Here is a 237209-nt window from a genome sequence, read left to right on the forward strand (position 1 = left end):
GTAGCAATTAGGTTCCAATTTTATGTCGGTTTTGTTTTTCTACGAAAGGCTTTTTGTTATAGGTCGGCTTGAGCTGAATTATGTTTTACTGGGAGGCCAGAAAAATACTTCGAGCGGGACTCTTACGAGTTGATACTTGTAATATTTTCACTAATTATGTTCAAACTTTGAGCAATGCAGTCTATTTAACCACATTTAATGGGCCGCGAGGACTTTAAAGAGGCTACCGAATGGAGGGCTTTCACCAACAGGCGTGTCTATTTGACGTAAAACTTTGTACCCTATGTAGGGTGGCAGGATTTCCATCCGACGAAGAGTCTTGCATTTCATTTTTTTTATCAAGTAATGTAATCAGATTATAAGTGGAGGTGTTTTAAACAAGTTGTTTTAAAGTTATGTAATTTAAACAAACAAATGCTACATAGTTCTCTTGTAGCGCTCAAGGAAGTCTTGTTCCAAACTCCCATTGTGGAATGCAAACCGAGTCGCACCATGCAACCGTCTTCAGTCCTCTGCAGCCTGCAGAGTAAACAAAGTAGGTAATAAAGAAACAATGTTAATTTCCTCTGGTTACGGTGTTTATTTTTCAATCGGCGAATAAAAGAACTCAACCTTGACAGATGGTCTTGCGGAAAATCTTCAAAATTGTGGCATAATTCAGATTCTACGGATGCCGAGCCACAAATCAATTGGCTTGTTCTTTTAGGTTAACAAGCGAGTACATCGAAACTTATAGGCCAGTATTCTTTCCTTATTTATATTTTAGCTACTCTAGGTGTGAGTATTACGCTTGTCAAATCGCCGAACTCAAGAACAGGTGACTGACAACTTTGCTGCATAACGATGAAAGCTTACGGACTTAGAATATATCACACACGAAGTCAATTGAATAACTGTGTGCCGTGCATCCGGCGGCCTGACAAAGTTAACTATCAATTCGTTGATACCGATAGTTATTGATCACCGCCGTACATGACGAAGGCAGGAGAACAAATGAAGTTATTATTCACTCGTGATAATTTTTTTGGAGAAGTTATCAAGAATGATTTACGCCCTCGAGTGAGTGGTCGTACCACCCATGCAAGGTCTCACGTTTTCACGCAATCAATAACTAAGGTTTGCATTCTACACAAGAAAAATATTTGTGCGATTAAAAGGAGCCAGGCGAAACTCCAAAAATCATAGTGAAATGGCGTTTGATCAGATTGTCTCAAACAAAAACTCTAAAAGCTGTCAGTCTCGGGTTTGTTTAGTTCTCTATGTCTTTATCGAGTAGTCTAGAGGATTTTGGTTTTGAAAGTTTGTATATTTTTAAAGTAACTCTTAACTAGTGAAAAGCGTAGGCGAATCTTCCCTTGCTTCCGCAATAGTTTTGTGTGTTTCTGTATTTTTCCCACCGGACTGTACTTCCCGATCCTATTAATACTGAATACATTAGTCATGAACTCTCTTGCCTCTTTATCTCTACGTCCAATCTTGAGCACGTAAATGTAAAGGTAAACATTTACTTTAAATAGATGTCTGTGTTTCGGGGCAAACACTGCATGAACAGGTGTTCGACGAAAAATACACCATTAGCCTCGCTAGTTATTCTTTCTCTTAAATGGAAAAAAAAATGATATGGAATCTACTTTAACTGTTGATCGCTCATCAACTTGAGCAATAATCTTCCTGAGTATAAGTGTTCTCCGATTAATAATTTAATAACGTCAAAGCCTTCGGTTACCAACTGTGAAAAATGAAAGTGCGCCTTTAAATTTTAATTATTTAAAACGTTTTAGACTGGAAGTTAAAAACTTTACAACGTCAAAAGCTCAGCCTTGATTAGTGGACGTTTTACTCGTGTTTTTCTGGTAATACAGGACGATCCTCCATTTTGAATCGAGTAATAATGTTTATAGGCTATCTTAAAGGTTCTATCTTAAAGTTTGAACTTTCTTGTTTGTGCATAGATTCCTTTTTTACACATCCGTACCAATATCACATAGAACCTGAACACAAGTATTAGTCAAATTTGACCAACCATATTTCCTAATCCAACTGAATGACATCCAGGAAAAGATTTTAAGTCAAAGTAATATTTCTGCATACAGATCACCGGCTTGGGTCATATTTAAGTAGCAGTTACATTTTATAAATACTTACCTTATGAAGTCACGAAATCTCTTGATCTGGATCTGATTAACACATTGAGGACGCATGTATACATATATGGACGAGAACTGCAGGCACATTCACGATTGACTGGTACTAAGAGACGACGATCCTTATCGTCTCTTGCTGGTATTGAACAATCGTACGAAAATTATCACGTTTCCCATGAAGTGAAACTGCTTCATCAAGTGATGCACATCTCACTTTCAAAGTTCTTATCAAGCGCATTTCATCAATTTCGTTCCAAGGGCCTTTCCCCCTTCCAAATTTCAAGGGAAATACCCTGGGACTACTGAGCAATAAACATGGATCGTTGAAATAAGCTTGAGTTTTAATTCTGAGAATAAAGAATGATTCCTATATCTATCTAGGAAGTGTCACAATAGTTTCTCAAAAACTTATAATTAGGAGTAAGGATGGTTTCCGCTTCTCAATTTGAACCTTGCGCGATTTCCTGGGCTTTCATATCTAAACAAACTGACGTGGGTTTTGCACGGTCTCTTGAGAAGGGTGGCCAGCTGTTTCGAATCCCGCCCAAATATTGTAAAACTTGGAGCATGTGTCCGGCGATGGACGGATGGATCTCTTGGTGAGTTACAAACCGGAGCAACATGGATTAATAAGACTTATTAATGAAACCAAAATGCGTGATTGGACGGATAGCGACGACAAAAGCCCATACTTCGTGGTTGTCTGACCACATCAATCAATGATCGAAGTCCAAGCAATTTTATAGTGCAATTAATTGTTCAACCCCAATCTGCAATCTATTAATTAGACTTAGACTCCGGATGTGATATAAGACGAGCGGATGTCTTTTCTGTTTACTTAAAGCATCACCGCTGTGGAAAACGTTTTATCCCTGACACGTGGCCAACGCGTGAACAGGTATTTCAACATTATTAGCGTGGGATACATTCCTAAAAATGCGGTAATTAATTAATTCAAACACTTTATGCCGCGTGGCTATCCTGTTATTATAAGAGGATGACCTTTATACCGAGCCAAAAAAACAACGACTGCATTGTACCTTCCGGTTTGTGAAAACTGTATCTTGACGTTAATGCTGTCACTTTTTGTTTGAGCCAGGAGTGTATTTAACAGTTTTAACTGTAGTTATAGGGCCCTAGACAGACACACCGTTGTTTTTGTTTACATGCGAGAGTTTAGCTATTATGTTTTATTCGGAGCGAAGGTTATCACTGTGAAACTGCTAAAGATAATTGAATCTACTTTCAGGAACACAACTTACAGCAAAGCAATAAGATTTCGCTTCACCATGCAATATCGATAATTTCGATGGCATCGAAACTGGCGGAAGCTGACTAGGGTCCCTTAAGATGGGAAAATTCCATGTAACAGTGACAAGAAAGCTCTCGACTCCCTGAAAACTTAGGATGTACCACACACGAACACGACTTAAGATAACGTATCATGGGATCATTCGAAGTGATGACATCCATTTCCCTACACGAGGCATCAGAATGTAAGCGGTGAGATAAATGGCATTAAATGATTTTCACACCATAGCAAGACAGTAAGCGCCAGGAATTCTGGGAAACCTTTCAGCTGTAGGTTTTGCTGAGAAGCCCAGTAAAATGCTCGGACTAATTCTCGCGCTGTCATCCTCTATCCCAAAATCCGCAAGGCATCTCAGAACTTGTAAACTGGTAATAATTATATATATTCTACATATGAAGTCACCAGAGTACTCTTGGACTCACGATCAAAAGAAAATTACTTCAGTTTATTTAGCTATGAGCCAGGAAAGTATCCCACTTTAGAAATCGAAAAGCTTAAATCAGTCAGGAGGAAGTTTTTGATCTTGGCAAAATCTCACAGTTGAAACCAAAGATCGGTGTCTATCTCAAGATACTCTTCTGCAGGTTGACTAAACAGCAAGCCAACACGTAGACTGACATGTACATGCAATTTATGGCATTCTTGCAAATATCCGGAACTTTGTGTGTTGCGCCACGTAAGATAACGGATTTATTTGAATGGTAAATGTGTGTACATCGGAAGTGTGTGGTTATAATTGATCTACTAAATTAAGCAGATTTGTGGGATTTTACCGATTCTTTCGCGATGATGCACACCTGTGGTTGCTTGAAATAACGATTTACACTGTAAATAGATCAAACTAAAATTGGAATCTGGCTCGTTTTGGTTGTAAAATCATGACGTTCTGGCGATCATTCGCTCTTCTGCAATTCCCAATTTTCCTTGGTAGCCGGCACTGCTTCGATAATTACTTATGATCTGACTTCGGCAGTGGCCTCAATTCATACATATATCTGGCAATCATGGATTCCAATTATCTTAATTGTTCCAGGGTACGTCTCGGGGAGTGCCCAACTGGGAGAAAGGTCCAGTCGTTTGATAAGAGATGACCGGGAGCAGGTCGGGCCCATTCCATCATTCTTCTTCGGTTTAACTAAAGAAACATTGGCTAAGGGCTTTTCTTGGACTCGTTAGATCACAAACCGATGACGCTGGTCAGTCAAATGTAATCTATATATTCCAGGCACGTGATTTGTGACAAGTTCTTTGTCATAACTCTGCCCCATGATCCCTGATCCTGCGTAGTTTTTAGTATTTCGCTTGCGGATGCTTTCCTGGAGGGCTTGCCTTTAGCGTCCGTGGTTTCCGTCGCCGGAATAAAGCACTCGGGCACAAAGTGAGCTAGGCAGGCTGATGATCGTTCCGTTATTTCCTCTAGGCATTGGTAGCTCGTCCACAAATGTTTCATGTTTTTCAGTGTTGACTAACTTAGCTTGGGTAACTGAATCATTTATCTAAGGGTGTGTTCCTGTAAAATGATACGGCTCGGGATTTTTGATTCGGGATCACACGGATCATGGTACATGAAACGAAGTGATGAATCCACTCTGGAAAAGTATTCATCGATTCCTTCGATGTAAAATTAATGATCCAAGGGATCTTGGAGTATATAAAGTCGGATCTTCCCAAAGAAAAGCACCTTGAGTTTCAACTTTGTGAACAGAAAACAGAAGATTATATCCCTATAAAGGACGGTGCCCACTGAATGCAAAGGACTTTTCCCCAGACTAGGACTAGGAAGAAAAGGTTAGGAAGGGCTATTGGAATCCAAAGAAAAAAACGATAGGCTAAGGATCTTTTGAAAATTGCCTCTATCGTTTTTTTCTTTGGATTCCAATAGCCCTTCCTAACCTTTTCTTCCTAGTCAAAAACGATTTCAAAAAAGAAGGAAAATAAAAACGCCCAGTAGCTAAGGCCAGAGTTTAATCAGGTGCTAAATAGGCTTGACACTCCATTTTAAGAAATAAAAGTGGGAGCTACTGGGCGTTTTTATTTTCCTTCTTTTTTGAAATCGTTTTTGGTTTGCAGCCCGTTACAATTTTTGTTTTATTTTATTTATTTATTTATTTATTTATTTATTTTTGCGCCACCACCTCAATGGGTCAAATATTTGCTTGTCGCATACCTGTCTAGCATGCGCATTACGCCATCCTCAAGTACAGTACAGGTTAACAATTTGATCTCAGAATAATTTTCTACGGATAGAAGCTAGTTTTCATTAACAGTTTGTGGTTGGTAATATGCTGTTATTCTGGCACTCCTCGCTTTAATTCAGTTTCATTAATTGATTTCGTCACAGTAGGAACATGCTGCTTTCATTTTAGTCGCCCAGTTGATTTCGTCAATTTTCAACCCTTGTGTTCGGGTGGTGTGCAATCTCGTTTTCAGAGTCTTCGTTCCCGTTGACCAGCGGTCGGAAAACGAGAGCTCTGGGAGCAACCATTTCAGGCATGCGCCATAGATGCAGACTGCGCAGTGAAACTGGATGGGCAGAATCACCAGAATTCGGTTATTTCAAAATGGTTGCTCCCCGAGCTTTCGTTTTCCGACCGTTGGTCAAGGGGAACGAAGTCTCTTGGAACGAGATTGGGTGGTCTGTTCACAATGTCTTAGGTGTGCGTGGAACGTATGCGCAGTAACAAAAATATGTTCCGTCCTTAACATAAAAGTCATAGTTAAGAACAATATATTTTTCAATGATCTTTAAGTAAATAATTGTGTACTGTTTTGTGGTTACCTGGATTAATTTAACTTAGCCGTGAGCAGACGTGTGGCTTACAGCTGCATTTGGGTAAATAACGTCATATAGTACGCTGGACAAAATTGTACTGGATCAACGTTTTACAACAAAACATTAAAACAAACAAAGTGACACAAATAATTTTGTGGTTGTCTTAAATTTTACTAAATTCCACGCATGGAAACTTATTACTCATGCTCAGTATGGCGAATGAGTTATAAAATGGCCTCCGTTTCTCCGTTTTGGTGTCACATTTGCGCATGCAAATTTATGCATGCATGCATTTATCACGCTCTTTGGAGCTCCGGCCGCCATATTGGATTCTTCAAGAAGGTGCCGCTTTTTTGCAAACGTTGTGCTTTTTCTCCAGTTTGATACGGTATGAAAGTACCTATCAGTACTTTAGTTCGTTGTAAAGATTCTGAACTGGCCTGTGAGCATTCATGAACAGCAAGAAAGTGTTTCAGGAGAGGTAAGCCATTGTTTATGTCGAGCGCCATCTGACAATATGACCAGTCTCAAATCTATTAGGGTTTTGGGGATTCAAGGATATATTAAGAAGAATCATTTGCAAAGAACGTGCTCTGTATACTTTATCTTTTACTCAAACAATGCTTCCTGTTCGTGTAAATGGACGTGTTCAACAAAACGGGCAGGTAATGAGCCGCGTTCGATATACATGTACCAATATTCTAGCTCTAGCTCATAAAAGAAAAATAAATTTTATAACATGACGTTTCGGCGTTATCTTGTCGCTATGATCAAATGCAGGTTAAAGTCGTTCAGTTCCGATATATATACTAGCTTAGGTGTTAAGAAGGAATCCACCAAAAATTCGAGTAACAAGCGGACAAGAGATTATTTACATTGTATTGGAAAGTTCTGTGTGATTGTTTTAAATATCTTCTCAAAAGAAATCATTTCTGACAACACCAAATGTCGAAAACAAATTTTGAAGTAATATATGAAACATTTGAAAGTACTTGTGAAATGAAACTGATGATGAAATTTTACCTGTGTTTTACATGTACCTCACAATTTCTCTGAACTTTGAAATTTACCTACTCGAGTTCCCATGAGAAAGTGTTTTTGGTGTTATTTCAGACAACTGTTTGTATCTTTAGCTTTTCAAAAATGCAAAAAGGATTGTAATATACTTAAAGTTATTTTGGTACAAGGTGTTTGTCCATTAAAAACTGAAATTGCTTGATTTCCTATCGGATTTCGTCTTAAGGAGTCTAGAATGTGAGGAGCAATGTCAGCTAGTTAAACACTTTTGCCTGAATACTGTCCGCTTGTGTGTTTATTTATTTATTTTTTTTCCTTTTTCTTTTTCTGCTTCTTGGTTAGTCTTGTGCACCTTGTATTTTGTATCAATTATTGAAAATTAAAGTTTTTAGCAACATGTGTTGGGATATATATGATAATATTTTTCGAAAATATGGCATTCCATGAAACAACATATAAAAAACACCAGGTGCCTACTGAGAAGTAATGTTATTTAATCAAGTTTCAAGTGTACTTTAAGATCAAATTACAAATGCAATGGAAATAAGGCAAAGATGATATTTGATACAATGGCCCAGTACTGGATTATATCCTAACAGCCAACAAGTTTAACACTTAAACAGAAAATGCCTAAATATATTCAGTCCAGAATTCCTATGAAAAAAGATATTTCATCCAATTCGCAATTCTGATCCTTTGTTAATTCTCTATCTATAATTTTTCGACATCGGCTCGCTTTGTTATTCACCTGACGATATCCTTGTAATAAAGATGACATATCCTGCTGTATCTTCATTATCTATATCTGAGATCTATGATGCACTTTTTTCGAATTAGCATTTCTCCCGTATTATTTCTAGTTGTCAGCCGGATGGCAAAGGTTTTTAAATTGCTTGTCTGTACCTATTTTATACAAGTTGTAACCTCCTGCGCATGAGTATAGGCTACTTGGAGCATCTTGTTTTTATGTGGATCACGCAATAAAGACTTGTGTCCGACTTTGGTAGCTGAGTCACAAAAGTATACAAAATCACGCTATTTCGGAGAAAAATAAAGAGTCACATTTGGGGTGTCGTTTTGCGAAGATACTCCTTACGTGCTGGTGGATTTATTTGTCAAAATTTTGACAAGAAAGCGTGAGAAAGACTTACAACTTATTTGACCACTGAAATACGATCTGATATTCTTTAGAGTCTTTAAACTGTTGTTGCCACCTGTTTTAAAGATGGCTGCCTTTAGCTCGCGCTTCGTACAAGCCAACAGTGCACAAAATATTGTCGGTCAAGAACTCTAGACACTGCGTATTTGTGCTTTTAGGAAAGTGTTCGGACCTCTTCCTGTGCTCATCTACCAGGAGCTTGCCATTTTCTCGCATCTTCTTGCATAACAGCTTGAAATGTTGTTTGGTTTTCCTTCTGGTCCTTCAGTGATAGCACTACAAGGTGAATCTTTGATTCTCTAAACCGCTGATGTTTCACAGGATTATAACTGCTGTTTAGATGGATAATCTCTCCTTCATGCCATTTCGTCGCCGAATTCATCAAAAATATCCACAAACACGTAACAATGTTCTTCGCACAACAAATCTAGTCTAACTCCACGATGTTGATGTAAACCATGACTACTTTTTCTCAGAAACCACGCAATTTTCCGTATTTTTGTGATTCAGTCCGCAAATTTAGATCCACTATTTTAGTCTTCCTCGCGTGATCTATATGAAAATAACTTTCCATGTATGGAATTTAATAAAGTTTGAGACAATCAAAATATTATTTGCATCGCTTTGCGCGTTTTAATTTGTCGTGGTAAAACGTCGATCCAGAACAGTTTTGTCCAGCGTACTAATTAGTTTAACTGGGAATGACGTTAGTATGGCCGCAGTGTTAGGTGTTCCGCATAGGTCCGTGTTGCCCACTTAAGCCACCCCTCACACTTTTTTCTTGTCCGTTCAAGCAGAAACCACATCACTTAATACCTACCACATTATCCCTGCAATTGATAAATTATACTGAAGGGAACTTATGCTTTGCTGAATTCCGGTGCTGAAGGTTTGCATGCCGTAAATAGAGGCTTGTTGAAAGTCTTCTCGGTCTTCCATAATTATTTAGCCCTTATTAAGTGAGACACATTTAAGTGTGATGTCAAGAGGTATCCTCAAGAATGATCATTCGCAAAAATGATTAACGCACCACAACCAGGTAACACTCGAGCATTTCTTCATAATTAGACTTGATAAACAATGAATCGCGAATGTTTAACCTGTAACTTTTAATTTCGTTAAACTTCTTTTCTTAGTTTGCTGATGCATGTTGACTTGACAATCAATGCGCTTAAAATGAAACCATATGCATGCTTTTCTATTAAAAAAAAAAAATCCATATGCCACCTTAATGCCATTACCAAACATATTTGTTACACTTACTAGTAACTTGGTCGCCATGCCTTGGGAGAGTGTCGAGTTGAAGTCTCTTAGGACGGAGTTCTAGTAGAAACAGATGAGGCTGAGCTGTGTCCATAGACGTACACTTTAGACTGCCTTCAAATGTATATGTTGGCATGTGCTAGCCGCAAATCGGAAACCCACTATTGTTTTTTACTTCGTCCGTAAAATAAATATTTCGGTTTCGTTTTCTTTTTTATTTTACGAAATACCGTTTTGTTGGATTGTAACAACCTAGCTGGATTTCATTTGAAATATTCAGCGCTGAGTAAGTTCATCAAAAGACTGAAGTGAGGTAGCCTATCTACTCATAAACGTGCGACGTGACTCTTGCGCCCTAAGGGAGTTGATGTGTTGTCCATTATGCGAAGATCAGTTCTAACTGTCCCTGGGGGTGTAATTTGTAAATCTTTGGGTAGATGTGTAGGACACTGTAGCCCTCACCCTATACTAGACCATGATCAACTTGATCTGCGCTCTCTTGCAGTCCTATTCTAGAGTAGGCACCACAAACCCAGAGTAGCTACAACAGTGGACAAATTGTGTTGGAAAATGCCAAAAACATAAACTCATAACCGTAATAGCTACAGAATAAGTGCCAGCACCCCCATTCCCCTATCAATGTTGAGAAATAGTAAAATGAAAACTTGTGTTAGATGAAAGTGTTTTGGCAACAGGGGAGGGGAGGGGCGAAATGCGTATAAAATGAATTTTTCCAACCCTTGTGACCAAGGTTGTAGTTTGAATACAACAACGTTTTTACGGTTGCAGTCCAACGTACGCTAACTAAACCAGTATTTTACAAGTCACTTCAGAGTTATAGAACCCTTTGCAAAGAATCCACTTCCGGTAAATTATACCCTATTCTAGACCCAAATTGTCTGATTTCTATACCCTACCCCAGACTAAACTGCATGAAATCCATACCATTCACAGTGGCACATACCCATATACCTTCTCTATGGGAGTACCCCCCTGTGGATGCTTAATCGTTATCTGTCCATTTCATTGTACTTGATTACAAATTCAAAAGCCACGAAAAGCAGGCGGTAAACCTGCACTGTAAATCTGAGGAGTTTGACTCCACGGTTAGGATTTGAATGTGAAAAAAAGAGCATATTCAGATTTTTCTATTCCAAAAAGCTCTCTTTTTTTCAAACTGGTTGCTTTCGCGTACTGTTTTGGTCCCACATGTGCGTAAAATACAATCGTTTCGCTCCATCAAGTAGTGGAAAAACATGTGGTGGGCAACACTGAAAAGCACTCGAACTAAAGGAGTATCCGCAAATCAGCACGATTGAAAGGAGGCGTGATGTGTATCCGGCGGTACCGTTTCATCCATGTTCCACTTGAGTTGTATATCAAGACTCTCATACCACAGAGCAGATGAACTATTTTATCATTCCTTCTTTAACTAACAAGTTCCACGGGTTGTCACGTACTTATTTCGTATGAGGCTCACAAATGCTAGCGAAATTATTTGACACTGTTGCACACTCAAGACATCTGTCCCCTTATTGATTAATTTTTTTTTTTTTTTTTTTTTTTACATATAACATTATTATTGTTATTATTACTTAAGAAATGAAAAGCGTGAATCGTGTTTCTATCGAGTTTTAGGATAAATCTACTAGCGTTCTATCACGAATGCCGTTCTCTGATTGGCTACGTTTCTCACTATTTATTCTGTGATAGATAAGAAGTAACGTAGCAGTGTGCCCTTGTTAACGAAATGACGGCCGCTTCTTGGCGTTTTTGAAGTGTCTGCGAAGAGAATTTAGATAAAACTTTGAATAACTGGTAGATTTATACTAAAACAACTAGATTATTCGCTCTCGATTTATATGCGTGATAGAAATTTTGAGCACATAATCTAATTGTTTGATTGAAACACGAGTGGAAGTTTGGTAGAAATGTCGTGGGAACACGAGCCGACAGGCGAGTGTTTTCACAGCTTTTTCGAGTTCTCCTAAGCTTTCACAAGTGTTGCTACAACTCGATAAAAACACGGTGAACATGTTTTCTATTTTTTTTTTTTTTTTTAGAAAATTCCGAGGAGAAGGAAAGAAAACAACTTGTTTACCTTGATTATCAAAATGTAAATTCTCTTTGCTCGCGCTATCATTACGTCAACAGCTCGTGCTAGCTCTGTGTTTCTATCAAAGTTTAAATCTATTTATTGATTATTTACTTTTTTTATTTATGTATTTATTTATTTATTTATTTATTTATTTATTTATTTATTTTAAGTTGGTATTGTGCTAGTTCCACCTTTTCGCCCTATTAAGACGGGTGGAGAGAGGAAAGGGGAGGCCTAACGTCCTGGAAAAGTAAAACAAAATAGCGGACAAAACGAATGTGGCATCGCCGCTACCTGAAAACCGGGAGGTAATTCCTACGGCGTATTACTTCCAAGAGAACATTTCAGGAGCCACAATCACTGGATGAAATAATGGATTTGATCATATTTGGCTTTAAGACAAATATGAGACAAATCTGATGTTATATTTGTTATATCTGTGAACCTGCTGAACTTTGCTCTGGTGACCTAAAAACTATTGAGCTACTGTGTTCAGGGATCCATGAGGTAGAGGACTAATTGCTGTAATGATTAACTTAAAGTCAGGCCTCACGAAGTCTCTGTCAAAATTATGCTCTGTCTAATCAATTCCTTCACTGCTCTCATTCTTGTGGAACTATAGTGACGTATCTCAGCGGTCTGCAAGGCCCGCGCCAAGCATCCGCCGTCGTTCCCACATAACTTGTCGCTGAAGGCCTCTAGCGTCCGAAATCCTGCCGTTTTAAGTTTAGGCAGTCACTAACAATTTGTGCTCTGTACGCCGCATAGAAAACTTAATAATTGTTATCCATCTAGTTTATGAGCTTGTAATTTGATTATAGATATTTTTTAGATAATTAGTAGATCATTATTTTCTTACAAACGTCTGGTACACTTTCGTTCATAAGTCGATTGTCTTCTCTACAGATATTTTACAACTGCTATCGTGTTGTTGGCCTATTGCTCATAATCAAGGAACTGGAGATCACGTTCATCTTTCCGATTTATGCTCTCTTCATGATCATTTAGGTCTGGGAAGGCACGCTTTCTTGCGGTATAAGTCACGTTTACTTTCGCCACAGCCTGCTGTTATCCGGCCATCAAATGATTATGCTCTCCTTACTTCATTACTTGGCGTTCAGCTTTCTTGCGGGATTCACAGCTGTTCGGAACAATATAGAACCTTCAAATCTACAGAAATTAATAAATCTTGTCATTTCATGGAGCCTGATATGTGTGGGAAATGATATTAGAACCGAATATAAGTTAGTTCAGAGAGTAGATATAACTGTATTTAAATATATTGAATAGCCAAGGTACACTCTGCGTCTTAATGTGTGCTCACAAATAGAATTTAAAATGATTAATCAGTCGTCATGCATTCTAAGACTTTGTAATCTACGACTTTGTAATCAAGCCTTTGCGTCCCCATCAAGTATGGCAGTTGTTTTTTGCATGCAAAAAACGACAGTTACATATTGTAACAAAAATAAAAACAACCAATCAAACCCTCTAAATAAAAGGCCATATGAAAACTTTTTTTATAATACCTTTTACTAGTTACAAAAGAACGAAATCAGCCGAATTCCTTTACTGTTCTAAAGCGAAACAAAAATGTGACAACTTTCCTCTGCATTTAAAATTTGACTCTTCAAAGTCTCAAGATCTCTTGACGATAAATTGTTGTGTCTTGTCTTGCAATACTAATACCTTTTGCACCCCAGAGTGGTCCTAAGACCTTAAATATATATTTTTTTATGTAGTACTCAAAATAAATTTGTTACCGTATAAACAATTATTATTTTTTAAATGGTTTTTGAAACGATGGTAATTAGATTCTAAGATGGCTATAACCGTAAGAAAAATAAACTATCCATTGTTAGACGTGAAAAAGCCAAAATATTAACCGTAAAAGCCACCAACCATTGGGACTCTCATTTAGTTGTCGACAACTATAATTGTAACGACAACTGAATGTCATCGTTAACCAAAACTAGTGAGACAAGATGTCGACAACTTAATACCATGTTTTTCATCAGTTGTCGTCGACTAGTTTCACTTTTCGAAAAACGAAAACTTATCGAAAACTAAAACTTGTCGAAAACTGCCTTTTTGACCCTTTCCCGTGTGTGGAAATGGTTTGTTTAGTTTTTACTATCTTGTCAGTGGTCAGTGGTCAGTGGTGTTTTTATATAAGCACATTTAAAATGGTAGACGGCTTCCGGCGACAGAAGTTTTTAAAAGAAAGCATTCTTTTCTGAACCCGCCATTGATGATTTGTATTAAGCCGGTCTTGTCCATCCCTGTTTGAGATGGATTTTGATCTCAGTTGCACCAGTTGGGCTCTTCTGGCTCGTCCTCCGCATTGAGCGGCGCCCGGCTCGTTGCAAATAATGTATGTTACATCTTGTTTTGGGGGGTTGTTTTAAAAAATTTACTTGCTCAAATCCTCCACCCTACCGCTATCTTGATATATATCCTAAGTACGTCGGAGTTCAACTCCTTGATTGTTGAGACGTCGTCGATTTTGCTCCTTATGTATCTGTACGACCTTTTATTAGCGGAGTTTATACTTATTCAGCAAACCTAACTTTCACTGCAATTTTAAAAACCGACTGTGTACACAAACTTTGGAGCGTATTTGATCTTGACGAAATTTGAGCATATCGTTGATATGCATCCCTCTGTGGCGGATACACAGGGGAAACGAGATACGGACCGTGCATGAAGGCTGTTCCCTGTAGGGGGGGAGGGGAGGGGAATTTTCAACACTGAGGATCTGAGAAATGGGATTTCCGGCATTCTGAGGCCAAGTCAGCGTGTTATAATGGCTCATTCTTTTTAATTTAGGGGATTTTACCGAAGCCCCGAATCCCCCTAGATACGCCCCAGTCCCTAGCAGAAGCAACACTGTATTCATATTGCTTTGAGGTATAAACGTTTAAGATGAACGAGAGTTACTCAAGTTTCACGCTCGAGAGGGCGGATCAACAGATCGACTGCAGTTTAGAGGATGGTCGGTAGGTTTCAAACTTCATTCGATTGGTCGGCTGGAGGGATTCCGCTTCTGACTGGCTGTTAGAATTAGTTTATTTCGTGCTTCCATGGAGTGCGAGTTAGGAGTGTTTCTATAACTCGATAGAAAAATAACGAACATGACACAAGACAGCTTTTCTGTTTGGTCAGAGGATGGTCGGTAGGTTTAACAAAGCATTCAATTGCATAGCGACTTGAGCGATCCCGCTTTTGACTAGCTGTTAGAATTAGCTTTTTGTCAGGACATTAGTCCTGGTTATAATTCAGCCGAGATTTCTTGTCAAAGGGGAAAAAATTCGTCTGCGCTGTACAGACACAAATTCCAGCCAGGAGGATTTCTTTGCATGATTTCCTCGCGCAGAGGAAATTGCTAAAAAAGCTATGAAAAAAATATACCCAGCCGCTTTTCATCCTCAGCAAAAATAAAAGGTAAAAGGAAAAGGAAAAAAAATCACTCACACCAGATTTGAACCAGTGACCCTAATAAGTAGGACAAATCACTCCTGCGTCAATTTCAGATGCATATAAGCTTTAATTTTCAACCTACACGGACAATTTGTTTAATTACAGAGCATGTACAGGCACGTTCAACATAATTGCTCATTTCTTGGGTAATATGCAATTAAACCAAACAAAACGTTGCAGTTTATAGACAAGAAAAATTCTCACTGAATATCGGGTGAAAAGGTTTTATATTCGAGCTAGACTAAAGCCACATTTAAGTTCTCGTTCAATTTTTCGGCTCACAACCACACGCTGGATGATGGTGTGTACTTTTAGGCTGAGATCCTTGAGTTGTTTCCTCACAATATCTGCTAAGATTTGGTTTTTAAATGGTAAAGTTACTCGAATCGTGTCATCCGTCTCTTGAGATGGTGATGAAAGCTGCTGCTGGTCACAAACCTCTGAGTCAACGAAACTTTTAATGGTAGAGTTAACGAGGTGTTTGGGGTACTTCAAACGGGAGAATACTGTCTTCAGACGGTCAAATTCGTCGGGAAAATGTGACCAAGATGAAGATGAACGATGTGCTCGATCAAGCATAGTTCACAGTAAGCCATTTTTGTACCGATTGTCAACATGACTCTGATAGTGCAAGAGTAGACCTGAGTTGTGAAAGAAACAAAGCTACCAATTGTAAATCAGCAGTGTGTTGTTTATAGTTTTCGATGCGAACTGTGTGATGCGGGTTATGTAGGTTACACACGCGGACATTTACATAATCGTGTAAAAGAACATAAACAACAATCCTCCGCCATTACCAAACACTACAGGAATGTGCACTGGACGATGCCTCAGGACCTGCTAAAGTGTTTCGAAGTGTTTAAGAAATGCAGAAGCAAATTTGACTGTTTGGTGCGCGAAATGCTTTTTATAAGAGCTTTAAAGCCAAATCTTAACGTGTAATCAGATTCCATTCGTGCGAAAGCATTTTCATAATCTTCGCACCCTTTCATGCGCCAAAATCGCCTTAAATGCTGTTATTTGCGTGATCTAACATACATTTTTCATTGATAATGCGGTCATGACTACTCCGAAACGTCGGATTTTATCGTTCGTTTTTACCGTTTTAAGTTTTAAGAAATCCCTTTTAGTACGTATTTCTATACTATTGCTGATAAGTCTGATATCCTCACCATACTCGCAGCAATATATGAGATGCCCTTTCAACAGATATGTTACACAATTTGACATACGAATCTGATTTTCGTAACCGGACAAACTGTTGTGATGAAATAAAATTAACTTAAAACCAGAAGGCAGTAAAATTTCCCAATTTAAGACTAACTTTATGAAGTCGTGATTCCGTGCTAAGAGTATGGGTACATAGTAATTAGATGAGTGAAAAAATAACAGCAATTACAATAAGCCCAAATATGCCGGTTCCTGAACCACATACTTGATAGGAACTTTCCTTGAAAAAAATTGCCTCTACTTGAAAACCTTAAAGTAAAAGCTTAAAATTCGCTTCCTAGTTCTTTGTTTTTAAGTCCTGGCTCCACGCGAAGGTTTACGATTTTTTTAAAATTAGATGAATAGAAAATAACAGTAATGATATGACCCCACCAAAGGGTCATCACCTGCTGTTAGAGCAGAACTTCTAGGTTCCTAACCATGTGAAGTTGTAACAGGCTGAAAAGAAAGCTAAAAGAAAGCTACCTAACATGAACAAAAGCTTCAATCTTCATGTGATACATTGGCAAAACTTACTGACAAGACAGCCAAGGCCACAATCCTCTAGATTGTCCATTTTTACCGCCTTTGAGGAAAGAGGAAGACATCGCCCACGCGGAAGTGGCCGGTTGGTCGTCTGAAGTCTCTATCATAATTTCTGATGTTTTCGTTTATGAAGTTTTATTCTGTAATTACTAATTCATTTTACTGAACAAATTTGTTTGTGCGTGAAAATGTGTCACGCAAATTATAATCTCTTTATACTGTTAAAATGGTTACCATCAAAGTAGTTGGTACAACTTGAGAAAGTAATTGTTACTCTTGGATAGGTAGACTACAGACTGGTATTTCAACAAAATGTATTTCACATTTTGTGTTTAACCATGCAAGCGCTGTTGGGTAATTCGAAACATTTAAACATGGACAACGCGAAGATACCGGTTGGGAAGTTTCCTGTTAGCAGTGAAAACCCTTCGTGTTTACATTTACCAGAAGCACCTGTTGGTATCTTGGAACAATTTCGATTTATTAAAAACAAGTACACATCATGCTTAAAGCGATTGTGGTAAGTATGGAATGTCTTTTTGGATTTTGCAGAGTAGATATCGATAACGAGATAAGTTCCCTACCTTGAGTTAATATCTCATGCAGTACACTTGGACATCTCGTGCCTTTTGTTGCTAGAACGCAAAAGAATACGTGCAACATAGAAGTGATCAAATTTTCATTAGTTATACCAAATGAACATTAAAGGACTAATTTAAAACTAAATCTTAGATCTTAGGAAATTTAGCTAAAATTTCGCTTTCTTCATTCTCTACTATAAAAGTGAAGTTAGTGCAAACTTTACATCATGTACTTGGACATTTCTCTTTAGTTGGACATTTCCAGATATCTCGGCTTCTTCAAAACTATTTATAGTTGGATGTAAAAAAAAGCACAACTCTCTAGAGAAGGGAACAAAAAAACTGAGTCTTTCCATTTTTTTTCTTTAATTAAGTTGTTTACTCTTCCATCATTTGATCTCGGTTATCATTTGACTCCTTTCACTTACTTGCTCGACCTCATACATGCTTTACCAGTTGGTCTCTTTATGTGATGTGCAGTTCTATTTCCAGTAGACCCTACATGTATTTATCCTATCTTGGTGATATTTTTTGATTGCATCCCTACCTTCAGACTGAAGTGACCCTCACATTGCATTACAGCCAGACAATGAAACCTTTTGCCCTTTGATTCACGGTGGATATTCACTGACACACTAACTTGGTGGTTTATAACCAGTCATTTTAATTCCTATTTCTGCAAACATTTATACGTATATAGTTTTTTCTTTGTTTTAATTTATTTTATCCATTATATTGTATGCATTGAAACTTAGGGGATGTACGAAACTTGAGTAGCCGAGAAAACTATTCTGACCAAATAACAAAATAAATATATCTTGAGAATTTTTGTTCCAGGAAGATAATTGTTTTTCCATGCCTACGCTGTATCAAAGGCACCAAGTTACCAAGTTATATTAGTAAGCAGCCATTCGATAAGCCACTATGCCGGTCAAAATAAATGCTTGAGTTTTATAAAAACATAGATGTACACAGCATGGATTTCTGTAGCCACGACTGAAAGAGAATAGCAAATCGAAACAAACTTAGCTTGAATTTATTGTAGCTTATTCTGTATATTGAATCGATTCTATTTGTACGTATTTTAAAGCAAGTTCATTTTGATTTACCCTAATTGAAAAGGTTAGAGGGGTTGTAGCTACAAACAGATAGGTATGTTGATTTTTTCATCTTGTCCATTTTGACAAGAGACTGAAGAAAACTAATTGAATACCCTTTCTAGCGATTTTAAGACAAACTTAGACAACTTGGACTAGTCTATCAGGGGTCGAGCTGTTTACTTCTGTCTAGCGATGTCGAAAAACAAAATCTGAAATAATACTATTTTTAATTATCCTGGATTGATTGCCCAAAACACACAGCAACGAAAGAGCGCTAATGCTGACTGTTGAAGTATTTTATTGACTTTTGACTTTTAACCAATAATGACTCTATTATAGAGCATGTAACATATAAAAAGGATTGATTTAATGCTGAGAAAATGTCAAAGTTTGTAATGAAACAAATCAACGAAACATGAACTTTTGTTCATCTTTGTCTTGGCAATGATATAGAAATTTGTTGCTGTCGTAAACACCATACAATATCCTCGACGTCTCGAAAAATGCAATAAAGCCGTTTCCGTTGAAACAATAAATTTTTACCGCCATGACTTATTAAAAGTTAAGTAATATTAGATTTCAGAGAGAGAAAGAGAGTAATAACGGAAGAGAAAAAAACTCATGATGTCTTTATCGTGCCCCCCAGTAAATTCCAAATTGTAGAGGGATGGACGTCAGTTGATGAATGAAGTTCAGGTGGACCTGGTTAGCATATTAGAAAGAGCAAGAGAAGTCTGTATAAAAAAACTTCCTGTCGTGCAGATCAATGCGGAGACACAATTTGTTTTCGGGATCTTTAATGAATCAGCACTTGGGTTCAGGCTTCCGTTAAGCGTGGGAGACCTTCCGCGGCATGTTTCATACTTTCTTTTCTAGAGAAACCATTAAGTACTTTTTGTTATGAGTTGTTTTAACAGAATACAAGGCATGAATTCAACTCGATAATAGAGGGGTATCATATACCCTCCTTGTTAAAGAAAGGTCGACACATAGCCGACCACTCAGAAGAAAGCTTAACATCAAGTACCAATATGTTGGTTTTACGGTCGTTTAATTTCAATGATCATTTTTGCGTTTAATTCCACTCGCTCGGAACTATGCTTTGACAATACAGTTTAAAGTGATTGTTCAAACAAATTTTACGGAGGGTTTTGGGCTGAGGTTCTTAAATATAAGTGACAGTCATAATTGAGATGCTGCAATTAACTGATCGAAGGCACGAGTATTTAGATTACATGACTCAGGGAGATTAGCGAGAATGTTGCTTAATGCAATGACCGCGTATTCTTATTTATTCTTTTATTTTAATGCTAATGTTATTAAATAGAACAGACTAGAAGTCGGGAAAATAAGCTGTCCATTTGAACCATCACAAATTCTCCGGCCATAGATAGTCATGACAATTAAATGCTCTTGTCATATCAGCTGAACTAAATGAAAATGGTACAATTTGATTACTAGCGACGGACAGTACTAATGTGCACGTGATTTGGTTAGAACTTTTTTAATGCTTGACCAAAATCATGATCGAATTGCCAATGCACGTAAATGTTTTCGATATGTTATCCTACAAAACCTTATTAGCGTGTTATCTGTTCCTTTCGGCTTCTTTTCAATCTTACATTCTTTCAATCCTCCAGAAAAACTTCCCGTGCACGAATACAAAAGGCCAGACAAATATCACCTTTATTTCCACGGGCCACCCTTCCGTTTACGTTTGCCAATTTCGCATTTAATTGTACTCAAGATATGGTCCAGTAACCATTACTCTTTGCACCGCGTTGGTGGACCTTTACTATTATTACTCTTATTCGAATGAGACGTACTTGAAAAAATATGCCGTCCAAAGCTTTAAGATTATTATACAGCCGGGCTCTTACTAAGTTTCAGATATAGGGTGCAGCCCAGATGTCGTACGTGGGCCCTTGCATAATACATTGTACATGTAGATTTCTCGTCACACCAACGAAAAGAGTGATCAGACCTACAATTTGTGTATGCTCGCTTAACGGTCTTGGAAAGGCTATTCAGTAGACAAATATCCAAAATGTACATGTATGATAGGTGGTTGTTAAAAAGCAATTATTTCCATGACAGAAGAATTTGTTACCATAGCAATGTCAGTGACACAAAATTCCTACAGCTAACCATCCTTCTGCTTGCTGGTTTCAAAGTTAGTTGGGACATTTCGCAGTGCGCGTTAGTGTCTATTTAATAGCCTGCGAGAAGACTCACCATTGAGTCACTCGCGCGAGGGGCAAAGAGTGAGTACGCGAGCGACGCGATCCGGCGAGAGGAGTCTGGTGAAGAGGAGGCAAGAAAGTGAATTTCACTTTTCTCGGGGTTTCGTCGGTCGCATGTGTGTTTCCAAACATGAACCTGCTCGCAAGCTAGATATTTGATAAAAAAAATAATAATAATAAGCGAGACGTCAATTCTACTACATGTACCTGATATTAACTTTTTCGATCAGGCTCATGAAAGGAAGTCATTCGTGGTCGCCCCTGTTACAGTACTGTGCAAAAGTATTGCATACGAATTTCGACGAAATTTAACGAAACAATCTTTGACAAAAGCAAGTGATAATCCAAATTAAAGTCATCAAAAATTCGGTTTTTTTCGCTGCGTTTCACTGAAAAAGTGTCTGGTTTTTGTCCTGAACGTTCGGCGAATTTCAACTGCAATTCGCGCGGAATTGAAATTTGCCGGATTTCTTATGTGTTACTTTTGCACAGAACTGTAATTCTAACTACAAGTCCCAAATAAAACAGAGGAATATATTTTGCGTGATCATCCGGTAGAATATAAACAGAAGGATAGAATACTTTTTGTCTAAATTTTTACAATCATGCATCGGCTATGTTATCCGTCTTCATTATCCACTCGTGCTTCTCGAGCTCAATTTGGTCTGAGTGGCCAATATTTCTTTTTTTTAATTTCTAACTTTAAGGTCTACTATATGTAGGTTGACTGCTTCTGTTAATATTTGCAACTATATTCTGAAGGTTCCAGGGAAAAAAAAAAATGCCCACAGCAGTTTAACCGGTTTCCCTTGATACGTGTTTAAGGTATTTGTACATGTAAAAACGAATTAAATTTTAAAAGCTTTAAGGCTAACAGAAGTGCAGAGTTAAACAAGGAAATAATCGCATTCGTATCAAATCTTGAGGGGCGAAATCTGCAAAGAGACAGGAACCAGGCCCGATCCTTCAGCCTTGTGTTTTTGTTTCTTTCGTAAGCCGAAATAGCATCTAATAACAGTTTTCAAATCAAAAAATAAATAAATAAATAAAATAATAATTATAATAATAAAATAACGCACACGCATAATTCAGTGCTATTTGTACTTATTTAGGCAGCTTTGGTGGCCGTTTCCTTCCAGAGATCCTTAAACGCATCCATCTGCAACAAGGTGAAATGTAGTATTCGTTCATACCTGTTACACATACAGGCCAACACGAGCTCACAGTCCCTGTTGAGAGTAGAAGTGGATGACAATGGAGTTCCTACTGGAGTATCGTTAACTGGACAAAGCAGTCAGTCCAAGTATACTGGTGAGTTATCTTCTCAGCCTTCATGGACCGTAAATCTAAACCATAGAATGTGCGTAATAAGCTAACGGCCAAGCGCACTATACCATCAAACAAACAACAAACGTCGTTGTCTGTTACCAACATTCATTGCCAAGATGTGACTTATAAATATTAAATGAAATTTCGAAGAAGAGTACTGGTTGACCAAATCAAACAAAAATGGCTTGAAAACCAAAGCTTACCAAGGCAGCCATTCTCAGGAGGAGCTGACACGGAAAGATCACGCCTACTAGCATACTTGTACTACTTGCCCGGGGAATCAATTTTTTACGTCAGTTCGCAGAAGCACGGGGGAGATATCATTTATGTTAAGCACGTGGCGCGAGGTTAACGTTTTTGGAACTACAAAAAGAACTAAAATATATAAAGTCATGAGACAATAACAACAGGAGAACACTCTACAAATGTGCTCTATTCTAAGAACTTTATTATTCACTTAAAATCAGCCGTAGTTGGCAATAAAACTTTTTGGGAAAAACTGCCAATCAAAGTGAACAGTCTTCTTGAGCGATCAGCTCTTGTGTTTCCCTCAATTTATGAATTTGTTTTTATTTAATTTTTTTCTCGCTTGGGACGTACGAAAATCTTTCCAAAACGACTCAACCTATCAAAAGGGTCAAACCACGTGCAATGTGACACTAGAATTCGAAGAAAGCTTGTCGCTTTCAAAAACAATGAAAAATAAATAAATCAACGATTCGTTTGGTACTGTAGACTTTCCTTGTTTTTCAGACAGTTACCAGATCTTAACTGTAACTGCATTAACGACGTTCATGTATTTTTGACAGTTTTTCACCTGAAACACTGCGTGCTTCAAATTGGCTCTACACCCAAGTTAGTAACCACGTTCCACTGGAAACATAATCAGAGTTATACCCTGGCTGTGAAGTCAAGTCAAATAGCTTTAGAGGTAAGACAAGGATCAGTTGATGATATGTGAATCGAGTCAAAATTGCTTGTTAATTTCATACGATTTCTAAGTTAAAATTACGCATAACCGGCCGGCCGGTTAGCAGCCTGAAGTCAATAAATGTACCTTCACCGCCCAAGCGAGTTTATGACGATAACGTTTCGAGTATTTGCACTTCGTAAGCTGGAGAGGACAGCTTTACAAAGTCGCTACGATAACCAACTTCCATTTATGTATGACGTGTTTATTTCCGATTTCCACAGCATGACGCAACTATAGGTAAAGTCTGCATACAAGCCAACTAGTCCATCGGGCTGGAGCTTTTCCCGATTTCTGTAGCATGAAACGACTGGCGACTATAATATTATCTAAATTGTTTGTGTGCGCCATGGCGTTTATTGAGAAGTGGAAAACATCTTCCATTAAATGTATAATAGCACTGTTTTTTTTTTTTTTTCTTTTTAGTTCGTTAGTGATACAGCTTCTGTTACAGACAGTCACCGTTTCTTCATGCGAGATGTAAGGTGCGGCTCAAGCAGTTTGACGTCGTGCAAGACAATGAAATCAATTCTGCCAGCGGGGGGCTACATCACAACCAGTACTCAAGGACGTGTTACGCTCGACGCTCCATCGCGAAGAGATCGGCGCGCTTGGTTTCTTATGTCGTGTGCAAGATGACGACACAACATTAATAATAACAAGATTCCTGACAACTTAACGGCGACAGAATATCATAACATCCACAAAACTGCCCCTGATTATAAACTAATATATATTTATGAGGGTCTCAGTGGGGTTCATCGTTTGCCGTAAAACGGGACGAGAATTTAGCCGGCCAGGCGTAAAAATTGGATGTTAGCAGTAAAAAATGTTAAACGTAAAAAGTGTTAGCTACGAAAGGGAAAGTCTCAAGATCCCTTGTCAAGACATTTTTGTCTTGTGTTGTTAACTGTTTGGTAATACAGGAAAAGGCTGGGAGACTTAGTATCCGGCAACAACTCTTGTCATAAGACCTTTTCCATCCCGGAATGGTTCCTTAAATATTCTTTTTTTTTTTTTTTTTTTTCACAGTAATTCAATAAATTTTACCTTTTTTAAACAAAGAAAATTAGTTCGTAACTTTTGTAAAAATGTTAATTAATTTCTAAGATTTCTGTTAACCGTAAGGAAACTAAATTAACCGTTCGCTGTAAAAAGCCAAAATATTAAGCGTAAAAGTCATCGCCCCATTGACACCCTCCTATTTATCCAATGCAATGCTCCTTTTCATTCGAACTATAGAATATCCTGATTAATGGGGAACATAGTTGAGTTTATACATATGAGATGAAACTTACGTTTACAGGTAGAAATGAACTGCAGATACTGATACCATCAAATCGACCACCCTTTACCTTACAATGCTAACGCTGGAACACAGTCGAGAGAGTGAGTATTCACTATTTAACAATGAATTAGATTATTCGCTCTCGAATACATATAATGATAGAGTGTTCACTCGAGGGCCAATGGGCTGATTGCTTCTTGTGGAAATGTTATGTTCTAAAAAAAGACAAATATCACATGTATATGCCGAGTAATATGCCAGTAAATTAATTTATTCAGTATGTCCGCCGTGTCGGTAAGTAGGTCTATTATGGCGGTTAATTAGCATAACACAGTGTATGGCTGTGGACAACTTGCAATCTGATTGACCCAACAGCCAACTGCATGACTACTGTCAAAAAGTAGAGCAAAGTAAAACTGTCCAAAAACAAGTTGCAAATTCTACTGTTCAAACGTTCTGTTCGTTAATTCTACTGTAATCTTGACCAATTAGCCGCTGAGTTATTCTAAAATAAACAAGGATTTTCACGGTTTGCTTTGACTTTGATCATAGAGCAATTGCCACAAAGGGGAAGAACTACAGTGGAATCCCGCCTTACGGCCACCCCGTTAATGCAGCCACCACATTATTACGACCACTTTATTCTGGCCCGGACAACAGCTCAGTCAGTCACTTTCTTATTTAAAGAACCCGTTTCATACGGCCACCTCGGTATTACGGCCACTTTACTCTGATCCGAACAAGAGCTTAGTCAGACTTTCTTATTCCGTTGGCGACCGGATTAACGGGGTTCCACTGTACCTGTAGTCACTCAGTTTCTTACTGTTAGCGGGACGGTGCCTACTAAATACAAAGGTTTTTGCGCCAGGTTAAGACCAGGCGGAAAAAGTAGATCTTTGCAAGGGCTATTGGAATCCACAAAGAAACATTGGGATAGCCACGCATTTTTTCGAGATAATTAGCCTTGAATCTCAACAAAAATGCTGACATCAGCATTTTTCTGAAAAATGAAGGAAAGGATATTTCTACACAGATTTCCTTAGAATTCGCCTTTACATACAGAAATGCTAACACATCTATAACGACCTTAAAACTGCATGATTAAAACTGCATGATAAATGATAACATAAAAACCATTTTTGGTAAGTTTTTTTTATAACAAAATCGCTGCAACAGCGCTTTTAGCATGTCTGACAGTCATGTTTGAGAATTTTGATAAATCAACCAGGTGAAGGCAAGATAACAAATCGTGCGAGCCGTGATCAACTGTTCAAGAAGCCTGCATATTGGCTTCGTTTATTCTTTGCATATTTCTCGATCCATAAATGCGTGAAAAACGAACTTGGCCATATTCGAAATATCACGCCATCTTAATTCAGCAAGCTTACTCGACAACCAACATATTTACGCTGATCTTACAGTTAGTCCAATATCTCATTCTTTACTGCAGATCTTGCCCTCTGCAATAGGATGCTTTACATATTTTTAAGTTCAAATTCGGGGGCCCAAACAAACATCAAGAGCACTCAGGCTACAGAATAGGCTGTGACTAAGGGAGGTCTCCGGTTATATTCAACCTCATATTAATTTACGCTGTTCAAATATAAAGCCTGCAAACACAGAAAACATTCTTATACTCTAAATAAAGTTATGTATTTCCAGCCATGCTGGTCCAACGTCGCACGGAACTAGAATTAATAACAGAAAGAACAAGGACAGGAAAAAAAAAAACCACTTGCAACTGTTTCCTAATATCACACAATGAATATATGTACCTCAAGCGTTTTGTTTGACAGAATGTTTCTTTACATTAAACTTCATCACTATCGTCATCATCGCTGATGGCTTTATCACCGCTGCCAAACCTTTTGGCAAACTCTCTCTCGAAGACATCCATGGAATCAGCATCAATGAGGACAAAGCGAATGTCTTTTAGACTTCCCGGCTTTACAGGATCCTTTCCACCTTCGGAAGTTTTGGTTGGAGCTTCACTGTCCTTTCTCTGCTCTTCTTTGTTACCAGTTTTCTTTCCATCCTCTTTGTTTTGACCAGTCGCTTTTGACCCTTTTTTCTTCGCATCTTCTTTCTTCACCACACTTGGCATTGTGAGGTATTCTTCCACTGCGTTTAGCATGGCAAAAGCGCAAGCGTCTATAGGAGCGCGAAAGATGCCAGAACTAACCGCTGGTACAGCGACAGATGATAAACCAAGCTGCGATGCCAGTTTCAGACTCTCCACACAGGCCTTTTGAAGAAGCTTTATGCTCTTTTTATCGGACTCTCTGTTCCATTCTGGACCAACCGCATGTATGACAAACTTGCATGGTAAACTGCCAGCGGTCGTGTGAACTGCGTCACCAACGTGTAGAAACTGAAAGCCGCGTTCCCTTATTATCTTTTCAGATTCTCTCTGGATTTCAATTCCACCCTTTTGAACAATCGACTTTGCAAGGCCAGCTGCGTGTCTCAAAAATTCATTTGCAGGATTGACGATGGCATCAACTACCTCGCCAGTGATATCACCATAACGAAGGGAGATGGTGATGCCTTTTTCCGTTCGATGAGAAAATGTCTCTATGGAAACCACTTCTGTTGGCACTGTTCCCATTCCTTCAGCGCACAGGGCGGTTTCATACCTGGGCTGTTCGCTCATTCCTCCTTGTACTATCAGCATCACTTGTTGAACGGATGCAGCATCCCCGTACACAACAAAGGGGCCGTTTTCTTGGGGTATGTCTACTATAACTGGGTATTTATTTGAGACGTACTGCAACAAGGCATTGACTGAACCCTCATCACATCCTGTTAGGTCCATTTCCCGGGTAACCATACCCTGGGAGACAGTCTTAATTAGCATAGAAACCTCGCTGCAAGCTTCGTTGTATCTGGTCAAATCACAGTCATGTTTTGGCTTCAATGTAACTTGAGTACCACCATTTGAAGTGGCGAACTCGACCAGAAATTCCTTAGTGATCTCTTGCAACCTTTCGTTGAAAAACTTGCACATAAAACGAAAGGCAAGTGGATTCATGTTAAAAGTCTGTAACTGCATTACTGTAGAAAGCACGCTCCTTTTAGTCTCGCAAGCTTCCAGAAGAACCTTCCCTTCTGGGTTTTCATCCAACGGTGTGGCTATGATTACGCCAGAGGTTTCAACAGCTGAGCTCGCCTCTGCTGCTCCTCCCATCTCGGACGCTCCCATATTTGTTTGTGCTTTGGCCTCCACGGAAAGCTTGCACAGCTCATTTGCAATGCTTTCGTCCTTGATAAAGCAGCTCTTCACAAGACCGTGACATTCATTGATCTGGCTCAATGTGCCATATATCATAAGGCATTTGTCATTGTATTCAAACGAAATACCAACCTCCGCTTTAATCTTCTGCAAAATCTGCTCAGCCTCTTGGAGTTGAATGTTAAAATCAAAGGGATCCAGCATGGCAGTGACTTGAGAGAATACCTAGAGATAATTAGTTTTCAGTTGGTCAGGTGGTAACAATTATAAAAGAACTATGAAATGAGAGTAGTAGGGTAAACTCAAAATAAGAAGAACAGAAAAATTCCCGCATTATTACGAGCGTATAAATTGCTACCGTAGAGCATAGTTGGGCACACAATTAACCGTTTGCTAGGACAGACTATGCTGCGTAATAATTACGCTTGATGTTAGGAACATAATGTGTAAACCTCTAGTTAACAGCCTGGAGAGTTATTTGCTGTTACTAAGCGACAATATGGATCACATGTACACGATATTTTTGGATCACACGTCGAGATATTTTTGCAAATACCACAAGGACTAAACAGTGCCATAGCACGGGGAGGGGCCGGGGGGGGGGGGGAGGGGCCTTGGGCCCCCGAAAAAAATTTGACTAGCACGTAATAAAAATATTCAAAAATATAAAAGTAATAATGTTGGGAAACTGTTGGATTCTTTTAGCGTAATAAACACTCTAGTTAACTCTAATTTTTCTTTATAACGTTTTATAACAAATGTCCAAATAGTTCGTGGAGTCTATGTAATAGTTAAGTATTTATTACACAACACTGTCAATTTGTATAATAAACCTGTTCAATTAGGAGAGTACAAGGTTCATGTAACATGTCCGATCAATGACTTTAGTCAGTTAAACATTGTTGTAAACTGCTCTCAGAAGGCTGGAAAGGCTATTTTAGAGAGCCCAGATTTCAAAATCTCCCGGGGGGTGGGGGGCATGCCCCCAGACCCCCTACAAGCTCGCGCCTTCGGTGCTCGGTCGGGTGCCCCCCCCCCCCCCCCCAATTAATTTTACCCTGCTACGGCACTGCTAAGTCTACAAAAATCTGCAGGCGTTTTCATAAGTTATGTCTTAGAAATCGCCTGAAAAAGTACAGAAGAGATAGAGTATTGTCTAAGTAGCCTTTTTCAGGCGTTTAATCAGTTGAGGAACAGCACTCTTCTCAGCACTGTTTTTTTGTCGCCGCCTCTCGTCCTTCTCCGCCACCAACCGAAATGCCTGGAAGAGGCATTTTTGTACCTCTGGGTACACGATTGCTGGAAAAAGCGAAATGCTAACTAAGGCTCAGTTCAGACGTCGGGCTTCTGCCGTGCCGAACTAAATTCAGGAATTAAGTTCGACAAAAGCACAGCAGAAGCATGGCGTCTGAATCAAAAGTTTGAATTAAGTTCGGCAAGCAATTAAGTTCGACAAGCTCTGCCGTGCCTGACACGACTCTGGCACGGCAGTGATTCAGACATCGTGCTTTTGCCGCGCAAAACAAAATTCATAAATTCTATAAATGTATTTTACTGGGATTGCGTTCCCACGCAGAGTTAGAGGGAGAATTGTTACGATGCATCAGTAAATCCTGAATTTGGTTCAACTCTGGCTTGACGTCTGAATCAGAGTTGTTTTCCTCCCGTGCTACAGTCGAACCTAATTGCAAAATTTTAAGTTCGGCACGGCAGAAGCACGACGTCCGAACTGGGCCTAACAGAACTGGATCGTCACGCAATGCTCCTGTAGAACAGAGTGGCGTGACCATAAATGATTATTGCATTAATCAGTTCAAATCATAATATAAATCAAACCTCATCAGGGCTTTTCTCCTCTGGACACCGATCAACTTTAAGTAAAACTCCTCCGATGTTATGTTCTTTATTCAGAACTGTTTCTACAGCTTTACGTGGTGAGAAAAGAAAAGCAAAATTGACAGTTTAAGAAAATTAAGACTAAATACATAAATAAATGTTATAAACTCCAACTCCTGTATACCGAGTAAACTCGATTCGCAAAGGGGGTAAGCTTAATTCATCATCAAGAGTGCTTCGATGCAGGCCTTTGCCCAACTTTGATTACACTTCAACAAAGACACTTAACAATGCTTTATATAAAACAGTGCTTGGTTATAGATTAGCACGCGATTGGAGAAGTTGAAGTCTGAATACGTATAAACACCTCTCGCTTAATTTTATTAACTGCTTCGGCGCCAACATGTGTCTGTAATGTCTTGATTTATCATGAATTTCAAAGGTTAACTCGTCGAAAACAACTCAAAATGCATTCATAGCTGCAAGCAGACTGATGACAGCAAGGTTTAAGTCGTCCGCAATCAAGCGTCAAGCGCAGAAACTGACTAAAAATAAAACATAAGCAATAAAGTTATCTGTGCAAATATCCATCGACTTACTTTCTGCTTCTTCAAATGTAATAACAGCTTTATCTCCATCTTGTGTGAGCCTCACTGACGACACATCTCCGCCGCCATGTTTACGCTGCTGAAAATGGATAAAAATAGCTTCTTCTTTGGTCCCTGGAGCCATATTCGCCACAACAATGCTTCTTCGAGCGTCGTCTGAGTTCATTGCCTTTAGAATTGAATGTTCTGAAGCCATTGCTTGCCGTTTGTGACAGAAAGAATGCTATTACCTATTTCGAAGTTTCTAGAAGAAGCCTGTCGAATTCAACAACAAAGCGTAAAGCAAAGTCAGACTTGTTGGCATAAATAATAGGGATCAGATTCGGGGAATCCCCGCACAAATTACGTAGCTTCGAAGGGAAATAGACCGACTAGATACCGAAAGTTACTTTTTGAAGCAGGACGAGATTAAGACGCTACCAACCACCATGAAATGTGTTACTCCATGGACAACTGAATGCTTTCGAGTTGTTCTATTTTCGGTTTCTAGTGCCCGTTTCGTGGAAAGGGAACAAGCTCATGACAACATTTCTCAGAAAGTTTCAATAGAAACAGGGTGCAGCTGTGGCCAGCCAATGAACGGCCAACATTAGCCATAGCAACCAACTAGTAACCAATCAGGCCTCAGTGAAACTGAAACTTATTAATATTCGGAAACCCCCTTTCTTGGAATGATTTACATTTCCTGCATTCTCAGAGGCAAACAATGCTTAACTAGATCTCAGATCAACATGTCCTAGGACATTCCTTGAGATCGGCCAGAGAAATACACATGGAACGTTCGCGTATTTTGGTCTCTGGATTTCCAGAGGGCACGACAGAGTCGGAGCTTACGGTATACTTTCAGTCTAAACGAAATTCTGGAGGTGGCGATGTAGAGAGCATCGAATTCAGTGGAAGACGAGCCATTGTTACTTTTGAAGACGTGGAAGGTATTTCATTGGAATTTGTTTCAAGTCCGCAGTGTGTAAACGATATTAACCGACATTAATAATAACTGTATTCTTGTTTTAGCATGAACCGTTATTTTTTTGCTTCAAGTGAATACTGCGTCTTAACTGAATTCATTTGATCGGGGATCATAAAGATGAAATATCAAAACCGAAACCAAAACGTCCCCGTACGCGGAAGGCTTATCGAAGTTACTTTGCAGACGATGGCTTACCGCCAAATCGCGGCACACTATCCTGTCCACTACCGGATGCCGTTATAGTCTTCTGAGTCTCGTTACATATGCATTCGGCTTAGACTGATAAGCCTGCATGAACAGTGCCATAATGGCAGCGCCATACAACCACTGTCCATAGAAAATGATTGTAAAGAGAGTATCACTGAATTGCAGTCTTCTCGCGATCAAGCTTCAAGGAGTCAATGTCATCTCGCCGAAGACTTCAAATTTCACCTTAACTAACATGGTTCTTTTATTCTAGTTTGAAGAAATACCACAAGTACTAGTAAAAGATAGATTGCAATAACTGCTATGAAAACCGAAACCAGATAAGCTTCCGCTTATGCTGAAGGCTTACCGAAGTTTGGTATCATGATTTTGGCCTTATTCTTTCATTCTGGCTTGAAGAAAACCTGCTAGTACTAGCAGCACAATGTAAAAGACAGATTTAAGGAATCGTCACCAACTGTTAGAGAACCAGCTAGAATGGTTGCACTTGTATCCACACACATAGTCAACTGCGATAAATGTTCGTCGTCAGGAATCTTCCCCTCATCTCAAGATTAAACCCCTTTGGCGTGGGTGGAAAACACATACTAGAAACCGACCTCGCGTCTTATAACCCTTATAAGCCGTTTCTCTTTGTAATTGATAGCTGCAGAACGGGTATCACGTCGGCAGAACCATCGTTTTCAAAACTGTCCCCTTCAAGTGGTCCTCTTCCCTGATGCATCATCAGACCCGAGAGGTGAGGAAGGTTCAACTCTGAAGAGTGGCAATAACCCAAATCAGTCTCGACAGTGGAATAACGGCAATGCACCATCAAACAGGGTAAGTCTTTCTCCACTTAGTTTGAACACAGTGAAAAGTTGACTCATTGTGCGGGGACGAAATAGAGATAATAATAACCCTCAACAACAAGAATATAAAACAAGTAAGATAATCAAAGTATACTTTTTATTGCAAAAGGACAGAAAACGCTAATTCCAACTAACAAACTGGCATGAAAATTTTATCATTTTACTGATAAGATAATGGTTATGTAAGCCTGATGGACTTACAGGAGATACGTAACATCTCTTCTCTTGTTGAAACAAGTTTCTAGAGGGACATACAACAGGATAATTTGTCAGAAATCGTAAGGGGACAGCCATGCTCAAGAGGTAAACAACAGATGAGCTTTTATAGGCAATTTTTTTTAGTGCTGGCAAATTTATAACTGTTACTTTTTACCAGTGTAGAAATGTCTGGACCCTCTCCTTTGCAAGCAAATTGTCTTATCAAAATTTTCCAGCAGCATAAACTTTTGTCGAGTTTACACTCATTGAATACATGATGCGGTGATGTAGGCTTCAATGAGAACATGAAGAGGGGGAATTGGGTAGATGGGCTGTGTACAGCAGGACCACACGAACAATTACTTTTCTTTCTTTTTTTTAAATCTGATTGTCAACACTTCTGTTTAGTGGTGGGGACCGGGGGTTGGGTGAAGGGATGGGTGTGCTTCAACGTCCATATCCACGCGGGAGGGGGGGGCGGGGGGCTTCTCGAGGGATAAACAGAATCAAACAAGTTTCAGCCAGACAACAAGCACAGCCCACGGGAAATGGTAAGTTCACAGCTCAGGATTAGGGTTGTGAGGGAGAAGCATTGCCCAAGACCTACAACGTGCAATTCAAGAACAAAGCTAAGGTACAGATATCTGAAGGAACAGATCCGTTGCATGAGATCAGATCCGTTGCATGCGTGTGAATTTAGACTCTAGGCCACCACGCAACGTTCCTTTAATAATTTCCGCCATTTCATTGATTGATGTTTCTTTCGAGTTTCTTGTATTATTGAGCAGTATTATTACTTCACTGAATTAATTTCCACGGAAGGTATGTGCATTGCTAATTGATTAACAGACTCGAGAATTTACTTAAGAACGTTAAACTGTCAGTGCATGGGTTCTTATTTAATTAGAGATTTAAGGTAGCTCAAAACAGTTTCCAGCAGTTACATTTGGATGGTTCATTATAACCACTCTTTATCATTTGATGCTACAATCATAGTATCAAACAACTGCCCAATCATTAGTTAACACATTGATACCATTCTCGTGACACAATAGGTTACCATAGCAGCAGTATGACCTGCTAAAAACATCCTTAATTACAGCTTTAGGGGCTTATAATTCAAAACCGGCACGTTGAAATTTTTTTTATATTATCAAATTTTAATAGGTACGATAAGACGCAACTTTTGGCAAAGGTTTCTGTACATTTAAGGTGGCTCTGAACCCTATGCACAGATGTTTTTAAAATTTTGCCAAAAGTCGCGTCTTATCATGCTTATTAAAACTTGATAATATAAACAAATTTCACCGTGTCGCTTTTGAATAATAAGCCCCTAAAGCTGTAGTAAAGGGTGTTTTTAGCATGTCATACTGCTGCTATGGTAACCTATTGTGTCACGAAAATGATAACAACGTGTTCACCAATGATTGGGCAGTTTCTCAATACTATGATTGTAGAATCGATCAAGTGATAAAGAGTAGTTGTAAACGACCCATCCCAATCTAAGCAGCTAGAAACTGTTTTGAGCCACCTTAAGGTGAGGTCTCATTCCTTTTGTAGCAGCGGTTTGAAAATCAACAATTTGATCAAGACAACAAACGAAACAGTGCTGAGTTTTCTGAAACACCTCGTGCTTTCAACTGGACAGCGCCTGGGACGGTTCCAAGTGCATCTTCACGCCCCGAGCAATGCACAGTGGAAGTTTTTGGACTCCCACCCGGTGCATCCGAGGATCTAGTAATTAATTATTTCGAGAATGCCAAGCGATCTAAGGGAGGCCCTGTGTCTACTGTAGTCATTAATCCTGTATGTCAGAAGTGCCTGGTGACTTTTGAATCCGCTGAGGGTAAGTCAGCTGACTTAACACGCTTTCAGCAGTTGTGCTTATCGTGCTACCGAAACGGCTAACATGCAATATGATTATTTTTGACCAAATAATTAAATTATTAAATTGATAGGATCCTCGGGACGTTTTAATCGAATGAGTAAAATAATTGAAGATATCAAATAAACGGAAAAGTGGCCAGGGTTATGGAAAGCCGTTTGTAGCAAAATTTAATCCTTGCAATATATGGTTAATCCTTTAAATAACAGTTTTATTTAAAGATAGAAAAACGCATTCAATCCAATGGTAAATAAAATTTTTGGTTCAATTCAATCTTTTAATTTTCACGATTCAATCCAATACCTGGAATATTGATTCAATCCAATACCTAAAATATTGATTCAATCCAATACCTGGAATATTGATTCAATCCAATACCTCGAATATTGATGCAATTCAATACCTCAAATATTGATTCAATCAGGAGCCATAATCGGGGACGGAGACCGTAAGTCTTGGGATCCGCGCGCACCTATGATATGGGACAATTTTTCTATTTTTAGAACAAATTGCGCCATCCTGACGTCATATATCCGCGCGGATCCACGCACATGCCGAGGGCTCTTGCGTGGATGTTGTCACGTTGCGTGATCAAATGGTGGGAGTTGAAAGACCTTTGGGGATTATCTTGCGTATTTTTCACAGCGTAGGTAGGGAATAAGGTAGGGAATACGAACCAGGGCGCTTATATGTAGCTTTACGCTCTGAGCTAACGGAAAAGGTGGGCTTTTCAGGGTCGAAAACAAGACTTCAATCTCCCGCTGGGAATGGATAATAAGATCTGCTCGCGCTAGTTGAAAGCTTATGCGTATGTTTTTTCGTTTGTTCTGACTTAAGAATATAGCAAGAAACTCTCTACTCTGGTATCGAGTTAATTTGTGAGTTTCTCAGACAATGGTGAATCATAACCAAAACCTGTTTCGATGGTTTCTTATTGTTTCTGCTTGTTTGGTGTGTTGGCAAAAGTTTTTGAAAGGAAAGTCTGACGCGTACAATTAGCTCATTTGCATAGTGCAGCTCGTGCACTCTCAAGTCCGAGTCGGTGTTTTCAATTGCCAACAAATCTTGACAAAGATTTCTTTCGTTATCTTTTGTGCTGAGATGCTGCAACAAATTTCACGAACGCAAAAAAGGCTACTAACATCATGTGTGTTTCTTCAACATAAGCATAGTGAAGGTTTACACTGCGAAAATGAAAATAGACAAGGAGTTTTGATAACTCGATGAACAAAATCGAAATCGTTATTCGAAGTTGATTAAAGAAAGCGTCATCGTACATCTCATACTTTGCTGATTATTTCTACCTTATTCGCATATTTTCAGCTTAGCTTTTAATATGTTCTCAAACATTTATCAATCTTAAACATACTTAAAAACTACAGAGTTATTATTTGAGTTCGATGTACGCTTTCACACGAAAGTGCGGCGGAAGTACAATTTGTCATGTTTACTGACTGTACAAAACACGCATCGGCGGGCGCTCTCGTTCATCGACAACAGAGAATTTACTGGATTTTACACGAATAAAACTGAGCAGTATCTACGGACGTAGAGTTATTGGGCCTTGATGAAACATCAAGCGTTGCTTACAATTCAGGCGAAACTCAAACTAGCAAATTTTGTTTACTTTTCGGTCGCGATAGACTGGCAAATTCCTCGCAAGCGAGTGGCAAGAGGAGCTAGGAAATTATGAAGTCCTGAAGCTCTGCTATATCTAAATATATCCAGTTAGTTTTTTGCTGTGTAATGGAAAAGCTGTCAATCTTCAACATATGTGAAATTTAAAGTGGAGCAATGTACAGCTCATGTAAAAGAAGCATCCGTCGGAACACAACTTGGTCAGCGATATATATCTAAGCTTAAAGCGGAACATACCTAAATTCGACAGTCTTACTTCACTCAAACTGGAGCAGCTTACGACGAAAATACTTAATTAACCAAATTGCAACAGACGTAAACGCGTTGAGTTCTGGGCCAAAAACATGAAGAATTTCGGGAATTTCGGACGCCATTTCCCCTGCGCGACATCAGCAGAAATCCTCGCAGCATGTACGCGCGTGTGCCGCAGGCGATGGCGCAATTTGTTCTAAAAATAGAATTATTGTCCCATATCATGGGGACAACCCCAATACTAGAAATTGCGCGCGCTTACGGTCTCCGTCCCCGATTATGGCTCCTGATTCAATCCAATACCTCAAATATTGATGCAATCTTCCTGGGCCGAGCGCGGCCAACAGGAACGAGAGTAACTGAGCACTAGAGAGCATTGAAAACATGGCGGGCGAAGGAGAACTAGATTTAGAAGTTGAGTTTCCTAAGTTTCTTGCAGACATCTTGGATAACACGGAAATAATTTTTGAGAATTTTGACTCAGAAGTTGGAATCATGGAAGACCATTTCTTAAAATTCCTGTTGAGGTGCTCGAGGAACTTTGAGGACTAGGATTCATCTGGAGAACGATAACAAAGGTGATTGGAGTTTGGAGATGGACAATTCACAGAAGATTGACAGAGTATGGCTGAGAAGATATGAGGGGTTTCAACAGCTTACCTGATAAGGAACCGAAATCATTCAAGAGTATGGATATAATTTCATTGCAGGTTTCTTTAAGTCCATTGGGTTACGGGTTCAACGGAGAAGAATAAAAGAAAGGTTAGCAAAATTAGATCCCCAAAATACTGTCTTGAGATGGGGTGTGTAAATTCGCTTTGGCATCTGGATGGACATCACTCTCTGATCCGATGGAAAATACTAATTCCGCTGTATAGACGGATTTTCTCGGAGAATAATGTTTTTGAAATGTAGTGCCAACAATAAAACAGAAACAGTTCTTGTTTCTGGATGCCGTTAAGAGAGACGGACAATTTTGGCCCTCGATAGTACGAGTAGATCATGGTGTTGAAAACGTTGGTGTGTGCGATACAATGGAGCAGGTTAGAAGAGAGGAGAGGGGCAGCTTCACTGCAGGGCCATCAACACAACCAACGAATTGAAAGATTGTGGAGGGATGTTTCCGTTGTGCTTCCCACTTGTACTTTTACACTTTTTGTAGTATGGAATTGTCAGGCATCCTGGACACTTATAATTCAGTGCATCTTTCCACCTTACACTTAGTTTTTCAACCAAGGATAAACCTTGCTCTTTGCCAGTTCACTGAAGCTTTCAACCACCTAAATGTAAGAACAAAAAAAAAAAACTGAGAAATCAGGGCATTTGATAACTGCCATGTGCACTACTCTGCCTTGTAGATTTTTCAGGTGCTTATCAAAACATATGTTAAAATGTTGCAAGGTTAATTTGTTATCTTATTTTCAAAAGTACCCAGGACACAAGACTAACCTCTTGGTGCACTGGCGTAATGGCTACTAACAGGACTCATGTCACTAGCCAAAACTAACTTTGCACCAGCCAGCCTTTTTCATACACAGCTTCACTGACTTTTTTATAAGAGTGGTCAATCTTGGACATTTCTTGCTGCATCTAAAATGTTAATAATAATCACTAAGAAAATTTCACTCCCACAAACACGAACCCTGCTTTTCTTGAATATGCTTATGTTCAATCTCTGATGTACTTTTATCAGTGTTGCTATTTTCTTTTATCTCCCTTTAATAGTTAAATATTTATCATATGCTTATTAAGACAATTATTTCTATGAAATCCACTCATAGTTTCCCTGTTTTCATTAGTTTCTATTCTCTTCAGTTTTACTTTGTCAGGATAATTCTCAATTTTGTTTTCATCCAGAAGAGCAGTACTCCATTCCATCATGATTGTCACAATGGCTAGTGAAAGTGCAAAATCTACTATTCAAAACTGAAATGTATGGCTAGTTGGCAGTAGTGTTAGCCTTGAGCCCTGGGTACCTGATAATATTCACAAAAAATTGGTGCCATGTTTGTCATAGAATATCAAGAAAAACATCGTTTTTAGGAAAGAAGTACCACATGTGGGTTAAATAATGCAAAACATGAGACAACAACATTGAAAAACTTAAAACACATCCCAATGTTCAATGATTGCTCTTGTAAAATGTAAAGGTTCTTATTTCAAAAATAACTTAAAGCCAGGTTTACACAAGCAGTTTTTGTGAGAAACATGTTTGACTGTGCACAGGGCACAGCAAAAATTTTGTTTACAGTTCAAAGTTTAGTGTGCCAGTAATGATTAGACAGCAGAAATATGCACAATACCAAAGACCAATGTGGTAGCAAAATTTGCCACAGTTTATGTTATTTGCCACAAAAAGCTAGCACACACAGCTTTTAATAAACAAATATGTTTGTCACATAAAAATTGGTTAACTTACATCTACAAAAGCGGCAGTAATGGAATCTAAATTTTCCGTGTCCCTTGTGTCTCGGTTGTAGCAATGCCTCATTTACCTAAGCAGACTAATGGTTTGATCAAGAACTTCGGCGTGCACTTCTGCAACTTCTGAGTCAAAATTCTCAAAAATTATTTCCGTTTTATCCAAGATGTCTGCAAGAAACTTAGGAAACTCAACTTCTAAATCTAGTTCTCCTTCGCCCGCCATGTTTTCAGTGCTCTCTAGTGCTCAGTTACTCTCGTTCCTGTTGGCCGCGCTCGGCCCAGGAAGATTGCATCAATATTTGAGGTGTTGGATTGAATCAATATTTGAGGTATTGGATTGAATCAATATTCGAGGTATTGGATTGCATCAATACTCGAGGTATTGGATTGAATCAATATTCTAGGTATTGGATTGAATCAATATTTCAGGTATTGGATTGAATCAATATTCCAGGTATTGGATTGAATCAATATTCCAGGTATTGGATTGAATCATGAAATTAAAAGATTGAATTGAACCAAAAATTTTATTTACCACTGAATTGAATGCCTTTTTCTATCTTTAAATAAAACAATTATTTAAAGGATTAAACATATATTGCAAGGATTAAATTTTGCTACAAACGGCTTGCCATACAGGGTGTAAGTGGTCACGGTGAAACGGTAACCCCTTTTGTCTGCCAGGGATTGGAACGCCCTAAAAGCCTAAAAAGACGTGCCGTGTTTATCCTCATCAATTAAATTTCAATCAAATAATAGACTTTGCTCCTTTTTTTATATTTTTGTTTACTATTGTTTATTACTGTCGTTTGTATGTTTGATTGCTTGCTTGCTTGTTTGTTTGTTTGTTTCTGTTATTACAGAGGAAGAGCGATGAGAGTCTTCTGTGATAAAATTTCTTATTCCTCCATTTCAAACTGTGCACCTTACTTCTTTGCTCCCATCTTCCTAAGTACAGGTCTCGGTGTTTGGGCTATTTAGAAATGTTAGGATAAATATACATTGCTACGATAGTACAATATTTAAACTTTAGACATTAGAAAGGGTTCACTCTGTCATGGCAGATTTAAATTTGTCAATTTCAGACGCCTTCAGAACGGTGGAACACTCCCCTCACACTTTAAGTGGTGCAAGTCTCCAAGTTTCGCTGTATGAAGAATTCGAAGATGAAAATCCTGATGACGTTGACGAAAACACGGTGGGGGAAGACGGCTGTACTGATGAAAATAATATCATCATAATTGTCAGCGGCATCTTACCGTCTACTAGCGAGGACGCAGTGGTAAACTACTTTGAGAATTCAAGAAGATCTGGTGGAGGTGAAACTTCCAACGTCCATTATACTGCCAACGGGGAAGCAATAATAACTTTTCTTGAGGTGAAAGGTATGTGAGATGTTGACGCTTCCTGTATTTCATATAGAAGTTGTTATGTGTTGTATGTTATGCGTTGTCAAAAGGAATTTAAGAGAGTTCCCACTGGGTAGAAAAATAGCCATGAAATGATGGAAAACTAGTTAACGAGTGCGCCATGTCGTCTATCAGTAGAGTGGGTGCAGTTCATTGACTGACTGATTGATGAGTTGGTTGACTGATTGAAGATGGTTAACTAATTAATCAGTCTATTTTAGGAAGTTAATAAATGTGATAAACTTTGCTAACTTGTTTGCTTGCTTTCTTGATCCCTTGATCGATCTATGTTGCTATTTCGTATGTATAAAAAGAACTATTATTTTATGGGAAGCCCGTGCGGTACAGATCTAGGGTATTGCAGTCAGTGTGATTTTTTTACATTTGCGTCACATTATAAGATCAAGCATTAACTTTCTTTTTGATCTCTGGACATGTGGAAACAGTATAGAAAACGTGCAGTGTGCTAAGGGCCGTTTATCTAATATAACTGTGGGTTATCTATAGGGAGCTTTAGAAAGGTTTTCAATTGTGTGTCGTACAGCCAAAACTAAAGTAATCACTCTAACTAATCCCAAAGGACCAGACAATCCAAGTAAATGCTTGTAGCTGATATCAATTTGTACTTAGCAAGCAAACAAGCAACAGAACGTATTAGCCTGAAATCCTTATATTGTTGTTTCCGAATCAACAGATTTAGAGCTACTGCTTGAGAAGCCACATGCAATTGACGGAAAAGCTATAACAGTTGTACGCCAGCTTCCCAAGAAAAAGTTACCACCTGACCCAGTTAAAGTTCACGTACAAGGAATCAGCGAAACAACCACTGAAGACTGCTTACGGTTTTACTTGGAAAAGTTCAGTGACGCTGAAGTCGTGGAAGTGTATCTTGGTTGCAACAACGACGCGCTTGCAACTTTTGAATCTGAGCCAGGTAATTTTGAATCAGTTACATTTATTTTTACTATAATTGAGACAATTACGGCGCGCTTATTCATCGAGAGTTTTGCGGCTTTCCAAACAAACTGAAACCGTACAAGTTTTGGGATTGTCAATTAAGGTATAGGAAACTAAATTTTCGAAAATATGGTCCGCTGAGAGGAGAAAAGTTACAAACTGTCACTCGCTCGCCCGATATTAAACTGATTTCGCTGTTGCCGTAAAAATAACTAAAACAAAAACAAACAATCTCATCACATTTTTTTTTTCATGGGCTGCATTCGTATGGAAATTCGTCGTCTCACGGGCAATGTCCAAAACGTTGTAGTGAATTATTGAACTAGAATTTTAGGACTGTATGACGTCATTTCTGCCAATTATAAAATTTTAAGTATGATCAAGTTATGGGACTCAGCGATGGAGTGCTTAACTTAGAAAGTAAAATTTTTAGTCTCTATAAGTCTAAAGAGTAACACATGGTGTTTTAGAAAGCAAAAAAAAAAAAAGTAATAAATCAAATTGAAAGCTCTTTTCTATATTTTTCAGATTTTGAATCGCTATTCAGCAAAGTAAACAAAGATAGAAAAGGTCTCGAAGGAAAGAAACCTCGCTTGAAGCGTGTGCCTATCTGCTCATGTATTCTGGTGACAGGATTGAAAAAAGAAACAACCGATGACACAATAGCGTTGTACTTCGAAAATGAAAAACGGAGTGGAGGGAAAGACGTCAGCCAAGTAGAAAGAAAAGGAAGAGACCAAGCTTTGGTTTATTTCGAAGATCCTTCAAGTAAGATACATTTATCAGTTATTCAAGCCAAGAGCTGATTAACAATAAGCAACAATGTGCAGGCTAAAGCTACCCCAACTCGTTTGATTTCCTATCAATACAGACACAGGTGGCAAACTATATGTACCACTGATTACAAACCACTCAACGGTATAGATTTCAGTTGTTTTCATTCACAGATATCTTTGTTTTGTTTTCGTAGCACAAGCCAGGCAGCATGAGAATGAAAGCTACACAAACGTCCATTAACAGTACAAAAGTTCAGACTCCGCCTGAAACTATTGCTAAAATTGAGCCTTCAATTTCAGCTGTAGTTTCAGGCTTCATTTTAACTTTTGTACATAAATGATAAAGGTTAATCTGAGTCAGTGGCGGATTTAGGGGAGGGGCCCGCCCCTTCCCCTTATTTTGGGTAAAAAAGGGAAAAATCACAGCAGGAAGAAAGTCGGCAGGGAAAGCGGAACAATTCCCACCGCCCCCCCCCCCCCCCCCCCCCCAGCTCAAGGTCTGGATCCGGCCACTGTGAGTGACTGCATCATGACTAATATATAGACAACAGATGCAAAGAGGATTAGCGATTATATATCTCGGTATTATTCTATACCATCTTCAGGCAGGAGACAGGGTCTGAAGATGGTGTAGAATAATACCGAAATAACTATAAAATCGCTAACTTTCCTTGCATCTGTTATCTATCAGTCACAATGCAGTTACTCGGATTAACCTTTATCATTAATCAGTGGTGATGGTAATGGCTAATGGGTTTTGAACTTTTGTATTTTCTTGAAAATGCTAGCTATTGAAGGACAACATCCAAAAACGTCTTTTACTTCACATTAAAAAAGTACAACTAAAACATCTTGAAATTAGGGGCCAGATTTCAACCCCAGTTAATTTACACAGTATAATACTTCAAATAACTGAGGCGTTAATTCTCAAAAAGTATCATCCAATCTTATCATCTTATCATTTCTTTTCTTCACAGGTGTTCAAAATGTCACGGCCAAGAGTCAAATCCAAGGTCATACCCTTGAAGGACAAAACTTGGAAGTGAAGCCACACTATCCTTTTCTAGAAGATACAACGACGAAGAAGGCAGAAATCTCGTTTGATGCAAATGTCATTGAATATATTCAGATGAGTCATGAGGCTGAACTTCAAAGGTTGCTCAAAGAGCACGAAGTACTTTTTGAACTCGCAAGGGATTCTCAGAACTCGATCATCACTATCTCTCTTTCAGGAAAAGGAAAGAGAGACTCTGAGCAGTCGTGGAAAGAAAAGACAGAGATCTTGAAAAGTTTCTTCCATAGCTTTGAGAAAATTGAAATTCCCATTGATTCAGAAATCTTCGACGAGATAGCACAACGTTGGCAGAAGAACAGCCCCAGTCAGGGACCAGCTAATTTTGTGGTCTCTTTTGATGATCACAGACGAATAGCCCTCCTCGTTGGTAAGAAGGCGTGCGTGGATGAAGAAACGCAAAAGTTGCAAGAGTTGATTCACGAAGTAAAAGAAGATACCGAGCTCATGAAGTCTGTGGTAGAAGTAACTGAAACCAACATCCCGAAGTCCAGGCTTATTCTGTTAGAAATGTCAGGTCTGTGTCAAACACTTGCAAGTCAACACCGCCATTTGAGCATTAGCGTCGATAGTGACGGTCAAAAACTGTGTTTAAAGGGCCCCAGAAGTCTTCTTCAGGAAGTCACGGTTGATGTATTTACCTTTACTTCGAGGGTAGTCGAGCAGACAACTGAGCTACAGACCAACGTCATTACCGTTTTAAAAAGACCAGACGTTTCCAGATTCATACAGGACCTGTTGAAAGAAAAATCCATACAAGCGGTAGTCCTTTTCAATCAAGGACAAAGTTCCAACGAGATCCAGGTGGTTGGCGTTGATTCAAGAAACACAAAAGAGGCAGAAAACGTGTTGCGAAGTGTCGTCGATGAGAAAAGTCATCATTTCACGGCTGAAAATGCGCAAGTGCTCGGGAGCCAAAAGTGGAAAGATCTTTGGTCTTCGCTAACTTTACACTTTAAAGTTGAAATAGTGGTTGATAATCATGCCAGCACCATATGGGTCAGTGGTATCGCCAAAGATGTCAAGGAAAGCTTCGAGAAAGTAAGACAGTTTTTGGAAACCAACACAATTCTTGATGACACAATCCCAACAGAGGAAGGATCTGCACAGTTCATTTCCAGAGTTTGGAAAGAAAAGCTTAATGACATTAAAAGAGAACTTTCCAGTTGTTCAATCGACATGAGAGTCAGCGCCGATTTTAGAGGGATTGAAGTATCTGGCACCGCCGAAGGACTAGAGAAGTGCTTGCCACGAATTCGCGAAGTCATTAATGATGTTAAGAAAGACTCTGTTCCAGTTGACAAACCTGGGATGAAGAAATTTTTCTTGGGCGACAAAGGTCCAATCTTCCTAAAATTAGTAGAGGATAAAAATAAGTGTGTTATCTTGACCACCGAACGTAACGAGGAAGAAGCCGTGGCTAATTTAGAGACTGAGGATGAAGAAGCATGGTCGACCGCAGAGTTTGTTTGTAGCTACCTGACGAAAGAGAGAAAGACTATTTCAGTCATGAAAGGCGACATAACGAAAGATCGTGTAGATGCCATTGTTAATGCAGCAAATGGCGATCTAAAACACTTTGGAGGCCTTGCAGCAGCTATTGTAAAAGCAGGTGGTAAAACGATTCAAGACGAGTGTGACGACTATGTAATAGGGAATGGTCCCCTCCTTGAAGGTCATACGCATGTCACCACCGCAGGAATGTTGCCTTGCAAACTCGTTATCCATGCTTATGGGCCTAAGTGGGATTCCGAAGCGGACAGGAAGAGGAGAGGTGAAGAAGAAACGAAGCAGGAACGTTACCTGAGGTGTGCAATCCTAAATTCTCTTGAAAAGGCAAAAGACCTGACATCAATTGCAATTCCAGCAGTCAGTTCTGGTGTCTTCGGCTTTCCTCGTGACCTTTGCGCTGAAGTCATTTTGAATACTGTTCTCGAATTCTGCAAAGAAAACCCACATTGCAAGTTATCAGAGATTCATCTCATCAACAACGATGACGCAACAGTGAAGGTGTTCGCGGATGAATTGAGGAAGAGATTTGGACCAGCGAAAAATTTTACCGATCAAAAAAGTAGCAAACCTACAACTACTGTGGGTGGAGCTGTTGGCAGAGCAAAGGGAATGGCAATGAAGGGGACTCCGAGGTCCTTTACAACTCAAGGAATTCGTATCACAGTGAAAAGCAGCGACCTGGCCAAAGAAAAGGTATTCATGGCTAAAATGTTTATATTATTGTGCCAATTTACAAAACACCGTAGAGTCCCGGCCAAACGATCACAACATTCCAATGCAACATATCGCAACATTGTTGGGCGCAACATGTTGCGACTATGGCAGCATGTTGGGTGTTGTTGGCTCAAATTTGACCATTTGCGTTGAAATGTTGCGATCGTTTGCAAGCACTAGGACTAAAGTGCAGCGCAAAAGTAATGCAAATAAAATTTGAAATACGGGACTTTCCGAGACAAAATTGTGATTTACTCGGCAGAAATTGGGCCAAAATTTCAAAAGACTATCGACTAATACATTGGGATAGCAAAGATAATTTACATTTTGACAATCAATCCAAACAACTGAGAGATTTTTTTTATTCTTTCCTGTTCGTATACTCATAAGTTCTTTTAGCTTTCGTTGCTCAATATTTGGTCCTCTAGCCAACAAGCTCTTCCGTTTCATCTTCCAGGCGGACATTTTGGTCGGTACAGCGGCATCGAATCTCAACTTGACGCAGAATCCTTGTGCAAGGGCCCTAAGCCAAGCTGCTGGACCAAGCTTACAGCAGGAATGTACCAATATAGGGCATGTGGCTGTCGGCGACATTGCTATAAACACCCAACGGGGAAATCTCAAATGCAAGGCAGTCATCTTTGCCATCTGCTCTGAGTGGGATAATGGAAAGGGCAAAAAGGTAAAGTAGAATTATTATGATCACGTAAATATATAGTATGCTCAATGGCCTTTTTCATCCAATATTGTCGACGGCGCGAATAAAGTAATAAGGAGCTTTGAACGATCGGGGATATAACGAGCGCGAATTCAAAGGGCTCTGACAATAACGGCCGTGAACAAGCTTTAGCTACTTTATTGTCAAATAAATGAAAACATTCCGGCAGTCCCAGTTAATTTTTTTTTTTTTTAATTTTATTTCAAATCAAGTACAGTGCTGCCAGGAATTTACCTTCGTGTCGTAATTCCTAATCAAAGTTACCTTGGTTCTTTTGGCTAGTAACTTATCAGCAGAGTTTATTACGAGCTTTCAAAAAGGGTCGTCGTGATCATTCAGCTTGACTGCATCAGAATGCCGTTATCTATGTGCAGCTGAAACTGAAAATCGCCCGCTGAATCCATTTCGGAGACTGGCTAACTACATCACCTATGCGATATATTTCCCGTAAAGAAGACCTTTCCTTGTTTCTTCTGTTTTTATTGCTCATTTGGCGTTGTTCTTGTCTTAGTATATCATATCCTCGTGAGATTTCATTCGCTATCAAGATAATATTTGCACTTTGCGAAAAACAAAAACAAAAAAATGAAAGCTCCTTTCGCCATCGAAAGTGCAATCAAACTCGTTGTTTATGTGCTGTGCAGGGAACGTGGCTGGAAAATAATGTCAATAACCAAATATTTATGCAGAATAGCTCTTCAGTGCTGACAGGACTGAAATCAATTGGGTCCTGATAACTATAAGAAATAAAATCTTTCCAAGTAGTACTCGATCTTTTAACTGATCTCATACTCGTACTCAAGTACCTCATAAATAGTTAATAGAAATGTTCTGCGTCCACAGGTTTTGAAGAGGTTACTCACAAAATGCCTTCAAGAAGCTACGAGAATGGGAATGGCTACCATTGCATTTCCTGCAATTGGGACTGGCACACTTCAGTTTCCTCGTGCTGAAGTTGCCGCGATTTATTTTGATGAGGTTATGTCGTTCAACCAAAAGAATCCTGCTACTTCACTCAAAGAGGTCAGGTTTGTTCTATACGATCAAGATCATCCGACCGTCCAGGCTTTCGACACAGAGTTGAAAAAAAGGAACGCGAACAACTCTCCCATTCCGGTTGGAAAAAGTACACATTTAATTGGAAAACCACGTCTAAGGGCCACTGCTGAGCATTGGAAGGCATCGTCATCTCAGACCGCCACCTTTTCTCCAGTACGAGAACGAAACCCAGATCGCTTTGAAACAAACGTGGGAACACTGTGCTTCAAAGTTCAACCTGGCGACATCACAAGAGAGACCACAGATGCCATCGTCATCATATCTAACCCTGAACTAGATATGAAGAGGGGAGGTGCAGGTGCAGCTGTTCTAAAGTCAGGAGGCGACTCCATTCAGAGAGAGTGTTCTAGGCAAGGCCATCAACTTCCAGGTTCCGTTGTTGTTACAAGGGCAGGTAATTTGGGAGCAAGATTCATCTTCCATATAGTCCCTCCAGATCCCCTGGACACTAGAAGCATCAAAGTCTTAGTAATGAAGTGTCTTCAGGAAGCCGAGAAAAAGAGCATTTCATCCATTTCATTCCCTGCCATTGGAACTGGTAACCTTGGAGTTTCTGCGAAGTCCTGTGCCGACGCAATGTTGTTTGCGATTCGTGACTTCAGTAACAAGCACCCCACTTCCTTGCAGCTTATTAAGATGATTGTTTTCCAAACAGAGATGATTAAAGAAGTCCGTTTGGCAATAAAAGAAGCGTCCGGAGAAACGACCACTGAGAAACCTGGAATCTTTCGGCGGGTTGTCTCAAAAGTGGGAGATTTTCTTGGTTTCGGGGATTCAGATAAAAATGCCCCAACTGAGAAGAAACCACAAAATGATTACAACAAAGATATTGACCTTGTGATCTTTGCTGGTAGTCGAGGAGACCTACAAGGAGCAATGAACGAAATCAACGAGGTTATGAAAGAGAGGTCAACAAAGCAGGTTATTGAAAACGAAGCAGTCAGACTTTTATCCAAACGAGATCTCCGAAGAATAAACACCCTTGAGCAACGATATGATGTTTCGGTATCGGTGGAGAAAACAGTAGAACGTATCGTAGTGCGCGGACAAAGTGACGATATCCTTTACGTTGCGGGGGAGATCCACAAAATGTTGCATCAACTACGAGAAGAAGAGCACGAACGTAAGCGAGCAGAGGCGCTTTCAAAGGATATCCAGTGGATGTATAATGATGGCACTAACTTCGTTCCTTACGAAAGCCAAGTAAACGCCAAGATTGAGCTTGCCTATCACGATAACAAAAACACAGTGATACTAACTTCAGAGGAGGGAGACGATTACAAAGTCGACTTCAACACCATGCGGGCGAAAGACACATATGACACCATCATCACCGAAGTCAAAAGAGTTGATCGAAAAAGTAAGATAATTTATCAAATAACTAAGAACCCTAACTCCTGTTTTTGTAGCCTACAGTGGCTCATCTCTAACTGTTCTTACAGGTGGAGTGCTTGTTTTCCACAGAATGGTTATAATTTACCCTTTAGATTCAAGTTTCAATTAAATCTGTTTTAGAGCCTCGTTGCTTTCTTTTAACGTTTTGTAAGACTTCCCTGATTTTATCTTTATTACTAACAACATCACGATCTAGCGACCTTGCCTATTCCAAGCATAAAAAACCTTTGAAAAGGTATATACTATTAGCAAGCCCTTTTAAGTTGTCTGGGTGACGTAGTGATGTATGGTTTGAACTGCATTCAGTCTGAGAGACCTGGGTCGAACCTAACACCGTTTGCCTAACTGAAACTGATTTAAACTTGTTTCTCCCGTGACGCTTGACAATTAGCATAGGTTAAATTCCTTTCCCTGTCACCTTCATTTTAAACTGAGATAATCTAGGCGGTTGTTACGTACGGGAACCTTTTCAACAGTAACGGTGCTGGTTCCACGCTTAGATTTTTAAGCAATAGTGCTAAGTTATGTGAAGACTACACTTACATACTCATAAGGCATACGAGTGCTTTAGGAATCTCTGCGTAGCTTTGCTGTCGTATTGGGCTCTAGCATCAAAGACACCTTTCTATTTAGTATTGACCTAAATAAATCTGTGTTTTTGGCATAAAGGAAAGCTGATTGATCAAACATTTTGTTTATTTTTTTCCAGATGTCCAAGTACCAAATCACTGGACCCCTCAACCAAAGGATCCGCAGGGTAATGAAACGACCGTACATCTTTATCAACTGGATTCTTCGAATGATGTGCAGGAGTACCAAAACGTCCAGGCTAGATTCCAGAAAACGTGCAGTAACCCAATTGTAAAGATTGAGCGAGTCCAAAATCCAGTTCTGTACAGAACGTATGCAATTCGAAAGCAGAAAATGGACGAGGGAAAGGGCAGCAATGAGCAGTGGCTTTTTCACGGAACTCCAGGCACTAACTGCCAACTTATAAATCATACAGGTTTCAACAGAAGTTTTCATGGAAAAAACGGTAAGAGATGACTAGCCGATTAAGTTTTTTACAATAACTGTCTAATTTCTCGCGCGCTGATTGGCTCGTTTTTATCATCAATAAGAGTACAGACGGATAAAATTCTAATTTATGCAAGCTTTCAAGTTCAAATTTCAGCTGTCAAACTGTCAACTTTTTAACCAATGAGATTTTATGGACTTTTTTAAGTAGCCAATCAAAAAGCGAGAAAAGCTATTGACAATGTTCGCGTCGTTTTGAATAAAATTCACTTATCTTTGTTTACGGCTAGTTTACGCGTCTTTTCCCCTCATTTATTCCCGGCATTTGACCAGTTTGGGGTCTTTTTATTGTAAAAAACAAATCACAGTTTTGTATGCGTCTGTCCTCTTATTGATGATAAATTTCGTCATAACATTGTCAAAGTTTACTGCGGAACCACTCGCCTGCGGCTCGTGGTTCCACAGCCACTTTGACAATGTTATGCCGTAATTTATCATCAATAAGAGGACAGACGCATAAAAAACGGACGTCAATTTGTTAAATAGCTAATGACATTGTTCTGTGATGAATGAATAGTGGACTCCCGATAACCCGAATCTTCAAGGAAAATTTAAAAAAAAAATCGAGTTATTTGGAGTTCGCGTCATAACGAAAAAAACGTTGTATACTGTATTGATATTCATACAACGGCATAGATTTTAATCAAATTTAATTACAGAGAAGTCCTAAGCATGTGAAGACCGCGTGTGTTTAGGTCGGCAAACGATAACAGAGCAATGTGTGTAGTACGGTCCAGGTACTGACTAGATGCAATCTTAAACAATGATCGTTTGTTTGGGTTGAGTGTTGTTCAGGCTTTAACCTGTTTGCTTCCTTCATTCTTCCTGTCTCTCGATTGTCTCAGTATTCTTGCAGACCTGCTATTACGTTTTGTAGGCAAACTACCTTTGACACAACTGTGACGAGATTGGGATTGACTCCAAATATACCACTGACCGTTAGTTCGTTTCTTTTAGCGACCGTGTATGGAAATGGAGTTTACTTTGCAGTGGATGCCTCCTACTCTGCCAGGCCTACATATTCACCGACAGATGCTAACGGTTGTCGATACATGTACCTCACTAGAGTCCTGGTTGGTGAGTACACAGGTGGGAGACAGGGCCTTCTTACGCCTCCTGCAAAGAGCCCAAGCGATCCCACAGACACATATGATAGCGTGGTGGATCAGATTCCTAACCCGGGAATCTTTGTAGTGTTTTACGACTGGCAGTGTTATCCTGAGTACTTGATTACTTTTCAGTGACGACTCCATTATCAGTAATATGTTCTTGCTTGAAAATCTAAAAAATCCAAGCATTGGAGTGAGTGCGTCACTGTAGTTCTCCAACTGAACAGCATTTTGTGGTAACCATTTTGCAGACAGTTATTTCTAATCTGTGTTTCCTGACAGACATCCCTAAACTTAGATTTTGGGCACTTTAAGAAACAACCAAACACTGAATAAATTACTTAAACTTAGCAACGGCCGGTAATTAATGTAGTCATGGAAACGCCTAGACTAGACCTATATAAAGGTGAGATTTTAGAGAAGTGTTTGGTATTTTAGAAGGTTTTACTCAAACACGCATTGGCGTGCGGGTCGGGGGGGGGTGAGGCGGTCGGGGGGGGAGGAGCTGCAGCCCCTGCAGTTTCAGTTTTGTCTTTCGGACAAAACCCTGATGATTTGGGCCAGTACTCGGAAGAAAACATTCTAAAAGGTTGTCAAAGCCGGGTTTGTAGGCTACTTTCTCTGACGTTTGCCTTGTAAAAACGGAGTTATTCTGTTTTGGAAAAGCCACATATCTTTTACGTGTGTATCTTGGTGATCCACGAGATGGATTTTATCTCCCCCAACAAAACAATGACAAGAGAATCAAAGCAAACGAAGACCAAGACATTTGTTTTCGTGGTGGCTCTGAAAAGAGCCGTTTTAAATTGCTCCGCGAAGAGCCCCCCCCCCCCCCTTCCCCCAAGTCCGAAAGAGCCCGCACTCCTATGCAAATACGTGATTTAAGGAATTTTGATTTTCTCTTTAAGTCATAATAAGGGCTGCAGATGCTATTTCCATGTTATCCCTAAATCACTTTATAGTGCTTTTAATGCGTACTTAGATCAAAGTGATTGCAGTCTAAAACACGTTATCAAGGAAATATTTTTTTGAACTAGTGAAACTCGCGAAAACTGGGCTATCTATAATCATTAAATTATAGTCATTGTAAAACACGGACAAGTATTGTAGAAATTTAGCTTTTGACATAATACTGGACACGTCGTTAACAAAATAAAAATATTTGGGTGTGCCTGTTGGCTAAAAAAGCATCATCAAAGTAGGGAGTGAGGTTGCTACCTATTTTGCTCCACTTGCCAAATAGGAGTGTGTTCCGTTGTCAGTTACTATGTTGATAGACACAACTTAAAGGTAAATAATGGGTTATTTGTAGTTCTCAATCTAAACTTGGAATGTGTATTTGATCATTACTCAGGCAGCTACGGTATATTAAGAAAATCGCAAAGGAAGAACAAAAGAGAACACTGTACCGTAAGAGGCTAGATGAAATAGTCGTTCTGGCACCTGCATGTATAGTACCCCATAGAGCTTTCCAATTAAGCGTTTACTGTGCAGAGTACTTGGTTAACAAAACCTACTATTAGTTCTAGTGATACTTGTTAGTCAACACCTACAAAAGCCAAGAATACTGACTTAGCTATATCTATGTATGTACGTTTGTAGAACTGCAACTCTATTGTATCCGCTAAATAGTAAATAGCGTATTCACTCACGTGTCCAGCAGTCATGCAAGTTTATTGGAACAAAAGAAAGTGTTTACATAGGAAAAGAGTTGAACTCCCACAGGATTGGTTTGGTACACCAACATGGCCGCCGTGTCATTGTTTTGGAACACCAATATGGCTGCCACGACTTTATGTGCATACGCTTCATTAACATTACATTATACATTTATTGGAGTCAATCGAAGGGGCTGTGTCACATACCGTGGGTAACCAATAATTTGGTTCAGTTAGAAACACCTCCAGCATGGTGTCATCGTGCAGTGTCTGACTCTGACCGAGCGGTTCAGGTTTAAACCCTTTCATACAAAAGCTTTCTTCGTGTTGTGTCCTAATGGGTACTCTCACTGTGCCTCTCTACCCACAATCCACTGCACAATTTGATGTATTTCACTCAACGCCACAAGGAGCACCTACATATGTGAAGATCTGATCTTCCCTCGCCCAGGAAATAAATGTCAACTTTCTGTTGTCCTAAGTTGCGTTCGTTTATGACAACAGAAAGGGGAATATCTAGAGACGGATACTGAACCAACAATTCAGACACCGGCTCACGTTTCTTTTTGATACCGCTGTTTTTCTTTTGCTTGTTTGTTTGTTTGTTTGTTTTTTATTTACATGTAGTTGTTGGTTATTTTTTTGGATGGGACACAGCCTCTTTCAAACGATTAACATCCAGGAAAGCAGAATATGAAAAAACATATTAATATTCTCTTAATTGTCAGTGATCAGTTATATAATCAGCTTATAGTTATTTACACCGAAAAGAACTGGAATGAGTGATCAATTGCTTGGTGTAGATTGTAGGCAAGTTTTCTTTTTGGCTCTAAGGTAGGGCCTAACAGACAGAATTCTATAGTGCTTTAACGTTCAAAATTATCTTGAGCTTTTGCCATAGTTATAAGTTCTTGTTCAAAGTAGGGTACGTGTAATTAAGCTTTTAACTATAATTAGGAGTTCAAAAAACAATTCCATAAGTAGGGTTCAGACTATTTTAAATTTTCAAAATTTAAGGTGGCGCTGAAGATATTTTGTCTTATCACAATTCGATAATAAAAAGCTGGTTTTCGAATTATAAGCAAGCAAAGCTAGAGTTACCTGGTTGTCGTTGCTATGGTAACCCATTGTGCTACGAAGGTGATTGGGCATTTTCGTGTTGTATAAATGTTACTCACGTTTGAGAATGAGAACATTTGTGAACCCCCAAAACATCTTTATCAACATATTTGACCCTAGAAAATGCCAAGACAACTCCCAAGAAGTCCTCAAATCGCAAACTTCAAACTCTAAAAAGAACAAGTGAATTGGTAGCCGTCGACATATTCACTTGCTCCCAGCAACGTAATGTCCACTGGACGTTTGGGCCACACCCCTTCCCTTCCCTCCTCTCCTTAACGCACACTTAGAATTGTGCTGCCCAAATAGTCACTGCACTCCAGTTGCTTCGGTTTTGAAGATACCAACATAATTTATTATATTGCTTTTAAATCGTAGAGGAGACCTTTTTAAAAATCAGCGGAAGTTCTCTACTTTATGTTCTTTATGTGTCTTCCTTTCTCCTAAATTAAGTCCTCTGTTTTCGACCACTATATTTAGAGCTTCGAAAGGCTCCATGCTTTCCATTTCTTTCTTACTTCAAATATACGTAAGTCTTTCCTAACTATAAAAGTCTTATACAACTGTCAGTGTCGATCGTACGCGTAAGTGAAAATGTCCTGTTTTTGTTATGTACCGTACTTGAAGTGCACTTCATTTAAATTAAATGGATCATTTTGTTTCTGGTCAAAAATGTTCCACGTTATAAGGGACTGTGCAATAATTACCTGGGGGTGGGGTGAGGGTATGGAAAATTAGAGGGGGCAGAGGAGAAAATGACAACAAGAGAGAGGGGGAAACTGGAAAAGTAGTGGAAGAGTTATTAGAGTTCAAATATAAATACTAACATTGGAATAAAACTGACAAATTTATCAACTCTAAGGTGTTCTGATCTATGAACTGTTGTTTTCCTATCTGTCATGCAGTAGGAAATGAAAGCCTCTGTTATATATGTTAAAACAGTGCTACTTTATTTGCACTAAGATTCAATAAAACAGGAAACTTAAATTAAAAGTTGCAGAAGTAGCACTATATTCAATGAAAAAGAAAGATGCCAATGTTAGCACACATGACATCATAATTTAGCAGAATGAAAAACCCAGCTGTTGAAATTTTCATAGCAATACAAATTTAAAGTATGGTAAATAAAGCACAGCATGATTAAATCGAGCTTCAAAAAAAGGCTCAATCAGACAGGAATTCCTGAATAATATTTTCAGTTTCTCTAACTATAAGCTTCTGGAATTCAAACGATCTCATATTAAAGTATGGTAAAGACAAACAGTGTGATTAATAAAATTGAGTCCTCAAATGACTCTTTGACATACTTCAAAGAGTCATTTGAAGTGATGTTTGTACGGGAGAAAAAAAATCCAACAAGTAAACTAGGTATGAGGGAATCAATGAAAGGAGACTTTATCCAAAGGAAAGGGTGGGGAGCAGGTTTTGCCTTAGTATTATCATTATGTGAGGGGGGTTGAAATTAATTTTTGCTTAATGAAAGGGGGTAAGACTTAGTTTTGGGGCATATTTCACCCATTTCCCAGCCCCACCCCACCCACCCCCCCTCCCCTTCAGGCAATTATTGCACAGTCCCTAAGAACTTAAAATCCTTATTCACTACACCTATTTCCCCTTGCCTAAGAACGCAGACGGATCTCCCGCTTTAACACACAGGCCTAAAAATAGACCCGTCTTTAAAATATCATGCAGACACTGCTGTCGTTGCGGATGTTGACCTATCTTTCCGAGAATGTTTGATTACATTTCTTAGAAAACACCCAGTAATATAATCTAGCCACTAGACCGTGGAAATAAAATTCCCTTTTCACAAGCAAATTTATTGTCAATGATGATGTCACATGCACAACTTTGATATGATGAAAATTCAACAGTTGGTACCTAATATTCAACTGAAAATCGGAGTAAAGGTTTAATACCCTGATGAAAGTTGAATTGTGTTGATAATCGTTGAAATCCTTTAGTGACGTGTTATTCAAACCAAAGCGCCATGATAAGCTAAATTTAAACACTTGACTCCATATCACACGGACACGTAGATATCACGATTCGGGGAATCCCCGTAGACAAGGTAAATTAAGAAGCCTGACCTCATGCCAACCACGGTAAAATAGTTACAAATGGAAAAGAAAGGGTGCACAAACATAATATGGATGCGGAATTTTACAGATATCTTTTAATAGTCTAAACTGGGAAAGGAAAAGCAGACCCGCGTTTGACGACATTTCAGAACCAGTCGATCAAGGTGCAGCGACTGAACGTCACTCCGGGTAACCAATCAGCCTCCAACGAAAGTGAAACCTGTCCATTTTACAGAAACCCCCGTCCTTGAACCAATTTACATTTCCGCGTTTCTGTAAGGATCACTATATATTGCAAAGAAACATGTTTTCAGTCATTCTGTAAGCTTGGCGCAGTGTAGGTGATCGGCATGGAAAGCGCGCAGATTGTGGTCTCCGGGTTTCCAGAGGGAACGACCAAAAGCCAGCTTATGATTTATTTTCAGTCAGAAAGAGAGTCTGGTGGTGGCGACGTAGAGAGCATCGAAATCGATAGAGGACGAGCCTTTGTCACTTTCGAAGACTTGGAAGGTATTTGGTCAAATTTGTTTTGTAAGGGTTGAATGGTCAGATGTATTGCATTTTAAACTTTGTAATTCAGCAAAGTGGACTGACTATACAAGAAAACCGCGTAGTACATGTATAAACACCTTGAAACTCTATCGTTCTGAGACTTCCGCTTTGGTTTCGGTGGCTAAAGTAATAGTGAACATTTTTGTCTTCACTTAAACTTCAAAGCGCATCGATTGCATGGAAAATATAACTACTACGAATCCTCATAAATTCAGAATAAAACTCTGTAAGAAGTAGTATGCCGGAGCGGCTATTGCAACTTTCCTTCGATACTCTTTCCGCTCCACAACCCCGATAGCCAGGCTGAGCTGAGGGAGAATGGCTAATCAGAGCTAAAAAAAAAGACAGAGCTGAGTAATTTCATCGCAACAACTCGGGTCATTTCTAGGTTGGAACGTGACTGAGGATCATGGAAATAAAGAGTCTTCACCATTGTGAATTATTACTGATCCATGACTTCAATGAAATTGAAACTGAACTAAATATGAAAGCGAAAGTACACATGTGCGGTTTATTTTTTTACATCATGCTTGTATCGATCTCATACAGTCCTGATTTGAGTTCGGCAAAAACATGAAAACCAACGCAAGCATTATACTGACCTTTATGTCTGATAGTTAATCCTATTCACGCTGGCCTATTTTTTAATTTTTTAAGACCGAGCGGACGGACGCGAGGCGGGGGGGGGGGGGGAGGGGGGGGTTGAAGAGGTCGGTAGTGGGGAGAGGGTGAATCACCCAGCCCCTCCATCATGGCCGTCACTTTAATATGTTTAAAAGCGATGATAGTGAAACTTAAAGGGTATACAGTACGTCCAAAATACTTCATGAGGCTAGCAACATGCCATTTTGAAGTCAAATCGCTTGGCATCCAGGCAGCCGACATCTCTGAAGCCACTCAAAATTAATCACAACCAGTCAAATTATGCCTCAAGTTCTTTCTTGAGAGAAAAAAAATTCTTAAAATTTGGTGTTAAAGACATCAAAATTCCAAATTTGGAAAACCACGTCTATCAAAATACGATTGTCATAGAAACATACGTTCTGAGCAGAGTGAAATTGTTCAACGAATTATAAATCAAACAAAGCCCAAAGTCTCTTTCATCCCATGCCCATTCCTAAAATGTGAAACAGTGCTGACCTCTGCTCCTAACCCTAAAACTCTATCCCCCACTTCCCTTCGACGAAAATGGGGAAAGGGAGAATTGGGGGAGAGGTACTGTAAATCCTCAAATCAGCCCTCCTCCTCCTCGAATAAGTGCCCCCTTCGAATAAGCGCCCCTCCCATCAGCCAAAATTTAATATTAGCGCCCCCCCTCCCCCCATCTTGTGGACGAGTAATTAAGCAACAAAGGATGTAGAGTTTTTGCCTTGTTTAATCACTCTCGTCCAGCCTTTTTTATACTATCATTAGCAATTTACATCTTTACAATACAGTAAACATGTTTCTTTTTTCTAAGTTGCATCTTGCAATTTCTTTTTTCAGTTTTTGAACACGGTTCAGGCCACGATTTGGGAAAAATTAAATAAGCGCCCCTTCGATTAAGCGCCTCCCTCGCGAACGAATAAGCGCCACTTCGTCTTCTCTTAAATTTGAAATAAGCTCCCCAGGCACAAATTTCGGGATTTACGTTAAATGGATAAATCAGTGACACGAGCCACAAATTGCAGTCGAACAGTAACTTGAGGAATCGCAAATGGAGAATCTCAAACGAAGAAAAAATAAGAGATTGGTTACTTACAAGGTGTGGTCGTGGATTTGAACGGGGATTACCGCGAGTGCCACGAACAAATAATTAGTGGCAGGGTGGAGGACTGGGCTGAGGGACCTCTGGATTACAATTATACCGATGTCCTAGTCAACCTTTTCCGTGAAAGTATGAATTATGTGTCCTTCAGCTCGTATCCACCTCTTGTTGATTTTCAAAAGGCTCATTTAGTCCTTTTTCTGTTATAGCCGCCAAACGGGTCGTTCGTCGACGTAACCATCGTCTCCAGAATTTCCCACTTCGTGTACAACTCCTACTTGATCCAGAGTCCCCAAACACAGAAGATGAGGACGGACCCAACAATGTAAGTATAATTGTCACAATTATGGTACATGTCCACTGTTAATTAAATGAACTACACAATTTGTCAATGCCAAATTGACTTAGAGCGCGCGTCACTTCAGTAAATGCCGGCAGCAATCAAACCAAACAAACAAGAAAAAAGACGAACAAAAACCAGAAAAATAAGAAATACTTGTATTGTGGGCAAACAAGTTTTAGAACACCTCACACAGAATTAAATTTTCATCGAAGAATGCGTAAAAATGAAACACTAAGTTGAATTTCTCACAACTAAATAATGTTATTTTTAGAGTGATTTCCTATGTAACAAAATGATTAGTAGATGACGTCTTTCTGGTGGTTTGGCTCACCCTTGATCATTGTAGATATCGCAGTAAACTAATCCAATATAAATTGCTTCTTGATATGGTGACTGATAATTTGTATAACAAACTAACAAGCTATCAGTTCTGCTCTTCTCCTTCCGTGCTTTATGCAGGAGAAAAAAGCGCCCTCTTTCCTACAATCCTACAAGATCAAAGTAGGTAATCCATCTAAACCTTCAATTGATAAAAATTGCCAATTGTCTGTGCAAATCTAGGTTTTATCGTAATGATGCATTTCTAGATGACAAATTTTTTACTTTAGACCAAAGTGACACCTCCCTATTCTTTAATTGCAGGGTTTAGACAATCCCCCAATGGATTGGAAAAACAGACCATGCAGCAAACTGCCAGCAACATTTGAACTTTCTAGTATTACTCGGAAGAGACGCCAACGTGAAACATGCCCGTCCCAACAGTGCACTATCAAAGTAGCAGGGGTGCCGGCCGGTACGTCACAGGACCTTTTGATGTACTACTTCGAAAACCCCAGACGATCAAACGGCGGTCCAGTGACTGGTATTGACATGAAACCTGACCTTCAAATGTGCCTGGTCACTTTTGAACTTCCTGAGGGTATGTTTAATTACCAGACGGTAGTTTCATTGTCATAGGTTAACCAATTACAGGGTGATGGTCTTAAAAGCTTCCTCTCCTGGCTCCAGAGGATCAAGAAAGGCCCGTTTTGAATGATAAGGTTAAGTGAAAGGGGCAGGGAGGAGCGAAACCCAGGAGAAAACGTGGCGGAAACCCTTCGAGGGGAAACAGGGGCGGGAAGAGGGATTCCAAAGTCCCGGGAGCCGGTAAAGTTGGAGGAATTATAATATTACTTATTTGCAAAGTGAAAAGTACCAAGGAGTGGAAACAACTAAAGAAGGGACGCGAACTGGAATGACTCGCGTACGGAAAGCGGAAAGTTAAGACGCATTGCCTCCCTACCATTCTCTGCAAAAAATTCGTTAATAGAATAACAAAAGAAACAGTTTTATCTCACAAGTATCACGCTTGAAATTTGGCCGAGAAACAGCAAAAACGCCATGCCAGCAACGTTCTTGTAGCCAACAGTTTCCTCGGTAAAAATAAAAAATAATAATGAAAAAAATAACAGTACTTTACCATGTCGAATATGCATCACTTGCAGACGCGAAAAGAACAGCGGAGAACTCCCCACATAGTGTGGCTGGCCTGCGGCTCCATGTCTCTCTACTTGAGGAGCAGGAGAATGTCATTGCGGATGATCATGAGGAAGTTAGCGGCTCGGAAGAAGAGGCTGGCGCTGAAATTACAATAATTGCTAGCGGTATTCCACTTTCTAGCAGCGAGGACGCTGTGCGGTATTACTTTGAGAATTCAAGGAGATCAGGGGGAGGTGAAGTCTGCGACATTGATTTCACTCATGACGGGAAAGCTTTTATTACCTTTACTGCCGTGGAAAGTATGTATACTTACCGTCCTCGTAAACAAATGGTCGATGATATCATTTTGATACAATTCTCAATATAAACTTGACAGTCAAAATGCAATAGGCTCACTGCTGAACAACAAGAGATACAAATATCCTTAATAATCCTTTCTTTTACAAATTAATCATGCACATGGCTCGCTCATAAAGTTGAAACAACGAACCTTTTTGAAATTCTGTTTTACTACTGAATATGAGGTACTTGGTTATTCAAGCTATCAAAAATGCATCTTTGACTGCAAGTTACACGGATTAATGTATTCCACGAAGAAATTGCAGGAAAAATGGTCAATGGCTTGTACGTTTAGAATAAACCCACCCACAACAAAATTATAAATTTAGAAGTAAAAGTAATGTAATAGATTGGTTCAGTTTCCATGTTGTTGTTGTTGTTAATTTTTGTATTGCGCTTATCTCCCAACAGATTTACAAAAGCTCCTTCAAGCATCGCATTTCATAAATGGAAAGGCTATTTCAGTGGAAAGGCTACCACCAAAGAAAAAATTACCGCCAGACCCCTTTCGAGTCTACGTTCGAGGCCTTAATGAGAAAACAACAGAAGACTGCCTGCTGTTTTACTTGGAGAAATTTAGTAATGCAGAGGTTAAAGAGGTGATTCGCGGTTGCGATGGCAAAGCGATGGCTATATTTGCCGCTGAACCAGGTAATGACTGGCAAGTTCTCTTTCTACTTAATTATTTTCACCAGCAGCTGAACATCGAATTCAGTTTATGAATGGTTATAAAGCATATAAAGCACAAGTGGTTCAGTAGCGACCTTTCTCCTTATTTGTCGTTGTCTTATTAGCTTCAATGAAGTAGTAGTATAACTATCGTCCAGCAATCTTGGGTCTGGACAATAATACTTGTATTGGGTAACATTTCCCCCAGTACAGGTATAACTTTACCCTTCCAGAGGACTAAAATGTGGAGGCGCAAGGGGTCGGGAGAGGTTGAGCGGTAAGGCCGCTCTCATTGTCCGCCCACTTATTGTCCGGCGTGGCAATAAATGCAGAACCCACACACCATTTGCCCGCTGATCACATTCCAAACTGTATATCTATCAATTTTTGCAGAATTCCACACTCTTAAAGACAGCATTCTTAAATCCAGTTTGTTCTAAATGATGCTGTTGTGTTTTTGCTAGAGATTTCTCAAGAACGGATACTCGTATTTAATTACGATGTGCGTAGATGGGAAAAAAAAAATCGTTACTCCAGAATGATACCTCCGGTCAACAGACCGCCTAAAGCTATAAGAAATTCTCGGCAACAGCCTGATTGTAACCACCTGAAGTAGAAATAACATGCGCAAATTATAGCAAGTTGATTCATGCTCAACATGTGTTATATTTATTCCAGACTTTAAATCGCTTTTCGACAACGTTCACGGTGATGTTAGAGGCCTAGAAGGATGTAAACTTCGTTTGGAGCATGCGCCTGTATGCTCTTGTGTTTTAGTCAGCGGACTGAAGGACGACACTACAGAGGATACCATACATCTGTATTTTGAAAATAAGAGGAATGGCGGTAATGTTGTTAGCAAAGTAGAACGTGAGACGAAAAACAGTGCCTTGGTTTATTTCGAGGATCCATCAAGTAAGAAAACTTGAAGGTTTTTTTTATCGTTTATCTTCCCATGCTATAAGCTCGCTTGAGAACACTGACAAACCGATTAGGCTTTGAATGGATCAAACAACACCTTCAGAAGGCAAAACACGAATCAACTACAGATGACGTTTCTTTCATTGCCTTAAAAGTTTAGTGTCCGAGAGATGTAATAAACATGGTTATTGATGCATTGCAGGCACAACATGAAAAGTTTTATCAAAATAAATGATTCCCCCTGAAGTCACTTCTGTGTCATTTAATTACAGGCGTTCATAACGTCCTCCAAAGGAAACACACCCTTGAAGGAATTGAACTAGAAGTACAGCCATTTTATCATTTCCTTGAGAATGCAGTCACCAACAAAAAGGAAATACCGTTTGATGCCCATCTCTTTGAGCACATTAAAAGGAATCATGGACATGAGCTCCAAATACTAACCAACGAAAACAAAGTCGAACTGTTCATGGATGTAAACAAATCTTTTCTCATCATTTCGCCGTCTGATAAAAGAAAGATCTCTCAAAAGTCATGGCAAGACAGGTCTGGAAGTTTGGAAAATTTTTTACTGAGCTTCAGGAAAATTGAAATTCCACTTTCTCCTGAACTGTTTGATGAAGTATCAGAGCGGTGGCAGAAGGATCGTCCCAGAAAAGAGTCCTCCACTGATGTTATAAATTTCAGTAGACATGACCTATTAGTCCAGATCCTTGGCAAGGAGGACCGCGTGGATGAAGATGTGCGCAAACTGCAGGACTTAATCCTTGCCGTCGAAGAAGACGCGGAACTTATGAATTCAAAAGTCAAAGTGATCAGAGAGGGCATTCCAAGGTCTCGACTGCGTTTGCTGGAAATGACCGGCATTTGCCAAAAGCTTCAAAGAGAGCAGCGACAATTGAATATATCTATCGATCTAGACAACGAAACGCTGTGTTTGGATGGTCCCAGAAACCTTCTTAACGAGGTGCAAGCTGAACTATTTACATTTATGTCAAAGATGATTGAAAAGACCATCGAACTTCCGACGAACATTACAAGAGTTTTGAAAATGCCATCGGTGTCAAGTGTCATCCAAGATCTCTTAAAACAGAGTGGCGTACAAGCGATTTTTGTGCGCGATCAATGCAGCAGTTCAAATGAAGTTCAAGTAGTCAGCGCTGACTCACATAACGCAAAAGAAGCAGAAAAAGTTTTGCTGGGTGCTATCCAGGAAAATAGCATCCGCCTAACTAAAGAGAATGCTCAAGTGCTGGACAGTCGCCCATGGAAAGATTTCCAAACATCATTGACTTCCAAGTTTAAAGTTGACATTCTCGTCCAAATCCCATCAAACACCGTTTGGGTAAGCGGAATTGCGAAGGACGTAAAGCAATGCTATGATCAAGTTATAGACTTCTTACAAAAGAACACCATTCTACGTGATACCGTCCCGTTGGATCATGGGTCTACACGGTTTGTCTTCGAAAGACTGAGCTCAGAGATTGAAAAAATTAAAAGAGATCTCGCCTCTTGTTCTATTGATGTGAGAATGTCCTCCAGCTGTAGAGGCATAGACATTTCTGGTACCACTGAAGGGATTGATAAATGCCTTCCAAGACTTGTTGATCTAACAAAAAATATTCAGAAAGTCTCTGTTCCAATTGACAAGCCAGGGATGACAAAGTTCTTTTCTCAGGGTAAAGGGCCCAAATCTCTGAAGACAATAGAAGACAACAATAACTGTATCATCATCACAAGTGAGCGAAATTGGAACACAGCATCTTCAACAGATGAAGCAGGTGTAAAAGAAATGGAGTCATCAACTGGAGGATTCATATGCAGCTACCTCACTGTAGAGAGGAAGAAGATTTCTGTCTTCAAAAGTGACATAACGAAACATCGTGTAGATGCTATAGTAAATCCGGCTAACGAAGAGTTAAAACACATTGGAGGTCTCGCCGCAGCCATAGTTAAAGTGGGTGGAACAGAGATCCAGGATCATTGCAAGAGGTTTATCGAAAAGCACGGCCTACTCCTAGAAGGTCGAACATTTGTTACCCCGGCAGGAATGTTACCATGTGATCGAGTAATTCACACGGTTGGACCTAAATGGGACACAGCAGCAGAAATAACTCTCAAAAATGGCATGAAAACACTGAAAGAACGTCTTCTTGAGATGGCAATCAGAAACAGTCTCAAAGAAGCAGCAAGTTTGAGGTCCATAGCTATTCCAGCTGTCAGTTCTGGCCAGTTTGGCTTTCCACGTGACCTTTGTGCAAAAGTCATCTTAGATGCTGTTGTTGATTTTTGCAAGGCAAATCCATCTTGCAATTTATCGGAAATTCATCTTGTCAACCATGATTCACCAACGGTGAAGGTGTTCGTGCACGAGATGAGGAACCGATTTGCCGAGGAAACGAATTTCATCCACAAGGAAAATCCCGCTCCAATGGGTTTTGGGGTTGACGTTGCGAGCAATCCACGACAGTTGCATCAAGCTTCAAGTTCTTTTAAAACACCAGAGGGCATTCATATCGCAGTTAAGGTTGGCGACCTTGCCCAAGAACAGGTAGGAATTTACAAATAGGAGTAGACTCTCATTATTGTATTCAATTTCTGTGCGTGCTAGTTGAGAAAATAAACTAAGGACATCGAATTAGCCTCTGATCTGATCAAAGTTAACAGACAGACAAGTTAGCAATGAGCCGGAGGTAATTTGGAACACTATGGTCTTAAAAAATCATTTCAGAGCGTCATTTGTTTGAAGAGATATAACTTGACTATATCAGTGGCCTGATATATTTCAGCAGCTTCTACGTTCGATGAAACTTTTGTCTTTCATCAAAGACTATTTTGCAACGCGAATGCAACTCCAGTTAACTTGATCATTTGCATCTGCATCTCATTTTGATGAGTAGCTTTTGTGTGCCTGATTATTTTCCTTCCACAAGCGTTGGCTATTTTTAGTTCTATGCTATGCAGTCTTGCCGTCTTGTTGTTTTTATTTTCTTTTACACCGACGAGAGAAACACCCTTGTATAGTGTTTTTGAGTTATTTTTTTGTAAAAAAAAATACCTCTTAGTCGGCGCGTCGGGTATGTTATGGACGGGTCAATGGGTGAGTGAGTGAGTGAGTGAGTGAGTGAGTGAGTGAGAGATGTATGTATGTCACACCAATCAGATTGGATCTACTATAAACAGCCAATCAAATTTCTTGTTGTAAAGGTAAATGGTATGTGAGAAGATTTGATCCCGATACAGTTCAGAACGGCCATATTTATTCTTCTATAAAAGAGGAGGAAGTATTCATATGTTGGGTTTACTTCGACATTTTCTGTGGGTTAGGCTGAGGATTTTAGTTAAATGAACGAGATGAGCCTTGAGGTTTGAAACAGTTCGTGAGTTAGTAGTATGCAAATGCAACGAGATATTTTTATTTTTAGTTACAAAGGTAACTTGATACTTTTGTTTTTCACAAGGAGTAAATTCAATTAGAGGTCACGAATCGTCGCGTCTAGTTCTTAGGACATGTTTTAGAGGGGACGAAATTTTAGATTTGAAACAGTTCTAACGTTTACAATAGTAAGTGCGGGTAACAATTATTTTGTTCTTGTTGCATGCAAATATAACGAGACATTTTTGTTTTTTAGTTACAAAGTGTAATTTGACACTCTTGTTTTTCGCAAGGGAGTAAATTCAATTAGAGCGGACGAATCGTCACCACTCTTTCCCACGAGATGTTTGCTATCTTTAGTAACAAATGGTAACTTAACACTTTTGTTTTTTATATGGGAGTAAATTCAATTAGAGCTGACAAGTTATCGGCTATTGTTTCCAGGATATTAAACAAAAAAGGTTTCGTTTCTGGACGGTTTTTACGTCTCTGCAGTAGCAGTTTAAAGGAGTAGGTCACTCCAAAAACCGTGTATTTTTTCCATCACCAATAAAAAGTTCACATTGAGTTGAGTTACTCACCGTTGTTTTAGCTTCTGAAGTGGATGCGATCCCAATGAAAAAGAAGTGAAAAGTTCGACACCGGGAGCCGCTATTTTGAAAGGATCTTGAAGGCCAGGCCGCATATCCGGGACGTCATTCCGTCCGAATTGGCGCAAAGCTCAAAGGCTAATGCTCTTCTTTTCTGTTCTAAATTCAGTTCTGAGCTGAAAAATTTGGCCCGGGCTGTAAAACCGGAACCGAAAAGGATAGGGAAAGAGGAGTGACTTTCCTTAACTTGCCTAAAAAGAACAAAAAATTGCCAAAGAAGTGGTTCGAACAGCTACGTCGGGATGAGAGATTCATGCCAAAAAAAACTCGAAAATGTGTATGTGTGCAACGAGCATTTCACAGACGACTGTTTCAAAACTCAATACCGATTTGAGCTTGTGGCTGGAAACACAAGAAGGAGGTCATTGAAGAAAAATGCTTTCCGACAATTTTTCAACGGAAGGCCCTTGTAAATGCACGTATTACAAGCGAACGGCGCATCGCAAGGAACGAAAAGAGGTAGCTATCAGTTATACTTCTCATTTTTAAAAACATTTTTGCCCGGCAGAACTGTCGTTGACTTGATTGGGTAAATATTATTTCTGCGCAAGAAATTGAAGCTCCTCGCTGGACTACAGGGCTTGAATTTCAAGAAAAAACCTTGGGGCTAGCTGGCCCCTAAGTTTTCAGGTTTGGTCGCCAGCACAAGTATTTTAGTCGCCAAAAATTTTCGGACCCTCAGGCAATATATTTTCACGAAAAAGACGCTAAAACGGCGTGAATCACGGGTCAGTTTCATGTATAATCAGTTTGCCGCTTTTTTTTCTATAATAACAGGGAAAATGGCTGAATGAAATTCTTTTCATCATTTACCAGTCTTACCAGTATTTATAAAAAAAGCTTCTATGTTACAAGCTTTAATTCATTATATTTCGTAGACTGGCGCTAGGGTTTTCGTGTTTTCGTGTTCATTGATGCATAGCGACTGCATGCGTTTTTTGGAAGTGATTTATTAAATTTCTTAGGGTACCGTGGGAACTTCAAATGCCCTGCAGATTTCTTTAAAATTACAACTCAAACTAAGCCGGTACGGTTTTCTTTTATAGAAAAAGTATTTTTTTCGCTGTATAAATCTCTTGTGTGGGCCAAAATCAGAGCATGTTTAATAATCGGACTTGACAGCCAGGGATGAGTTAGAATACTTACAAATTTTTAAATGCTATCTAATTTGATTTGGAATACATCGGAAGAAGTAGTTAACTGCACATCAGTCCTATCTACATATCGACAATTACCGATAACAACTCCTGCTATAGCGAAATCCGATATCCGCATGTAAATAATATTTTGTCTGAAATGTGTTACAATTTGTTTTCAATTTTATCAGCACGATTCATCATTAATTAAGGACAGTGTTTTTGCATTCACATCATTTTTGGGAATTACAGTTGCTAATGAAAGCAAATCTACGGTAAAAAATGAAGCTTTAATTTTACTGCATGCTTTGTCAAGTAACGAGGCGAGTAAACACGACACATGCGATACGGATAAACACACTAGCAGAGTGAATTTTCCTTCATCAGCTGATGTTTACGCATGTAAAAGTTCCGTAAACTCTTTTCTTCTATCCAAAATCTATTACATATGCTTAGCTTTCCAACAATACATATTACAATTCTCACAAAAAATCGTATATAATGATAAGGAATGTCGTCAATTTCACATTTCACGTCAAAGACGTCGATTTCACTTCGCATCTTACATGTAAAGTCATTGCGTATTTCAGAAGAGAACACGTAGTCCATAAGTGTAAAGAAACCTGGCAAACGCGTACGAGCACGGACAAAAAGTATCCAAATTTTATAAGTAAAAACACGGACTTGTGAGGTGGAAAGCATTCGCTCGATTTAAACACACCATTGAAAACTCGTCAGTTTCTGTGATACCAGAACTCCCTCCGCATGAAAACACCAGTAAAATAAAAATGGAGACAAATCAGGTCAAAAGCATTATACTGGGGATTTATTTAATCCACCAATTCAATTCTGAGAGCAATATACCATTAAAAATAAACTTCCTCTTCCGCTAACTGCGTCCATTGCAATTGTACTGTAAAATGTACCTTCCATCTTGGTGACCTACTCCGGCTGTTCTCGGCAGCAAACACATTCTCTTTGCGTCGGCATGGTTGCACATCTCTCACAAGTACACCACGGAGCATTTTCGAACCAATCGTTCCATTCAACTTGATTATTATCATCCCCGGAATCACTAGCACGTTCTAGCTTCAAGCGCAGCCATACTAAAGCTCAAACGAACAAACATTCTCGGACGGAATGACGTCAGGGATATGCGGCCTGGCCTTCAAGATCCTTTCAAAATGGCGGCTCACGGTGTCGAACTTTTCACTTCTTTTTCATTAGGATCGCATCCAGTTCAGAAGCTAAAACAACGGTGAGTAACTCAACTCAATGTGAACTTTTTATTGGTGATGGAAAAAAATACACAGTTTTTGGAGTGACCTACTCCTTTAATAGTTTTATTTGATGACATTCATTTCAGTCCGATATTTTTAAAGGTAAAAAGTATGAAAACTGTTCAAATGTTCTTTGAAGACTGCGTGGCACCAAGTTAAAGTGCATTTAATTAAATCAGACTTTCAACGTGTCAGAGGTTTTTTTTCTCTTTCTTTCTATTTTCGGTGAAGTTGTGTTGTGTTGTGTAAAAAGGTAAACTTACAACTTGTATAAATTGCGAAAAAGTCTCTAAATTAACTTGAGTATTTTTGAGCAAAAATTTCTCTTGGGGGTTGGATGGGTTATGTGATCGGTGAGCGAGGGAGTTATAGATGTGCGCGTGTCACACCAATCGCAGTGCGGGTTGTATCAAAGAGCGAATCAAATTGCCTGTTAGAAAATAAGATGGTATCTACATTAACCTGGAGACGTGTCAGATTACTGTAGTTTGTTCAGTGAAACATTTTATGGCTTACTATTGAGCTATCTTACCATGACCGATGTAACATCGCAACCAGAAAAACTTGTCAAATTAACCAAATCATTACTGTACCATGAATGCTTCTATCTCCAAAACTTCACAGAAAAAAATAACTCTTGCACGCCTTGCGTGCCTATGTTTTTCTTTATGCTAGGCCAACATTCTAGTTGGAACAGCATCAGGAAACCTCAACCTAGACCAGAATCCTTGTGCAATGGCTCTTAGCAGGGCTGCTGGCCAAGGCATGCAGAGGGAATGCAGTACAAAACAACCAGTCGCTGTAGGTGATATCGCTGTGTTAAGCCAAACAGGAAGATTGAACTGCCAGGTTGTCATCTTTGCGATCTGTTGCGATTGGAACAATGGTCAAGGAAGAAAGGTATCTCGATGAAGACAATCCTTGCAAGAACTAAAACAACTTTTTGTTTAAGAAAATTAAACGTCTGAGCAAGGAAATAAAGGGAAGACAGATGTGTTTGAATCGGTTATTCCAATCATTAGGCCAAAATTAAAATACCACGCGGGTGATTAAAGCATCTGTAGTAGTAATTTGTGTAGTGGTGTTGTTAATCACAAGTTTTTCATTAGACGTTCTTATTTTGGGCCATATATAGACGAATATCCTCCATTTGCCGCCAGAATATATATATGTTATTTGCCGGCTGGGAGGTCCGTATGGTGAAAAACTGTGACCGAGGTCTTGAAAATGCTGCCCGAGGCCGCAGGCCGAGGGCAGCATTTTCAAGCCCGAGAATGCCGGCAAATAACATGTTTATTTTTTTTTTTCTGCGGTAAATTGGTTTTACAGATTACAAATGGGTTTGTTTATGCAACTCTTGTCATTGAATCGGCTTGCGCGCCGTCCACTAACGATTTGTAAAAAATCTCGGCAACGAGCGAGTAACTCAGATAGTAGACAAAGAAAGATGTATTAAAAAACAGCTTGTTTTCGAACTACTTTGTGTTAGTTGCATTTATTTCACCAGTTAAGTTCTCCAAAATTGTTTTTGCCGTGTGAAATTTCGTGCGAAGTTTAAAGTTTTACTACAAAAACAATTTCTGTCAGTCGTTGCTTTTAAAATCACTTGAAATCAGACTTTTCTACCGTAAATTGAATAGCAGAAAGCGGGGAAACTCGTTAAGTGTAGTCCACAGAAATTCTCCTAAATACAGCAACGATCAGAGAGGTAAACTCGCCTGAAATTGACTCAAATTTTACGGCGAGAGAAACACAGGATTACGCGTCATTACAGCGCTAAGCTACAAACAACCAAGCAAACTCTCACAACTTCAAAACACTCAATTGAATTTACCTACAGTGACTTTCCTTGCCATTCTAAAGTGAACAGAGATAAACTGGCGGTGACTAATCGTCGATGGACGTGTAAAAAAGGCAAAAGATTGACGATTACCGCTAACTTTTAGAAGCGAAATTTAGGCAGCGAAGAAAAAATCCGGCCCGTGGGCCTTATCGTAAAAAGCTGGACCGGTCACGTGCGCATGATTAGCGAATCAAGTTCGAGGATTTAGGAATCTGGCCCGCTCAGATGCTTGATAAAAAAATAAGATCGAACATTTGTCCGCGGACATCATTTGTCCCGTGAAGCGAACAATTTTCCGAGAGCGAAGCTCAAGGAAAACTGTGAGTTTTGAGAAACAGATAATGTCCAAGGACAAATATCTCAGCATATTCTCGCGCCAAATGGCGGCTATTGTGTTTAGTATCCTTGAAATATTTTTTGAAACACGCGCAGTTTTGAAAATATGCTGGGGCATATTCAGTCATGTGACGCGTTTGGTCAAATAGCGCGCGAGCGAAAATATTTGATGGATTAGAAAAGAAAATATTCCCATTATATTGGAAAGTAAGTTGCTAATATAATTAACATATTCAAAACCAAGTTAAGGTTTAATTACTCTTGAATCACATGATTGATTTCAAACAATTTCAGACTCTAAAGGATCTCTTGACGAAGTGTCTAAAAGAAGGAGAGAAAATGAACATGACCTCCATTGCTTTTGCCGCCATTGGTACGGGTACACTTCGCTTTCCTCGAGATCAAGTTGCCGAGATCTACTTTGATGAAGTAATAGCTTACAGCCAAAGGAACCCCTCAACGAAAATGAAAGATGTAAGGTTTGTGTTGCACGACAAGGACAGTTTAACTGTCCAAGCCTTCAATGTGGAGTTACAGAAGAGATTAAAAGGTACTGTCCGCATATCATCACCTGGTACTACAACATTCTCTCCGGTAATTGAGCGAAAGCCAGATCACTTGGAAACAAATGTAGGACCCCTGTGCTTTCAAGTTCAACCTGGTGATATCACCGAAGAGTCCACAGAGGCCATAGCAATTATCTCCAATAATTCTTTAGATCTCTCAGTAGGTCAGGGAGCCGGAGCTGCAATCCTTCAAAGAGGAGGTGATTCCATAAGGGACGAGTGCACCATGTACGGTCCTCAAGCTCCAGGATCCATTGTTGTCACAAAGGCTGGAAGATTAAACGCAAACTATCTCTTCCATATCGTCCCGGTGGAACCCCTCACCGCTAAAAGCATGAAAGCCTGCCTGTTGACATGTCTCCAAGAGGCTGAAAAAAAAAAGAGTAACATCCATTTCATTTCCTGCTATTGGGACAGGGATCCTTGGTATGTCGGCAAAATCAGCTGCAAACACAATGTTGTCCGCGGTTCGCACTTTCTCTGACCAGCAACCTGCCCACATACAGCTTATTAAGATGACGATTTTCCAAGTAGACATGATCAAAGATGTCCGCTCAGCGATGTATGAAGTATCAGGCCAAAAAACTCCTACAGAACCGGGAATGTTGCAAAAATTTGCCAAAAGTGTGGCACGTCGCATTGGTCTCGGAGGAACGGGAGAAAGCAGCACTACCCCAGAAACTCCAGAAGCTGACAGCAGAAAGTTAGACCTCGTTATATTTGCTGGTTGTGAAAGAGATCTTCATCACGCTACAGAGGCAGTCAAGGAGGTGATGGCAGATAATTTCAGTCAGCGGATTATAAAAAATGAGGTAATCAGAAATTTGAGCAAAGAAGACATGAGAAAAATTCACACTCTTGAGCTACGCTACGCTGTGGAGGCAACTGTGGAGAAAGAGGTGGACCGAATCGAGTTACGTGGCCAACCAGAGGATATTCTCAGCGTCATGGGAGACATTCACGAACTTCTGGATAAAATAAAGACAGATGAACACGAACGCATCCGAGCTCAAGTGGTGTCGAAAGATATCCAGTGGAAGTATAAAATCGGAGATACGTTCGTAGAATACGAAAGTCACCTAAATGCACAAATTGAACTTGCCTATCACCAAAGGAGAAAGACGATGACGATCCATCAGGATGGAGAGCAGTACAAAATATCTTTCGTTGACATGACTGAGGAGGACGAAAATGGTCAAAGAACAGACATCAAAAGAATTGATTCTCGCAAAGGTGGGTAGTTAACTTGTTGGAACTAGTGAAAAAGACTTTAAATTATGAGGGCGGAAAAGCAGACTTTTGGATCGTTGCGACATAATTACTTATTTTATATAAGAAAGGAAACCAATCCAACTCGAATCACCGGTGACTTACAATAACCGACTGTGGTAGCTTTGCATCTTAAAAGGTACAAAAACACGAATAACAGAAATTTTTTGTGGCGGCGCAAAGGCGGTTTTTTTGTTTTCTCAAAAGAAGGAAGGCTAATATTGATCGCGCCCGAGCAGAACTACGAGTAGAATTTCAATGATAATAAAATCATTGCATCTATGTTTTTGTCCGGTCAACGTCTGATCGTAAAAGTCTGACAGTAATTACAGCATTTTATAGTGGTATAATATGGTATTTTTTACGCTCAAAGTCCCAGTCCATGAGTGATTTCTGTTGGGAAACCGTTAAAATTTGTTTCATTACAGGGTGCGCCAGTGACCTGGACAGTCCAGTCCAGGTTCCATGGAACTTTGGTAGAGTTTCGTCCGCGAACACTGACCAGGAACCGAATCGTTTTCTGTTCGCCCGCGAGACACTTAGCTTTCGCAGTGCTTTTCTCCACCAAGGTGTATAGGTGCAATTCCAATGAATCGTATATACTGAGAGGAGCCCCTACGCTAGACAGGAATCCCATCTGGGGGATGGAGAAGAAATATAATGCTACCGAAGCTGGGGTTAACTCCAGCGGTTGGGACAGTCTGGTTTAATGCTCTTTTACTCTGTTTTACCTCTCAATAGGCCTTCAGCCCCCTGACTACTGGGATCCTCAGCCACAAGACAAGAAGATGCATATTGTGGAACTTAAACCTTCCACACATGCGCAGGAGTACAAGAAGGTCAGCGATCTGTTCAGTGGAACCTGTTCCAACCGCATTCTAAAGCTAGAGCGAATTCAAAACCCTGCTCTATATGGTCTGTACGCAATTCAGCGGCAAAAGATGGACGAAGTTAACGGTTTAGGAAGCAACGAAAAGTTGCTGTTTCATGGAACAGCAGAGGATAACTGTAACGCAATCAACCACAAGGGCTTCAACAGAAGTTATGGCTGGCAGAAGAGTAAGTTAACAACTTAACGTAATATGCGAGCTCTTGATGCGGGCTCAAATCACGGTCTACTTATTGGTTGTAATGAGGAGCTCATACATATCGACTCCTGCAGTCAGACATTGAAGCTTTCTGAGATGTGTTTATGAACGAATTTTTTCTTGACCCTAGATAACCTTTATGGAAAAGGCGTGTATTTTGCGGCACAAGCTGACTACTCTGCAAGATCTCAATTTTCGCCACCAGGTCCAACCGGACACCGACACATGTACCTCGCCAGGGTCCTGGTCGGTGAGTATACAGTCGGGAGGCCGGACATCCTTGAACCGCCAGCCAAACACCGAACGGATCTAACAGATACCTATGATAGCGTGGTTGACCAGATTCCTAATCCTGAGATCTTCGTCGTATTTCAAGACCCACAGTGTTATCCCGAATACCTAATCACCTTCCAGTGACAGCCAAGCGTTATCTAGAGTTTGTCAAGGTTGCTCCCTGAACAGTTTAAAAGGAAACCATTTTCTTCTTTTGAGCTCGTTGTTTGGGGAGATTAATTCAGTTTAGGTTCTCCCTTAAAAGTACAAGAAAGAGGTCGTGTCCTTTCAAAGTAGTTGCCCAATGCAGTAGGCTATATTAGTTTTCCGGGTATTGGACTTGGAAGTACTGCACGTATATAGCTTGCAATAGAAATATATGTAGAACTCGTGCTAATATTATAAAAATAGCTTTGTTTGCATTTAAAAAGTTTTCCCCATATAACAAGCTCCAGTACATATAATTTCAGTCTTGTAGATTTGTTTTTTTTTTTTTTTTTGCATGGCATTGCTTTTGGACGAAATGAGATTGTCGCTTATCGTGGAAATATCGCCAAGGTTCGGAGAAGAGTACTATACTACGTACAGTCCTATACTTAATGAGTAGCCTAGTCAGGTCTGTGATGTCTGGGGCGCCGCAGTAAGTAGTTAGGCAGTAGTCAAGTTTCCTTTGTTTTATCAAATTTTATAGTGGTCGTCAAATGCAGTCCGGCTTAAGTGCGCAAGTCATAATATGAGCCGCGTTGCGACATTCCTTCCCATAAGTTCCTCTCCTGAGCTCTAGTTCAAAATAGCTATGCACATGGAAACATGAAAAATGCTGCTGTTTTAATATTTTACAGTAATACCTATAACAAAATATAACTCATTTTACCGCGTATAGAGGCCATTAAATAACAGTCGTAAAAACAACGGCGATGAAATAATCCTCTTCTAGACGCAAAATATTTTCAATAACGTGGTGATTACCCTCTTAGTGAACCAATATGCCTAAAAAACTATATCTGCGACGAAACGTTTTTCGTCTCCTTGTCTGTGGCCCGTAGGAACCAGAATCAACGGATTCCCTTTGCAGCGAGATCTTCTTTGACTCGTCGAAGATAATGCGGGTCGGGGTAACCAAAGCTGTAGGAGGTAAACGAAGATTGTTACATTAATCAACACAATAATAAATGTAGGGAAACTAGTAAGCGCTCTCCTTTATCTATCATTTTATTGTCGTTGACCTGGGGTTAGAAGAGTGCATGTGTAATCCCCAATAGCAGTTTAGTATTTCAATTTAAAGCAACAACAAACGAAAATAGCATGAACAAAGGAATTAAAAGACAAAGAAATCACAGACCACATCATTCAAATCACAGTTGGAAATAGAATTAAACACCAAAATGAATGGGCAATAAAGTAGTAAGACTTCATACCCATGGGCTCCTCCGTGCATGTTGGTCTTATGATGTATATCATTCCACGTTATTTGATTCGAAAGTCCTGTTGTTATCGAGGTCCCAACAGTAAACACCAGGCGTGCATTAAAAGCTCTGTGTAATAGCTGCAGGACTTCTCTGCCCTCGTTGTTATCAGGAAGATAAGCAGTACGGTGTGTGCCACTGTAATGCTGACCGGGATTCGGATGTTCTGGACCTTGAATTCCAGATGGAAAGGAATACTGAATGCAGATGGTACCACACCCTGGCGATGAACGACATGAAAAATTGTATTACTTGGTCATTATCAAGGAATTACCACATTTAACCTGGTCAGATATTCCTGCCAACAGTTTTTTTTTTTTTTTTTTTTCCTGCCAACAATCTTAGTTATTAGTTCAATTCCCGGAGATTTCAGCCCATTTCTAACGGCTATCGGTACATTTTGTAGATTGAGATCTCACTTACCAGTTAAAAAGCATTATTTCTCAGCAAACAATTAAATTTTTGACCAGTTGTCAGATATCAGTTAAACTCCGACATTCTGTTCCAAGAGATTTCACGGCTTAATTCCCAGAACCTTCCAACAGTAACTCTGGAAGGGGATGGGCGCGAACTTGTGAAGCCCAAGATTTAATCATATGAGCAAAACTAAAGTCAAAACGGAGAGATAATGACTTACCATAGTGACCTGGTAGACTAGATGGCATGGAGGACCAAGTCATCTGTCCAGGAGGTTGATTTCCCGTAACAATGCCCTGTGGCTCTTTACAAATGGGGCAGATGTTGAGTATACCCAGCGCTCTCTTCAAGCAATCTTCGCAGAAAACATGTCCACACTTTATAGTTCGAGGGTTTACCATGGTATCAAGACATATCGGACATCTATGATGCAAAGTCGCCTCTGCTGAAGAAAATTGGAACAACACCTACTTACAGTCTTAATCGTAATCTGCAAACAGAGGGAGGTGAATCTCAATATGACATGAGAGAGCCCGACTGTTTGCCGAATGCTGTTGTACTTTTTCCTCGAATGAAATGAAAACTGCTCTTAAAGAATGAGGGTGGTAAAGGGGCGGTATAGATCACGTTTCATGGAAAATAAAGCAGCCCTTTCACAATTCACGAAAAATACAACATTGGCATTTCACGCTTCACGGAAAATAAAAGAGAACGTTTTGGAAAATCACGGTTCATGGCGACTATCGAAATCACGATTCACGAGGAAAAAATTAGCCATTTCACATTTCACGGGAAAAAAAAAGGGGCCGACACGAGTCACGATAATACCCTTTACCACCCTCAAGAATGACAAGCTGTGTGATGCAATGAACAAAATGCAACTACTGTGAAATCTCTTACCCTGTTATTGATGTACCGGTAATGATTGGAAAATGTTCTGGAATAGGATAACTCAGCTGATTTGGAAATTATTTTTTAAAATATCTCTCTCGACGATAGTCGAACTGTCGAAGTCAAGCAAAGAGCTCCGTCTAATTTATATTCTACAGATGCAACCATAGATGAATAACTGCCCCGTAAGACCATGGCATTCGTCTAAATGAAACAGTTGTAACTTTTATTGCATCACAACTCTGGCTCACAATGTCCTCCATTGAACCTTCCATAACCTTAGGACAAGCTACTGTAGTGTGGCAACTGACAAACCTTGCAATAAATCTAAAGCCCGAGGTAAAATTAAATCAACACCGAGGTGCTAGCCTGTACGGAACAGAAAAACTCGTGAGTCGCTAGTTAGCGTGTGACGCCAGTTTCAAGGGAACCTGGCGCCTAGTGCGCGGGAATATCAGAACACAAAAATTGATCATCATTCTTAAACGGTTGCCAAGGTTATATAAAATAATGGGTTGATTGGTTTGCACATCGAAATGAACACAAGGGGTAACTAAGGTACTATATAAGGGTACTGTAAATTCTAGTCAGAATATCTCGTTTTCAAACAATCATCCACAGATGGGATGGCATCCAATGTATCCTCTACCCCAAAGCTGCATGAGCATCAGAGGGTTAATATTTTATGCTCCTAGCAGATGGGGGTGGTACGTATGAGCTATCAATAGTGACCAGGCAAAATGTGAATGTTGTAGTAAGAAAACAACACAAGTAACAAACACGACCAAGCTCATGCAGATTCTATATCAATTCAACCCTCATTCCCTCTATTTGGAGTTTCAAATTCTCAATGAGAGCTTTTCTTTTTAGTTGGCTTTTATCGGTCTTATTTTCAAGTACAAGTTGACAGCAGGTACATCAGTTTTTAAGTTTGTACTTAAAATTACTTGAAAAAAAAATCATGATCTACTCAGTGTGTACCTGTCATTTTTTTCAAAACATGGGATCTTTTAAAAATAGACCACTTTCAATATAATGAAATTCAGCTTGCAGCCAGGCATAAAGGACACAAACAAAGGAAATTGAATGACCAGGTCTATTCATTTCTTTTGTTTGTGTCCTCTAGGCCTCACAATCAAGCTGAATTTTAATATAACTATCGAAAGTGGCCTATTGGGGAATATATTCCCCCGCCTGGGCATTCACAGACCATGATGACTGAAGCCCTTAGACCAATCGTGTGCAAGAAAAAATATTCAAGATGAATGAGGATCATTGATGTTAAATAATCGATTGAACATGGCTTACTGCTCAATGCTGACTTGAAGAATATTTTTATTCCATTTTTTTTTTTTTGATTTTAAACTCAAAAATTAGCAAAATTGGATATCATTGCTACGTAAATGTGTAGGTTAGCTTTTGCATCATAATTAGATCTAAAATAATGCGCATAAGGTGGCAAAGTACATTAAACGACAGGAAAACAAGAAAACCCAATAGTACACATAATGATAACCACTTTTCTTGTCACTTAACGTATCTTGCCACCTTATGCGCATAATTGTAGATCTATTAACTAACCTACACATTTACTTGACAATGACATCTGATGATGATGAAACGTCATTTATTAATTTTGTTAATTTTTGTGTTAAAAATATTCCATCAAGCCTGAATTATTTATTTTATTTTTAGCTCTTATTAACCGAGCAGGTCTGTATGGGAGAATCTTAACCGAGGTCATGACTACAGACTTAACGCAGTGAGGTATGTATACATGACCGAGATCAAGATTCTCCCATACAGACCGACTAAGCTCAGTTAGTAATAAAGATGTTTATTATAAGGCAAACAAGAACAGTTTAATTCCTTTAATGTAACTGGTTTGTACTAGCTGACATTTTGCATGTGAACAGCGATAAGCTGAACTTAATTCTGCTAAAGTTTGCTTGTCCTCTCTACTTTTGTCCTCATCAGACTCTTTGGCACTTCCATGAATAAATGTTGTTAAAAGAAATTAGACAATGATTTTGCATTTTAGTTTGCAACTTTTTCACTGCAAAACATTACCAGTCTAGATGCCGGTCTAGATGGGAAAATCTAGACCACTTTCAATATCGATTTCAGCCAATCAAATTTGTGAATTTGGTTGTTCCCAGTTCTTGTGAGACAGAGCCATATAATAATTATTTGCAATAAAAAAACAAAAACAAAAAACAAAAAAAACAAAGAAATGTTACAATTATTAGTAAGCAAATAATAGAAAAAAATGGTGAGGGAGCCTAATTAATAACACTGGCCTTGTAAACTTACATGTAGGTTCCCTCTCAAGAAATCCAAGATGACTAAACCTATACTTTATTATAGTAAATGACATATTGACAAACCATATTGACATTGAACAGTGACCATGCAGCCCTACACCAAATCAGTCTTCCCAATGTAGTCACCTCAAGTTTACAATCAAACTTCTTCTAACTTTTTAATGTTTACCATATTATAAACATTTTGCCTGCAGGTAGTGGCTTAGGCAATCCTAGATTTAGTATTCTTAATATTTCTGGCTTCTACATGTACAATCTCTGCACATGACCATGTGCACAAGTTTTGTTGCAAAAGAGATGACATAGGAAACCATAACACAGCTGGCTTAACTGGTACGGTTCATTGAGCTTTACCATTTGAACAACATAAGTGAAGCCGGTTAATTGTTATCTCGGTGAATGCTCGAAGTCTCTTCTTGTCGCCATTTTAATGTTCTCGAAAACCAAGCAAACATCATATCAACAGTACTCATTACTCAGTGTTTAATCGTAATTTAGATTACCTTAAACTAAACTAATTAAATTTAGCTAGTACGCTTTTGTATCAGCGAACCAGTCGACGAAGTGGCCGGAATTGAAAAGCGAAAGTGAATAACTTCGGTCGAAGATATCAGGCAAGTCAATACGCGGCCACTTTTTAGAGCATTTCGTAGAAACATCGAGGCTCTCCACTCGAAAATTGTTCCCCTTATTCTGTCGAACTCACGACTTTCTTTGAAATTCAAAATAACGCCCGTACTAGCGCAGATTTTAACCTAAAGGCGACCAGCACATCATCACATCACAACTTAGCAATGGTTGTAATCCTTCATTTCAGTATGGCGCGTTTGATTAAATTCTCGTAGAGCCTTTCTTGGTTCTACTATTTTATTAAAATTCACCTTACCTTGTCGTGTGCCCATCATATTCCTGAAAAATCTGACAGCCTGTCACCGCTGATGCTGCTACACAAATTGACATTAGTCGGCGCCAAAGCGGAAGTCGAATACCGGGAACTCGTGTCTGGTTTCTCGGAAATCGCGTGTGTTCTCGCGACCAAAGACGAAATTAAATCGTGGATCGGATCACCAGATCGGATACGGATCGCATCGTCAAAATACAAAAACATGAAATCTCCAAATGAATCCATAAGCATATTTTTAGGTCGATTTGTTTGTTTATCCTCCCACCAAGAACCTTAATTTTCACAGTCAGAAAGTCTTCAGAGTAATTACAATAACAGTCTGCAGAAATATATTTTCTTTTTACTAATAAGGATATCTTAATTTATTTACTTTATATTTTTAGCTTTAAGCTGCGGTCCATAGTGATCCCATCGTTTCTGACTTCTCCAGTCGACGCCGTTTAATTTTATGAAAGTTATGCGTGTAAATTCATGTCTTTCTAAAGGAGAAGTTACCGTTTAGTAGGTCGCGAACGAGAGTAGGTGAATTGAAATTGACCGAAGAATAATAGTAAGTTTAAAGCTTTCGCTAGCTCTGGAGGAAACCTCAGCTTCCCAAATTCGCTTCAGCAGGATTCTCACCCTCTATTAACGTGGCTAGACTGAGCTTCGTAAGGGGTTCCCTCTCTATTTATACGTTCTTGTTCTCGGCACCACCTCCGCCCCCCACCCCTATAACTCCCATTTCTACATTTGATCACGCCGTGAGGCCCACTCATCGAACTGCGGCCTCATTGATTTCTATTTTATTTTTTATTCTACATATATTTACTTGCATTCTTTACTATCTACGGGTATATTACGAACTACCAACCCTACCAGCTCCCAGTTAGCAGTTGGTAGAGCACTGCACTAGTATCGCAGAGGTCACGGGTTCGAATCAAGTTCAAGCTTTAAGTATTTTTCAGGCTTTAAATGATTATTCAAGTCTCTACAGAATGAACTGTTTTAGGTGTTGCGGGACAGATTAATTTGTCCTCTTTAGTCGAAGAAAAGCTCACAAAGCATAAATCTCTTCGAAAATGAACACTTTATTTTTGGAAACTAGCTCTACCCAACAAACCAATTACTCACATTAAAACTTTCAATTAAGTAAACTTTCTGCAATTTAAGCCAGGGGTCGAAACGTTGCCTGTCTACCTGTCGATTTCTGGTAATTTTAGGAAGTGGCAGGTAAAAGATATTGATGCCTGTCGCTGGCGACAGGCAGGATAATCCTTAGTAATTCAGAATTTATCGATTTGAATAATATTTTCATCTGTTTTCCACCTTCAGTCGTGCTCACTAGTGCAATTCTCGCACGGTAGTCAATAAAAGCAAAATGTAAAATCTTTGCAGTGCGCATGACAAAGACAGTAAATGGAATGAGTTCAGTTTTTCAGTTCGTAATTAATATGGATCGTTTTCTAACGCGTGAACAAGGTACTAAAGAAGCGGAAGTTGAAGAAGTGTAAGCAGAATAGAATTTCGAAACACAGACGGCGAAACGTAATACTGTTCAAGTATTCAAGTTTAATGAGAAATGGAAAGATGGGCGCCTGTGCTCAGCAGAGGATGGAAAGATGTTCTGTTCCCACTGCAAAGAGTTTGAAAAAAAGCAGAAACAAATTTATCTCAGGCTGTGAGTCATTGCGCATAGAGAATGTCCGCTCACATGAAGCAAGGGATGCTCATCAGTAAAACTAGCCACTCTGCATTATTAAAATAAGTTTGATGTGGGTGGAGACAGGTGAAAAAATAATCTGCCTGTCGCTAGACACAGGTTAACACTCTGGGAACATTTCGACCCCTGTCATGCTACGTTCTCTTTACAAGTTTCTGAGTTACTGGCTGACATAAACGTACAGTTCGTTTTTGTAAATTCAGCGAGATATATAAGACAAAAATGTTTAAGCGTAATTACACCTATTTAAAAACAAAAAAAAAAGTACATTCTTGATATACATGTAAGACCGCAGGGCGGCCCATATATACGCCCTGATGGTAACAGTCATTGAGCGCGAGAAATAGGCCAAACATAGGCTGAGTCCACGTGCTCAGCCATGATTGGTTACTTCATAAAAGTCGTTGCCTTTGATATCAAAACACATGCTTCAAGCTCAAAGTAAGTAGAAACTAATAGGCAAATAACGTTGATTGTAAAATGAAATTCCAGGAATTGCTAAAGTAAAGTACTTTCAGAGCATTAGATTTTGTTTCCAATCACGGCTGCGGGTGAACAACATGCGTCTAAACCTAGGCGAACATGATCGTCATTTTAACAGAAGCATAAATCGGACAAAGCGTTTTAAATTGATAAAGTTTACGATGGCTATTTAAGTAGAGACGGTAATTAATAACATGGTTTATTTCATTGGTTACAGAGGTCAAGCTCAACTATACTTATCAGTGCCGTAGCAGGGTAAAATTTATTGGGGGGGGGGGGGGGCACCCGACCGAGCGCCGAAGGCGCGAGCTTCTAGGGGGGTCTGGTGGCATGCCCCCTCGGGAGATTTTGAAATCTGGGCTCTCTAAAATAGCCTTTCCAGCCTTCTGAGAGCAGTTTACAGCAAGCCATAACATTTCATGATTTATCGAACCGAATGCTGAATGTTTTGGAAAACAAGCAGGAAGAGCGTGGCCGCTGACCGAACGTGCCTGTCAAGATTATTGGCTCAGTTTACAGCGGTCAAGCGCAAAAATCCAATACCACTTCCGGGTTTCGCTGCTTTAAACTTTGTAAGAGTTTGAAGAAAAAATGTGCTGGACATTTTGTTGTAAAACGTTATGAAGAAAAATTAGAGTTAACCGGAGTGTTAATTACGCTAAAAGAATCCAACAGTATCCCAACATTATTACTTTTCTACTTTTGAATATTTTTGTTATGTGATAGTCAAAATTTTTTTTTGGGGGGGGGGGGGCTGGGCCCCCTTAGCCCCTCCCCGTGCTACGGCACTGCTTATTCTAAAAAAAATGTATTGCTCTCAAAACCTTAAGGCCCCAAATTCCTTATAGGTTGGCAACTTAAAATTAGTTGAAAGCTAGAGTATCTTTTACTCTTTGCTTCTTACTGTCATACATTTGTATACCTTTAAAAACCCAAACGGCTTAGCCAAATAAGAGAAAAGCTCATTTTTTTATTATATTGCCAGTCTTTCTACTGTGGCTTCCCCTGTTTGAGACTATCCCATAAGCTTCTTCTATCAAGATGCTCTCACGTGAAGAACAACTGAATTACAAGGCTGTACGTGACCGGCCTTAAGTATGTAAAACGATTGCACGGTCGCTATGAATGTACGAGGCACTACGTGGCAACACAAATAGGTTTGGGGTCCAGTGGCTTTTGAACAAGTTATCAGGGACATAACAAACAAAGACCTAAGTAACCTAGCTTTACCATGATCATGTGCTGGATAATAATGTACCACACAAATAATAATGTACCACACAAATTGCTACGCGCCAAGGATCATGGTTAGCACGAAAAGATGGTTGAGAAACTTGTAACATTCAAAGGTCACTTGTAACCTACTCTCAAGTAACGCCCGATAAGTTTAATTGGATTTCCCTGCATTTTGTAAAAATGTCGTCGTTTAATACTCTTTTGTTATTTTCATTGTAGTTTCAACAATACCTAAAACACCTAAGGTGACACCTTAGTGATGATTGGGTGTACATGGTCACTACTTTTTCCCCAATAGTGTTTTGGTTTTTTGTTTTGTTGTTGTTGTTTTTTGTTTTTGGAGGGGGTGGGTACATATAAGCGCCCTGATAGTGATAGGCCAAATACTGGAGCACGGGTTACTCCTTAACTGCGCTAGAGATTTTCATAATTTTTAAAGAAACACATTTTTCCAAACACTAATAGGGAATGTCACTGAAAAGTGATTAGGTACTCGGGATAACTTTGCCAGTCGTTAAACACAACAAAGATTCGCGGGTTATGAATGTGATCCACCACGCTATCAAATGTGTCTGTGGGATCGTTTGGGTTCTTTGCAGGAGGCGTAAGAAGGCCCTGTCTTCCACATGTGTACTCACCAACCAGGACTCTAGTGAGGTACATATATCGCCATCCGTTAGCATCTGGTGGTGAGTACGTGGACCTGGCTGAGTCGGCGGCATCCAATGCAAAGTAAACTCCATTTCCATAAAAGGTCGCTAGAAGAAAAAAACTAACGGTTAGTGGAATACTTGGAGTCGATTCGCCGGGGGTGGGGGTACTCCTTTATATGGGCTCTATAGGTATGTGCGGCCCCAAAGGGTAGGGTTTTTCAGCCGTTTTGGTCATAAATAAGGTATCGATTTTAGCTGATTTTGGCCATTTTGGTCATAAGTAGGGTATGTTTTTTGCACTCTAGCCTCGTTATGGGTACGTTTTTAAGAAGAAGCCATCTTTTCATCATTATCGAAAAGAAATCAACAAAAGCCCTTGACAAATTATGTTTACGGTATTTTAACATTGGTCTGAACATGGGAACTAATTATAACGCAGGTCTGAAACAGGCAAGACTACTGAAACCATCGAAAGACAGGAAGAAGGAAGGGAGCATACTGGTTAAAGCCTAAACACTAAACCCAAACAAACGATCATTGTTTAAGATTGCATCCGGGCAGTACCTGGACACACACGGTCTTCGCGTGCTTAAGACTTCGCTGTGATTAAATTTGATTAAAATCTATGCTGTATGAATATCAATACAGTAAACAACGATTTTTCCTTATTTCTGGTCATATGTTCTCATCAACTCCGGATAACGCAAACTCCAAATAACTCGATTTTTTTAAATTTCCCTTGAAGATTCGAGTAATCGGGAGTCGTCTGTTCATTCATCACAAAACAATCTCATTAGCTATAACTTAATCGCTAGTCATCTCGTACCTTTTTTTCCATGAAAGTTTCTGTTGAAACCTGTATGCTCTATAAGTTGACAGTCAGTGCCTGGAGTTCCATGAAAAAGCCACTGCTCATTGCTGCCTTTTCCCTCGTCCATTTTCTGCTTTCGAATTGCATACGTTCTATACAGAAATGGATTTTGGACTCGCTCAATCTTTACTACTGGGTTGCCGCATGATTTCCGGAATCTAGCCTGGACATTTTGGTATTCTTGCACATCTCTTGAAGGATCCAGTTGATAAAGATGTACGGTCGTTTCATTACCTTGTGAATCCTTTGGTTGAGGAGTCCAGTGATCTGGTGCCTGGACACCTGGAAAAGAATGAACAAAATGTTTGTTTTTTCAGTTTTGGTATTAAAAACAAAGCATTTAGCTCAACACTAAATAAAAGGATGTCATGTTGCAAGAGCCCAATACCAGGGAAAAGGGACGCTGGGTTTCCTAAAACACTCGTATCCCTTACCAGTGTACTTAAGCGTAGTCTTAACAAAACTTAACATGATTGCTCAAAAAGCTAAGCATGGAATCTGCAACGTTACTGTTGGAAAGGATCCCGTACGCAGGAACCGCATAGATTACCTGAGTTTAAAATGAAGGTGACACGAAACGGAATTTAAACTATGTCAATTGTCAAGCGTCACGGGAGAAACAAGTTTAAATCAGTTTCAGTTAGGTGAAGGGTGTTAGGTTCGACCCAGGTCTCTCAGATTGAATGCAGTTCAAACCATACATCACTACGTCACCCAGACAACTTAAAAGGGCTTGCTAACAGTATATACCTTTTCAAAGCTTTTTAATGCTTGGAATAGACAAGATCACTAGATTGTGTGATGCTGTTAGTGATAAAGGTAAAATAAGGGAAGTCTTACAAAAGTTTAAAAGAAGGCAACGAGGCTCTAAAACAGGTTTAACTAAACCTTGAATCCGACGGGTAAGTTATAACCAATCTATGAAAACAAGCACTCAATCTGTAAGAACAGCTAGAAACGAGCCACTGTAAGCTACAAAAAACAAGAGTTAAGGTTCTAATTTATTTGATAAATCAGCTTACTTTTTCGATCAACTCTTTTGACCTCGGTGATGATGGTGCCATATGGGTCGTTCACCCGCATTGTGGTGAAATCAACGTTGTAATTGTCTCCCTCTTCTGAAGTAATTATCACTGTGTTTTTGTTATCGTGATAGGCCAGCTCAATCCTGGCATTTACCTGGGTTTCGTAAGGAACGAAGTTAGTGCCATCACTATACATCCACTGAATATCTTTTGAAAGCGCCTCTGCCCGCTTACGTTCGTGCTCTTCTTCTCGTAGTTGATGCAACATTTTGTGGATCTCCCCCACAACGTAAAAGACATCGTCACTTTGTCCGCGCACTACGATGCGTTCCAGCATTTTCTCCACCGATACTGAAACATCATATCGTTGCTCAAGGACGTTTATTTGTCGGAAATCTCCTTTGGATAAAAGTCTGACTGCGTCGTTTTCAATAACCTGCTTTGTTGACCTCTCTTCCATAGCCTTTGGTTGAGGGGTCCAGTGATTTGGTACTTGGACACCTGGAAAAAACATGAACAAAATATTTGTTAAATCAGCTTTCTTTTCTGCCAAAAACACAGATTTATTTAGTTCAATACTATATAGAAAGAAGTCTTTAACGATAGAGCCCAATAACACAGCAAAGCTACGCAGAGATTCCTAAAGCATTCGTATGCCTTATGAGTGTATGTAAGTGTAGTCTTCACATAACTTAGCACGATTGCTTAAAAATCTAAGCATGGAACGTTACTGTTGAGAAGGTTCCCGTGCGTAGCAACCGCATAGATTACCTGAGTTTAAAAAGAAGGTGACACGAAACGGAATTTAAACTATCTAATTGTCAAGCGTCACGGGAGAAACAAGTTTTTAAAAATCAGTTTCAGTGAGGCGAACGGTGTTAGATTCGACCCAGGTCTCTCAGATTGAATGCAGTTCAAACCATACATCACCACGTCACCCAGACAACTTAAAAGGGCTTGCTAATAGTATATACCTTTTCAAAGCTTTTTAATGCTTGGAATAGACAAGATCGCTAGATTGTGATGCTGTTCGTGATAAAGATAAAATCAGGGAAGTCTTACAAAAACTGACGGTTAGTCGATTCGCCGGTGGGGGGTACTCCTTTACATGGGCAATATAGATATGTGCGGCCCCAAAGGGTAAGGTTTTTCAGCCGTTTTGGTCATCAGAAGCATATCACCTACTCTAGGTGATATGCTTCTGCTACGAAATAACGGAATAAAACAAGACCCGATTGTTCGTTTGTTTTGTTTAAAATGTACACTACGAGTAGTCCATCTTTCGCTCAGTCCGTCGTGCATGACGCGAAAGAAAAGCGCGAGAAAAACATGCATTTTTTTCTCGAGGTTTTCTTTCGCGTCACGCACGACGGACTAAGCAAAAGAAGGACTACTCGTAGTCTATTTAAAATGACTCTTGTTAAATTTTTGAAAAATTCCCCATGCTTTCAAATATCGTGAACTTGGAGTGATGTCTTTCGAACCATAGTTAGTAGTCTCCTCTACTAACTATGTTTGAACAAACGAAACTTTTATTCAGCAACTGTCTGCCAGGCCAAGATGGCAAAGATGGAGAGCTTAGTAACCAAGCTTCAGAAATGTTATATTCACCGCCAAGCACGGCGAATGTGACGTCCAATGTTTAAGTACACCTCTGAAAATTATAGTAACAGCGAATACGAAATGGCTCTTAAATCCCAGGAATCATCAACAACCTTTTCAAAACGATCACTGAATCGAAAATTTAACAGTGTTTCAGCCAGAAACTGTTTCTTGAGGGCGAAAGTGGCCCCTGAAGACTTTTTTTAGGGGCCATTTTTTTAGGAAACGGGCCAATAAATTGGAAAGCTGCAGAAGGAAAAATGCGTCAGGGTACCAAGAAAAATAAAGCAGTTTATTAGGATCTAGGATAAAATTTAATAGTAAGTGCTTTTTGAAGCGTTTCTACTCAGATACTAGTATGATCCGTGCATTACAAGAGAACAGTCCTTAGGCATACGACATAGTCAATGATCAAGGGTTTGCAATGCATTATAGGGCGATTTCAAACTTGGAAGTTTTCCGATGCGAGATAATCAATACAGCAGAACAAAAAGATGGATTGACTTGTTTTCTTATGTTGAATGTTTTAGAAGCAAAGATCTTTCAATATGATTGTCTAAAAGGACATAATGTGTGACAAAATAACCGGATTGATCGTCAACACAGAAAAATGTAGTCGCCATTATGTTGACTAAACCAGAATTTTTGCCGAATTTTGGTCGCCAAGGATGAAATGTTAGTTACATTGGTGACCGTATCGGTCGCAATTTCGAGCCCTGGGATGGCTTTTAAAATACTACGCCTGGTTAAGCATGTAATCTTGTAAAAGGAAAGGACCAAATTGGCCCTTCCTTCGTTTTCTGGGGGCCATCTCTGATTGCAACGTGGGATTCCCGCAATGGCGCGCTCTGGTGCAAACACTCCAGATTCCTTCTGGCTGGAGCATTTGCTATCTTAAATAAATGTGCCGACGATTCTGTCAAGAATCTGGCCGAAAAAGACAGCTTTCTGCTTCTTTAAGTTGGTTTCACCGGCACATTGCAAATCGATAGCACGGATTTGTGCATCATGATTCCTTGAATCGACAGCTAATTAACCCCTTCCTTCAAACATAAAACAGATAAAGACAAGTTTGATAATTAAGAATTATTCTTTGAAATCGAGGTGAATAGTGGCAGAGTGGAGAGGTAAATATTCTGCTGCTATTCCCCGAGATTAAAAAGGATAATTGTTTTAGTATATACAGACGAAGTGTCTCAACAACAGACGATCTCAACATTTTAAGAGGGAAACCATTAAAAGTCGATTTAATTGACCTTTCAACCCATACGTGCCTGGCACTGACATGCAAGCGGTACAAAGCATGTGCAAAGCTGTATTTACATAACCTTGAAACATGAAAAACCTGGTTAATCCTCGATAAAATCCTCGTCACAATTTAGCAAAATGGTCCTTTAACACCGTCCAATCAGCAATTTAAATCAAAAGTCTGCTTGCAAAATATTTTCAATGTTTTCATTTCCACTTGAAATGGAGACTGAAAGAGCAGTTGGCGAAAGATCAACCGGAAATTATACCGCGTGTGAGCAGGACTGGATGTTTTCTTCTACAAAGACGTTCTCCTGAAAACTTGTGGACGTGCTTCGTTGAATAGCACTTAATGCTTCTGCCGAAGAAACTTGCGGCATTTATTTCTGCCAATGCCGAGTGAAAAGCGACTTGTCGGTCGGGTTTGTTTAAATTGATGAAATCAGTGATTGCCAAGGACATTTCCTGAAACTGCTCGAAAGTCGAACATCGATAAGTTTTTTCTATCCTTTGAAAACTTTCGGGCCAAATTTCATAGCCTTCTTTGTATTTTCTGGTACAGCATCTTCCTGTATTCTCAGGACACTGGCGAAACGCGAGTGTCATGCATTATTCACTCACTAAGAGGTGAAGAATGCTCATTAGCCCGAAATAGCGAACCAATTAGATTGCTTGCAAAATCAAGATCGCTGAGTGTGTATATACTATAAAGGGTTATTTCATTACCATGAGTCCCGGTACTTGTACGTGGTACTTGGCACTCTCGGACATAGCCATAGGGTTGCGATACTAGTTCCAGTGGGGCACCTGGAGAGGAATGTACACATGTGTTAAATCGTGCCAACAAAACAAAAATGTCTCACGAGATGAATCACGAACACATCACAAGGACTCTGGGTTATCCAGTACGCCTTTGGCACTTATCAGTGTTTGTAAATAGGTCTTAGAAGAGACGACTAACGTCTGTTTTTGATGTTGTTGTTTTTGTTTGTTTGTTTTTCTGTTTGTTTTGTTATTGTCGACTTCAGGTGCGGCCGATCGCACGATCGTACACGGCAATGTATTGATTTAAACCTTTAAAACTCACTTTTAAGCTTTTCAAATTATAATTTTACCCAATAGGAACCGACCATTCCTTTATTTTTCTCCCCCAAACCCCCAGCCACTAGTTTTTCTTTCCACTGACCGAGAGCCTACCACAAAACGACTGATATTACTGAGGAAACAATTTTGCTTTTCCATTTTCTCGATATCTTACTTTAGTAAGCTGTGTGTCACCCTACTATAATACCGAATCATCGTAAATAATAAAATAATTTCAGAGATTACATCTTGCTTAAACATTTCTTGGCTCCAGTAGACTTCCCCTATCTGGAACACTTGCCTATCTCACTCATCTCAAACAGAATAAGATTTCCCTAAATAATATTTACGTTTATTTACTGTTGAGGTTAGCTTAGTCAAAACCCGCCTTCTCGATCAAATGTTTGTTAACCTGTCTATCTGAATTAGAAAAAATAATAATAATAATAAAAATAAACAGCAATTAGTTGAGTCTTACAATTATACCATAGTGATACAAACGCCCTAATCTAAACTGAGCTATTGTGCACTATCAGCCATGCATTGCATTGAGAAGGTTGTTCACAAAAGGTCGAGCTTCTCTCATTTCTCGAAGTTTCCTGGAAACACCTCATACTTAGAATCTCGAGCTCGCCATCTTAGTTTGTTATTTATATCAGGTAGCGCTGTAATCTCATGCGCTATGCAAAGCGTTACATCTCAGGTAGTAAAGCGGCTTTCAATGTACGCCTTTTCTCTGGGTAAAAAGGTTCCTCCGCCCTTTCCCAAGGTGCGAGACTGCCAGCATGCATGACGTATTACGTTAAAATCTACAAGCCTATGCTTACCCAGCTTTAGACTGCCATTATTCTTCGTAATCACCAATGTAAATGGACTTTCCTTGATTGGCTCATCTCTTACTTTGATGGACACACTGAAATTTCCAGCAACCTTTGGAGTGTAAGATATAGAATAATGGCCATTTTTCAAGTCCTTCGCAACGGACCGAATATCTTCAATTTCCCATTGATTGGATTTGATGTCGACACGGACATTGTCGATTTCACTGTAGGTTGCTTGGCCCTTTGAATCATTTGTTGTTACTGTAAAAGTGCCTTTTTTGCCTTGCGTACCTTTGGTCAACCCATTACCTGTCGCGACAGACAGTGACGGCTCGGTGTTGGTTACATAGAGCTGTCCTGGAGTAAAATGTAGGGACAAAGCATCATCTGAAATGTACTTAAACTCAGGATAAGTAAGCACCGGTAAAACTTCCTCGGCAATTCTTTCATCAAGCACTTGTTTTATGTTCAACATTTCCTGTAAATTATTCCATTGAAGAACATTTTTGCTCTGGGCCGCGACATTCTTCGTTTGTCGTATCTTTTCGGTTAGTTTAGACAGCTCCTTGGAGTACTCATCATTGCAACTTGACTTCTGCGTCTGTAACAGTTCCGTCACGTTTGATTCGTGTTGGCGGATCGAATTTATGCAGCGTTCAGCTACCCTGTGGACTTCTTCCGTCGCTTCCTCGATACTTTTGTTCGTTAGCGCTCTTCGTTTCTCCAGAAGAGAAGCGTAGCTTTTTAAACGAGAGCTATTCGCTGAAAGCGCTGTTATCTTTCTCTCAATGTTTGCTTTCTGCTTCTTTGCTCCCTCTTCAAGCGAAATGATGTTGTGACAATCCCGATCGCGATGATCCAATATGGCGCAATCAGAACAAATGCAAATCTCGCACTGCTCGCAGTAAAACTTGACCTTCTCCTTGTGACGCTCACAAAACGTTTCCCCGTGATCTCCATTCCTGCTGTACGTTTTTAAAATATCTATCAGATTTTTATATGTAAGGTTGGATGGTAGGCAGTCGATGTTGTTGTTGGGACATTCAGTTCTCTGCCGACAGTTCGGGCAAGTCAGCGCTCTTGCATGATGTTGCCGTAACCAACCCTCCAAACAGGATTTGCAGAATGTGTGTTGACACTGAAGGACTTTCGGTTCGTTGCTGTCGCTGAACTGCTCTTGACACACTGGGCATTCTATTTCCTTCTTAATATCATCATAAAAGCTTTTACTCTGAGCTATGATGGCTGCTAATTTAATACAAATTTCTAGGAAAAGCGGAAGTCACCGCGGAAATACGTTTTTTGGGGCGCGATACAGTATTTTGCCGGTCAGCGGTACACCTTAACAAAACTACAAAATGTCTGCAACTTTTACATTGTTATTGTAGCGAGTCTTGTCGACAGTGAAAAAGATACAAAACTAAGAGCGCACACAGTAAACTTAGCTTTTAAACTCCGCTCATTTGTTGGATAGTTGTCAGTTAATATTATATATTGTGCCAAAGCCAAACTGAACTTGCACACGGTGTGAAATTGTTGTTTCGTGAAAGTTCATGTCGCAAGCGGCGAGCCAGTGGCAATTTACGTTACGATGTGCGCTAAGGCTAAAACTAAGCAGCTTTTGTGTTGCTGTAGCGGTGTTCTGAGGACATCAACTTCTCAAGTTTGTTGAATTGATGGGCCTGAACCGTGTGAATCGGTATGTCAACGGCATTTCGATCAAATTCGTCGGGAAGACAAGCTCGTGTTCGTCCACTTGTTCGATTGGGAGCACTCGCGTAACTAAACACGGTCATCCTGTTTCCACTCGGTATCACCGAATTATGGACCAAGTTGGCCGAAATCGAAGCAGTGCTTCGTATAAATCTTGGACACGTTGGTGTAACAAGTGTAGGACTGAATCCCTAAAAGGGTTCAAAATCTGGCCTCAACTCGAGGAAGAATTCACCGAGGTATGTTTTATCATAAAATATCCAATTTTAATTATACTGTACTTCAGTAAGCTTGAGGCTGGCGAAAATAACATTTTAAATTTTCATGTTTATTATTGTTTCTTTGTTTCTTGTCATAATTTCGAATTGTTGCAGTTCTGTATTTTGCTTTTAGCGCCTCTAAAGTGTGAAAATTATTTTAAACTAGTTGCATAGCTATTAGAGTTTAGAAAAAAAGCTATTTAGCTATTAGAAAAAAACACAAGAAGTACATGACATCTGATTATCTTAAGATGGCAGAAGACATGGAATATAAAGCTGTTAAAAGAGTAATTAAAAATACATGCATATGTTATTGCAAGACAATAAAAATACCATAAAATCTGGGTAATAACAACTTCCAATTAAAACCCAATAAATGAATTTCATTTTTAGTTATAACTAGGCTATCCCCCCTGTATTCACACAGCAATCTTCTGATTGTAAGGCCACCGAGATAATTTCTGACCACATTACCTTAGAGCCTGAGACTCTGTATAACTTTCTAAGATTAATATTTGTTTACATATTACTATTATCTGGATTTCCCAATAGAAAACTTCTTCTGTTGTACATTTTTTTCTATTTTGGCTCAGCAAAAATCCTTTTAGATACTGTCCATGGATGATTTTCACAACATCAATGCTGTAAAAACACCAACTGAGAGAACAGTGACCAATGCTCTCCATATGGCAACTCCTCTCCTGAACATTCAGCCATCTGTTGATGGTGGGGAGAGGCAGGGGGCAGGAGCCCGGGAGAATATGGGGCAGGAGCCCGGGAGAATAGGGGGCAGGAATCCAGAGAGAAATGCAAAATGCTAATTTTTGTCATTCATTAAGGCTTCAAATACTTTCAAAAACAAGAACTGAAAATGTTACTTGACTTTCATTTAGTGTCTTTAGAGACTTCAAGGCCGACAGGCAAAGAAAAATTCACCCTTGGGCTCAAAATGAGGCCCAAAATGAAACCCTTTGACAGTGGTTACATCATAGGTCATTCACTTGAAAGACATGGGTAAGAGTAGCAAGGCTGAAAATGAAGGAAAAGGAAATGCCCAAGGGGTGTGCAGCTAAGTGACTAAGATGTGTTTTGAGTCTCTTAATTTACAGGGGACAGGAGCAGGACGAACAAGGGTGGGAGTCAAGAGATAGAGGTATGGGAAGTGGGAGAACAGGGTATGGGAAGTGGGAGGTTCTGACTCCGTTTTCTCTTCCCCCACTTGATGCAGTACCTTGTCCCTAAGTAAAAGGTAAAGTCTGCATAGAGCCAAGTGGCCCATCAGGCCAGACTTATCTTGGGTTCTGTAGCATGATGAACCGACTAGGAGTATTTCTACTACCCCCTGCCGGATAGGATGCTAGTCGATCACAGGGTGACCCCCAGCATTATATTCACCAGTACCCATATGTACACCTTTGTGGAGAGAGGCACCGTGAGAGTAAAAGTGTCTTGCCCAAAAACACAACACAATGTCCTTGACAAGGGCTCAAACATGGACCGCTCAATCCATTGCTGAGCGCACTAACCACAAGGCCACTGCACCTCCCACCTTGTCCCTTAGGCCTAACCTTAACCCTAAACCTAAAAAAAGGAGTCTGACGATTTCAGTCAAGTTTATCTCTTTTATCACTTATGTATTTGAGACAATTTCTAACTTCCTCACTTTCTGCCATTCAGTTTACAGTACCAAAGCCTGATTTTAAGTGATTCACAACTACTGACAGAACTTGTTTTTGCAACTTACAACTTCAGATTTTGCACAAAATTTCTCACTGGAGAAAAGCAATGTTGTAGAACTTAAGTGATGAACTAAATGCAATGAATATTAATTTGTAAGAAATGTATCTGTTCTTTAATACATGCTTTTGTGTCTAGTATCTGAGTTGGATGTAGCGAAGATATATTACCAATGATTTGTAGACGGCAGTAAGCCAATTCAGAGACACAGTGGCATAAACAAACCCACTTGTTAGCCAAATATCACAGGAAAAAAAATAAATACATATAATTATATAATTTATTGCCATCAGGTGCTACAATGTCTTGTAATAAAGTGGTTACAAGTTAAGTAAGAATCTTACAGAAGGGAGGATGATACAATATTATGACTAAAGGGATCATAATTAATTTCATATTGATTCAAAGCACGTGATATGTACATGTCTGATTCATTAAGCACATACAATGTAAAACTTATTTTGTAGTGATTGAGCAGAGCTCATCTGAATTAAATTAAATGAAAGGAAAAACAACAACAGTCAATTATTTATATCAGTTGATACACTGCACATGTTAGATAGGGAAATAGAAATCGAAAAGCTTCAAATGACTGAGTAAACAAAATAAACTAGTGGGTTTCATTGAAGAGTTGATTACTGCCTCTCTGAAATGTTGAATGTCTTTTCTTGACCACATCCCATAAGTGGAAGCGGTTTCGTGTAAACAAATTCAGGTGTTTGGGCATTTTAAAATATTTAGTTACCTGTGCATACATGTACAAGGAAACGGTCTTGAAAATTTCCATGTACTATCAACATGTAATCGCAGATAGTACGCAGCTCTTACAAGGTCTCTCCTGATTGGCTCGATCAAACAATCGGAAACAATAAGGTACTTAAAATTCAAAATGGCGGACGATAATCGCGAAGCGCGAAAGTAAACAGAATGAGTTGTTTTTGAACGGTATGTTTTCCTGTTCAGTTTTTAAAAACCTGGCAACGGTTAATCTACAAACAAAGAATTATAACAGGTTTGCATCGCGTTTTCATTTTGGCGCTTTTGCGTTTTAAGCACAGATTTTCTCTAAGCATTACGCGTTAAGAATTATTGAAGCAGATTATTTTCCACGAATTATCAAACAACACTAAATATTAAACTTATTTGCAGATGATTCTTGCAAATTTTACCAGAAGTATTATTTTATTTTAAGTAAGCTTACATTGTGAGTGCAAACATAGTAGAATTTTAAGCTATTATTTACCCCATGTAACTAAATGAATAATATTCGATCGCATGTGGTGTTTGGGGGTTTTTATAAAATAATACACTTCATCAAGAATTAAACGCTACAAAATGTAAACAGAATTTCCAACACAATTCTAGTTTAAACCCCGCTTGTTTAAAAATTTATGGCATTTTCTCTGCAGAGGGTGGAACACCAACTTCATTAAAGTTGATGATTAATTTTTCATCAAAGTGTAAAGCCTTGCTCAATCCTCAGGAATTACTGATCACTTCAAAGAACATCATAACAAAATAAATGCAAACAAATAATATTAAATCAAGATGGGGATCTTTTATAAAGTAGCTAGCCAAGTTTTTGTAAGGCTTTTAATTTACAAGATCAGTAATTTTTTGTCATTTATGGTGCTGTCTTGTTGCAGAGTAACTACATCAAAATCATTGAAAATCAGCTTAACTTTTCACAGGGTTGTAACACCAGATACAGCTTTCTGTTCATGAAATCATTCTTTTGGACACCTGCATAATAAAGACGCCTTCCTTTTATGGATAATTTACAGAGGCAGGTCCAGAGATGTTCAGGGAGGATGGGTGAGAGAATTTTTTCAGCCATAAGGGGGGGACCTACCCTTGGTAAATATAGGCAAACTCATTGATGTGGACACCTCTATGATAAAGACACCTCCTTTTCATAGATAATTTATAAAGCCAGGTCCAGAGATGTTCAGGGGGGGGGGGGGGGGATGGGAGAGGGTGGTTGAGGGAATTTGTTCAGCCATAAGGGGAAACCTACCCCAAATATTGCTCTAATTAGCTCTAATTGTAAGGATGTTGAATACTTTCTTCCACTGATGGGTCTGTTTGATCAGAGTGACCTTATTAATAAATTGTGTTCAGATTTGACTGTCTATTTTATTTGTTATTTAATTTGTTTCAAGCAGTTTTTGATTTGAGTGTTGTAAAACCAAAACCAAACAGTTACTTACCAGTAAGACTAATCCGCCAATCTAAAACCATTGCAAAACCAAAACCAAAGTTATTGCCTGATTACTTTTGCCACTCAATTGAAAACCACTCTATTATACTTAATATTTAATTTGTTTTCTGGTTCGGTCTCCTTTTTGTGATCAAATGCCCTTGTCCCTATGTACTAAGCTGGGTGTTAACCAAGGCATTTTCTCATGAATACTGAAATTAGGTCAAATAAATTTGGAGTAACTTTGTACTGTTAAGTTTGATGCAATGAATTAATTTAAAAAAAAATTTAATGTGAAAAGAAACCAAGGTTATATAAACAAAGCCACTTAAGCTTAGCTTTCAAACTGTTTATTCTAAATAGAAACCTGATGCAATTTTAGCAATTCATAGACATAATGTCTCAGCAGAACAAAACCTAAGGTGAGTGGTAACATGATATTATTCAGTGAGGGATGTTCCACAAGTATTTTGATGTCCATTATTTCCAATATTTTGTATAGCAAATTCCCTTGCATTTTCATTTGGCAGGATTTTTTCCACCAAGTTCTGTTTCAAATTTAGTTTATAAGGTTTCTGACATGGACAAACTAGTTTCATGTCTCCCAGTTGACTTTGGTGCTCTGGGGCTTGAGGGATTGGACATGAGGACTTTGCAGATGAGCTCCCAGTTGAGGATCTTGGAGGATCTTCTTTCCTTACTATCACCACAACTCCATCCTCAGGACTATCTTAATTTTTTTTCTCACTTTATCGTCATCATCTGCTCTCATCACGTTAGTAGGCACATAAGGCTACCATGGTCTCAATCCAACACTGTCCTTTTTGCGCACCCAGCCTTGTTACTTCATTTCTATGCAGTCTTTCTCCAAGTGGTCTCGGTTCTCCCTCTTGCCCTTCTTCCTTCTGGTACCTATCCCAATGCTGTGAATTAGTCAGTCATTTACGCTCTGTCTCCTTAGTACTTGTCCTAACGAATTCTTCCGTCTACGTCACACCTTGTAATTTCCGTCGTTTTCCTTTCTCAATTTTAGTGGATGTTTTTAAAATTATTTGAGGGGAGGGGGTGTATACACTGTTCATCAGTCGTTGATTAACTGGTGGTTGTTGTGAAGTTATTTTCAATTGGCAGTTGTAATGCGTTTAAGTGGCCGTCCCCGTTGTGGACAGGTGGCTGTTGTGAGTGTATGGACTGTCCGCTGGGACAACAGAAAGTGAATATTGTTAGAGAGGGGGCCGTTAGAGGAGGTTCAACTGTAATCATGCTGTTGATGCGCCCTGAACACCTCACTCACTGACAAACAGTGTTAGCTACTTTTCCATGTCGATGTCGGTTAACGTATTCCAGTAATAGCTCTACAAATTAAATTCATTAAATTGCAGTCCAACCTTTTCCAGCAATTCTATCTTGGATTGTATCATTTAGTTTCCTGAGAATTTCATCCTTTCTGAGAATTGGATTGATTCCAATTGCCTTTAACCTTTTCCAGTGTTTCCACCCACTTGTTTTCTTAAACTGTCCTGTGTTTCTTTTTGGCTTATCCAAATGATCGGACAATACCAGATGAAAGTTTACTAAAAGCATGCATGCTCCCTTTTTAAAAGTAAACCAAGGGCATTAGATAATCTCTGAAAAGAGAGCTATACTCCATGATTCGCTCCTGCGGTTAAAGGCGCTACTTACTTTGAAGATTAGCCCACCAGGGATCAAACGTTGTCAGATTTATTTGAACTAGAGACACGGCTCGTTGCGTCCGTGGTTACATCGTAGTCAACTGAAATAGAAATAATTACAAGATGAATTATTATTTACAACATTCTAAATCGAAGCGACAAACGATTTCGAAACTTACAAATTGTGTTCCTGGGTGTCGGATCCCTTTGATCGCTATCTTGATGTTTTGCTCGCGACTGTTGATTGACTTGACTTCGAATGTCCGTTACATGATAAGATTTTCCTTTTAAAACATAAGTCACATGACTTGTTTTTCCCGCCACGCGTGGTCGAGGCGATTTCGCAATTACCGACGATAATTAATTCAAATTTTTTTTTTTTTTTTTTTTTACACGCAAATGAACATGCAAATCACTCCATTTCGTGAAACCATTTACAAGAGATTCTGAGTGCCTCGGTTAGAGAGAGAGTTTCGTTTGCTTCGCTATGATGGCAGGCAATTTAAAGCTAATTTTAGCAGCCAGACAACACAAAGCTTAGAAACATTTAAATGCCTAGGGTTGTCCAGGTGCGTCAAAAAGCCCACCAAAGTGCTTGATGGAAGTCGAGTCAAAATGACTATAATATAAAACTGGCATAAATCAAGACAAACATGAAAGACAAAAAACACAGTATCTTTAAGACTTAAGAATAAAAAGCAGCGATATCAAAGAATGACGTTTTCACGGCTCCATGCCACCATTCTCAAATTCAAATAAGATACGTTATGTGAGTTCATTATATAGTGAATGTACGTGTGAAGGTCTCAGTGCAGATGATTAAGAGATAAAAATAATCGATGAATAAAAATAAAGATACCAAGTGTGGTGCGCTTGAACTGTCAAATAACTGTCATATTTCGTGAACGAACAATGTGTTGTTTATGAATACAAATGTGATCTGTGCGACGCAGATTATGTGGGCTATACATGCCGACACCTATTTCAGCGCGTTAATGAGCATAAGCATTCTGTCATTGGTAAACACCTGCGGGACGTACACAATCTGAGGAACAAAAAAAAAAATCTCCGTGACCAATTTACAATCCTCAAGAAATGCCGTTGGAAACTGGATTGTTTAATTTATGAAATGCTCTTCATCAAAAACAAAAACCAACACTTAACACTCAATCTGACTCCGTTAAAGCAAAACCTTTTATTTGACAGTTCAAGCGCACCACGCTTGGTATTTTTACTTTTATTCATCGATTATTTTTATCTCTTAATCATATGCAATGGGATCTTCACACGTACATTCACTATATAACGAACTCACATAACGTATCTTATTTGAATTTGAGAATGATGGCATGGAGCCGTCGAAACGTCATTCTTTAATATCGCTGCTTTTTATTCTTAATTGTTTATCGAAAACCTTAGTTATTAGAATGTTTAACATTGTTTGAAAAATACAGTAAACGCAGTCAACTATTAAGCGGCCACCCCTTATCAAGCGGCCAGTGTAATTTATCGAAGTCCCGAAGTTATTGTTAGTAGACGACCAGCCTGCGAGCAGGCTCACCTTTGAGTCGCGCGCGAGCGGCCAAGAGCAAAGTGATCCGGCGAGAAGGAGTCTGGTGAAGAGGAGCCAAGTTTGGCTTCGCCTCTCGATTTCGCGCTCGCGGCTAGGCCGCGCGCGCTTGTCCTTCCCGCCGGATCGCTTTGATCTTCTCCGCTCACGCGCGACTCAAAGGTGAGCCTGCTCGCACGCTAGTAAACGACTGCAAAAAAGCCCTATTAAGCAGCCACGGCTACCTTTTGGTCATCGTGATGCCGAGAGCCAGAGAGCGGCCATTCAAAATTTAAAACATGTATGCAGTTTGACGAAAAGGGCAAGAAAGATGGTCGTCTGGGATAGAAAGTGATGACTAATAACATCATCTAAGCACACATTTATCTTGACTGTCTTGACGTGATTCCATGTCCATTAAACAATTAACAGTATACGAACCCCTATTAAGGTCATTCCCCAGTATTGCATTGCGCATCCCTACTACGCATAATTTCACGCATGATTAACGCGCGCGCATTAAAAAATGGCGCTTTCTCTTTACGGCTGGACTTCGGCATAGAGGTAAATCGTCATTTTCTCGCAAACGAGTATGGTGACCTATCATTTTTTTCTGTTGTTTTGGATTGAGTAATAAATTTCTCTGTGTAAAACAAATATGGACCAATTCTCAGTGTAGAACAAAAAACAACTGTCGGAAACGTGAATTTAACAAGCAATCGTGACTACAATCATAGTGCTATTATAAAGATTTATTGGGTATAAACAAGGTGCTGTTGCTCCTAAACGAACATGGGGACCTCTCATTTTTATTTCAAAATGTAAGTTCCTATAATATAAACAATCAATAGGCAAAGTTTCACAAAGTTTCAGTGGAATGCCCTTAAGCTACCTTAAAATTCACAAATAAACACGAAGTAGTCGAAGTAATTCTCTCACCCACTAGCTACAAGTCTCCCAGAACAGATGTCTGCGAAGTGTTAGGGGAGATGTGGACTGAAATAGCATAAAAGTTGGATTTTTAACGTTTTAGGAGTTATCTTTGAGTGGAAACCTGTAGAAATAGTACACTAAATAATTTACCTTCAGCAAACTTATAGCAATTTTTGACAGTATATAACAACAAATAACCATTTCCATTTGCCGTTAACCCTTTGAATACCAACTACGCATATATGCGTAATTAATGGTTGTGCTCTTTGTACCACTTGCGACGTCATCAATTTAAATGTCATCAGATATTCTTGATAAGCAAATAGTAGCACTAGGCTAGGCCTTTCCGCACAATGGTCAGGTTTAGATATCGACGACATTCCAACGTCGCAAATCGAAAAACAACATTATCAGTTTCGGTGCAAAAACGGTGGTAAAATGGTCCACTACGCCTATAATTGATCAAGGTCCATTTCTAGGCTTCGCCCGCAATTAACATCCAACTTTTCACGGCAGCCAGAAAGAACATACAATGCAAAAGGTAGCCAGTGTAAAAGGGCCGAGAAAAACAGAAAGGAAAGGGGCAACAAACAAAATTGAGAACGGTTAATGGCAAAAAAAAAAAAGTCCAAATTTTGGCTTATGCGCACGCCCGGAATGGAAATTTTGCTCAATTTTGTACCTAATATTAAAAAAATCTCTCCTTTTAGTAAAAAAAAAAAAAAAGCTTTCCTAGCAAAACTTAGGCTTATTTAGCGTCATGGCAGCTGAAAAACCTGACTAAACGGTTAAAAACGGTATTTTTGGGCGAAAGTTTGGCATTAAAAGGGTTAATAGAATGAATGTATTTTACGCTAAACAAACTGAAATGATTAAGCGAAAGAAAACTCAATTTTCAATTTATGTTGTAAATTAAAGTTGGCTTTACACAGCTTTCTAAGTTTGGCGTACATTCTCTAGATGGACATTGCAAAACACCTCTCTAGAGACCACTGAATCAGCTGTATTTATCGAGGTTTCAAATTGACTTCAGTCAACATGCAGTTGAGTTTAATCAGGCTCTTTCAGGTTTCGAGCTGACTTTATTCAACCTTCTTCAAAATTGTATCTCGAATGATGCAACCACGTATTTTGTTAGTATAAATAGAGTGCTCTTATCCATGCAAGACGATTTACATCGAAGATTTATGTTGAAGATGGAGAAAAAAGAATAGTAAACATCTGCAATCCAATTTCAATAGGTGTCCTTATTTCAGTTCAAACAGATCCAGTTGGTACCTTGGAACCCAGAATCAAGCGCACGTTTCCACCCTGTAGGCCTCTCAACGTCCATTTAAATCGTAATTTAGAATTTAGCGACAAAACCTATTCTTACATATTTTGGTCGAACAATATCTAAAAACTAATAAGAGCAACAAGGCAACAAGGGCAACATGGCCAACAAGGCAACAAGGGCAACAAGGGAAAAAAGGGCAACAAGGGCAACAAGGGCAACATGGGCAACAAGGGTAACAAGGGCAACAAGGGTAACAAGGGCAACAAGGGCAACATGGGCAACAAGGGTAACAAGGGCAACAAGGGTAACAAGGGCAACAAGGGCAACATGGGCAACAAGGGCAACATGGGCAACAAGGGCAACAAGGGCAACATGGGCAACATGGGCAACAAGGGCAACAAGGGCAACATGGGCAACATGGGCAACAAGGGTAACAAGGGCAACATGGGCAACATGGGCAACAAGGGCAACATGGGCAACAAGGGCAACAAGGGCAACATGGGCAACATGGGCAACAAGGGCAACATGGGCAACATGGGCAACAAGGGTAACAAGGGCAACATGGGCAACAAGGGCAACATGGGCAACAAGGGCAACAAGGGCAACATGGGCAACAAGGGCAACAAGGGCAACAAGGGCAACAAGGGCAACAAGGGCAACAAAAGCAACATGGGCAACAAGGGCAACAGGGCAACAAGGGCAACATGGGTAACAAGGGCAACAAGGGCAACAAGGGCAACAAGGGCAACATGGGCAACAAGGGCAACATGGGCAAAAAGGGCAACAAGGGCAACATGGGCAACATGGGCAACAAGGGCAACATGGGCAACAAGGGCAACAAGGGCAACATGGGCAACAAGGGTAACAAGGGCAACAAGGGAACAAGGGCAACAAGGGCAACATGGGCAACAAGGGCAACAAGGGCAACATGGGTAACAAGGGCAACATGGGCAACATGGGCAACAAGGGCAACAAGGGCAACAAGGGAACAAGGGCAACATGGGCAACAAGGGCAACAAGGGCAACAAGGGCAACAGGGCAACAAGGGCAACATGGGCAACAAGGGCAACATGGGCAACAAGGGTAACAAGGGAACAAGGGCAACATGGGCAACAAGGGCAACAAGGGCAACAAGGGCAACAGGGCAACAAGGGCAACATGGGCAACAAGGGCAACAAGGGCAACATGGGCAACATGGGCAACCAGGGCAACAAGGGCAACATGGGCAACAAGGGTAACAAGGGCAACAAGGGAACAAGGGCAACATGGGCAACAAGGGCAACAGGGCAACAAGGGCAACATGGGCAACAAGGGTAACAAGGGCAACAAGGGCAACATGGGCAACAAGGGCAACATGGGCAACAAGAGTAACAAGGGCAACAAGGGTAACAAGGGCAACAAGGGCAACATGGGCAACATGGGCAACATGGGCAACAAGGGCAACAAGGGCAACATGGGCAACAAGGGCAACATGGGCAACAAGGGTAACAAGGGCAACATGGGCAACAAGGGCAACAAGGGCAACAAGGGAACAAGGGCAACATGGGCAACAAGGGCAACAAGGGCAACAAGGGCAACAGGGCAACAAGGGCAACATGGGCAACAAGGGCAACAAGGGCAACAAGGGCAACATGGGCAACAAGGGTAACAAGGGCAACAAGGGAACAAGGGCAACATGGGCAACAAGGGCAACAAGGGCAACAAGGGCAACAAGGGCAACAGGGCAACAAGGGCAACATGGGCAACAAGGGCAACAAGGGCAACAAGGGCAACATGGGCAACATGGGCAACATGGGCAACATGGGCAACCAGGGCAACAAGGGCAACATGGGCAACAAGGGTAACAAGGGCAACAAGGGAACAAGGGCAACATGGGCAACAAGGGCAACAGGGCAACAAGGGCAACATGGGCAACAAGGGTAACAAGGGCAACAAGGGCAACATGGGCAACAAGGGCAACATGGGCAACAAGAGTAACAAGGGCAACAAGGGTAACAAGGGCAACAAGGGCAACATGGGCAACAAGGGCAACAAGGGCAACATGGGCAACAAGGGCAACATGGGCAACAAGGGCAACATGGGCAACATGGGCTACAGGGCTACAGGTCTACAGGGCTACAGGGCTACAGGTCTACAGGTCTACAGGTCTACAGGGCTACAGGTCTACAGGGCTACAGGGCTACAGGTCTACAGGGCTACATGTCTACAGGTCTACAGGGCTACAGGTCTACAGGGCTTCAGGGCTTCAGGGCTTCAGGGCTTCAAGGTTAACATGGGCAACAGGGCAACAACGGCAACCGCGCAACAAGGTTAACATGGCGTGGGCAACAGGGCGGCAAAGAGTGGAACAGGGCAACAAGAGCAACAAGGGTAAGAAGGAAACATGGCCAACTGGGCAGCAAGGGCAACTGGGCAAATCTTGATCCTTACTTTATACCTTTGCATGAAGCATTTTTTATTTCAAGAAAGAAACAAAGAACTTCAAGGCTAAACTAACTTAAATCAACCTATTCATTCGATCTACGTTCTTAATATCCTTTCCCATGACAATTTTTTTATGTTTCCTTCTATATTTATTTCTTGGTACTCATTTCTTAATATATTTTTAATTAATCCACTTCTTGTTGATTATTTTTTCATCCTAAAACTATGTCGACCAATCAGAGCGAACCTTGTAAGAGCTGCGTACCGCCTCTGTAATCGACGTAAACAAAAAAGACCTCAAGCGAGGAAAAATTGTCTATGAACCGAACATATTGAGCGGTCTTGAATGTTTTCAGTATTTCCAGCGTTCGCTGCGCCAACAAATCACAATATTTTCGATTTTTACTCCCTTCGCAAACGCCACCATTATATATAAATGTAGGCTTAAACAATCTTTAATGATAGAGTAATATCTTGTGAATGAAATGAACAAATGTTTTATTCTGACAGCAAACGGCAGGTACAAAAAAATTATTTCACCTGCTCCAAAAGGCGCAGAAAGTCAGAAAGGTGATAGAAACGCCAAACAAGCCAGTCTTTAAGGACAAATTCTTATCAAAGTTTCTTTGAAGCGTTGCGAAATATAATCTAAATGAACAGGCACCACATGTCGGCGCAAAGTGAGTGTGAATAAAACGGTCCCGGCTTACATGTACCTTAACCACTTCATGCAAATTACACTTTTAATCCAACTAGTCTTCAAAATCCTTGCAAAAGCTTCATACAGAACCAATCTTCTGCTTTGCTGGATACCCATCGTTGTTTTCGACAATTCTGAGGCGAGGACGACTGAAGCAACACGACCAGGCTCGAGTCAGCAAACTACACATTACTCAACACAAAATGACTCCCCTGTACCCCTATTCATTACCGGAACATTGCTTGAGTATTAAAAACCCATTTAAGGACGTCAAACTCACCAATAACGAGAAGTATCAAGGATATTTTCGACCTTAAATCGAACCAAAATACTGATCTCGGAGAACTGATCGATCGAAGGACAGCACAGCCTGATGGTGATGACCACTGACCAGTTACGGTGACGTCAAAAAACGTATTTCCGCGGTGTCATTCAGGGCAGGGCAGGGCAGGGCAGGGCAGGGCAGGGCAGGGCAGGGCAGGGCAGGGCAGGGCAGGGCAGGGCAGGGCAGGGCAGGGCAGGGCAGGGCAGGGCAGGGCAGGGCAGGGCAGGGCAGGGCAGGGCAGGGCAGGGCAAGGCAAGGCAAGGCAAGCCTAGCCTAGCCTAGCCTAGCGCATGGAAAGATCGATCACAGAAAACCGAATAGCATTTGAAATTCTCAGCGCCGTACGGTTGCCGTGATGAGTTGATGCGATGGTTAATTTGTCTGTCCTTATGGCGGTTGTGTTTTTATGGCGATTTAGACTATGAGCACAGGTGGCCCAGACGTTGTATACGATTAATACGTGACATTATGCTGTTGGCGATTATGACATGAGATGAGAATGCTTCGAAAATTACTCTAAATGCTACGTGTAAAAAATAATTTGAATAAAATGGCTTACCTTATGTTTGCATTGCGTTGTTTTGATGTCTCTGGGTTCCTGGAGGTGGTTAAGAGCCATTTAGGCGAGTTTTATTTTCTGGCGGTTTGCTTCCCCTAAAGAGAAACGATTGGGCTGGTCAGGGCTGGGTTTTGTACTGGGCTGGGTAAGGCTAAGTTTCAGGATGGGATAGGTGGGGCTACATTTTGTACTGGGCTGGGTAGGGCTAGGTTTTTGATAATGTTGGGAAGGGCTGGCTTTTGGCTTTGGCTGGGTAGGGTTGGGTTTTGGGTTGGGTTTAGGGCAGCTGAATTTCAGCTTTGGCTGGCTAGAGGCTCGGGGGGGGGGGGTACTTTGGGAATTTCTGGGTGGGGATGTGCCGCTGGGACCCTGGAACCCTTAGCCTATACCAGAGCTAGTTCAGCTGAATTTTGCTACCCTATATTAGAGTAAACTCCCCAAATCCCCCCATCTATCGACACTGTTGAGGCTGATTTGCGTAAATTTAAACTTGCCGATTTGATTTTTTTACATTTTTGAGTGGCAATTCCTGGTTTCCCTAGTCTAGACAAAATCTTCAACCAACTAGTCAGTTTTGTGAAAAATTATACCCTATTCTAGAACCAAACGCTCTGCTTTACATACCCTATCCTAGAGTAAACTGCTTGAAAACCATACCCTTCACAGCGGCACATACCTATATAGCCCATATATGGCAGTGCCCCCCCCCCCCCCCCGGGGCTAGGGGTAGGTTCAGTTTTGGACTGTGATGGCAAGGGCTGAGCTGGTTGGGGCTGGTCTTGGATCTAGGTTGACCAGGACTGGATTTCAGTTTGATGCAAAAGGATTTGGAGCTGCATTTTTGTAGGGCTGGGTTTTGGGCGAACACTGGAGACGGACTGGGTAGGGCTAGGTACTGAGGTACTAGGTACTGGACCTGCGTAGTTATAGCGATGTGTGACATAGACCTACGAACGCGGTTGTCGAAATCATATACTTATCTCGTGATTTTTAGCCCATTTAGAAGTTAAAGTATTAGGAGGTTATACGCCCGTCTTTTCCAATCCATTTCAGCAAGAAAATTCCAAGGTCGTTCGCCGTAACTAGCGTCCTTTGAGTAATTTCAACCTCTGAACTTGTTCGTCTATTAAAGTGAATTCGAGAAACAAAAATCGTTGCGTGGCGAACCACCGAATTCACAGTCAGTGCTTACTCCGAGTTTTGCGACGTCCGCCATTTTGAATTTTGAAAACTGCTAACCTGACTCCTAACTTGACTCAAGGCTCATTGACTCATGACTCATGACTCATTGACTCATTTAACTCATAAAACAGGAACCCTCATTAGCATGAAGTTCTATCCAGTGGCATGACGTGTATAGTTCAATCGAATGGTCCACGATCCAATGACATGAAGTTAGATTCAATAACACGAATATGGTTTTCTGACAGAATGATGCGCCGCAATGGCATGAAGTCCGATCCAATGACATGAAGTATGTAATCCGATAGAATGACATATGATCCGATAAAATGAAGTCCGATCCAATGAAATGAAGTATATTATCCAATAGAATGACGTATGATTCAATGGGATGGAGTTAATGGTCCAATGGCATGAAACTCGATTCAATTACACTTTTGTCCCAATTCCCCCTCCATAGATATTTCATTACGCTGGTCGTTTGATATGAAATGCCATCGTCAAAAGAAGAGTCCGAGAAAGGTCATCAGTATCTTTCCTGGCACCTCATATATATTACATGAAATAAAACTCAGAAGATAACCTTTTTAATAGGCTCAAACGGTCCCAAGTGCGCCGTTCCTTTGTGTAATTCGTATGGGGATGTGTTCGACAAGAGCCGCAAGAAGAAATGTGGCATACCACAACAGTGTCACAAGATACCAAGCGTACCAGAACTGAAGAAATTATGGCTTCAACGAAAAAGAAGAGAGGAAAAGTCAGAGTTTAAGGTATGTACTCGATTTTTATAGAAGTACATAAGTGTACACACATTTTATTTCGACTAACCGCCTTGTCAGTTGCTTTCTTTTTTAGGTCCATATACCTCCATTTTTGCACATACAAGACCAAATGCCTGTTAATGATGTTCTGCAGACACAACAAATAGCGGTTGAAATCTGATACACGTGAAGAGAGATCATTCCAATATCCCTGGCCGTTTCTCTCAATCAGATATGGACAGTGTGTGAAAGTAGTATCTTAATTGTAGGAATTAGATGTAAATACAAAGTGTGCGAAAATGTAGTATAATTTAATGTAAATAGACCAGAATCGTTTTTATACTTAAATTATATTTTAATTTAAACAGTGTCCCCGATTAGTGAGCTTAAGGCTAGCTAGAAGACCAGACACTTAAATAAAGTTATTGATTGATTGATTGATTGATTGAATTGACTCTGATCCAAAACCCTATTATGTAAGCAATAGAGCACGTTTTCCGTGGTTACATAGCCTCATCTCAACACGAGGGGAGTTCGGAGAATTCGAGACAGTCATGCAAACCCTCGACTGCGTCTCGGTTTTACATAACTTTCGAGAATTCTCCCAAGCCGCGAGTGTTTAGATGCTGGCTATGTTAACAAGGAAAAAGTCCTCTATTGCTTTTATAAAATATTTCTCAAAAATACGCGCGAATCTAAAACGTCACAACCGTGTTTACACACTCATCTTATCACACCTATCGACCAATGAGAACGCGCGTAGTATACCAGTTATTTTATAATTCTTGAATGTATCAGGGCTCACATATCTTTTACATCATGCTTAGCTTGTTAGCCTCACATGGGTAATTACAATACCTACGATTGTTGCTGTGACAATAGAGGTTTACAACAGAGAGGAAGCAATTTAGAAAAAGTTCATGAAGTGTTAAATTTGAATTCGTGGTAGCAACAAATATTTACATCATATTTTTTTCTCATCTTGAAATACAACATTAGGTCATAAAATGATCAATCTATCCTATTAAATGAACTGATGAAAATAACATTTATTATAATTAACAGTGAACATTTATTACATTTATTGTAATTAACATTGAAATCAACATTGAAAATAACAAATACTGAATGCTACTTAGAGAACTGGAATGCTACTCATAAATAAGCCTCTACAGCCTCTGATGTTACAGCTCAATGGTCTCAAGCATTACTTGTTGTTGGTCGAACTTTGTCAATTTGCCAATCATAGACTTCCAAAACAACTCATCAAATTTTATTCCCTGTATGATAAGACCTTTCTGAAAAAAAAAAAAACACAGTCACACCATTTCAATCCAGTGAGACCAAGCTGACCTTGTACTTACTTCACCACTAAATTTTCTCCACTTCTTACTGGTTTAAACTGATCACGTGTTCATCCACGGAGAGGCACTATCAGCCCAATTAGCGCCCGTCCGAGGAAAATACCCAGATGGATAGTGGTCGTATGGAAAATTTTTTTCTGTAAACAAGCGGGCTTATAGAAAATAAACAATTGAAATTGTATTAAGTGGGATTTTGTTTGTCTTCTGTTTCAAATTTTACATTTGACTTTAACGGTTTTCATGTAAAAAAGCTGAAAATAATTCAATATGAATTTTGAACTGGCGCGCAGAAGAAAATTTAGTGGTGAATTTAGTGGTGAACAATAAAGACAACAGAGTGTTCATGTCCCGGAACCATTGGTTTGATAGTTTCCCCTTGGAAATTTGATGTTCTTAAAATCTGCATATTTGTTTTAAGAAGATCAAATTTCCTCGGGGCAACTATCAGCCGACAAGTTCTTCGACAGAAACACTCTATTGTTTAAAGAGTAAGGATGGTCCTTTTTAAGTTGTGACAATAAAAATTTGGGTCAGCAAAAGCTTTTTCAGGGGTCAAATTTCTTAATTAAAGTGAAAGAAAACGTTTTCTCCCCTAGTCCATAACCAAATTCCTTAATTATCTATCACCTTCCTGCCTGGTGAAGCAGCTAGCCATGGCATGGTGTTTGAACTAACAACACCACGTGCTAAGGCTTGAACATAGTTACTCCTTCACTTTCATGTATTCAGCATCTGTTCTGCTGGTTTTGATTCACTTGATTCACCATATTTAATAGCCAATCTATTGGAAAGATCTGTTTGTGACAAAATAGTATTCTGGACAAATTTGGTTTGGGATAAATTAAGTTTTAGTTAGCATACTAGGCCAAAATTGCTGCTTGTCAACCTGTCAATCTTCTGATTTGGAACCATAATGGTTGTTACTTTACCCTCTGGTTTCTTGTTCAGTTATAGAAGGATTAGGGACTTTTAGTTTATTAATAAACTGATCCTCTTCATAAGTAAGAGACATTTGTAATCCCACAACTGGTACATTACTAGCATGGGAAAGGTCAGGAAAGGACTCATCAACATTTCTTGGACTTTGGAGGGCAGGAAAATTGGTAATTACATTGAAGTTGCCTTCTGTCAGAGATAACAGATAACTTAACACACTGCCAGATGGAACCACATAACCTTTCACTGACAGTTCAGTTGGAACTGTTGGTGGCTTCTGGGAAAATATTGTACAGAATCCCAGGGAAGGATTTATTTGCTTAAGGGTATCAGACAGCTGAGTTGCCCCTTCATTGTTTTGTACACAAGGCTGTCTGGTCTCATACAAGGTACACTGCAATCCCTTCAGAACATTTTCCCCTCTACTTGGGGTTAATAATGTTATATCCCATGATAGGTTCTAGATGTATACCCTGGGTCCTAGGTCTGTGTCACTGTTGAGGATTTTCTGTGCATGTTCCAACTTTGGAGAAAGTAGGAGCCTTTAATTTGATTATGTGGTCAATAAGATATAATAGGCCCATGGTGTGAATGCAGTAACCATTTTCCCTTGCTGGACAGTAACACCTAGCTTTGTTTGCATTTCCAGTTTGTAATATATATAACCATGAGATCATGAGGCCTATCACTCTTTCTCTGAGATCTATAACACTTCCCCTTAACATTTCCTTCACTGCCATTCAATAGGCATAATGCACCAAATAGATAATTCTCATAGAAAAACTTATAGCCCTTTTCAATGGGCTTTTCAACATAACTTTGAGAATTCCTTTGACCTTTTTCAGCATGCTCTACAATGTTAATGAAAGAAAACTGCTTGGGGAGAAGTGATGTCTCAGTGCTCCAGGTTTTCCTCAATAAATGCAGCTTGTTCCTTGGGCTATTGGATTTCTGAAGTATTCTGTATGTCCTCAGTATGCCATCATATGTACCCCATGTGTAGCCGGGAAGGTCTTGTTTAGGGTTTCATGCAAAGAAATATAAAAAAATATATTTAATATGTTTTAAATATGGTCTCTTTTAGGAGTCAAAAAATCCTGGGCCACGCCATGATTGGTCTCTTTTGGGGATTTAATTCAAAATTTTGACGAGCATCCCCACCCATTCATACACAAAGGCCCTTCCCCCCCCCCCCCCGCCCCCAAGGGGACTGCTCCATTGGACTACCCAAAAATGGACTATCTTAAAATGGACTACCTCTTAAAAATACTATTTCGAATGAGTACTATTGAAGGAACTGAATTGATTAAATATACTTACATTGCACATACATTGTTTATTTTTGTCCGCACGGCCACATGCAACTAAATTCAGGAATTGCACCAGTCTCACTTCACTTACATGAAGTAATCAGCCATCACAACAACTATCGAAAGCTAACCTTTTTAAAATGGGTGGTGCTTAGACTTAAAACACTGTTGATCAATGCCATTTAAAACAATTGGTGTTTAGGCTTAAGCACTGTTTGAGACATGGTACTCATTGAAAATAATATCTTTAGGGTAGCCCATGTCCAATGGCAATGTCCCAATTAACACACAGCTATCACAGGCTGGGGCGATTCCTGTAACTAATTCCTGTAGTTAAATTAAATTAAAATTTTACTTTTAACTTTTAAAGCACTAAATGGTATGGCACCAGCTTATATCAACAATTTGATTAATGTAAGAAAGCAAGCATGCTATTCACTGTGCTCCAATTCAGGCATTATTCTATTACATCCAGCAGGAAAATGAAAAAATCTTTTGGTGATAGATTTTTGAGTGTAGCTGCGCCTACACTCTGGAACGCGCTCCCAGCAAGCCTGTGCAATATTGGTCTTATTTTAACTTTTAAATCTTGTCTTGACACATATCTCTGTAAGTTAGTTTTAAGCCTTTAGCGTTTAAATTACGTTATTATTGTTAAATTTAGTTTACGTACATATTTAGTATATGTTAATATTGTAATGCACTTTTGATCATTGTATGTTAAAAAGCACAATATAAATTAATAAATGATTATTAATTATTGTTATTTATTTCTCTAGACTAAAAGAATCACTTCTCTTTTCCTTTGGATTTTTGTTTCTATTGGATTATTGCTTTTATTTAAAGTACAATGTAGTAAGTCAAGAAACAAAGATAGATCACTGATAATGCAAACGTGTCTTATCTCAATCATATAGCCATTTTTCTACATGAAAGTGCACTTGATTACTCAAGTCTTACTCACTCAAGAAACAAAACTTACATACTGTTTAATAAACGAGCAGAAGTGTTTTATCGGGTTTAAAACCACAAGGTGAGGCTGAGTGCTTTTGTTTTAGACTCAATAAAACAAAACCCGCAAGTTTCTTGAACGGCTATAAAAACATTCCCCCAAAAGTGTGTCCCTCTGGAGTCCAGACAGTGGTGCAAAATGTGAGAGCAAGATGGAAGAGGAACCTGAAGCTCAAGAGCTGTACACTAACCATAGGAGGTACATGTACATCTGTCTCAGTCTCCTGGTGTTTGTGATACTGGTAGCTGACTAATTCTTAAATAAACAGATTCTTTATTTTCCTTCTAATGAGAATGTCTCATTTTCTGTCTAAGAATAGACAGTTGCACTATAATTTTTTTTTAAAAAAATTGTGTGTGAAAATGGTACCACCCTTGACAAGTTCTTAATGGGTGTCTGCATATTATGGACCTCCAACGCCTTTGTACAATCTTAGAAATTGGCCACAATCAGGTGCTTGTATATTGTACCCTATTGATTTAGAATGGGCCATGGTTTGCATCCTAGACAGCTCAGGGGGCTACACCTGTGCCAAGGAAACTTTAGAAACACAAGTCATAGCCAGCCAGCTCTTGATACAATCATCGTTTTCCATGAAATTTGAACTGATGTCATTAAACACCCATGAAAAAATCTTTCAAGGCCATGAAAAATCTGGAACACTGTAAAGTTGCTTTTAAATTGTCATGAAATATCCATGAAATCTGAAGTGATAAAATTTATGATCCATGAAAAGTACTTTCATGGGCATAAAAAAATTGAGAACAAATAACAAAGTGGGATTTGATGGGGCATAAAATTACCATGAAATGGAAAGCTACATTTCATGACCAATGAAGAGCACAATCATGATCTTTAGAATTAAATTTCAAGGGCTATTAATTATATAAGTATTTTCCAATGAATTTTCCAACAAATTATACATGAATTGTGGGTCATGAAAATTAAGGTAAGAAATACTTAGCATACATACAAAGTAAATTTAAAGAACTACACTACCTGAGAGTGATTTTGTGTAACCTGTTCGAATAATATTATTTTGCTGTTCTACATAACCTTTCTTTGCATAAAAAAGCCAAATTAAAAATAACCTATAAAACTCTGCACAATTATGGCGAATTTTAACCTGTCTACTGAAATGACATCATCAGTCTTTTGAAACTTTAGTAATTGCTAGTGGCAAATAAAAAGGCCTTGATGGTGTTATGTGAACTTCTAATATTGCTCAAGAGCACTACCATCATCCTGAAAATTAACAGCAAGAAGATGGACATTGCTTTATCAGAAAACTTAATGAGAGAGCTTACAACCATTGTTATGACAGATTTTACGAGGAACGTGCTCTCAACAGGACATTCTTGGCTTATTACTGTGTTGAATAATGTTGCTTTCATAATTTCGTAAAGTAATGGACATTTGAATTCAAGAAATCGCATCAACAAGACCTAATCTTCTGGAATCTTTGCATGATGATCAATACGTTTCCAGTATTTCAAGAGCTTTTGCAAATGATGCAAAAAATCAGTTTACCTGTTGGAAAGCTGCAGGAGCCGTAAGCTTTCTGTAAACCCGACCAGTGTAAAATACATAGCTTGATTACTGTTTTGCCGATGAAATTCCATATTTTTCCACCTTTACAAGAGCTTGACTCAACTGGAATCACAACGAGCATCTGGAAACAATTTCTGACTAATTTCCAACGAATAATAAGGCTTTAAAATGAACACAGAGTTGTGATTATCGAATCCCAACTCTTTGACCGCCATTTTGATGCTTCCGTCCCATAATGCTTTGGAAAATGTGACAAATGTATACTTGTGACCAGCGGGTGACCACACCGAAAGAGTCGGTTTTCACTCAATATCACCCGATATCGATCTTAATCTTTGTAAATAGTTTTAGCATGGAATTCCCTTTAAAATGATGCGTGCAAGTTCAAATGAGCATCGTGATTGCTTCAGTGAAGGGAAGGGAAGTCGCAGAAAAGTAAGTAAATTATAATTTTTGCTCGACATTACAAATGGCTGAAGCGATTTGTTGTTATTCATTTCATTGAAACTCTAGACCAATGCTCGTGTTCCTGATTTTCTTAGGACCCGCGATTAAGAATATTCACAAATATTTCCTGATAAGAAATGCTCGCACAATAGTTTGTGTTGTGCTTTTGCAATACAAAGTTTTAAAAAGCCACAGGCTTACATGTAAGTGACAGCAATCTCCAGAATTCAAGGCAAGTTACATTGCTTGTGCTAAAACGAAATTCGTGGAGGCGCGTGTCATGAAGCAACAGAATTTCCTGAATTTCGTTCAAGAATACAATTCTGAAATGAGATTCTGCAAACAGCTCAGAAGAGAAGAGTGCAAAAAATTGCACTTTTGTGAATGTAATCTCCCAGGACTTACCATTCTGTTGTTGCACTTGAAGTTCTAATCCATTTTCTCGACTATGATCTCACAAGCAAAAAAAAAAAAAAAAAAAAACTCCAAACGTGTGTGAATTCGAGGTAAGAAAAAGTTTATCAGTAGGAATTTATTTGATTTGTAATTTTTACAGGTGAAATGACCAACAAAACGTTTAGAGAGGGCAACCTAGCAGAGCAGTTAATGTTGTGCATCTTACTAGAAGTCTTTGAACCAGTAGCCAAGTGTGTTTTCTGTTGCCTGACATAACTTCTCAATAAGTCCAGACATATGAGTACCCAGGATACTTTTTTATGTCCAAGCCATACAAACCAGTGGATTATTATTATTACTTTTGTTGTTTTTTTTTTGCAAATAAGATTTTAGAAAATTATAATGAAACAAATTGTAATGATATCACAATGACTGGAATAAAAGTGTTTAGTTGTTTTGAGTTAATGGACTATTAATTTGATTTTCATGGGTTGCAGTTGTAATCATTTATTCCCTGAAATTAACAGGGAGCTAGATTTCATGGACCATAAAAATTCTGTGAAAAGGTTATTAAAGTAGTGAGAAAATTTTCATGGACCATAAAAATGGCCATATTCAGGGAAAGACAATGACTTTTTCATGAGCCATGAACTTGTAATGGCATGAAAAACCAATGAAAATTTACCATAAACTCATGCTGTTTAATTCATAGGATTTTCATCACCATTAAAATTCCATTAAAAACCAGCTCCAGTCTACACTGCATTTTAATGGTTTTTCCATGGTTATTTAATGGCCTTGACTAAAAGATAAGAGATTTCATGGACCCTAAAACATGCAATTTTCATGGTATCAAACCCATGAAAAACCTGGGGGATTATTCCTTGAAAATGGCATGAAAAACTTTTGAAAATCTTGTGAATATACCATGCAGTGGCAGATCAAGGGGAAGGCCCAGGGGGGTTGGGCCCCCACCTCATATTTCGGGAAAAAAAGAAAAAATCACAGAAGGAAAAAAAGCCGGCAGGGCAAGCAAAACAACCCCCCCGCCCCCTCCCTTAGCTCAAGGTCTGGATCCACAGTCTGCCATTAACATATTCACAGGATTTTCATTGGTTTCCATTTGATAGCTCTCAGTGCTTTTCATCTGTGTTCTTTATGCTCATGATAACATTTCACGATAATTATTATTATGTATTATTAAAGAACTGATCCTGTTTAGTGCACATCACATTTCATAGGTTGTAGCAAATTAAATCTTGCTCATGAAGTGTTACACTAACCACTTGGGTGACTTCAGTCTTAAAAGCCTAACGTTAAATAAAGATCAAGAGTTCTGGGACATAAGCAAACGTATTCTCTTCCATATGCAAAAAAATGTGATGAAAAGATAAAAGGGATGTGAATTACATTAGGTGAAAAAATCTGACTAATTCGAATTAACTTAGTTAACTTTGTCTTGAAATGATAAGGGACAGGAAATTCTGCAATCCAGTAAGATTGTAACATTTAGGGATTTCTGCCATGTCTGACCATGTCCTTAATTAATAACATGATACAAAAATGAAAGGATCAGATGAGAGGGAAAAATATGTCTATACATAGATCATCCATTGGCTTCCAGAAAAAACAAGACAGCCAATGTACAGGCTATTAAGAGATTTGCACATAACTGAGAGCAGCAATGTTTTAGTGAAAAACTTGTCTGAAGTATATTCTTCTCTATTTGTTCCAATAAAAACATTGAGTGACTTATGAAGAGATGCATGTGTGTTCAACACTACAGGTAGCCAGTTTCCCTCAGTCAAGTTCTTAAGTCTTATATTCATATGCAAGAACAGAATCAATGTCATTGTTAATTTGAATGGACTTTTATTAGCTACTTGCAAAACGTTCTCTCTACTATTCAACTTTTTCTTTAGTTGCCTCTACATTTAAACATAAAGACTAGGTTATTATGAAAGACATGAAAACAGAAAAAAGTTTCCTTTTGAAATGAAACAGAAGCTGTTCACTAACATAGTGGCACTTGCTCTCTAGCCAGCACGTGCTTGTGGTGGTCTGAACAGCACACGGAAGATAAAGTCGGCAATAAATGCTGGGAAAGAGCCCAAAGGTATGAGCATATAGCGAGCGTCTAGGCCAACCATATAGCGATCAGACGGAGAGGGTGAAGTCAGACCCTTTACTACAGCATTTACAACTATGCTGTTATCGGAAAGGGCACGGTAATTTTTCACTTTCTGTATTGCTGAAAAGAAAAACAAAAAGGTCAATACAGAGAGTACTAGTTACTATTGTTCTTATTTTTATTGAAGAGATGTACGCATTACTCATTCTCTGCAAATTACAGCCTAATGATTAAAAAATAATAATAATAGTAATAATACTACAATGGAAGTGCTGCAGTTCTTGAGTACTGTCATTTTAACGCCAATCAGATCAGAGTCAAAAGTGGTTTCTTAATGAGAGGGGAAAACCAGGCTAGCCAGAGAAAAACCTCTTGGGTGACAGCATAGGGATTTGCAGTTTTGGCATTTCCTTAGATCAGTTTTGCGAGTTTTTGTGCCGAAAAACTTTCAGTTTCAGTTTACAGTTTTCGTATCTGTTGTAGTTTTCGGTTTTCCAGCCTTTAACTTTTCGTTTTCCGTTTTTGGCGAACCTACAATCAGTTCATTCAGTGCAGCTTCTGGTTTTTCCTGTTAGATGTATGGTTTCAGTGCAGCAGTCAGTCACATGTACATTCAATCTGCGATGTTACCCCCATTTCTTGTATTGGCCTTCTCACACAGACTCAAGTTCCTATGGTCCACGTATTACCAATGAATTAGTTTGATTACAGTTATACAAACTTGGTTGTGATGGTCTTCGGTTTTGATCAAAATGTACAGTGTGTTTTTTGTTTGGAGCGATAATTTTTTTTGTAGTTTTGCAGAGTAGAGAATCATCAACAAACCCAAATACGAGAAAGGCCAAGAAGCTGGCGCTGGCAGAGCTTGCGCAGTGGTGAGAGCACTCCCCCTCCACCAATGTGGCCCGATATCAATTCCCGGATTTGACGCCATGAGAGGGTTGAGTTTGTTGGCTCTCCCCTCTGCTCCGAGAGGTTTTTCCCGTGTTACTTCGGTTCCCTCTCCTCAAAACCAACATTTGACTTGATTTGTTCTGATTTCAGTTGATTTGTAGTCTCCCCAATCAGATAAGAAGAAAGCAGAATTCGAAACATAATTGAATAAATCCTGCAAAACCTCTTCTTGTAGTTCAGATCAAACTTAGCGTCTAAAAAGCAGAACTTACGATTATGGAAATATCATGACGTTCTGATGGTTTCATGTCATCACTATCAAATTTGGCGATGTTAATAAGTCATGTTGTTATACCTCCCAACTCAAATACGTTTTCCGATTCACTAACGCCCTAGGGAAACAACAACTTGAACTTTCGACTCGCACATGATCAGGCCGTGCAGCTTGAAACGGCGGCAAATTTGTGTGCTAGTCGGCCTGATGTCAAAAAGCCACTGAAGTCGGGCAACGTTTCCCACCAGAGAGGGCATTCATTATTCAAGAACAGAGATTTATAATTCGGCAAAAACATATCATTTTAACAAAGGGGAAAATGTGAACATTTTGTGTCTTTAAGCTTTTAATTTGGCGCATTGAGGGTCTCTGGGAAACAACACTCACTGTTTCCCTTGGGGCCAGTCATTAAGTGCTTATTATTTCTTAAATTCCATTTATTTCTTACAGGTTGGTGTTTTTCATTACTACTGGTAATTCACACAGGCTTTGACAAAGTAAACAAAAAAGGGAAAAATGTAGTTTCTTACGATCGAATTGTATACAACCCTGAATAATAATAAAATATTAATGTAAGAAGCCTATAACCTGCCGCCAGTAAGATAAAGGATTTTGTTACAAGGGTAGGAGTCAGTACCTCTCTTTAAATACGCCTCTCCGTAGTCCCTTTTCAGGTCCTTGTTAGTGTGGTCCTATCCTTTCCTTAAGTCTCTCTCCAGAGCTTCAGGAGCAGAGAGTTTGGTAGCAAAGAATCCCGGCTCCAGGACAATGACTTTTATTCCCCAGGGTTGCATTTCCTGTCGTAGAGCATCAGAGAATGCCTCCACACCATATTTTGACACACAATAAGAAGCATAAAGCGGAACTGAAATCCTGCCTGTAGTTGATGAAAAGTATAAACAGTTATAGAAATGTGTAAGTATCACAAAAACTTCAGAAAAACAGTGGTACACCAGCTGCATGTATTGCTGGAAAAGTAAACACATATATTGAAAAAAAAATGTAACTGCTCATGAAATTGCAGGGCACCCACTTAACAGACCTAAGCTACTGGTAATGGGAGTCCTAAAGTTACCAACAAGAATAACATTTTTAATTTACAACAGACAAAATAATGGTATTAAAATTGTATCATTATTTCCGTCATACAGTGCAACTACACTTAAAGGAAGTCATATACTTGAGTAAAGAAATACATAACTTTTTTTATCAAGACTGTCTACATCCAACCATTATTAGCAACTATTTGCTATCCCTTATAATTACTAGAAATATTTAGCAAACCAGTGGACAGAATGGCTCCAATGCGGCTAATCACAGGGGAGATGACAAAGTTGGCTTATTTCTTTTGTTATTTCTGGGTCTAGAACCTTCTTTCGTTTTTGTGTTGGTAACATTAGGGGGGGGGGGGTGGGGGTGGAACATTAGTTTTTATTAAGCTACATGTAAAATTAAAAATAATTGTCATTTCTTTTAACTGTTTAGATGATAGATTCATTTACACAAAATCTCGACATTAAATTAGATTGGACAACAGTGACGAAGCTTGAGCTACCTGTGGCTGCACAACTCCGGGATAAGGATGTCAAGTGGTGTCATGCTTTGCATGTCTTTAATGTTAAACCAAAGGAATGAGGAATGTTCCCAGAGCGTGTAACATATATATAAACAAACCCTGTCGAAATGAGAATTGTTTTGCGACAAGAAGCATGAAAGCTTTGTCGGGTGACCAGACATATTAGTGTTTAACAGGGTGGCCGAATTGTTTAAAGTGTACATGACAGATTTTTTTTATTTATTTACTCAATCGAAAGATCATGGTTTTCCGAGATAAAACAACGATTAGAAAAATTCCATACCGATTTTCCTTCAGCGTCCTTTGGGCTTTTATAACTCGGAATTTTCACTTCCGGTGGGGAACAAATCCGCACTAGTAGGGAGACTGGGGATAGCAGAACTGTGTCGTCAAAACAAGAATGCATGAAATTTTAGGGATAGACATTTCGTTCTTTTGTCTAATTTCATTACTGCAACCAAAATGAAAATGCATCTCAGAAGCAGTTTCAGCAACTGCTGAATGTAAAAAAGGAAAATTCGGGCCCTGTTTTGACGTCACCGTTTTGCTATCCCCAGTCTCCTTACCAGCGGGATTTTGTACCCAACCGGTGGTGACAAATCCGAATTTTAAGAGGCTGAAAGGACACGGACGGAAAATCGGTATGGGATTTTTCTAATTGTTTCATCGCAGAAAACCATAGTGTTTCCATTGAGTAAATAAAACAAAAAACTGTCAAATGCACGTTAAACATGTTTTAAACTTCAGATGCAAAGAATTGTGGGCCGCTAGATTCGCTTATCGATTTGTTAACAACTTAGTCAATGTGGCAGAATAAGAGATCCAGCTGAGCAAATTAATGTGATGTCTGGCTGCCACAATGCTCATTGACGTGTTAGAAGATAATAGTAAATTAAGAAGGTAAACGACGGAAAACTAGGAGCGCCTTCTTTATTTTATCATCTTAAAAACAGTGACTGCGTGATGCTTCATGGATAATGACCAATTATTTATGGCTCAAGGCTCTAACGTGCATCAACCTTGTCTGTAGCTGTCCAAACGTGTAAAAACAGCGCTTACCAAACACGAGAACAAAAGAAATGTTTAATTAATGATGTTTTATTAAATGTTTGGTGGCCTTCAAATTCTACCAAACTCCTATAAAACATATTAAAAACTTGTTCAAACACCCACCCAAAAATTTCCCGTTTGGACAGGGCTTTACATGCAAGAAAATGTCAAGACTTTGATGCACAACTATTGTGTAACCATAAACAGTAGATGTAATACAAGAACCTCTAACCTGCCATACTGCCCAGATTCACCACTCGTCCCTTGGACGTCTTTAACAGTGGGAGAAAGGTCTTAGTGACATCAATCATTCCCCATATATTGACATCTGCCGTTCGCTTAAAGTCTTCCAGTGGCGACCACTCAATTGGTGCTAAACACAAAATGCCTGCATTGTTTACGAGGCCCCACAAGCCATCTGAAACCAAAATGAAGTTCAAATATTGAATAATGGTTGAAAATTTTCACATTTTTCCTGAACTTGGACCCATCACTAAACAAGGATGAGTGGATGAGTTGAGGTCGTGATTGGCTTTTCACCCAAACAAAAAAGTGAAATTAAAGCTGGTTAAGCTTGATAGTGAACCAAATGGCTTGGTCAGAAAATAATTACTTGACCTCAAAGAGAGCCGTCTTTGGCTGCGATTGGATGGTAAATATACATCCAATAATGTGAATAATCAATAATTAATTATTACATAGGATCAGAGATAATCAGACTGACAAAAAACTACATCTGTTTCACTACTTTGTATAAAATTCCTCCTTAAGCCCTCCCTCACCCATGCCAACTTTCATAAAACAAGAGGGGAAACCCCTATGATTTTTCATAGCAAGGGAATAACATTTATTTGATAATAAAATAATCAAGCAAACTGCAGAACTCTTATTGTAGTAACATAAACCTTAATTATTTTCATGCAGTTACTACAGCAAGGATCCCTTTACATGACCACGACGTTCAAGTACTCAGACTGAGTAACTTCAACTATATAATGATCTTGCAGATTCAATAAACTTAAACTGAGTGACAAATACTCTAGCAATCCCTGATTTCAGGAGACTACAAAGGGTCGGAAGGTGTAAAGTGTAGGTTGCAGATTAGGGTTGTAGGTCACTGCTTTACCATAACTGAAGCAACCCAAACCTTTACCAAAATGCTAACCTAAGGCTTAAACATTATCTTTTAGGCCTAATGTTAGCACTAATAAAGGTTTTGGTTGCTCCAGCTATGAAACAATGACCCGCAACCATAACCTGCAACCTACAGCTTACACCCTCCAAGAAAGGGTTTTCCCCGGGTAACAGTGGGTTTCCAGTGGAAAAGGATTACCACACTTTCAATCCTTTCAGTAGGGAAACGTTTTGATATTGACTATTAGTATAACTACATAAGTGTTTATTGAAAATTCTCTGCGCTGATTGGTTGAATTTGAGGTGATTAATAGGCGATAATCACCTAAGCGGTTTTTTTCAAAATGGCCGCAGGCCCTTTTGTCGAGGTCACAGACGAAGAAATTAATTGTTTTAAAGAAAATGCATATTTTTCAAATAATCACTTATGTAATTATACTAAAACAATTATTCACTCCAGGCTTGGTGAAGATCGGCGATGATCGCCTTCCCCTTGGCGAATAATGTGCCCTTTGCAGGTTAGTGATCACATGGAACAAAAACCGCCATACTGGAATGCAAATTGCCCATTGGGACATCTAAAACAAAGAAAATTTAGATTAACTTGCTTTGTTTAGATGTCCCAGTACGCAATTTGCGTTTCAGTGTGGCGGTTTTTGCACCATGTGAGCACTAATCTGCAAAAGGCCCATCGTTAAATACTATTTTCAGGCAATTTTCAAGGGTGTCTGCGAGTCTCCAACTGCTGCCATGGCAACGGTACAGCGCACTTCTAAAAGACCCTACAAAATTCAATTTTTGGAAAATGTCTTAAAAATTAACTCGGTGACCTAGTAGTTTTTTGTTTGTTTGTTTGTTTGTTTGTTTGTTTTTTATTTCGAAAAATGTATGAAGTTCTCTTACCTAATACGTAGTATGTGAAAAAGTTATCTAGTAGAGCTTGTGTTATTTATGGAAATGCTGTTGGGAGATGGAAACAAAATTCCACCAGATAACTTCTTAAGATTTTCTTCACGGATGTGAAGAAAAAATCTAACTCGTATGCAAACAGTTAGGGTATGTGACCGAGCTAAGTTTCAAGATGTTGCTCAACACTCCTGACGAAATTCATTTGCAGTTTTTTTTCCGGTCACCAGTTGCGTGTGTTGCCTACTCGCGCGCGATCAGTCAAAAACCCTTTTTATTTAAAAGGATTGTGACTAGCCGACGTCACGTGTTCATCGTTTAGATACGAGACTTTGAATCTTCCGACTAAAGCTTTCGAAATATCCGAGTAAGGGACGGAAATATTCCGGAAAAACTTTTCGGAAAACTGGGTTAACTTGGCGAAGTGGTCCAAAGTTCCTGAACAACCGGAAAAATCGCGTTCCATTCTCCTTGGGCGCAATGACTGTTTACATTGTTCATGGTCCCATTCGTTACATGAAACTATCTCAATTTTTCGCTGAAACTTCTGGTCGAATGGAAAGTGCTCTCACACTGTCTCTGTTTTCTGTCTTCTCTGTTCCGTTTTCCTAACGATTAACTCTTTTTCTCCCTATTAATCATACAGTCTTAGACAGTTTGGCGGTTATACACCGGTTTGCTCGAAAGTTATCAGATCTAATAAACGGCGTCTACAGTCGCTGGTCCAAGTAAAACCCTTTTCTTCTAATTTTAATCTTATTTTCTACGCGCCGCTTCGACTCCTGAACCACAACTCGGGACACAAGCTTACTACATAATAGTTATCCTGCAGTTTGGCAGTCCCAAAGTCGAAGAATTTTACATGAGCGGTTTTTTCCAACCGAATAACAATATTCTTGGTTTTAAAAATCGAATAGAGAAAATTTCCTAGCAGAGATAGCTGTAATAATGAACACCAAATTATTGCTCCTGAGCGCCCGAGTAAGTGTCCGAACCGAGAAAAAGAAGGCTCTGTTGTATCTGTTCCTAGAGATCATTTTCACAGGCGTACTTTCCTTAAAGATACTTACACGTTTGGCGTCGTAGTTTGGGCAAATACGAGGAGGAGGGTGAATAGGGTTTCGAATCGACGGATTTGCCCTTAAAACGCACACGGATTGTGGATTTTTGCGATAAATTGAGCGGATTCGCGGATTTTGAAAACACAGTCAAATGGTGTAATCAATGGTGGGACGGTTGAAGTAATCGACAAATCATTTAATTCACCAAGAAATGGTTCAACTCACCGACCAATGGTTTAGTGTAGTGCCAACTGATTTAATGCAGACACAAATAGTGCAGTACGAGGTCAAGTCATTCGTGCAAACAGCAAATAGCTTAACTTAATGTTGAGCTGTTCAGTCATAGAAGGAATGGTCCGGTGTGATTAGAAATGATTGAACGAAATTAGAAGTGATTTAGCGTGGCACGAAACGAAACAGCCTTCTTTGCGCGCCGAACCGCAAAAAGTACAACAGTGAAGTGGACAAGTCAAGATTGAAATAGATCAGTCAATGTGGGGTCTGACGTAATACGTATACCGTCATATTTGGCGCCAAATTAGCAGAGTGAATGAGCGTGACACGGGTCACACCGACTCGGCGAGCTTGGCCAAGCGTGTTGCGGACAACTTCGGTCAGTTTGCTTCTTTTTATTTCATTTTGCAATGCATTTCTGTCCAGAAGATATGTCTTTGAGAGTGCCAGAGGGAACCTAGAAATTATGACAATATTTATGAGATCAGATAGGATATTATATCAAGGTCAAAGAAGGTTTAAGTCACGAGCCTGAACTCAAAGGAAATGGTGACACCTCCAGTTTACTCACCTTTGTTCTTTGTCTTGTTTCAGATTTAAATTTTTTGGACTATTTTCCACTGTGGTACGGATTTTGCGACTGCCCAAGAACTAAGGTATCTTAACGAAAAATAGTGCAAAAAATTTTTAAATTTTTTGCACTATTTTGCACTATGGTACGGATTTTGCTCTATATTTTAACGCTATGTTTTAAATTAACAACGTTGATTGTATAGATATATGCTCAGGCAATTCGATTACATCAAAACGATTGTCGTCGGAAATAGTGTAACAAACAACTGAGCCGCCTACTCACCTCTTTGCTGATCTTTATCTGAAATATGTGGTACTTGGCGATGCTTTAAATGAAAACTTTATTCACTTTACTCTAACAGTTGATTGTCGTTAAGATACCTTAGTTCTTGGGCAGTCGCAAAATCCGTACCATAGTGGAAAATAGTCCAAAAAATTTAAATCTGAAACAAGACAAAGAACAAAGGTGAGTAAACTGGAGGTGTCACCATTTCCTTTGAGTTCAGGCTCGTGACTTAAACCTTCTTTGACCTTGATATAATATCCTATCTGATCTCATAAATATTGTCATAATTTCTAGGTTCCCTCTGGCACTCTCAAAGACATATCTTCTGGACAGAAATGCATTGCAAAATGAAATAAAAAGAAGCAAACTTACCGAAGTTGTCCGCAACACGCTTGGCCAAGCTCGCCGAGTCGGTGTGACCCGTGTCACGCTCATTCACTCTGCTAATTTGGCGCCAAATATGACGGTATACGTATTACGTCAGACCCCACATTGACTGATCTATTTCAATCTTGACTTGTCCACTTCACTGTTGTATTTTTTGCGGTTCGGCGCGCAAAGAAGGCTGTTTCGTTTCGTGCCACGCTAAATCACTTCTAATTTCGTTCAATCATTTCTAATCACACCGGACCATTCCTTCTATGACTGAACAGCTCAACATTAAGTTAAGCTATTTGCTGTTTGCACGAATGACTTGACCTCGTACTGCACTATTTGTGTCTGCATTAAATCAGTTGGCACTACACTAAACCATTGGTCGGTGAGTTGAACCATTTCTTGGTGAATTAAATGATTTGTCGATTACTTCAACCGTCCCACCATTGATTACACCATTTGAAACAGAACACTTGACCGTTTGTTGTCAGACCTGATCATTCTACGTATCGTAGTCAGATGGATTCTCATTTAAATAAACTGATCCTCATTAGTTTGCTCCATTTTGATATCGGTGACTGAACCATTTCTAAATTGTCTAAATCATTTACTGTTTCAGTAGACCGTTTAACACAAGAACACCTAACTATTTGTATTTAGACAGTATCATTTGTCAATCATTTATTCCATTGCGCAAACCATCACTAAACCATTTATGTTTGGTCTGACGACCGCCCATAAAATACTGCGATTGTTTGCGCCTCTCAAAGAAGGAGATGCAATACAAATCTAGCGTTTATGCCCATTCAAAGAACGAAGTAGAGCCAGCTATATGATCTTTTTATTAATGAGATACGAGGTATAATACTTGTGCAGTGAGCCGTTAAAAACGCTCCGTTGAGACTCCAATCTTCGGAGTACGTGAGTTGGAAATTAATTAATTAGGTCATTTTCGTGGACATACCTTTCCAGATATGTCTGGCATTGTAGTTTCCGCAGAAGGTTTAAAGTGCCACTATGATGAAATTCTCTCGATATCCATTTTTTACATTTTCGTACACAACAGGTCTTTCCTAGATATCTTGCCAAATTTCAATCTGTTACGAACATTAGAACACGCAGTTTTTAGACCTTTATTGCCGAGAATTTACGGCCGCCACTCATTTCCTTTGCACCAAGACTTGGAACGAGGAAAATTAATGGCGGCTATAAATTCTTAGAAATAAAGGTCCAAAAAACATGAGTTGTCATGTTCGTAATAGATTGAAATTTGCCAAGATATTTAGGAAAGACTACCCTGGGTGCCAGAGGCTTTTCTTGGGCGGTTTCCGGTGTCGGTCATGTCTTTATTGTGACCCACGCCAAAAACCTCTGGAGCAGAGCGCGATTTCTCTGATAGCGCCGAGCTAATGACAAGCCAGAATCTGGACTGAAAGTTGATTGGCTCCTAACGACCTCCCATGGGTTTTCTAATCTAACAGACACGGTGTTTGGTTTCTAAGAATAGAGAACGAGAGCCTGCGAAAAGTCGCGAATAATGTGCTTTTCGCTTGGTGACGTGATGACCTTGAGGTTGATGTTTTTTCGCACCTTGTCAACGCAGCAACGATGTTTTGGCGGTTTTGCCAACGGCATTCGGGAAATCGTTGTTTTATAGATGGTTTTCACTGTCACGCAACAGAAAATTAAATCAAAAACTATTCAGTGGATAAAGTCAACAAATTGTAATGTTATAGGAGATAGGTAAAGAAGACAATTCTCCAAGTTTGAGGTCTCTGCGTTTTCCCAAACTTTAGATATTCGTCGAAATGTTTTGCGCAAATTTACGGAGCCCCGTATGGACCCGCTATGTTGGTGGAGCTCTGTGCTCCACCAACATGGCGGCCGAAAAACAGTGTAAACATCTGGAACTTACTTTGGCCATCTAGGCGACTGATTATATGAACTGAACCTATAAACATTTACACAAACACTTCTCCTAACACTTCAACTCCTTAAAAGGCTACATCACTACATAAGTGTATATTATTCCACAAATGCGATCGGAGCGGTATGTCACGCACCCCCATAGCACTTCTTGCAAAGAATACGCGGCCCAACGGACAGATTGTCGTCGTCCTCGACAGTGAAAAGTGTCGGGATTCTTTCGAAAATTTTCAGTTCTTGAGCATTTTCCGATACTGGGCTGTAATATCCATCATTACACACAACATTAGCGTCAAAAAAACGGCACAACAGCAAAGACTCCTAATTAGGAACCTTTTTCACGGGAGTATAACGTAGTTTTCAGTCCCGCACAAGCCACGAATTAGGGACGAGCGTCCCTCGCATTCATACAAAGCTCTGTTACTTTAGCGGTTTTTAAAAGTGTACCATGCCTTCGCGTTTAAACCAATAACTTTCAGATTTGGTAAACTTGCTAATGTTTGGCTGCTCTTTCAGATGGCGAGCACCATTTTCCAATTCAATCGATTTTGAATATTCTTACCCACTCCCCTGCTCGTTTAGAACATGGCTAATTCTGAAACCCGACCAGGGGCCCGTTTCTCGAAAGCCCCGGAAACTTTTCGGGCCCGTAAAGCCATAGCAAAATCTCGAACCTTACGATTACAGAGCTGTTTTATTCACATATTCTTAATATGAAGAGAAGTTCCCTTCATACAAGAAGTTTCAGGCGCATACACTTATCCGTTTTTAGATACAGATGGACTAAAAATGGCTTTCCGGGCCCGAAAAGTTTCCGGGGCTTTCGAGAAACGGGCCCCAGATCTGCCATGCCACGCGATTGTGCTATGTCTTCTCGTGACAGTCCACGTGATCACAGTGGGAGATGCTCGCTGTGATTGGTGTAAATGTAATCCGATAAAATTGATCAAAGTTCAATTAGAACGGTGAATGAAACAGCTCTGTTCGGCTGATGAAGCGAAGCGAAGTATTTCCGTCCGCCACGCGCGAGCAATAACCTCTGGTAACAAGATAAGGTAAGACCTATCGTGTACGAAAATGTAAAAAAAAAAAAAAAATGGGTATCGAGAATTTGATCATAGCGGCACTTTAAAAGCAGAATAAGATTGTTTCATGTTGGTGCGCTCATACGTAACCGAACAGTTTCTTTTTTTTAAGGAATTGTGTGATTATGGATAGGTTAGTTATTAATGATGATAGAACTGAGTTGACAGCAATTAGATAAGATCAATGATGAATGCAATATATCTCTATAGGTGATATTTATCCTTGTTCATGTGTTAGAAATCTTGGTGCATGGTTTGATAATAAGTTGTCAATACCAATGCATGCAACTAAAATCTACAATGCCGCGTTTTATCGCCTACATAATATTAGAAGGATTGAGAAGTATTTATCTCCCGATTCGTTACTAACGCTTATTCATGCTTTTATCCCTAGCCGTTTAGACTATTGTAATGGCCTTTTGTATGGCCTGCCTAAGTTGCAAATAGTTAAATTGCAAAGTGAGCAGAATGCTGCGGCTAGACTTGTACGGAACTTAAGAAAGTACTCACATGTTACTCCCGCGCATAAACTTCATTGGTTACCAGTGCAACATCGTGTTCATATCTTTTAACATTTAAAGCTTTTCATGGATTGGCGCCCAAGTATATCATAGAATTAATGAACATTATGCCTAGATCTATGTATAATCTTAGATCAAATCAAAGTTTATTGTTAGACCCTCCTAAAAGGAAAATGCTTGTCACTTTAGGTGATAGATCTTTCTCAGTTGCTGCTCCATATTTATGGAAGAGTTTGCCGGCTGAATTACGTGATATCCAGTCATTAACTATTTCTAAATGTAGGCTGAAAACTTATTTATTTCGCATAGCTTTTAAAGCGTATTTTGCTTGATATTCACTCTTGGTAGTATTACTTATTAAGTTTATTATCATTGTTATAAACATTCCATTTTATTAATATACATGTAATTAGTTTTACATATATGAATTTTATTGTAGTATTTTAAGTTGTGAAGCGCTGTTGATAAGTAAATGTAAATAGCGCTCTAGAAGTTATTAAATTGTTATTATTGCTATTATTTTCGTACCTGACTCGTTTTCGCTTCACTGATACATCACCGTACCTCGGCTGAAAGAATGTGAAATTCTGGGGCTGTTTCGGCTCAATTTTCCGCTTGGAGCCTAACGTAACCTCCGATAAGATGGCTCATATAACCATTATCACTTTTTGGAGAGTTCGCGAAGTTGAATAAAAGCAACCGAACGCGAATGTTACGTAACTTCAGCAGAATCCCAGAATGACTTCGCCTTTCCCAGAAATTCGAGCTATTCCCCCGATTATCAAGAAAATGTAAAGACGAAGCTTTCTTTTGAAGAATTGATTTGTTTGAAGGGCGCGGGAAACGAAAAAGAACGCCGCGATCACTGGTAAGACCGACTCTTACGTAACTTCGATAGAATTCCAAAATGATTTCAGCTTTCCCGGATTGTCGGGACAAATTGCAGAAGAAATATTTACAGAAAACCAACTTGGATTTCTTTAGTGTCTCCTCACATTCTTTCTTTATGATCTTACCATGTGAAATTGCTGTCTTGATTTCTTCGTACACATCTTTAATCTGCTTGGAATTTGTCACATCCATCTGGAATGTTTTCAGCCTGTCGCTTGCTTCTGATTTCAAACTCTGTTCTCCTTCTTTCGTCAGACAAGTCGCCAGCACACAAGCTCCCATTTTATCCAACTTAATCGCTGTCTCGCGACCGAAGCCCGTGTCGCAGCCCGTAATCAGGACAAATTTTCCTTTTATATCGATTTTCTTCCTCCCAAGTAAACAGGTGACCAGATAAATTGAAAGAAGAGCAGTAAATATCACCACCAACAAGGATGGGAGGGAATCAAAATCTCCGAGGAAATCCATCTTTTCCCACTTGCGACACACAGCTCCACCGAGCAATGGAACCTTTTCGGCAGGAGTTTGAGCCAACTTATAGATGGTCTATCTTTAAAGGGAGGAACGGGAACGGGAACGGGGAAGGGGCAACGGGGAACGGAGAACGGAGAACGAGGAACGGGAAACGGGAAACGGGAAACGGGCAACGGAGAACGGAGAACGGGGAACGGGGAACGGGTAAACGGGGAACGAGTGAACGGGGAACGGGTGAACGGGGAGCGGGTGAATGGGGAACGGGTGAACGGGGAACGGGGGAACGGGGGAACGGGGGAACGGGGGAACGGGGAACGGAAGAACGGAGAACGGAGAACGGAGAACGGGTGGACGGGGAAGGGGCAACGAGGAACGGGAAACGGGAAACGGGAAACGGGAAACGGGAAACGGGAAACGGGAAACGGGAAACGGGAAACGGGAAACGGGAAACGGGAAACGGGAAACGGGAAACGGGGGACGGGGAACGGGGAACGGGTCAACAGGTCAACGGGGAACGGGTCAACGGGGAACGGGAGAACGGGCAACGGGAATCTTTAGAAGCGGGAATCCATGGCGAAGAATGGCTTTTGTTTTAAGGACGTACACTTACTAGCATAAATTAATTTTGTCTCACTAGCGCTCCCATGTGGATTCTCGATGAACTCTAATTGGTTGCGGTTTATCCTTACAAATGCAAATTTAACCATAACCTCTTGCATTTCAGTGGGACTGAACCGTCCATCAACTGTACAAGCAGTAAACAGACGATAGAGCTCCCAGCAATCCCGATCGCTTCACAAAGCTTTACTCGTTACGATCACATGATCATTTAGTAGTTAACCGTGCACCTCATTTGCGCCGGGCAGCCTCGCTAGATCTTGATTAAATGCCGGTAGTCTTTCCTCGAATCGGCTTTGTGGGCTTTAGAATTTAAATTATGAATGAATGAATGAATGCTTTATTTAACGTGGATATACGCTTAGCTTTAGAGCTAGTTTACAGGTATTCCACCTAATAACTAACGAGAACCTAACAACTAAACAACGCTAATATCACAATTCATCAGATAAAAATCACTAATTAAATACTGATTAAAACTATTCAAAATTATTATTACAATATTACCGCCGCAGTCAAAATACTATTAAAACTAATGTCTCAAATCTACTAATCCCCGAAATTTAGCAATCTAATTCTGTTTACTATTTCATTGATGCCTACTTTTATTCTAATTTCATTTGATACTTCATTCCATTTCTTGGCTGCAAAATATCTCCATGACTTGAGTCCATATTTGGTAGTGTTAACTTTAGGTAAAGATAAAACATATTCTTGGCGCCTGAGATTGTACTTACAGTGAGCGTAAATTAATAAGATTCCTAATTGCCCGTGGTGCTTTGTTCGATATGCTATTATGTATTGTCAATAACATGTCTTGAATTCTTCGAAATTCCATGGAGGGTAGTCTTATCCTGTCCAAGAGATGCTGATAGGATGCATGTTTATCATTATAGACGTATCTCAACGCCCTTTCGTTGACTTTTTCTCTTTTTTTTTTTTCCGATTCGATTTTATCAGCGGTTTCAACAAATTTGTCAGCCTTCTGTGGCCAGCTGGAACCAAGCTTGTATTTTTTTCAGACTTTAGTGACCAGAAGCGCTAGTTTTACCTGTTTTCGAATTTCACACACAATTTCTGTCTTTGTTCCATTCTTTGTTTCATTCTGTCTTACCCAGAACTGATCATTCATTCGCGCGATACTCACAGTTAAATGCGCTCGTGAACCGAAGACTTTTGCGCGCTCTCCCGCTCACGTTTGGAAGCCGCTGAAAATCGGTATTACTTAATAATAGCTCGCATATCAAACATGAATCAGCATGTTTGCTTAAAGTTTGTCATCAGTGACAGTTGCTCAGACGTTTTTAGCGACTCTTACACATAATCATAAATGCTTGCGGCACTTTTAGGAAGTTTCTATTGTGTCATCTGGTTGTCATGACAACTGAAAATAAATAGATACAAAAACCATTGACAATTTGAATAATCATCATTTCTTACATCTTAACATCATGGAAAAGCGTTGCCGTCCGGAAGCAGGGCATTTCAAACAACCGAGCGGCATCCAGTTGCCGAAAGTTAACTGAAAACGAAGAATCAAGCGAGTCACTGTCCTGCCTGACGACTACATTATCGAGCGAATAATCACTAAGCGTCAGAGAGAGAAAACAACGGAGTATCTCCAGTCGTGAATTGGGCTGGTTATAGACCCGAGGAAGCCACGTGGGAGCCAGCAGCTCACATTCCTGCCTGGCCGTTAGAAGACTTCGAGAAGCCATGTCAAGATGAAGCGTTGATCTGCGATAAATGGGGAATCTTTAAAAGCGGGAATCTTTAAATTGGAGAATTTTTAAAAGCGGGAATCTTCAAAAGCGGAACCTTTACTGAAAAGTGGGCGAGAATTTTTCAGCTCCGCATCGGAAGCTATTTATTCTGTCACACGTATCAACTTAAGGCCATCTTTGAAACGGAGAACGGAGAACGGGGAACGGGGAACGGGGAACGGGGAATCGGAGGAAGAGAAAGGGTTTCTCGCTTTAAAGATAACCCTTATAGATACACCCTTAGCTGGCTGCAATACTGTATATTTCATAACGCCGACTGCCGGCTTCTCTTTCATGTACCGGATCCGGAAAAGTTAACGTCCATAAAACAACAGAACGAAGCGAAGATAACAATACGTAACCAATAAGGCCTAATCAGAATAACAATGGTTCTTTTGTCCTCCGCCACTGGTCCGGTATATGAAAGTCTACCCCGGGTGCCGCATAGCAGTAATTATCTGTTATAATATTGGCCCTCGTAACATCCTATTGTTCTCACTCTGCATTATGTTGGCGATTCAGTTCGCTTCCAAATTCATGTTTTGGTACACAAACAATGGAAATAGCAGAATGGCCTGGCAGAGGTATAGATCTTGCATAGCTCTTTTTCCATAGTTGTGAGGGATAATTTATGCATTTCACCTACATGCAAGAATGGTATTGTTGCATTCATGTAAATAGCGAAAAGGAGTACCGGAGCAGGGATTACGTAAAACAAAACAACCCCAAATAAAGACTTATTCCAAGTGACTAAAAATACAGTGTTTTCCGATACCTGCAGAAAGACCCCGAAAAGGTCAAATCTGAAATCTTCGGGCCAAGCGTAGTAATAGATAAATCGGAGTATGTTCAAAGAACAACAAGGCGGACTCTGAAATGTGATGATACTTCTGAAGTCAAACAGTAGTAGTCGGTGGGTCAGACAAATACCGGCAAATCTTCTGTACTAATTTTTGCCCTGATTCCCGCCGGGGAGTCGGACTAAAAGCGCTCAAATTTTGCCAGCATCTATTTAATCCATCAGTAACTACTGTGCGTGGGCGCAAGTAATATTTCCAATTAAAGAAATGTATTACATTTTATATGAAAAGCGATGTCTAATTGTGGATTGATCTGTTTTTGTGAACAGCCTCACCAAAACAGTGGTAAGAAAGTAGAAAAAAAAAATATCTTGCTATTGATGGCAAGACGTGAAAAGTCATCAAGTGTGTGGTCGTTTAAAGATTATCTTTACGAAGCTTGTGGTGAAACAACGTTAAATCACTCGCTTAGTGAGCATAAAAAACACTCTTGTTGAAAACAGGAAACACAAAAACGGTCAAAACAAGAATGTCCAAAATGCAGGAAAATGTTGTTTAAAGGGTCGATTTATAATCACACAAACAACGGGTGCCAAACCCAAGAGGACGACAGGTAAACTGAGCCATTTAGATAGTTGTATTCTATCAGTATCACATGGGACGCGGGCGGAAAGGAGTTCTTGAACAGAGTCATAAAAAACAGAAACGGCGCGAGCAACCGCGGCCTTCAAATTGATACGCGATAGTTGGTGGCTTATCGGGTAAACCGACTTATGTCGATATACCAAACGATATTGTTGAGGTCATGAAATGAATGGATCCACAAGAGGTTGCCAATAGTCTCGATCCTCTCAGAAGAAATGTAAACGAGCAAATTCGAGAGTGTTTTCAGTTTGGTCACCCCGCTTACAACCGCATTTAAGACAACATTCGAGTCGTTTCGGGTAATTTCAACCCTCATCAGAACGCCTAGCTTTAAAGCAGACGTTTACGACTCCTGAAGTAAAAGGAAGAGACGAAGATGGTATTGAAGTCGTAGCGCAACCTGAATTTTGTTGTTGTTCATAAGTTCCAGCCGGCTCATATCAGTGTTAGTTCATAGTGATTGATAGTAGCCAATGTCTAAACAGCAAGCAGGATGATAAACACAAATTTGAATAGTGAAGATTCATATCAGGTTTTCTCGCTCAAGTTAGGATAGATGTTAATTATATACTTGGACCAGGTCACGTTCATGTTGAAGCTCTTGTAATTTCCCGCGTATTTCTGCCTCGATGTTGTTGATCTTTTTTAAGCTTTTTTCCCTTGCAATACACAGTCTCTAATACTGTCTTTGTTGATATTCTTGTGGTGTGACTGTTTGTGTCTCCACTTGCTCCAAGAATTGAAAAACCTGGGGAGTGTGAAGCTGAACACGTTCTTCGCTTTGCGGTTGACTCGTCATTCTTAGGTGTTAAGATGATTTTTATTGCTCAGAGTCAATCTTTTGATTTAAACTTGGCAACCAACATTGACACGTCATGTATGAATTTTTGAGTGCTTGAAAAAAAAGTAAGTTTAGCACTCAGGAATGTACAGAAACAAAAGACGGGGGTTTCCCAGCATTTGAAAAACAAAAAAAACAAAAACAAAAAAAGAAACGACCTGCTGAGCTGCCGAACTAGGTGCAATGACAAAAGCCTGTCTTATTTTTTCAGAAGTTTTAATACACCTATTTAGCGGTTTGTTTTCCCATTGCCGACCACGTGATGATACTCTTGAGAATTCTTACTTTCAAATTTTTAAATAGTCGCATGTATATGGATGAATAATTTCAAGATGGATAAAAGAAAAATTCTCTGGAGAATATCACGTGGTCTACAAGGGAAAAACAAACCGCCCAAGCTAAAGAGGTCTATTAGCCTCAAGCTTGGTAGCAACGATCTCGTGCGTTATTTCTCGCTAGTTTTTTTGCCACTCTGGTATAAAATATACTAGAAACGCAATCAAGTGGAAACTGACAATCATGCTTTTATTACATGCAAAAAGCATCGTGTGTTCTCACATGTTAATTCGGACCGGCAGTTAGAGCAGTTAATTTTTTTTCCGAAACTGTTCTTCTACCTCGCTACTGATGTCTTTTTTTCATTTTTTCAACATCAGCCACATTTTCACGAGATGGCTGGCGCGTCAGTTTAGCTCTAACAGTTTCTTTTAGTACATTAAACTGTGAAAATGCGGTCATAATTAACTAAAACTCTGTGTCAGAGACCTGGTTATCAGCCAGTGCTTTTGAAACAAGACGGGCAACAGTTTCGCGTGTTTAGCGGCTATGGCAAGAGTAACAATCTCTTGATGTTTTTAAAGTTTTGAATCAAGCTTTTTACTGGCGATTATAAGACCTGAAGAAATCAAAGCGAAACAGCCGCCCATGCCACCTAATGAAATTTTAGCCGGTAAATCAACCACAGACGAAGCCGAATCTAAGCTCGCACTCGAAAACGCTGTCAGGTTGCGACGAAAAATGTGGGTAGAGGTTTTACGTTGAAGTAACCTCGTATTCGGGCGCAGTTGGCGAAACGTTAGCGGACGATATTGTATAGAAAGGAATTTAATTTATTTTTAATTCAAATTTAAGTGGCTATTTGTAAATGTATCTGTCGAGCGGTCACGTGAAACCTGTTGTGGAGGTGATATATAGTTAGTTTCATCTCAAATATAGCCAAAGTATCAGATCTCTTCCCGTTTAAAAAGTTTTTGGGATGGCAATGTAAAGTAAGTAAAGTAAAGTAGAGTAAAATCCTTTATTTAAAACACGATTATCGTTTAAGCACTAAATGCTTGAGGGGTCGTGTAACTAACGTGTCACAGTGAATGAAATATGTGCGCGGGCTATTTAGCTTTTTGGTTTACATTGTTCAATTTAATTTCTTCCCACTACCAATCAACATTGCCGAATCGTGAGTAACTGAAAAGTATTTTTTCGAGTCTGTTTCCCAGGTTGTAATTTCTTATACAGATTTGGGTTTATCATTTTCTACGGACAATTTAGCCATTTTAATAATATTCAAAAGTGGTTGTTAGCTCTTTTGCGAGGCTCTCAACAGTATAATGCCCCTCAGGTAAAGATACAACCGTGTCATTTTCTCTAAACATTGCCCCAACACGTTTCAGATTATGCCAGGAATTAAATAAACTACAACATGATAAGTTTTATGAAATTTATTTTGGGGATCGGCTCGTCAAAGGAGACAGTTTCCCCGTTCTTTTGCGTGACAATTGGGAGGTCATGGTTTCGATTCCTGTCGGGGACTCAGAATTTTTCTTTGTCCCACGCTCGTGTCATGTTGATTAGTTCACTTTTCACACTTTTATATTGTACAAATATAACATGTTCAAAATGGACTTTGAAAAATGGATGCAAACGTCAGAAGCGAAAATCAAAGCAAGCATTGCGAAGACAAATACATGGACCCGGTTCACGGGACAGTTTTCGAACGAAGATAGAACCAAGTTCGTTGCGCAAGTTGAAGTTGAGGAGAAACATAACGTCAGCGTGGAAATACTTTTCAAAGATAGCCCTAGTTCATTGTAGAGCATTTTTGGTTCAGACAGAAACATTAGAGCCAAAGAATGAAAAGAAGATTCGTTATGGAGGGAAATAGTATGTTGTTCTAGGATTAGTAATGGATTTAAAATGTTCCAAAAAATCTTTTCCTAATATAACATCACGCAAGAGATTGGTAATGACAAGGGCATTATGGGTAAAAGTGCGTTGTCCAATTTGGAAAGGGGCTGTTAATCTGCCCTGCACTAGCATGCGGTCCCCACTGACTTCCGACTGAACTTAAGGTGGAATTGAATGGAGAGGGTGTTTCACGGGTGCCCGTAGGCGCTGCCAGAGAGCTGAACTAATTGCGGTTACAGCGGCTCCAGTGTTTAATAGGAAAGGAAGAGATAACCCACCAATACAACCCTCAAGAGTGAGATGGCCTGACTTAACATTTAATTCTATTATGGAATCCTTAGGATGGTGGGAGACTGGAAATCGGTATTTGTTAAATGTTCTAAGTGGGATGATAATGTGCGTAAGATTGAGGCGACCTGCTCTGTATCGGAAAAATTAATCTGGCTTACAATAACGTCTTGTTGCCCAATACCTTCATAGTTACAATATTATATTTTCGAGCTCATTTGACTCTTGTATCTCTTCATTGACTGAAATATATCCAGAGTTTAATTCAGTTGATTCCTTTATATATGCTGGGTCTCTTGCCATGTATTCCCGGGAGACATTTGTGCCTGCATTTAATTCATTGTGCTGCCCATCTAACTTGGAGACAGCTTCTTGTAATAACTTAACTACATCATTGTCTGTGATTTCAGAAACAATGACATGTAACAACTGAACTTTAGCAACATTTCTGTCTGCACTCGTATTTCCTAATGGCATAAGACTTTCATCAATTTTGGCCACTGGAACTGGGTCTATTTCTTTGCTTTCTGAGCCACATAAATTAAATTTGTTCCCGATGGGTTTAAACTTAAATTGTTGGGGAAAATACCGGTTGAATGTGTTTGCATGAACTTAATTCCAGGTGTGTGGGTATCCAAGCGATGGCAGGTGATGGCGACTACTGTTTGTGTGAAGGTGTTGTATTATGACAGTGCCATGGGGCAATGGTGTGTGTAATATTATCCGAGTTAGAGGGTTCCAACTTGGAGAGAGTAATTTCATAGTCTTGTGGGAAATTCGACTGATTAAAATCATATGTTCTCCTTGGGAAATTGCAACTATTTTCGCAATCTTGGTCCTGTGGATATGACAAAGAATTTAAATAATGAGTAGAGGCCCCTATGTTGTCCTGAAAGAGCATAGAGGCCCTCCCTACTTTTCCCTGGGGTGGTCTGTTATGTGGAAGGGAAAAATGGTTGCAGGTTTTGGCTGTATTATCCCTAGGGATATGGGGGTCCCTTTGATAGCAATTATAGGCCGTGGGCTACTCCTGTGACAAGGAAACTTTAATAACAGAAGTCATAGCCGGCCAGCTCTTGATACAATCATCAATTTCCATGAAATTTGAAATGATGTTATTAATGACCCATCAAAAAATCTTTCAAGGCCATGAAAAATCTGGAAAACTGCAAAGTTGCTTTTGAAGTGTCATGAAATATCTATGAAATCTGAAGTGATAAAATTTATGATCTATAAAAATTACTTTCATGGGGAAAAAAAAAATAGAACAAATAACAAAGTGGGATTTCATGTGGCATAAATTTTCCATGAAATGGAAATCTACATTTCATGACCCATGAAGAGCACAATCATGATCGCTAGATTTGAATTTCAAAGGTTATAAATTTTCCATAAAAGCATTTTCCAATGAATTTTCCAATAAATTATCCATGAATCGTGGGTTATGAAAAAACAAGGTAATAAATACTTAGCATACATACAAAGTAAATGTAAAGAACTACAGTACTTGAGAGTGATTTTGTGTAACCTGTTCGAATAATATTATTGTGCTGTTCTAAATAACCTTTCTTTGCATTAAAAAAGCCATAAAATAACCTATAAAACTCTGCAGAATTACAGAGAATTTTAACCAGCCTATTGAAATAACATGTCAATCTTTTGAGACCTTAGTAATTGCTAGTGGCAAATAAAAAGGCCTTGATGGTGTTATGTGAACTTCTAATATTGCTCAAGAGCACCACCATCATCCTGAAAATTAACAACAACAAGAAGGACATTGCTTTATCAGAAAACTTAATGAGAGAGCTTACAACCATTGTAATGGCAGATTTTACGAGGAAAACGCTCCCAACAGGAAATTTTTGGCTTATTATTGTGTTGAATAATGTTGCTTTCATTATTTCGTAAAGTAATGGACATTTGAATTCAAGAAATCGCATCAACAAGACCTAATCTTCTGGAATCTTTGCATGATGATCAATACGTTTCCAGTATTTCAAGAGCTTTTGCAAATGATGCAAAAAATCAGTTTACCTGTTGGAAAGCTGCAGGAACCGTAAGCTTTCTGTAAACCCGACCAGTGTAAAATACATGTTAGCCGCCTTCACTCATCTTACAGGCATCATATCATCAAACATAGCTTGATTACTGTTTTGCCAATGAAATTCCATATTTTTCCACCTTCACAAGAACTTGACTCAACTGGAATCACAACGAGCATCTGAAGACAATTTCCGACTAATTTCCAACGAATAATACGGTTTTAAAATGAGGACAGAGTTGTGATTACCAAATCCCAACTCTTTGACCGCCATTTTGATGCTTCCGTCCCATAATGCTTTGGAAAATGTGACAAATGTATACTTGTGACCAGCGGATGACCACACCGAAAGAGTCGGTTTTCACCCGATATCGATCTTAATCTTTGTAAATAGTTTTAGCATAGAATTCCCTTTAAAATGATGCGTGCAAGTTCAAATGAGCATTATGGTTGCTTCAGTGAAGGGAAGGCAAGTCGCAGAAAAGTAAGTAAATTGTAATTTTTGCTCGACATTACAAATGGCTGAAGCGATTTGTTGTTATTCATTTCATTGAAACTCTAGAACAATGCTCGTGTTCCTGATTTTCTTAGGACCCGCGATTAAGAATATTCACAATTATTTCCTGATAAGAAATGCTCGCACAATAGTTTGTGTTGTGCTTTTGCAATACAAAGTTTTAAAAAGCCTCCAGGCTTACATGTAAGTGACAGCAATCTACAGAATTCACGGCAAGTTACATTGCTTGTGCTAAAACGAAATTCATGGAGGCGCGTGTCATGAAGCAACAGAATTTCCTGAATTGCGTTCAAGAATACAATTCTGAAATGAGATTCTGCAAACAGCTCAGAAGAGAAGAGTGCGAAAAATTACACTTTTGTGAATGTAATCTCCCAGGACTTACCATTCTGTTGTTGCACTTGAAGTTATAATCCATTTTCTCGACTATGATCTTACAAGCCAAAAAAAAAAAAACTCCAAACGTGTGTGAATTCGAGGTAAGAAAAAGTTTATCAGTAGGAATTTATTTGATTTGTAATTTTTACAGGTGAAAAGACCAACAAACCGTTTAGAGAGGGCAACCTAGCAGAGCAGTTAATGTTGTGCATCTTACTAGAAGTCTTTGAACCAGTAGCCAAGTGTGTTTTTTGTTGTCTGACATAACTTGTCAATAAGTCCAGATATACGAGTACCCAGGATACTTTTTACGTCCAGGCCATACAAACCAGTCGATTATTATCATTACTTTTTTTTTTTTTATTTTTTAGCAAATAAGATTTTAGAAAATTATGATGAAACAAAAATTATTGTAATAATATCAAAATGAATGGAATAAAAGTGTTTAGTTGTTTTGAGTTAATGGACTAATTTGATTTTCATGGGTTGCAGTTGTAATCATTTATTCCATGAAATTAACAGGGAGTCAAATTTCATGGACCATAAAAATTCCGTGAAAAGGTAATTAAAGTAGTGAGAAAATTTTCATGGACCATTAAAATGGCCATATTCAGGGAAAAAACACAAGTTTTTCATGAGCCATGAATTTTGGTAATGACATGATTTACCATAAACTCATGCTGTTTAATTCATGGGATTTTTATCACCATTAAAATTCCATCAAAAACCAGCTCCAGTCTACACTGCATTTTAATGGCTTTTTCATGGTTATTTAATGGGCTTGACAAAAAGATAAGAAATTTCATGGACCCTAAAACATGCATAAAACATGTTGTTTCCAAGGGTTTTTCATGGTATCAAATGCATGAAAAACCTGGGGAATTAATCCTTGAAAATGGCATGAAAAACTTTTGAAAATCTGGTGAATATACTATGCAGTGGTGGATTAAGGGGAAGGCCCAGGGGGGTCGGGCCCTCACCCCTTATTTTGGGAAAAAAAGAGAAAATCACAGAAGGGAAAAAAGCCAGCAGGGCAAGCAAAACAACCCACCCAACCCCCCCCCCCCCCCCTTCCCCTTAGCTTAAGGTCTGTATCCGCCAGTCTGCCATTAACATATTCACAGGATTTTCATGGGTTTTCATTTGATAGCCCTCAGTGCTTTTCATCTGTGTTTTTTATGCTCATAATAACATTTCACGATAATTATTATCATGCATTATTAAAGAACTGATCTTGTTTAGTGCACATCACATTTTGCAAGTTGTAGCAAATTAAGTCTTGCTCATGAAGTGTTACACTAACCACTGGTGTGAATTCAGTCTTAAAAGCACAACTTTAAATAAAAATCAAGAGTTCTGGGACATAAGCAAATGTATTCTCTTCCACATGCAAAAAACACGATGAAAAGATAAAAGGGACGTGAATTACATTTGGTGAAAAAATCTGACTAATTCAAATTAACTTAGTTAACTTTGTCTTGAAATGATAAGGGACAGGAAATTCTGCAATGCAGTAAGATTGTAACATTTAGGGATTTCTGCCATGTCTGTCCATGTCCTTGATTAATAACATGATACAAAAATTAAGGGATCAGATGAGAGGGAAAAATATGTCTATACATACATCATCCATTGGCTTCCAGAAAAAACAAGGCAGCCAATGTACAGGCTATTAAGAGACTTGCACATAACTGAGAGCAGCAATGTTTTAGTGAAAAACTTATCTAAAGTATATTCTTCTCTATTTGTTTCAATAAAAACATTGAGTAACTTATGAAGAGATGCATGTGTGTTCAACACTACATGTACCAAGTTTCCCTCAGCCAAGTTCTTAAGTCTTATATTCATATGCAAGAATAGAATCAATGTCATTGTTAATTTGAATGGACTTTTATTAGCTACTTGCAAAACGTTCTCTCTACGATTCAACTTTTTCTTTAGTTGCCTCTACATTTAAACATGAAGACTAGGTTATTATGAAAGACATGAAAACAGAAAAAAGTTTCCTTTTGAAATGAAACAGCAAGCTGTTCACTAACATAGTGGCACTTGCTCTCTAGCCAGCACGTGCTTGTGGTGGTCTGAACAGCACACGGAAGATAAAGTCGGCAATAAATGCTGGCAAAGAGCCCAAAGGTATGAGCATATAGCGAGCGTCTAGGCCAACCATATAGCGATCAGATGGAGAGGGTGAAGTCAGACCCTTTACTACAGCATTTACAACTGTGCTGTTATCGGAAAGGGCACGGTAATTTTTCACCTTCTGTATTGCTGAAAAGAAAAACAAAAAGGTCAAGACAGAGAGTATTAGTTACTATTGTTCTTATTTTTATTGAAGAGATGAACGCATTACTCATTCTCTGCAAATTACAGCCTAATGATTAAAAAAATAATAATAATAGTAATAATACAACAATGGAAGTGCTGCAGTTCTTGAGTACTGTCATTTTAACGCCAATCAGATCAGAGTCAAAAGTGGTTTCTTAATGAGAGGGGAAAACCAGACTAGCCAGAGAAAAACCTCTTGGGTGACAGCATAGGGATTTGCAGTTTTGGCATTTTCTTAGATCAGTTTTGCGAGTTTTTGTGCCGAAAAACTTTCAGTTTCAGTTTACAGTTTTAGTATCTGTTGTAGTTTTCGGTTTTCCAGCCTTTAACTTTTCGTTTTCCGTTTTTGGCGAACCTACAATCAGTTCATTCAGTGCAGCTTCTGGTTTTTCCTGTTAGGTGTATGGTTTCAGTGCAGCAGTCAGTCACATGTACATTCAATCTGCGATGTTACCCCCATTTCTTGTATTGGCCTTCTCACACAGACTCAAGTTCCTATGGTCCACGTATTACCAATGAATTAGTTTGATTACAGTTATACAAACTTGGTTGTGATGGTCTTCGGTTTTGATCAAAATGTACAGTGTGTTTTTTTGTTTGGAGCGATAATTTTTTTTGTAGTTTTGCAGAGTAGTGAATCATCAACAAACCCAAATACGAGAAAGGCCAAGAAGCTGGCGCTGGCAGAGCTTGCGCAGTGGTGAGAGCACTCCCCCTCCACCAATGTGGCCCGATATCAATTCCCGGATTTGACGCCATGAGAGGGTTGAGTTTGTTGGCTCTCCCTTCTGTTCCGAGAGGTTTTTCCCGTATTACTTCGGTTCCCTCTCCTCAAAACCAACATTTGACTTGATTTGTTCTGATTTCAGTTGATTTGTAGTCTCCCCAATCAGATAAGAAGAAAGCAGAATTCGAAACATAATTGAATAAATCCTGCAAAACCTCTTCTTGTAGTTCAGATCAAACTTAGCGTCTAAAAAGCAGAACATACGATTATGGAAATATCATGACGTTCTGATGGTTTCATGTCATCACTATCAAATTTGGCGATGTTAATAAGTCATGTTGTTATACCTCCCAACTCAAATACGTTTTCCGATTCACTAACGCCCTAGGGAAACAACAACTTGAACTTCCGACTCGCACGTGATCAGGCCGTGCACCTTGAAACGGCGGCAAATTTGTGTGCTAGTCGGCCTGATGTCAAAAAGCCACTGAAGTCGGGCAACGTTTCCCACCAGAGAGGGCATTCATTATTCAAGAACAGAGATTTATAATTCGGCAAAAACATATCATTTTAACAAAGGGGAAAATGTGAACATTTTGTGTCTTCAAGCTTTTAATTTGGCGGATTGAGGGTCTCGGGGAAATAACACTCACTGTTTCCCTTGGGGCCAGCCATTAAGGCGGGGGTACACCCAAAATTTGCTGAAAAATTCAAATTTTTGTTTTTCTCGGATTTTGCATCTTTAGGTATTTAAGTTTACTACGGAGTAAGAGTTTATGGCAGTATTTTTTCTTTTATGTCTTTGCGAGCGATTTTAAAATTCCCGCCTCTGTTGGCTAATTTGGTTGCCATAGCAACGAAAACAGCATTTCGTTGTTTTCCAGTTGTTTATGATGTTTTTATGCAGCTTTCTGGACCGCATATGACTAAGGACACTGCATTCAGTCTTACTTGAAGCGATTTGTTGGTGAAACGCATTATGGGATAGCTTTGACGTGCTACATTCAATCGATCGAAATCACTGTGTATACAGAACGAGCAAGAACGATCAGAATCATTTGGAAGCGATATATTAGCGTAAAATTTACTGGCAATGGTCGGAAAGACAGTGAGATCTTCCTACAAAAAGAAAAGGAAAGGATTTTCTGGGACGCAGAGACATGCAGCAAAAGGAAAGAAACCCGCTCCTGCTGATGATTTCGAAACACAACCAAGCACATCTCGTGTTGCAAATCAATCGGACTCAGACTCCGAAAAACCCATTGGTTCATCAAGGAAGAAAATGGAGAATACAAGCAAAAAGCTTTCCATAGAAAACTCTGACGATGAGATTTCATTCCAAGCCGAGGAAAGCAAGGGATACAGAATCATTGACCTGGAAAACTTATCCAAGGCGGTCTCTAGTACCCACGTGTGTGATGAAGGTGAGAAATTTTCGTAGTGCTATCATAGAGTCCTTACCAAATTTTCCAGATATGGATTTTGTCCTGGTTTTTGCTTTCGACTTCGGCTCCTGAATTCTAGCACATTTTTTTGTGTAGTGACTGACCTTTTAGATTGAAGGGCTAGGTCCAAGAAGGCATTGTTATGTTTAGGTTATTTTACACTGCAATATGTTTTCTGTTGTTGTGTGTTCCTGTCAAACTGCATGGCAATTTTTCAATATTTACTTAGTTACACTTAATTTTTCTGTTTAGGTAGTTTAACTCTAATGGTGTAAACTCAATGGTGTGGGTCCGGTGTCTCAAGCACAAGCACCATGGTGTCAAAGTGGTTCGGTGTGCAGTGGCGTCAGCTGTCTGTCACCTCCATAGTGGGGCAAGCAGTAGACTAAGAGTAATGGAGAGACTTTCAATCCCTGGTGGAGCATCAAGAAGATTGGCTTCTAATGTCAAAGACAGTAAAAGGAAGAGAAAGTCAGATTTGCAAGCAACTGCGAAAGAAAAGAAGCGCCGTCAGGGAGAACAGCTTCTGCGTACTCGTCGTGAAGAAGCTCTAAGAGAAGCCGAAGGAGTGACTTATGAAGCAGGAGGCTTCTGAAATGATTTTAGAAACTTATTATGGCAAAATGTGTACAAAATAGCAACAATTAAGGCATAACTGATGTGAAAATCAATGTTTTACTTTAATTACAACTTTAAAGTCACTTTTTTCATTACGTATGTTTTTAGCCTTCAAGAAAAGATATCTCATGAACGATTTATCCAATTGAGCTGAAATTTTCAGTATTTGTTGTTCTCAATAAGTTGTTTGTTTTAAGCATAGAGATGTTTCATATGATGCATGTGCTTGAAGTTATGATGTAAAACATATCTTGGATTTTTTGTACCAAATTTGATGAGCCATCATTTCTCGTGTTTTTATTATTTCAGAAATCTCTATGCTTAAAACAGTAAGCAGTTTGTCTTTTTTAAAATGAAGCAAAAATAATTCAATTTCATTCATTCTAGCAGGAGATATCTTTTCTCAAGTAAGCCTTGGTATCACCCAGCAGGTGGTACAATTAACTGTTTGGTATCAGCTTACAATAAGCTTTTGGGGCATTAAACATTTTTTTTCACAATCTTTGACTCATAAGCTTTCTAGAAATATATAGTTTGCTATAGTTTGGAATAATATCTTACATGTGAAAATTGTTTGAAAAATGGCCTGATTTTTGGGTGTACCCCCACCTTAAGTGCTTATTATTTCTTAAATTCCATTTATTTCTTACAGGTTGGTGTTTCTCATTACTGCTGGAAATTCACACAGGCTTTGACAAAGTAAACAAAAAAGGGAAACATGTAGTTTCTTACGATCGAATTTTATACAACCCTGAATAATAATAATAAAATATTAATGTAAGAAGCCTATAACCTGCCGCCAGTAAGATAAAGGATTTTGTTACAAGGGTAGGAGTCAGTACCTCTCTTTAAATACGCCTCTCCCTAGTCCCTTTTCAGGTCCTTGTTAGCGAGGTCCCATCCTTTCCTTAAGTCTCTCTCCAGAGCTTCAGGAGCAGAGAGTTTGGTGGCAAAGAATCCCGGCTCCAGGACAGTGACTTTTATTCCCCAGGGTTGCATTTCTTGTCGTAGAGCATCAGAGAATGCCTCCACACCATATTTTGACACACAATAAGAAGCATAAAGTGGAACTGAAATCCTGCCTGTAGTTGATGAAAAGTATAAACAGTTATAGAAATGTGTAAGTATCACAAAAACTTCAGAAAAACAGTGGTACACCAGCTGCATGTATTGCTAGAAAAGTAAACACATATATTGAAAAAAAAATGTAACTGCTCATGAAATTGCAGGGCACCCACTTAACAGACCTAAGCTACTGGTAATGGGAGTCCTAAAGTTACCAACAAGAATAACATTTTTAATTTACAACAGACAAAATACTGGTATTAAAATTGTATCATTATTTACGTCATACAGTGCAACTACACTTAAAGGAAGTCATACACTTGAGTAAAGAAATACATAACTTTTTTATCAAGACTGTCTATATCCAACCATTATTAGCGACTATTTGCTATCCCTTATAATTACTAGAAATATTTAGCAAACCAGTGGACAGAATGGCCCCAATGCAGCTAATCACAGTGGAGATGACAAAGTCAGCTTATTTCTTTCGTTATTTCTGGGTCTAAAGCCTTCTTTCGTTTTTGTGTTGGTAACATTAGTAGGGGGGGGGGGGGGTGGAGCATTAGTTTTTATTAAGCTACTAACTAACTAACCTTTTCCCTGCCCATTTAATTGAAAAAGTGGTTAACCGTTACATCACTGGGACCCATAGCAATCATTGTCCCCGGGGCTACCCCCTTACCACCTCGCCCACGTTTTACTTTAAGCTGCCGTAAATAGGCCATTTTTCTGTCATCACTCAGAAGAAGATTCGACACTTAATCATGCGCTATTGTAATGATTTAGACATGAAATTAGTTTTTTCTTCCTTTAAGATAGGTAACCTTTTTGGTGTGAAAGACCCTATCCCCAGCAGGCTTCGCTCACGTGTGGTTTATAAGTTTACATGTGCGGGCTGTAATGCCTGTTATGTCCGCGAAACCTCTCGACATTTTTCCACACGCGCACGTGAACACTTAGCCGTTGATAGGGCCTCTCACATCTTCAAACATCTTCAGAATTCTGAACGTTGTCGCTCATTGTGTTCAATAGACTGCTTTCATATTTTAGATCACGCCACTACCAGCTTTCAACTCAAGATAAAGGAGGCTATCCATATTCAAAAAGAACTACCTTGCCTCAATCAGCAATTACACCATGTAAATCTAAAATTATCCTTTTAATTTACACCTTTTCACGTTCTGTTGTTACTATTTGTCTTCATTAGCATGTTTGCCTACTTATTATTCAACTTGCTTTGTAATCATTCATTCAACTGAAGATGACAGAAGTTCTGTCGAAACATGTCTTTTAAACTTAAAAAATTGGTCGTTTTCCTTAAAATCTTTACATGTCTGCTGCTATCTAGACCTTTTGAAAATAATTGTCATTTCTTTTAACTGTTTATATGATAGAGTCATTTACACAAAAACTCGAAATTAAATTAGATTGGACAACAGTGACGAAGCTTGAGCTACCTGTGGCTGCACAACTCCGGAATAAGGATGTCAAGTGGTGTCATGTTTTGCATGTCTTTAATGTTAAGCCAAAGGAATGAGGAATGTTCCCAGAACGTGGAACATATATATAAACAAGCCTTGTTGAAATGGGAATTGTTTTGCGACAAGACGCATGAAAGCTTTGTCGGGTGACCAGACATGCTAGTGTTTGACAGGGTGGCCGAATTGTTTAAAGTGTACATGACAGATTTTTTTTATTTATTTACTCAATCGAAAGATCATGGTTTTCCGAGATAAAACAACGATTAGAAAAATTCCATACCGATTTTCCTTCAGCGTCCTTTGGGCTTTTATAACTCGGAATTTTCACTTTCGGTGGGGAACAGATCCGCACTAGTAAGGAGACTGGGGATAGCAGAACTGTGTCGTCAAAACAAGAATGAATGAAATTTTAGGGATAGACATTTCGTTCTTTTGTCTAATTTCATTACTGCAACCAAAATGAAAATGCATCTCAGAAGCAATTTCGGCAACTGCTAAATGTAAAAAAAGGAAAATTCGGGCCCTGGAGAAATTTCATTCCTGTTTTGACGTCACCGTTTTGCTATCCCCAGTCTCCTTACCAGCGGGATTTTGTACCCCACCGGTGGTGACAAATCCGAATTTTAAGAGGCTGAAAGGACACGGAAGGAAAATCGGTATAGAATTTTTCTAATTGTTTCATCGCAGAAAACCATAATGTTTCCATTGAGTATATAAAACAAAAAACTGTCAAATGCACGTTAAACATGTTTTAAACTTCAGATGCAGAGAATTGTGGGCCGCTAGATTCGCTTATCGATTTGTCAACAACTTAGTCAATGTGGCAGAATAAGAGATCCAGCTGAGCAACTTAATGTGATGTCTGGCTGCCACAATGCTCATTGAAGTGTTAGAATATAATAGTAAATTAAGAAGGTAAACAACGGAAGACTAGGAGCGCCTTCTTTATTCGTCATCTTAAAAACAGAGACTGCGTGATGCTGTATTCATGGAAAATGACCAATTATTTATGGCTCACCGAGGATCTTGCGTGCATCAACCTTGTCTGTAGCTGTCCAAATGTGCAAAACAGCGCTTACCAAACAAGAGAACAAAATAAATATATAATCAATGATGTTTTATGAAATGTTTGACGGCCTTCAAATTCTACCAAATTCCAATAAAACATGTTAAAAACTTGTTCAAACACCAACAAAAATTTCCTGTTTGGACAGGGCTTTACATGTAAGAACATTGAAGTCTTTGAGGCAAAACTATTGTGCAACCATAAACAGTAGATGTAGTACAAGAACTTGAGCCCTCTCCTCTAACCTGCCATACTGCCCACATTTACCACTCGTCTCTTGGACATCTTTAACAGTGGGAGAAAGGTCTTAGTGACATCAATCATTCCCCATATATTGACATCTGTTCGCTTAAAGTCTTCCAGTGGCGACCACTCAATTGGTGCTAAACACAAAATGCCTGCATTATTTACGAGGCCCCACAAACCATCTGAAACCAAAATGAAGTTCAAATATTGAATAATGGTTGAAAATTTTCACATTTTTCCTGAACTTGGACCCGTCACTAACCAAGGATGAGCGGATGAGTTGAGGTCGTCATTGGCTTTTCACCCAAACAAAAAAGTGAAATTAAAGCTGGTTAAACTTGGTAGTCAACTAAATGGCTTGGTCAGAAAATAATTACTTGACATCAAAAAAAGCCGTCTTTGGCTGCGATTGGATAGTAAATATACATACAATAATGTGAATAATCAATAATTAATTATTACATAGGATCAGAGATAATCAGACTGACACAAAACTACATCTGTTTCACTACTTTGTATAAAATTTCTCCTTAAGCCCTCCCTTACCCAACTTTCATAAAACAAGAGGGAAAACCCCTATGATTTGTCATAGCAAGGGAATAACATGTATTTGATAATAAAATAATCAAGCAAACTGCAGAACTCCTCCTGTAGTAACGTAAACCTTAATAATTTGCATGCAGTTACTACAGCAAGGATCCCTTTACATGACCACGACGTTCAAGTACTCAGACTGAGCAACTTCAATTACATAATGATCTTGCAGATTCCATAAACGTAAACTGAGTGGCAAATACTCTAGCAATCCCTGATTTCAGGAGACTAGAAAGGGTCGGAGGGTGTAAAGTGCAGGTTGCAGGTTAGGGTTGCAGGTCACTTCTTTACCATAACTGAAGCAACCCAAACCTTTACAAAAATGCTAACCTAAGGCTTAAACATTATCTTTTAGGCCCAATGTTAGCATTAATAAAGTTTGGGTTGCTCCAGCTATGAAACAATGACCCGCAATCATAACCTGCAACCTACAGCTTACACCCTCCAAGAAAGGGTTTTCCCCGGGTAACAGTGGGTTTCCAGTGGAAAAGGATTACCACACTGTCAATCCTTTCAGTAGGGAAACGTTTTGATATTGACTTTTAGTATAATTACATAAGTGTTTATTGAAAATTCTCTGCGCTGATTGGTTGCATTTGAGGTGATTAATAGGCGATAATCACTTAAGCGGTTTTTTTCAAAATGGCCGCAGGCCCTTTTGTCGAGGTCACAGACGAAGAAATTAATTGTTTTAAAGAAAATGCATATTTTTCAAATAATCACTTATGTAATTATACTAAAACAATTATTCACTCCAGGCTTGGTGAAGATCGGCGAATAAAGACCTCGTCTTCGTTTCGGTTTTTATTCGCCGACAATCACCTCGCCCTCGGCGAATAATGGGCCCTTTGCAGGTTAGTGATCACATGGTACAAAAACCACCATACTGGAATGCAAACTGCCCACTGGGACATCTAAAACAAAGAAAATTTAGCCGATTAACTTGCTTTGCTTAGATGTCCAAGTACGCAATTTGCGTTCCAATATGGCGGTTTTTGTACCATGTGATCACTAATCTGCAAAAGGCCCATCGTTAAATATTATTGTCAGGCAATTTTTAAGGGTGTCTGCGAGTCTCCAACTGTTTCTATGGCAACGGTACAGCGCACTTCTAAAAGACCCTACAAAATTCAATTTTTGGAAAATGTCTTAAAAATTAACTCGGTGACCTAGTAGTTTTTTTTTGTTTGTTTGTTTGTTTGTTTGTTTGTTTGTTTTTTTAATTTCGAAAAATGTATGAAGTTCTCATACCTAATACGTAGTATGCGAAAAAGCTATCTAGTAGAGCTTGTGTTATTTACGGAAATGCGTTAGCGGACGACATTGTATAGAAAGGAATTTAATTTATTTTTAATTCAAATTTAAGTGGCAAGGCATTGAAATCAGTCATCTCTGACACTAAGAGCGATGCTATTTATAAATGTATCTGTCGAGCGGTCACGCAAAACCTGTTGTGGAGGTGATATATACTTAATTTTTTCATAAGGACGACCTTTCATCTCAAATGTAGCCAAAATATCAGATCTCTTCTCGTTTAAAAAGTTTTTGGGATGGCAATGTAAAGTAAGTAAAGTAAAGTAAAGTAAAATCCTTTATTTAAAGCACGATTATCGTTTAAGCACTAAATGCTTTGGGGGGTCGTGTAACTAACGTGTCACAGAGAATAAAATATGTGCGCGGGCTATTTAGCTTTTTGGTGTACATTGTATCATTTAATTCCTCCCACTACCAATCAACATTGCCGAATCGTGAGTAACTGAAAAGTCTTTTTTCGAGTCTGTTTCCCAGGTTATAATTTCTCATACAGATTTGGGTTTATCATTTTCTACGGACAATTTAGCCTTTCTTTAATAATATTCAAAACTGGTTGTTACCTCTTTTGCGAGGCTGTCAACAGTATAATGCCCCTCAGGTAAAGATACAACCGTGTCATTTTCTCTAAACATTGCCCCAACACGTTTCAGATTATGCCAGGAGTTAAATAAACTACATCATGATAAGTTTTATGAAATTTATTTTTGGGATCGGCTCGTCAAAGGAGACAGTTTCCCCGTTCTTTTGCGTGACAATTGGGAGGTCATGGTTTCGATTCCTGTCGGGGACTCAGATTTTTTCTTTGTTCCACGCTCGTGTCATGTTGAGTAGTTCATTTTTCACACTTTTATATTGTACAAATATAACATGTTCAAAATGGATGCAAACGTCAGAGGCGAAAATCAAAGCAAGCAATGCAAAGACAAATGCATGGACCCGGTTCACGGGACAGTTTTCGAACGAAGATAGAACCAAATTCGTTGCGCAAGAAACATAACGTCAGCGCGGAAATACTTTTCAAAGATAGCCCTAGTTCATTGTAGAGCATTTTTGGCTCTGACAGAAATATTGGAGCCAACGAATGAAAAGGAGATTCGTTATGGAGGGAAATAGTATGTTGTTCTAGGATTATAATGGATTTAAAATGTTCCAAAAAATCTTTTCCTAATATAACATCATGCAAGAGATTGGTAATGACAAGGGCATTATGGGTAAAAGTGCGTTGTCCAATTTGGAAAGGGGCTGTTACTCTGCCTTGCACTAGCATGCGGTCCCCACTGACTTCCGATTGAACTTAAGGTGGAATTGAATGGGGAGGGTGTTTCACGGGTGCCCGTAGGGGCTGCCAGAGAGCTGAACTAATTGCGGTTATAGCGGCTCCAGTGTCTACTAGGAAAGGAAGAGATAACCCACCAATACAACCCTCAAGAGTGAGATGGCCTGACTTAACATTTAATTCTATTATGGAATCCTCAGGATGGTGGGAGACTGGAAATCGGTATTTGTTAAATGTTCTAAGTGGGATGATAATGTGCGTGAGATTGAGGCGACCTGCTCTGTATCGGAAAAATTAAGCTGGCTTACAATAACGTCTTGTTGCCCAATATCTTCATAGTTACAATATTATATTTTCGAGCTCATTTGACTCTTGTATCTCTTCATTGACTGAAATATATCCAGAGTTTAATTCAGTTGATTCCTTTATATATGCTGGGTCTCTTGCCACCTATTCCTGGGAGACATTTGTGCCTGCATTTAATTCATTGTGCTGCCCATCTAACTTGGAGACAGCTTCTTGTAATAACTTAACTGCATCATTATTGTCTGTGATTTCTGAAACAATGACATTTAACAACTGAACTTTAGCAACATTTCTGTCTGCACCCGTATTTCCTAATGGCATAAGACTTTCATCAATTTTGGCCACTGGAACTGGGTCTATTTCTTTGCTTTCTGAGCCACATAAATTAAATTTGTTCCCGATGGGTTTAAACTTAAATTGTTAGGAAAAATTCCGGTTGAATGTGTTTGCATGAACTTAGTTCCAGGTGCATGGGTATCCAAGCGATGGCAGGTGGTGGTGACCTACTGTTAGTGTGAAGGTGTTGTATTATGACAGAACCATGGGGTAATGGTGTGTGTAATATTATCGGAGTTAGTGGGTTCCAACTTGGAGAGAGTAATTCCATAGTCTTGTGGGAAATTCGACTGATTAAAATTATGTGTTCTCCTTGGGAAATTGCAACTATTTTTGCAATCTTGGTCCTGTGGATATGACACAGAATTTAAATAATAAGTAGAGGCCCCTATGTTGTCCTGAAAGAGTGTAGAGGCCATCCCTACTTTTCCCTGGGGTGGTCTGTTATGTGGAAAGGAAAAATGGTTGTGGGTTTTGGCTGTATTATCCCTAGGGATACGGGGTCCATTTGATAGCAATTATAGGCCGTGGGCTACACCCATGCAAGGAAACTTTAGAAACACCAGTCATAGCCGGCCAGCTCTTGATACAATCATCAATTTCCATGAAATTTGAAATGATGTTATTAATGACCCATCAAAAAATCTTTCAAGGCCATGAAAAATCTGAAATATCCATGAAATCTAAAGTGATAAAATTTATGATCGATAAAAAGTACTTTCATGGGGAAAAAAAATAGAACAAATAACAAAGTGGGATTTCATGGGGCATAAATTTTCCATGAAATGGAAAGCTACATTTCATGACCCATGAACAGCACAATCATGATCTCTAGATTTGAATTTCAAGGGTTATTTATTTTCCATAAAAGTATTTTCAATGAATTTTCCAATAAATTATCCATGAATCATGGGTTATGAAAAATAAAGGTAATAAATACTTAGCATACATACAAAGTAAATGTAAAGAACTACAGTACTTGAGAGTGATTTTGTGTAACCTGTTCGAATAATATTATTTTGCTGTTCTAAATAATCTTTCTTTGCATAAAAAAGCCACAAAATAACCTATAAAACTCTGCACAATTACAGAGAATTTTAACCAGCCTGTTGAAATAACATGTCGATCTTTTGAAACCTTAGTAATTGCTAGTGGAAAATAAAAAGGCCTTGATAGTGTTATGTGAACTTCTAACATTGCTCAAGCTAGCACCATCATCATCCTGAAAATTAAAAACAAGAAGAAGGACATTGCTTTATCAGCAAGCTTAATGAGAGAGCTTACAACCATTGTAATGACAGATTTTACGCGGAAAATACTCTCAACAGGACTTTTTTGGTGTATTATTGTGTTGAATAATATTGTTCTTTATTTCGTAAAGTGATGGACATTTGAATTTAACCAATCGCATCAACAAGACTTCGGGTTGCGTGTCAAAGCATCCTAATCTTCTGGAATCTTTACATGATGATCAATACGTTTCCAGTATTTCAAGAGCTTCTACAAATGATGCAAAAAATCAGTTTACCTGTTAGAAAGCTGCAGGAACCGTAAGTCTTCTGTAAACCTGACCAGTGTAAAATAAGCCGCCTTCACTCAGCTTCACTCATGATCATACAGGGATCATATCATCAAACATAGCTTGATTACTCTTTTGCCAATGATAATTCCATATTTCTCCACCTTCACAAGAACTTGACTCAACTGGAATCACAACGAGCATCAGGAAACAATTTCTGACTAATTTCCAACGAATAATAAGGCTTTAAAATGAGGACAGAGTTGTGATTTTCAAATCCCAACTCTTTGACCGCCATTTTGATGCTTCCGTCCCATAATGCTTTGGAAAATGTGACAAATGTATACATGTGACCAGCGGATGACCACACCGAAAGAGTCGGTTTTCACCGATACCCGATATCGATCTTACATGTACAGTAATCTCTTTTAAAAATAGTTTTAGCATGGAATTCCCTTTAAAATGTTGCGTGCAAGTTCAAATGAGCATCATGATTGCTTCAGTGAAGGGTAGGCAAGTCGCAGAAAAGTAAGTAAATCATAATTTTTGCTCGACATTACAAATGGCTGAAGCGATTTGCTGTTATTCATTTCATTGAAACTCTAGAACAATGCTCGTGTTCCTGATTTTCTTAGGACCTGTGGTTAAGAATGTTCACAATTATTTGCTGATGAGAAATGCTTGCACAATAGTTTGTGTTGTGCTTTTGCAATACAAAGTTTTACAAAGCCTCCAGATCCTCCAGGCTTACATGTAAGTGACAGTAATCTACAGAATTCACGGCAAGTTACATTGCTTGTGCTAAAACGAAATTCATGGAGGCGCGTGTCATGAAGCAACAGAATTTCCTGAATTTCGTTCAAGAATAAAATTCTGAAATGAGATTCTGCAAACAGCTCAGAAGAGGAGAGTGCAAAAAAATTACACTTTTGTGATTGTAATCTCCCAGTACTTACCATTCTGTTGTTGCACTTGAAGTTACAATCCATTTTCTTGTCGACTATGATCTTACAAGCTAAAAAAAAAAAAAAAACTCCAAACGTGTGTGAATTCGAAATAAGAAAAAGTTTGTCAGTAGGAATTTATTTGATTTATAATTTTCACAGGTGAAAAGACCAACAAATCGTTTAGAGAGGGCAACCCAGCAGAGCAGTTAATGTTGTGCATCTTACTAGAAGTCTTTGAACCAGTAGCCAAGTGTGTTTTTTGTTGCCTGACATAACTTATCAATAAGTCTAGATATATGAGTACCCAGGATACTTTTTACATCCAGGCCATACAAACCAGTCGATTATTACTAGTACTTTTTTTTTTTTTTTTTTTTGCAAATAATATTTTAGAAAATTATGATGAAACAAATTGTAATAATATCAAAATGACTGGAATAAAAGTGTTAAGTTGTTTTGAGTTAATGGACTATTAATTTGATTTTCATGGGTTGCAGTTGTAATCATTTATTCCATGAAATTAACAGGGAGTCAAATTTCATGGACCATAAAAATTCCGTGAAAGGTAGTTAAAGTAGAGAGAAAATTTTCATGGACCATTAAAATGGCCATATTCAGGGAAAAACCACAAGTTTTCCATGAGCCATGAATTTTGGTAATGGCATGATAAACCCATGAAAATTTACCACAAAACTCATGCTGTTTAATTCATGGGATTTTCATCACCATTGAAATTCCATTAAAAAACTAGCTCCAGTCTACACTGCATTTTATTGGTTTTTTGCATGGTTATTTCATGGGCTTGACAAAAAGGCAAGAGTTTTCGTGGACTAAAACATGCAGTTTTCATTGCATCTTGATGTTTTTTCCCATGGATTTTTCATGGTATCAAACCCATGAAAAACCTGGGGGATTAATCCATGAAAATGGCATAAAAAAACATTTGAAAATCCTGTGAATATACCATGAGTATATTCACAGGATTTTCATGGATTTTTATTTGATAGTGTTCACTGCTTTTCATCTGTGTTCTTTATGCTCATAATAACATTTCACGATAATTATTATTATGTATTATTAAAGAGCTGTGTCTGTTTAGTGCAAGTTACATTTCGTAGGTTTTAGCAAATTAAGTCTCAATCATGAAGTGTTACACTACCCATTGGGATGAGCTCAGTCTTAAAAGCATAATTTTAAATAAAGATCAAGAGTTCTGGGACAAGAGCAAATTCACCTATTCTCTTCCACATGCAAAAAACACCATGAAAGGTGAAAGGGTAGTGAATTACATTTGGTGAGAAAAATCTGACTAATTTAAATTAACTTAACTTTGTCTTGAAATGATAAGGGACAGGATATTCTGCAATCCAGAAAGATTGTAAAGTTTAGGGATGTCTGCCATGTCTGACCATGTCCTTAATTAATAACACAATACAAAAATAAAAGGATCAGATGAGAGGGGGAAATTCGTCCATACATACATCATCGATTGGCTTCCAAAGAACACAAGACAGCCAATATGCAGGCTATTAAGGGATTTGCACATAACTGAGAGCAGTAAATGTTTTAGTTTAAAACGTCTCTAAAGTATATGCTTCTCTATTTGTTCCAGTTAAAACATTAAGTGACTTTTAAAGAGATGCATGTGTGTTCAACACTATAAGAGCGCACAAAACTACAGTAAGCTATTGCAAGTTTCCTTCAGCCAAGTTCCTAAGTCTTATATTCATATGCAAGAATAGAATCAATGTTATTGATAATTTGAATGCGGGATTTTTATTAGCTACTTGTAAAACGTTCTCCCTACACTATTCAACTTTTTCTTTAGTAAATGCTTCTACATTTAAACTGATGAAGACTACGTTATTATGAAAGACATGAAAACAGAAAAAAGTTTCCTTTTGAAATGAAACAGCAAGTTGCTCATTAACATTGTGGCACTTGCTCTCTAGCCAGCACGTGCTTGTGGTGGTCTGAACAGCACACGGAAGATAAAGTCGGCAATAAATGCTGGCAAAGAGCCCAAAGGTATGAGCATGTACCGAGCGTCTAGGCCAACCATATAGCGATCAGATGGAGAGGGCGAAGTCAGGCCCTTTACTATTGCATTAACAACTACGCTGTTATCGGAAAGGGCACGGTAATTTGTCACTTTCTGTACTGCTGAAAAGAAAAACAAAAAAGTCAACCTTGACATGAATGACTGAATTGATGGCTATAGTTCAAAAAATGGGACAGAGAAGTATTAGTTAATCTTATTATTTTTATTGAAGAGATGAATGCATTTCTCATTCTGTGCAAAGTACAGCCTAATGATAAGCAAAAAGGTTGTAATAATAATATAATACAAGTGCTGCACTTCTTGAGTAGTGTAATTTTGACGCCAATCAGATCAGAGTCAAAAGTGGTTTCTTAATGAGAGGGGAAAACCAGACTAGCCAGAAAAAAACCTCCTGGGAGACAGCATAGGGATTTGCAGTTTTGGCATAAGTTTTTTAGATCAGTTTTTCAGTTTTAGTATCTGTTCAGTGGTCTTCGGTTATCCCAGCTTTTAACTATTGTTTTTCGGTTTTTGGCAAACCTATAATCAGTTCATCCAGTGCAGCTTCTGGTTTTTCCTGTTAGGTGTATGGTTTCAGTGCAGCGGTCAGTCACATGCACACGCAATCTGCGATGTTACCCCCATTTCTTGAATTAGCCTTCTCACGCAGACTCAAGTTCGTATTGTCCACGTATTACCAATGAATTAGTATAATTACGGTTATATAAACTTGGTTGTGATGGTTTTTGGTTTTGATCAAAATGTACAGTGGGTTTTTTGTTTGGAGCGATATTTTTTTTTTGGTAGTGTTACAGAGTAGAGAATCATCAACAAACCCAATTAATACGAGAAAGGCCATGAAGTTGGCGCTGGCAGGGTTGGCGCAGTGGTGAGAGCACTCGCCTTCCACCAATGTGGCTTAGGATCATTTCCCGGATTTGACGCCATATGAGGGTTGAGTTTCTTGGTTCCCCTCTGCTCCGAGAGGTTTTTCCCCAGTTACTCCGGTTTCCCCCTCTTCAAAACCAACATTTTGACTTGATTTGTTCTGATTTCAGTTGATTTGTAGCCTCCCCAATCAATAGAGCACTCGTACTTGAGCTCTCGTGCTCAACCTTGAGACTTAAAGAAAGGGATTATTACTATTATTATTAAGAAGAAAGCAGAATTCAAAACATAAATTAATAACTCCTGCAAAACCTTTTTTTGGTTGTTCAGATGCCAAAACTAAACGTCTAAAAAGCAGAACTTACGATTATATAAATATCATGACGTGCTGATGAATTCATGTCATCACTATCAAATTTGACGATGTTAATAAGTCATGTTATTGCTTAAATTCCATTTATTTCTTACAGGTAATGTGTTGTTCACTACGACTGGTAACTCATGCAGGTTTTGACAAAGTAAGCAAAAATGGGAAAAATGTAGTTTCTTACAATGGAATTTTATACAACCCTGAATAATAACAATGATAATAATGATAATAGTAATAATAATGATAATAATAATAATAATGATAATGATGATAATGATGATGACGATAATGATGATGATGATAATGATAATGATAAATTATTAATGTAAGAAGCCTATAACCTGCCGCCAGTAAGATAAAGGGTTATGTTACAAGGGTAGGAGTCAGTACCTCTCTTTAAATACGCCTCTCCGTAGTCCCTTTTCAGGTCGTCGTTAATGTGGTCCCATCCCTTCCTTAAGCCTCTCTCCAGAGCTTCAGGAGCAGAGAGTTTGGTGGCAAAGAATCCCGGCTCCAGCACAATGACTTTCATTCCCCAGGGTTGCATTTCCTGTCGTAGAGCATCAGAGAATGCCTCCACACCATATTTTGACACACAATAAGAAGCATAAAGCGGAACTGAAATCCTGCCTGTAGTTGATGAAAAGTATAAACAGTTATAGAAATATGTAAGTATCACAAAAACTGCACGTACTGTATTGCTGGTAAAGTAACACATCTGCTGAAAAAATAATGTATCTGCTCATGAAATTGCATGGCACCCACTTAACAGACCTAAGCTACTCGTAATGGAAGCCCTAAAGGTACCAACAAGAATAACATTTTAATTTACAACAGACAAAATAATGGTATTAAAATTGTATCATTATTTACGTCATACAGTGTAACTACACTTAAAGGAAGTCATATACTTGAGTAAAGAAATACATAACTTTTTTAACAAGACTGTCTATATCCAACCATTATTAGCGACTGTTTGCTATCCCTTACTAGAAATATTTAGCAAACCAGTGGACAGAATGGCCCCAATGCAGCTAATCACAGTGGATATGACAAAGTCAGCTTATTTCTTTTGTTATTTCTGGGTCTAGAGCCTTCTTTCGTTTTTGTTTTGGTAACAGTGAGGGGGGTGGAGCATTAGTTTTTATTAAGCTACATGTAAAATTAGAAATAATTCTCATTTCTTTTAACTGTTTAGATGATAGATTCATTTACACAAAACCTCGACGTTAAATTAGGTTGGGCAACAGTGACGGAGCTTGAGCTACCTGTGGCTACACAACTCCGGAATAAGGATGTCAAGTGGTATCATGCTTTTAATGTCTTTAATGTCAAGCCAAAGGAATGGGGAATGTGCCCACAGCCTGGAACATTCATATAAACTGGCCCTGTCCAAATGGGAATAGTTTTGCGACAAGACGCAGGAAAACTTTGTCGGGTGACATGTTAGATGTAAAGAATTGTGGGCCACTGGATTCGATTATCGGTTTGTTAACAACTCAGTCAATGTGGCAGAATAAGAGATCCAGCTGAGCAAATTAATGTGATGTATGGCTGCCACAATGCTCATTGAAGTGTTAGAAGATAATAGTAAATTAAGAAGGTAAACGACGGAAGACTAGGAGTGCCTCCTTTATTTGTCATCTTAAAAACAGTGACTGCGTGATGCTGTATTCATGGAAAATGACCAATTATTTATGGCTCAAGGATCTTGCGTGCATCAACCTTGTCTGTAGCTGTCCAAATGTGCAAAAAAGCGCTCACCAAACAAGAGAACAAAATAAATATTTAATTAATGATGTTTTATGAAATGTTTGACGGCCTTCAAATTCTACCAAATTCCAATAAAACATGTTAAAAACCTGTTCAAACACCAACAAAAATTTCCTGTTTGGACAGGGCTTTACATGTAAGAACATTGAAGTCTTTGATGCAAAACTATTGTGCAACCATAAACAGTAGATGTAGTACAAGAACTTGAGCCCTCTCCTCTAACCTGCCATACTGCCCACATTCACCACTCGTCCCTTGGACATCTTTAACAGTGGGAGAAAGGTCTTAGTGACATCAACCATTCCCCATATATTGACATCTGCTGTTCGCTTAAAGTCTTCCAGTGGCGACCACTCAATTGGTGCTAAACACAAAATACCTGCATTGTTTACGAGGCCCCATAATCCATCTGAAACCAAGATGAAGTTCAAATATTGAATGGTTGCAAATTTTCACATTTTTCTTGAATTTGGACCCATCACTAAACAAGGATGAGTGGATAAGTTGGGGTCGTAATTGGCTTTTCACCCAAACAAAAAAGTGAAATTAAAGCTGGTTAAGCTTGGTAGTCAAGCAAATGGCTTGGTCAGAAAATAATTACATACAATGATACGAATAATCAATAATTATTCCAAAGGATCAGGGATAATCAGACTGACAAAAAACTACATCTGTTTCACTGCTTTGAATAAGATTTCTTCTCATAAAACAAGAGGGAAAACCCCTATGATTTTTCATAGCAAGGGAATAACATTCATTTGATAATAAAATAATCAAGCAAACTGCAGAGCTCATCCTGTAGTCCCATAAACCTTAATAATTTGCATGCAGTTACTACAGTAAGGACTTACATGACCACGACGTTCGAGTACTCGGACTGAGTGACTTCAACTATATAATGATCTTGCAGATTCCATAAACTTAAATTGAGTGACAAATACTCTAGCAATCCCTGATTTCAGGAGACTACAAAGGGTCGGAGGGTGTAAAGTACAGGTTGTAGGTTAGGGTTGCAGGTCACTGCTTTACCATAACTGAAGCAACCCAAACCTGTACAAAAGTGCTAACCTTAGGCTTAAACATCACCTTTTACGCCTAATGTTGGTATTAGCAAAGGTTTGGGTTGCTCCAGCTATGGTGAAACAATGACCTGCAACCCTAACCTGCAGTTTACACCCTCCAAGAAAGGGTTTTCCACGCACTTCTAAAAGACCCTACAAAATTCAATTTTTGGAAAATATCATAAAAACTAACTCGGTGACCTAGAAGTTTTTGTTTTTAATTTCGAAAAATGTATGAAGTTCTCTTACCTAATACGTAGCATGCAAAAAAATTATCTAGTAGAACTTGTGTTCTTGTGTTATTTATGGAAATGCCGTTGGGAGATGGAAAGTAAATTTCACCAGATAACTTTTTGAAAGTTTCTTTACGAATGTGAAGAAAACATTTTACTTGTATGCAAACAATCAGGATTGGTGAGCGAGCTAAGTTTCGAGATATTGCTCAACACTCCTCATGAAATTCATTTCCGGTTTAATTTCCGGTCAACAGTTGCGTGTGTCGCTTACTCGCGCGCGCTCAGTCAAAAATCATTTCTATTGAAAAGGATTGTTACTAGTCTACGTCATGTGTTGATCACGTTTAGATACGGGACTTTGAATCTTGTAACTAAAACTTTCGAAATAACCGAGTAAGGAACGAAAATATTCCGGAAAAACTTTCGGAAAATTGGCCATACATGGCGAAGTGCTCCAAAATTCTGGAACAACCGGAAAAATCGCGTCCCATTCTCCTTGGGCGAAATGGTTGTTTACATTGTTTATCTGATTGGTTTGGAGCGCCCAACCGGATTATGCTGTCCCATTTGGCACATGAAACTACCTCAATTTTTTGCTGAAACTTCTGGTAGAATTGAAAGTGCCCCCGGACTGTCTCTGTTCACGCTGTCTTTTCCGTTCCGCTTTCCTAAAGTTTAATCCTTTTTCTCCCTAGTTAAGCTTACAGTCTTAAAGAGTTTAGCGGTTATACTCGAAAGTCATCTAAATCTAAATCTCCTCGAAAGTAATCAAATCTAATAAACGGCGTCTACAGTCGCTTGTCCAAGTAAAACCCTTGTCTCCTAATTTTAATCTTCTTTTCCACGCACCGCCTTGACTCCTGAACCACAACTCGAGACAGTCAAGCTTACTACATGATAGTTATCCTGCAGTTTGGCAGTTCCAAAGTTACATGAGCGGTTTTTTTCCAACCGAATAACAATATTCTTGGCTTTAAAAATCGAATAAAAATCGAAGAACGAAGTAGAGACAGCTATATGATCTTTTTATTAATGAGATACGAGATATAACACTTGTGTAGTGAGCCGTTAAAAACGCTCTGTCGAGACTTCAATCTCTGGGAGTAGGAAATTAATTAGATCATTTTCCTGGACGCACCTTTACAGAAATGTGTGGCATTGTAGTTTCCGCAAAAGGTTTAAAAGCAGAATAGGAATGTTACATGTTCGTGCGCTCATACTTAACCGAACAGTTTCTTTTTCATAAGGAATTGGATGATTAGGGATAGGTTAATGATTAATGATGATAAAACGGAGTTGATAAATATTAATAGGAACTAGACAGCAATTAGGTAAGATCAATGATGTAAGCAATATCTCAGTAGGTGAATATGATATATATCTTAGTTCATGTGTTAGAAATCTTGGTGTATGGTTTGATAATAAGTTGTCAATGTCAACGTATGTATCTAAAGTCTGTAATGCCGCTTTTGATCGCCTACATAATATTAAAAGGATTAAGGAGTATTTGTCTCACGATTCTTTATTAACGCTTTTTCATGTTTTTATCACTAGCCGGTTAGACTATTGTAATAGCCTTTTGTATGGCCTGCCTAAGTTGGAATGCTGCGGCTAGACTTGTATTGAACTTCAGAAAGTACTTGCATATTACTCCCGCGCCTTATGAACTTCATTGGTTATCAGTACAACATCGTGTTTATTTTGAGATATTAATTTTAACATTTAAAGCCATTCATGGATTGGTACCCAAGCATATCGTAGAATTAATTAACATTATGCCTAGATCTATATATAATCTTAGATCAAATCAAAGTTTATTGTTAGACCCTCCTACAGGGAAAATGCTTGTCACTTTAGGTGATAGATCTTTCTCAGTTGCTGCTCCATATTTATGGATAGTTTGCCGGCTGAAATACATGATATTCAGTCATTAGCTGTTTTTAAATGTAAGCTGAAAGCTTATGATTTCGTATAGCTTTTAAAGCGTCTTTTGCTTGATATTCACTTTTATTAGCCGAGATTACTAAGTTTATTATCATTATTATAAATATCCTATTTTATTAATATACATGCAATTAGTTTTACATATTTGAATTTTATTGTGGTATTTTAAGGTGTAAAGCGCTGTTGATCAGTAAATGTAAACAGCACTCTAGAAGTTATTGAATTATTATTATGATTATTTTCGTACCTGACTCGTTTTCGCTTCATTGATACATCAGCATACTTTGGTTGAATAGTTCATATAATTATTATAATTTTTCTGGAGAGTTCGCGAAGGGAAAAAAAACATCCGATCGCGAATGTTACGTAACGTCGGCAGAATCCCAAAATGACTTTGCTTTTCCCGGAAACTCGAGCTACTTCCCAAATTGTCAAGAAAATGCAAACTGAAGAAGAAGCTTCCTTTTAAAGAAACATTTGTTTGGAGAGCGCGGGAAACGAAAAAGAACACCCGATCACTGGTAGGACCGAATGTTACGTAACTTCGGTAGAATTCCAAAATGATCTCAGCTTTCCCGGATTGTCAGCAAAATTTGCAGAAGAAATATCTACAGAAAACCGACTGGGAATTCATAAGTGTCTCCTAACATTTTTTCTTTTGATCTTACCAGGTGAAATTGCTGTCTTGATTTCTTCATACACATCTTTAATCTGCTTGGAATTTGTCACATCCATCTGGAATGTTTCCAGCTTGTCGCTCGCCTCTGATTTCAAGCTCTGTTCTCCTTCTTTCGTCAGACAAGTCGCCAGCACACAAGCTCCCATTTTATCCAACTTAATCGCTGTCGCGCGACCGAAGCCCGTGTCGCAGCCCGTAATCAGGACAAATTTTCCTTTTATATCGATTTTCTTCCTCCAAAACAAACAGGTGACCAGATAAATTGAAAGAAGAGCAATAAGTATCAACACCAAAAAGGATGGGAGGGAATCTAAATCTCCGCGGAAATCCATCTTTTACCACTTGCGACACACAGCTCCAGCCAGCAATCAAATCTTCTCTGCAGGACTTTGAGCCAACTTATAAATAGGCTATCTTTAAAATGAGGAACAGGGAATCGGGGAATCGGGGAACCGGGGAATCGAAGAATGGGAGAATGGGAGAATATGAACGGGGAACGGGAAATGGGAATGGGGAACGAGGAACGGGGAATCTTTAAAATAAAAAATCTTTAAAGCGGGAATCTTTAAAATGGGGAATCTTTAAAATGTTGAATCTTTAAAATGTAGAATCTTTAAATGTAGAATCTTTAAAGGCGGGAATCTTTAAAGGCGGAAATCTTTAAAAGCGAAAATCTTTAAAAGCGAAAATCTTTAAAAGCGGAAATCTGTACAATGGGGAATATTTAAAAGCGGAAATGTTTAAAATGAGGAAACTTTAAAAGTGGAAATGTTTAAAATGGGGAATCTCTAAAAGCGGGAATCTTTAAAATGGGAATCTTTAAATGCGGGAATCTTTACAATGGGGAATCTTTAAAAGCAGAAATCTTTAAAAACAGGAATCTTGCTTGCCGTAAAAAAACTATAATTTTGAAACGTCAAGTTTTTAAAATGATAGTTTTTTTTTACGACTAGCGTTATCTTGTCCTGTTTGTCACCGCAGCGTGCCTTTTATTGCTACCAAGGCTCATCCCATTCAATCTCTTGAGATTAACGACAAGAATTCAGTGGGCTTCTAGATTTGCTGCCAGTCTGAATGTCTGCTACATATTTCCGGCTGGACTTCTCTGATGTTTAGTCCACGCCAACATTATAAAATTTAAAGGTTTCATACTCCGAAGCCAGCATTACGTGAAATTCGACGAAGTACTGGAAAGAGAGATAAGAAAGGGAGGAGGTGGAGGCCTTCTCTATTTTTTTCAAGATCGCTTTGGATAGTCTTAACGTTACAGTATTTTTGTACCCTTGGCATGCGCGCCGCTTGCTGCTCAAAACTACATGGTAGTGTTGGCTACCGGAGGGGCATTCCATGTGAAAGGTTGGAGATGTTCGTGTTCTAGCTTCGGGTTATGAATTGCAGATTTTAGCCGTCAAGGGCTGGCTCAGGGATGAACAAGAAGAAATTTAAAGTGTCGTCATACCTTGTTGGTGGTCCAGACCGCTCAGGCATGAGATTGTTTTTACAATTATCTTACAGAGGTAAATAAAACTTTCAAGCAAAAAGAGGCATCCCAGATCATTTCACATGGGCGTTTCCCGGGAGCGAAGGGGTTCTGGCAACTGTATTGTATTTTACATTCCGTACTGAGTTTTCGCTTCTTAAGCTGGACAAGACCACGACGCTCTGAAAAACATCAAATTGCTCTGTGATGGTTCAGATAGATTCCAAACTAACTTTAACTTCAATTTAATCACAAGTATTTTCAAGTATTTTTAATTAACAAGGAAAGATGAATCAGGGAAACTCAGCTAGAATACCACTTCTACAAATATGCAAGCTTTGTTGTCTTTACATGTCAAACTAACTCAAGATAACAAAAAAAATACACACAGTGACATTGCCAAACTAGTATTAGACTATTCAGGGATATACGATTTGTCACTGATACGTTACATCCATATCTTGAACTCCGTCATACTAAATTCATTAAATAAAGCAGTCAGTAAAACTATAGACAAAAGACTTTCACCGGTATTCCTGTAAAATTAAACACAAATCCAGCAAGGTCCGCAAAACACTCATCTTGTCTCGTTATGTGCTTTAAATGAAACTGTTTGACACTGCCAACTAAGAGAGATAACGTGAAACCTATTAACTCACTTTTTATGATAGTCACGCACCAAAAGAGTGCTCTTTTTAATACTTTGCGCAACACACGTAATTTGCATTCAGAGTTACACGAAATGCCTTAATTTGGCTTTTAGCTTGTTCCTTCTTTTAGCAAGGCAAGCAGTTTAAAATTTGAAACAGAAAAATTTTTTACTCAAGCATGCAAATGAATATTATTATCAGACGCGCCAACTGTACTCCTCCCTCACGAGAAACAGTCTCAGTTTTGACCCGAACTGTTCTAACATGATGACAAAGCCCATGATGCTAACGATAAGTAGCTCCTTGGGTTTCACCATTGGTGCAACATCATTAACGAATCAGATTGATTGCATGGATCTCTGCAGAGCTAGGTCATCAGTATGGAATGTTTTGGGTCCGGTCTCGCATGTCTCTCGAGAAGGAAAAAAAAATGAGCCCTCAAAGTAGGGTAACTGTTTACTTAGCAGAAGCTTATCAACCCGATTCGAGGTGATAAGCCTGTGATTTAAGCTAAGCTGCTCTTTACGTGATCTTTCAATTCTACTGTAAAAAGAGATACAATAACTCCGACGTATTTTAACCTTAGATAAACGTCGGATTGCTTTCAACCAGCGGATTCCTTTAGCAGCCAGGTCTTCTTTGACCCTCCTCAGATAGTCAGGATCTGGATATCCAAATCTGTAAAAATTTTACCCAAAATCAGTTACATTTCATCTTTTATTAAATACCTTTTGAAATAAACGGTTATCTTTGCAATCTGATTGGCTCTCAGCGGTGCGATTTATTTACGAATCGCACCATTTTTTAGCCAATGAGAATGGGACAGTAAAACAAAACAACCAATCAGATTTCAAGGTTAGTTTAAAGTAACCAATAGAATTTCAGGAAAATGGAAGACAAAATTTTTTTACAACTATTATTGCCAAAACTCTCAGTGTAGTTGTTGTTGTTGTTGTTGTTGTTTATCAAAACAATTGTCAAATTTATCTAATTACAGTTTCTGAATGATGATTATGAGCTCCTTCAGGCTGGACACCTACTTTAAGGGAAGTTTCTAACTTTCACCGTCCATTTTGACGAAGATTTTGGGGATTTTTCTTCAACATCTGCTCAAGATCCGTGAGATACCGAGTCCAGCGAAACAAACAAACAAAAAACCACACAACAACGAATTGAGAGCCATCTCAAGAAGGTAGATGTTTCCAGGATTCCGGTAGTTTCAAACGAAGCAACACAAGAGCCCAACTCTGTCGCTGTGAATAAATTTTAAACACAGTCAAAATACATCCCGTCCCACAAAACGCTGAAGGAACGAACGCCTTCCCAAGCTGGTGCCAGTCCCGCCATCTTGAAAATATCTTGAAACAAATGGCGCCGCAAGAACTTGACAAGGTCCTGATTGTAAAGTTCTACGCCGAAGTCACAAAAAGAAACGGAAATGATAACGAGCTGAAATCCCTTAAAATCCTGCAGAGTGCCATTGAACGGTATTTAAAAGAGAAAAACTATCTACTGGGCATCCTGCACTCGAGGGAGTTTCACTTAACTCAAGAGAAATCCATCGCGGAATTACACAGGATGCACCTTCAAATTTCTTCTCCAAAGACAATGAGAAGTCTCAGCCTCAACCAAAGTAGAAAGGAAGTCCTTCTACCACTGATTCAGGCGACGAGAATCGAACTTTTATCTATAAATTAGACGTTTTCGTTCTAACTCCAGAACTGCTTCGTCATTTGTTATACTCGAACGAGTTTTCATCACAATACATCGTTTTGCATACTAAATAAGCTGTAAAGGCGTTTCCGGTTGCGCTATTTTTAACAAACCGACCACCGGAACAATACACCAAAATCTAAAATATAACGCGATAAAATTGTCTGATTTCAAAATGGGTCTAATAGAGTGGCAATTGAACTTCGTGTCAATTGAACTTCGTGTCGTGCAATTCTGGTCTGAAATCATACTTGTAATTCCAAATCGAACTTGCGCTGCGCGTTCGTTCGATTTTGAAATCTTGCGTGTGATTTCAGACCAAATTGCACTCCACTCAGTTCAATTACCATTATAAAGCATATCAAAACAGTTTATGTTTAATGACGTATCAGTTGTTGGCATGGAATATTTTCCAATTAACACTACGCTGAAAAAAACATGGCTCTCTCACAGAATGTACAATAAATGAATTCCCATAATGAAGGTAAGTAGACGACAGTTGGTCTATTGTCTGTCAAACCAAACAATAGTGGGCAGTAAAATATTCACGTCAAATACCTACCCCTAATGACCTCCGTACACGCTAGTCTTGTGATGGATATCATTCCACGTGACCTGGTTAGGGCGTCCTGTTGTTACTGACGTTCCAACAGTGAAAACTAAGCGAGCATCAAAAGCTCTCTTCAAAAGTTGCAGGACCTCTCTACCTTCTCGGTTATCAGGAAGATAAGCAGTACGTACGGTGCCGTCATACCTTCGGCCAGGGTTTGGATGTTCCTGGCCTTGAATTCCAGACGGAAACGAATACTGGATGACAATTGTACCATAGTCTACAAATTAATAAAATCCACAATAGCACATTGCTGTTGTTGCTCTTGCTACAGAGGAGCGTCGTGTATTATAAACGGAAAGTAATCAGAAGAAATTATATTTCTCTTCAAGATCTATATACAGGCTTTTTCCCCTTAAGATTTGTCAAGTTTGGGAAAGGGCGGGGGGGGGGGGGGGGGAGGGGGAGGGTATCTTCTGAGGAGCTTGTTTTTAAATCACCTTTTTGATGTCCTCATGAAAGCCCAACCAGGAGTTATTAATCTTGTCAGCCCTGTCCACTAAAGCTAGAAATGTCAATTGCAGTTCTAAGCCCTGACTGATGTGGCTACAGCTCTTTGCTGTCTAAAGCAAACACAGCATTATCGTCCCATTGCAAACGGCTTAATTACGAGGCTAAACGGCGACCCGTTACGTCTCAGGGCCGTTTCATGCACGATAATGGGACGACGCTTAATAGCAATTAAAAAAAAAAAAGTTAAACTTGCACCTTCATTGGACTTAATGATGTCCTCGGGCAGGAGCAACTTAACACCAATTGAAAGTTGGAGGGGGACGACAAATCTGAATCAATCAATCAATCAGTCAATGAAAAATGCAACAAGCAGTTCTCTACATTTCAGGCTAGATATTAAAGCTTTAGAAGCTGATGCGTTTAGCAAGCAGCAGTAAAAAAACACTAAAATTTAAAAAAATGGCATGCATGAAGGGATTCAATTATACGGGCATATTCTTGGGAAATCAGTCAGATATACATATATATATATATTTATATTTCCCATTCATCTACTATTACTGTTACCATAATATCCGGGAAGGCGGTCATATGTTTTTTGAATCTTCATTTCTCCTTTAGGCTGATTTCCTTGGATAACACCCTGTACTTCTTTGCCCACCGGGCATCTGTTGTTATGTTTCAAGGCAGTCTCGACGCACTTTGTACAGAACACATGCTTACACTTCAGAGTTCGTGGATTGGTCAAGGTATCGAGGCAATTGGGACATTCGGTTTCTCGGCTGCCTCCTCCAAATGCAGAATCTGTTAAGCAAAAGACATGAACTTCCTTATAATAAAGTATTGATACAAATACTCTAAAAAGAATTAAGCGAGTATCTTCTTGCTAAGGCATCTGGAAAAAAACGTTACCAGGAAAGGTAAATTAGTAACAAATTACACTCGAGTGTGCCTACACGTACAATGTAGTTTGTAAAGTGGTCTAATTAACAATTATTTCACGACAGCGCGTTGGATATGAGGTTTTATTAAAAACGCCACCAAAAGATAGAAAACTAAAATAAAATAAGAATTAAAACGCCCCCAAAAATTACGCGTATGCTTACCATATTTGTAGAGCATGGTATAATAAGCACTTATTGACTTGCCCCAAAGGAAACAGTGAGGTTTGTTTTTCCGAGACCCTCAATGTTCCCCAAGGCGATGCCGAGGGGAACATCGAGGTCGAGGGGAAACAAAACTCACTGTTTCCCGTGGGACCAGTCATTAAGTGTTTTGATATACCTCCCAACTCGAAAATAGAAAAAAAACTGCGAAGATATCGTTTGCATGAAGCCGGCTGGCTCACAAATTTGCCGCGGTTTCAAGGAGCACGACCTGATCACGTGCGAGTTTAAAGTTCAAGTTGTTGTTTCCTAGAGAGTTAGTGAGTTTTGTTCGTCCGAGGGAGTTAGTGAGTTTTGACCCACGATACATGACACGTTCTCCTCCAATTGGGAAACGTATTTGAGTTGGGAGGTGTGCTCATAACCCATGATAGCTAAGCCAATAAAAATTGAATTGCATTATCCAATGATCCAGTTTTTAGTACATGACAGTATACTTTCAGCTTCTTATGAAGAAGGCGCCAGCGAAACCTTTACATACATGACTTTCACAATTAGTTCTTCGAGACTTAAGACTAAAGATACCTCAGGTTTTAACACTTTACCTTTCGGCGATGCCGACGCCCCATCTCGACTATCAGCACCTTCACGTCTGTCACCTTTCACTGCAGCACTAAAGGACTTAAGCTGAGGGTCGTGCTTGGTCCTCAGCGGATCATCTACATCATCATGCTTACCTTTTAAAGCGTGATCTGGATGGCCACCTTTCTTTCCGCCCCGTTTAGACCTTCGGGTGTTGGATGCTATGGCGCCGATTGCGAAGGACGGTTCTTTCTCGAGTTGAAAGAATTTAATGAACTCCTTCTTGAATACTTTTACAGTCGGATCATCAATGTTCACAAATCTTATATCAATCAAAGTCTGCCTCGTTGGATCTCGCCGCAATACGTACTCGTTCACAGCATCAAACATGACCTTCGCACAAACATCTTTTGGGATACCATAGATTCCAGAGCTAATCGCTGGGAAGGCTATGGATTTGAAGCCGCTGTTACTAGCAGTGACAAGACTTTCTTGACACGCCCTTCTTAAAAGCAGTTTGCTTTTTTCCTCTCCAATTCGCCACTCAGGACCAACAGCGTGGATAACCTTTTTACAAGAAAGCCTACCAGGTCCAGTCATGGCTACGTCTCCATCATTTAATGATCCAATGCGCCTGATGAAATCATCTGATTCCTTCTGTATTCCTCTGCTCCCTTTCTCGACAATAGCACCGGCGACTCCTGCACCATGAGCCAGCCTGGTATTAGCTGCGTTCACTATAACATCAACGTGCTGATCCGTTATGTCACCCTTTAGAACTGACAGTTTCACTTGACCTGCAAAACAACGATATGTACATGTAACGAGTTAATAATTATTATGAACAATATTAAGAGGGCCTGGACAACGATTTCGGAAATGGATGTTTGAAGTTTCTAAGACTAATTTTGCAGACGACATCAAAAGTCGACTCTCTTACACGCCATCGTATCCAACACAAACAAGAGTAGCTCAGCACGAAAAGATAGTACATTGTGTGGCTTTCTAGGTAATGCTAGGAAAATCGTCTTTTCTGTTCATCGTTCATGGTCACTGATGGGCTTTAACGAAAGTTTTTCAGGAACCCCCTCTTCTCTCTACACCCCCTCACACACACCCCCCTTCCCCCCTGCTTAATTAAGTAGCTTTTAAAAGTCATCACAATTATGTTACACCTTTTGCGCATTTTAAGAAAAAAATCATGGTACATGAAAGGTGTACTAACCCAGCATATGTTCCAGATGATTCTTGTCATCAAAACCAGCATCATTTTCTTCCAATTCTTCTCTGCTCCATGCCTCTGCGCCATGAGTTACAGACAACTTCCTACTGATCAAATTTTCTTTTTCGAGGTCGTCTAGCACTTTCTCGACGTAAGCCTTCTCTCCGTAGACTTCCCAGTGTTTTCGATCTTCAGATACTTCTACCAAGACTGGGTGCGTCTTTCCCATGCCTCTGATACGTTGCCGTATATGTACTGGTGAATCCTGGTCTTTGAGAAGAAATTGCACCATCTTCATGCGTTGATGCACATTTTGGTACAGGGTTATGAAAGCCTCACAGACCTCGTTAAATTCTGCCCCTGTACAGTGCTCACATGGCGCAACTGTAACTTTACCTTCATCAATCTGCATGGATACCTTGACTTTAAAGTCGTTTTCGATTTTCTGTAAATCCTCCCCATGGGCTCTAACAAACAAAGGAAAGAACTTCTGCGTAGTTTCGTACTGTTGAGGTTTCAGCTCTCCAGATTCTGTTTCTTCCTCCTGATTCTCCTCGTCTCTTGAACCTTTACTGTAACGCAACACCAAATTCGATCTTTAATTGAAATATACACGTGTATACTGCAGAGTTTTGGATCTTAACTGCCTTTTAACCATTTCAGTCCTTGTAAGAGGGCTATTTTAAATAATTAAGACCCAAAACAGCACTTATAAAAAATGTTGTGTCAGACATAATGGTGCTAATTTACGTTTTTAGAGAACAGTTGTTTTGAACATAAATTGAGCTAAATTGACCACAAAATATGGACCAATTTTCTTCCTTTCTAAAGGCACAAAACGGCTTGAGGACGGCCAATTTGGCTATCCAAACATACCATTTCAGCCCCTTTAGAAACCAGAACTACCCCCCATTTTTCCAACATAGTAGACTGCAAAACAGTCGTTTTTTTTGCGAATGCGGGCGACGGTCAATATTCGAACGAAAGGTCTGAAGCGAATGTAAAAACAGCGAGGAAGAATGGGGAGAGACGAGCCCTACGGGCGTGTGAGGCTCGCGCGCTTCACACGCCAGGATCGCGCTTACGGCGCTTCGCGCCTTCCGAAAACGTCCAGAAACGACTGTTTTGCAATGTACTAACGTAGCCCCGCAGCGTCTTAGTTTTGACTACCTTATACAGGGCTATTTCTACGAAATTTACTGGGGTCAAAACAACCCTATTCCAAGTGGGCTAAATTAGACCCAAAAATAGTACTGTATTTTACTCACCGAAACGGTCCCATTTTTTGGACTGAAAAAGATCTTTTCGATTTACTGTGTGTCTTTTCTGTCACTGTCAGTCTGAACGGACTGTCTTTAATAGCTTCTCCTCTGACAGTAATGGACACATTGAAATCACCTCCCTCATTAGGCGTGTACATTACTTGATAGCGCCCATTTTTATAGTCTGTTGTGATGGTTTTCAAGGTCTCCGTTTTGGAACTGATCTCAACATTTATTTGATCGATTTCGCTATAGGTTGTCTGGCTCTTTGAATCCTTGGTTATTATTGTAAATGTTGCTTTTTCCCCTTCAAATGCCATAGTCAGACCCTTGCCTTCGGCTACTGATAAGGATGGTTCGGTGCTGCTTGTAAATAATTTTCCAGGTAATGTTGCAAGGGAAGATACATCATTTGGAGTGTATCCGACTTCGGTGAGATCTAGCATCTGCTGGAAGGGAGCTGAAAGTTCCCGAAGTCTTCTCTCTAACAGTTTTCTACGTTCAAAATCTCCGGTAAATTATCTCGAGAAAGAACGTCTCGCCCAAACTCTAAGCTATCATGAATTTCTGTTAGTTTTCCATCCAGCCTCGTCATTTCGTTTACGAATGACGCTTGAAAAGTTCCTTTCCGCTTGATTAACTGTTCTGTCACGCTTTCTTCATGCTGACGAATCAAATTTATGCAGGTTTCTGCAGTCTCGTGGACTGCTTTTGTCGCTTGTTCGAGGCTATTGTCTACTTTAAGTCTTCGTTTCTCTAGGTATTTTTTGTGTTTCATTAAGCGAGTGCCGTTTCCTTCAACTTCCAGCATTTTGATTCCAATTTCTGATCTCTTCTTTTCAAGTCCTTTCTCCAGGGAAAGTTTCCTATGATCTACGTGATCCAATATGGCGCAATCACGGCAAATGCAAATTTCACATGGCTCGCAAAAAAAACGAAGGTCATCTTTGTGTTGATTGCAAATGTTCGCCCTCCGAGCGAAATCTTCCACATCGTTGGACCCAAAGTTTGCAATTTCTTTAACTTGATGACCGCTAAAAACTTTCAATCTTCTGTGTGCACCAGCGCATTCTTCGCAAAGAAAGCTGCTGCATTCAGAACAATAACAACTTAATGATCTATTTTCGTCGCAGCTTCCACAGGGTGAAGAATTTTCTTGTCCTTTTCCACTGTAAGCTTCGACAATGTCCACCATCTGCTTGTAAAACAGGTTGGATGGAAGACTATTAACGTTGTTGTTCGGGCATTCGGTGATTTGACGACAATTCGGGCAACTTAACGTTCCTCCACCTTGCTGTCGGAGCCAACCTTCCAAACATGATTTGCAAAACGTATGAAAGCACTTTAAAATTTTGGTCTCTTTGATTCCACTAAACTGCTCCTGGCACACTGGGCATTCTATTTCCTTCTTGACATCATCAAAAAAGCTTTTACTTTGCGCCATACAGCTCTCAAGAAGAGAAACAAATTTAATACTTAGCTCATGCTGGCATGAGGATAATTCTCGGAAAAGCGGAAATCCCACCTATACTAGTGCCTATGACCTCTCGGCTTATTAACCTGTTGATTTCCAGTCCGTACTGCGCACTCTCGAGAGTTTGTTTACGTTTTTTGTTTTGTTTCATGTAAGACATCACAAAATGTGAGAATTTTGCAACTACTCACATGGAGTAAATTCAAATTAAGTTTCATGTCAACTGCCTTTAAAGACGCGAAGCGGCTTTATGTTTCATTCTTTCTCATATAACTTGATGAAACAACTTCACAGCTGTAAAAGTAAATGAAGCTGTTGGTGAAAAATTTGAAAGGCTTCAAAGATAAGGAATGTGGTTCGTAACGAATAACATCGATTCGCATTCCACCGAGTGAGACTTTTCATGAATAAACATTAGGGTGCTGAGACGGCGCAATACGGGCTGGGAATTATTTTTAAAACCAGTAGAGAATCGTTGAAAACACCTTTGAAAGAAAGTTAAAGGTAGAGGAAGGAACAGCAGGTGTTTTATCGTTATTCTTTTTTCCGTTATATACCTTGAAAAATCTCTACTTCTAAACAGTTCTGTACCAAACTTTTCCTACACCGTCGAATATCAAAGAAATCTCCCATGGTACAGGACGTCCAGTGATAGTGTGATCTCTTTCAGGATCACTGTTTAGTAAACTATCAAGTAATTGAGCGGTTTTCAATTGAGTGTCGTAAAACCAAAACCAAAACCAATTACTTACCAATTAGACTACTCAGCTGATCTCAAACCATAGTAAAACCAAAACCAAAGCCAAATTAATAGCCTAATCACTTAAGAGGCTCAACTGAAAACCGCTCTAATTCGCCTAACAGGTAATGGAGATTCTAGTTGCGAGTCGAAACGAAACTATTTCACATGAACTGAGTCAGGAGAATACAATAGGATTCCCAGTCGGTTATTCAGTTGCAAAAAAGAATCGTAGGCTTTAGAAATCAAAGATGATGACCCCACGAGATCATTCTACAGACGTAATCGTAATGTTTTGGTCCAAATGCGTTCCGCGACAGCATTATTTAACTTCAACATGTCCTTGTTTGATGCCAGTGCAGTGGGAAAGTACGGGTGGGGGTGGGGAGGGGAGGGGTTGCGGGGGAGTGGTCTTCTCCACTCTCATATGATTGTTCTGATCAAAAGTTCAAATATTCTCGTTACCGTCTCCTTTGTATGTATGCTGCCGTTTCTTCTGATTTCAATTCATCATAATTCAGATTACACTATACGAGAGCAACGCATTTGTGCTTCGGAACTCTTCACTGAGGGTCACTGCTCCAGTGGTTATAGGAAGGATGGAAGAGTTTATCGTACAGTTGGGTTTTCGAATGAGCCGAAATTGGCACTGGTTATTATTCCCTCCACGCGCGGCAATAACGAGATAAACAGTCTTTGCTTTTCTTGTTCTTTTCCTGACAAAATCGATCTATCCTTTATCAACAAAGCTACTAGAAGACTGGCAAGAAGAAAACGTTATTGAGCAGTTCCATAACGACTGGGGAAAAGTCGATCGTCACTTAAAAGTAATCTGCGTGTCTCGGAAGCTACATAACCGCACTTATCTTCTGAAATCATTTTCTTCAAAACTACCCTTCGTGATCAGATTTATTTTTAAGACTAGCAGGATAAATAAACTATCGATGCTTTCTTCTAACATTACATGTAAACGAAATGGTTTTTTTTTTTTTCCTGCGGTTGTTTCTTCAGTTCCTCGACTTTTCTGACCGTTCTATATTCAAAAGAGAAACAGTTTTTAAAATAGCATCCTGCAAACACAGCCGCCTGTAATCGCTTCGGAGCGCTTTAGGCGTTAACAAGAGAAGGCATCTTCGATTTACAGTTAAGATGTCCGAAATGACGACGTATAAATTGCCCAGGGGGGTACTCCCAGAAAAATTGGGTGGGAGTGTGCGGCCCGCTTCCCAAAACCCTTACCCTATTTATGACCAAAATCTGCGATATTCCTTACCTAATTATGACCTGACCAAAAATTCGAAACCCTATTTATGACCCTTAAATCGATACTCTGTTTCAGACCTGCGTTATAATTAGTTCCCTAGTTCAGACCAATGTTAAATTACCGTTAACGTAATTTATGAAGGGCTTTTGTTGATTTTCTTTTCGGTAATGACGAAAAAGCGGCTTCTTCTTAAAAACATACTCATATCAAGGTTAGAGTGCAAAAGCCATACCCTATTTATGACCAAAATTTGCTAAAATCGACACCCTATTTATGACCAAAACGGCTGAAAAACCATATCCTTTAGGGCCGCACATACCTATATAGCCCAAATAAGGGAGTGCCCCCCTCCCCTGGATAAATTGAAAGCTCAAAGCGGCCACACGCAATGAGAGGACCTGTGCAGCAATCGTAAGCAGAACACAACAAAATTTTTAAAGTAGGAGGTCACTACAAAAGCTTACTGTTTTGGTCTTCACCTATAGCAAGTAAACGTTCAGCTTTTTCACTCACCGAAGTTTTAGTCTCTGAAGTGCCTGCTGTCCTGAAGAAATTCGCCTCGAAGGACGCGACTTCGGAGGCCACCATTTTGAACTGTACTTGGCAGCCAGGCCGTGTCCTATGTGACATCATTCCGTCCGACTCGAAAAAATTGGCGGCAAGGAGAAAAACCTGCGACCAATTTTGCATCCTTCACAAGGTCGGCAAAATGTATTTTTCCAAGCGATTATCTACTTCACTATCTTCACTGCTATCATTTTCGGAGTTTGGAGCATGTTTGGCTCAAAATAATCTGGCTCAAGAGTAGCCATAAACCAGAGTGATAGTTAAAAGGCTTGTCGGAAGCCATTTGGACAAAATCTCTTGGACGGAATGACATCACGAAAACGTGGCCTGGTTGTTGAGTACTGTTCAAAATGGCGGCAACGATGTCGAATTTTTAGCTTCTTTGGAGGCGAATTTCATAAGGAAAACCTGCACTTAGAGGTGTGTGGCGAAACTTAATGAGAGGTTTTTATTAGCATTGACAAAAAAAATATACGTTTCTTGGAGTGACCTTCTTCTTTAACCTTGCTCTAAAATGTAACTTTTTTTCACACTAGAAGGAGACCACATCGTTAACTATGCTGAACCACACATCCCTTTCTGAAGAGCAAGACTATCTTAGAATTGTTACATACGCCAAATAATGCCCGATTTATAAGATGGCTTTTCAGTAGATGCTACAATAATGGCATCTAACAAATACCCATGCATTAAATACACAAAGTTTGGTCACTTTGGCTTGACAATGAAAGGTTACCATGGAAGCAAGATAACACATTAATTGACCAGTGTTGAAACATGCAGGAGAGGGTTCTCAGCCACTTTAATCTTAAGAAAATGTAAGAGGCCGCTGAACGCGCTTCGAGAAATTTGTTTATCAAGCTTATAGTGACGCTACTTTACCCCTGAGCTTCAATTTCTACTGAGCGCAGAACTACTAAATGCATTCCAGTTTAAGGTAGAAAAAGAAAGATGTCGGATTGCTTTAAATCAGTAGATCCCCTTAGCAGCTAGGTCTTCTTTAACCTGCCTCAAATAGCCTGGGTCGGGGTAGCCAAACCTGAAACAGACGACAGAAATAAATGTTCTGTGTCTTATCTATAAATCGAACATTAGGTAATTGCTTGACGCACATTCATACGCTAGAAGAAAACATGCCTTACAGAGAGAAATTGAAAGGGCACAGAAAATAAACTGCCTCACTGAAAGTTTATCTCCTTTAAGTTCATAACATTGTAAGTATTAAAACATCAAACCGTGCCTCTACTGTTAGTATGAGATAGCACAAGTTTTCGAGAATCTTACATAACATCTAGATCCTTTCAGCAAGCTTTTATGTGTTTCGAGCTCACCGTAAAATATTCGCTTTCACTTACCCTTGAGGACCTCCGTAAATGTTAGTCTTGTGGTGAATATCATTCCACGTGACCTGGTTTGGGCGTCCTGTTGTTACTGAGGCTCCAACAGTGAAAACTAAGTGAGCATCAAAAGCTCTCCTCAAAAGTTGTAGTACGTCTCGACCTTCTCGGTTATCAGGAAGATAAGCAGTACGTTGGGTGCCGTCATACCTTCGGCCAGGGTTTGGATGTTCCTGGCCTTGAATTCCAGATGGAAACGAATAGTGGATGATAATTGTACCACAGTCTGCAAATTAGTAAAGTCCACAATAGCACATTATTGTTGTTGCACTTGCTACGGAGCTGTGCAGTGTATTATAAACGGAAAGCAATCAGAAGCAATCAGAATTATATTTCTCTTCAGGATCTATATACAAGCTTTTCCCCCTTGAGATTTGTTTCGTTCGGGAAAGGGCGGGGGGGGGGGGGGGGTATCTTCTGAGGAGCTTATTTTCAAATCACCTTTTTGATGTCCTCATGAAAGCCCAACCAGGGGTTTCTAATCTTGAAGGCTCTGTCCACTAAAGCTAGAAATGTCAGTTGTAGTTCTAAGCCCTAACTGATATGGCTAAAGCTCTTTGATGTCCAAAGCAAACACAAAATTATCGCCCCATTGCAAACGGCTTAACTACGAGGCTAAACCGCGACTCGTTACGTCTCAGGGCCGTTTCATGTACGATAATGGGACGACGCTTCCTAGCAAATCGTTAAACTTGCGCCTTCATTGGACTTAATGCTGTCCTCGGGCAGACTTCCTTTACACAGAAGTTATATAGAGAGCTAATCGATTAGCGCCTTCTCCGAGTCACTGCGCGAACTGAAATTCATACGAGTGTAGACTGGGCTAAACTTAACACCAATTAAAAGTTGGAGGGGGGACGACAAATCTAAATCAGTCATTCAATCAGTTAATGAAAAATGGAACAAGCAGTTCTCTAAATTTAAGGCTAGACAAGCTTTAGAAGTTGATGCGTTTAGGAAGCAGCATGGAAAAAAATAATAAAATTTTAAAAAATGACAGGATACATGGATGAAGAGGTTCAATTATATGGGCATATGCTTGGAAAATCATTCAGATATACATATATACATATATTTATATTTCCCATTCATTTACTATTACTGTTACCATAATATCCGGGAAGGCGGTCATAGTTTGTTTGAGTCCTCATTTCTCCTTTAGGCTGATTTCCTTGGATAACACCCTGCACTTCTTTGCACACCGGGCATCTGTTGTTATGTTTTAAGGAAGTCTCGACGCACTTTGTACAGAATACATGCTTACACTTCAGAGTTCGTGGATTGGTCAAGGTAAGGAGGCAAATGGGACATTCGGTTTCTCGGCTACCTCCTCCAGATGCAGAATCTGTTAAGTAAAAGACGTGAAAGTCCTTATAATAACGTACCGATATAAATACTCTAAAAAAGGCTGTAAATAGTTCCATTAATGAGTATCTTCTAGCTAAGGCATCTGGAAAAACGTTACCAGGAAAGGTAAAAATTGACTAAAAAATTACACTAGAGTATGCCTAGTTTGTAAAAATGGTCTAATTAACAATTTTTTCAAGAACACGCGTTGGATATGAGATAATAAGCTGATTTAGCAAGAGAACGGGAACGTCACTTGACGACGGCGCTCGCAGTACAAATACCCAAATATGGTCAAATTAGAACAGAATCCAGGTTATTCCACGCGCCCTGCAGTCGTCATGTGACGTTCCCGTCCTGTTGCTAAATCAGCCTATTAGATAGCCAATGCGTCGCGTAGTGCCAAGTTGGCTATAATCATCTCAAATCCAACAAGCGCAAGGACAATAATTTTATTTTTTAAAAAACGCTCCAAAAAAAATTATGCGTACGCTTACCGTATTTGTAGAGCATGATATAAATAAACGATAGCCTCCATTTGGCGCGAAAATATCGGATGTCTGTCCGCGGACATGGCGTGGTCCGAGAAGTGTTGAGTGTTGAAAGCTGTGAGCTGTGAGGAACAGATAATGTCCAAGGACAAATATCCGTGCACATTTTCGCACCAAATGGAGACTGTTGTGGTAATTATCCTTCGTATATTTTTCGCAACCCGTGCAATTTTGAAAACTAGGGAATATCACCCGCATATTCCCCAGTTTTAGCTGCGCATATTTTCTCGATTCTTTCATGTTTATTTAGACTCACTATCCTTGCCTGTTTGTTTGTCAATTTGTTATTTATTTTGCAACTCTGTTATGCATAATTTGTTCAATTTTCAAACGCAGAGCGTGAGCGCCAATATCAACACTTTCTTTGTCATAATCACTTTTATTTCCTTTTTTTGAGAGGAAAACCGCCGACTAACACACATATTATCACTGCTAATTGTAACGAAGCTAACAGGATTAGTGTATTTGATATTGTTTCCCTTACCTTCATTTTCTCGGCCCGTCGAGGACCCCAGAGGGAAATGAAATCCCGTCTTGCCTGTAGCTCCAGGCTCTTGAGCTGTGAACGATCTTGCATCAGTAGATATTTTCGTAGATATTTTCACTGCGCCACTGTAAAATGATGGTGGAAGAGACCGTGAATTGGGACCACTCAAAGGGTGACTGGCTGAAGCATTTGTTCTCCCAAAAGAGCTGTCATTATGGCTGCCAACTATGTCACACAAATGTTTTGTTGACCGACAGTTGTCAGAGATTTGCATTGACGCTTTCATAGACCTTCCTCCTGCCACCTTTTTACAACTGGACCGGTTATGGTTATATCCATACCTCGAGATGAACTCCGTCCTGAAGGCTTGAACTGAGGGATCGTCAATATTTACGAATCTGATATCAGTGATCGTTTTCTTCTTTGGGTTGCCTTGTTTAACGAACTCCTCAACGGCATCAAACATGACTTTGGCGCATTCGTCTTTCGGCATGCTACAACTGCCGGAGCCAATGGCTGGTAATGCTATGGAGGTCATTTTCAATTCTTGTGCGATGATTAAACTGTTTAAACAGACTCGACGAAGGAGAATCCTGCTCTGGGGTAATCCTACGTCTCGGAAATCTGGTCCTACGGCATGGACAACCTTCTTACAAGGTAAGTATCCGGAATTTGTCGTAACTGCTTCACCATCTTTCAGTGATTTACGTTTTGCTATAATCTTGTTTGACTCTGTCTCGATTACCTTTCCTCCTCTGTCAAGTATGGCCTTAGCCACACCTCCTTCGTGTCGCAGGCGATTGTTAGCGGCGTTTACAATGACATCAACCCGTTCACTGGTAAGATTTCCCTTGTAAACAGACAGTTTGACACCACCTACAGAGAGAAAAGATGAGTTACAGAGAGTTTTCCCACTTAAATTGACGGATTAGTTTACGGCCTTCTCAGTGGTGGGATATATCTGTCTTGCCTTGTGACAACAGGCAGAAAAATAGAAGCTGGTGAGGAGGCCTCAATAATCTCCCCAAAAACTAGATGAAAGCAAAATATACGAACTAGTAATGTAATAGCGTAATTATACTTTCTCACACTTTTGACGCATCTAAAAATTTCCTTACTCCAGGTGGAAGCTTACACAAAACCTCCACAATTTAAGTGTGAGGCCTGTATCACGATTTAGGGACCCTTTTTTATTTAATATTAACAGAGCAAATTATAGTTTGAAGGGTCATTTAACATTACCTTAATGAATAATGTTTACATAATGTTTACTAAATTCTATTCACCAAGATGGAAAAAAGTATTGCTAACCTACGTAGGTTCCTAGTAGATCTTTACTTTGGAACCCTCTAGAAGGATCTGGAGGGTCCACATCCATCTCCTCCTCATCGTGGCTTGACTCTTGAAATTCTTCAGTACGCTTGTCATTTCCTGATTCCCTCTTTATTTCTATCTCCTCCTTGCTAAGAAATTCCAGGGCTGCCTCCAAGTGGCATTCTTCTCCATGCAGCTCCCAGCGCTTTTGATCCATTGACAACTCAACACAGACTGGAAATGTTTTACTCATTTCATGAATTTTATTTCGAGCACGGACAACATTTTTTTCTTTTTTCAGGGAGAAACGTTCCATCTTCACTGCCTGCGTCATGTGTTGGTACAAGTCAATGAACAGGTCGCAAGCCTTGTTGTATTGGTCACCGCTGCACCCATCCTTTGGTATTAGGCTGATTTTGCCTCCTTTGGCCTCTCTTGGTACCCCCACATGATATTCGACTTCAATCTGGTCTACTTCAGTTTTATGTGACTTGAAATAAACTTTCATAAACTTCGGCTCGACTTCAAAATATTGAATGACGGGGGTTCTAACAGAAGCAACATGGTTGGACTGTGGTTTGTGTGGTTCTTGGTCTTGGCGATGCACCCCATTTTGCAAGGCAATTGCCGTGGTGCTGGCTTGGTTCAGACCTCCATCGTTTTCATCGCCTCCAAACTGAGACTCGTTTTCATCATGCTTCTGAGGCTGCGTCATTTTTCTTTTCAGGCCACTGAATACTGCTATTCCACCAGATTGATTTATAGCCTGTTGTAAGTAGATACGGGACAGCTCCACTTGCTTGAAACCTCCTGACATAGTAAAAGTTTCACTGACTTCAATCCACTTAATACCAGTTTTGCCAGCAATTTCGTCTAAGAGGGTTTTTGTTTGTCTACGGGTGAGGAGTTCCACAGTTTCCAAACAAAGGTCTGCAGAAACCAGCTCAAACACCTTAACCAGAGGAAACAAACGTTGATGTAAGTTTTCGTACTGCTGTAGAGAATAAATGTGTTCTAAATGACGTTCCATAAAACCTGCTAAAGAAGAATTCTTAGAGAGAGAAAATTAAAAAGAAATGTCCAGTTTCTCCAAATGACATTGTTTTGTAAACTTGAGAAACATTGAGAACAGAAACACCTTGTGGACTCACAGGCACCTTGAATGAGAGAAAAATAACATTGCAAAACAAATGTTTTTAACCTAAAACAAGACACATATGTCACCTTTGTATATGCATGCAGTTAAGAAAAATTATAGAAACCATTCCACCAGTTACGGAATACCTCATAGTCCTGATTATCCTTCTTCATGATTTCCTCATATGGTTTCACAGTTAAAGCTGCTCCTTCAAACTCCTGTTGCTTCTGTAGAACTATTTTTACAACAATTGGCACAAGATTAACAGTATTAACAGCATCCATGGAAGCTGATTTCAAATTTGCTAGCATTTAAAGAGAAATAGATCTGTACAAGGGAACTGTAAGAATCGCTAAAGATTCCTTGATTTATAGTTAGCAAATCATGATTCTGATAACCCATGTTATGACTTCTTTACTGAGCTGAAGATGCCCATGATTACTTCAGAGAATACCTTGTATGCTCTAGAAACTAAAATCGTGCAGGTGAAATTTGTAATGGGGCGGAAACGTTATTGTGCGAAATTTTTAACCTCTACAAAGGCTATGTCGGCTTTACATAAAATGGGATCCAGAACACGATGACATCGCAAAGCATGATAAGTTGGCGCGCGCGGTCTTTGTTCATTTATTACTGAATAAATTACGTCCAAGCGCGTGAAGACAGACAAAAATGACAATGATTGTTTGAGACATATTGCTCAACCCCAATGCTGGGGATAGTATACTAGCAGGTTTGCTCAAGCTTACCCACCCTATACCCACGCTGATTGAACAATGAAGACAAATATGTTTTTCAAATAAAAGTGGGCTCCCATTAAGCAAGTCATTAGCCTTATCATTTTATTTGCCACACCGTTAAAAACAACAAAAAATAATAACAATAATAAAAAGGCGGCGAGGAGACCTCCAAAAAAACCCACCTCGGTTGTTGATATATTTTAAATTTTAAGTTCTGTGTGCGCGGCATGACCAATTCAGTGTTTCATTGCAATTCACTAGATAGAAAAAAAAAAAGTACTCTCGAGCTTTGGTTTATTCCAGACGTTCTTAATCCTTTTACGACCGGTGTAGCTATGGGCTCTCCCCTCTCTCCTGTTCTTTCTAATTTATTCATGGGGCATCACGAAAAATTACGATTGAAAAATTTTCAGGACTCCGAGATATTATTTTGCCTCAGGAGCCATAATCGGGGACGGAGACCGTAAGCGCGCGCCATTTCTAGTATTGGGGCTGTCCCCATGATATGGGACAATAATTCTATTTTTAGAACAAATTGCGCCATCGCCTGAGGCACACGCGCGTACATGCTGCGAGGATTTTTGCGGATGTCGCGCGAGAGAAATGGCGTCCGAAATTCCCGAAATTTTTTATGTTTTTGGCCCACAACTTAACGCGTTTACGTCTGTTGGAATTTTGCTTAAGTATTTTCGTCGTAAGCTGCTCCAGTTTGAGTGAAGTAAGACAGTGTCGAATTTAGGTATGTTCCGCTTTAAGCTTAGATATATATCGCTGACCAAGTTGTGTTCCGACGGATGCTTCTTTTACACGAGCTGTTTATTACTCCACTTTAAATTTCACATATGTTGAAGATTAACAACTTTTCCATTACACAGCAAAAAACTAGGTCGATATATTTAGATATAGCAGAGCTTCAGGACTTCATAGTTTCCTAGCTCCTCTTGCCACACGCTTGCGAGAATTTGCCAGTCTATCGCGACCGAAAAGTAAAACAAAATAATTGCTAGTTTGAGTTTCGCCTGAATTATAAGCAATGCTTGATGTTTCATCAAGGCCCAATAACTTTACGTCCGTAGATACTGCTTAGTTTTATTCGTGTAAATATCCAGTAAATTATCCGTTGTTGATGAATGAGAGCGCCCGCCGATGCGTGTTTTGTACAGTCAGTAAACATGGCAAATTGTACTTCCGCCGCACTTTCGTGTGAAAGCGTACATCGAACTCAAACAATAACTCTATAGTTTTTAAATATGTTTAAGATTGATAAATGTTTGAGAACATATTAAAAGCTAAGCTGAAAATATGCGAATAAAGCAGAAATAATCAGCAAAGTTACGATGACGCTTTCTTTAATCAACTTTGATTAGCGATTTCGATTTTGTTGATCGAGTTTAAAATATCAAAACTCTTGTTTATTTTCATTTTCGCAGTGTAAAACTTCACTATGCTTATGTTGAAGAAACACACATGATGTTAGTAGCCTTTTTTGCGTTCGTGGAATCCGTTGCATTAAGTCAGCAGAAAAGATAACGAAAGAAATCTTTGTCAAGATTTGTTGACAATTGAAAACACCGACTCGGACTTGAAAGTGCACGAGCTGCACTATGCAAATGAGCTAATTGTACGCGTCAGACTTTCCCTTCAAAAACTTTTGCAAACTCACCAAACAAGCAGAAACAATAAGATATCATCAAAACAGGTTTTGGTTATGATTAACCATTGTCTGAGAAACTCACAAATTAACTCGATACCAGAGTAGAGAGTTTTCTTGCTATATTCTTAAGTCAGAACAAACTCAAAAACATACGCGTAAGCTTACAACTAGCGCGAGCAGATCTTATTATTCATTCCCAGCGCGAGATTGGTCTTGTTTTCGACCCTGAAAAACCCACCTTTTCCGTTGGCTCAGAGCATAAAACTACATATAAGCGCCCTGGTTCGTATTCCCTGCCTTATTCCCTGCCATCGCTGTGAAAGATACGCAAGAGAATCTCTCAACTCTCACCATTTGATCATGCAACGTGACAACATCCACGCGAGAACCCTCGACATGTGCGTGGATCCGCGCGGATATATGACGTCAGGATGGCGCAATTTGTTCTAAAAATAGAAAAATTGTCCCATATCATAGGTGCGCGCGGATCCCAAGACTTACGGTCTCCGTCTCCGATTATGGTTCCTGTTTGCCTCCATTATGTTGATGATACATTTTGCTTATGAATGAATGAATGAAGGAATTACTTTATTTAAGTCTCATGGTATTTAGCTTTGAAAAAAAACTAATAGACCAATTTTAATTTATTAAAATTCAGCCTTAAACAATAGACCTCAGTACGAGGCTCTGGGGAATAACTACAGAGTTTGTGGGGTTTACTCCCCAGAGCCTCGTGCTGAGGTCTATTGTGTTAGGTTGAATTTTAATATATCGAAATTGGTCTATTGGGGACACTATTTACACTATAAAATATACCTTAGCTAAAGTTGAAATTATTTACAATTTAATGAATAATGTATAGAGTAAATAAATAAATAAATGGAATATATAAACTTAGTAAGATTTACAAAGCTTAAAAGATATCAAATAGATATATATTTAGTTCATTCGGAGAATCAAGCGCTACTATTTTCCCACTATGTTAACTCTAGGCACCCTAACATCAGATTCACCATGGAACGAGAAATAGATCACAAAATACATTTCTTTTTTTTTATGATCAGCAACGACACTCATTTTCTTGTTACTAGTGTTTACCGTAAGAAAACCTTCACGGGCCTATTGAGTAATTACTTTAGTTTTACATCGCATTCCTACAAACTCATTCGTACGCTTGTTGATAGATCAACAACACTTGGTTACGAGGACATCACGAAACTTACCAATAACCTTTAAAAGAATCTTTTACCATTCCATCTAGTTGAAAATATTTTTAATCGTTATCTTACATTTACTCGTCACGACTGTAATCCCCCGGCTTCCGTCTCTGACACTATACATACCTTTCACTTTAAATTACCTTACATTGGTCCTTTCTCTATCATCACGCAAAAAAAAAGGTTCGCCACTTTGCCAAACGTTATTGTAACAGCATTGCTATTAAGTTAGTTTTCTCATCCTTTTAAATCGGTAACATGTTTGGTGTGAAAGATCCTATCCCTCGTGGACTCCGTGAAGATGTGGTATACAAGGTTTTTAGTGCGGGCTGTAATGCCTGATATGTCGTCGAAACCACCCGTCATTTTTCCACGCGCGTACGTGAGCACATGTTCAGTGATAAGACCTCTCACATTTTCAAACACTCACAAAATTTACCTCCGATAATATTGGTCATACTCACTAAATACAGTTTTCCGCGGTAAAAGGGTCATTTACCACGGTAAAAAGAACCCCGTGTAACCGAACCCTAAGAGAGCAAATTTCCTGGAAACTAAAGTCCAAACATGTTTCTCCTGTAACCGTTTTTCCGTCTGCAGCTTGGGGTTTTATAAACAGGACTCTACGGTATCTTTACTCGACATTCATCGCTACAACATGACAAAATGTATAAATATTCACTGTAAAGCTAAAATTTTTCTGATTTATCCATAGCGCATCAACTGTTATTTGACTGAAATTCCACACAAGGTTGCATTGCGGACCTATTTCTTCAGTTTATGGCTGGTTTGCACTGTCACGCCATCAAAAATAAAAATCGTAACCACTCAATAAATAAAGTCAAGAAGCTGGGATATGACTATTTTTATAGAAAAAGCGCAATATAAGTAATAAATGTTGTGTTATTGTTATTGCTATTGTTATTGTTATATAAACAACCTCGTCAAGATTTAGGTCTGTGCGGTTATTCATTCGCGCGTTATTCAGAAAAGTGTGTCACTCAAATTTATGGAGCTGCCGTGTGGTTATCATCATAGAGCTCCGACACCTTAAAATTGATACTTCTTCCAAAGCAAGACCTGTTTGTTAGCAAAGCCTTAAGCAATAATTCATCCTTTGACCTACTTGAGAGCCTTATCGGGCCGCCATTTTCATGTCACGCAACGCATGAACTTAAAAATTTACAAAATGAAGAACCCAGCTGTCCGGCATAAAATGTTCCAAAGCGTCAACTTCTTAGAAATTCTTACATTTGATGAAGCTAAAACTCCAGAAGGATTGGTAATTAGTTATTTTGGAAAATGATTACGTCACATGAAAACTAGCAACACGTTGCAGCGTAAATGTACGTACGTATAGGTACCACCAGCGAGCTGCGCCAAAGAGAAGTTTACACAAATGTATTGACAAATTTGGTGTTTTGTACAAAGATTTTCTTGTGCATCAATAAACTACATTATGGCCACATAGTCATTGTGTTCTGTTTAACCAGTGAACTAGTTTAAATTAATGATGTTTACTTTTAACTTCAGAAAAAATAAATGAGGAGTTAAAAATACCCTTAAAGGGCCATTCCGTGGGGTTATATTTAAATCCATTAGAGTAAATTAATCAACTCCAATTCCTCAAAAAGGAGTGGGATGGAGTGGAGTATTTGCCGGCTTCTAGGGAAAGCCGGGGTACTTCATGTTACAACTCAGTACTGCACGAAATATACCAACAGCAAGCCGTTGAAGAACGGCTTTATGATTATAATAAAATATACTGTTCGGAATTTGGTGCATTGACTGAAACTCAACAGAAAAAATTATGAGTATAAGAAGATGACTTTCAAGCTGATTAGTTAGCATAAAAAAAACATAGCTGCCATAGAGCAAAAAATTAAAGTAGTTCATTCCCTGTAGTTTGTCCGGGTTCATTGTTGGTGACAATGAGTATGTCGATGAAGAGGTATTGAGCAAACTTAGAGTGAAATAGAGTTTCGATCTTTCTTACACTTACAACCAATCAGAGGCCTTGTTTACTACCCTGATTCGCTGCTATATCAAGTTACTCACCAGATATTTCTGGATTTATGGCCTGATTTGAGTACAATAAAAGTCTAATCCTACTTTTCACGTACGCTTTGGCGGCATATTAGGCGAGTTTGGTTGAGCCAAGGTTCGCATTTTGGATGATGTAGAAATTATACGAAAATACACGTAAAATACACGTTATACACTTACAACACGTAAGAATGCAGCGTATGTGCCTGAGCAAAACATTATCAAAACAATATTCAGAGTACCTGTTAATCCTTTTGCTGTTTTCTTTTTCACAGTCAAATTGAACGGACTTCCCTTGATAGCTTCGCCTCGTACTGAAATGGACACGTTGAATTCACCTCCAACATCGGATTTGTACTTCACTAGATACTGGCCATTCTTACAGTCTGTTACATTGGTTTTCAAAGTTATCATTGTCTTCGGGGAGTTGATGGTTACATCGATTTCGTCGATTTCACTGTAGGTTGTCTGGTTCTTTGCATCTTTTGTAATTACTGTAAATGTGCTGCATTCGCCTTGTACAGCCTCGGTCAGACCCTGGCCTTCAGCTACTGATAAGAATGGTTCGGTGTTGGTCGTGTGTAAATTTCCAGGGGCATCTATCAAGGATAACATATCATTTCGAGTGTACCTGACCTCGGGGAAATTAAGCATCGGCTCGAAAGGAACCGAAAGTTCTTGCAGCCTTTTGTCTAACATTTCTTCTACGTTTAAAATCTCCGGTAAATTATTTCGGAAAAGCACTTCCTCGCCAAACGCTAAGCTGCTGTCAATTTCTGTGAGTTTTCCATCTAAGCTAGTCATTTTGTTTACAAATTCAGCTTCAAAACTTCCTTTCTGTTTCATTAATCTTTCCGTCACGCTTTGTTCATGTCTGCGAATCAAATTTATGCAACATTCTGCAGCCTCCTGGACTTCTTTCGTCGCTCTTTCGAAGCAGTTGTTTACCTGTAGCCTTCGTTTCCCCAGAGATTCCTTGTGGGTCCTCAGGCGGGAACCATTTACTTGAACTTCTCTTATTTTAAACTCTATTTCTGATTTCTTCTTCTCAAGTCCTTTCTCCAGAGAAATTTTCTTGTGATCTTCATGAGCCAATATTGCGCAGTCACGGCAAATGCAAGTTTTGCATTGCTCGCAGAAAAACCTGAGTTCATCTTTGTGTTGCTTACAAGCGTTTGCTTTCCGAGCGTAATCTTGGGCATCGCTCGATTCGAAGTTCCCAATTTCTTTGACGCGATGGTCGCTAAGAACTTTCCACTTTTTATGGCCGCCAGCGCAGTCTTCACACAAGAAGTGATTGCAATCGGCACAATAGAACTTCAACGACTTTCTTTCGTCGCAGTTTCCACAGTGTGGTGAATCTTCTTGTCCTTGTCCGCTGTAAGCCTCCACAATGTCCACCATCTGTTTGTAAAACAGGTTAGATGGAAGGCTGCCGATGTTGTTGTCCGGGCATTCGGTGATTTGACGGCATTTCGGGCAACTCAATGCTCCTCCACCTTGCTGTCGCAGCCAACCTTCCAAACATGATTTACAAAACGTATGAAAGCACTTTAAGATTTTCGGCTCTTTGATTCCACTAAACTGCTCCTGGCACACTGGGCATTCTATTTCCTTCTTCACATCATCAAAAAAGCTTTTACTTTGAGCCATAGCTCTCGGCAAAAGAAATAAATCTGATCAAGATAAATTGCGTGATGATAATTCTCGGAAAAGCGGAAGTTTTGACTGGACCCTAGTCTCGTCTGTCCCTCTCAGCCAGCGGAGCCTTGGCACGAGGCAAATGTGGACTCGAGCAAAGGCCTGGGGTCGAGAATGTCACGGTCCCATCGATATTATTAGTGCGAAGGGACTTAATACGAATCTTAGAATTTTTATCTGTTAGAAGATTTATTACGATGTTATTTAATAAGAAAGAAAGCACCCGTCGTAAAGTTCGTTTAGTGATACTGTGGTCACTTTCAAGATCACCGCTAAAGCATCAAGCGCCCACGTATATAGAGGATATTACACGGTGGCGAGAAGATATGAATTTTATGTTCGAGTGGCAAGAACAATATCTCACTCGTTCGCTTCGCTCACTCGTGAGATATTGTTCTTGCCACGAGAACATAAAATTCATATCTTGGAGCCAACGTGTAATGTTCTTTTTATTATATGGAGAAACCAATTCAACAAAAGCAAAAGGCGGGAATCGTGTGGTCATTGAACGATACGACACTCACAAAGGTGACATACGGAAAATACGCCACTCGGGTCCCGGATGAAGTGGCGTATGGAATCTACCAGTGGTTTAGTTCCCAGTAAAACACTCTTCTCCATATAATAAAGCAGGTTATGTGAGAAACTGACACTCCTATTCTTCGACAACTTCAATTTCAGCTAGTAGGAATAAAATTAAAGGTACACTGTAGTGACAAACATAGCAAAACAACGTATGTCTAAAACTATGATTTTGAAACGTCAAGTTTATAAAATGATAATTTTTACGACATTGTCCTTCGTGTTTGTCACGGCAGTGTGCCTTCTATTCCTACGTATACCGCATTGAGATTAACGGCAAGAGTTCAGTGGGCTTCTCGATTTGTTGCCAGTGTAATGTTTGCTCTGAATCTCTAGACTTCTCTGTCTCTGTCTGTTCTCTGTCCACATCAACGTTATTTAAGTTTTCAAGGTTTCGTGGTCCGACGCCAGTATTACGCCAAATTCGACGAAGTAGTGGAAAGAGGGAAGAGAAAGGGAGAAGGAGGTGGAGGGTTTAGCTAATAATTTTTGAGATCGCTCTAGTCAAAAAGTCATCGTATTATTGTATCCTTGGCACGCGTACCGCTTTCTTTACTGAATCCCACTCACTTGCTCTTCAAAACCACCATGTTCGTGTTGCCTACTGGAAGGATATTCCGCTCAGGCATGAAATAGTATTTGCAATATTTATCTTTCAGAGGTAAACAAAACTTTGGAGCAAAAAGAGGCATCCCAGATCATTTCACATGGGCGTTTCCCGGGAGCGACGGGGTTCTGGCAACTGTATTGTATTTTACATTCCGTACTGAATTCTCGCCATTTTTTAAGCTGGGCAAGACCACAACGCTCTAAAAAACATCAAATTGCTCAGTGATGGTTCAGATAGATTCCGAACTAACTTTAACTTCAAAGTAATCACAAGTATTTTTAAGTATTTTAATTAACAAGAAAAGATGAATCAGGTATACTCGGCTATAATATCACTTCTACAAATATGCAAGCCCGTTGTTGCCTTTACGCGTTAAACTAATTCAAGTTGATACAAAACTACACACAGCAACATCGCCAAGATAACTAGTATTAGACTATTCAAGGACATACGATATCTCACTGATACGTTATCCCCATATCTTGAATTCCATCATGCTAAATTCAAAAAGTAAAACTATCGACAAACGACTTTCACCGGTATTCCTGTAAAATTAAACACAAATCCAGCAAAGTCTGCAATACACTAATCTTGTCTCGCTATGTGCTTTAAATGCAACTGGTCGACGCTGTCAAGAGCTAACGTGAAACCTATTAACTCACTTATGCCAAAAGACTGCTTTTTCACTATTTTGCGCGACACACGTATATTGCATTCAAACTTACACGAAATGCCTTAATTTGGCTTGTGGCTTGCTCTCTCTTTCAACGAGACCAGCAGATTTCAAATTTTAAACAGAAAAAGTTTTTACTCAATTATGCAAATGAATATTACTACTAAACGTGTCAACTGTGTTCTTCCTTCACCGTCTTAGTTTTGACCCGAACTGTTCTATTATGACGACGAAGCCCGTGATGCTAACGATTAGCAGTTGCTTGGGTTTTACCTTTGGTGCGACAACATTAACCAAACTAGGTGCAGTCTTGCACGTCTCTCGAGAAGGAAAGAAAATTGAGTCCGCGAAGACGAGGGTAACTGTTTACTTAGCAGAAGCTTATCAACTCGATTCGAGGTGAGAAGCCTGTGATTTAAGCTAAGTTGCTTTTTGCTCGATGTTTCAATACTACTGTAAAAAGAGAGGTACATTAACTCCTACATATTTCAACCTTAAAAAAACGTAGGATTGCTTTCAATCAGCGGATTCCTTTAGCAGCCAGGTCTTCTTTGACCCTCCTCAGATAGTCAGGATCTGGATATCCAAATCTGTAAAAATTTTACTCAAAATCAGTTCCATTTCATCTTTTAGCCACGTGAAAGCAGGTTACGTTTATTGACGTATCAGTTGTCAGCATGGAATATTTTCAAATTAACAGGACGCTCAAGAGAATATGGCTCTCTCACAGAATGTACAATAAATAAATTCCCATACTGAAGGAAAGTCAACGACAGGGTCTCTATTGTCTGAAAAAGCTAAAATTAGCTTGCAGTAAAATATCCACGTCAAATACCTACCCCTGAGGACCTCCATGCACGCTAGTCTTGTGGTGGATATCATTCCACGTGATCTGGTTTTGTAGTCCAGTTGTTACTGAGGTTCCAACAGTAAAAACCAATCGAGCATCAAAAGCTCTTTTCAAAAGCTGCAGGACCTCATTTCCTTCTCGGTTATCAGGAAGATAAGCAGTTCGTTGGGTGCCATCATACCTTCGGCCAGGGCTAGGATGTTCCCTGCCTTGTGTTCCCGGTGGAAAATAGTAGTCGATAATGATTGTACCACAATCTGCAGATCAATGACGCACAGAATTGAAAACAAAATAAGTTGTTGCTTGTGTTACTATATTCTTGCTGTTGTTACGGTAAGACAGGAAAGTGTTATATACAGAAAAGGGATGTAACCCGATGCTGCTCGTGCTGTGACGTACAATCCAGCGAAAGTTGTCCAAAAGACTTCTCACAATTTTGAAGACATACGTACAGAACTGTTTAAGCCGGGGGGGGGGGGGGGGTAATATATGTTCAGCGGCTTGTTTATATGTCAGTCGAATACTTTTAACCAACATGAAGCTGTTTGTCCACAGGTCGATGGTAGCAGTAGCACGCTCTGCAGTATACTTCATCTCACACTGACTCATTACCCAGCAGTTGTAGACCCACCGGCAGGGTGCTTAATTATATTCAGACACTTTTATTGGAATTGAAGAAAATATGGAAGAATATTTCAAAAGAAATATAAACGCTTGTACATGACGTTTTAGCGTCGCCATTAGGGAGCTTAAGCAACGACGACGACGACGACGGCGAGGACGCACGACGCCTAGTAAAAAAATGAAGTCATATTTTACAAACGAAATTCTCGATTGTCCAGATCTGTTCGGTACGCCAATGGCTGTAAAAACGTGCTTAAGCTAAATATGCAACGACGGCGTTCCATTTCAAATGGAAATACAAAAAATCAGCCGTCGTCGTCCACGTTCCGTAGACGACGCAAAACTTGGTCATTTCAAGTTGTTGTTTCGCAGAAACAACATCTTTTTGCAAAGATTTATATAACGCACGTGCACAGCTATTGTTTTGCTCATTAAACATTTTCTTTGGTGATCTTCTCGTTGCCGTCGTCTTTGTGGTTTGCTTAAGCTCCCTAATATTATTAACAAGTGCAGAACCGCACAATTTAAAACATCCACAAGATAGCGCCGAAACTTCATGTACTAGGGGCGTTTATATAGAGGATAATACATGCCCGCGAGTGGATACGAATTTTATCTTCGTGTGTTCAACTCGATATCTCACGAGTGAGCGCAGCGAACAAACGAGCGCAGCGAACAAACGAATGAATAAGATGTCGAGTTGTATTGGCTGTGCGTTTATATGCATGGTAAAGATCTTCATAAATACATGATTGTTCGTTAAATCTTTATTTTTATAATTAAAATTTTTAATGTAATGTTACCATTATAGCCGGGAAGGCGTTGAAGTCCTCTGTGAAACTGCATTTGTCCTGCAGGCTGATTTCCTCTCATAACGCCCTGCACCTCTTTACAGACGGGGCATCTGTTGTCGTGCTTTAGCGCAGTCTCCACGCAGTCTTTACAGAAGACGTGTTTACACTTCAAAGTCCGTGCATTTGTCACGGTATCGAGGCAGATGGGGCATTCAGCTTCTGAGCCTGCTCCGCCAAAAGCAGAATCTGTTAAAGAAATTAAAACTTGAAATAGTGTAGTCTGTCGGTTATCAATGAAAGGGACGCCAATTATAGCCAATACAAACCGCCGCGCCCACAAATCTGGCTCCCGCTAAAATGTCTTTCAGGGCTTCTTACCAACCAGTCCTAGCTTAACCGGCACTGCCATAAATTATACGGTACCTCTTTCACTACAAGTAATTTCCCAAAACGTTTTGCATTATCTTTTTCCCTATGCCTACGTAACGCTACGATTTCCCCCTCTGGTAATTGCCCATATGTCGAAGATGATATTCAAGTTGAACGTTTCACCGCACCTATACCTTAAGGACTCTGATGATATCTGCGCAGTTAAAATCAAATCAAGCTCACAAGTATACCAGTAGCTGGTAAAGCCCTGGGGCAATTTATTACTTGGACAAATGTTGTTATGCATTTGGGCAGTATTTTTTTTGGGGGGGGGGGGGGGGGCAGTATCCCTAGGAAGTATCCCTAGGAAGTCGGGGTGATGACGCCTAAGGTATTTCCAAGGCATTTGAAAACCAGGCTTAACTCTCAGCTTACCTTGTAAGTGGTGACTCACTATTTCGACTGATGATATGATTACGCTCACTGCATTTCACCAAGACATCAGGATGTAATGTTCGCTTTTGATTACAAAGATTATGATAACCTGGATGTTAAAAGATCCTCTATGTTTCGCACGGAATTACACGAGATTGTAGTATTACTATTATAACATCCAGTCCATCAGGTTTCTGGTTCTGAATGTGAAATTGCTTGTTCAGTACCCTTGTCTTTGTTTGTCAGATCAACACAGACAAGGTATAATTTATTGAAGGCTTCAGTTTATGGAGAGGAATAAAAAAATACAAGTTGACATTCTGCCCCTGAGGTTAGAAGCCTAATGAGTCTAATGACTTAATCAGGGTGCAGGCGAGTTGTGATGTCTCTTTTCCTGATTCTTTCTGGTTTAAACATGCCTGTTTCTTTGTCAATTTGTTACTTATCTTGCTACGCTGTCTATTGTTAAAAATAAACGCGGGCTTGTGCACAAAGAACAGCACTTTGTGCGTCATGAACAGTTTTTATTTTAGAGAGGAAAACTGCAGCCTAAAACACAGAAAATAATCGCCCTTCATTGAAATAAGGGTTACATGTTTGGTTTATTTGGTATTGCCATACCTTCATCTTTCCGGTCCGTCGTGGCCAAATTGGGGGGATGATATCCCTTCTTCCCTGCACCTCCATGCTCCTGAGCTGTGGGCGATCTTGTTTCAGTACCTCCTCCCGTATTGCTCTTCACTGCACCACTGTAAGATTTGTTTGAACGCGACGGAAGATTGGAAGTACTTAAAGGGTGATCATTTGTAGCAACAGAACTACCTGAAGTATTCTGATGATGGCTGCCAACCACGTTACCCGGTTTCGTCGATGACCGATTGTTGCCAGAGCTGTTCCTGCTCTTACTTTTACCACGATTTGACCTTGAAGACGTAGGCACTGAGTTCGTCGCACCTTCGACACCATCTGGTGGCCTTTTAATAGGTCTGCCGGAATGTTCTTGGTTGTTTCCATGCCTAGAGATGAACTCCGTCCTGAAGGCTTGAACTGAGGGATCGTCATTATTCACGAATCTGATATCAGTGATCGTTTTCTTCTTTGGGTTGCCTTGTTTAACAAACTCCTCAACGGCATCAAACATGACATTGGCGCATTCGTCTTTCGGCATGCCAAAGCTGCCGGAGCCAATGGCTGGTAATGCTATAGAGGTCATTTTCCATTCTTGTGCGAGGTTTAAACTGTTTAAACAGGCCCGGCGAAGGAGATACCTGCTCTGGGACAATCCTACGTCTCGGAAAACTGGTCCTACAGCATGGACAACCTTGTTACAAGGTAGATGTCCGGAACTTGTTATAACTGCTTCACCATCTTTCAGTGATTTACGTTTTGCTGTAATCTTGTTTGACTCTATCTCGATTACCTTTCCTCCTCTGTCAAGTATGGCCTTAGCCACACCTCCATCGTGTCGAAGGTGATTGTTGGCGGCGTTTACAATGACATCAACCCGTTCGCTGGTAATATCTCCCTTGTAAACTGACACTTTGACACCACCTACAGAGAGAAAACATGAGTTACACTGAGTTCATCAACCGGAATTGACGGAGTAGTTTACGGCCTTCCCAGTCGAGGGATATATCTGCCTTGCGTTAAAACGAAAATGTGACAAGAGGCAGAAAAATAGTGGCTAACAATAGTCTCCAGAAAAAAACTAGATGAAAGCAAAATATACGAACTTTTTTACAGAGAGAGATCCCTCCAAGGCTTAGTAATGTAATAGCGTAATTTACTTTCTCACACTCTGGACGCCTTAAGTGCATCTAAAATTTTCCTTACTCCAGCTGGAAGCTTATACAAAACCTACACAGTTTAAGTGTGAGGCCTGTATCACGATTTAGGGACCCCTTATTTCTCTTTTAAATTAACAGTGCAAATTATAATTTGAAGGGTCATTTAACATTACCTTAATGAATAATGTTTACATAATGTTTACTAAATTCCATTCACCAAGATGGAAAAAAGTATTGCTAACCTATGTAGGTTTCTATTAGATCTTTACTTTGGAACCCTGTGGAAGAATCTGAAGGGTCTACATCCATCTCCTCATCGTGGCTTGACTCTTGAAATTCTTCAGTGCCCTCGTCTTTTCCTGCTTCCCTCTTTATTTCTATCTCCTCCTTTCTAAGAAATTCGAAGGCTGCCTCCAAGTCGTGTTCTTCTCCATACAGTTCCCAGTGCTTTTGATCCCTTGCCACCTCAACAGAGACTGGAAACAATTTACTCATTTCAAGAATTTTCTTTCGAGCAGGGACAATATTTTTATCACTCTTCAGAGAGAAACGTTCCATCTTCATTACCTGAGTCATCTGTTGGTACAAGTCAATGAACAGGTCGCAAGCCTTGTCGTATTCCTCAGTGCTGCACGCGTCGTCCGGTGCCACTCTGATTTTGCCATCTTTAGCCTCTCGTGGTATCTTCACATGGTATTTGGCCTCGATACTGTTCAGTTCAGTTTCGTGTGCTTTGACAAAAACTTTTATGAACTTTGGCTCGACCTCAAAATGGTGATTTACTGGGGGTATGACATGTTCAACACAGTTGGACTCTGTTTTACTTGGTCCTTGGTCTTGGCAATGTAATCCATTTCGCACAGCAATTGCCTTGGTGCAGGTTTGGTTCAGACCTCCATCGCTTTCATCGCCACCAAACTGAGACTCGTTTTCACGGTGCTTCTGAGGTTGCGTCATTTTTCTTTTCAGGCCACTGAATACTGCAATTCCACCAGATTGATTTATAGCCTGTTGTAAGTAGGTACGGGACCGCTCCACTTGCTTGAAATCTCCTGACATAGTAAAAGTTTCACTGACTTCAATCCACTTAATACCAGTTTTGCCAGCAATTTCGTCTAAGAGGGTTTTTGTTTGTTCACGGGTGAGGAGTTCCACCGTTTCTAAACAAAGCTCTGCAGAAACCAGCTCGAACACCTTAACCAAAGGAAAAAATGTTGATGTAAGTTGGACCCACACAGCACTGCTGTAGACAATAGATATGATTTCAATGACATTCTATAAAACCTGCTAAGGAAGAATTTTCAGACGGAGAAAAATAAAAAGGAATGTGCAGTTTCTCCTAATGACATTGTTTTGTAAACTTGAAAAACATTGAGAAAAACATTGAGAATACCTAATACCTTGTGGACTCACAAGCACCAGAGTTGAATTAAAACTCAAATCACATTTACAACACAAATTAAAATTCATATACAGTATGCATTCAAGTTAAACCAAGACGCAAATATCACCTTTTTATACAGTTAATAAAAGTTATAGAAACCATTGCGTCAGGTATTGGAATACCTCACAGTCGTGATTATCCTTCTTCATGCTTTCCTCATACTGTTTCACTATTAAAGCTGCTCCTCCAAACTCCTGTTCCTTCTGTAGAACTGTTTTCACAACTAATGGCACAAGAAAATACCCCAGATGTATGAACAGCATCCATGGAAGCTGATTTAAATTTGCTTGCATTTAAAGAGAAATAGATCTGCACAAGGGAACTGTAAGAATCGCTAAAGATTTCTTGATTTATAGTTTGCAAATCGTGAAAGGTGGCACCTAATTTAATATTAATAAAGTAAGTGCTGATTATCAGCCGGGGAGAAATTATGTTTGTTTTGAAAAAAGAACACTGTATGAGATGATATTTTGTCTAAAATCAGTGACTGTAGGGTTAATTTTGCTTATTAGCAGTAGTACAAAGGACCTTATTGTTTTCTGTTTTAGAGATTGGATCAAGTAGATAAAATTAAATACTGTTTTGCATCCCTACATCTCTGGTTCAGTTTCCAATAGAGGCTTATGCAGGCCACATGCTCACAGACCATACTATCTTGAAAGGTCTCTAAACACGGCAACCAGAGCAGTATAACAGAATGCAAAAAGTAAATAAAAGACAACAATTATCTGAATTATTGTGCCAAATTTAGTAAATTACATAATATGAACAAAGATACATCTAACCCAACATTAAATGGAACTAAAAATGAGTCACGGGCTCGTGATTCTGATAAACACATGTTCTGACTTCTTCATTGAGCTGAGAATACCCATGATTACTTCGGAGAATCTATTTATGGTCTAGAAACTAAGATCGGGCGGGCGCAATGTGTAACCGTGACTGCGCGACATTTTTAATCGCCATGATAACTATGTCGGCTGCCTCTATACTCGTTACTGATTATTGTACACATGCAAAATAAAATAAACTGAAACTAAAAAAGATCTTCCAGATCTGCGTAATTTACAGATGTGTAGACCCACTTATCAGGTTTAAGCTTTAACGAATAAATATTCACTGCGTTTGCAAAAGTTTAATGACGAGTCCCGTATAAAATTACATGCACAATAATTCGGCTGCGTGTATAAAGACGGTTGCATTTTTTAATGTTTGCTTTCATCCCGAACGAATATGTTTGGAGAAAGCTGAGCATCAAAATAATGGTAACTGCAGAATACCATGCCACATCGAGCACTTTACTGAAAAATGGTGGCTACGCGGCACGCGGTACGCAGTGAGTAATATATTCAAGGGAGGAAGTTGTCTTAGTTGCTGGCTATGCGGTAAGCGGTACGTATAGTGATTAATATATACAAGAGAAGAAGTTATCTTAGTTGCTGGCTATGCGGTACGCAGTGCGCAGTGAGTTTCGGCTCATGGATGAAAGAACGAGTTATATTCATGAATAAATTACATACTTCAACTTGACTTGACCGCGTAGCCGGCTGCGATGAACTTAGATCGAGTGGCAGGGTATTCTGCAGTTAACCAAAATAATGATGCCTGAAAGACTAAGACATTTCTAAAGCCTAAATTGTCGCAGAGGAAAATGTAGAACGATACTCTTCTTAACTGTTATCGAAAATGAAAGACACATCCTGACTGCATATTCAGTTTCTAGACCAGTAACGCAGTGATTAAACATACTCCTTTCATAATCGTAGTGTTCCGATACGAGACTTGAGTATTCCACATATGAACTAAGGACATAAGTTAACCATAAACATTTTACCTTCAGGGCTGTCAAATGTTATTACTGCAGCTCCTAGCTTACTGACAACGATGTTGTCGATATCACCGCCGCCGTTTCTCGAACGCTGAAAATGAATAATTAGGTCTTCCGATTTTGTTGTCGGTTGAAATCCTGTGACATAAACGCTGCGAAAAACTAACGTCGGGTCGATGTGAATGTCGCCTTCCACCTGAACAACTGACGGTCCAGCAGTTCTTTCTCTGTTTGCCATATTCTCGGCCATGTTCGTTCGAGCCCTGATTGAACTAAAATGTAAGACTGATTTCTGAGAAATTGAAAGCGGAAGTACTTGGCTTTCCGGGAATCCCCTGTGATGTTAGTGGTAGAAACCGTCCAAATCGAAAGGCCAAAGAAATATTCCCCCTTGAGATACAGTTAGGGCGATAATGAGAGCATTTCTGATCAGTTAGAGTGAAAAATCTTGCCGTACATCCCCGGATCAAACGGCAGGAAGACTCAAGGAAGGCTTTGTTTAGCGCCGTAAGACGAAAAACTTTGTCCCAGTCTCACTCCTTCGTTTCTCGGAAAATCGAAAGCTGTTAGTTCGTCATTTGCATGTAGTTTGCGTGGCCGCAACCAAAAATGTCAGACGTTTTAGGAAAATGTCAGTCGAATGCACCACAAATACAGCTTCTAGAGGAAAAGCAAGTGGCAAGGAGTATTGTGGTTTCAAACATATCGCCACAGACTGCAAAGGAAGATGTTACTATTCACTTCCAGCGGCAGAAGAATGGCGGAGGTGAAATCGATCATATACACATTCCGAAGATAGGAACGGCCGTCATAACTTTCGAAAAAAGCGAAGGTTTGTGCATCCTTGTCTTTTCTAGCTATTACTTGCACGAAACTAGAAGTGTTTCTGACTTATAGTTCCCCGCTATAATACATTTTCAACATAACTCACTTCCAGTTTCTTCAGTTAGTTTCAGTTCGGATTCAACCGGTTACATATATGGAATATTCGTCATGCGTCACATTTGAACGTGCGATGAATAGCAACAGTGGCTTGCTTAAATTCAGTTATCGATGCCCTCTTCACAAAAATAATACTTGCCAGATTTAGTAAAACCTCAAGAAATATTTTACATGATATAAAAGGATTGGGCAGATATCACTTCTAGTGCGGGTGGGGTAGCGACGAAGTGGTGGGTTGTATTATTTTGGAGGGGTAGCGACGGAGTGGTCGGTTGAATTATTTTTAGAAAGCATCCTGTAAGTAAGCGAGTTCTAAGAGCTACATTTCTATTCAACAATAAGATTGTGAGTTCAGCAGAGAATTATGTAATAACAGGAGCCAATAACCCAAATTATTCTGACATTTTGATTGGTTCTCGCGTACGATCTATTAGAGGATAGAGGCACGATTGACATAATAATAATAATAATAATAATAATAATAATAATAGTAATAGTAATAATAATAATAATAATAATAATAATAATAATAATAATGATAATACCAAAGGGTCTTCAAGGCTGCTGCCTAACAGGCGCCTAAGTTACGAGTGCGGGCGACTAAAGTTTTGTTCGAGGAGCCCGAGTGGGCGCCTAAACATGAAGTTTTCATTCCCATGTAATCTGTCCACTGACTTCAATCTTCTCATGAAATCGGTCAAAGAATCATTCACACAATAAATTAAATGGAAAACAACAGCTACTCTGGTCCTGTTTTGCTTTTATCGCGAGAAATCTGGTCAAAAACACGGCAACAAAGTCTCTCTCCGCTCACAAAACAGCCGAAAACAGCAATCTTTGAAAATCGCCCTATAATGCATTGTAAGCTCAGTATTGAATAAATGTACATCATGTATGCCAATGAATTGTGTCTCTGTTGATGCCTTGCTGATTCCGAGTTGCAAAATAACTACTTTGATAACTAATATTTTTGGAATTGGAGTGATGATCCTGCTGACGTTATATTTACAGTTGAAAAAAGATAAATGTGTCTAAATATTTGTCCGATACTTAAGAAAACTTCACTTAGATGTACTGAATGAATTTCTTTAGGTTTTGAAAGGATAATTTGAGTAACTAGCCAGCAAAAAGAACACATCATTGCAATTCTCTTTGCATACTAGGGTTCTATATTTTAAATTATTACATGAATTGTCGCGACTCCGCCCAATATACAAGAATTTATTTTCTCCAAAGAAGTGGCCAATATTGCTGTAATGCTGCCTGAAAATCACCTTTAGTTTATACTAATGTCCCAAGCCCGGGGAAGGAACGCACATTTCAGTTAGGCCAAATTCACCCCCCCCCCCCCCCCTCCAATGCCTCTTTCATTTGCAGCTTGCATTTCATGATTTGTACAACATATTTCGTCTTTTTAAAATAGAATTGCAAAATTCAAAAACAAAAGCAGCAATATAAATTTTTATAAAAAAAAGCTGCAGCACTTGCATGGATACACCAATTATTGAGTTTGACCATAAATAGTATTCTTTCTCAGTCATGACCTGATCACTTTGCTGAATGCTTTATTTGTCAAATTTGATTGATATTAGACCACATCAGTGTCTCATGAAAAAATCTCTGCCCCAGGACCCCTCCCCAAAATTTCCACAATTAACCCTCCCTGTCTTCCTTAAACTCACCAACCCCCCCAAACCCCCCCCCCCCCCCCCCCCCAGATTGACCACAGAGAATTTTATCTGGGCTCCTAAAAAGGTGGCTTGGGCTCCCAACTTTTGGTGGAAGGAGCCCAAAGGGCACATTAAAAATTTTCTTAGGCAACAGCCTTGGTCTTGATAGCACAAGTATTGTAAATATTTTTAAAAACACAACAACGCTTTTCAGTTTTCGGAACATGTTTCGATGTTTCAAACATCATCATCAGCCATAATGAATATATAAGGTTTACAGAAAGATCATTATTATATATGTAACAGCCTATACAATGAGCCTTTATAAATTTAAATTAATGTAAAAGGCAAACTTATTTAAACTAACCAATAAAAATTTAGAAAGAACAATAGTGAAAAACCACTAAGCTGAAATAGATACATTTAAAAGTGTAACAATAAATTGACATGCTCAACTTGTTTGTTGAGTTCTGGATTTAACCGTTCAATATGAAAATTCTCCTTGATTTTAAGTTGTGAGAAAGTCTTAGCAAAATCAATAATTTTAAAACTGGAGGCATCACAATTGTCTCAACATTGCTTAGAACAATTGAGATGTTTAAAAACATGGGAAGTTTTGTCCCGAAAAAGATGTTCCTTAACACGTGTGTGGAAATGCCTATTGATTTCACCAAGATAAGGAGCTTCACAGCTCGCACATGTAAACTGGTACACAACATGTGATTTAAGAGACTCGGGAATAAGATCTTTAGGACTAAACATACTGCTAAGTTTGAAAGAAGAGAAAATAACTTTTACATTTAAATCTTTGCAATATTTATTAATAATAGATGAAATTCTCTTCCCTGTGTAGGTAGAAAAATCCCGAACTCAACAAACAAGTTGAGCATGTCAATTTATCATTACACTTTTAAATGTATCTATTTCAGCTCAGTGGTTTTTCACTATTGTTCTTTCTAAATTTTTGTTGGTTAGTTTAAATAAGTTTGCATTTTACATTAATTTAAATTTATAAAGGCTCATTGTATAGGCTGTTACATATATAATAATGATCTTTCTGTAAACCTTATATATTCATTATGGCTGATAATGATGTTTGAAGCATCGAAACATGTTCCGAAAACTGAAAAGCGTTGTTGTGTTTTTAAACTAATAATAATAATAATAATAATAATAATAATAATAACGATAACGATAACGATAACGATAATGATAATAATAATAATAATATTTTTTGTAATAGTTAACCAGGGAACCCAACTCGCCAAGGTGGTCTTCAATAGGACCTTGAAAATAAATTAAATTACAAACTAAATACAAAGATCAAACAAGAAAAATTATATAATTCAACAAAGAAAGATTGAACTATGTAAGGGTCTTGAGACTAGTTTTAAAAATATGTGACAATTTCACTTCTCTCATGCTAACTTCTAAGTCATTGTATTCCTTTATGGCATTATAAACAAATCCCTGTTTACCCCAATTAGTGTGTACCTTACTTAAATGAAAATTATTACATGTATTATAATTACGATGAGAAGTTGAAGTTTTGACTGAAAATTAAAATTAATCTTACCATTTGAGCAGTTGAATACAGATATTAATTGATGGCACTTTCTCCTGCTACTTAAAGGCTTGTGATTTGTAAGGTATTTCAAGCGTCAGTAGCTGAGCTACGTGTTGGCTTATTTTGAATAATTGTGACCACCTTATTTAGTAAGGATTGTACATGTGTCATTAAAGTGTTGTTATTTTGGTCCCCCCAAACAATATCACCTGAGTCGAAAAAAGGGACAATTAAGCTATTACAGAGAGTCAACCTAGCTGATAAAGGTAATATTATAAATGCTTCACTCCCCTAACTACTCCAATCCTTTGGTTAATTTTCAATCATGCAATGTAAAGTTCTCAATGAGTACAATCCTTACGTACTTAAAAGTTTCAGTTATTTCTCAGGCAGTTTCCCCAACTTGAATTTCCATTAATTGAATATTGTTCAGTTTTCTTGTGTTTTCAAAGACCATAAGTTTGCAATTTGAGGTGTTAAGTATGAGAAGATTAACATTAAAATCAACGAATAAAGAATAAAGGCCCCGAATGCTTCCCTACGGGACCCCTACTGTCATTGGAGCAGCAGATGACAAAGTACTGCCAACAGATGTAACTTGGCTTCTACCATGCAGATACGACTGAAACCAACTAACTGACGTGGTATCAAGAGGGGGGGCAAGGGTATTTTCGTGACGCCGTGATCCGGTTTTTTTGTGCTCTGTGAATCGTGATTTGATAAAAAAAAACTGTTCCGTGAATCGTGATTGAAGTGCATTCCGTGAGGCGTGAAATGCAAAAGTCCTTGGCTGTGAATCGTGAATAGATAAGAAATAAATCGTGAATGTCTAAAGTTGAGTTCGTAACTGAATTTCACTGCATTGTGATCAGATTTTTCCCGTGACCTTAGTGAATTTAGCGCTTGAGTCAAGCCGACTGAGAGTAGCGACAGACGAAATATGTTGACAGGTTTAAATAAACCCGTTGATTTCCTGATCACCGTATTAGCCAATGAATCCGTCTCAATAGGATGTTTGACTGATGAGCCATTGATGAACGACATGTGTGGATTCGGTTTAACTCAGACTGGTAAAGATCATGGCTGCTGCATCCAACAGAGTCCTCGCGGTTGTTGAATCAGTGACAACGACGACGATACTCTGACCTTCTTAAGAGCCGTAACAACTCGCAGTGGAAGAGCTGTCCAAGTCCGATATTTCTCTTAAGAGGCCTCTTTAAGTAAAACCAAAAAATTAAGATTTCAAATATTACCTTTCCAACAGCTGTAAATTATTGGTAAAGTTAAAGAGTGCACTTTTTTGTACAAATTTTGATTACAGTTTCGTGCACATGTTCGAGAATCGTGAAAAGTGAATTTTTTGTTTCGTGATTCGTGCAGTCGAAAAGTTACTATCGTGACTTCGTGACAAGACCCTCCCCTCCCCCCCTTGACCCCCCTCTATCAAGACCAAGAGATCTCAGTTTCTTGATTAATAACTAGTGGTCCACCGTGTTAAAGGCCTTGGATAAGTCAAGGATTATTATCCAGAAGAGTCCAATCAATACATTTCAGGTCGTTAATAAAGTTTCCTATGTCATAGGATTTGAAAGAGCGGTATTCGATAATTCTTCCGGGAGCTTTCTTCATGCCCACTTTAACAACGCAATAAACCATTGAGTGATCACTCGAGGAGGGATGAATAATTCCATGATCACTGAGGTGATGACTTGAGCTCGCGAAAATAAGGTCTATCAGCGATCTTGAGTTCTCCATAATTCTGGTGGGATCCTTAATGAGTTGCTCAAGGTTGGGAGCGTTAGCCATTCTTTGCAACCTGCACATTACAAAGTTTTTCTCTCTCTCTCTTTAAAAATGGCGGAAAGTTTTGAGAATTTAGATCACATTTTACGTGACTGGGCAAAAGATAAGGTAAAAAAAGTACGAGAAGCTGGAGAAAGAAAGAAAAAGCCGTTTCTTTTTTTAAACAATGACTCAGAAAAAATACTGGAGCGGTCTCACACGGCAGTCGAGCGAGACTAAACCAAACACAAAATTGGTCTTGAAATTACCTTAAGATAAAAAAACCATTGGTTTGTCTCGAATTTAATAAACCCAATGGACAAAATGTCTATGAGATTAATTTATTTAAAAAAATTCAACTTTTCTCAGTCTCAAAGTAATTGTTGACACAGATCACTTCTCGAAATGCTTGCTTTTCCGATGCCGCTTCCACGGAGGTCCGCACAAAAGACGAGACCGCTGATTGTTCCATACTCTGTCTTCCAGTGATCTAAATGGGATGATTTAAATTTGAGCGTTCAAAGCTCGATTTTCTCCCTGGTACCAGACTGGGTTAGTTTGTTACCTGATTCTCGAAGAAACTCAGCTGTGATGTTGCGATTGGGTACGTTAGCCCAAAATGTCGCCATGGAGTCGAACTTTCTTCACTTCCGAGAAACTCTATAACAGCCGTTTTCACGTTTCGAAAGCAAATTTCAGTGAAAACCTACCAATTGACTAGTGCCGAGTGACGTTCCTTTCATTTTCTCGTGGTGACTTTGGCCATGTTTCTATCGACTCGTGAATCACCACCGGCCCGTGAAAGTTTCGGGGGAATTCGAGAAAGCTGTGGAAGCACCCGCTTGTTCGTGTTTCGATAATTCGAGAGAAACATGGAAAATATTTCGCGTATTTCTTGAGTATTTTCAGTTTGTGTAAGAGGGTATAAAAAGTTTTAAAACTTTACAATGGTTGAGGTGGGATAAAAGTTCCATATAATTTTCTTTATGGGTTTTCTCCTGCTCATTTACTTATATTATATATCTTACAAACATTCCGTTGAACCGACAAGAGAGGGTGAAATCCATGTAACCTGTGTCTTGACTAATCCAAGTTTTTGACCAAAACTTCCCAACACATAAAATGACGATCATGACTTAAACACCACACAAGTTGGGGGGGAGGACATAGGGGGAAGTCCGGAAGCGGCGGGAAGCGGGAGAGGAAAGGGCGAGAAGCGGAAGTTCGAAGAAGGCGGGAAATACTTTCAAAAACACGAACCTAAAATGTTATCGGACTTACATCTAGCTTATTTTGAGACTTCTCTACGAACGGAAAAACAAAAATTCGCCCTTGGGCTAATAACCTGAGGCTTCCTTCAGATAAAATTGGAAATCCTTTTACGGTGGTTACGTCGTAGGTCATAACATGTTGTCACTAAAGGTGTCAAAAGACGTGAGTAAGAGTAGCGAGGCTGAAAACAAAGAAAAAAAGGAAAATAAACGCCTAAGAGCGGTATCGAATGGTCTTTGCGAGCATGCGAGCAGTGCGTTTATTTTTGCGAGCAAGAGGAGTGATCAGTTTTGTCATGCGAGCAGCAAGTACTTTAGAAATGACAGATGGCGAGGAGCGAGCACTTCATGTAATTTGTGATAATCGGTATTGACATAAATTAATATTTTGCCGACACGGAACAGAGAACTGGGTGGGAGAGTAGTACGCGAAGGCTCATGGGTAGTACGTTTGTAAAAAGAGACGGTTGAGAAACTTGTGACATTCTACGGTCAGCCTTGCCACTAGCACTTTACCGTATGGTTTATTTTTATTGAGTAATTAGCGTCATATGATTTGTTTTTTGTCATTCTGTTGTTTATAGGTCAACCTTAAAACCCCAAAGGTGGCGCCACTGCATTTGGTCGGGGGTACACGGTCCCTATTTTTCCTAACAAGAGGTTTTTGGGGTTTACGTGTCCGGCTTTGGCGCATGTAGGACGTTAATTGATGTATCTCTTATCCACTTTGTTGTAAGCTTATTGTCGCAAATAAAACATATCTTGGGCCTGGCTGACCAACGCGCCCGTGCTTCAACCTTTCAGTGTATTCGGTTAGGTAGTGAAGGCAAAATGTAAATTTTCCGCTAGCTGGTATCTCTTTTTTGTTAAAACGTTGTTTTGCGCCAAATAATCTGGCTGACATCTCCAAAACAGGACAACAGGCGCAAAGCCAGGCAACATGTTAATATAAGATCTTATCGCGGTTCAACCAATCCCAGGTATTCCCAGCAGCTTACAGTCAATTATGCCTTATTTGATATGCCGTTTGATGCAAAATTACTGCTCTTAGCCTCACGTGAGTCAGTGGGTGGACGCAAAAGGAGATATGAAGCTTTCTAAGGCCCTGTTTACAAGAAAGTAGGGTCCCTACCAAGAGGGTTAAAGATAGCCCGTGTTTACAAGCAAAATGTTTCAGGTAGGGTTACCCTACTACCTGGGACTGAACTTTGGCCGCTCAGTTTCAACAAAATGTCAAGTGCGTGCATGTTTCCCCAATGTTTCCCAGTTTGGCATACGGGAAACATTGTTTCCAGTGTCATTTTTTGTTTCAAGATGCAAATTATGCTTCCGCTACGGGCAGAGAATTTTAACCAAAATCCGAGCATGCAAGCAATTGCAAAAATTTTGCGAGCACGAGCAAGCGAACACTCATCCAATTTTTGCGAGCAATTCGAGCAAGGGCCAAATTTTGCGAGCACTTCTAAATTGAATGGGACCATTCGATACACCTCCTACCCCTCCTGTTTTTCAATCCTTGTGCGCGCGCTGAATTGCATCAGCAAAAGCGCGCGCGAAAACTGTGTTCGGCCACCTTAAGCTGCAGAGAATTTAGCGAGAAATAATGTTAATTTTCTAAATTAGGTGAAAAAAAAATACAAAGTACTGCGAGTAACTGCTTGTTAGGATGACTTCTTTTCATTTAATGGTTGTTTTCCCTTTACCTACCTAGTTGTGGAAACAGTACTAGAACATTCTCACACACTTGAGGGATCAACATTGAAGCTTCACAGATTGATTCCGGATGGTTCCCCTGAGGTAAGATACAAATCGTTTTTTTGTAATGTTTCGCTCAGAAATAAGATGTGTATATTATTTTCTCAGATTGCAAAAAAGAAGAGCGGTGTTCCTATCTATTGCCCGAATGAGCTTCCGGAACTTCGTCATCTGATTGCTGAAACCGAACTGACAAATTTAAATGCGAAAGACATGTTGACATTGCCTTCAATCACTTCTCCTGGAAATAATTAATATTATCCATTTGTTTCCTTTGATTTAGGTTCTTCAGCTAGTTAAGGCACGTGTAAACTTTGATAGGTTCCCGCTATCATCTCAAGAATGGGTAAAAGCGCTTGAAGTTCTAAAGCATAAAACCGGAGTTCAATGTTCCCATGTTTCTAGTAAGGAATGTTTTCTCTATGGAACGTTCAATCAGATTCTCAACACGCAAACGTTTCTTCAAGACATTCTCCATCGACGTTCTTCAGTCCTGCAGCAATCAATAGGAGGAAATGACGCAATTCTTCAAAGTGATACAACACAGACCCAGCAAAATTCTTCAGAAACTTGGGACGATTTCGATACGAAGGATCTTAACAGCTTTGAGGTGCAGCCACAGTTCATGAAGCTTATTAAACGGGTGCACGAGAAGACGCTTCGATACATAGAAGAAACGTATGCCTTGAAGATCGTCTGGATTGAAAACACGTCCAACGTACAAATGCGTCCCACTAAAGCATCAAGCAATCCACGCAGTTATCAAGAAGGATGCGACTCGTTCATTGATCTTTATCAACGCGTTTTTCCGAACATTCGCCGAGAAGAAGTTGAAATAGAAAGTACAGACGATGGGGTAATCGAGGCGATTAATTCCGTGGAAACTTATAATAATGTGGTTATTGAAATGGCAGGAAACAAGTTAGTGGTCTATGCAGAAAAGAATGAAATTCTGAGTTCGCTGCGAGCCTTAAGGGAAAAGCTTGGATTACAACAAGGTGGTAGCAGAAAGACCAGACGCGGTCATCAAAGAACCACGACTCCTGGTGCTCTACATCACAATGAGACTTTCCAGGATAATCAATTCTCGGCAAGGCCTGCACAGGTGTTAAAGCAGATTTTGAGTAATGGAGTGAGTTTCTCGCTATACCAGAGTGATATAACTGACGAGAGAGTGGATGCCATTGCCAATGCAGCTAACGAGTGGCTTCAACACGGCGGTGGTGTGGCAGCTGCGATAGTGCGGAAAGGAGGTCGTCAGATAGAAGAAGAGTCCAAGCAAATAATGCTGCATAGAAATAAACGGCCGCTTAACGTAGGCGATGCTGTCTGTACCAAGGGTGGCAATCTCTCTTGTCGATATGTCATACACACGGTTGGTCCGAGATGGAATGACCATAACAGACAAAGGAGCATTTCGCTTCTTCAACGAGCATGCATGGAAAGCCTCTGTCTTGCAGCAAAGTTGAAACTTTCTTCCATTGCCCTTCCAGCAATAAGCTCAGGTATTTTCGGCATGCCAAAAAGCATTTGCGCCCAAGTGATGTTCAAAGCAATCGAGGAATTTAGCTCCATGACTGACGCCGAATTCAGCACTCTCCGTGACGTGCGTGTTGTTATCATTGACGACCAAACAATCAGTGTCTTCCGTGAAGAGTTTGTGAAACGCTACACTTCTCAAGAAACGTCATCAACAACCTCACCACACCCGGAACACCGTCTACGTACATCTAATGAGCAACAAGAAGTTTCTTCCGCCTTAAACGTCCCTGTAAAACATCCTTCCTTTTCTTCATTTAAAGATTCAGCTGAGGAACAATCCAAGAAGAGCGGGGAAGACAATTCCAATGTCGAGTCACCAAATGAGGGAACCGATCCAAATGTGGAAAGCGACAAACCAAGTGAACATATGCCCGATAGTCACAAGAAAGTGCACCCTTCTAACAACAGAAACACTCCAGATGGAAGCATAGACAACCCGCCCAATAGCAACGAAACGACAAATGTAGAAACTGACCTCCACGGCTCCAACAAAGAAAAGCGCTTAGGATGCTCTCCTTTAGCGAAAAGGTCCAACACGAGCGGCGAAAATAGTGATAATATTGAGTCCTCGGGTGAAGGAGTTGGTCCAAACGTGGAGAACAATAAGCACCGTGAAGATATACCCGTCGACATCAAGGAAGGGCTCCCTTCCAACAACAACAGTAATCATCCAAATGTAAGCAAAGGCAACCCACCCAGTGGTAACAAAAAGTCAAATGAAAAAACTGAAGTTCATGGCTCGAACATGGAAAAAGACATAAAAGGCCCTCATTCGGTGAAAAATTCAAAGTTGTCAAACATGGCTACTGCAGCTAGACCATCGTCTGGAAGGGGAAGAGGCATTCTTGCAGCTAATTTTTATGGCAGACTACAACAAGAAGCATCAAAATCTGAGTCAAATGAAAGCACTCTATTAGCTAAATCGAGGGAAACAACGAGTGCTTACGTTGGAAAAGGAAGGAGTGTCACATTTGCTATTAATGCCTCACCACCAGGACTGACTGTTACAGAGGAAGGAAAACGTTTTGCACGAAACATTGGTAACGGAGTGAAAGGTGATCAGAGCACTGATCCTGCTGAAGCAGCGAGAGGCACAGAAGAATCGGAGAGAAAAGAATCCAGCAACGGGGCGTTTAAGGAAGACAACCAAGAATCAAAAGATAATTATCAGAATACTGATGACGACAAGTTGATTGGTGTGCCCGGTAACAGATTACTACATAAAGATGGAATTACCGACATAGAGGAAACCAAGAAAGACACACTCGAAAAAACTACAACTGACGATGAGAGGAAACTCCCAACGGATGAGAATACGAACAACCTCGCTGGAACCAATCAGCCCGAGAGTATGCAAGAAACAGGAGTTCAATCTGTCAATTCAAGCTCTAACGCAACAAACAATGGAGCATCGTATCCCAAAGAACCATCGCCTTTTAATCACCCTCAAAGGGCTCCAGCGTCAGAGAACTTAACACCGACAGCTTCACAGGAAAGCGTCAATGTACGAGATATAGTGGAAGAAGGACGAGCTGCAGACTCAGATACAGGTAAAAACAAACAATATGTATTTCTCTGAAGTGAGCTTTGGTGTACTCGAAACTTTTCTAGGGCTACTCGGTTAACTTAGTAATTTCTTGAAGGTTTCACAGTAGCCTGTGGAAAATATTATTTCTGACGATTGAGGGACGAATTAGTCGGAAATTATCATTCTGAGGGCACCCTGGAGAGACTCGCTGTGCATCACGAGATGCTTAGGGACTATTTAAGGTTTTGGGGGGAGATTTAAGTCATTTTAGGTCGGTCAGTCGTTGCGTTCGGATACAGTGAATCTGATGGCTGACTGATGCATCCTCAATAAACTTTTCACATTGAATTTCTCGTGTGAGTGTAGTCAGAATCAACTCGTTTTGAGTACCAATGCGGACAATGATATCTTACGTACTATTACATTGCATTACTGTTATTCGATAGCTGATTCAGTCTATTTATTAGCATTTCACAGGACCAATACTTGTTGCAGGGCTAGCCTGTCTGCCTCGGTGGTCTGAGCTAACCACTGTGACTGACTAGCAAGTTAGTATTAACATCTCAGCATTCCACAGAATGCCCTGTACGATAGTGAAACGTCTTTGCGGCCTAATAAACTGGCAAGGGAACCAGACAGTACTTATTACACATATGTTTTAATTTTAGGTTCAAAACCACTCTTCGAGATGCAAAAACCTCATTCAACCGGTGAACCAAAATGTTCCATGTGCATGAATTTAAACAAAGATCCTGTTTACCCAGGCAACTGTGGTCACTATTTTTGCAAGTCCTGCACGAAGTACTTTATTGAGAAGACGATGATCTGTCCAGTTTGCAAGAAAGAGAATCAGTTTCGAGGGAACCAACCAGTAGGGTACATGACGTGCAGGACTGAGGCACGGAATTCACTTCCGGGATACAAGGAGTTTGGAACTATATTCTTGACTTTCAACTTTGACAATGGAATTCAAGGTATTATTGAATAAATTAGTTTTGTTGGCAAGCCCGTTTTCATTTATTTTGATTAAATAATGATGCACGTTCCTTTTGTTAGGTTCAGAGCATCCAAATCCAGGAGAGCCTTACTGTGGTTTATTTTGTACATCCTACCTCCCTAACAACCCAGCGGGACAAGAAGTGTGCAGCCTGCTGAGGAGTGCTTTTCATGCACGATTGATATTCACTATTGGGAACTGCCCAGCTACCGGAGAAAAGAACAAAATAGTGTCCAACGGCATCGAACTGAAATGGAATCGAAGTGGAGGCCCAGCTAAGTACGATTTTGCCCATAATACCTACAACTAAATCTTATAGTAATAGCAGAGCCGGGGTCCCTTTTTTTACAAGTATTGAAGTTTAGAATATAGCCCACAGGAAATACGCGCGCTGATTGGTTTACAGCCGATTTCAGTGCAGTGTATAGACCCTGGTTTTGAAACATGATTCGTCCATGATGATTCGCCCGTCATGATTCGACCGCGAGGCTACCACAGCTCTACTAATTTCGTAAATGATGAGATACAAGTTAAAGACTATTTTCGAAAATTTAAGGTAAAAACCTTGGTAGCATTCATTTAAGATAAGTCGTTATTTTCAGCTTTTAGCGGCAAAAACAGATCGACGGTTTAACTGGTGCATCACTTCTCGCATTCAACAGGTAAACCTCAAAAACAGTTTAATAGCGATTAGATTCAGCGTTACTTTCAATGAATTCATCACAGGAGACGAAAATGAACACTAACACACGTGAGATGAAAGAAATTGTCGCTTGCAATAATTTATTTTAAAGCCATCATCAATCGCGGATGAGTGCAAAATTACATTTCTTGACAGGAAGGCGTGACACGTTCTCGACTCGTTGTGTTGAAACTTGAAAGAAGAGAAAATTGAACAATTCGGGTACGGGCTAAAATACCTAATTGTGCATACGCTTTGTGGACATTATATTGTCATTTGTTGTCGTATTTTGTGGATATGTAGTTGAAGTTTGTAGTGTTTGTAAGGTACATTTCGGTGCATCATACATAATATACTTAAGCGCGCAATGTAAGTTGGGAAGTTGATCATTAAAGCAGCATGGCGGACTTCTAGATTGGATTCGTGTGTCGTATCCGTTCATTGCAATAATCCAGTTCCATCGGTTGTGGAACGTGACAAAGTTGAAGCACAACGATCACAGAAAAATGCGAATGACAAAATGAAACTGACATGTTATTGTCGCGCCGCCGAAGCGATGCAAATTTAATCTACGCTTGGCAATAACTAATATTCATGACGCTAATAATTCAAAAAGGATATACTGTGAAGGAAAATATTATTTGCCATCGAAAAATACTAGCAGAATGTATTTCTCTTGTCAAATGTTGCTATTTTAACTCATCTCCTATCCTGACTTTCGCGGGAAAAAAATTAAAAACTCAGCGCTCGTCAAAAATTATATTTTTTCACCAGAAATTTAGCTCGGAACATATACATATTTATATTCGTTTGAATCGTCGATGAAATGACCTTTTCCGGAAATTTTTTCCTTCGGGGTCAACAAAAACCTCCGATTACAAAATCACGCGGCGTGTCTAAAATACTGGTAGCTGGTCACTGGTCACTGGTCACTGGTCACCGGTCACCGGTCACTGAAATTTGGTTAGGTAGGGGGACCAAAACGCATTATTTCCAATCAATTTACAAAAACTTTAATTCCAACAAAAAAGAACATAAATCAATAAACATTCTCTTTCATAACAATAGAGCCCAACCAACCGTTGACAGTAACTAATACATGTATCTAAAACTACTTACAAGATATTTTCACATTAACCAGACTACACGCTCAGGGGCGTCGTTTAGTGTCCGTATTTAAATGGCGAGAGACCGTAATAGCGGGATGTCCGCAAGGCGACAGTTGACTGTATACGGACCTCCAAGCCGGCAAATAACAAGTATCAGTCAACACCATTGCGGAAAATTTAAGTCCCTTCTAGCGTGAACAAGTGAGCCAAAAAACCTCACGAGCAAAACTTTTACGATAAATTACAAGGGTGAATTACAACTTGCTGAAGTACAACTTACAAAACCTAAGGATAATCTGCCTAACACAGAACGAAAGGCGTTGAAAATGCTACAAGAAGATCCCAACATCAATCTTAAAAAGGCAGACAAGGGAACGCGAACGGTTGTCCTAACCACTGAAGATAAAATTCTCGAAGGACAAATCCAGTTAGACAACCGTGAACACTACAAACCCCTTGAACGTCCTATGGTTGTAGAGACATCCCTAAGGGTACAACAATTAGTTAAGGAACTCCACCAGCACAGCTATATTGATGACATGACCAAACTATGGTTTTGTCAAACACCTAACCCGCCTCGCACACCAGTGTTCTACACGCTTACAAAAATTCACAAATCAACTCCGGTTGGAAGACCCATAATATCTGGGTGTGATGGTCCGACAGAGAGACTGTCTGCATTTTGAGACAAACTCCTTCAACCCATAGCAAAAGAACAGGAGTCATATCTTAAAGACTCGACGAACTTCATCAATTTCATAGAAAAAACGAGAGTACCAGGGAACGCTATCCTTGTTTTGATGGACGTGACAAGCCTATACACAAATATACCTCAAGGGGAGGGGATAGAAACGGTATGCAACGCATACGAATCTTACTATGAAGGAGGATCCCCCATCCCAAAACAATATCTTAAAAGAGCGCTTGAACTTATACTTCAGGAAAACTCATTCCAGTTTACTGGAAAAAACTACCTCCAAACACATGGCACAGCCATGGGTACAACAGTGGCGGTCGCTTTTGCCAACATCTTTATGGGAAAGGTAGAATCACAAATTTTAAATCAAAGCGCTCAAAAACCACTCGACTGGAAAAGGTATATTGACGATATATTCTCTATCTGGAATATAAACAAAGACGAAGTCACGTAGTTCATTGAACTAGCAAATAGCCACCATCCCACTATCAAGTTCACGGCTGAAGTTTCCGACACGGAAACAACGTTCCTCGACACAAAAGTTTACAAAGGCGAAAGATTTGCACAAAAGTCCAGACTAGACATTAAAACTCATTTCAAAGCTACTGAAACATTTCAGTACACGCATTTCTCGAGTTGCCACCCACCAGGGGTCAAAAAGGGCTTCATCAAAGGCGAAGCATTTAGACTTCTCCGAACTAACTCCTCTGAAACAGCATTCAAAACTGCTATTTCACAATTTAAAACAAATCTCATCGAAAGAGGGTATCCTGAAACTCTTGTTTCAACAACTCGCAGAAATTACATTTGAGGAGAGAAAAGCTGCCCTACAACAGGAACGTAAACAAGACACGCGAATCTTGCCTTTTGTCACGCAATATCGCCCATCAGTGCCTAACTTAAAGCAAATACTTATGCAGAACGGGCATTTAATTCAACAACAACCATTGCTTAGAAGAATATTCAAAGATCCCCTATTGTCTCGTACAAAAGGCGCAGATCCCGAAAGGATAATCTCGTTAGAGCAAAGCTTTAACCGGCTATTACACGTGGATAGGAGTTGTGCAGGCCTGTCACCCCATTGTTATCTCCGCTGCTTACTTGGTTTTGCATATTTAACTGAGGTGGGGTGGGGGGGAATACTTTTCCCCGACCATGCATCGCGTTTGTCATTTACCACGATCTCTCCGCCTTGAACGCCTGCCAAGCAGGCTAGATATTGGCTGGCCTTGTCGCGGGGCATTTGCCATTTGTGGTTATCCGAAAAAAGAATGGCAAATGCCGGACAATTTACTAACGCGTTGGGAGCAGTAGTTTCTAAACCGGCGACTCAATATGTATCGGACTGTTTTTATTTATATTGTCTAACGATATGCATGTTCTTCGATTTTGAACGTCTCGTTTTCGGCATTGTAATGTCGACCAGTAGATAGGCCCTTAAATGTTAATTTGTTGTCTTAAAGTTGGATAGCATTCGTAACATTCGATACAGATGTTGTGCACACGTTCATGTGCTCCCAAATGAAAGGTATAATTGAATGTTAAGAAAAAAATTCAATACGTAGACAGGTTACTCTGAAGTTAAGACGACACTTATTTGTTTTAATGGTAATGTGCTTATAAAACTTAGCTCGTAGTCGAAACTCATTTCTTAGAGGGCGCAGTCAGCGACAATCATACCAATCTTGACGTGCACAGAATCGACACAGAAATATTCAGCGCCGTGCGATCTTATTACAACCGTGGTGAAATATGACCACCCACTACCCGCCACTCATTACCATTTACCTTTGAATATTAAATTTTGTTGTTGAGTGAATAACTTGAAAGAGTGACGAAAGAAGGAATCATGGATGAAAACTTTACTTCACTTCGTATTAAATATAGCAAAATTTACAGTAAAAAAAAAGCGTGTGTGGACAAATAATCTTTTTTTATAAGTGTACTAAGGTACACTTAGTTTACTGCATCGGCAGTAAGGGACATTTTACGGTATCTAATCTATCAGACACCAGTCAACAGTTACCAGTCAACAATTACCAGTGACCAGTGACCAGTGACCAGTGACCAGTGACCAGTGACCAGTGACCAGTGACCAGTGACCAGTGACCAGTGACCAGTGACCAGTGACCAGTGACCAGTGACCAGTGGCCAGTCGCCAGTCACCAGTCACCAGTCACCAGTCACCAGTCACCAGTCACCAGTTACCAGTCACCAGCTACCAGTATTTTAGACACGCCGCAAAATCACGCCGAACCCACACGTTGCAAAAAAATCTCTTCAAAACCCTGACTTCGAAGCGATATATCACTTTAGCGTTAATAGCTGCCACACATCGGTAGACGTAAATCTATTCCTTAACAATCCAGCTTTATCGTGTTAAAATTTCAGCGACATCGAACAAAACCAGAATTAATTAGAATTTTTTTGTCTGACCTCACTCCCCAGACTTGACCTAACAAAGGAAGCCACGGTCGCCCATAGCAACCGAAAAACACGAACATAACAAAGTCGATGTTTCAGCCATAAAACTCCAGAATTATCGCCTGAGAGCTTAAGAGGCCCTGCGCCTAAGAAACGACCGATGATTTCCGGCTAAAAAATAAAATCGGCCGATTTTTATCTCTCAAGTAGAGGTTACCGAATACTATTTAAAAATGAATTTCTTTTGTTTCAGTTTCGCTTTAAACCAAAAATATCGAGCCGCAAAGTTTTTCCGTCTGAAAGCAGCAAAATCAGGCCGAAAATAAGCCCCCGCAAAAAACTGTTTAGAAATTACTATCGCAACGCAAAATAATGAGAAAACTACACAGTGTTGAAGAAAAAGGCCTTTTAATGCAATATCATTCGATAAACATCAAAAAACTGCCGAAGCGATTAACAAATAAAGTTTCAAATATTGCATACTAAATTAGATGGAGCGTTGGAGCTGATTTTAAAATAATTATTTCTCAAAAGTTCAACGCTTTTGAAAGCAATCACAGTGATGAATGAGACATTGGAGGGATACAAATCACGTTTCTGGAAAAACATTTTTCGGCCAAAGTATATTGACCTTGTACAAAGCGTTCAAAGTTACAGTTTTTACCGTTATCCTGCTACTTCGGCGAAACACTTCTCTTTTGCCAATACGGCCGTGGATAGCGTGTTAAACGCCACTTTAAACCTTGCTAGGCATTCAAAGACCGTCCTAAGTAGAAGGAAGTAGAATTAAGAGAGTAAGGAAGATGAAAAATACACAGAAAAAGAAAATAACTCGAAATTACCATCTGCTAACGAAAGTTGAATCTGGAAAATGTCGTCGCGTGACAGCGGCCATTGACGTTATTTGTATCAATAGCGGTGGAATCCAAACGAATGCACAAATAGGAAAACAATTTTTCCCGGCCAGAAAACGTTTAGTGGAACAATGTTATGTTATTTTTCACAAATGATGGTCACTCAAAAAGAAAAACTTCCCCAACCGCCACACCGTTTTGGTCGCAGCGTGATCTGAGTTATGGGGTCACGACTGGATCTCTAGCCGCTGACCGCCCGAAGGACATTGCAGACTCGTTTTCCCACGCTCTTGCGACCTTTACGTGACCAATGACGTCACTGGCCGCTGTCACGCGACGACATTTTCCAGATTCAACTTTCGTTAGCAGATGGTAATTTCGAGTTATTTTCTTCTTCTGCGTATTTTTCATCTTCCTTTCTCTTTCAATTCTACATCCTTCTACTCAGGATAGTCTCTGAATGCCTAGCAAGGTTTAAAGTGGCGTTTACCACGCTATCCACGGCCGTATTGGCAAAAGAGAAGCGTTTCGCCGAAGTAGCAGGATAACGGTGAACACGGTAACTTTGAACGCTTTGTACAAGGTCAATATACTTTGGCCGAAAAATGTTTTTCCAGAAACGTGATTTGTATCCCTCCAATGTCTCATTCATCACTGTGATTGCTTTCAAAAGCGTTGAACTTTTGAGAAATAATTATTTTAAAATCAGCTCCAACGCTCCATCTAATTTAGTATGCAATATTTGAAACTTTATTTGTTAATCGCTTCGGCAGTTTTTTGATGTTTATCGAATGATATTGCATTAAAAGGCCTTTTTCTTCAACACTGTGTAGTTTTCTCATTATTTTGCGTTGCGGTAGTAATTTCTAAACAGTTTTTTGCGGGGGCTTATTTTCGGCCTGATTTTGCTGCTTTCAGACGGAAAAACTTTGCGGCTCGATATTTTTGGTTTAAAGCGAAACTGAAACAAAAGAAATTCATTTTTAAATAGTATTCGGTAACCTCTACTTGAGAGATAAAAATCGGCCGATTTTATTTTTTAGCCGGAAATCATCGGTCGTTTCTTAGGTGCAGGGCCTCTTAAGGTTGAATGGAAACATCTTTTTCGAACTTTTTCCAACTGAATGGCCTCGGCGGGCTACAAAAAAGACCAAGAGAGAAAATAGAACAGGACAGCATAACAAGCCGATAATATTTCACCGCGTGGCTTTCGGCGCGAAAACGAAAATACAGCTTACTTCTGGATAAATTCAGCCTTAGAAGCCAACAACTGGTCCCAAATTACTTTCTGTGTCCTTACAAATGTCCTGAATTCCATCTCCGAAAGATTTTGCCCCAATTTTGAGCAAATAAACATTTCGCCGACGGCGACCGCCATTACGGTGGCTTGCATACTAAATTAGCTAACTTGACAAAACTCTCCCAAGGGGGGGATATGACGAAAAGAGCTGATAAATGGCCTGTAATTGGCTTTGTTATCCTTTATTTTTACATAAAGCAGGCTCTGCCTCCCGATTATTATGGAAGAGTTTTGCTGTCCGCTTCCACGATCTCGCAACTATCCTCCATTTTCTAACCACCTGCCTTGTCAGAATCACGTGATTATGGTCGAATCATGACGGGCGAATCATGTTTCAAAAACCCGGGTCAATACACTGCACTGAAATTGGCTGTACAGTGTTTCTATTATAAACATTAGATTTTATAAAATAACTGAGCTACTACGCGTGCGCTCATTGGTCGATGGGTGTGTTTAGATGAGAGTATGTAAACACGGTTTTGACGTTTTAGATTCGCGTATACTGTTGAGAATTATTTTATAAAAGCAGTAGAGCACTTTTTCCGTGTTCACTTGGCCTCATCTAAACACTCGGAGGGTTGGGAGAATTCTCGAAAGTTATGCAAACGCTCGACTACGTCTCGGGTTTGCATAACTGTGTCGATTAAACTCCTGAGAAGGTGAGATTTAAGCCTGAAAAAAATTCAGGCCTGAATTTTTTTCAAGCTTTAATTTCACAACAGTTTAAGTTGTGTGCATAACTGCGATGATTAGTCATATATTCATGAAGGTTATTGTTTATATATAACACGTTTGCTGGGTGGGAAATAGTCTCCTCCGCAGCCGTTTTTTGGGGATGTCACGCAACGCTCCCGTGACATCCCAGGAAACGGCTGCGAAGGAGACTAGGTGGGAAACTACATTTCAACTATACAGTCCATCATTGTGTATATCCCCACCCTAGAATTTTATAATCCGCCGGCATTCATTTCAGAATAGCACTGCAAGATCAAATTCCACATCCAAGAACACACCCCAGGGACTCTGATCTAGTCTTTAACTTGAACCTCTCAATCCATTTCCCAATACACTAGGAATCACAGTTGTTTACACCATCGGTTTACGGATCGATGACGACTTGGACAAAGCACTCACTCTCGAGTACTCATGTTAAAGAAAACCTTTCATTGTCAAATTATAAATAAGGGTTAGTAAAAATAGGAAACGCATGCATAGTTTAGAACATACATCCATGAACCCCTTCACATGTGCATGAAACTTATATAACTTTTTTTGTTATCCACTCTGCAGTTGTGGCTACCCAGATCCCAGTTACCTTGACCGAGTAAAGAGCCAGCTGACTGAAAAAGTAATTACACAGCCATTGAAGTGACATCTTTACTACGGGTAGAGTAGTTAGAGGAAAGTAGTATATTATGTATTATGTGCAAGGCAAGAGACGATGATGATCGTGTCTTGGTGCAAGGCTTATAGTACTAATTTCATTGGATAAAAGAATAGGGATGAAAGAATAAAATATTACATGATCGCAGTCCAAACTTTCGTTTAACAAAATGGCTATTTTTGTCGCCATTTATGATTGGGCCACGGTATCTCGTTGCCCCTTGTTTGTAGGGACGAGAAGAAGAGTAAACGATCCCGGAAAAAAAAGTTTCTCGGAGGTTAATTGAGCTACTATGCAATGTGACATATTTTAAGTTGTAAATTTTCTCTTGGAATTACACATTGTACGAACAAAGCTCCCTCCGATTAACGGGCCTTTCTTTTATGTGTATTGAAACCATCTCAAAGTTACTGCAACAGGACACTTGAAAGGTCCGGCGCTTGGTGAAGGATATTTTGTCTTTTCCTATCACATCTCTGTTGGGTTTTTATTTCACAAGTTTTAAGTTGTTATGCAATTATTTCGCTTGATTCTTCCCAGGACAGCGTGGAAATCGACCCTTCAATATGAGTAGAAATCTAAGAGTATAATTAATCTGTATCAGTGTATATACTATGAAGATCCGTGAACAGTTTCATTCAGTGGTAGACATTAGTTTCAAGGTTTTTTATTTTTATTTTGCAGTAGGAAATAATTAAGAACTAATTCCTGTAAATAACGCGAATGAGATGGCAGTCGCGAAATTTCGGATTTCTTCATATTTTGCCCAAATAGCCTCTATAGTGAGTTGTTTTCGAAAATACCATTCAAAGGTCCTGAAGCGCTTTAGTTTTATCGAAATCGAGGAAAGTCCGAAGATAGCCATTTTAGCTGCCTGCCGCAGCCGAAAATGGCCGAAAATTGTGCATTTTCTTTTCGCTCGTACAGATCAACACGATGATATCTATCAATATACTTTGGGTAGCTCATAATGCATGTCTTGCTGTTTCTAAAGCATTAATTTGATTAGCAAAAGCTACAAGTGTTAATATATTTTAGGCCGATACAAGTACCTTCATCGAAGATCGTGAGCGAAAAGGCTAATTTTAGCTAATTTCAATACCATCAGTCGAAACTAAAATTTTCTGACAGTCCATACTCTATATTATGTCGTGTGAAAGTTTCTTCCGCGGCCCGAAAAAAGTACCCTGTGGAGGGACATAAATGTGTGGTACATTTTGATAAATTCATCATTCGTTAAACCAACGTGGAGCTTGGTCAGCTACCTTTATGAAGAACAAAACTAAGCGAATGGAAGCCGTTTTCGTCAATGAAGATGCTTGTAATCTGTTTTTTTTTTTGTTGCTTGTTTGTTTGTTTGTTTGTTTGTTTGTTTGTTTGTTTTCCTTTTAGATTGACCACATGATTGACTTTTGCAAACATTTGCAGTTAAATGAAAATAGACGATGCTTTTGGTACATTGTAATGTTATGCAAATTTATTTCGATCACCGGCACGTGCGTATCGCCCGAAATTGATTTTCCTTCCGCCTACCGTATGTTTCTTTTTGAAGGTTACAACTGTAGCACACATTATTCGTTCGATATCGGCAGTTTTAATTTTTGTGGAAGACCCACAGCTGAACCTGACTTCCAGAAAAAAAAAAAACATTTTTAAAAGTGAAACTTGAGTAATCAAACGATTACAGTTACGTCCATCATGTTTGGCGTAAATATTCGAGCAAAACCATTTCATGTAAGCAGGTATACTCTAATATAAAAATAACCGTCTCATCGCAGCATTTCTTGAAATCCTGGTCTGAGACCAGGCAATGATAACAAAGTGTGAGCAGTTGCCGAAACTTCATGATCAACTGTCGAAAAGTTGTGGCATAATACGCCAAGATGATTCAACCTTTGTATTTCTTACCCGTGTGCTTGCATATTCTAATGAGTACAATTGCCCCTGTCTTTTACCACCAGATTTATAGATGAATCGTTCGTTTCCTATCACCTAATATGACACATACCTCTGAATAACAGACATACTGTGACATCATTTTGCTTGGAGTGTTCCAACAGTCGTCCGCAACTTGCAAAACGTAAGCAGCAAGACAGAAAACCACAAAGGTTTCTTCGTCAATCGCACTACGCTGTCCAGATTTCTTTCTTACAAAGTTTCCAGACTTCGGTCTCTTTTAAAATTCCAAGACTTCGCCGTTCTATTGGCCAGTCCGAGCAACTGTCATGACGTTAGTTGAGTAAGTACTTGACTATGTTTGGTGGTCCCAGTTCAGAGAATTCGGCAAATGTGAATTGCGTGACAAACACGTGACAAACGGCCGCTTGCAAAGTGAGTGAAGATGGCGGCGAGTGAAATTAAACTGTTTGCTCGTGTAAGTAAGGTGGTTCGCATTGTTAGCCTAAATAAACATTTTTGGACGAAATTGGAGGGTGTAGGGCGAAAGGGGGTGTTGTTTAATTCTGCAAAAGGACAGAACTGGACGAATCACAGAGCCGCGGGTCCTGCTGTCACTGCATGTCTACGGTAGATAAATGGAAAGTATTAACGCGTTCACAAAAGTTGCACAACACACCTTTCTCTTTACCTTTAAAATACATGTTTGTCGTTCGTGCTTTTTGAATAGAAATGCACTGTTGATAGTGTTGGGATACAAAAAGGGCAAAAGAGGCCTAGAGGGCATCAGATTTTAGATACGCGGTGTGAGTTTACATACATATTCACCCCTGGTACTTTCTGCTAAACTATATAGACCATAATATGGGCGCTTTCCATTCGACCAAAAATTCTCAAATTTTCGAAACAGGCACGAATGGTACGGAAATTTCCTAGGAAAGGTTCCAGAAAATTCGGAAGTTTTTTGTCGAATGGAAAGCGCCCATATATGTGCCTCGGTAGCCGGGAATTCATTAGCAGAAAAATCGGACACTCGGAAGAGCTAAAGTTTTCCTTTATTTTACCTTGAGCATTCACAATTATGGACGAAGCGAACTTCTACATCCACAATTAGGCGGTATAAAATAGTTAGCATTATGTATTGTGGCCTTATTTTGCACATTTCAGAGGCAAAAATAAGAGCGAATGTATGGACCGTCCACCACGACAAAACATGTGTCTGTTGTAGAGAGGAGTCCGCTGAGGAGAGGTGACCGTTAGTGGAGGTTCGACTGTAAGTCTATATAGTTTTAAAAAGAAAGTAACAGGAGTGAATATGTACGTAAGTTCTCAACACGTACCCATAGTGCCTTATTCTTGGTTTTCACCAGTCATGTGATCAAAACTAAAAATCGTAACCATTCAATAAATAAATTCAAGAATCTAGGATATGATAGATGATTGCTATATAAACAACCTCGCCAAGAATCAGGTTTCTGCTGTTGTTCATTCGCCCGTTATTCGCAAAAGCGTGTCATCCAAATTTATAGAGCTTTGTATGGAGACGCCATGTTTGTGCCCTTCGGAGGGGCACAAACATGGCGACCGTAAAATAACAAAAACATCCGTCCTTGAGTTTTGCTATTGAAACGAACATTTTTACTCTAGTGCTCCGACACATTGAAATAAATGCTTCTTCTAGTGCAAGCACCGTTTATTTAACAAAAACTAAAGCGATAACTCGTCTTTTGACCTACGCGACAGTCTTTTCTGGCCGCCATTTTCATGTCACGCAACGCAAAAGCTTGGAGTGCTCTGTTACAAAAAGAAGAACTCTGTCGAGCTAAAACATTGCCAAACGTCACGTTCCTACAGGGCCTTTTATCTGATGAAACTAAAACCTCAGAAGGAAGGATAATTTCTAATTTTGGAATATGACTACGTCACATGAAAACCAAGAATAGGCCTTCTTTTTCCATCCCAGTAATGTCCATGATGCATTTCTATACCAAAAGCACGAACAATATACCTGTATTTTAAAGTTGAATAGGAAGGGTGTGTTTTTTTATTAACGGTAATAAAGTCGAAACTTTCTACAACGGCCACCTTGGGGACAGAGGAAAGTGGCCTTTATGGCGCGTTATCAGTAGGGGTGGAGTATGACACCAATATTTTCTTGGGATTCAACATTTTTATCTTAAAAAAAATGTTCAGTGTAACGTACAAATACGTAACACAATCAAAATATATCAATAAGACAGAAACCAGACAGAAATAGAGATCGGTTTGGATCAAGTTTCGTGACCATGTCCAATAAAAAATGGGGTTTTGTTGACAGCGTTCGTCAGTTTTTGATTAACTGGCCGTTGTGAAGAAGTTATTTGGGCAGTCGGGAAGCGTTTTAGTGGCTCTCGCCGTTGTGGCAAGGTGGCCGTTGTAGAGAGGTTAAATAAGAGTGACCGTCCGCCGGGACCAAAAAAGTAGCCGTTGCAGAGGGGTGGCCATTTGTGGAGAGGTGGCTGTTATTGGAGGTTCGACTGTAGCTTCCATTTTTTCCGCAGAGAAAGAGAGAAAACACCCTGCCTACGCGAGGCGAGCAAGGGGCAGTTTGGATTCCCTGTCCACACGCCCCCCCCCCCCCCTGGGGGACGGGGCAGACTCCCATATAAAAATGACGGGGGTGCTCGTCGTACCTTTTAGGGGTTAAAAATGAAGGTTTAGTAGCCCTTAGGGTGTTGAGCCTCAAAAGATCCACAGCGGGAGCTTTTGCGATGCTTTTTGGGGTACTGAGCCGAAAGAAAATATGACAGGAGATAATGTGTTATGTAAGAATTGGTATCTCTAACTTCGACGAGCATTCCCGTCCTTCTTCTATAGGTGTCCCCCTCCCCTCGGATTCTACGTCGCCATCTTCACTCACTTTGCAAAACGTCATGTGTTCATCGACATATTTGGTACAGTGGCCGATAGTCACGCAATTCACATTTGCCGAATTCTCTGAGCTACGACCACCAAACAAAGTCAAGTACTAACTAGACTAAAGCCCAGACAGTTATTCGGACTGGCCAACAGAACGGCGAAGTCTGGAAACTTTGTAAGAAAGAAATCTGGACAGCGTAGTGCGATTGACGAAGAAACCTTTGTGGTTTTCTGTCTATCGATCTTGCTGCTTACGTTTTGCAAGTGGCGGACGACTGTTGGAACACTCCAAGCAAAATGATGTCACGGTATGTGTTTTGTTCAGAGCTATGTACCATATTGGGTGATAGGAAACGATCGATTCATCTATAAATCTGGTGGTGAAAGACAGGGGCAAGTATACCCATTAGAATTGCAAGCACACGGGTAAGAAATACAAAGGTTGAATCATCTTGTTTATTCCTCAACTTTTCGACAGTTGACCATGAAGTTTCGCCAACTGCTCACAAGTTGTTGTCATTATCTGGTCTCACACCAGGATTTCAAGAAATGCTGCGATGAGACGGTTATTTTTAAAGTGATCAAGTATACCTGTTTACATGAAATGGTTGTGCTCGAATAATTACGGCAAACATGATGGACGTAACTGCAATAGATTGATTACTCAAGTTTCACGTTTCTAAATGTTTTTTCTTTTTCCTGAAGTCAGGTTCGCCCGTGGGTCTTCCACAAAAATCATAAACCTGCCGATATTGAACGAATAATGTGTGCTACAGTTGTAACCTTCAAAAAGAAACATACAGTAGGCGGAAGGAAAATCAGTTTCGGGCGATATGCACGTGCCGGTGATCGAAATAAATTTGCATAGCATTACAATGTACCAAAAGCATCGTCTATTTTCATTTAACTGCAAATGCTTGCAAAAGTTAATCATGTGGTCAACCGAAAAGGGAAAAAAAAACAGATTACAAGCATCTTCATGGACAAAAAAGGCTTCCATTCGCTTATTTTTGTTCTTCATGAAGGTAGCTGACCAAGCTCCATGTTGGTTTCACGAATGATGAATTTATCAAAATGTACCACACGTTTATGTCCCTCGACAGGGTACTTTTTTCGGGCCGCGGAAGAAACTTTCACACAACATAATATAGAGTATGGGCTGTCAGAAAATTTTAGTTTCGACTTCAAATTCAATGTACCAGTGGGCTTTTGATGGTATTGAAATTAGGTAAAATTAGCCCTTTCGCTCACGATCTTCGATGAAGGTACTTGTATCGGCCTAAAATATTATAATACTTCTAGTTTTTGCTAATCAAATTAATGCTTTAGAAACAGCAAGACATGCACTATGAGCTACCCAAAGTATATTGATAGATATCATCGTGTTGATCTGTACGAGCGAAAAGAAAATGCACAATTTTCGGCCATTTTCGGCTGCGGCAGGGAGCTAAAATGGCGATTTTTTTCGGACTTTCCTCGATTTCGATAAAACTAAAGCGCTTCAGGACCTTTTGAATGTTATTTTCGAAAGCACCTCACTATAGAGGTTATTTGGGCAAAATATGAAGAAATCCGAAATTTCGCGACTGTCATCTCATTCTCGGTATTTACAGGAATTGGCTCTTAAGGTAGCCAGGTCACTTAAAGATGTAAGTTGAAATGTGTACCGAACAGTTGGAGAATTTTTATTCTTACGTTAGGCGTACATCGGTTTGGTATCATTAATTTAAATAATAGAGCACTTTTTCCGTGTTTCCATAGCCTCTTCTAAACACGAGGAGGGTTGGGAGACCATGCAAACATGGCAAAAGTGTCCTATTGCTTTTATAAAATAATTCTCAAAAATACGCGCGAATCTAAAACGTCACAACCGTGTTTACACACTATCATCTAAAAACACCTATCAAACAATGAGAACGTGCGTAGTAGCTCAGTTACGTTATAATATGCGCTAGCTGTTATCTTGCATTCAAATGGGTCAGGAATAATTAAGGCTGAAAAGAATACAAGGCCGTAGCTAGCACAGCGGCAAGGGGACAGTTCTCCCTCTAAAAAAACAAACAAACAAAAGCTAAGATACTGCCGAATATGCAATCGCTTTTCGGCTTTCTGATTGGCTAATATCCTCCTGTTTCAAACCAAAGATTAACCCATTCACTGAAAAGTTAAGTTTTGTGCGCTGCAAATGAATAGAGAATTTAATGATTGTTATCCGCCAAGTCTAATGGCTCGTAATTTGAACCACCACTGTTTGACTACTGCTGACCAAACTCTTACACATTTTGCTTGAAATTCTTTTAAACTTCTAGACAACGCGATTGCGTTCGTTTTAGCCGCAATGAAACTGAGCCAGCTGAAAAGCAGCCTGTATTATCCTCAGCCTATTAAGCGATCATATTCTACGATAGACTATTTCCGTAGCTCTCGTAACTGCGAGCAATAGTTTTTGATTAGATGATGAAAATCGGATTCTCTTCCGTCCCATTATTCAACAATTTGCTACTGAAGGCACTTGTTCCGTGCAAACTGTGCAGAGAATAAACGAGAGAATCCACATAATACACACGGGTGCTTTTAGTTTAACTCGTTCCCCTGCTGTCATATCACTTAAAGAGAAGATTAAGAGATTTTCGCCATGAACAATTTGTAGTGACACACTACTTGGCTGAGTTATCCAGCATGTCAAAAATATGCGTTTAAGAGCCAAGGTGGACTGAATTGACTCAACTGATCAAATTTCAGCCCGGCCTTGGCTCCTGTAATGGCTTGTAATGAGCGATCGTCTAGGGTTGAGAACTCTAAAGCTTAAGACCAATTATAATTTCTTCCCAGTGCAAGTCGCTGGGAATGGACGGACCATTACTGCAAGCCGCCAAGAGAAGATACAAATAGTGATTATATGAAAGATCATATATTTCAACTTTGGAGAAAGATATGAGGACATGATTTATCGTCGCAGTTTTACGCACAACTTATTAAAACCGAAAAAAACGAGGGTTCGAATCCCATTCAAGTCTGAATATTTTTAAGGGTTTATATTTCACAACTGCTCAGGTTGTGTATAACTGCGATGATAAATCATGTCTTCAGAGAAAATACTTGACTGAACCAAAATAACAATAATTGCAAGAACCGTGTGAGATACTAAAACACCTAAAATAAACAACTGGCACTTCCGGGATCTAGAAATTCATATCTCTTTTAACACTAAATACAGGTACTTAAAAATATTACTAATAATACTTGATCATGACTGATTGCCTGAGCCGGGCTGACTCGGTTTGCTGAGATCTCGACTTGTTCACACCAACGCTTCATCCGGCCAGCCTGACATAACCAAACCAAGTACTTCGCGCCAAAATTGATGAGCTCGCTCCGGTTTCACGCGGCTAGTGTAATACCGGGCTAAAAAGTCATCTGGGCAAACCGCGATATGCCAAACGACTCTGCGCTGTCTAGCTTCATGTAATGTCGGGATAAAAGTAATCTCGGCACACCCGTAAAAGCCAGCCCGTTCAACCGGGCCAGGGGCCCGTTTCTCGAAGGTCCCGAAAAGTTTTCGCGCACGGAAAGCCTTAGCAAAATCTCAAACCTTATGATTACAAAGCTGTTTTATTCACATATTCTTAATATGAACAGAGGTCCTCTTCATACAAGAAGTTTCAGGCGTATACACTTCTCTGTTTTAGATACCGATTAACTAAAAACGGCTTTGCGGGTCCGAAAAGTTTCCGGGACTTTCGAGAAACGGGTCCGCCTCGGCCCATGTGATCAGCCCCTTATATAGCGCTACTTCCATCGCTGCATGACCAATAGCGCTTTACATAGTAAAGAACTGTCTGTCTAATAGCGACCTAAAATACAAATATAAATCAAATTACAATCAAATTATAGCAACGTACAGTTCGATTAAAATTTCATAACTTCACAATATACCTGGTATACGAAAAAATTGGGAGAAATTATATTTCAGTCGTATATTTATACAGTAAATAAAACTAATCAACGAAAAATAATAAAACTAAATTACTTATTAAATAAAGCCTTCTTAGAACGATCATGAAGTCTTTTAAAACGATAGTTTTAAATTCGTTAGTAATCATAAGATCGAATTTCTAGAGGAAGTGTATACCATAATTGTGGCAAAGCCACTGAAAGCGACCTAAACTTGAAGCTCCTAATTATAAGTCTGTCTCTTGTGATTTCAGAACGCCGGACTCACTGCAAATTTTCCTTAGAAATGATTTCTCTCGCTTCAAGTCTTTCTTTCTTTTTAGAGTTATGATGGGGTTTTTGATAATCATGAAGCAGGGAGGATGGTCTATTAAAGCGAAATCAGGGGTTTTACCCTGGGCGGGAGGCTGTAAGCGCGAAGCGCGTGTTAAAATGCTGGGTAAAGAACAAAATCAGGTCGCGTTGCTCCGGCTACGTACTTCTCTATTGAAAAAATTAACAGACTGAGAAGCACGTGAAACGGCTTTCTAACCGAAAAAAATATCCTCTCTGCCGGTCGCCCGGACATGAAACAGATAATATGACTTCCATATAAAAACGCCAGCAGGGCCACTACACTCAGCATTCCTTAATATCGTTTTCGTGGGCACAGACACTCAAGAGAATTTCTAGAGGGCTCCTCAAGGATCTTCCAGGGTTCCAACAGGGCTATCATAGGGTTTACATTTCCACAGGATCTTTAGATCTTTCCTGAAGGATTCCCACGGGTTTAATATAAAGGTAGTACGGTTCCTACGAATAGAAACGTTTTCGTTTATTTACGGAATTCAAACTTCAAATAAAGTTCTCACACGAGATAATACTCCTGTGCTTCTAGAGTTTCCCTCCAGCTGACTTATCGCCTCACTTGTGGTTGGACGTTCTTCAGGATTTCATTTGACACACCGCTTAATGAGTCTTCGCAAGGCAACATCAGATACCTGTCCTATCTGATTACGGATTTCATGAGGACGAGGAAGTTCTCTGATACACATTTCACACAACAGTACGCCAAAACTGTACACGTCCACCTAGAGGAGAAAATCAAGTATCACTTGGTAAAGAGTGCTAGTATTGGTCAAAGTATAAGTGCTGGAAAGTGCTGGAACTGTTATCAGTCACCTCAATAAAGCCAAAGCAAACAGTCTTGAAAAGTAATTTGAAGAGTTCCTTTTTTTTCTGTCAACCACATTATGGATGGAAAAAAAAATCCGGCAAATCTGTCACGAGTTTCCTAACACGGCAGAATGTACTAACCACTGAGCTCAAGGACACTGGTAGGGAGGTATAAGCTATAATTATTTATTACATGGCTTGTGTTTGTAGCCGATATAACGCGCACTCTGATCGGCCAATTGTAGGGCATTATTCTCTCGTAATGCCCACAGGCCTGTTACGGGCTCCCAAAACTAGAGCAAAAAGCCATGTAATAAAAAACTTGTTAACCTCGAGCGTTCGGTCTTTACGGGAAAATCTCAAACCTCGGCCTTGCCGTATTGACCTCGCTATCACTCGGTCAATACCGCAAGGGCTCGGTTTGAGATTTTCCCGTAAAGACCTCACTCTCGGTTAATAAGCAGTTAGTAACGCTAGGATTGAATGGGATATTCTTCTGCATGCAACTGTTGTCTATCGACTGAAAAGGACATTCCTACTTACCTGGATTATTGAATTACTTTCATCTGCATTCTTACGGTGGCTCAAAAAGTTTACAGCACTTTCCAAGAAGTAGATTTCGATGGATCATTATAACCACTCTTTATCAGTTGATGCCAAAATGATGGTTTCCGGAAAAAGTGGCCAGTCATTGGTGAACACGTTATCATTTTCGTGACTCTATATGTTACCATACCAACAGTATGACCTGCTAAAAACACCTTTAATTTTAGCTTGGGGTAGTCGTATTTCAAAAACTTTATTTTAATATCGAATTTTGTAAAACATGACAAGATGAAACTCTTGACAAAGTTTATAACAATTCTGTACATGGGGTCCAGAGTCATCTAAAATTTTCGCGAAAATTGGGCAGTTTTTTTCATGTCATATACCATGATTGTAGCATCAACTGATAAAGAGAGGAAACAATGATCCATCAAAATCTACGTCATGGAAAGTGCTGGAAACTTTTTTAGCCACCTTAAAAACCAATTTACTTAATTCAAGAGTAAACATACTATTGGATCCAAAGCAATGGAATAAAAACACAGCTTGGCCCTATATTTTTGAAAATTCATGCAATATCTACACTGAATTCTAGTTCTTGCTTATTGCCTCACAACGTCGAGAACGATAACCTAAACAGGAAAATTGATATGCAATTCACTATTTAGGGACTGTTTACAAGGAGAGAGGGTTACCCTAGCGAGCGGGTTACTTTGGCAAGCGGGTTACCCTAGCACTCACACATTTCCGCTTTTTTTCTTCGTCGCGTTCACAAGACAGCCAGGGTTACCTGGGTAAGCGGGTTATCCTTTCTGCGTGCTAGGATTAGCTTGGCAGGCGGGTTAACTTTTCCCTTGTAAACACTCCAGGTAGCGTTAACCCGCTTACCCGAGTTAACTTTCTACTTGTTGTCAGACCCTTTGAGTGTAAATGCGCATTAAATTGCCCTGGGTTGTAGGGTTACCCTACCTGTGAAATTTTGCTTGTAAACCGGGGCTATCTTTTGCCCCCCAGCTAGGGTTAACCCGCTTGCTAGGGTAACCATCCCTCCGTTTAAACAGACCCTTAATTTCGCCTACGGTAAGGCCGAGGGATATTCAAAGCTCTTTTGGCCCACTATTTAGAATAAACAAAGCTGAAAAATCTTCTTACAAGATTCAGTGTTGCCATGCCTAGTTTCCTTGATGTTGACAACAGGAAACGTTTTTCTTACCTTCGTTGAGTGTTGAGCATTTGAAGTGAGTGCTTCTGATGCAGAATAAATCATCGCCGTCTCTACGACTCATGATCAGGTAACATTATCGAATCCTATAGCTATCGAAACAACTTCTCTTACTCCTGAAGTTTAAATTAGGTACAACACTTCTTCTTTACCTTCGGTGATTGTTGAGAAGTGTGGGCCTCTGGAGCAGAATAGATTATTGCTCCTGGGTTCACTGTCATACATTGACGCATAAAATTTGCCGACCCATAGTCAGACAGCTTGGCTTTCCAATACTCATCTCGTCTCCATAGCAACACGTTTAGCTGCTGATGTCTCGATATATTATGGGAGGCCTATTAAGGTAAAGGTAATTTAATCCTTTGGCGACATTCAAGCAAAGACTAACAATCTCCTCGTCATTTAATACTCGCTGGAACAAGCGCCGTAAACTGGTGTCCAGTAGTTTAGTGACAAAGGATTGCCGTCGTCGTTAGTGGCACCGATAAACTGTATAAGATTCGGGTGGCGACAACACGATGAGATTGTCATTTCTGGTTCAAACAATCTCCGATTACGATCAGACAGAATCAGATCATGAATTTTCTTGACAGCAACTTGGCAACTACGAAATGAGCCCTCAAGTACCTCGCCCCAGGCCCCTCTACTTGAAGTGTTTTCGTTCAAAACGACCTCTTCCCGCTGAATGATCCAGTCACGTGTTTGATGAGTCTGGCGCTTGGTAGCAGTGTTCAATTCGCTTTCGATGGAAGCGCGCCCGTCCCGTTCTTCTGCCATTTCAAGTTGCAAGTTCCTTAGTCTTTCTTCCAAGTCTGTCTTTTGCTGACACTCCTCTACCAACAGACGCCGCAGATCTCTTATAGCTGCCTCGTTGGTTTCAATCTGACCTCTCCTGAGATTTAATTCTTCTTCAAACGTCCGCTGCTGGGTTTCTGCCGTTTTCCTTTGTTCGTTTATAATAGTTTCTTTCTCCCGTAGCTCCTGCTCAGTCGTGTTTCGTAAAAATATTTCGTTATCAAGCCTTCGACGAATCTGCTCAAGTGCATTTTCCATTCTCTCCGCCAGCAAGTAACGAGAAGATCTCACCTGGCTCAATTCCTCTTCTATTCTCAATCTCGATCTTTCTGCTTCAGATAATCTTTCTTGTATTTCATCTACAATTATTTCCTTTTCTCATACCTGCTTCTTTTGCGTGTCGTGCAATATTCAGAATTCTTTCCGTCTCCGCAAGTTCCTTTTCCAATCTTTCTTTCTCTTTAACATGATCATTTCTTGCTTGGATTAATTCCTCTTCCAATCTTCTTCTTCTTAGCTGCTCGTCACCTAACATGTTTTCCAGTATCACTGCATTCGTTTCCTTTTCCAGTAATTGTTCCATTGTTTTTCTGCGCAAACATATTTCTTTCCCAGGTTTCTTTGCATCTCTTAACGTTTATTTTCCAATCTTTTTTCTAACTTAATACAAACATTTCTTGCTTGCTTTATTCCTCTTCTACTCTACTTCTCCTTAGCTTCTCTTCGCTTGATTCTTTCTGTAGTTCGTCTAGAAACGTTTTCTTTTCTCTTAATTCTTGCTCCCTGGTGCTGCGCAATTCTATTTCGTTTTCCAAGTTTCCTTACATCTTTGCAAGTTCATTTGCTAATCTCTCCTCCAGCTCTTTACATTTAAACTTCGTTTGGTTTAATTCCTCTGTAATTTTCTTTCTCGCTTGCTTTTCTTGTTCTATCGTTTTCTTTAATTCTTTCAGAACTGGTTCGTTTTTTCGTAATCGACTCCCTTTAATTGCAACCGACAGGAGCATTTTGTTACCGAGCATTTGCGCAAGCAACTTATTTAGTCTCTCTTCTAGTTCCTTACAGGCACTCTTCACAACCACCGATTCCTCTTCCAATCTCATTCTTTAGCCACGTTTCCCTTGTTCCAACGTTTTCTGCAATTTCCCTAAAATTGTTTCCTTTTCTCTTAATTCCAGCTCGTCCTGCTCTATAATGTTGTGCCAAGATATTTCCTCATTTAGTGTTTTACGCACTCGCGCAATTTCATTTTGCAATTTTTGCAGAGAGTCCTTCCATTTTTATGTTTGTCGTATTGTGGTAATTCTCGTTTACTCCAGGCCCGTTTTCTTTGTATGTAGGTTGTACTTTCTTTCTTTGCGTCTTGTTAAATACTGGTATTCACCAGCCTGATTTAAGCATGGAAGCATTTATGTTCACTTTTGAAACTGTTCTTGGAGTCATAATATCCACTTACTCCAGTTTTCCACTCGTTTTCTTCAAAAGCTCTTGTTTGTTCGCCGGTGAGTAATTCCACTATTTTCCAGCAAATCTCTTTAATAACATCATGAGCACTGACCTTTAGGATCTGAACAAGAAAAAGGACGTTAATTCTGATTTATTAAACAGGACCGTGAGGAAATGTACCAAGAATTACAACGCACGTGCATAGCCATTGTTTTGCTCATAAAACCTTTTGTTTAGCGACGTTCCCGTTGCCGTCGTGGTTTTCTTATAGCGGAGCTCCGGCGGCAAGAGGGCCGCCAAGCGGAGCCCCATACTCATATGTGAAAGAAAAGGAAACCCATGAGTTGATTTTCTCATGGTTATCATGGCTAGCGGTATTGCTCGTGGGTGCGTACGCACGACGACGGCGACGACGACGACGACGGAGTCACGCAACATGACGGCCATACTTCAAATAATAGCTTGACAGAGACATGCAGTCTTGGTTTACCGTGTACTTCTTTGATATTGGACATCCATGTTATGATCAATTTACACCTGTCAAAACAAGGTATCCGCTGACCAGTATCACGTGACCAAATCGCGGGCTCAAGTTTACAGCTCATCGAGGCGATGTGTTTTTTGAAGTTGGTCGCTGATCAAGTGCTGGTTTTCGATTGGATCGGGGGCTCATGTCTGATTAACTTGTTGAAAACAGGGCAGGATTGTTTGGAAGCCGGTTAACGCTAACCCAGGATTAAAAGTTAACCGAATTATAACTTTTTCTTCTATACAAATGATTTTTGCTGCTTTGTTTTGTGTATAGGGTGATTATTGAAACTCAAAACAGAAGGCCAAACAACATACAGAAAACCTCACTGCAAAGTTACAAAACTCAAATCAAAATTCTACCTTTTCCTGGGTTAGCTTAAACGGGCTCTGAACAACCCAGCCCAGGAGCTACGCTTTTAGGCTGGCTTAAATCTATATATTACTCCCTATTATTTCATGGCCCCCGAGTAATGTTTAAAGACTCCCTCATTGAGAGACACGTGACACCTACTGCAAGTAGCCTGGGTCGAGCTATTCTAATGTTGTAATGTAGGAAAATAATATCCGCTCTAAAGCTGACGGACATTAAAATAACAAAACTTCTTGCCTAATATTGCGCTGAATTATGGAAAAAATATTGCTGAAACAAGATGAAAGGC

General features: G+C 39.5%; 10 protein-coding genes, 7 long non-coding RNA genes and 7 pseudogenes across 29 annotated transcripts; 10 read left to right on the plus strand and 14 right to left on the minus strand.

Annotated features, from left to right (window-relative positions):
- The first annotated feature begins 17375 nt into the window (after window positions 1-17375).
- Window positions 17376-23953, plus strand: LOC149106855 (uncharacterized). The gene is made up of 5 exons (XM_089297392.1): window positions 17376-17521; window positions 21156-21207; window positions 22038-22236; window positions 23064-23185; window positions 23651-23953. Exons 1-5 carry the CDS (start codon window positions 17376-17378, stop codon window positions 23861-23863), a joined length of 732 nt encoding a protein of 243 aa, XP_089153518.1. The 3' UTR covers window positions 23864-23953.
- An 802-nt stretch (window positions 23954-24755) lies between these two features.
- On the minus strand, window positions 24756-31483 carry LOC110054857 (uncharacterized). 4 transcript variants are annotated; one of them, XM_089298825.1, is made up of 4 exons: window positions 31354-31483; window positions 30180-30443; window positions 29581-29669; window positions 24756-27969 (listed from the first exon to the last, which is right to left on the minus strand). In XM_089298825.1, the coding sequence occupies exons 2-4, from the start codon at window positions 30382-30384 to the stop codon at window positions 26323-26325; spliced, it is 1941 nt and encodes a 646-aa protein (XP_089154951.1). In that variant the 5' UTR covers window positions 30385-30443; window positions 31354-31483; the 3' UTR covers window positions 24756-26322. The 4 variants fall into 4 exon arrangements, with proteins under 4 accessions (XP_089154951.1, XP_089154949.1, XP_089154952.1 ...); XM_089298823.1 differs by lacking the exon at window positions 31354-31483 and adding an exon at window positions 30578-30717; XM_089298826.1 differs by lacking the exon at window positions 31354-31483 and adding an exon at window positions 30613-30710.
- On the plus strand, window positions 30870-53165 carry LOC110054883 (protein mono-ADP-ribosyltransferase PARP14-like). Of its 2 annotated transcripts, none has more exons than XM_089298815.1 (11): window positions 30870-31120; window positions 32012-32187; window positions 33975-34260; window positions 39699-39998; window positions 40717-40956; window positions 41508-41747; window positions 42733-45032; window positions 45511-45735; window positions 46615-48190; window positions 48935-49261; window positions 50260-53165. In XM_089298815.1, the coding sequence occupies exons 1-11, from the start codon at window positions 30961-30963 to the stop codon at window positions 50544-50546; spliced, it is 6117 nt and encodes a 2038-aa protein (XP_089154941.1). In that variant the 5' UTR covers window positions 30870-30960; the 3' UTR covers window positions 50547-53165. The 2 variants fall into 2 exon arrangements, with proteins under 2 accessions (XP_089154941.1, XP_089154942.1); XM_089298816.1 differs by having other exon boundaries at window positions 33978-34260.
- Window positions 53166-55310: 2145 nt separating this feature from the next.
- LOC110054855 (protein mono-ADP-ribosyltransferase PARP14-like) lies at window positions 55311-74322 on the plus strand (annotated as a pseudogene). Its single transcript, XR_016210026.1, has 11 exons — window positions 55311-55779; window positions 57778-57893; window positions 58554-58830; window positions 59396-59689; window positions 60141-60380; window positions 61077-61313; window positions 61592-63870; window positions 68437-68661; window positions 70235-71739; window positions 72517-72834; window positions 72994-74322. The product of XR_016210026.1 is annotated as a protein mono-ADP-ribosyltransferase PARP14-like (transcript).
- Window positions 73616-79412, minus strand: LOC110054890 (E3 ubiquitin-protein ligase DTX3L-like). Of its 3 annotated transcripts, none has more exons than XM_020761259.2 (4): window positions 79121-79259; window positions 75240-75461; window positions 74555-74822; window positions 73616-74261 (listed from the first exon to the last, which is right to left on the minus strand). In XM_020761259.2, the coding sequence occupies exons 1-4, from the start codon at window positions 79137-79139 to the stop codon at window positions 74192-74194; spliced, it is 579 nt and encodes a 192-aa protein (XP_020616918.1). In that variant the 5' UTR covers window positions 79140-79259; the 3' UTR covers window positions 73616-74191. The 3 variants fall into 3 exon arrangements, with proteins under 3 accessions (XP_020616918.1, XP_020616917.1, XP_089154958.1); XM_020761258.2 differs by having other exon boundaries at window positions 75240-75464; window positions 79121-79247; XM_089298832.1 differs by having other exon boundaries at window positions 73616-74822; window positions 75240-75464; window positions 79121-79412.
- Window positions 79413-80188: 776 nt separating this feature from the next.
- LOC110054882 (protein mono-ADP-ribosyltransferase PARP14-like) lies at window positions 80189-91120 on the minus strand (the record flags this gene model as incomplete). The annotated part of the gene is made up of 5 exons (XM_089297393.1): window positions 80189-83317; window positions 84039-84365; window positions 85106-85609; window positions 88685-88765; window positions 89869-91120. Coding segments are annotated over 5 exons (2451 nt in total), but the record flags the coding sequence as incomplete, so codon positions are not given.
- A 17313-nt stretch (window positions 91121-108433) lies between these two features.
- LOC149106856 (uncharacterized) lies at window positions 108434-110619 on the minus strand (annotated as a pseudogene).
- Window positions 110620-113601: 2982 nt separating this feature from the next.
- On the plus strand, window positions 113602-114630 carry LOC149106857 (uncharacterized). The gene is made up of 2 exons (XR_016210029.1): window positions 113602-113762; window positions 114331-114630. It is a non-coding gene; the product is annotated as an uncharacterized LOC149106857 (long non-coding RNA).
- A 1392-nt stretch (window positions 114631-116022) lies between these two features.
- LOC110064462 (retinol dehydrogenase 7-like) lies at window positions 116023-133719 on the minus strand (annotated as a pseudogene). Its single transcript, XR_016210028.1, has 4 exons — window positions 129213-133719; window positions 120328-120513; window positions 118107-118346; window positions 116023-116421 (listed from the first exon to the last, which is right to left on the minus strand). The product of XR_016210028.1 is annotated as a retinol dehydrogenase 7-like (transcript).
- Window positions 133720-136931: 3212 nt separating this feature from the next.
- On the minus strand, window positions 136932-139086 carry LOC149106858 (uncharacterized). The gene is made up of 2 exons (XR_016210033.1): window positions 138732-139086; window positions 136932-138446 (listed from the first exon to the last, which is right to left on the minus strand). It is a non-coding gene; the product is annotated as an uncharacterized LOC149106858 (long non-coding RNA).
- Window positions 139087-139091: 5 nt separating this feature from the next.
- On the plus strand, window positions 139092-140100 carry LOC149106859 (uncharacterized). The gene is made up of 2 exons (XR_016210030.1): window positions 139092-139222; window positions 139785-140100. It is a non-coding gene; the product is annotated as an uncharacterized LOC149106859 (long non-coding RNA).
- Window positions 140101-141504: 1404 nt separating this feature from the next.
- On the minus strand, window positions 141505-148902 carry LOC149106860 (D-beta-hydroxybutyrate dehydrogenase, mitochondrial-like; annotated as a pseudogene). The gene is made up of 4 exons (XR_016209604.1): window positions 148872-148902; window positions 148609-148791; window positions 145594-145833; window positions 141505-141904 (listed from the first exon to the last, which is right to left on the minus strand). The product of XR_016209604.1 is annotated as a D-beta-hydroxybutyrate dehydrogenase, mitochondrial-like (transcript).
- LOC149106861 (uncharacterized) lies at window positions 143534-145251 on the plus strand. The gene is made up of 2 exons (XM_089298833.1): window positions 143534-144112; window positions 144386-145251. Exons 1-2 carry the CDS (start codon window positions 143782-143784, stop codon window positions 144406-144408), a joined length of 354 nt encoding a protein of 117 aa, XP_089154959.1. The 5' UTR covers window positions 143534-143781; the 3' UTR covers window positions 144409-145251.
- A 4369-nt stretch (window positions 148903-153271) lies between the features above and the next one.
- Window positions 153272-154326, minus strand: LOC149106862 (uncharacterized). Its single transcript, XR_016210032.1, has 2 exons — window positions 153964-154326; window positions 153272-153657 (listed from the first exon to the last, which is right to left on the minus strand). It is a non-coding gene; the product is annotated as an uncharacterized LOC149106862 (long non-coding RNA).
- A 41-nt stretch (window positions 154327-154367) lies between these two features.
- LOC149106863 (uncharacterized) lies at window positions 154368-155361 on the plus strand. The gene is made up of 2 exons (XR_016210031.1): window positions 154368-154482; window positions 155061-155361. It is a non-coding gene; the product is annotated as an uncharacterized LOC149106863 (long non-coding RNA).
- A 1290-nt stretch (window positions 155362-156651) lies between these two features.
- On the minus strand, window positions 156652-164331 carry LOC149106864 (retinol dehydrogenase 7-like). 3 transcript variants are annotated; one of them, XM_089298829.1, is made up of 4 exons: window positions 163883-164329; window positions 160197-160382; window positions 158591-158830; window positions 156652-157061 (listed from the first exon to the last, which is right to left on the minus strand). In XM_089298829.1, the coding sequence occupies exons 1-4, from the start codon at window positions 164223-164225 to the stop codon at window positions 156850-156852; spliced, it is 981 nt and encodes a 326-aa protein (XP_089154955.1). In that variant the 5' UTR covers window positions 164226-164329; the 3' UTR covers window positions 156652-156849. The 3 variants fall into 3 exon arrangements, with proteins under 3 accessions (XP_089154955.1, XP_089154954.1, XP_089154956.1); XM_089298828.1 differs by having other exon boundaries at window positions 156652-157064; window positions 163883-164327; XM_089298830.1 differs by lacking the exon at window positions 160197-160382 and having other exon boundaries at window positions 156652-157064; window positions 163883-164331.
- Window positions 157614-160001, plus strand: LOC149106865 (uncharacterized). The gene is made up of 2 exons (XR_016210034.1): window positions 157614-158348; window positions 159399-160001. It is a non-coding gene; the product is annotated as an uncharacterized LOC149106865 (long non-coding RNA).
- A 1271-nt stretch (window positions 164332-165602) lies between the features above and the next one.
- LOC149106866 (uncharacterized) lies at window positions 165603-174585 on the minus strand (annotated as a pseudogene). Its single transcript, XR_016210027.1, has 6 exons — window positions 172978-174585; window positions 171713-172281; window positions 170643-171284; window positions 169367-169603; window positions 168299-168566; window positions 165603-166701 (listed from the first exon to the last, which is right to left on the minus strand). The product of XR_016210027.1 is annotated as an uncharacterized LOC149106866 (transcript).
- A 1294-nt stretch (window positions 174586-175879) lies between these two features.
- On the minus strand, window positions 175880-190615 carry LOC110064465 (uncharacterized). The gene is made up of 7 exons (XM_089298817.1): window positions 189149-190615; window positions 183396-183484; window positions 182109-183063; window positions 180795-181673; window positions 179521-179757; window positions 178371-178638; window positions 175880-178054 (listed from the first exon to the last, which is right to left on the minus strand). Exons 1-7 carry the CDS (start codon window positions 190557-190559, stop codon window positions 177985-177987), a joined length of 3909 nt encoding a protein of 1302 aa, XP_089154943.1. The 5' UTR covers window positions 190560-190615; the 3' UTR covers window positions 175880-177984.
- Window positions 190616-192072: 1457 nt separating this feature from the next.
- On the minus strand, window positions 192073-201076 carry LOC110064464 (uncharacterized). The gene is made up of 7 exons (XM_020771518.2): window positions 200610-201076; window positions 198898-198998; window positions 197574-198525; window positions 196166-197095; window positions 194750-194986; window positions 193312-193579; window positions 192073-193062 (listed from the first exon to the last, which is right to left on the minus strand). Exons 1-7 carry the CDS (start codon window positions 200851-200853, stop codon window positions 192993-192995), a joined length of 2802 nt encoding a protein of 933 aa, XP_020627177.2. The 5' UTR covers window positions 200854-201076; the 3' UTR covers window positions 192073-192992.
- Window positions 201077-201112: 36 nt separating this feature from the next.
- LOC110064460 (uncharacterized) lies at window positions 201113-223061 on the plus strand. Its single transcript, XM_089297530.1, has 6 exons — window positions 201113-201435; window positions 209547-209632; window positions 209874-212682; window positions 213329-213634; window positions 213717-213936; window positions 222014-223061. The coding sequence occupies exons 1-6, from the start codon at window positions 201213-201215 to the stop codon at window positions 222093-222095; spliced, it is 3726 nt and encodes a 1241-aa protein (XP_089153656.1). The 5' UTR covers window positions 201113-201212; the 3' UTR covers window positions 222096-223061.
- LOC149106867 (uncharacterized) lies at window positions 214994-217181 on the plus strand (annotated as a pseudogene).
- LOC149106868 (uncharacterized) lies at window positions 218961-219779 on the minus strand. The gene is made up of 2 exons (XR_016209985.1): window positions 219412-219779; window positions 218961-219335 (listed from the first exon to the last, which is right to left on the minus strand). It is a non-coding gene; the product is annotated as an uncharacterized LOC149106868 (long non-coding RNA).
- Window positions 223062-233893: 10832 nt separating the features above from the next.
- Window positions 233894-235049, minus strand: LOC110064467 (putative serine/threonine-protein kinase drkA; annotated as a pseudogene).
- Window positions 235050-237209: the final 2160 nt, after the last annotated feature.

Source organism: Orbicella faveolata, unplaced genomic scaffold (genome assembly GCF_042242905.1).
Source record: "Orbicella faveolata isolate gen_17 unplaced genomic scaffold, um_ofav_v1 contig_3, whole genome shotgun sequence".
In the NCBI taxonomy this organism is placed as follows: domain Eukaryota; kingdom Metazoa; phylum Cnidaria; class Anthozoa; order Scleractinia; family Merulinidae; genus Orbicella; species Orbicella faveolata.

Excerpts from the sequence above, each read along its gene's own strand:
- LOC110054857 (XM_089298825.1), bottom strand. The coding sequence starts at position 30,384 with ATGGCTTCAGAACATTCAATTCTAAAGGCAATGAACTCAGACGACGCT. Across the intron at positions 29,670-30,179 it reads TACATTTGAAGAAGCAGAAA|CTGTAGAAACAGTTCTGAAT; the intron begins GTAAGTCGATGG and ends CACCACGTAAAG. Across the intron at positions 27,970-29,580 it reads AGGAGAAAAGCCCTGATGAG|GTATTCTCTCAAGTCACTGC; the intron begins GTTTGATTTATA and ends AATTATCTCTAG.
- LOC110064464 (XM_020771518.2), bottom strand. The coding sequence starts at position 200,853 with ATGGCCGAGAATATGGCAAACAGAGAAAGAACTGCTGGACCGTCAGTT. Across the intron at positions 198,999-200,609 it reads AACATTTGACAGCCCTGAAG|TTGTGAAAACAGTTCTACAG; the intron begins GTAAAATGTTTA and ends TTGTGCCATTAG. Across the intron at positions 198,526-198,897 it reads AGGATAATCACGACTGTGAG|GTGTTCGAGCTGGTTTCTGC; the intron begins GTATTCCAATAC and ends CCTTTGGTTAAG.
- LOC110064465 (XM_089298817.1), bottom strand. The coding sequence starts at position 190,559 with ATGGCTCAAAGTAAAAGCTTTTTTGATGATGTGAAGAAGGAAATAGAA. Across the intron at positions 183,064-183,395 it reads AGGATAATCAGGACTATGAG|GTGTTTGAGCTGGTTTCTGC; the intron begins GTATTCCGTAAC and ends CCTCTGGTTAAG. Across the intron at positions 181,674-182,108 it reads TCTACTAGGAACCTACGTAG|GTGGTGTCAAACTGTCTGTT; the intron begins GTTAGCAATACT and ends TTCTCTCTGTAG.
- LOC110054883 (XM_089298815.1), top strand. The coding sequence starts at position 30,961 with ATGGAACGTTCGCGTATTTTGGTCTCTGGATTTCCAGAGGGCACGACA. Across the intron at positions 41,748-42,732 it reads TTATTTCGAAGATCCTTCAA|GTGTTCAAAATGTCACGGCC; the intron begins GTAAGATACATT and ends TTTTCTTCACAG. Across the intron at positions 45,736-46,614 it reads ATAATGGAAAGGGCAAAAAG|GTTTTGAAGAGGTTACTCAC; the intron begins GTAAAGTAGAAT and ends CTGCGTCCACAG.
- LOC149106864 (XM_089298828.1), bottom strand. The coding sequence starts at position 164,225 with ATGGATTTCCGCGGAGATTTAGATTCCCTCCCATCCTTTTTGGTGTTG. Across the intron at positions 158,831-160,196 it reads GAATGTGGGCAGTATGGCAG|GCAGGATTTCAGTTCCGCTT; the intron begins GTTAGAGGAGAG and ends CATCAACTACAG. Across the intron at positions 157,065-158,590 it reads AGAGGCGTATTTAAAGAGAG|CAGTACAGAAAGTGACAAAT; the intron begins GTACTGACTCCT and ends TTTTCTTTTCAG.
- LOC110064460 (XM_089297530.1), top strand. The coding sequence starts at position 201,213 with ATGTCAGACGTTTTAGGAAAATGTCAGTCGAATGCACCACAAATACAG. Across the intron at positions 209,633-209,873 it reads TTCCGGATGGTTCCCCTGAG|GTTCTTCAGCTAGTTAAGGC; the intron begins GTAAGATACAAA and ends CCTTTGATTTAG. Across the intron at positions 213,635-213,716 it reads CTTTGACAATGGAATTCAAG|GTTCAGAGCATCCAAATCCA; the intron begins GTATTATTGAAT and ends TCCTTTTGTTAG.
- LOC110054890 (XM_089298832.1), bottom strand. Across the intron at positions 74,823-75,239 it reads TAGTCTACCAGGTCACTATG|GGTGTGGTACCATCTGCATT; the intron begins GTAAGTCATTAT and ends GTTCATCGCCAG.
- LOC149106855 (XM_089297392.1), top strand. The coding sequence starts at position 17,376 with ATGGACAACGCGAAGATACCGGTTGGGAAGTTTCCTGTTAGCAGTGAA. Across the intron at positions 21,208-22,037 it reads TGTTACAGTACTGTGCAAAA|GCAGCTTTGGTGGCCGTTTC; the intron begins GTATTGCATACG and ends GTACTTATTTAG. Across the intron at positions 23,186-23,650 it reads CAAGTCAAATAGCTTTAGAG|TTCGTTAGTGATACAGCTTC; the intron begins GTAAGACAAGGA and ends TTTTCTTTTTAG.
- LOC149106861 (XM_089298833.1), top strand. The coding sequence starts at position 143,782 with ATGGTCGGAAAGACAGTGAGATCTTCCTACAAAAAGAAAAGGAAAGGA. Across the intron at positions 144,113-144,385 it reads TACCCACGTGTGTGATGAAG|GTAGTTTAACTCTAATGGTG; the intron begins GTGAGAAATTTT and ends TTTTCTGTTTAG.